Genomic DNA, 288,358 nt, shown 5'->3' with positions numbered 1-288,358 from the left:
TGTACTTCATACTATGGTTTGGAAAACTGAGCTGTGACATCTGCATTGGCCCACAGTGTTGGACTTGAGAAAAAAGAGTGTGTAGTTCGGCATTTAGCTTAACCACAGCTACGCTTAATCGTTTCCTGGGTTTTATAAACGGATAGAAGGAAGTGCTTCTTCACCCAAAGGGTGATTAACATATGGAATTCACTGCCACAGGAGGTGGTGGCGGCTACAAGCATAGCCAGCTTCAAGAGGGGGTTAGATAAAAATATGGAGCAGAGGTCCATCAGTGGCTATTAGCCACAGTGTGTGTGTGTGTGTGTGTGTGTGTATTTGGCCACTGTGTGACACAGAGTGTTGGACTGGATGTCCATTGGCCTGATCCAACATGGCTTCTCTTATGTTCTTATAAGAGCTGAACTGGAGCAGCAAATGTTACCTCAACAAGTTGACATTATCCATTTACTACTCTAACCGGAGGAATCATAACATGATACATTGGCATGCTGAGTGACAGCAGTTAGCTAGGGCTTTTTACACAAGTGTGATTCTTCTGTTCCTCTGCCCTTCTGAATGCCAGACGACAGTGAGGAAGGGAGGGTACAGTCACAGCCCCTTTGCCCAATGGGAGGAGACAAAGCAGTGTGGAAGGGAGGAGTCTGTTATGAGGATATACTCCTGTTGGAAAGCATGACATGCCTTCTGCCCAGAGTGAACCCCTCATCCTCTCCCTCCAGCATGGAGGTTCTTGCCTTGACCACCATTTTGTTCCCCTTTCTATATTAAAACTGCTGAATAAGCAGAAATACACATTATGTACTGTTTCTAGCAAAAGACAGCTCGTCTGTACCATAGAGGCATCATAGCACAAAAAGGCCTACTGCAACCTCTGAGCAAATCAGCCAATAATATCAAGGAAAACAGAAAGGGCAGAGGAATGGTGAAAATGAAGATGGTGATAAAGAACACTGGATCATCAGAACAGTGAGAGGTTCAACAACAGCAGCACCTGCAAATGGATAAGACTGGTAACTGCCTATTCATAGGCATTCTCTGTGGTGGTTCCCATCTTGTGGAATACCCTGATCATTCAAGTGATTATTTTGTCTTCTGCCTTTGCAATTCCATCATTCCTTGTCTAGGAAATTGTGGTTTATGGTGTCTATTAATTCCATAATCCTAATCCAGCAAGAAAGGTAGAATATAAATACATACATAAATAACTAGTTTTAATTTTTCATACCTTACTAGTTGTAAATGTTGCTAATTTCCACTCAGCTTGTATGTGGATGTTAAATTGTTTACCAAGGAGTTCACCGTGGTGAACAATGCAGTGAATGTAGGGAAGGCAAAAGTTTGACTGGATTTTATCAGTTTTGTTGCCCTCAACATTTTGTTAGTATTCATTTGGCCTGAATTGGTAATTAAATTATGTGGACACCACTAAACCCCAGAACAGCTTTGAACAATGTTCTCTCTGTCCAGAGAGCAACGTGTTTTCACAATTCCAGTTAAAGGTCTACAGTTCACAAATAAATACGCTTGTAACTCAGTTTGCTCACTCAAAACTGGGAATAACTGCTCTGTTTGTTAGGTTTAATTGGGACAAAAGTCCCTTAATTCTAGTTCTGGTGTTTTCGTGTCCTGTCCCTTGCCCCATAGTAACGTGCTGAGATAATGTTTACATTGCTATGCTGACTTGTTGGGATGGCTCCCCACAGAGCAATTCTTGAGGGTCTACATACTCCAAGCAGGAGACATCTTCTAGGGCTAAGACAGCTGTAAAGTTTACAAAGCCAAACTTTTGAAAACAGGGTAAAATGTGCCAGTTATTTCTCACAGAACAGTTGCTTTTAGTTATCAGGTTTAACTCAATTACCCTTTATCATTGATTATGGCACCTATGAGATGTTCTTTTGGATCAGTGGCAAAACCATGACGATTTTCCATGAGGTATTATTTCTTCCTAGGTCTTGTCATATCACTCTGCACAAGCCACCCAGCTGAACTCACACAGCAAATTTGGAGGTACCACAAAGGGCACAAAACTACCACTTGTTCTATTTCTTATTATGGTCTTATCTCATGAAGGTGCCATTTGGATTCTGCTGCTTTAGGGACCCAAACGACTTGTGCTATCTCTGCTTTCCTCACAAGGAGATGGATACAGAGAGCTTTTTCATTCAATCTTGCCCAATTATTTTCCTTACTACAGCCTCCATTTCTCATGGCTTTTATCCATTCAGTCCCACTATCTTCAGTATAGCCATTTTGATAATCAAAGAGTGCCTTTCCTTTCCTCTTTCACCTGCTGAAATGTTGATTGAATCCACTCCAAGGATCCATAATGGCATTCCAAAATTCACTGTACAGAACTGAACCTAAGGTGGGGGGGGCAGACACATGGGGGGGGGCATGGGATGTCAGTGACATCACTATGTCACTTCTGGGCATATCATGCAAATGGTAGTAGGAAGCTTCAAGAATTCCTAGAACTACACACTGTTACTTCCATGTTGTACCGAGAAGTGTACCAGCACAGAGGCTGGGAGCTGTTTCTTATTTATTTTTATCCCATCACTGATTGGAGTGGTGGTGGGCAGCCCTAATTGAGCCATGTAAAGAAAACTGAGATTATCTGTTTACTGTAGCAGTTCACTTTCTTCAGTGTGATAATTTTGAGCATGAGAGGCCCCGCCCTCAATCTGTTCCTTTTCTTTTAATACTTGCATACCAAGCCAAGGCAAGCCAGCCAGCAGCCTGGAGAATGCATTTAAAGTTAAAATTGGTTTCTTTCCACCTCTCCCTCCCCATCTATTCCTTCCTTCCTTCCTGTTGTGTGGCTCTCAAACATCTGACATTCATATCTTGTGGCTCTCAAACATCTGCCATTTATTCTATGTGGCTCCTACATTAAGGAAGTTTGGCCACTCCTGGTGTAGGGCTTTATAGGTCAAAACCAGAACCTTGAAGCAGATCTGGTACTCAGCTTGGAGCCAATGCAGCTGGTGAAGCACTGGCTGGATGCATATGCTCTTCCTCTATCATTCAGAACCTGGCCTTATGTGCGTTCATTCTAAGGATAACCCGGCTGTGTTCAACAGACCTCAATGACACCTCAAAAGATTGCAATGAGGCAAAGCAATCCCAGATTCTCAGGATGGGTGCTAATGTGGACATGCTGCATTCATTATTTCCATGCAGGGCAAGATGATTATATAAACAGCTAATGGTACTCAATTCATAAAGTTATAGCAAAATGTCTTATAGGACACTTTGAAATAACTTATACAATTGCTGAGTTTTCAAGACCTCTTTCATGACAGGGTTCAAAAAACTATTTCAGTGAAATGCTGCCTTCTGCTGTACAGAAAAGAACACTGCAAGGAGACTGGATTTCATTCAGTATATTAAGTACATAAAGTACTATTATATGTTATCACCAGATATAGAAGGGATCATTTTCCAAAGACGTCAAAGTGGCATGACTCACTTATACGCCAGAGGAAATGCTAATTAATGCCTTGCATCACTGTAAAAATCTAATTCAGAACCCCCAAGTATGGATAGATATCAATGTACAGTGACAACTTGGCAGGCAGTTGTACACTGAATCACAATTGTGAAGTAAATCTGACCTTCTCCTGAATGAATTGAGCTTCTCTTTTCACTGAATTTGACCCTGGAATTAAAGTGCCTCCTCAAAAAAAATGTCCTTGCCATAAAAGTAGATTATTAATTATATTAATAATCAGGGCTGCAGTTAAGAACATAAGAAGAGCCCTGCTGGATCAGACCAGTGGCCCATCTTAGCTAGCACCCTCCCTCAAACAATAGCCAAGCAGTTCCTCTGGAGGGCCAACAACAGGGCAGAGAGGCCAGGACCTTCCCCCTGATGTTGCCTCCTGGCTCTGGGATTGAGAGGTTTAGTGCCTCTGAATGTGGAGGTTCCCCATAGACACCATGGCTAGTAGACACTGATAGATCCATCCTCCATGAATCTATCTAATCCCCTTTTAAATCTGACTATTCCTGTGGCCATCACTACATCCTCTAGCAGCAAATCCTACATTTTAGCCACTTTCTGCGTAAAGAAGTTCTGCATGTGAACACATACAAAGAACCTCTCTGGAGACTTGTTTCTGCCTAAATATGCTTGGGATCGAGCTGGGTGTGTCTTTCCAGCCAGAGAGAGGGCCTTTCTCTCTTTGAGCAAAAAACTCCAATGTAAGCAAGGTTGGTTATCTTTGCATTATCAGAGAATTTAGCAGCTGCCTCAGGATATATGACATCTTGCAGAAGTTTTCCTTTTCTTTCAAAAGAAATGCCTTGAGAGAAAGAGACAAACCAGAAGAAAGGCAAGATGGCTCAAGGCATAGACTTTCATCAGATGCTTCTCTGACAAAAACAAATGCTTTGCAGCAGCTCTTGAGCCCACAAACCACAGTGCAATCTTGCTGATGCCATCCTGCCCTGTAGAGGTGAGAGGAAAATGTCAAGGTCAGCCAAGGTGGAAAAGTCCAAAAGCAGAATATTGCAAGCTTCCTGAACTCCCAGCTTAACCACCAAGTGCTGACCTGACAGGAGACAGAAACTCTCGTGCAGTCCAGTTTGGTGTAGTGGTTAAGTGTGCGGACTCTTATCTGGGAGAACCGGGTTTGATTCCCCACTCCTCCACTTGCACCTGCTAGCATGGCCTTGGGTCAGCCATAGCTCTGGCAGAGGTTGTCCTTGAAAGGGCAGCTGCTGTGAGAGCCCTCTCCAGCCCCACCCACCTCACAGGGTGTCTGTTGTGGGGGAGGAAGGTAAAGGAGATTGTGAGCCGCTCTGAGACTCTTCGGAGTGGAGGGAGGGATAGAAATCCAATATCTTCTTCTTCTTCTTCTTCCTGCCTCTAAACACAAAGATTGGGAAAATGGGTAGGATCACTTCTGAGCGACATTAGAAAAGGCAACTACTGTACCAAAGGCGTCTTGCCTGGACCTGCCAGACTGAGGCTGATACACACAGCTGCCTTGAATTCATTCACTTGCACTACCATTTGTACATTAGAAATCTGCTTTTTCAGAGACTATTAATTTCCATATCAGAAGGAATCATAACTTGCATCCTACATGATCTGCAAAAGCTGGAGGGGGCCTTGCCAACTCAGTCCACTGAGTAGACAAGGCAAAGTGAAGGTCTACAGTGAAATGAGTCAATTGGTAAAACTAGCCCTCTTCTCCTCCATCACCAAGAGAGGTGTCCTTCCATCTTCATTCCATCTCCAGTCTTTCCCAAACATATTTGAGTGTGAAGTTTCAGAAAAGATCACAGCAAATCTTGAATGGCTGCCAGATTATTAGGAAAGCTTGGATTTCCCCAGTTCCACCTTCATGGCAGCCATTCATACGATCCCTGTCCCCAAAGCATTTCCTCTCCCTGCTAGCTGAAACTGTTGCTTGCTGGGGTTGTCTCCCTGCAAATAAACAGTTGATGTTTTGAGCCAGCTTGTCTCTGCTGAATGGACCTGAGAATGGGTGCCTGAGTACTCTAGCTTGGAAACCCACAGCCAAAGGAGGACAATACACACACACATTAAATTAAATTAAATTAAATTAGAGCCCAGTGGCATCTTTAAGACTGAAAAAGGTTTATTCAGAACAAAGTTGGTGTCCAGTAGTCAGAACAAAATTGGAGTCCAGTAGCACTTTTAACACCAACAAAGGTTTATTGAGAACAAAGTTGGAGTCCAGTAGTACTTTTACAACCAACAAAGGTTTATTCATAATGTAAGCTTTCGTGTGCTAGAAGCACACCTCATCAGACAATAGAATGGAATGGAATTAGCAGTCCTATATATAGAGAGAGTGGGCAGTGAATTAGTATGCAAAATAGTGGAAATGTTTTTAGCAGATTAAAAGAATCACAAGTTGGGGGGTCTGGTGACTGCTAGTTTGTTTTGACTGGGCAGAAACAACAACAAAGGCAATAAATGTCGGAAGAGGAGATTGATGTCTATGTTATTAGGTAACCTGTGTGTGAAGTGCAATAAATAAGAGTCTGTTGTAATGTTCCATTGGTCTCCTCTTAAGCATGGGTTAAAACAACGACATTTACTTGTAGAATGAAGCTTTCATGTGCACACACACTTCTCAGATACACTGAAGTGGACGTTAACATAAGAACATAAGAGAAGCCATGTTGGATCAGGCCAACGGCCCATCAAGTCCAACACTCTGTGTCACACAGTGGCAAAAAATTTTATATACACACATACACTGTGGCTAATAGCCACTGATGGACCTGTGCTCCATATTTTTATCTAAACCCCTCTTGAAGGTGGCTATACTTGTGGCCGCCACCACCTCCTGTGGCAGTGAATTCCACATGTTAATCACCCTTTGGGTGAAGAAGTACTTCCTTTTATCCGTTTTAACCTTTCTGCTCAGCAATTTCATCGAATGCCCACGAGTTCTTGTATTGTGAGAAAGGGAGAAAAGTACTTCTTTCTCTACTTTCTCCATCCCATGCATTATCTTGTAAACCTCTATCATGTCACCCCGCAGTCGACGTTTCTCCAAGCTAAAGAGTCCCAAGCGTTTCAACCTTTCTTCATAGGGAAAGTGCTCCAGCCCTTTAATCATTCTAGTTGCCCTTCTCTGGACTTTCTCCAATGCTATAATATCCTTTTTGAGGTGCGGCGACCAGAACTGCACACAGTACTCCAAATGAGACCGCACCATCGATTTATACAGGGGCATTATGATACTGGCTGATTTGTTTTCAATTCCCTTCCTAATAATTCCCAGCATGGCGTTGGCCTTTTTTATTGCAGACGCACACTGTCTTGACATTTTCAGTGAGTTATCTACCACGACCCCAAGATCTCTCTCTTGGTCAGTCTCTGCCAGTTCACACCCCATCAACTTGTATTTGTAGCTGGGATTCTTGGCCCCAATGTGCATTACTTTGCTCTTGGCCACACTGAACCGCATCTGCCACGTTGACGCCCACTCACCCAGCCTCAACAGATCCCTTTGGAGTTCCTCACAATCTTCTCTGGTTCTCACCACCCTGAACAATTTAGTGTCATCCGCAAACTTGGCCACTTCACTGCTCACTCCCAACTCTAAATCATTTATTAACAAGTTAAAGAGCATGGGACCCAGTTCATATATATAGAAAGAGAGACAGATGCCTCTACATAAGTGAACAATATAGTAGCATATAACTTAATGAAGATGTTTTGACATATACAAAAGCCAAACAGCAATGATAAGCCAAGTTTATATGGCCACATGGCTGCCCACCTGGATCTGTCATTAAATTAGTTATACAGTACCATTAATGGGTGTCAGTAAAATACATGAGCAGTAAGAGACTTTTCTTTCTTTGAATCAGTGGGATTCTAGATCAGGATCTGAAGTGATTCCTGGTCTCCTTTGAGGTAATACCTATTAGCTCCGTAAGATGTATTTTTCAATTGAAGTAATTATGTTGGGAGGGAAGGCAGCATGGTATAGCCTAATCTCACTGGATCTCAGAAGCTAAGTGGTGTCACTACTTGGAAGGAAGACTACCAAGGAAGACTGCAGAGGAAGGCACTGGCACTCTGCTTCCCACTTGCCTTGGAAGCCCCTTGCTGGGGTCGACAGCTCTTTACAGGTACATACAGGATTTTTTTGCAAAACCAAGGATTGCCACTAGATGGCATAACAATCATTGATTGCTCTTTAAACAATTTATTTTTCCTGCACAGTCAAAATTATGTTAGTTCTGGTGTGAGGGAGGGGTTTTGTTGCTATGGTTATAAATATTTATATCTCACTCCTCAGCACACAACTAAATCCAAGGGCCACTCACAGTCCATTAAAACCAGGCCAAATAAAGCATTTATTTTTGTGTGTGTGTAAAGAACCTTCAAATCCAAATTGTTGAAAGGGTAAACATTCAATACTAAAATTTAAACAGCACAGAACAGCAGCATTCAGCAGTTGAATATTTTTAAAAATTGAATAAATCAAAACCTACAATTTTCAAAGGGTATGGACAAACCGGAAAAAAAAACCCTAAACTGGTTTGCCTAAAAGTCTGAGAGAGCAAGATAGGTGAAAATACGCCAGAAAGGAGTGCAAGTCGGAAAGTGGCCAAAAAGCCCTCTTTGAGAGAATTGGTAGAAATTCAGGTTTCTTTCATTCCTACAGACCAAATAGGTCTTCATCAGATACCAGGAAGGTAAAATACCCATTGCAACATGCTCATTTCCAGAGAAGGAGTTCAGAAGCTAGGATGTTGTAGTTCATTTTTTTTTTTAAAGAACACCTGGAAGAACTGTGCATAAATTTATGGAACTGCATTCATTTCCAAGGAAAAGATTTCTTGCCAAAAGATAGAAACAGCAGGAGGGTGCAACATAAAAGGCCTTTCCTTGTTATATTATGGGAGATAAATGCCTCACTCTTCCTTAGGAAGGGGGGAATATTCTTTCCCTCTTTAGCAGGATGCCCTGACCTGGATGGGCCATGCCAGCCTGATCATGTCAGATCTCAGAAGCTGAGCAGGCTTAGCCCTGGATGGTATAGGTTGCCATTTCCCTGGCGGTGCTGGGGAAACCTCCAGGTTTTGGGGCTTCAGCCTGCCTCACCCCCAAACAGGGATGTCACTGTGCAATGTCCTCAATTTGATGATGTCACTGGAAGTGATGTCATTGTGCTGGGGATGCTGTGTGGGGATGCTATGGTATTTGGGCATACTCTATGGTTTTGAGGCTGAAAAAACCACAGAGTTTGCCTTAATACCAGAGCGTCCCCAGTGTGATGTCCCCGCCCATCCCTGGAATGCCCACCAAAGTCCCCCACTCCAGTGAAGGTAAGACCTGACAACCCTAGGATGGTACTTGGATGGGAAAACACTAAGGAATACCTGGATCATGACACAGACGTGGGCAATGACAAGCCACCTCTGAACATCTCTTGCCTTGAAAACCCTATGGGGTCATCATAAATCAGCTGTGACTTGACTGGCAAAAAAAGAAAAAGAAATTTAGCAGGGCCACTTACAAACACACATACACAGAGACACTAAGCAGACCCCTCACAAGTCTACCAGTGGGAAGATGCCTTGCCAACAGTTAGCAACCCTGACTGCTCAAAAAAGTATGCCAGTGACCAGAAGCATGAAAAAGCCTTATCAGTACTGCCTTCAGAAAGATTTGCCACTAGTGCAGTCCTCCAGGCCCCTGTTTTGGAAAATGTCTTACCAGTATCTGGTGCAAGAGATCACACAGGGCTTCAAGAAGGATCTGTGCTTCCAGCGTTCTGCTGTGATGGCCCTGCAAGAGGCACACAAAGTTTATTTGGTGGGTCCCTTCAAGGACAACAGCCTGTGCACCATCCATGCAAAGCAAGAAGCTTTCATACCCAAAGACATCCAATCAACACCACATCAGTGGACTTAAATAAAGCTTAAAGGTACTGGGGAAATGGCTAAGGGTCCCTGTAAGTCTGTACCTGATGAAGGCAGCTTTGACTCTCATAAGTTTATACTCTGGAAATCTTCTTTGTCTTTTACGTGTTACTGGACTTGAAGCTATTTCTTCTACTGCAGACCAACATGGCTACCCATCCAAAATACACTATGCTGTTTTCCTAATTCTAGGTCCCGGTCTGCAGCATAGAATCTCCAAGGTAAGAAGTGGAAATGTCCCTCATCCATTCTCTCTCCAGGACAGTTCAAAACTATGGCCACCTCCTTTGTCCAGGACTTTCAAAATTATGGTCACTCCAAACAAACACCTTCTAGGAAGCACATGCTGACTGAAGGTACATTTGATGAAACAAAAGGTTCCACACGGACACTGCACACAGTGACACCATGATTTGCGCAGTCACACGTCAGCACAGCTGCCATTTCAGCTCCCTTTCTCAGCCTGGTAAATAACTGTTCGGGCAAGAGGTCTACTCGGGTGAGCAACACAAATCTTTGAAGTGAGGACTCTCAGATGATCACAACAGCTATGTCAACATAAAAACAACCCCACAGGAATTACAACTAAACATGCAAGGAATCTGCCTTGTTCTTCAGTGGCTCTCCATTGTACACTCTGTGATATATGAAGAAACAACCTAGACCTTAAACAAGAATGTCCGTGCCGACTCTCTGTGAGCTACAGCAATCATACTAATCATAGCCACGTGTCCAGCTCATGTGTTGGTGTCTCCATGTGAGCATGACCATTTTGAAAGCCCAGCAACACTTCCGTACATTACCAAGGCACTCACACAGGGACCATTTTGTGATCTGCCTCAAGTCTCAGTTAGTGAGAAAGACAGGTTACAAATGAAATAAATAAATTCTGAACATGCCCCTGTCATTAGAGAGACTTCAGACTTTGCTTATTTTGAGTCCTCATTTAAACACAGCCACTAGCAGGCAAGAACTGAGATGTGCAATTTGCAAGCACTAGGCATCTTTTCTGCACTGATCCCCCAAGTGCAACATATGCAACTTTAGTGTGCCAGAAATCCATAGGATGGGCAGGCGTCATGCTGGCATGTTAGCGTTGCACAAAACAGAGGCCTACTTCAAGTGAGACGCTGTGCATATTTAACCTTGTATGGGCAAGGTCTTCTTACCTGCCAACATCAGGGCTAAATCAGGCCTAGCTTGACCCAGCTCAGAGGAAACTGGTTAGGAATTTCTGCAGGCTTTGTTCAGCTACCATTCTTGTGCAATTCCCTGCTGTGAGGTCAAGAGCTCCCCTCCTCTCCTGCTGTGTAAATCTTCACCTTCTAATGAAAACTCAGATAACACCCTTGCAAATTTCCTTCCTACCAGGGGGCACAAAATTCCCAATATGGGGGGGGGGGATGGAGGTCAAACCTGGTCCAGATTTAGTAATCATATTAAATAATAACAATATGAATTTTTATTTATATTTCCAAAAAGCATATGCCATTCACAATTAATCATGAGGTTTTAAAAATATAACTTCTTTTCACTTGTAATAGTCCGAATCTCAGTCAAAGAAAGAGGCCTCTATAAGAGGAGAGGAAAGATGTTAGGAACTTTCTTCACTGAGACCATTTGAAAGAAAATAATTCCTCCCCCTCTGTCTCTTTTCCTTACAACTTAGGCTGAGTGTGGGCTGTCCCAAGGTTACAGAAGTGTGCTTCATGGCCAAGTGGAGATCTGAACTCTGGGCTCTCCAATCTTTAAAAAGGTAAAGGTAGTCAGTCCCCTGTGCAAGCACCAGTAGTTTTCGACCCTGGAGTGACATTGCTTTCACACTGAGTCCGCTTGCGGAGAGGGCGGGATATAAATGCAAAGTAATAAATAAATAATAAAATAAATTAATTTTCATGGCAGACTTTTAACAGGGTGGTTTGCCATTGCCTTCCCCAGTCATCTACACTTTCCCCCCAGCAAGCTGGGTACTCATTTTACCGACCTCGGAAGGATGGAAGGCTGAATCAACCTGGAGCCGGCTACCTGAACCAGCTTCCACTGGGATCGAACTCAGGTCGTGAGCAGAGGGCTCTGACTGCAGTACTGCAGCTTTACCACTCTGCGCCACGGGGCTTGTTCTCCAATCTTAGACCAACACTAACTGTACCACTGACATACTGGCTACTCCTTATGAATCTCCAAATGCATCTCAGAATCCACAGTAAATACTGGCTGTTTAGTTACCCTGGCCTGAAAATATGAGAGCGTTTGTTTGAAGTAAGGTCCAGGGCAGCAGAATCACCTAATTTTCTACATTTGGGGAACCAGCTTTATCTCCTCCTCACCCTGCATGTACGGATGCACAGAGACAAAGGAGGGGGGGAAAGTGACAGAAATATTCCTATCAATTTCTTTCTGTCTAAAGCTGCAAGTCCTAAGACAGCAAGATCACCTTAACTTCTAGTACCTTGTATTTTGATGGTCCACAGGCTGAGAGGAGGGGCTTTAGGCAGAACCTCAAAAGATCCAGAGGCAAAAATAAGATTCAGGATCCTCCTATATGAAAGTAAATGTCCCAGAGAAAGAAAAGAGAATTGGCAGTCTTTGTACAAGTGGAGAGGATAAGACTGTACAGTTTTGGCTGGCAAAGCAGTGATAGTTACAGGAGCCAACACACACACACACAAAATGGAAGAAATACAGTCCAGGAATTCAGGGTGAGTCCAGGATAAGAATCTATGGATTTCCTGCTCTTGGCTGAGTGGGGGGAGGGGCTTCCCAGAAAGGTGACAAAAGCAGATTGCACCCAAGCAGGGTGGGTCTTTTCCCGTGTCTTGGAGCAGGCTGGTAGGCTAAGAGAGTGGTTCCCAACTTTTTGGGGAGGGGGACCTACACATCCAAATATAGTTTGTGCAGTGACCTATCCAGGGCCAACCCAAGGTTTTTTTGCGACCTAGGTAAACTATGACCCATCTATTCCAGGGGTGGCCAACGGTAGCTCTCCAGATGTTTTTTGCCTACAACTCTCATCAGCCCTAGCCAGCATGGCCAATGGCTGGGGCTGATGGGAGTTGTAGGCAAAAAACATCTGGAGAGCTACCGTTGGCCACCCCTGATCTATTCTATCATTCTGTTTTCTACAGGGCCCAACCAGATGTTTTTGAGAAACCAACAAATATTACACAAAGGGTGCAGCTTCCTCCACTATGAACCCCAACTTCCTTCTCTCTGCCTGCTGGGCCAGAGCTGGAGATTGAGGAGCACTCTGGGAGTGCTGGGCGGAGGAGATGCATAAAGATGGCAGATGGCACACTGAAGAGTTTAGAGGCAAAGGGCTTTCTATCCTCCTGGATAGCTCCCACCTGCTCACCAGCCTCTGCCTCCCTTCTTTCAATATTGAAGTTACTTTGTTGCCTGGATGGCTTTTCCTCCACTCCCGGAATTGAGAAGTTGTTGAGAAGGAAGGAGAAGGATGTAAAGGGCAGGAGCCACCATTAGGGAGGGCTACCTGAGACCCAAGTTCTGAGGCTTTGAATCACAACCCACAGGTTGAAAACCTGTTGTATGCTAATTTGCTGCTCACCAATGTAGAGACATTTGTCTATGTATGTAAACTGTTAACTTCCATTTCTGCCTGTCTGAGGAAGTGTGCGTGCACAGAAATGCTCACACCTTGAATAAAACTTTGTTGGTCTTAAAGGTGACACCAGACGTTCCTTGGATAGATCCATGTAGGCAGGCGTGTTGGTCTGAGTTACTGTTGGCAGATTCTTTATTGCTCTGTGTTTCTCAGCTGGGACTTTAATAGATGTGTAGCAGGAGGAAATCCAAGTGGAGTGACCCTCATATTATCCAGATTGCAATCCTCGTGCCTTCCCAGGGTTGGGTGGTAGTTAAGAATGCTGGACTAGCAATCTGGGTGACCTGGCAAGACATTCAGGGAGGGTCAGCAAAAGGTATTCAGCTCACCTGGCTGCTTGACAGTGATTAGATTTTGCACTCAGGAAGACTCGCATTTGCTGATTAAATTACCTTGACTGACCAAGGTGGGTGCCTAGCTTTCTAGCCCCTGTGACAATGACTAGGCATGCAGATATCCCATCAGTCTCCCGCCCAAGGTTTGGGCCACTCATGAGCGGGGGTCATTTTGCAGAAAAAATAGGCAGTGGAGCTCATCCAGGGATTGTTATGCAGCTGCGCATACTATTCAATGGACAAGGAGGTGGAACTCTCAGGAGGAGGTGGAACTCTCAGAAAGGTTCAGGAGCTGTGCTCCTGTGAGCTCCCACTGAATCCGAGGCCTGCTCATGAGCACAGCCTGAGGACAGCCTTGACCTCACCTTCTCCAAAGGAAGGCATCCTTATCTCCATCCTAACATGGCTGCCAAGGCAAATTTAGCCAGGATGGAATCAGGGCAGAGAGCCCCCATCTATGTAGGCAAAGATTCATAGCTACATTCATGGGTAAAGATAAATTGGAGATGGGAGCATTTCTTTCTATAAGGCCACCAAGACACAGTAATAATGCAAGTATTAGTGCCCCATTTGTGACGGCAAACCATAAATCTCTTGATCCATAACTTAAATCAGATAGTTTCAAAGAGTAGCCATGTTGATCTGGAGCAACTAGACTTGAGTCCAGTATCATCTTAGAAACCAAGAAGATTTGAGGGGTATAAGGCTTTGAGAGTCAAAGCTCTTTGTCAGATACTAATGAAGAGAACTTTGACTCCTGAAAGTTTATACTCTGCCAAAATCTTGTTGCTTTCTAAGGTGCTGCCAGATTTGAATCAAGCTGTACTTCAGTTTGTGTTGCAGCTACAGGAAATATATTCTTCAGTTCAGCCACTGAGGCCTTCTCATTGCTAGATGGATCTCACCAGTTGTTAATCTCCTTCCCCCTCCTTCTCTCTCTGCTGTTCCTTCACAGACAGTATTATCTACCCAAGGTCCCTTCACTTCCATATCTCGACAAAAACAAACAAAAGCAGCCCTGTCCCTCCTAGAAACTTGTTAAGCTGGTACAAACAGGACTGATGGAACTTGAGAACCTGACGGCTTGAGCAGTTTTGGGATGTTACTTGGCAGCTACAGTGGGGGCTGTGGGGTGTGGCTTTGCCCCTTCTGAGAAATCCCAGAAGGCCTGACAGCCCAGTAGGCACATTGCACGCACTGTGAAATCTTGGGGGCCGAGAATCACTGCCCCTTCCTGTTTACTCCCCTGCTTCCTACACACAGGGTGACAAAGAAAACATACTTTTGTGCCATGTTTGAAGGTGGCAAGTTGGGGGAAACAACTGGGCGGCTTCTCTATGTCTTCCAATGCTTTCCCACCTATCTTCAGATATTGGGACAGCTGCTGTTTGAGGTTGTGGTGTCTGTGAGGAGACAAGGAAAGATCTCTGCAACCCCACTCTTTGCCTCTGCAATCCTGCCTCAGCTTTTTCCTGCCTCAGCTTTTGTTGCTGTTGTAAGTGGTGCAAAACAAGAGCTCCCCCCACCCCTCGCAACACTACAGCCTTGTCACGTCTCCTTTACCCTGGTCTTGCAACTCAAGATTTGCATTCCTGCCCCATTAACCACATTTGATCTCATGGTGCAGCATAATTCCTTCCCTTCCCTATCCTTTAGAACAGCAGTCCCAAACCTTTTTGGCACCAGGGACTGGTTTTGTGAAAGACAATTTTTCCATGGACTGGAGTGGGGAAAATGGTTTCTGGATGATACAATTGTGCACTTTATTTCTATTAGTTTGGTGTGGTGGTTAAGTGTGTGGACTCTCATCTGGAAAAACCGGGTTTGATTCCCCACTCCTCCACTTGCAGCTGCTGGAATCGCCTTGGGTCAGCCATAGCTCTAGCAGAGTTGTCCTTGAAAGGGCAGCTTCTGGGAAGAGTTCTCTCAGCTCCACCCACCTCACAGGGTGTCTGTTGTGGGGGAGGAAGGTAAAGGTGATTGTGACTGTTCTGAGAGATTTGGAATGGAGGGCAGGATATAAATCCAATGTCTTCTTATTCTTATTATGATTACTACATTGTAATATATAATGAAATAGTTATACAACTCACAGCCCGGTTGCTAACAGGCCACTGCCTGGCACTGGTCCATGGACTGGGTTTGGGAACCCCTGCTTTAGAAAATCCTGTCCCTAGAAAATAATTGTATTCACATATGCGTGTGCTAAACTTGCTGTCAGTTTTCCCAGCTAATGGCACCCTAGCTTTGGAATATGCTTTGTCAGATGTGCTGACCAGACACAGTCTCTTTCCACCTTTTAGGCCACACAGTTCCCACTATCCCTCCTGGATGCATTTTTCTCAACCCCAACTTGTTTTTTCTAATAAAACGCTCTCCAAAGGTGGGCAATTTGTAACCGTGGCAGCGCATTGATCTTAGAGAGAATTCCTAAAATCTTGAAACTGGGCAAGGTGGAGGAAGCGGGAGGCAACCGGGTAATTTACCCCAGCCACCATGCAACCGCCGGCTACAAGCCAGTTCGCGTGCAACGCTAAATCGGATGCAAAGGCCAAGCCTCCATCCCTTGGCTTAGCCGCCAGCCGCTTCTGCCGGTTTCACCGGCCAGACGCGGAAAGAAGAGCCCACTCGCCCTGCGGGTTGCGGAAGGATCTGGGCTAATTAAAGCCACGGGACGCCGATTCCGAAAACCGACTGGCATGTTGGGGATTTCCCGCGTGCGAGCTGCATTACTCAGCGGATTGCGAAAGGGCCGGGAAGAGGAGGAGGAAAGGGCGAGGCTGGAGTGACGTTTGCAGGGCAGAGGCGAAATTGGTGGAGCGATAAACTTGCGACAGCTCACTAGGCGAAAAGTCAAGGCTTGGCGTGGGGCTCATTCCTTAGAATAGGCGAGCGAACGGATAGACTTCACATCATAAGCAGAGAGGCTTTTTTAGCTGCTGGGGCCTTCTAGGATTTCCCAGGCTGCTTGTAAGAGGTCTTGTTCTTTTAATAGAGGAAAAGGGTTGCTTTAACTGTTGTATGAAAGGGGTCTGTTGGGGGGAAAACAAAAAAGAAACAAAAATAGATTCCGTGGGGTAACCATTTGGTTTGAAACTGCAGAACAAAGTTTGAGTCCAGTGGCATCGTTCAGACCCACATCGTTTTTCAGGTATCCGAAGAAGTGTGTGCACACAAAAGCTTAAACCTAGAATAAAACTGTTGGTCTTAAAGTTGTCACTGGACACAAAGTTTGTTCTGCTACTTCCAAAAAGTTAGTTATACCCCCAGTTACACAGCCAGTGTTGTGCCAAGCACTGTTTGTTGGCCCCAACAGAACCGGCTTTGTGCTATCATGGTGACAAAACAAACAACTATGAAATACTCAAAAACTATTTCAGTCTTTAATTGTCACATCATCGACATCCAACAAAAGTTAAAGGCTGCAAAACTTCAGGAGAAGAAACACGAGTTGCCAAGCTGGAATTCATATGCAGATTTGGTTCTCTGACTCAATAAAACCTGGGTAAAGCTGGCCTCCAGGCAAAGGGTTTATTCTCAAGTTCATGTACTTTATAAATTCACCAGCTGTTGGCAGTGGTCCACACCACTCCTAACTAGATCCTTTACCCTTTTGTCTGGATCTTGTTTTCATTGGTGTTCTGCTTAATGTTACACACCCATTTCTAGGCTTGCTGTGTACCTTTGCATAACATTTCATTAATTCTGCAATTCCTCCTCCAAGGAGTTCAGGTCAGCATAACTGGTACTTTCGTTTTGTCTTCAAGTCACAGCCAACTTAGGGCAACCCTGTAGAGCAGAGGTGTTGAACTCATTTGTTACATCTGATATAAATGTCACTGTCAGACTGAGCCATGTGTGCCATAAAATGTAACATAAGGTACTGGAGATATAAACTTTATAAAGATTATTTCAGATGCTGAATGGCAATAGCAGGCATGATTGGATTAGTGTGATATGTAGAGGGGTAAGTAGGTGTGGAGATATCAGCATTGGTAATGAGACAAGAAACCTAGGTTTCAGCTCATTCCAGGAGGATGCAAAGAATAAATGGAAATAAGCCTAAACAAGTGAGCAGTTACTATTTTGTTAGTATAGTATAGCTCCTTGGGAGGACAGCTATGGCGAACCTAGGCAGTATAATAAAAAGTAGAGACATCACTCTGCCAACAAAAGTCTGTATAGTCAAAGTGATGGTATTCCCAGTAGGAATGTAGGACTGTGAGAGTTGGACCATAAGGAAGCCTGAGCTCAGAATAGATGCTTTTGAGCCATGGTACTGGAGAAGAATCTTGAGAGTCCCTTGGACTGCAAAAAGATCAAATCAGTCAGTCCTAAGGGATATCAACCCTGACTGTTCCCTGGAAGGTCAGATGCTGAAGCTGAAGCTCAAATACTTTGGCCACCGAATGAGAAGGGAGCACTCACTTAAGAAGATCCTGATGCTAGGAAGGACAGAAGGCAAAAGAAGAAGGGGACAGCAAAAGATGAGATGGCTGGACAGCGTTACTGATGTAACTAACATGAATTTGAGCAGACTTTGGAGGATGGTAGAAGACAGGAGGGCCTGGCATGACTTTGTCCATGGGGTTGCAAAGAGTCGGACTCGACTGTGCAACTGAACAACAACAACATTCACTGTACCTATGTGTTGTAAGCTGCCCTGAGCCATTTATTAGGGTGGCCTAATCTGTAATAATAATAAAAGTAATAATAATGAGATCAGGCTATCCTTTTATTTTTACAGCCCCCAGAGACTGCAAAATGAAACAGGAACCAATTGCAACTTAATGACACAATAATTTTTATTCCAGCATGAATTTTCATGAGTCAGAGCTTGCTTTGTCAGATGCATGAAGTGTACGTTCACTTGGCAGATATATTTATACCCAAAGCTATAAACAACAGAAGGTTGGCATAGCTAGGAGTGGGGCATTACATTGGCAGGCCACAGCTGAAAACAATAGAGTCAAAAGAGTAAACAATACACTTAGAGTGTGTGTTGGACACTCCCTATTGTAGAATGGGAGTGGTCTACAAACTATAAGGAATGTAAACTCAAACCTAATCAAGGAAAATACAGGATGCAAAAGTAAAATCCAGTTAAGAAAAGTGCAGAGATTGGTTTTGCTGATTTAGTTAATACCTTTAAAAGGTGGAAAGTTGCAGATTTAACACCTATAGTAATTCAGAAATCTCAGGTCTTTGCTCACTGGTTGAATTTGGATTAGGCTGCTTCACAAAGATGCAATGAAAATGCTTGTGTGCCATCATGTAGGCTTGTGTTGCCACTTGCACATATAACAACATTATTACCAATCCTGACATCCCTATGAACATGTACACAGTAAAATAGATCTGCATGTTTGCTGTGCTGTGCAGCAAACATGTGATGTTAGTAGTTGCTCTGAATGTGTACCAAAAGAAATATGCTATGTGATTTAGGCTAGGAATTTATGTTGAGTAGCTTTGTATAAAAACATTTATTTATTAAAAACATTTATTAGCCATTTTTCTCCCTTATGGAACTCAAGACAACTAACAGTAGAAAAGTACAATGAAAACATCTGTTATAAACCCCATAGAAGTTATAGTTTTAAAAATTCCAACTAGAACAGCCAATAATAAAAATTACATCAATCACAACACAGTCCTAAATAAAGCTGACCTCAGCTGCCTCCTGAAGATCTACAATGAAGAGCCAAGAGCACCTCCCTGCAGAGGCTGTTCCATAATTGTGGGGCTGCTGTGGAAAAGGCCTTCTCTCATGTACCCACCAAATAAGCATCTTCAATTGGTGGAACAGTCCCTCTCCCCATGATCTTAATTCCCAGGCAGGAAAGAATAAGAAAGACGGTTCTTCAGATAGCCCAATCCCAAACCATGTAGGGCTTTAAATAAACCAGCAACTCGAATTGGGCTTGGGAGTGGATCAGTAGCCAGTATAATTGCTATAGTATTGGGGAGATATGCTTCCTATAGCAAGCCCCAACCAGCAGTTTAACTGCAGCACTCTGTGCTAGCTGCAGCTTCCAAACACTCATCAAGGATAGCCCCAAGTAGAGCATGTTACAGTAGTCCAATCTAGATGTAACTGAGGCATTTATCACTATGGCCAGATTTGACTGACTCAGGAACAGACACAGTTGGCACACAAACTGGAGCTGGACAAATGCACTCCAAGCCACAGTAGCCACCTGGTTATCACTGGTAACCACTATCAAGCAGCATTCCTAAGCTGTGAACACGGCTTTTCAAGGGGTGCGTAACCCCATCTAAGACAGGGGAGATCTGAAGTCTCTGGTCTGCCTTTCTAGAAAATTTCGGCTTGTTCACCCTCATCCAGCCAATTACTAACTCCAAGTACCTGTTCAGAGCATTAACAGCATCCTCAAAGGCAGAGCTGGGTATCATCCACATATTGGAGACATTGCCACCCATACTTCTTGGTAACCTGTCCCAACAGTGGGTTGCCAAGAGGCCACCAGCAGGAGATGGGGAGGAAAAGGTTGTCAGGTTCAGATTGGGAAACTCCTGGAGATTTGGGGATGGAGCCTCTGGAGGACAGACACCTCAGTGGGGTACAGTGCCATAAAGTCCACCTTTCAAAGTATCCATTTTCTCCAGTGGAAGTAATCTCTGGAGATCAGAGAAAATTCCAGGGACTCCCCAGGTCCCACCTGGAGGCTGGCATCCCTACTTCATACAGATTCTAAATGAATATGATTGTTATTATATGCATATACATGTCTAGAGCATGGTAATATCTTAAGAAGCAATACCATTATGATATTGGTGTCAGATGTAAATTCCATATTCAGTTATATATGAACTAACGGGCTTAAATTACAGAATAGATTTCAGATGAACCTTTCTCACAGTAACAGTAGTTTGACAATGGAACCAATTGCCAGGGCAAAAGACTCTCTCTTGCCAGCCATATGCTTAGAATGATCTAATTTTAGATCTCCTACAGTGGCAGTGCTGTTCCAAGCAGAGTTACACCCTTCCAAGTCTACTGAAGCAAATGGAATTATGGGGGTGTAACTCCTCTCAGTATGACACATTTGGCACTGTGAGCTGCAAACTGGATGACATATCACTTTTAAGGTCCTGTACAAGGAAGCCCAGTGTTTCTATGAATTTTGTTAACTTGTTTTCTTAATTCATTTTCTAAGTGAAAGCAAGGCACAGCTTATCTGGCACCAATTGGTAGAGTTCAGTGGGCTGTGATAAATTAGAATTGCTTCACATTCTACATATGAATGAGTGAGCAAGCACTAAAACCAAAGTGTATTTTTCCACAACTAATTGATCTGGCAGGTCATAACGTACGTCCTTTTCTATATTGTAAAAGTGAGTAGGAGCTGAAGGCAGAAGTGTGAACATTTCATAACTGGCCCATATGCAACCAAGCAGCTTAAGGCACATTTTGAGTTATATAAGGGTAGATGCAAGGACGACATTTTAATTTCAAACTAAGCGTATGCCATTTGAAGTCAGAAAGTGTGGGCCAGTGGTTACAGTATCGGACTAAGAGCGAATCCCCCTGGGCCATGGAAACTTGTTGGGTGACCTTTTGAACACTGCAGAGTTCAAGCGGAGAACAAGAGGCTGTTTAAAAACCCACATTCCATGCTAACAGAAAAACTGCACGGCGGGCGCTGAACTGAATTGAAACATTCGACCCTGCGACGACAGTTGTTTTTTTTTTAATTATAGAGAACTTTTGACAGGAAGGAAAGCCCTCAAACATCATCCTCTGTCGGTACTCTGAAGTGGTATCACGTCAGGACTTCGCCTCTTGGCTGCGTAGCACTTCCCTGCACAGAAAAAAAGCCTTTGTTTTGTCACGACCAAGCTCTGCCTGGCGGATATTAACAGCGCGCGCGTCCCTCCCAAAAAGGGTTTTCCCCCTTCTTTTGGCGCCCAAGACGTCATTCCAGAGGAGCAGGGGGGCGAGGGTACAGGACGTGCTGGTCGCTCCGCGGAAGGGGGAGGAACTCTTTTCCCATCACGCACCGCTCCGTGTTGCGTCAACGGGCGCCGGGAGGGCCGAGCGCAAACGGGTTATTCTCTGCGTGGCCGGCTCCGGGCGCGGTCGGACGTGCATTCAGCGGTCCTTCGTCATGGCCGCCACAGGGACTCATCCGTCTCCCGCTGCTGCTGCCCCTGCGGGCGCTGCCCTCGGCTCCGCACAGCCTCCGCCACCCGCGGCAGGGATCCTGATCGGGGACCGCTTGTACTCGGAGGTCTCGCTGACCATCGACCACTCGCTCATCCCCGAGGAGCGGCTCTCGCCCACCCCTTCCATGCAGGACGGCCTGGACCTCCAGGCCGAGACGGACCTGCGGATTCTGGGCTGCGAGCTCATCCAGTCCGCCGGGATCATCCTTCGCTTGCCGCAGGTCAGCACAGAAGGCCGGGGTGGCGCGGGGGGCCCGACCGGGGCGGGAAGGCAGGTTTGCGTCTCTCGACCCGGCTGGGGCCTGGCGTAGGCCCGAGACCTTAAATTTCTCGGTCGAGGGGAGAGAAGAAAATGAGAGCCCCGGGGTAGAAGGACGCGCGGCAGCCTTCATGCGAGGCAGTGGCAGAGCGCTGGACACAAAATGGCGGCCGCTTCGCAGACTTCGGCCTAGCTTGACAGGCCCGGCGTCGGCGCCGCTTCCGGGAAGAGAAGGGGAGGGAGAAGCGGGCTTCACTTGATGGGGCTTTGTACGCGTGCGCGTCGCGGCGGCCTCCTTGACCTCGCTCATCCTCTCCCCTCCCCCGCTCGGGGATTGTCTTCGCAGGTGGCTATGGCGACCGGGCAGGTGCTGTTTCATCGCTTTTTCTATTCCAAGTCTTTCGTCAAGCATAGCTTCGAGGTGAGTTTGGGGCGACTCTTTGGGGGGAGGGGCCTAGGGGCTGAGGTGTACTGGACCCGCAATTTTTTTAGTTTCCCTATTTTGGGAAGGGTGCTGCCCAGTGTATCCTTGAAGCTGAGTTAGTGTGAGGTAGCTCACAGTTAGTTTATTTGATTTGTATGATGCCCTCCCCGCTGAAGCAGGCTCAGGACGGCTCACAGTACGCAATAAAATCACAATAAACAAATTGAACATTAAACAGTTAAAACGATTAAGCAATTTAAAAACAGTTCAGTGCTAATTACCATTTAATTACAAATGGCATTTAGTATTCTTAGGCATACTATAAAGCTAATATATCAGCAGTTTCAGTTAGCCTCTGCCTCACACATGTTGGGATGGATGGCCCCAGAGCCAACTAATGTATGCAGTAACCAAATTACTCGCTCCCAACTTTAATGCCAGTAGCTGACAAAAACACAGCTTAGAGGAGGGAGTGTTGGTAATGTCCAGTATTTTTCTCTATAAGGCAATTTCACAGCACACAGTAATACTAGGCGAGGCTTTTCTCGCAGCTCTTACTGGGGCTTGCCTAAATTATTTTCTCCAGCCTTGTAGTAATGTGTTGTTCTTGACCTTGGAGGACTGCCTTTTCATGGCAATGGGCTTCTTTTCAGATTGTTGCTATGGCCTGCATCAATCTTGCTTCCAAAATTGAAGAAGCACCTCGTCGCATAAGAGATGTGATCAATGTTTTCCACCACTTGCGCCAGTTGAGAGTCAAAAGGTAAGGTCTGCTCTTTTTCCTCAACATGTACTTTTTGATGTAATGTAATCTAAAGACTGTAGAAGTTCTCGCTCGATAGGCTTACCAGAGTAGGTTAAGTGGAGTGATCTTGGGCTGTGCATGGACATTTGGGTGCTCAGAAGACTACTGTGATTTGTTTTGTTACTGTTGTGTTAATGTGAACAAGCAATTATTGCATAAAACGGTTTTTGTTTTTTTGGGACAGAGTAGCTATTTAGCATGGTGGTAAGAAAGTTTTAGTTTTTTGCTGGCACTTGTAGGCTTCTGGTTTATTTAGCTCTTTCATCTGTAACTGACATTTGTGCTAGATGTTACCTCCTTGGGAAGTAATAGTCGGTTCATAGTTTCTTTGTTTTTAAGCTTGTAGTAGGGAAAGCTGATTAATGGCTTAATTTACAACATGTACCTTTTTTAGCGGCATCTTCAAGATATAAAGACATTCTGGAAGCAGTATTCAACTAGAATTACAGGCACCGCATTTTTTCATACAGTTTGATTATCTCTAAATCAGACAAGTTTCACTTTGTATGTCTTTAATGGTCCTTGTAGAATTGTTATCAGTTCTGGCTATGTAAAACTTTTGGTAGGGGGAGGTTGGGGGACCTTAGATAAGAGATGTTAAGTGACAGAGTCAAGAAAACTGTACTGTAAAATCTGCACAGGAGTCTTAAATCTAACATACTTTTTTAAAAAGATACTTTGCTTTTGTTTGCTTGGGTTATAGTTAATGAAGTTGTATTTACATTAGTAAGCATGGACTTCACTTTAGGAAGCTCCTAATAAATTTCTGGAAGCTTGCTAGGGTTTTCTTTGTCACCACCTTGTGGACTGATTCCATGTATATGTGTTTTTCAGATTTTGATGTTTGTTTAGAAAGGTGTATTCAGTGCAGCGAACATGTATTCAAGTCACTGTTTCAATAGATGCTTCAACATTGTTTCAGTTAAACAGCTGATAACAGGACCTGTTAACTTAGGGACATGAGTTTAGGTTAAGCTTTTAGTTAACTGGTACCTTGTAAATGTTTCTTGGCAAATCAAGGATAGGATCAAGTTTTTTAGATAGAACCTGAAGGACTCTCAGCTAAAGAAAATTCTTATAAAATACAACCTTTTTCATTAAAAACAAACTGACATGCCAGATGTACATGTACTATGTGAGTAATGTCACATTTAAGCAAATATGGGGTTTGGGCTTTATTTTTAACTAATCTAAAAGCAGGCGCATGAGAAATTTCTGTGACATATATGAAGCCTTTAATACCTGTCTCACAAATTCAGTTTAAAAACAGCAACAATGGGGTATAAGCGTTATTCTGTGCGTGTTAACAGTTTTACACGTAAATCAGTTGTGCATGTTATTAACTTTAGCTCTTTTTTCCCTTGCAACCGACTATACAGCGACCAGCTACATTTACCAAAGCCTGGGTGATGTGGAGTGGTTCATAGAGATGAAGCTGTCGTCATGGCAACAGTGAGTGAAGTATCGAAAATCCCCAAGGAGAAGCCAGTGCTCTGAGAATAGGTCACTGGAATCGGGGGACTGACAGGTTGGCCATTGGTGAACCGTTTCGAAGAACTCCTGCATCTTGTGTTAAGCTTTTATCTTTGCTGTCCAGGGTTTTGGAAAATAGCTAAATATGTCTGTTTAGAATTTTAAACACTCATTAATTCTTTGTTTTGTCATATATTAATCTGTTATAATTAATACGGGGAGTCAGTTTATCAAAATCACAATTGTACTGTAAGATGCTGTTGTCTAATCTTTGCAGATAAATATGATTCACTTAGTTATAGTTGAGTAATATCTATGGGCACGTAGGTGCACATTTAATAACAAATAACGTTTGTGGAGGCTTTCAGTACTAGGGTTTTGGTGAATGTACTCTGAAATAGTAAATTCAACGGTTTTAAAAAATTTTACAGACATGTTATGATCAGGAAAAAATGGTTGATTTTAGAAAATTGCAGGCAGTATCCACTGACTTCTTTATAACTCTGGTAATTGTGTACAAAATTTAGCAGTCTCATAGGATCTTTTAAAAAACCCCACTATTCTAGTATGTTTGCGCTCTGTGTAGTCCCACAGCAAAGCAGGAAACTGAAACATCAGAAATCAAATGTCAAACATGTGCTGTAAGCAACTTTGCTAGAGACCTTAGCCATCTTTGTTAAGCAATAACTACTGAGAAGCCATGAGATCTTTGTTAGAGTAACTCATGCTTCTTTAAATAGCTGTACCTAAATCTTGGCTCACAGATATACTGTGCCAGCATATTAAGTGCATGCTGACCACCTGCTCGGTTTTAACATTACAGAACATTGGCAAACACACCAATGCTACACTCAGTTGTACTGGGATGTAAACTAAAGGTAGAATAATGTTATTCAGAACTCATAGAAGAGATTTCTGTAACTACGGTTGCAATTTGCAAAGAATACATACAACGTTAATCCAGGCAGATGCTAGTTAAGTGGGAGGGGGAGACTGATAACTACACTTCACCATTTCCAAACCTGTGCTGTTATTTCCTCACAATATGTAGTGCTGTTCATTTTAGCATATAATTTTAAAGGTAAGTTTCTTGTATTGAACAGGCCTCCAGCTCAATTCTGTGCATGTTTATTTGGTAGTAAGGCCCACTGAGGATGCAAGTCATTGCATCCCATTGAGGTCTTGAAGACTGGCTTCTGACTAAACTTGTGTATGATTAGACCATCAAATATCTGTCATCAACTTAGTTGTTGGTAGACTCCACCTCGTATGGATTCTGCACTCTTAATCCAATTTTGAACCAGTTGGAAGAGGAGGTTTGGGGCAATTCTTTATTTCCTCAGAATAGGAATCTTTGAGCTGTATCTTGTTTTCAGCACCTTAAAATTGTAATTCTTAAGCATGTATTGCAACAGGCCAATCAAAGCTGACTTCATTGGTCATCCTGTGGCATGTTTGTAATGTGCATGCAGAGCACTTGTAGGTTGTTGTAAACATGCTTACTGGAATGTTTTTTAAGATTAGTATGAATGACTCCTTTAATATCTAGAAGCCTTCGATTACATACAGAATTACCAGCAAATCTAAGCATACCAAACTGTCCAGAAAGTATGCACAGTAATATGGAATGGTTTTGATGGAAAAGCCTGCCATGTTGGCTTCTCTAAATCTGTAAGAATGTAGAGGCTGGAGCCCAAGCAGGAAAATGTATGATAGTGTACTATCTTAAAAGACAACTCCTGCTGTTCTAGAAATAAAGTACTGGTGGGCCCAATATTCCCTCTAAATTGTGGAGTCTTGTGAGCAAAAATTCTACTTTGTGAGCTACTGGCATTAAAGTCGTGAGCTATGACATAAATTAGATTGATATCTGACCATATTTCCTGGGCTAAGACAAAAATGTGTGAGCCAAAGGCTAAAATCTGTGAGCTAGCTCACACTAACTCAGCTTAGAGGGAACACTGTTGGTGACCAATATGGAAAAGTTAGATACCATTAGATACTAAGAACATAAGAGAAGCCATGTTGGATCAGGCCAGTGGCCCATTCAGTCCAACACTGTCACAGTGGCCAAAAAAACCAGGTGCCATCAGATCCATCAGTGGGGCCGGAACACTAGAAGCCCTCCCACTGATATTAAATAGTGAGTGATTAAGCTATCTAGAAAAAATGTAATAGCTAAGGCTGATATTTTTCTTAATGTGCACCCTTCTAGGAGCTATCCTTGGCTATATTATACCATATAAATTTTGGGTCAGAATTCTCTTAATAAATGCAGCAGTTACAAGTATTAAAATTTTAGTGCAACTAATCTTGCAGTAATGTAAGGAAGTAATAAGGCATTTTGAGGAACTAAAAAGGAAATCTCTAAGTAAAGCTGATCATAGATGCATTTGTATGGAGTCCAGGGCTTTTTTTTAGCAGGAACGCAGTTCTGGCTGGCTTGGTGTCAGCAGTGTGGTTTAATATGCAAATAAATTCCTGCTGGGCTTTTTCTATAAAAAGCCCTATGTGAAACAATGGTGACATCAGGAGGTGAGGTCTAATATGCAAATGAGTTCCTGTTGGGCTCTTCCTACCAAAAAACCCCTGATGGAATCTATAATATGATCTCCAGAAAAAAAGAAACACCTCTTCAGATGTCTGGTAACCTGAACAGTTTCACTTTCTAAAGTGAAGAGTAGTATGTCTGTATGCATAGGAATAAAATGTCACAGTACTTCAGACATTAAGAACTGTGCAGATTTTTCCTTGCTGTGAAAAATTGGAATGAATTGCATAATGAATGCATAATAAGATTTCAGTTAACTAGCTGGATATCATTTAAGACATAAGTGTTATTAGTTTGATATACCAGCAAGAAGTTGTAGTTTAATTTATCTCAGAAAAATATCCTTAAAGTGAAAATGTGAGTTTAAGTTGCACTATTGTAACTTGAACACAAGGCCAGTTTTTATTGATCTAGAATCTTATAGAATATTTATAAACCTTTTTCTATTTGTTAGGATTAGGGTTCTTAGAGAAGTATTTATTGTCCTCCTGTAACATTCTCAAAGGGACAAGACATCTTTATTGTAGTTAAATTGTGATTCAGCTGTGTGTAATTCCGAGCTAAACTTTCTATTTAATTTGTCCTGCCAGGGTTGGTGGCTGAGAGATGTCTTACCTATAAAAAGCAACAGTGTAATCCTAAGTATATGCACCCTTCTAAGCAGATTGGCTTCACTGACCCTAGAATGGTGTGATTGCTTATGGTAAGAATTGCACCGTAAATACAGTATGTTCTCAGTTATTTTCCTAGTCTAATTAAATGAGCCGTTACAGAGAATGCTGTATAAACAAGTATTTTTATATGGAACAGGAGTTAAAGCATTTTCTGAATCTAAATACATGGTGATTGTATTTGACTTACTCTGTGCAATCCACGTCTTGAGTCTCTGTGAGAAAGGAGGGCTATAACATAAATACATAATTTAGACAATCCAGTATAAAAAGGATGGCAATTGTTTTCTTTTGAGAGCCCCTTAATTTTTGTACTCCAGGTAGGATTTTGAAATTTAAATATGATGAGCAGTACAGGTGAGAAATAAACTGCTGTTGAGGAAGTCGAGATTGTTTCTGCATTCATTTCAGTGTCTTCATGCAAGTGCATGAAAGTGGTTATGGTAGCTGCTTGTAGCCTTTAAAACATTTCTTTTTGCACACTAAATCATCCTTTGCACTATAGTTTCCCATCAGTTAAACAGATTTAAGAGTATGCAAGATGCTGCTTCTTTTGACTGATAGAACATGAAATATTACACAATTGTCTGATCTTCAGTTTATTCTACATGAAAGGGATGAAACAGGTGCATCTACTTGAGCTTTAAGGGATGTGGAAGAAAAAAGTTACAGTACCTGAGAAAATACATAGATGTATATTTTCTGTCTCTTTAAGTGGTGTATGTTTATTTTCACTGTCTGCATTAGGGGTGTGCAAAAAATCACAAATTTCTGATATTACTGCATCTCAATACTAGTATTGGTATTCAGATTCAGGATTTTTTTGAAATCCCAATTTTTTTCCGCTCCATGATATGCTATGGGGGACCATTATACACAGTGGTTCCCATAGGCTATGATAGAGAATCAATCCTGAAGTATCTGGGGGGGAGGTTAGGTAGAGGCACCAGATTTGCAGCATAGCTGCTCATGCCTCCCCTAACCCCTCCCCCCCCCCCAAGTTTCAAAAAGATTGGAGCAGAGGATCCAATTCCATGGGTCCCCAAAGAAGGTGCCCCCATTCTCCATTGGTTTCAGTGAAGGGGGAAAAGGTATTTAAATTGACTATTCAATGGCCCCAAAAAATCCCAGATATTTTCAGGGCTTGGCCATTTCATATAGCCAAAAATAGCCCAATCTATATCTGCTTGAAAGAATATCTTGAAAATACTGATGAGGGTTTCTTGTTCAATTTTTTTTCGGTTCGAATTTAGTCAGATGTGCACCCCTACTCTGCATATATGCTTGGAGGATTATTTTAAAATTGGCTGCTCTGTACATGGTTTAGTATATCTTATGCATAACACATATTATTTTACAGATGTAAAATTTGCATTGGTCATTGAAGATAAATGCACCGCTGTGTTCCTTTACAGGGAATGGAATCTTCCCATAAGAGAGCAGTGGAAGTTTCTTGGGATTCAACTTTGTAGGTCAACTTCCTCTTTAAAATAAAGTGAAACATCTTTCTGTGCCATGTTCTCAGTGCTGACAGGAAAACTGTTCTGGCTCTTAACAAGTAACCATAGGTGTAGCTATTAAATTAGCTTACTTTGGACAGCACAAGATTAAAGCTTACACTTGTTTGCAGGAGTTCAAAATCTGGTTTCTGTTGCCATTAGTTGGTTGGAAGGGAAAACAGAGAAGGCGCAGTCTTCAGTATGCAAAACAGTTTTGACTCTATTTCTTACAAACTGTAGGACTCCGAGCCCATTGATACTTGATCAGAACTACATAAACACCAAAAATCAAGTAATCAAAGCAGAAAGGAGGGTGCTGAAGGAATTGGGATTTTGTGTTCATGTCAAGCATCCTCATAAGGTGAGTTGGTTTTTCTTCTATATCAATCTGTGTATATGTCTTGGTGAGAACTGAGGTAAAATTAAGTCCATTCGCGTGAATGTTGTGTAGAGGGTTAACAGTGTAGCATTTATTATAATAAGCTGTGTGTGAGAGAGAGAATTTGATTTTGGGCTGGCTGGAGTGGTGGATGTGTTGGAAGATGAGAATTTCTTGACTGTGTGTTCATTTATGCTCCAGATGGGTGAGGAAAGAAAGTATTTTATGAGTGTTAGTACTCAAAATCTTTCTATTCTTTTCTCCTTTCAGATAATTGTTATGTATTTGCAAGTCTTAGAATGTGAACGTAACCAAACTCTCGTCCAGACAGCCTGGTAAGTTATTTTTTTCTGTCTCTCTCAGCCAGGAAAATAGTAACAGAAAAAAACAAACAAACAAACTTGATGTCTCATAAGTCAAACAATAAAGTGTAAGTTAAAACAGTGCCTTGCAAAATGTGTTGTTGCTTGTTTTCTGCTTACTATTTTCATGGCTTTCATAACATATTTTCTTGGAGAACTCAATTTAACTTTGTTCTTTTTTCTACTCTTTAATTAAAGGGTAGCCCCTGATGGTAAGTCATAGAACTCTGCTCTCTGCACCACAGCTCATGACCCGAGGATGGCCGGATTGGCTGCCTCTCTCTCCAGCCAATCCAGTGCAAGCTATCATCCGAGATTTACTGAAGTGGTCCATGTCCATCTGGCAGCATCTTCTAGTTCTGTCGGGGTGTCAAAAGGATTTGTATATTTGCTTCTAGAAGTACCTCTGTTCAACATACATGTCATGAAATGTATATTTGTTTTCCTGGTTATTGTAGCTATGTGGCATGACCTGTTGACATAAACTGGATAGACTCTGGTTCTAGCCGACCTGAATTCTTAATTAACTTTTACTTCCAGTTTTCTCAAAATTTTAAAGAACTTTGGTGCATGCAAGTGGCTCGCACATACCTAATTATTTATTGTCTGTATATTGAGCATAGTTTTCTACATAGCAAATATCCACTGTAGGTCAATTGGCATGTTTGAACATCTCCCCCTCACATTATTTTGTAATCTGAAACTTTTATTACTAAATTCTAAAATAATTGCAGTTTTCAGTAACACCATATTGGATGAGAAAGAATGCTTGTTAATTCATGGCTCTACCACGTGTATGTTGCAGTTATCTGTACATCAGGTTGGTATATTGTCATTCATTTTGCAAAGTAGTACCGGCATCTAGAACTGTAACCTTGCAGTCAGTAATTTGCTGATAAATATCTAGGGCATGATGCTGGCAGAGTCAAGCACTTACGTGTTCTGTTGTCTTCAGTAAGACAGTTAAATATTCCCATGCATCATTCCCCTAAAATCGGTCAGATGGAAAGTGCTACACTGTGTTTGCATCATGCCATATAGATGTTTCTTATCACATGAGGGATATGTTTGGACATTTGCAAATATGTTATAGAAGGTGTTTTGTGGATCTGATTGTCATAAGAATTAAGCTTTAAATGTTTTAAATTATTATGGGGGTTTACTATGGGGGGGACTATTCTCTCCTCATGAATTAATTTTGTAGTTAAATGAAATTTTAGCTGATGGACACTTCATAAAATATTTACAAATATGTAGGAAATAGTTTTGTTTTAAAGCTGTTAGGTTGACTTGCACCACATAGGGACTTTAAAGTAAAATTCATCTTGTGCTGTTGGGGTTTTAGAGAGATGAGACAGCTTGGTTATTGCAGAGGTCCTGGGGCACTTGAAGCATTTTTGTTTAAGGAATATCATTTGGCACATTAAAGTCTAAATTACTGAAATGAAGAAAAAATAATAAAGTAGATTGAGTCTCCAACTTTGTGTGCTTACTCTAATAGTAGGCTGTAGAATATCTAAATTTATCTGAATTCAAACTCTTCCCCCCCTCCCAGGAATTACATGAATGACAACCTTCGAACCAATGTATTTGTCCGATTTCAGCCAGAAACAATAGCCTGTGCTTGTATTTACCTTGCTGCTAGAGCTCTTCAGGTGAGTATTTATATATAATTCATAGATATACTGGGTTGAATCCAGACTTAATATTCCTGAATCAGAATAATTTCTTGCCTTCCCACTGCAGCCTGCTGATCATTGTGAAATGCTCCTGGGGTTTAGGGAAGCCTGAATGGGAAGAAGGGGGAAATGGCAGAAATTGCCAACTTCATACAGATCCAGTCCTTACTTTCTAAAACCCTTCATGAAGTTTGTGTTCAGATTTGTTAAACTTTCAGTGTTTTCTGTTCTAGATTCCTTTGCCCAACCGTCCTCATTGGTTCTTGCTTTTTGGTAGTACTGAGGAAGATATTCAGGAGATCTGCTTAACAACTCTTAAGCTGTATACTAGAAAGAAGGTAAATGTCCTAACTGATTCAAACATGTAGTCATATGGAAGAGAAGGTGAAGTGGTACTGTAATGTTATGTGATTTGATTTCTAAATACTTTGTGTTTCCTTGTAGCCTAACTATGAATTGCTTGATAAGGAAGTAGAAAAGAGGAAGATGGCACTACAGGAAGCAAAACTAAAAGCAAAAGGATTAAATCCTGATGGAACTCCAGCTCTTTCAACTTTGGGAGGTTTTTCACCTGCTTCTAAGCCCTGTAAGTGTTCTGATAGTGATTTTTTAAAAAAACAAAACAAAAACCTTGTATGTTTCTGTTCATTTAATATCCCAAATATACATGAATTTTTGAAGGTTAATTTATGTAATCGTATATTGTTCCATCACCAACTTGGTTTTGAATCAGTAAATTTTGGCTGTCATACCTAACTTGGATAATTTTATGATTGTGGATGTGTCTCCATCCCTTGTACGAGTGTGCTGCATGGTCCATCTCAAGACAAAACAGTGCAGGGATCCCTTGCTATTTACAACACAGTCTGAAACTGGGTGACACCCATTCCAAGTCCCTTGAAGTTAAGCAGGTCAATGGGTGAAGCATTTATTGAAATAGTTACATTATGGAGGCCCAGTCCTGAGGCATGCAAGTGTACTGAAGATCCCACCACTCTGTCTGTATTAAATCAGCACCTTCTTTTCTCTCTCCTGTGCTGTCTTGCTTCCTGCCCCTGAATCAGAACTTCAGTGGTATGACTGTCAGACCAAAGAATGCGGGGTGGGGGGGTGTCTGATCCAGTTGTGGCACAGGCACTCTTATCTGGAAGGAAGCTATGTTGACTATGGTGGGACTTAGGTTTGAGTAAATATACATAGGACTGTACTTTAAGTCAGGGGTTCCCCAATCTGTTTTAGCCTGTGGGTACCTCTAGCATTCTGATATGGACAAAATGATTGCAGTAGCTTTACTCAGTGAAGATTTTTGTGCCGGGGGCTGCTGCCAAAGTAACGTTTTTTAAAACCTGCACAGCTAATCATATCTTCAGTAGCCATTCAGATGCCTTGCTGGGTAAAAGCCCTTGATGACCCAACCCACTGTCTAAAAACACTCTGCAGGTGCCCTGGCAACCACCTACTTTTAAGTCTCCTGTTTTTGTCTGGATTAGTAGCATCTTTGCCCAAAAGACTGGGTACTGCTTAGATTATCTTCTTTAATGCTGTCATATGAGAGGGAGGGGATGTTACAGTGCTTCATCTGACAAACGTGTATATTACACTGCTTGAGTGTTTCATCTTAACTTTTGTTTCCGAGTGGCACCCTTGGGCTTAAGTTGAATTACAGTTTAAGAGAAGACTAGTTCTGTTCCCATAGGGGTTCAGTATGCATATGGAAATTTATACAAAGCTGCCTTATCAGACCACTGGTCAAAGTCAGTATTGTCTACTCAGCCTTTCAGTGGTTTCCCAGGGCCTCAAGGAGTGGTCTTTCACATCGCCTATAACCTGATCCTTAACAGTGTGTCCCAGGAACTGACGCTTGGATTTTTGCATGATGGCTATGTTAATACAGTGGAAATAGGTTGTAGAAAATACACATTTGAAACTATAGAGTACTAGTTTAGGTTTCATTGGGTGTAGCCATTTGATACTCACGGCCTAGTTGTCACTCATGATGTTTGTGGTAAATTATATTAGCAAATACACTGAAGTAAAAAGTCAAAGTTTTGTCACTTGGGCATACTTAACAATGAACTCTTTTGATTCTTAGGTTCTCCAAGAGAAATAAAAGCAGAAGAGAAATCTCCAGTGTGTATCAATGCAAAAACTATCAAAAAAGAACCAGAAGATAGACAGGTGGTTTCCAAGAGCCCTTACAATGGGTGAGTATCTTTTACTACAGATAGCCAGGGGTTTGCTTATGTGGTTCAGTCTAGGCTTTTTATCTTTTACAACTTATCCAAGTAACTGATCTGGTACTTATATTTTTTTCTGTTCCCCTCAAGTATGAGAAAAGAGAGCAAGAGAAGTAGAAGCAGCAGAAGTGCTAGTCGATCAAAGTCAAGGACAAAGTCACGATCTAGATCCCATTCTGCAAGGAGACAGTGAGTAAAATTGTTAGCGTAATTGGAAATTCGCCATGATACTCCAATTTTCCTACATATTACTCTAAAGAAGCTGTGTGGCATGAAGATAAAAAACCTTGATGAATGCCCTAAGGTGATCGTTTCATTTGTAATCTGAATAGCAATGACATATGATTGTGCCACTAAAGTTACTGAAGCTGCCAATTCTCCCTCTAAGCTGTGGAGACATGAACAAAAGTTCTACTTCATGAGCTACTGGCATTAAAGTTGTCAGCTACTGCATAGTTTGCTCTGGAGCCCATTTTTCCTGAGCTAAGATGAACATGTGTGAGCTGTAGGCTAAAAAACTGTGAGCTATCTCACACTAACTCGTCTTAGAGGGAACACTGACTGCCAGTTATTTTATTACCATGAAGTACCCATTCTATAATCTCTTGAAAAAAACCTATAGTGCTAGGGCATAGTTTGGAAATAGTATTACAGCTGCTCTAAATAAAAGACTTTCTCTGGAGATGGAAGACTTGTGAATTCGCTGCAGTGTGCCCTAGCTACCACTTGGCCCAGCACGCTTAACTCTTCCTGTAATATTTAAAATATCACATGAAAGACATGTTCTTGTGAATTTGTTTAATAAAAGTGGTGGGTTTGATGAAGTTTTCAAACTACACATTTTAGAATGAAACTAAAGCATCTAAACACGGTAAACCGGATGTCTTTATCATTCAGATTTCTCCTTGACAAAACTCAAGGCAGTTGTAATTTCTGTTTTCCAGAGTTAAATAAGTGAGAATTTCTGAAGTGAAATCATATAGGAATGAATGTTTTCCCCTTAGGCAAAGAATTGAAGTGGTTTGATTGCTGATGGTTTACTTCGGTGATAGGGGTTTGATTTAATAGAAAAGCTGTTACTGTGGCTCATCTGAATATTTTTTAACAGCCATGGCACATTTAAAGATTGTAATAGGTATTGTGTCTTCAGTTACAACAATAGGCGGAGCCTGTCCGGAACCTACAGCTCCAGATCCAGAAGCCGATCACGGAGCCACAGTGGCAGTCCTCGGAGGCATCATAATCATGGATCTCCCCATCTAAAACCCAAGCATAGCAGGGAAGAGTTGAAGGGGGCAAACAGACACGGTCACAAAAGGAAAAAGTCTCGTTCACGTTCCCAGAGCAAATCAAGGGACCATTCTGATGTGGCCAAGAAACACCGGCATGAACGGGGACATCACAGGGACAGGCGTGAACGGTCTCGCTCATTTGAGCGGTCACATAAAGGCAAACACCACAGTAGCAGCCGTTCAGGACATAGCCGGCACAGGCGTTAACTGTGAAGCAAACTGCCTTGGTTGTGCTTGCATAGTATACAACATATGGGACTGTTTGAAACTTGAAGTCAATTAGGATTTGATTTGAAGTCCAACACCTTCAAATATGTAGGACATTATTTTTTTTTTAAGAACTGTGTTGAATTCTTGCACATCAAACACCTTAGCAGTATCTGACTGGTTTAAAATATTGATCAGGTTAAATTGTATGTGTTAGAGTTGTGTATCTGTATGAAAACTGGAGAATTGTTTCTGTACAAATGTACCTTATTTTTATACAAAACATATTGCAGACACTTCTATTTAAGTATAGTTATTTGTTTAAAATAATGGTGGATACTTTCTTACACTGGTTTTAGTCTGCATGTGTGAAAAAAACTTTTTTTTTACAAAAAAATAAAATATACAGCTTTTTACTACCCTTCTGAATACCTCATTAAACTAGTTTATGCCTAAATGTTCAAAGTTTTCATAACAAATAACTTGAGCTAATATCCTTCTTATTCAGCTTCAGAGAATGCTTGAGCATTGAAAGAAGTTCGCTGAGCGATGGAAGTCTTTATTTAAATGTTACTGAAACATCTTGTAAGGTATTGTGATGTCACTAGTCCTTGTTCTGATTCTCTCGAGTTTTCTGAAATCCCCTGCAGAGACTGAAAGCCTGTAATAGGTAATTCAAAAGCCTTTATCCAAGAACACCACAGGACAGCTAACATTTAACTCCATGATGGATGTAACCACAACTGCTTTGCCCCTTTGAAAGATTGAGTGGCTTCCTCAAATCTTGAAGATTGCAAAGAAATTCATAATAGGCCTGCAAGATCAAGGAGGCACCACACATTATGTCTTCAGTTAAGTTTGCTTTAGGAAGCATCTCAGCAGCCAAAATGGAGAATTTCTTTATTCCTATACGTGATTAGTTAACTTACACCTGTCTTCCTCACATAAAACGTTAAATACGAGGTTTCATCACAAAATAACTTGCCTTTCTGGGATGAAGAAGAAAGCTGCAACTTGAAACCAACCCTCCCTAGTATAATCAACTCTGCAACAATCAAGGCCTTAACAGAACAGTCTGCAACGTACACCCCCTTTTGTTTTAGAAAATCCAGCCTGATGGAAAGTGGGCAATTTGAAACATTCCACAGTGTTTGGTGGGCTTTTTCAATACCTTGTGGTTGTGAGGTGTGTGGATGAAAACCAATGCAACTTGCATTGAATTAATTCCCAAGCCGATGTGTGTGTTGTGACGCTTTGGTATTAAGAGTCAATTTGGTGTAGTGGTTAGGTGTGCGGATTCTTATCTAGGAGAACCGGATTTGATTCTCTACTCCTCCACTTGCACCTGCTGGAATGGCCTTGGATCAGCCATAGCTCTCGTAGGAGTTGTCCTTGAAAGGGCAGATGCTGTAAGAGCTCTCTCAGCCCCATCCACTTCAGGGTATCTTTTTTTTTGGGGGGGGGGGGAGGTAAAGATTGTAAGCAGCTCTGAGATTCAGAGTATAGGGTGGGATATCAATCCAGTATCATCATCTAAGTTTTCCAGTCCTTGATTAATTCTTAACATGTGGAAGCCACTTAAGGAGTTAAGTGATGTGGTTGTAGGGGAAAGGTCTTCATTTAAACAGTGTTGCCAAGCATACAGTGCAGTTCAGGCCTGTCTTAAATCCGAGGCCTGATTCCCACTGGTTTGCAGAATTAGAGTACTGTTTTGTGAGCCCTGATGGAAGGTGTCACAATAGATTCCTACAGGCATTGGCTGTTAGCCTGCTGTTTCTTTATAACCAGTAGCACCATCACTGCTGGACTTTGGAGTCCAAGGGTAGCTGCAGCTGTCTAGTGTTTGTATCCCTTGCTGGGATGCTCTGGTCAGAAGTGAGTTGCAGTTCTTGGACTGATCAGACGAGAGTAGATCAGAGGATTATTGCCCAGCAGGAGTGGACAGGACTGGATGAGCAGCTGGAGCATATTTTACATGTTTACATGAAGCTGCCTTACGCTGAATCAGACAATCAGTTTGATGGTCTGTACTGTCTTTAACTGGCAGGGACTTCAGGTTCTCAGATAAAGGTCTTTCACATCACCTGCTACCTGATCCTTAACTTGAGAAGCTGGGGATTGAACCTAAGACCCTCTGCCACTGAAGAGTGGAGTGGGGAGAAAAATACCTGTCAAAGATCTCTGTGAATATGTATTGGGGAATGCATGCCTCTTGCCAGAGAAGGGTGCATTTGCTACAGGCCATATAGTTGGGTGGGGGCAGGGAGGATGCCTTTGTGTTCATTTCTTTCTATCTCCAAATCTTGTGAAGCTAAACTGCTTGTGAAGGTTGTCATTTCTTGGTGGTTTGTTAGCTTGTGCAAAGACTAGGGGTGTGCACACAAAAAACACCCCAGTATTTTAAGATTTAGGTATACTGAATGGTATTGGGATTTGGGAAATATTCAGGACTGGTGAATTTTTTGGGTCCATTATAGCCAATGGCCCCCATAGGATATAATGGAGAATCAATCCAAGGCAGGGGGGGCGCACTGTTTTTTGATGTAGAGGCACCAAATTTGCTGCTGATGCCTCTCAAAAACCCCAGGTTTCAAAACGATTGGACCAAGGGGTCCAATTCTATGGGCCCCAGAAGAAGGTGCTTGCATCCTCTGTTTCCAATGGGGGGGGAGGGGAAAGGCATTTAAAGGGACTGCAATCTATTGAAATGCCCTGTAATTGCAGCTATGGTGGCTGCAAAAAATCACAAAAAAATTTTTTTGGGGGGTAGCCATTTTGGATAGCCAAATCACCAGCCCCCTCAGTGATTGGCTGAGAAAATACCTGATAAATATCAGGTATTTTTTCATCTTGGTTTATATCAAGCACATACCCCTAGCAAAGACTCATTTTGAAATGAGCCTTGTTGAACATTTTGGGATTTATCTCTAAATATGCATAGGATCAGGCAAACCATAGTGTAGAGATGGTGGAGTGCTTCTTCACATTTGAAGTAAGTGAAGAAACGTACACAGCCATCTAAAGGGAGAGCCTCCAAAGTCAGCTGTACTGTACCACCAACTTCAACACAGAAAAAATCAGGTTCTTGTGTGATGGCATTGCTGCCACAAGCCCAGCAAAACTGTGTAGCCCAAGCAGTAAATGCCTTTGTTTATGGGAACATGGCAAGCAGCCATGCTCACTAAGCTTTGAGTCCTAAAAGTCTGCTGTCTTCATTGCTTAGTGCCTAGGAGAAACACTGAAATATTGCAGTGTTAGTGTACTTAATTCTGGTTTTGGTTTCTAATACCATACAGATCCCCAGCTTTGCAAGAGATTGTGCAGAGGGAAAGAAGAAGGTACTGAACTTTCAGCTGTTTGCCACTAGAGGACAGTGTTAACTGAAACTAAAGATGTGTTTCTCACTATGGACTGTATTAGGTGGCATTCTACAAACCCAAGAACACCTTACATCCCTTCAGCATGCTGAAGCTGTCATATGTTAAGTGCACGCAGAAAGCCACAAATTCTTAAAAGAAGTGATTTAAGAACATTGTTTCCTCTGTTGTGCATGGTGTTCTCTCCCTCTCGGGCTTGGAGGTCTGCTGAAAAGTGCCAATCGAGGCCAAATTAGAGCTTGCAATCCAGGAATTAAAGCTCTGAGCCACTGTTTGGTGTTGCCATAGCCATTTGCTTGGAGTTTTCTGAAAGTTTGTTCAGATGATGGCCAGTGGCTTTCCTGTTACAGTCACACTGCCACAGAATTTATTTAAAGCTCCCTCAAAAACATTACCCATCATTTCTGAACTTTCCATGGCCTCTGTTCGACAGTGCCGAAAACAGTGGGCCCTTGATTAGATCCAGCAATGGTTGGTTATGTCATTCTGCTATGGGTGGTGAGAAGGAACCAACCTCTGTTTTCATTTCACAAGGGAGGACCATTGCTCATTGGCATATGACATGTCCATTGATCTGGAATATATAATGGTGTGCTAATAATGGGTCCCAGGCAAAAAAATGGTCTTTCATCTGTGGCCTTAGGTCCTCCTATCTAGAGGACCCAGAGACTGAGCCTGGGCCCTCCTGTGGGCAAAATAGGTGTTCTATCATTAAACTACAGTCTCTGGCCTATTGGCAGAAAAATCCATCAGGCTGGCTTCTAATTAACCAGCAATTCAGAGAATTTGGACTAAGAAGACCTGGAGGGTTCTAATGCTTTGTCACTCTGTTAGCTGCTGCATTGTTCAACCTTTTTAAAAAACAATGCACCCTCACAGTCACAACTTTTCATACTATACTACATTGGGGGAAGGGGGTGTCTTCAGCCATTGTAGATGTAAGCTGTGTACACTTCCATAAACCAATTAAAAATACATTGTGCCTAGCACTTCAACTACTCTAGGATAGCATCTTTCTCCCCACCCCTCCTGCTATCTGGCCTAATATTGACAAAAAGAAACCTGCCCTTGTGTAATATGACATCTGAGCCAGAGACTTCACAGCTTTGTTCTGGTTTTTGCTGTTGCAGCACATAGTAAGGTAAATTCCCAGAAATGAAAGCCGTCAATTGCAATCACTCATTACCAGCAGTCATGAGTTCACTGGCTGAGTAGTCTATAGTCTTTGTGCAGTCAATAAGTGAGGTCGCGGCCACGATCACACATCCTGATAACAGCCACAGTAAGGCAAAAAAACCCCCACATTTGCAGGAGCAGAAGACTAAGCAGTCATGTACAGCGGGATTATCTCATCAAGAATGATAACAGGAAACAATATTTACAGGGCCATTGCTTGACAACAAAAGAGAAATTGTCCAATTATGGTAAATGCTATGAGGATGAAACAGATTTTTCAACCAGAATAGTTCTTGCCTTTTATTTTCCTTCTTCCATTCCACTGTACAAAACTCATTTATTACAAGTTGAAGATTCATGGGTAAGGAACTTTGTCCTCTGGGCACTATCTTTGCTTCTTCCTGCCCCCCGCCTTGCATCCTCTTCTGCTTCTCCCCTTTCCCACTTATTTCCATCTCTCCAGCCTCCTTTTTCTTTCATCCCAACTACTGCTCTAGCTTCAGCCCCCATCCTTGGCTTTCCTATTTGCTGCCCTGCTCCCATCAAATTCTCAAGTTCTGAAGTGAAACTGTGACAGCCATTTTGAATTATATAAGTATCCACAGTTGCCTTGGCCATTCTAAGTGACTCTCGAGATCTTGCAGGGTTATCTCATGGAATTTCAGCATTTTTGACATTTTAATTTTTTCTTTTATTCATTCCATTTTAAACAAACTACTACAAGCTTAAAAAAAATCCTCCCTGCCTGTCCCTAATATGTGGAATTTTCATCCTCATTCTGGGACCATTGTTTAAAATTACTAAAAAGTGATATATTTCTAAGATTAGAACAAGAATTTACTGTTTTCAGATTACTGGTTATTGTGTATAATTGCCAGCTCTTGCCACTTTTCCAGAATCCCATTGTGCTACCTATTATGAAGCAAAGGTATCCTGGATCTGGAATGGATTTTTCAATAGTGTCCATGAACATATGAAGCTGTCTTATACTGAATCAGACCCTTGGTCCATCAAAGTCAGTACTGTCTACTCAGACTGGCAGCGGCTCTCCAGGGTCTCAAGCTGAGGTTTTTCACGCCTACTTGCGTGGACCCTTTTCAGTTGGAGATGCCGGGGATTGAACCTGGGACCTTCTGCTTACCAAGCAGATGCTCTACCACTGAGCCACTGTCCCTCCCCTTGGGACTGCATGAATCCCCATGGGATTGCATGAATGTCCTGTGGGCAGGCCAGTAAGAAAAAGGTTCTCCAAAAAGTTGATTTTTGTTTGAGCCCAAATAGCACTTTTTTAGGAATGTGTTCAGCCCATTGTTTAATAGTGTACCCTCTGTTTTCTTTCTGGAAAACAGAGAACAAAGTTCCTTACCCATGAATCTTCAACTTGTAATAAATGAGTTTTGTACAGTGGAATGGAAGAAGGAAAATAAAAGGCAAGAACTATTCTGGTTGAAAAATCTGTTTCATCCTCATAGCATTTACCATAGCACAGGAGGAATTTAGGATCTGGGATACTCGGAGCACGGTATAAAGCAACTCTCCATATCCTGTTGTAAGTGGGGAGAAGGGGCTGCCAAAAATCCAGAGGGTCTCCGAATGTTCTGAATTCTCACCCCAGAATCACCTCCTGTGATTTAATAGGCTCTGGGCTAGGCACTTAATAGGACTTTTTGCTGCAATAGTATAAGATTGGCCCTCTAGGGAGAATTAATATATCACCCTTCTCTCATAAATTATAATCCAAGGCCAGATGATACTACAGAAAAAGAAATACAATAAAAGCAAATGGGAAAGTTTTTTTTGGGGGGGGGGGGGGTGAGTGCTAAAAATGTCTTATTTCCTTTTGCTAGCTGATCTTTGCCCCAGCTACAGGATACAACCCTCGGGGTAAGAATTCTAATTTACACTGCCCATTCTCCTTGAGAATGTCACTCAATACCCACCCACCTCCCAAAAAATACAACTCTCCTTCTAGGGGCTTTTCTACTTATCTGTCTGTTAAACATCTTCGTTATGCTGCATGAATAACACAAAAAATTACTAAATTACACAGTGTTAGAATAATTCATGTATTTTTTTCTGATAATGCTATGGGGTCTTTCAAATTTAACATAGGTTTATGGCCTTGGCCTGTCTTAATCTGGCTGGTGAGGCAAAAATACATTTTTTAAATTTTGTAGTCTGCAAATCAGACTTTCAGAGAATGATTCAGTTACAGTGTGGATTAAAGCCACTCTGAATTTCTAGAAAGAATGATTTAAAACATTTTAGATCATAGCTCAGAATAAATGAAACTAGTTTCTTTCTTCATGGCTCTAACAAGATAGGTTAGGAAGTTCACATCCTCATAAACCTACAATTCAATAATCCATTTCTAGTAAAGTCTTAGAGCATTATATTGTTGCACCAAAAAACTTCTACCTTGCCTTTCCTCAGATTCACAGCAACATTGAAAATGAGTAGCACATACTTGAAAGAGTGATTACAGTCAGATTGTTTTAGCTGAGGAAAGCAGTGAAACAAAAGAAACAATCCAGAATCAACTGCAGCTAAAAGCTGCAACTGAATGCTATATGGATGAGGACTACATTTATAGTCACATACAGACCCATCAATGAGAGGGCCAAGTGAACTTCTCTAGAGATGGAGTTTCCATCATCTAAGTACCATGGCTGAAAAGATTTGATCACCCAATATACCCCGGGGGCATGTGCCACAGGGCCTAGGAAAACAATCTTACACTAGGGGTAATTTCTTTGGGGATTTGGTACATATATTTCATCAATTTAATGAGCCTTAAAGTGAGCTCAAAACTACGCTCAGTACAATCCTAAAGAGACTTACTGCAGTCTAAGTCCATTAAAATGCTTAGATTGGTGTAACTCTCTTTAGGATTGCACTGTAAAAGAGAAAGCACAAAACAAAATTCAACCATCAAAGGTGAAAAATAATTAATATAATAAATTTACACCACAGACATCTGCAGAACCAGCTGTCTAGTGAAAAAGCTAGACTCCTTTAACCACTCTCATGTGGTTAAACAGCTCTGTTGTACATTTTTATATCTAATTCTGAACTGGGCCCTAGAGTGTAAATTAAAAAATTCGCACAGTGGGGCCAAGGGCAGATTGGGGAGAGGGGGGGGGGTTCTCTTCAGGTCTAAGAGAAGCTGCAGATTTGTTTTAAAATATGATTTTTTAAAAAGCGTGAAATCAGAAGCAATGGCTGCAAAAAAGTAAACCACAAAGATCTCATTAGAGTAAACTGTGCAGCTGGTGAACCAGTTTTAATTGGTGAAAGGCACTGTCAGCTACAGCTGCCTTCTGGGCTTCCAAGAGTAATGCTGGCTTGAAGAGAAGCTCAGCCTGTAAGAGTCTTCAGGGGTAATGCAAGCTTACCCTATTTATGTATTTTTATTTTTATCCCAAGAGCCCTGTGGCACAGAGTGGTAAGCTGCAGTTCTGCAGTCCAAGCTCTGCTCACGACCTGAGTTCGATCCCCATTTGGTCCAGGTAGACGGCTGAAGCTGACTCGGCCTTCCATCCTTCCAAGGTCGGTAAAATGAACACCCAGCTTGCTTGGGGGTAAAGTGTAGATGATTGAGGAAGGCAATGGCAAACCACCTCATAACAAAAAGTCTGCCAAAAAAAGTCGCTGATGTGATGTCACCCCATGGGTCAGGGTGCTTGCACAGAGGGCTACCTTTACCTTTACTTTTATCCTGCCCTCTCCTGCAAGCAAGCTCAGGGCGGGACACAACGTTCTTAAAACCCTTCCAAATTGCAACAGACTAAAACATTTAAACAATGCAACCATAAAACAATTAAAAACAGTTTGTATACACAAAACCTTAAGAGGCACCAGCAAATAATTCACTGATGTTCCAATCTCGATGTTGCTGCAGGTCTAAACAGAAACAGGAGAAGCGGGTGGGTGAGTAAGCAGCTAAGATGGACTGTAGTGCTGCTGGGCAGGGCAGGGGAGGCTGTTATGGTAAAGCTGCATTGTTCTGTCTGTTAGCATTTTATGGTGTAGCTACCAGTGTTGCTTTCTGCATATCAAGGTTCATTTTGAGGGGATACATAACAAGTCAGTTAGTAACCGAGACAAACAGCCTGTGTATTTCAGAGCAGATAGCTGTAACCTAATGAACCCTAGAGAAAAGAGTACGGAGAGGGAACATCCATCACCAAGGAATCTGCTGTGGCTCATAAATCTGGGAAGAGACTGAAGGCGCTGAAGAGTTACTGTGGAGGGAAATATCCCTAAACCTTCCCCACCCTCCCATCCCTATTTCTCAGTGTAGCTCCAGTTAAGGAAACAAATTATTCTTGCCGCACTGCAGGAAAAGATGTAGTTTAAATCAGTGTGATTGCTCTTTGCCAGCTGCAAAATGTGATGCAGTTAGTGTTGGTTACTTAGTGTACCTTTTAAAAAGGTACATGGAAGGGTACTGGGCTGAGGCACCACCATGTCACTAGGACGCCAAGATTTTTAAAAGGACGTTGCCTAGAACACAAGCTTCTTTTTACACAGACAGTTTCAAAGTTTATCTAATGCTGTCCATTTGGGGTGGGGAGCAAGAGGCTCAGTGCGATCACTTGGGAGTGTTCTTTCCAGTTATTGTTCTGGGTCACCATCTTCTTTCTGCAGGAATGGATTTTGTTGTTAAAAGTTTGGACTGCTGAAACTTGGAGGGTTCTAGAACAACCAGAACACCCTTGAGGGTGTTGCCTTGAATTCCCAGGCCTGCATTGAGTCATTGTGTAAAACCTGATTTGCTTCTTTTGACAGTTCCAGTATCTTCAATTTCATTTGGATTTATCCTATTTGGGTTAACTTCGGGGCTTTTTTTTGAGCAGGAACACAGTTCTGGCTGGCTTGGCCAGGGCTCCGGCTCCAAAAAAGGTCTCCAACAGAAGGAAGACACTGGGAAGCCAATGTGTTCCCAGACCACACACTCTGTTCTCTCTTATGCCTCCAACCTCCAACAGGTTTGTAAAGCGACCAAAAACCGTGGCACCACACACAAGCGCCCCCTCCTGGGAGGAGCTGGTCCTGCCACTGCCTGCTCCGCTGCACATGGTTCTCTCTCTCCAGCTGTGTTTGGGGTGTGTGCGAAACAAGGTCTCTCATTGGTCTGTGTGAGAACACACATCCATGAAATGCAGCTGATGGCACTGTACTGTTCTGTGTCAATATGTGGAAAGTAACCTCCTCAGTGGGTGACATCACTTCCTGTCAGGGAGTGTGGCCGAATATGCAAATTTGTTTCCTCTGGGCTTTCTCTACCAAAAAAGCCCTGATCAGTACTTTTGGATGCTGAGGGTATTCGGTCAAAGAGAAAGTGCAGTTGCTTATATTCAAGTGCTAAAAACCTCCAAGCCAAGAAAGGAGAGCTGAAGTGCTTAGAACTAAATGGCAGCTCAGATATAGTGAACATTTTAGAAACCCAATGCAAATGGGAGACTCTGTGGGATATGACTTCTCCCTAGATATCAGTTTTATATGAATAAAAATATACTATATCACTAAAATTAGCCTGCATTCCAAAGGTCTGAGTCCAGAGGCACCTTTAAGACCAACCAAGTTTTATTCAATGTATAAGCTTTTGTATGCACACACACTTCTTTAGATACAATGAAATTGAAATTACCAGTCCATACGAATAGGTAGAGGGTGAGCAGCAAATTAGCACACAGCATAATGAAAATGTCCAAACAGGAAAAACAAGCTTAGTTTATATGGTTACCATTTGTTTCGGTTTAATTCTGAAGGAAAACATAGTGAAGGAAACAAATATGTCAAAATTGAAGATTGATGGGTAGATGTATCTTTAATTCTGGAATGCTGAGAGTTACATTCCAATCTACCATTCCAAATTACAGTACACTCTACTATTAATTACATTACAATCTACTATTCTAATCTATTATTCTGAATAAGAAATAAATAAGATACAGAGGGGGTATGGCCCTTCTGGGGGATTGGTGAGAATACAGCTGTAAGGGTGGAATGAGATTCTATTGTTGTCTGGTTGTTGGTTGCTACGGCATTTTGCTGCTAATGCAATAAAGACTGATAGATTGAATTAAATTAACATATACAGGGCTTTTTTTGAGCAGGAACGCAGTTCCGACTGGCTTGGTGTCAGGGGGTGTGGCCTGATATGCAAATGAGTTCCTGTTGGACCGTTTCTACAAAAAGCCCCATGCTAAACAATGGTGACATAAGGGGATGTGGCCTAATATGCAAATAAGTTCCTGCTGAGTTTTTTCTACCAAAAAAGCCTTGAACATATGTAGTGAGATAAGAAACCAATATCTCTCTTAAGCCCTGCGGATTCTATTGTTCTGAGTGTTGTAATAACTTGCAACTCAGCAATTTCCCATTCTAGTTTGTTCCTGGAGTTCCTTTGCAATAAAACAACTACTTTGAGGTCACCCATTGAACATCCTGGAAGGTTGAAGTGTTGTCCTTGTTGTCCTACGGGTTTCTTAGTCTTGTGATTTTTGATGTCAGATTTGTAACTATTTATTCTTTGGCATAGGGTTTGAGAACTAAAAGGCATCGTTGGCATTTAATGCAGATACAATTGCAGAAGATGAGCATATGACTAAGCCTGAGATAGTGTAGTCTGCTCTTAGATCCAGTGATTGCATTGTCTGGGTGTATGTGGCTGCCAGGGCTTTTTTGTAGCAGGAACCCTTTGCATATTAGGCCACGCACCCCAATGTAGCCAATCCTCCTGGAGCTTACATTAGGCCCAGTACTAAGAGCTCTGTAAGCTCTTGGAAGATTGGTTACATAAGAGGGGTGTGGCCTAATATGCAAAGGAATTCCTGTTACAAAAAAAGCCCTGGTGGCAGCATGGTATCTGGAGTTACTGCAAACTCTGATATGAGCGTTTATGTTCAAATTAGATGTTGCATTATTGTGGGTGAGGAGTTGTATGAGATTGGAGGGCTGTCGCTGCTCAAGAAAAGGTTTGCCTCCTGAGTACTTGTGAAAGAGAACTGTCATTACCCAGTAGAGGTTGTAAGTCACTGATGATGCATTTAACTGTTTTGAGTCCAGAGCAGTATGTGACAACAAGTGGTATTCTGTTATTGTCTCTTTGGGGCCTGTCTTGTGACAGATTTTCTCTGGGTACCATTCTGGCTTTCTTAATCTGTTTCTTGACTTCATCAGGTAGGTGCTTTAGTTCCAAAAAGGTTTGTTGTAGATCCCTTAGGTGAGAATCTGTCTGTAAGACTAGAGCAGATGCATCTGTAGAGTAGAGCCTGGCTGTATACAATGGATCGTTTGGTATCTTTAGCATGGTAGCTGGAGGCATGTAGGTATGTTTGTTGGTTAGCAGGTTTTCAGTAGAAGGTGGTGTCTATGCATCCATTGTGTATTTTTACAATAGGGTCCAGAAAATTTATTTCTTGCATTTAGAGAAATGATAGCTAAAAGCAGATATGATAGAGGAGGATGAGGAGGAGATGGATTTATAGCCCACCCTTCATTTGGAGTCTCAGAGAAGCTTACAGTCTCCTTTCCCTTCCTCTCCCCACAACAGACACCCTGTGAGGTAGGTGGAGCTGAGACAACAGAGCTCCTTTCCCCCATAATATCCAAGGAGCATCCAATCTGATGGACAGTTGATTCAGAACAGATAAAATTAAGTACTTCTTGCAATCAAGTAATAATTAGTAGAATTAACCACCATAAACATTTTGATCGACACTAATTCAGTTGTCTTTAAAGAGAGGATGGGGCAAATTCTTTGCGTATAGGTCCCTCAGTGGTTAGTAGAAAGGTTATTAGTAAACTATTAAGTAGCATGGTGGGAGCAACAATAGGGGAGGGCACGTGTCCTGCTTGTAGGGCCTTCCAGGTGCATCTAAGTTGACCATTATCTGAAAAGACGATGGACAGGTTGGCTTTTCTATTTGATCCAGCAGGGCTGCCACATGTTTCTTCTCCAGACTCTCTGAAGTGGGCAATAGGGCAAATTGCCTTGGATCTCATGTGTGGAACCTTCTGCCATGACCAACAATGCTATGCTTTAGTGTTTTGAAATAATCTGATTTTTTCCACCTTCAAGGCAGCAACAGTGGTAATTGAAAATATAAGCCCCCCCCCCATATTTCCCATGTTTCATTTACTGGTGTGTGGGTGGGTTTTCTTCTTCTTCTTGTAGCTAGATTGGTTCTTTGCAGGGATGCTGAGAGCCACTATGGGCACCTGTACAGAGATTCCCCCATATGATCCTGAGCCAAACCAAATCTCATAACAAATCATTCTGCATGCTGTTACCATGAGTCTATAGTAATAAAAGAATTTGCTGTCTGTTCATTTATGGCAGGCATAACTCATCAGAGTTATGCTAGTAGGCTCAAAATTGGCCACCAGCATCAGGATAATTGTGAGAGTTCAAGGGCCAAAACTGAAAGGCACAGGAATATCCTGGCCCAGATGACACACACACACTTGCTACTTGCAGTAGAAGTCTTTGTTTGTTGCAGGCTTAACTCATGAGAAAATAATGCTACATCTTTGAAAATTGGCTACCAACCCCAGAATGATTAAGGAAGTTGCAATGCCAAAAATGAAGAATTGAAAGTCCTTGAACCAGGTTATCTTCACAACAGGCAACATGTAATTAGACAGCTTTTAAGCAACCTGTCATGTTGTCTCTGCGGTCCACCTTGGAAGGTTGCTGGGTGACACATTCTCAGTCGGACTTACTCTCATAGGGTTGTTATGAGGATAAAATGGAGGACAGGAGAACAATGCAGCTTTGGATCCCCGTTGAGAACAAACACTTGCAATGACTGTTGTTATAAATGTATAACGTTTTAATGATGTTAAAAAGATCACACCATTTGTCATATAGCAAAGAAGCCTTTCCAAAGGGCTATTAGATCTTCCACCAACATAATAATAATGATAATAATCCAGTGCCTGAACTGGTAGTTCTAACTTCTGTGGCACACGTATAATCACTAAAACATACTAAGGTTCCTTTATTATGTATGTGACAGGTGGAGGAGGGGAGGCATCCTTTTACTTAGAATCATAGAGTTGGAAGGGACCTCCAGAGTCATCAAGTCCAACCTTCTTTGTTAGATCTTGGGCAAATTTTACCTCTCCCACCCCCTCTGTTTATAATATTAACAAAGGTTTGCTACTGTAAAGTACATTCTTTTGGCAAGCAGGTTAGGGATGAGAAGGAGGAGTCACCAGGTCCTACCTCCACCCCGCTGCCACCTGGGGATGGGAGGTCATAGGCTAGCAAGATCTAGATTGGGAAACTTCTGGAGATTTGGAGATGGAGCCTGGGGAGGACCTCAGTGGGGTACAATGCCACAGAATCCACTCTCCAAAGCAGCCATTTTCTTCAGAGGAACTGATCTCTGTAGTCTGGAAATGGGGTAATTTTGAAGGATTCCCAGGCCTCATCGGGAACCTGGGTAATTTTGGGGGATCCCTAGGTCTCATCTGGAGGTTGGCATCCCAGACCAAAACTTGAAAACAAATGTGCGGAGGGGGGGGGCACATGGAAAAATTAGGTGTAAGGAGAGAGAAATGAACAAGAAAAGAGAGGGAAAGGTCGTTTACTGAGCCCTATCAACTATCCCTTTACTTCAGTCAGAAAGGCAATAGTCAGAGTGCCTTTTACTCTGCTCAGACTTCTCTCAACCCCTAGTGATTGCATTCAGAACTTCATCAAAAGGAAAAATCTCTGGAAGGGCATTTGCCTGGATGCAGCATGAGGCTAACTTCAAGGACTCACCAGCTGACTTGGGCCCTCTGAAGTGTCTCAGTCTCTGCTGTCGGGAGCACTCGTTCTTTTTGTCCTGTAAATTTAATCAACATATAGTCCATTAACTCCTTTCCTTCACCCTACCCCACCCCCTGGTAGACTAATGGCTTGGATGATAGAGTGAATTGGGAACAGAGAGATAGAGCCATCTCTGGTGATATGAAGTAGCAAGGAGTGCTTACTGGCTCTGCTCATGGTCCTAATATGACATCTTGTTGACTATTATTCAAACATGTTTATTTCTTTCACTTGTACCACACCTTTCTCCCCATTGTTCTCATCTCCTCTCTGTTTTATCCTCACAACAATCCTGTGTGAGAAGTCAGGCTGAGAGTGCTTGACTGGCCCAGTCACTGTGGCAATCATCCTTAAATTCCCACATGTCCTCCAGGGCTCTGAACCAATCCTTGTGATTTTGGATTCATGCAAATCCAAGTGATTGTCAGGCAATCGGAGTCCATGGATAGACCGGAGGGTGGTGGGGTTGGGGGGGGGGGTATGAGCCAGCCTCAGCTTAAGTGGGAGAAGATTCCCCCCTCCTTTGGAGAAGGATTTCATGGCCCTGGAGAGGAGCATCAGCTTAGCCAGACTTTTATTTGGCTTTTAGATAGTGTTTGGGGGTCAGCTTAAGAAAGAAAGCTTATTTTAGTGAGACAAATAAGCATCCTATTAAGGACCCATCATTCCTAAATAGAGTGTGTAGGTTCTTTGGAAAGGTGTTCTGTGTGGGAAAAGAGCACCTTTGAACCTGCTGAGGTAACCTGACTGGAGATTCAAATCTCCCTTCAGGACTTATTCACTTTACTTGAGAGCCTGTTTTAGTATGTATATTGATAGAACAAAGTTTGAATCCAATGGCTTTTTAAGACCAAAAAAGTTTAATTCTGGCACACAAAAGCTTTTACCCAGAAGTAAACTTTGTTGTCTTAAAGCTGCCACTAGACTCAAACTTTGTTCTATTGCTTCTGACTAATATGGCTACCCACCTGTATATATATTGATGTCACCAACAGATAATATTTACCTTATTAAATACTTTATTTTTCTGTTAAATAAATCTTTGTTGTTCTTCATATATGAGGTAAACAGAGTCAAATTTTTCTGTTTAACTCATATATAAATCTAGCAGGTTTCCAAATAAGAGACCTTCAGGGAATCCTTAGCTTACGCACTACCAATCCTTTGACCTTTAGAAAGTGCATACAAGCTACCAATCCTTTCTTCAAAGATGAAGTCCCCCTTTTTATTTGTTTGTGGGCAGTTGGGGTTTAAAGAACCTCTAGGAGAATGCAGAGTGGGAGACTGGGCATTCAGTTCAGAAGACAGTTGCCTCAGAAACCCCTCCCTCCACACACTGCCACATCACCCAACAAGATTCCAGGGCAGAGTGGGGATTTTGAACCTGCATCTCCCAGATACTAGCCCTTGAGAGACAGTACGGTGTAGTGGTTAAGAGTGGTGGACTCTAATTTGGAAAACAAGGTTTGGTTCCTCACTCCTCCTCATGAAGCCCACTGTGTGACCTTGGGCCAGTCACAGTTCTCTCAGAATTCTCTCAGCCCTACCTGCCTCACAGGATGTCTTGTGGGGAGAGGAGAGAAGGCATTGCAAGCCTTATGGTAGAGAAAAGCAGGACATAAAAACCAACTCATCTTCACACTCTAGCCAATACACCACTCCTCCACTAAAGTGAGGTCCCATTTGCCAAAGGAGTGCTGTATGTTGCAAGCACATCTAATAGAAGTTTATTGGTCTTTCAATTTTTAAAACTTAAATCTTATCACAGAGATGTCAAACATTTTTGAGATAAACATTGACACTGGGTGAAGAGAGAAGGAAAAGGGATCTCAGTTTAACATTCGGCTCTTCTGCCTGGCTTCAACATAGCATGAGCTGTGTGCAAGAATTGTTAAAAAGATCTATTTCACTCTCTATGTAATCCTTGGTCCTGGCCTCTAGGTGGCAGTTTTGTAAAGCAGTATTGCTGTTCTAAAAAAAATGACAAAGAAAAGAGCTTGAGTGAGGTCTCCAATCATTCAAAGGCCTCTTACTCAGCAATGGATGCAGTCCTTCGGATGATGTGGGAAAGGGGCATAATGCAATGGTAGGGCATATACTGTACATGGTGAAAGTCTTGAGTTCAGTTCTTTGCTACAGAAATAAGGTTGCCAACTGTATCTTGAGAAATTCCTGGAGAGTGGAACATGGGGAGGTCACAGTTTGGGAAGAGGAGGAACGTTTAAAGGGTTCATGTCATAGTCTGCCTTCTAAAGGGGCCATTTTCTCCAGAACTCATCTCTGTCAACTGGTGATCAGTTGAAATTCTGGGAGATCTTTTGGCCCAGAGATTGGCAACCCTATCCTGAGACTAGAGTGGTGTGTGGTCACTCAGTATTGAAAGTACGATAGATGGATGGATGGATGAATGACCTGACTTGATATAAGACAGTTTGTAACATCCTGATGGTGTGCAGATCCTCTATCTGGGTAATATATTAAGAAGAAGGGAGAAATAGAAACACTCAGGCAACCGTTTCATATTTTTTTCAGGTCAAGATAAACATGCAAGCTCTTTGTTGGAGATCAAATCAATGATGTGTTTAGTGAAAGACACACATCAAAGCTGGCTCTCAAAAACATGGGTATCAACCAGTCGGCCACCAAATGCAAAGACCAAGGATAGTTATTGGAGGATTGTGTTTGGGCTTGAAAGGAAAGATTGGCATCTGCCAAGCAACTGCTGGATGTGCTGCCCCAGAAACACTCACCAAAATGGTTGCTGAGTCTCTGGGATCCCAGTCCTGAAACTCATGGGGCAGGGCTTGGTGATGTCACATTGAACCATATTACTAATGATAATGTAACAACACATGACTAGAAACTGTGCTGGCTGGTATCGATTAATGTATGTAGTCACAGTCATGTGGCTTTGAAAAGGACTATTCACTACACAAAATAAACAACACAAAAACTGACAAAGTGTTTTACATAAAATTGGAAGTGCTGGATGATTTCCTCCCATCACGTGCAATAGTTATCACCACAAGCAGACTCAAGTTGAAGGCTTAAATGAAGCAATAAAGTATCTGGGCTAGAAGATGGCCTTGAGTTTCAATCTACTGCCCTGAAAATAATCCCAAGGTCAAGGCACAAGACCTGGTTGACTCTACACATCTTGGGAAATGTTTTCACCATCTATTATGAAAACCAGCAAAACAGCCAGATGGAACTCAAGATCTGAGGCTGACCTGCTCTCAGAGATAGATGAAGGAGGGAATGGAAACCCCATGATGAAAATGGTGATCTAGGGCATGGAAGGCTGGGGACCAGACCCACACTATTGTTTTCTCCCATGAGCCAAGCACAGCCCTTCAGTACAAGGGAATGGGGAATGGCACAGTATAGCTGTATCTCCTCAGAAGCTAAACAGGTTTGGTACTTAGATGGGGGACCATCAAGGAAGACCAGAGGAAGGCAATGACAAACCACCTCTGCTTCTCACTTGACTTGAAAAGTGCTTGCTGGGGGTCATCATAAGTTGGTTTTGACAGCATATACATACATAAGCACTTGACAACCCACTATGTTTTTGAAGGCCCCTGTAGCAAAGAACAGGAAGTGTAGCCCCTGATGGGCATGTGGCTGACTTGGTGGGTCAGGATAGACCCTGGGGTACTTGTCAGGGTTCCAAAGCCTTGTGGCTACTGCAATCAGTCTTAGCCATGTGTTAGATATTACAGATTTGTTCCCTTAACTGTGGTGCTTTCTTCCAGTGCAAGAAGTTTTCCCCTTGTTCAAAATGCCTCTTGCATGAGGGGAAGGCACCTTGCTTCAGAGGAAAGCAGCATTGTCAGTGGAACAGATCCTCAGGATTCAACCTGTTTTTCCCCTGTGTGCAGCTCGTTCACTTTCAGCTTTCCCTTTCCTCCGCCTGTAATGCATGCAAAGACATTCATTCCAATTTGTCTGTACGTTCTTTAACATGCTGAAATCCAGTGGTGTCTGTTTATTTAATAGGAACAGTACCTGGTCCCCCCCCCCCCCGGTGTGTGCTGATTGCTGGTGTCTATTTCATTCACACTGAATGCCCTCTAAAACATCCCATTCAGAATCAGATACAAGGAGACCGTGTGCAACCAGTGTGACCTCATTTGCGACAGCAAGTGACACTGCAACAATTTTCTGCCCCTGTTGGCTTTAGAGTGACTGTAATTGTCCACTGGCTAACAGGGGTAAACAGTAATTTTAGAAGCAGTACCAAACACAACACGTTTACCTTGTGCTAGGGTGACTTTGTTTTGCCATGTTCTCGGAGTTGCTTCACATGTGGCATTTTTTGCTTGCGTGGCAGCAGTCTCTGCACAGGAAAAAGGGTATATGTCGTTCTATTAGAAGTTAGGGGGCAGAATTTATTTTGCAGCTTCTGCTGATAGGCCTCCTTGATTCACATCAAAAGACCAACTCTTACTGGCTCTATATGAACATACTTTTTTCTGCATGAGGAAGGAATGAACATGGAATATTACCAATAAAGTGGTCTTAACTGCTTACACATGCTAATTCATTTTTTCCCCCATGTTTAGAAATGTTCAGGTCCTAGAAACCAGAGGTCAGTGAGTTTAGAGGATTGTCATTTGCTTAGGTCTGCGCTATGAGAGTTGGAAAGAGCCTTATGGCTTATCTAGTCACATCCTCACTTCAGGAGATCCAAAAACAGAGCAATAGATCTCTTTGTCAATAGATCTCTGTCCAACCTCTGCTTGAAAACCTCCAGTGAGAGAGAGCCCACCCATTTCCTAGGTAGGAAATGCCATTGTCTAAAAGCTCTTATAATGAGGAAGTTTCTCCCAATGCTCAATGGAAAGTTAACTATAACTTAAGTCCATAAACTATAACTTAAGCCCATTAGATCTAGATTTGCCCTTTGGAGGAGCAGAGAACAAAATTTTGCCCTGTTCTTTTTGACAGCCTTTCAGATATCTATCATGTCTCCTCATACTCTTCTTTTATCCAAGCTAAACATACCCATTTCCTTCAAAATTTCTTCAAAGTGCTTGTTTTCTAGACACACCCACTCACCCAATCATTTTCATCCTCCTCCTCCGAACTCACTCCAGTCTGTCAAAAAGTGTGGCACACAAAACTGTTAACAGTATTCCAAATGAAGCCTGATCAGCACTGTTCTCCTCTGGAAAGCCATGGATCTCTTTATTGTGCTTTGGGTTTCATGGCATTTGAGGAGATGTCTCCTGGAGTCCAGAAACCTTCCCCTATCTGTGAATCACTTCTTTGATAGGGAACAACAGCACAAGAGAAACAAGAGAGTAATTGTTCTTTGGAATATGCAAAATTTCTCCTATGGTTGTATAAGTAGAAGGCACTTACAGTGTGGGAATCTTTTCTTGCCTTTTCCTTCCCACAGAAGATCTATGTGATTCCTTTCAAAAGGCATAGCCAGGAGCTAAAGGACCCCTGTGGGCAGAAGGCTACCAGAAGTGGGCTTCCGCAAGGAGGGAGAATTGGGCATGAACCCACAAAGCTGCCTTATACTGAGTCAGACCAGCAGTCTACCAAAATTATCCTTGCTTACTTTGACTGGCAGCAGTTCTCCAAGGTCTCGGGTAGAGGGTTTTTCAAACAATCTATCACTTGATCCTTCTAACTCAGGGCTGGATTAACAATTAGGCAAAGTAGGGACTGGCCTATGGGCCCCCATGCCTTTAGGGGCCTCAGGCTGCCCCCCCACCCCGTTTTCCCCCTGCTTGCAGCCCTCCCAGCCTGCACACACAGCCAGCAACTGAGACACTCTTTGACCAACTTGCCTGGTGTGGTTGCTGGCATTGTCTCCACATTTGCCTCTCTCTACTTTTTCCTCACAGCTTTGTTAAAGGGGCTTTTGAGAAGGTGCCTGCAGGCTACAGTGGGGGCCGTGGGCAGCAGGGCAGGTGCTCCAACTCTGAGATAATTTGCCAGGAGGTCCCCAAGATTTTGACTGCCTAGGGGTCTGCATAGGGTTTAATCCAGCACTGTTCTAACTGGAGATAAGATGTGTGTGACTGACCCCAGAATCTTCTGCAGATGCTTTGCCACTAAGCCACAGTCTCCACCAGTATCGCACCTACAGAAAACTTAGCAGAGGGAAACCCACAGGCATAAGAACCCCAACAGTGCGCTGAAGGCAATTTTATGGCAGTTCTCTTTTTCACTGAAGCTTTCTGGTGGCTTTTGTCCACTGGGGGACCACAGTGGGCTTTTGAGGGGCCACAGAGGTCTTCTGTGGGAAGGGAAAGGCAGACAGATTGTCTCCACTGTACATGACTTCCATAGGATCGAGCCCATTACTTCTAAATCAGTTTGGGAAGGCATCCCTACAAGAACCAACATGACTAGCCCTGTCCTACAGATTGCTCACAACCATACCATGAACCTCTTGAAGTAAAATGGACATTTTGACTGTCAGCTGTTTAAAACCTGGAGGGTGTATTTCCTATCTGTTTTGGTACGTGCCTGATTGGACTTGTAAGAGTTGTAGAAAATGGGGAACCTGTTTTCGACAAGTCAGATTTTCCCCACAGATGAGTGAAAGAAATGCTTTAAGTTCACCTGTTCTTGCAGTTCAGGATACTTTGATTGAGATTAGGGTTGTCAGGTTTGTGTTGGAAAATACCTGGAGACTTTGGGGGTGGGAGAAGGCAGGGTTCAGGGAGGGGAGGGGCCTCAGCAGAGTACAATGCCCTAGAGTCCTGCCTTCAAAGCAGCCATTTTCTCCACAGGAGCTGATCTCTGCCAACTGGAGATCAGTTGTAAAAGCAGGAGATCTCCAGGCCCCACCTGGAGGCTGGCAACCCTAATTGGGCTGCCTGGGCCTATCTCAGAATTCCCAGTGCCTCTCAGATGCACATCAGCTCTTTCCTGCTCCCAGGGAGGGCAGTGTGACACGGCCCTCAAGGACAACAGCAGAATGTGTTTTGTCCCATGGCAGTCAGTCATGATGCAATACAGCAAAAAGGGATTTGCTTTTTGGCAAAGACTACTGAAGGAAGTGTCCTTACCAATGACAAGGCTTAACTGTCAACACTGAAGTGTTTGCAGTATAAGTTTGTGGCATGTGATGTATTAGAACAAACAAGTAAGCAGAGGGGTCTCCAAGGCATTCTTACCAGATGCTGGGAGGCCACACTCAATTTCAGCAGTAAGAAATGTTACGTATTGCATCTCACTAGGTTCTTGTTGCCTGAGATTGAGACAGGCATTCCTTGCAAACCAGGATCCTGAAGCCTGGAAGAACTGGCCAAGCAGAATGCTAGGCATGTAACAACTTGTAACAAAGAGATGCAAATGAAGGATTCTGGAGTGATGCAATAGGAGTAACTGTTGCCTGCTAGGGAGGCGTGGTTAACCATGGCCCGATTGTATATAGTTGCAGTTTTGCATGTGTTCCTCTGTGACTGTTTCTTCTTGCAATAAAGTGTTCTTGGTTGATTCAGAGCTGTCTGAACTCACTTTATTTCAGGGGCTTATCTCATGAGGGGCTTATCTCATCACTTAGGGTGTCATTTGTGCACAGAAAGTGATCTCAGATGGAACATCTGGAAATGTCAAATCAAGTTAGGATGAAGACAAACATCATGACTGAAGGAGCAGTGAAGTTGTTCTTGGTCCACTCATTCTATGACCAAACAAAACATCTCTTGCCTCTTCTGGGTCAAACTCTAAAATGCACACACAAGCCTCTGCAGATTGGAAGCAGAACTGGCTGCCCAAAGTCCTGATGGGTGGTCTTCCACTAGTGATCTTAGGGTAGCCAAGTCACCGCTGGCAACTGCCTGGAAAAACTGGAAGTGATAATTTTGGATGCTGTAGCATTTACCATAGGGTTTTTGTGAATGCCAGAGCATCTGCTATGTCACTTCCAGAAGTGACATCAACATTAGGATTGCCAGCAGCAGAGTTGACATGGGGGATGTGACATCACCTATGCTACTTCTAGGAATAACCTGAAAGTGAAAATGGGTAATTCTAGGAAGCGCAGGAAACTCTATGGTTTTAAGGCTTTACCACAGAGTTTCTGGTAATTCCTAGAGCTATCTATTGTTACTTCCAGGTTGTACCTGGCACCTGGGGCACCATTGGGCAAAGATCAGGGATGCCAGGAGGTCTCCCACTATATCGGGAGTCTAGCATGTATTCCTAACTATCTACACATTACATTTGTATTTCCTGGGGAACAATACAAGGACTTCATATCACATTTGTGATGGGCATTTTGTGACTCCCATATACACAGCAGCTCTTTCCTGATTGTGACCACAGCATGCCAGGAGAAATAGCCATAGTCTCCCCCTAACTGCCACTGTTTTTGCATCCTCAGAGCTCTTAATGGAGCTTGCTGTTGGTTTCCTTGCAAAACTTACATGCAGCCAAGTATGTCATATACAGGGGTCATTTTGTAGAAAAATAGGTGGTGGAGCTCATCCAGGGATTGTTATGCAGCTGCACCTTCTATTCAATTGAGGAGGAGGTGGAACTCTCAGAAAGGTTCAGGAGCTATGCTCCTGTGAGCTCCTACTGAATCTGAGGCCTGGTCATATGATTTTTACAAAGGAGCTAATAGTGGCTCTATAGGGAGGTTTGTGGTTGCTAACAGAAAGGAGCTGGTCTTCACAGAGCTTCCATCACATGAGCAATAGAAAATCCTCATGCTGTTGCCCAACAAACACAAAAACACAGTAGTGTGTAGATGGTACCTTTTGCACAGCTGATGAAGCATTCAGAGTCAGACATATGGATGGGAAAGAGGCGCAAGATATTTCTACATCCAGAAGTACCCTTCCAGGTGGGTTGGCTCAAGGTTTCTGGCAAAAGGAAAAGGAAAAAACATTGGTCAGAGATGCAGGCCAAGGTCAACCCCCAGAATGTGTCCTGCACAGGCAAGACAGCTCATAGAATTGGCATGGCTTGGTACCTAGAACTGGCTTGCAGAGCCAGGAAAGAGTAGGAGGATCAGTCATGGAGAAAAAGAGGAATGGAACATCTCAGCAGCCTGACACCCAGACGAGCATAGATCCAGATGGGCAGCCATGTTGGTCTGAAGCAGTAGAACAAAGTAGGTCAAGTAGCACCCTTAAGACCAACAAAACTTTTGCATGCAGCACAGCATGTTAGCTTGGGATGGACTGGAGTTGCTTGGTTGTCCATATTGGTGGACAGCACGTGTTAATCACCTGAAAGGTACTAGAAAAGGGATCCCCAACCTTTAGAATTCTGATGCATTGTGATAGGTGCAGCCACATCATGGCTGTCCCAGGAGGCAAAGCCAGCCACAAAAAGGTTGTCACAATTCATCTGAAATCCCACAATAAAGAGCCTGGTGCTATGGGGCAGCTGCTGCCAAAGCAACACTTTTAAACATCTGTACAGGTAATCAAATATCCAGTCATAACCCCCGTCTGACCTACCCACTTTCTAAAGACACTTGGGGCACCTGGAAAGATGTTGGTGGGTGCCCTGGTGCTCACTGGCACTACATGGGGTACCGGAGGGTTGTAGTACGCCGGGAGTAAAAATCACGTCTAAGGTCTCAACATCTGCTGGAGAGAAAAGAAAGCTCTACGGGAAAGGGCAGGGACCAATCACAATGGGGGTGGGCAGAGCAAGCCAGAAAACCCTTGAATTTCCCTAGGACCAAAGAAGTTCAAGGAGCTCAGCTACTGGTAGGTCTACAATTTGCATCCAGCTGTGGCAGAATGGCCTGGAGGGTATCAGATCTCCTAAAGAGAAGCCTCAGAATAAACACAAACAAATCCAGACTAAAAGAGATGCATCTGCCCCAACAAAATGCCTGCATTTGTAAAAGGATGCTGCAAGGAAAGCCTCAAAACACAAATACACCCAAATATATATATAATGCCTTGGAGGCAGTCATGATATCCAGATGAAGCGTCTGGGATCAGCACGCATTGAAAGAACAGAGGAGTGATCAGATTAGCAAAGTTAAGAATTTACAAGGCCTGCCTATGTGCCTGTGAATGATGCATTCTGTAATAGTAGGAAAACCAGGGAAAACCAACACCCTGCCTCCCAGAACAGTGTGGCTCCCAGACCAGAGTCATGAATGCAGCAGGAACACAAGGAAAGAAACTCCCTGTTGTTGTTTGTTCCCCTTTCAGCATGTTAATCTTCTGCTGTTCGTTCCATCAGCTGCTGCGAGGTGCGGCCAGTCTTTTTGTTTCTAACAAGCATGGAGCTAAGAGCATGTGCTTCTTATTCAGTGTTTCCATTTCAGTGTTTCCTTTGAATTTCCTTCTGAAGCATGAGAGGTTCAGAAATTGGCAATCACCCCTCCCTGTTTGATTCATGACAAAAAGCAGTTCCACACCCTCAAACTCTCTCTGGGCATTTTCGCACTGACCTTAATCAGAAGCGACGCCCCTCTTCACCGCGCAGGATCGGCGCGGATTTCGCACTAATTGCCGCGGAGCACCCGGAAGAGCCGGAAAGTCCCATGGCTTTTGCGGCGCAAACGGAAACCGCCAAAAACCAGTTTCCATTTGCGCCGCAAAAGCCGCGGGACTTTCCGGCTCTTCCGGGTGCTCTGCGGCAATTAGTGCGAAATCTGCGCCGATCCTGCGCGGTGAAGAGGGGCGTCGCTGCTGATTAAGGTCAGTGCGAAAACACCCTCTGCTTTTCTTACTGGTATTGTGAGTGGGGTGTGCTGATGAGAGTGCTCTGCTACTACTAGGGGCAGAGGCGTCACTAGGGTGGGTTGCACCCTGGGGTGTAACTGATTCAAGTCACCCCCCCATTGGGCATCACCCCTTTTGGAGGGCTGCATCACCCCCTCCACACACAACCCCGCCCACTTCACATGGCCCCTCCCTCATCCACCCTCTGGTCACATGACCAGCCCCCGTAATCCAAGATACCAGTTTTGCAGCATTTAAGTTTCCCCCACTCACCCACACGCTTTTAGCTGAGCCGGTGGCAGTGCGGCCCCGGTTTCAGAATCCCGGCCAGCCCACACACAGCAGCAGCGTTCTAGTCCCAGGGCCAGCCCCTTCCTGTTGGGGGGGTCATGGGTCAGTGCCTGGGGCCAATGAGAATGCTCTGGGGGAGGGCCGATGGCCCCCTTGGCCCCGCCCTAGTGACGCCGCTGACTAGGGGGACTGGAGTTTGAATCTCCACTTTCTTATGATCTTCACTGGGTGACCATGAGCCAGCTGCTACCTAAGGAAAAGAACAGGGAGAACCAGTATGGTGTAGTGGTTAGAGTATTGTACTCAACAACTTGAATTTGATCCCAGCAGAAGCCTGGTTCAGGTAGCCGGCTCAATGTTGACCTCAGCCTTCCATCCTTCCAAGATTGGTAAAATTAGTGCCCAGCTTGCTGAGTGTAAACTGTAGATGACTGGGGAAGGCAATGACAAACCACCCCATAACAAAAAGTCTGTCAAGAAAAAGTTGTGATGTGACATCACCCCATGGGTCAGTAATGACTCAGAGCTTGCACAGGGGACTACCTTTACCTTTTTATTGTACTAGGATCTGGAAGATCCATCTTCAAATCCCCATCCTTCCACAGAACCTTGTTGGGTGACCTTGGGCCAGTTCCATATTTTCAGTGTAACCTACCTCACAGGGTTGTTGTGAAAATAAAATGAAGAAGAGGATGACAGAAATTTGCCAGGTGACCTTGGACCAATCACTCCCTCTCAACATAACCTAACAATCCTGTGAGGTTGTGTTGATAAAATGGAGAAGAGAACAATGTAGTAAGCTACATTGGGGAGAAATATGAACTATGAATGAATGAATGAATGAATGAATGAATGAATGAATGAATGAATGAATGAATGAATGAATGAATGAATGAATGAATGAGGCTAAAAGGCACATCTCTTGCTTTTGCACTTATTCCCTACCGAGGCAACTGAAATAGAGGCTATAGTTGAACTAAATTCTGAGAGTCCATGAAGCCAGAAAAGTCATGTAACTTGTTTTTGTACAACTTTAGATGAAGAAGAATTGGTTTTTATACCCTACTTTTCTCTACCCTTAGGAGTCTTGGAGCAGCTTACAATAACCTTCCCTTCTTCTCCCTACAACAGTTACTTTGTGAGGTAAGTGAGGCTGTTAAGGTTCTGAGAAAATTGTGACTGGTCCAAAGTCACCTGGCAGCCTTAATGTGGAGGAGTGGGGAATCAAAATATAGTTCTCTAGAGTTTGGTGCTCTTAACACCTACACACCTGGATAGTGTCTGAGGGGTGCCAGGAGAATGCCAAAAGGAATATTTATCTGAATGTGTGTGATGGCTCTTGAAACCTCGGTCTCTACCCCAGTTTCTTTCTACTTATCATCACCAATGTTCCTCAGATTCTGTCATGCTTGCTCTTCCCACACACCCACATAGTTCTTGGGTTGCTGATACTTCTTGACACCCTGTCAGTGAGAGGAGAATGGAAGCCATCAGTCAATAGTATGGCATCTGCTTTACAGGCAGAAGATCTCAAGTTCCATTTAGCACATCTTCAGTTAAAAGAAGTAGGAGGAAAGACCTTTCACTGCCTGAGACCCTGGAGAGCTTCTGCAGTCAGACAATACTGCAATATAAGACAATACTGATGAACCAGTGATCTGTTTCCATATTAGGCAGCTTTTGTTTCCAGACAGTTGGCACGTTGCCTGCCTGCCTGCCTGCCTGCCTGATTCAGAGGCATTGAGAAGGCAAAATATATATCAGCTGTCCTCCAAAATCAGGTTTCAGAACTGAATGGCACTTCAGAAGCCATCAAGGTTTGTGGGTTTCCCCCTTCCATTTAAAAAGCATGAAGGACCAGAAGGCTTGAATAATATTTTGAGAAGGAAGAATATCTCCACTTGTGAGGGAATGGGAAGAGGATCGGATCAACAGAGAAAACATTTGTCTACAGCAAACCTAAGCACAAGACACTGCAAGGGGTAATTTAGTCAAGGAACGGAACTCAGAGGCCTCTTTAATGTCCTGTGGAAAAGAAGATACCATATAATTGTTCAAATAACCACAGAGAGTTCAGCTGAGGCTGCAGCTGACAGCACAAATACCTGCATTTATTATTCACGGTGAACAAGATGAGATCTCATTGGGCTCTGACAGTAGCTACAGCTGCACTGACATGGCTAAGCCAGCAGCCTACAAGGAAACCGAGAGGAATATATTCTATGGTTGGTATGCACACCCTCACTCATGGAAGGTCTACTTTCAAGAGGGCTTGGAATGCTGGCTTAATGAGTATAACAAGAAGCAGATGATAAACAGATTGCATTATTTAGAGCACTGAGCATAAAGATATGACTGAACCAGAACCCCTTTCTGCATTTCTTCCATCTGCCTCTCATTAATTATCCCTCATGGGAAAATATTCGGTTTGCTTAGATCAAAGTTCACTTAGTTCAACACTCTATCTCCGGCATGTCTTTGGGAAATTTGTGAGCAACCCACAAAGGTGATGGCTATCCCCTGTTGTGTATCCCCAGCATCTGACAAACAAAGATATACTGCCTTTGAATGTGGAGGTTCCATTTTTACCACTCATAGTTAACAGCCATTGACAAATCCCTCCAATTCCTTTTTTATAGTCATTACCTATTCTGGTAAATCAACTCCACAGGGTAATTAAACAGTACATGAAAAAAAATCTGTTTAATTCTACTGATAACCAGTTTTATAAGATGACTCTAAATCCAATGAGAACATTTTCCTTCTGTTTGTGAATTCCACTCCATTAATCATTTTATAAATTTCTCTTAAGCCTGCCCCTTTGGAGTTTTTCTAATGTTAAAACATTCCACAGGACAGTCCTAAAAACACTTTCCTGGGAGCAAAGCTAAGTGAACAGACCTGAGTCAGATTCTGAGGACACCTCCTTAGGATTGCTCTGCCAGACTCTTCAGCTTTTCTTCATCAAAGACGTTCTTGAGGGTGGGGCTGGCTTGGTGCTGATGAAGATGGCCACCAAATTCTAAGCTCTGGATCTTCTCCTCTCTCTTTTGTTTAAATCACACTGCCAATCGACGACCCCGACTCCCTATATGGGTGATTCAAATAGTTTCTTACCAGTGCTCCAGTAGATCTACAACTAAATCGCTTCACTCTACATTTAGTGCTACCTGAGGACTTTTTAGAATCATAGTGGTGCTGTGATGATTTCAGTGGCAGGCAAAGATAGTGACACAAACCTGATGGAGACTCAGCACTCCACATCATCTCTATTGGCAGTGATATCTGATATGGAGACTAAGATTTTGAACACTATGAAGACCTTCTCTAAAATTGCACATAAGCACAGTTGAACAATCTCTTCAAGAGAGAGGTGGACTATGCTTTTAATATGGGCCAAACTCTATAGAATAAAGTAAATGAGTTAAAATCAGAAGAAAGTGAATTGAGATCTTGTGTCTTATTATTAGAATGTGAATCCCGCAATCTAAATTTGAAATTTTGGGGATTTCCAGAAAAAGCGGAGGAGAAAGTGGACGTAAATATATTTCTCCCAACTTGGCTAGCAGCTGAACTTCAAGTTAAAGATGGCACCACTCCCTCTGTTATTAAAGCCTATCCCATTGGGGCACTTGTAAGTAATAAGAGATTGGGTCCCCATGACATCATGACAGTTTTTGAAAGAAGTTATCCAGTGCTCATCTAGAGTCGTGCACTCATCTGCACACAATGTAAGGTTGACATAATGTGGAAAATTGGAAGACTGACATAATGTGGAAAATAGGGGTGACACTGAGACATATATTCACAGCAAAACTCAGCAAGACACTAACTTCCCACAAAGAAACAGAAAGTGAACAAAGTTAATCAACACTTTGTGTTTAGTTTTAGGCACTACAATTTAAGAAGGATATAGACAGGCTGGAATGCATCCAAAGGAGAGCAACAAAGAAGGTGAGGGCTCTGGAGACCATCCCGCAAGGAAAGGCTGAAAGACCTGGGTATGTTTAGCATGGAGAGGAAACAACTGTGAGGTGATACTTGTACTTGAAAAGCTGTCACATAGAGGATGGTGCAGAATTGTTTTCTGTTGTCCCAGAAGGTCAGACCAGAACCAACAGGTTGAAATTAAATCAAATAGAAATTAAATCAAAAGAGTTTCTGGCTCAACATTAGGAAGAACTTCCTGACAGAGCAGTTCCTCAGCAGAACAGGTTTCCTCAGGAGGTGATGGGCTCTCCTTCTTTGAAGGTTTTTAAACAGAAGCTAGATCAGGCGTGCCAAACATGCAGTTCGAGGCCGAATCAGGCCCCTGGAGGGCTCCTACCAGGCCCCCAAGCAACTGGCTGTCATTTGCTTCCTTCTCCCTGTATCTTGCTTCCTTCTGCATAGCAGCTTGCTTTGCAAGGCTTGCTCAATTGCACAGGAGCTACAGAGCAAAACCTCTGTTTTCTCCATTGTCTGAGGCTCCTCCCTTGGGGAGGAATGAAGGAGGAATAGCTTGCTTTGCCAGGCTCTCTCAATTGCACAGTAAAGCTACTGAGCCAAGCCTCTCTTCCTTCTGTTGACTGAGGCTCCCCCACACTCCCCAGTTCCCTAGGGAAGGATGGAAAATGCCAGAGCTTCCTTTGCCCAGTTCCCTGGATCCCATGGGAGAAATACAAAGAAAGCATTTTTAAGACCAATGAGTGCTGACATTTAAGCATGTTTTAAGTTTATATATATATAAACATATATATGTTTGTTTGTTTGTCTGTGTTCTTTATAAAATTTGTCTCTATGCTACCTAATTTTAAAAAGGTACGCACATGACCAGGTCTGACATAGCTCAGCCCAACTCAACATGGCCCGGCCCAACAAGGTCTCAGTTATGTCAGATCCAGCCCTCATAACAAATGAGTTTGACACCCCTGGGCTAGATGGCCATTTGACAGCAATGCTGATTATGTGAACTTAGGGAGAATTTTCTGCATTGTGCAGGGAGCTGACTAGATGATCCTAGGAGTCCCTTCCAACTATATAATTTTTTATTATTTTACTTTTTGTGGGAAAATTGTGAGATATCAACCAATGTTCCTGCACTTCTTGACTTAGTTTCCAGTCATGGAAACTACGACATGACTGCTGGAAATACTGAACAATTAATGTTCATGGTGTGTTTGCTATTTTATCATGGCAAGACCCAAGGAAATCACTAAATATCATCCCACTTTAACTGATTTCTCTGAATTTTTTAGTTTATGCCTTAAATTGTACTGTTAAAAAAAGTTAGCCCACCAGATTTTACAAAGTTCATTTTATCACTCATCATAGTAAAAAGGCAATCAGTTCATTCCTAAACTGTTCTACTAATTAGAATGCCCCAAATGTTCCCAAAATGGATTTAAAAAAAAAATAACAACTTCTGCAGCAGGTTAATGTATGCTTCCTTTAAAAATGCTACAGCCATTTTTCTTACCCTTTCTTTCCTCAGTGACTAAGTGAAATATTTGCTATCATTCCTAATTACTATATCAATAAAAAAGAGACATTTTAATGAGAGATTTCTTGTGAAATTATGGCAGTCAGTTTGGTGCCAAGGATTTGAGGAAAAAACATATTTTTTTCCCAGCTGATAAATCACAAGCTTTTTTGTATTAGTTGATTCTTTGTTTCCGTCATGTTAGTCACAATCCTACAGGGGTTATTTAGCCTTTTATATACCTAGATAGAGATGTGTGCTTTTTTGTACTTGCAGTTGAGACAATTTACTAGGGTTACCAATGTCCAGGGTGGGAAAGATGGACTGGAGTTCTTCCAGAATTACAACTCCAAATAGTGTTACCAAGTTCTCACTGGACATGGGGAGGGGGAGGGTTGCCAGCTCTGGGTTGGGAAATTCCTGGAGATTTGTAGGTAGGGTTGACAGCTCTGGTTTGGGGAATTCCTGAAGGTTTTCAGGGTGCAGCCTAAAAAGGGCAGGGTTTGGGGAGGGGAGGGACTTCAGTGGGCTTTAATGGCCTACAATCCACGTTCCAAAGTAGCCATTTTCTCTAGTGAACTGATTTCTGTTGCCTGGAGATCAGTTGTAATAGTGGGAGACTTTCAGCCACCACCTGAAAGTTGGCAACCCTAATTGTAGGTGGAGCCTGAGGAGAATAAGGACCTTAGTGGTGTCTGATTCCACTAGGGTTGCCAGACCTCCATAATGGAGGCAGGGGTCCCCTGTTGCCAGGCCCCTCTGCCCTATCATGGATCAGCTGGCCAACAGGAACATCCCCCACCCCCCCCACCCCCAAAAAAGGTAGAGTCCAGTGGCACCTTTAAGACCAACAAAGTTTTATCCAAGTGTGCATGCACACTTCTTCAGATACAATGAAATGGAAATTACCAGTCCATACATATAGGTAGAGGATGAGCAGTAAATTAGCATACAGCATAGTAAATGGCTATCATTTGTTTGGGCTGAATTTCAGGGGAAACATAATGAAGGAAATAAATATGTCAACATTGGGGTCTGATGGGCAGATGTTTATTTTATTTCTTAGAATAGCAGATTGTAATATAACATAATGAATAGTAGACTGTAATGTAATTTGGAATGGTAGACTGGAATGTATTTCTCTGGTCTGGGGACAGGGAAGATAACTCTGCACAGCCAGTCACCCCACTTCAAAGAAAAAGATGCTGTAAAGTCACCTCCATACTTGAGAGGAAACTGATGGAGCATAATAGAGTCTCAGTTAATCATTCTCAGCATGCCACAATTAAAGAAACATCACCCAGTGACCTTCCATGTTATGATGGGGATTTGAACCTGGGTTTTCCATATCATAGGCTGAAACTCTAACTACTACACCATACTGGCTTGCATGGTATGTCTGCTGTTGAACAGTAACAAGCCGTTGGGACTGGGTAAGTCATGAAAATTAGGAGGTAGCAAGTCACCAGGTGGTTGCTGAAGGATCTAGTCGTAATTGGTTTTCCCTCAAAGGCCAAAATGGTCCTGAAAAGGCCCTGCCCTCTCTGCCTGCCTTGCACTGTCAGAAACCAAGGCTTGAAGGCTGGGAATACTCATGTGGTTGCCTAGGAATTCCACAACAGTCACTGAGACGATACTTGTTTCATAAAGCTACATGTGCTCTTTCTATTATGGGAGGGTTTCCTTTTCTCAGGTTTGTAGAAAGATCTGTCTTGTCTTCTCATGGCCTCAATCCCTGCATTAGTCTCCACAGATGGGGGCATGCTGATAACTAAATACATTGATATTATCTATTTCCAGCTTTGTCTTTGGGCGTAGCTCACCTGAGTGTTTAATAAGAACTGGCAATGTGTTGAAAAGCAATCTTTCTTAGTGGATGGCAGTTGTGCAAAGCTGCTGTGAAGCTGTAATAAAATATATTGTTGGAAAACACAGGAAGACACAACCGCTCCCTTTTGGCACACTGCACTTAAATTTGTTTACAAGACAGAAGTATGCTTTCAAAATGGACAGTGCGTCCCCTTTAACTCACTCCTCCTGCCTTCTGTATCCTGACTCACATGACAATACATCTCTACAGACTGCTTGCTCCATGAAGCCCTTCTGAACATCCTTTCATAGATAATATTCCTCCATGGGTGACTATTTCTCAAACTAATGAGAACGTGATTTTGCTATCAAGGAAACCGAAAGCAACAAATAGAAGACACTGTCTTGCATATTGCAGGAATACATCCAGTTAGACAACAGAGGATCTGACACATGAAAACTTCAGGCTATTTGTTTGCCATCTATCCATAGTTACCCGAGCAACTGCCAAATTAATTACAAGGGTAACTCAACAAAGCACACACACACACACACCCCAGTGCATAATACTCCATGCATGCACAAATAGAAAAGCAGCTAAGAAACATTGGCTTCATCCCAATAATAACCACAACATTTTTTTAAAAAAAAATGGTCTTGACAACTCTATTTTGTTATTGTTAATCAGAAACAGAAAGTATACTAGGAAAGTCAAGGTCCAGGGTGTGCTAATTTAGGTTTGAGTGAACATTGTTTGTACAAAAACAGGGAGGGGGGAGGACAAATCTGATCCTATGAAACATTAAGTGTTTCACACTGAACAGGTCGGGCACATTCTCTGTTTGGTTGATTGAAACAAGGAGTAAAGCACAGAGAAGTGAACGTCTGCTGGAACAGTCTTTCTGATTTCACAAGCTTTACAAACAAAAACAAAAACTTCTCACAGGCCATTTCACAAACAGGACATTTTAGCAGAGAGGAGATGAAATGAACATACACAATGTACTGAAATGCCCATTCTAATAAGCTGTTGCAGATTTGTGACCTGGGTCAGAAGACATCACGGCAGAATCAGCCAAAAAAAAGAAAAGAAAAGAAAAGAAAGAAAAAAGAACTCAAAATCCATCAAGGCAATTTTGTAAGGCAAACAAAGACAAATTTAAAAAATGCCCCTGCAACAAATCAAAACATGTAATTACTGTTTACTAACTGCTTTAAAGGGTGGACTGTATGGCATTGTACCCTGTTAAAGTCCCTCCCCTTCCCAAACCCCGCCCTCTCCTGGCTCCAGCCCCAAAATCTCCAGGTATTTCCTAACCCATTGATGGCAACCCTAAATACGGGAAAGCCTTGTCCCTGACTTTTACAACACATAACATGTGGCAGAAAAACATTTACCATACAGTCATCTGCCATCTTTCTCAGTATCTATGTCTATATTTTTATGTCGTAGGTTTTAGCTTTGATTCATGCAGATATGTTTTTAGTTCTGCCCGGTGCCTCTTGCCACTCATGAATGGTGCACCCTGAGGATTTAGTATTATTATGTAATCATTTCTGTGGTGAGCAGTGACTGGGGAGACCTGGGTCCAATCCCCTTCTTGGGGCATCATGTTCATGGGAGTGATCTTGGGCCAGTCCCTCTCTCTCATCCTAACCCACCTCATGGAGTTGCTGGGGAAAATAGAAGGGGCAACACATCCATTTACACTACTATGAACTCCTTGAATGAAAGCAAAATGTGAAAAGGAAGGAAAATGACTATTGGCATCCATTAGTCCCTTCTGAAGTACTACTGGAATTCATTCAGCTTTTAAAAGGCCATTGAAGCAAAGGTTATTGATTTCTTCAGAAAATTTCTTCAAATGGCAGATAATAAAATATCCCCACAGGAATTACACATACATACAGCATTCAACATAATCACTGCTCCCTTAAAAATTACAATAAATAAATCCACAGCCAATACCCCCCACCCTCTTTTATTCAGTTCATATTTTCTTTTTTTACTGAATGATTTATCTCCAAGGAAAATTCACATTGTATAAGTTCATCAAAACAACTTTGAAGAATTTATTGACAAAAAATTATCCTGGTTCCATAGCTCTTTTCTATGTGTGTAATGTGATGTCAGGCCTCAGTCAACTTATAGCTACCCCAGCAAGAGGCTTTCAAGGCAAATGAGAAGCAGAGGTGGTTTGCCACTGCCTTCCTCTGCAGAGCCTTCCATGGTGGTCTCCCTTCCAAGGACCAGCTTTGTCCAGCTTCTGAGATCTTATGAGATTGGGCTAGACCATGCTGCCTTCCCTCCCGTAGCTTTTTTCAAACTATGTTTTCCTGCTAATTCCAGATGCTGATGATCTGTTAAAACTAATGCTCATACATCTCACATATTATGGCCTGAGATTTTTGGCTGCGCAGTTTAGTCTAGCTCTTTACAGTCTGCAAACTGGCTATATCCCAAGAACATGAACATTCCCTGCCTTTCAGCAAACTTAGTTCCGGTGTGTTTTACTGATTACCAAATGTCTGGTACACAGCAAACATGAATACTTCACAACACAATCCAGACTGGTGAGTGAAGCAAAGGTCACCCAGCATTCTCCTAGCATCTAGATAACAGATTTTTTTTTTTGTCTGTGAAAAGGAAGGTCCAGGAGAAGAGGGTGAGTTGCTTCTATACGGATTGTTTAATCAGATAATTCATCCATCCAGTTTTCATAAGGAATCCATCAGGGCAGAAGTCATCAGAGTGCCCACTGAATGCAGCAGGGGGGGACAAAGGAGCAATTTCTGCCCCCCCCCCCATGTTGAACATGGGTCAAGTCATGCTACCCATTTCCCCAATCATTAGCATCTAATAAGAGGGCTTCTAATGATTTATTTATTGCAGTTTTTACAAAAACTGGCTGTATGAGCAGTATCATCAAAGTAAGCAGGGCTTTTTTTTTTTTTAGCAGGAATGCACAGGAACATAGTTCCAGCTGGCTTGGTGTCAGGAGGTGAGACCTAATATGCAAATGAGTTCCTGCTGGGTCTTTGCTACCGAAAAAGCCCTGAAAGTAAGTATTTGCAATAATTGGAGGGTTTAAAAATTTGTTGTAATTTTTGGAGGGGGCTGGAGTTGGGGGTGGTGGGAGGTTTTGTTTGAGTGTAATTATCTGGAGGTTTAGGCTGATAGGTTAGTTAGGGTATGTTAAGATACTAGCGCTGCTGTATTAGTTAATAATGAAAGGAAGTTCTGTTCATATTTTTAGGATGTTGTTTGTGAGTGGAGGAGGGAGAAAAGAAACACCATGGTCTTAGACAACATTTGGAGTGCCAGCTTTGGGCTGGGGATCCCAGTGATTGGGGGCCATGGGAGGTATGGATGTGGGACAAAGTATTGGAATGGAAGATTAGAGCTGCCAAGCCCCCGGTCTGGGCGGGGATTCACCCGCCCAGGAGGTTCCCAACCCACTGGCCCACATTGGGCCGGCGGGGGGGGGAACCTTCCCCTACATCGCTGGCGTGATGATGTCACCCAGAAGTGACGTCATTGCGCCGACAATGCTGCATGGTGGCCGCTCTAGACATTTCAGGGAAAACTCTATGGTTTTCCTGGACACTCTAGCCATTTGGGAGAGGGAACTCTATGGTACAATAGGTACCATAGAGTTTTTACCTCTGAAATGGCTAGAGCATCCAGGAAAATCATAGAGTTTTCCCGGAAACGCCTAGAGTGGCCCCATGCGCAGCACCATTGCGATGATGTCACTTCCAGGTAACGTCATTGCATCGCTCAGGCTTTGTGTGCGTGCAAAAGTCCCCCACAAACCTAAAGGAGATGGAGATATGTATATGCTTGGTCTCTTTCCAACCTTCGTCCCATCCCGAGACATGTTGATGTGAGGCTAGGAACACTCAGATCCAGCAGGAGCTCACAGGAGTGCAGCTTCTGAATCTTTCTGGGCTTGGAGCTCTCATGTTTGGTGGTGCTTAGGGACTTCAACATCCCTGCAGAGGCTGCCACCTCCTTGCAGGCATTAGACCTAATGTCTTCCATGGGTCCCACACATCAAGCAAGCCACACCTTGGACTTAATGTTTGGCATGGGGATCCAGTTGAATCTGATTATTGAGGAGGGAGTGCCATGGTCAGATCACATGGTCCTGAAGGTCTGGATAGGTGTCCTACCCCACCCTTGTATGGGCAGTGAGCTGATTTATACTCACCCATGGGGACTAATAGATTCAACTGGTTTTCAGAATTCTCTGTGGAATCCAGTGCCCTCTGGAGACTCCTTAGATGTGCTGATAGAGGACTGGAATTCCTGTCTCTCTGAAGCCATGGACAAAGTTGCCTCCCCAACATTCTCTTCACCCCTGCTCAATGTCATCCCTCTGGTATACTGTGGAACTTAGGGGAATGAAGTGGGAGCTTAGATGACTAGAGCGAGTTTGGCGGCAGATATTTATGAAATCCTATGAGATGATGGTGAGGGCTGCAAAAAGAGACTTTTCTTTAGCCTCCATCACATCTGCTGGCTGAGCCAGGAAAAAATGCGCCCACAAAAAGCATAATACATAACAACAAACTAAACTATGATATGAGAATCACTACAAAAATTCACATATGTTAAAGTCACAACCCAGTTTCCTTTTTTAAAAAAATGTCCTCTTGAACAATTCTATTTGACATATTTTGCAGAATGATAAAAAAAAAGTGGGAGTTCCCATCAGGAAACTCTCAGCTGACAGAAAATTTTATTATTATTATATTATTATTATTATTATTATTATTATTATTATTATTATTATTATTATTATTATTATTATTATTATTATAAAATCCCCATGACAGATCTAAGGAGGACATTTGGGAAAACATAACGTGCAGTTAGGTCCTATGAGAGAACAACGATGTCCCCCATGGCCAAAGCTGGGATTTGAACCTTGGTCTCCACAGCCTAAGGTTTAGACTCTAACAACTATAACATGTTGGCCTTCATTCTGCTGCCCGACCTAAAAGTCACTTTTATTATGTAACTTTGTTTTTGACTGTATTACCACACAGCATTGGCATGGAAAGGGGGGAAAAAAGGAAAGGTCCTCTGTGCAAGCACCAGTCGTTGCTGACTCTGGGGTGACGTTGCTTTCACAACATTTTCATGGCAGACTTTTTACAGGGTGGTTTGCCATTGCCTTCCCCAGTCATCTACACTTTTTCCCCAGCAAGCTGGGTACTCATTTTACCGACCTTGGAAGGATGGAAGGCTGAGTCAACCTTGAGCTGGCTACCTGAAAACCCAGCTTCCACCGGGGATCGAACTCAGGTTGTGAGCAGAGCTTAGGACTGCAGTACTGCAGCTTTAACACTCTGTGCCACGGGGCTCTCATTGGCATGGGCAGAGTCCAAATAAGCAAACCAGCTGCCTCCGTTTCTTCTCATCATCACTGTTTACTGTTTCTGCTGATTTGCAATGGCCAGCAGTGTTGTTTTTTTTTATTCCTCCAGATCACTGATTAACACATTTAATTGCTCTGGAACTAATAAGTGAAAAGATCTCTCTCTTTTAAAACCCATTTTTAAAATCCCCATGTGTGTCATTTTTCATTTTGCATTTCCCTGAGCTCAGAAATTGAAAATTAATTAAGACTCATTCACTTCTGTTTTCTTCCTTTTTAATCATCTGTTTCACTTTCAGCGCTGCATGCTGCTGTCTTGGCTGAACAGCCTGTAGGATGAATGGTAATTTCTATTCCAAACTGCCAATTAAAGCAACTGAGCTCCACAGATCCTGGTTACTAAGCATTTCTATAGAAAAGCTAAACAAAGTTTACAATTATAGAGCCATTTCTTTATTCCTCAACGTATTACAAACAACAAAACTTACATTACAGGAATTAGTATCATGAATTTCACTGTTATCCCTGATCAGGTTTACCCACACAAGAAGATTGTTATTGTGCCCTTTGTATGAGTGATTTCTCCGAGGCTTTTCCAAAAGTCCCTGTCCAACACTTATTCCTCACCCCTGCCACTCCCTTGGTCCAGAGATACCCAAAACATTATAGAAGGATTGCAATGTATTGTTAAAGAGCCCCAGGAGGACTAATATTTTGGTTACAATGGCCTAAAAGACCTCAGTTGTTGCTCTGACCTGCCCTTTCTGGAGTACACTGGAGTACACTGAAACAGACTTTTCTGGAGTACATTGAAACAAACTAATAAAGGCTTTAGAGACACCACTAGGTGTATCATTTAAACAGGGTGCAGAGTTCAAACCCTCCCAGTAAAGATAAGAAATGCCTTTATGCAAGAGAAAGAACTTTCTCAAAGATGCTTCCTGAACTGTCTTTCTCCCATCCCTGGGCCTTTTTGGAACATACTAATTCGGCTGATGAGATGATACAGGACTGGATTAGCTATTGCTTTGAAGGCCTAATGGCACATTACAAAGCCCTGGTCTCTGTCTTTGTGTTCTGTAGACAGACATTGCTTGGGATTTTTGGGCAACTCAATTCTCTGTTGTGTGCAGGCTCAATTTGGACTAGGACTGTGACAACCAAGGAGGCAGGCCTTAAGCCCCCACTCCACCCTGTTTTTTTCTCCCCAAACTGAAATCACCACAGGTTGCTATTTGCCCCACAGAGGAAACTTACATGAAGCCCATCAGTACATGTAAATTTTCCCCACAGGGCAAACAACAACTTCTATTCTGCTTCAGGTCAGAGTTAATTAACTGAGAAATGTGGAGGTCAAGTTATTAATATCAGTCTATTTTAACCCTGACCTAGAAGGCCCAAACTAGCCCAGTCTCATCAGATATCAGAAGCTAAGCAGAGCCAGCCCTGATCGTTGTACTTAGATGGGAGACCACCAAGGAAGTCCAGGGTCACTATGCAGAAAAAGAAAATGGGAAACCACCTCAGTTCATCTCTTGCCCTGAAAACCCTACAGGGCTGCCTGCAGCTTGACAACACTTTCCTCCACCACCAATTACGTAAACAAAGTTTTAATTTTAATTAAGAAGCCAATTGGAAATATAATTTAATTTTAATTAAGAAGCCAATTGGAAATATAATTTATTATTGTTAGCTAGTGGATTGGATGGGTTACGTGGGGGGTAAATTAAATAACTATTAGATTAAGTAATTATTAGATTAAGTAACTATCAGATTAAGTAACTATTAGAATATTAGTGGGTAATTTATTTATTGATAGGCCAATTGGAGGTGGGAGGGTTGAGAGGAGACACAGTCAGTGGAGGAGCTGGTGGCACCAGTGAGAGATGATTGGTCTGGGGATTCCGGTACTCCTGGGGAGGGGAAGGTATGACGGTGGGAACAGGCAGAAATGGAAGGGAAGGAGATCGAGACGAGATAGTGCTCGACCACCTTCCAGCCTGCGTCCCATCCCAATGGTGACAGGTAGGGGGGCAAGGCGAGATTACTCGCCTCCGTCACTGGTGTTATGTAATGCCAGGTCCATTAATAATAAGACCTCTATCCTTCGGGAATTCCTGCTCGAACAGGACACGGACCTGGCATGCGTGACCGAGACCTGGGTCCGCGATGGGGAGACCGTAGCTCTCTCCCAGATCGCGCCCCCGGGATACTCGGTCTTTCACCAGTCGCGGACTAGCGGGCGGGGGGGAGGGGTGGCCCTGTTCATTCGAGAGGTTTACTCCTTCCGGGCCCTCCTGGCTCCGGAGATCAAGGGCATTGAATGTGCCGGCCTGGCGTGGGATGTTGGGGAGGGGTTGGCGATCTGGCTGGTGTACCGACCGCCTAACGCACCGGCCAGCGCCTTACTATCACTGATGGAGGCCGCAACAGGATGGGCATTGAGGCACCCGAGACTTTTGATTCTGGGTGACTTCAATGTCCATGCCGATGACGTGACCTCCAATCAGGCGATGGACCTAGTGTCTTCCATGGCGACACTAGGACTCTCCCAAGTAGTTACGACACCCACTCACCAGGCCGGTCACATGTTAGACTTGATCTTCGCGTCGGGAGTTCTAGTGGACGATCTTGCTTCTATAGCGGTGCCATGGTCGGATCACTATGCCCTCAAGGCTCGTGTGGACGTCCCACCCCAACCCCGTTTGGGCGGCGAGCTTATTTTAGCTCGCCCGCGGAACCTGATGGACCCGGAACGGTTCCTGACGGCTCTGCAGGATCCCTGCCCCCCTGGCGATTCCCTCGATGACCTGGTGGAGTCCTGGAATAATAGGCTCACCGGAGCCATCGATGAGATCGCGCCTAGGCGTCCTCTGCGCCCTCGCGCAAGGCCGACACCCTGGTATAACCAGGGGCTGTGTCGGCTGAAACGGGGACTCAGACGACTAGAGAGGCAATGGCGGCGTACTCGAGACGAAGCGACTCGAACATCTTATAGAGAGGTTATGAAGTCCTATGAGATGGCAGTCAAGGCCGCAAAGAAAACTTACTTTGCGGCGGAGATTGCGTCCGCAATTTCGCGCCCGGCACAACTGTTCAATACAATCCGGACCCTTACAACGCTGCCACAGGGCAGACCAAATTTTAATGAATTGGAAATTGGCTGTGAGGCTTTTGCGGATTTTTTTGCGGATAAAATCGCATCGCTCCGTTCCGACTTTCCTGCCATATTAGATACAGTTAGCGAACCTGAGGCTCCGTGCCTGTCTTCGGATCGCGTCCTGGACGGCTTCGGCGCGCTCAGCCTGGAAGAAGTTGACAGGATCCTCCTATCTGCACGCCCAACAACTTGTAAATTGGACCCATGCCCCTCCTGGCTTATTAAGACCTGCCGGAGGGAGCTAAGATATCCTATACGGGATATCATAAATAGATCCCTACTGGAGGGGCATTTTCCATCAGCGCTCAGAGAGGCGGTGGTCCGTCCCCTCTTGAAGAAAACATCGTTAGATCCGACCGAATTGGCACACTATCGGCCGGTATCGAATTTGCCCTTTTTGGGCAAACTTATCGAGAGGGCAGTGGCGTTGCAGCTACAGAGCTTCCTGGAGGACGCTTCTGTCCTTGACCCCTACCAGTCTGGTTTTCGCCCGGGCCACGGGACGGAGACGGTGCTGGTCGCCCTGGTGGATGACCTTCAGCGGCATCTGGATCAAGGCGGCTCGGCGGTGCTGATGTTGTTGGACCTATCGGCAGCGTTCGATATGGTCGACCATCGGCTTCTGGCGCGCCGCCTTGCCGACGCAGGGATTCAGGGGTTGGCCTTGCAATGGTTTTCCTCTTTCCTTGACGGTCGGGGACAAAGGGTGGCGATTGGGGAGGAACTGTCCCGGAGACACACGCTTGATTGCGGGGTGCCTCAAGGGGCGGTGCTCTCCCCGATGTTATTCAACATCTACATGCGCCCCCTTGCCCAGATTGCCCGAAGGTACGGGCTCGGGTGTCATCAATATGCTGATGACACCCAGCTCTATCTGCTTATGGATGGCCGGCCCGCCTGCGCCCCAGAAAATCTGGACCGAGCGTTACAGGCAGTGGCTAGGTGGTTTAGGCTGAGCGGGCTGAAGCTGAATCCGGCGAAGACAGAGGTCCTGTGCCTTGGTCGCTGCGGCCCGGGAAGGGAAATCCCCCTGCCAGTTTTTGACGGCGCGCCACTAACAGCGTCGGGCAGGGTTAAGAGCCTGGGGGTGCTGTTGGAGCCTTCACTGACAATGGAGGCCCAGATAGCAGCCACTGCCAAGTCCGCGTTTTTTCACCTTCAGCGGGCGAAGCAGTTGGCCCCCTTCCTGGAACGTGACGACCTGGCAACAGTGATTCATGCTACGGTCACCTCGAGGTTAGACTACTGTAATGCCCTCTACATGGGGCTACCCTTGTGCCGGACCCGGAAACTGCAGTTGGTGCAGAACGCTGCTGCCCGGCTGTTATTAGGGCTCCCAAGACGGGAGCACATTCGGCCGGGGCTCCGGGATCTGCACTGGCTGCCAGTAATATTCCGAGTCCGGTACAAGGTGTTGGTTATTACCTTTAAAGCCCTATATGGCCTAGGACCTGTCTACCTTAGGGACCGTCTTTCCCCACACGTTCCCCAGAGAGTACTACGCTCGGGTTCACAAAACCTGTTGGTAGTCCCCGGGCCAAAGGAGGCCCGTCTAAAATCCACCAGGGATCGGGCCTTCTCAGTAACGGCACCTTATTGGTGGAACCAGCTGCCGGAGGAGGTGCGGGCCCTGCGGGACCTAGGGCAGTTCCGCAGGGCCTGTAAGACAGCCCTCTTCCGGCAGGCCTATAATACTGACTGACAAGGAAATCTTTTGGATGGAACAAAATGCATCTGTAGACCGCCGGTTTTTATCTATCTTGCTTTTATCAATTTATGGTTTTAATTTTACTTGTAAGTGTTTTAAATTGTAGTATTTGAATTATCATGTTGTAAGCCGCCCTGAGACACTTCGGTGCGAAGGGCGGGGTATAAATCCCAATATAAATAAATAATAAATAAATAAATAAAGTTTTAATTTTTCAAAAATGCGTCCCAGCTCTAAGTGAATTGTGCTTATTGGGGTCTGAAAAGTAGTGGGTCAGACGCTATAGTGATTCCAGCATAGCTCTTTTATTAGTGAAATCCCACCTGAAAACACATGCAGCTAGCCGCAACTATATACACAGAGGCTCCACCCAAAACACACCACCAGCAATAAACAACCCAATAGAAAAACAGGCACTCAGAATCCTCATTTGCATGGGGTTAATTTAAATGGATACTACTTAATTAGCGGGGTCAGCAAGGGTGGCCACTTTGAATGCAGCTGCAAGGAGCCTCCCTAACAAAGTATCCTACAGGGTCTTTCCCTAATAATGTGTGTGAGTGAGGTTCAGGCTCTGCACCTCTGTTTTTTGATTTCCAGAAGAACTTCTGATATGAATAGGGACTCCTTGGGTGTTTTCGCACTCACGTTTTACTGGCGCCACGACCCTCCTGACGCCGGCGAATCTGCATGGATTTCGCACCAGAAGCGCCGGCGCACCCAGAAGCGCCGGCTACTTCCGTCGCTAAGCCAGCGCAAACGTTTTCCTGCATCTTTGCGATTTGCGTTTGCGCTGGCTTAGCGACGGAAGTAGCCGGCGCTTCTGGGTGCGCCGGCGCTTCTGGTGCGAAATCCATGCAGATTCGCCGGCGTCAGGAGGGTCGTGGCGCCAGTAAAACGTGAGTGCGAAAATGGCCCTTGTGTTCCAAACAGAGCAAGCCAGGATGGAACTTGAAGTGAATTGCCCTGGCAAGGTGTTTCAACTAGGCTAATTGCATTTCCTTCCTACTCAACCACCTGCTTTTGTTACCAAGACAGCACATGTTTGTTGACACTGGCTGGCTCATCCAAGTTTAAAGAGGAAAAAGTCAAAAGGTGGTGGTGGTGGAACAACTTCCTTGTTTTACTTTAGAGCAATTAATGCTGGGAATTATCCACATCTGTTTGCACAATTTACTGTATTCGCTATACTGCTGGTATCCAAAACTGCAGACTTTTATTCTCTTAAAACTGATCTGAAAATGTTATTTTTTAAGCCAAGTCCTTCTTTGGTTAAGTAATAGCTGTGCCACAGGCTTAGAAATGCCAGCCAGGGCACAAATGGAACTTGCCTCTTTCAGATAAATCCTAAACAGAGCTACACCCTTCCAAATCCATTGAAGTTCAGTGGTTTAGAAGGCTGTATCTCTTTTTAGGATTGCACTGCATGGCTGTAATTCTGTGCATATTTGCATGGGAGTGAGTCTCATTAAATTTGGTGGGATCTACTTCTGTGTAAGGCTAGGCAGCCTGGAGATTTCTTGTAATTCTAAGACCGATGTTTGAGCGATAGAATTCAAAGTCGGTGCTGAGCAGGTGAATGTGTTGGAAGGCTCTTTTTAGTCTGGGTTTTATATGCCAGAAATAATGTTCTCCAAAAATCAATCTTATTTTTATTTGATTGTTTTGGAGGGGTTTTTTTCTGTCTCTGGATTGTTCAGATCCTTAAAAGCCACTCAGACCACATCATGTTTGGCATCATGATCAGAATGAGACAAAACAGTGAAAAGGCCCCTGAGATAGATAAGAAAAGGGAATGTGTATTTTATTTTGTTTTAATACAAATATATGGTGTAATAACATTGTATTCTCCCGTGTATGTTTATAAGGATGTGAAATCTTTGCAAAAGAAAAATGCACCCACATTAGAGATAGTTTGGGTGGAGTGCTATAAACCATAAGAATGTTTTCAGTGATTAGTTTCAGCTAAGGTAAACTGCAAAATGAATTCCTCAGGTAGGGGTGAACCTTGTGCAGAGCCACAAACCATGACCTGTTTCTGTGTGTCTGTTAGGGCAGGGTTTGCTGTCTGCTTTTTTCAGCCTACGATGCATCATGCACAAGGCGTTACTTTGAAAACTGTGGTGACGTTGTTTTCACTGCAAAAGTTGTTTTGGATAAAACACAGCCTCTCAGCTCAAGCATGATGGAATTCACGTACGCACAAGTTTAACTTTCATTTAAAGAAAAAAGGGAAAGCTAGAGGAAGTGAAAAGGGAAAGTACAGAGAGTGGCGCAGTGGGAACTGGGGTACCCAATGAAGAAGTGCTATCTTGTAGAAACAGCAGCAGTATTGACAACAGCTGGATCAGCAGAACCCTTGGTTTATCCCCCCCCCCTTCACGTTCATTGCCCTTCCCCAAATCTTTGTTGTTGTCAGGACGAGAAGGGAGAGGAGAAATTCCAGAGACACCAGTCAACAGCTGGGCTTGTGAGGAAGTCCTGCCCCTCTTCCAGCTGCCAACATCTGTGGAGGAGTAAGCAAAACAGTAGCAGCAGCAATAGCAGCCAGGTCAAAATGAATGTTAAGAAGAAGGATAAAACTGAATCTTTCAGGCCAGGAAAGTGTGTGGAGATGGCAGTATTTTAAGCATCCAAGCTCCATTTCCAATACATCTGTTGATTCTCATCAGGATACTTAAGGATTCTCTTTCCTCTGCAAGAAAAACTGTACAGCTCCAAGAGTCAGACAGAGTTTTGCAAGTTGTTTTCAATGCATTGTATATTGTTCTGGATTTGAATGGTAAGCTGCCTTGGGAGCCAGTTTGGTAGAAAAGCTGCTTATGCATAAATATGCTAATCAAAAATGTTCTACAAATTCCATGGAGCTTCAAGGGAATGCATCCAGAGACCCCGATAGACAATTTGCCTTTTACTGCCAAGTAACTATTTCTTTGTTAAAATGGTTGCTTGCTAAAATTCAGAAATGTTTGGTTGATGCTTTCTCAATGGCAGGTAGTGATCGGGGGATCTTTTCCAAGATGGGCAATTTCCTTGCAAAATGGTATCTCTGATATCATTATGGTGGGGCAAAAGCAGAGGGGGAAGAAAAGAAAAAATTGAATTTAGGCACACAGATTGCTGAGAGCTTAGAGTGCTGAGTTATACTGGAAACAACTGGCAGGACTGCAGTGGTCTTAAACATTTGCTTTCCAGCAATCTGAGCCATTATCGGCTGCTTGCTTCCTCTGTGGTCTGCTTATTTAGTTGTAAATAAAACAAATATTATATTACTGAAAGACCCTGAGCTCTCTTACTCAAAGGTTACCCTGGGCACAATCCTTGCAATTTTCATTACTTGAAAGGAGCAAAAACATAATATCCTTATCAAACATATTGATTAGTCATGCAGAACTGAGAGGAACTTCCCTGTAGAAGAAGACAACAATGGATTTATATTCTTAGAACAGGTATTTATCTATTTCCTAGAAAAATATAGTACTCCTATAATATGTTACGATCAGAGCCTTTTCCTTTAGCAGGAACGCAGTTCCGGCTGGCTTGGCACCAGGGGGTGTGGCCTAATATACAAATGAGTTCCTGCTGGGCTTCTTCTATAAAAAAAAAAGCCCTGGTTACCATATTCAGCTCTTCCCACTCTTACAATAGTTATACAGTGTCTTTGTGCAGTTGGTTACACTGAGAGTCTAACTATACACTAATCCCCCCCGGTTCCTTTTTCGGACCTACATGATCAAACATGTATTGCAAGTTCTGTGAGCCAAATTTCAATCAAGACATAGGGCCCGTCTCCTTGTTTACCACAGCAACTAAGTCTCTCTACTTCATAATTTTTCCAACCTGAAAGGGCTCCAGGGGCTGCTATTTGTCCCATTGGAAGGTTTCATGTGCACTGATGGGATAACCTAGGTAGGTTCCCCCAATGAAACAAACAGCAACCCCCAGGCTGCTGTTCCGGTCAGGAAACTGGCACAGAAAGAGGCTGAAGTCCCTTTTCCTTGTGTACCATGGTGCTGATTCAAATCAGGCCCATGCATGCTTGGAATTAAGTTTACAGCGTGGAACTCACAGTGTTCATTTTATTATTGCATGAAGCTTGGGGAAACACAAGGAAAATGTAAAGTACTAAGGCCGTGAAAGACAGTGACTGGTGCATAGGGTTGCCAGGGCCAACTTAGGAAATATCTGGGGACTTTGGGGGTGGAGCCAGGAGCAAGGTTGTGACAAGTACAATTGAACTCCAAAGGGAGTTCTGGCCATCACATTTAAAGGGACTGTATTCCTTTTAAATGCCTTCCTTCCATTGAAAATAATGGAAGTTGGGGGTACCTTCTTTTGGGGCTCATAGAATTGGACTCCTTGGCCCAATCCTTTTGAAACCTGGAGGGTTTTTTTTGAGGAGAGGCACTTATGCTGAAAATTGTTGCCTCTACCTCATAAAGCAGGCCCCCCCGCCAAAGCCCCAGATACCACAGATCAGTTTTCCATTATACCCTATTGGGACTGGTCTCCATAGAGTAGAATGGAGTGCTCAGTGGACATTTCCCCTCCTGCCCTGCTTTCTGATAACCCTGAAGCAAGGGGAGGGCCTCAAAACTGGGGGATCCCCTGCCCCCAACTGGGAATTGGCAACCCTACTGGTGCAAGTTTGCTCGATGTTTAAGGACCAAACATTATAGGCATATTGTGTAGCGCTAACAAATCCAGGACTGGTCTCATCCAGGAGCTGATTACTCCGCACTTTGATCTATAATGAGTAGCAATTGTAACACCAAAGTCACTTCCTTATGATTCATAGGGCAGTAATATTTCTTTGAGTAGTGTTTTGGATACCTGCTGAGTATTGCTGATAGTCAGGTCCCTGAAGTCTAGTAATAAAGCTTGGAGCTGTAAGTAATTATTCTGAAAATCTGTCCAAACAGAACAAAACAAAACAAAACCCTCACCACTCATCTCCTGTTTACAGTGGTATATTCTTCAGAAAAGGAAGCAGTGTGGAGAAAAGAAACCAGTCAGGCATCTAGTAAATTGTTCTGTGAATAGCCCATTGCCTACAAAATGATTCAGCCAAATGCTTTGCCAGATATTTATGAAGAATGAACTTGCCTCTGGAAATCTGGATCACACTGTATAACAAACTACCAGCTGGAAGGGGCACTGAGTTCACACACCATGTTGTAACAAACAGATGTCTGAAATTGGCCCTCAGAAATCACCTAAGTCTCAACAAAACAAGGACAGAACTTTCTTACTGCTTTCTCGTTTTTCTTTTCTTTTCTTTTATTTTCTTTTCTTTTCCGGGGAACACAGAAAAACAGTGGTGGGGGGGGGGGAGAGAGAGCAAGCCAATGTTGATTGCATCTACATAGCTGCCTCTTAACCTCAGCCTTCAGAGGGGGACTATGAGAGATCCTTCCTTCTCTCCTCTGATGCTATCCTTTTGATGTGTAGATTGCTACTCTTAGGGAAGCTTCCATCTGGTCTCACGCCTTCTTTCTACACAATGCCAGACTTCTCTATCTTGGGAGCATGAGAGCAGGACATGCGTCTAGTATCTCTGTCCATCTTTACTACTTAGACTAGATTAGAAATCTATCTCTATTCTTTCTAGAATGGAGTTCTCTAAATAAAAGGACTCAATAGTTTACAAAGAAAAAAACGTTTCTTGGTTGCTTACAGACAGGCAGTTTAAGCCACACTGGAGATGACAGGCAAGTGGATCTAAAAAGTGTGTCTACACGCACACATCTGCCTGCTGTCCCTGTCCTGCATGCACCCCATCCTGGGCCAGCCGGGAGCCACCTCAGAAACGTACCACTGTCAAAGTGGCACCTAAATTCCGAGGCAGCTCCGAGACGCCTCCCAGCTGTCTGGACGGCCAGGAAGTGCCCAGGGAGCACTGTGTTCCGGGGGCAGGCCACATGCTGTCAGTATGCTCGCAGGCGCTCCTTTCCCAGCTGGCTCACTTCCGGAAGGGGGTGGGGCTTGATGCTGCTCTGAGCCAGCCATCTGTAATCAGCCTATGTGTAACTTTGTTCCAGTTCATGTCCAGATCACTTGCTAATGTGGTTCGACACTGTTCTTTTCAGAAATATTGTACCAAACCAAGTATGAGCAAAAGCATCCCCAGGATGAGGAAACACTGGAAAGCAGACAATTAGAGGATGATGTCATGTGGATGCTCCCCAAAGAAACTTCTGCAATTTGGAAGTCCAAAGCCTGAAGAGGTTTTGTGAATACTCTGACACATTTCCAGGTTTTGACTTACTGCATCCTGAAAACCTTCTGACCAGGGCTTTCTTGGTAGAAAAAGCCCAGCAGGAACTTATTTGCATATTAGGCCACATCCCTGGCACCAAGCCAGCTGGAACTGCATTCCTGCTCAAAAAAAGTCTGGGTTCTGACAGTGGAAATAATTCACACACAGTTATTCTAGTCGATCAGTTCTCCATTATTCACAACTTACTTTTTAAAATCAAAACAAAAAGTAGAATTGCAACGGAAACACTTTGTCATTTAAATCAGGGATGTCCAACCCTGAGCCAGATGTGGCCTGTGAAGCAATTTTATCCAGTCCCTATGGGCCTACCAGCTTCATCAGGTTTCCTTTGGTTCAGGACATATGAGAAAGTTTTCTAAAGTATTGTATGACAGAGGATTTAGGTTTTGTGTGGAAATGTGCCAAACTTTTACCAAGATGTGTGGTATGTAATATCAATGCCTGTTAGCTACAGCTATAGGAAATGAATATTCCCCATAGTAAAATATAAAAACACTTATCCTTGAATCATGAGGAATTTCCCCATAGCAACAGGAAGATGTACTTCATGTCGTTTGGAGGAACATCACAATCTCTTTTCTCTGCTCTTGCAAGACACAGCCACAAATGGCAGGAAAGCATTTCTTGGTGGCCCAGTATCTATACAGTTGGTATATTTAAACTAGTCCTGAAGTTTGGTCAAAGCAAAGAATTGCAGGAAGGCTGGCATACAGACCTGCTTGCTGAAGGATTCAGGCAGTACATTGCTGGGAGACTGGGTGGCCCTAGTGGGAGGCACCGATTCTGGGATCCTGTCCTGGAATGGCTAAGACTAAAGTCAATTTCAGGTTGGGAAATTCCTGAATATTTGGTGGAGGTGGACCTTGGGGAGGACAGGGTTTGGGGAGGGACCTCAGTGGGGTATAATATCATAGAGTCCACCCTCCAAAGCTGCTATTTTCTCCAGGGGAACTGATATCTGTAGTCTAGAGATCAGTTGAAATTCCAGGAGATCTCCAGAATGTTACAACCCTAAAGACTGCCCCAGGGGTTACCTTGAGCCAAACATTCTCTCTCGGTATAACTTATCTTACAGGGTCTCTGTAAGAATAAAATGGAGAGAGGGATCCTTACGTACACTACCTGAGGTGCTTGATGAAAGGGTGAGCTGCTCCCAACTAAGTTTTCACCCCATCCCATCTTTGCAAGATGAGTCCCACCTTGCCCTGAGTTGCTGTAACTTGCCTTGACCTTTGAACACCCAAGGGGTCTGATAGGGAAGGATTAATCTCTAAAGCTCAAGGAATTTAGCAGTCTTTAAAAGTCATCTTGAATTGTACCCGAGAGCTAATGTAGCCCCTGGAGCATATCAAGTATGCTGGATGGCTTGATTACATTCACAGCCTCTCTTCAGTCAATTACAACACCATTCCCGAAAGAAGAAGGATTACTATTTTAAGAAACCTGTGCAAAAACAAACGTCAGCCATCCCAAACAGAGTTAAAGTGGCAACTGGCACACCATCCAGTCACCACACCCGGAGAATCAGCCAGTTTCAGTTGACTTTTGACCTTTCTCTGGAAATTGTTGACTACTTTATGGAGAGCCTGCATAAGATTTGGCCCCTGCCAAACACAATGATGTCCTTTGATGAAAACGTCACACAATGGAAGCTTCCTTTCAAACCTGGTGATCTGAACAATAACATTTGCCAAGGGTGCACGGCTGCTCCAGATATACAGGAAACAAATGGCTAGTAATAGATTTAAAAAGTGTTTCCAAAACAAGCCACAATCTAAGTACACCAGTGTTCGGAAACATGCCATCACTCACAAAATTAAGGCACCTGACAAAGAATAAAGGGAATGTTGAGATGGGTGCATGGAATGTTCCATTTTGGCTAGAAAAGCACCATTCCAATAGGAAGTGAATGTACCAGGAAGAATGTTTATAACTCCCTCTTTTTGTTTGCTGATTTTCTATTTGTAGGGTGTTTTTTTCTTTCTTTACACAAGGAAGTACTGAAAAATGTAACCCTGATTCCCCACATGCAGTCTGAAGTGGTGCAGTCCATTCTACTGCCTCAGCATTCTACCAATTTATTCCCACGCAGTTCTGGGTGGCTTGGTGTCGGGGGTGTGGCCTAATATGTAAACGAATTACTGCTAGGCCTTTTCTACAAAAAGCCGTATGTGAAACAATGGTGACATCAGGGGGTGTGGACTAATATGCAAATGAGTTCCTGCTGGGCTTTTTCTACCAAAAAAGCCCTGGTGGGAAGGAAAGGGCTCCTACATATTTCCCCACAATGACTAACACCTTTCCCCCCGTCATGAAAAGCCACTTCTTACCACCATCTATCTACAAGTTTGGATTCATTGCCATACCTTTTTTCATGTACACACAATAACACACAAATCCGTGGACATAGCTTTTCCAGTGTGTGATCCCATGCCACAAAGAAATGTGTGGGAATACCACAACCACCCTGATAGGATTAATCATACTGGCGTATCCCACCCATGTGATGGCCTTCCTGTAGAATGACAGCTGGGTGGGAAAGGTTTGGACCACTGATTATTTCCATGTGACTATGATATATCCCCCCCCCCCGCCACAATGGTGTGGATTACATCACTGGAAAGAAAACCTCATGCTGCTGGGTGTCGATGTGAAAGGGATATTAGAGTACCATAAAATTGGGAATTATGTTAGGGTTAATTATTATATTTCTCAGTTTTGGCTTTAAGCAGCATTTAAAATGATGTAATTTTAATCTAGAATGCAGGTCCTTCCTGAAAGATCCAGACTGTGGGGTAAGGCAACCTCTGGGCAAGGCTGTTTATTTTAACTACAGAATGAAAACAAGGCTTAGGATAATAAAATGAAAAGCAGTGAGCTGTATTTTTTAAAATGCTCTAACAGAATGCCAAACTAGGACTTCTTATGTCCACTTCAGGCTCTCTCTATAGGCCTTAGCATGCCAAGCCAATTGTACAAGAGCTATAAACTGGCTGGGAAAAGGGAGATTTGTACTTCAAGACTGACCTGTGAAAGAAAAGACACCTGTTTGAGACTAAGGGTGCTTTCATATGGCAATGGTTCTCTACATAGCTAGGGTGACCATAATGTCTGAAGGCCAGCCAGGGACACCTTGGGGGGGAAGGGGGGAGGAAGGGGTGCGCGCGTGAAGCGCGCCCGCCGCTGGAAACAGGAAGTGACGTCACTTCCGGTGACGTCATGCCGCCGCCGGAAACAGGAAGTGACACCACTTCCTGTGACATCATTTCCCCGCGTCACCTGCCAGAAACGGGAAGTGACATCACTTCCTGTGACATCACTTCCCCCAAATGACATCATTTCCCCCAAATGCCACTGCCGGAAACAGGAAGTGACTTCACAGCACTTCCTGTGACGTCCCCAAAAATCCCCCAAATATCACCGCCGGAAACAATTTTGTTCTCAAATCCTGTATATACTTCATCAGTATATGGGATAAGGCACTTTCTCAACTGTGCTGCATAATGCAGCCTATTTATTTTGTCCTGTTTGCTCTGTTGGCTCTATCTGCGCCACCTTCATCACTTTCGGGGTGTGGATCCCCCAGTGGGGTGGTCTCCCGACTCCCTCCGCCGGCTGTTTCTGATAGCCCTGCGCCCCCTCTTTCATTTGATATATGTCCCGTGCGGGTGCCACCCTCCCGCCGGGAGATGCCACAAAATGAGCCCTCTTGAGGCTTATGGCAACAGGGCTCGGGGGAAGCGAGCTAGACTGCTGTTCTTTTGAGGGGTTATAGAGTGTTTCGAGCCCATCCCTGTGGCATCGGTCCCATCATTGTGGGACACAGGGGGCCGGCGCAGCAGCCCGCCGAAGCAGCCTGTCACTAATAACACAGGTCGAGATGCAGGACAGGAACCCGGAAGTGACCGACAGGCTGCTTCAGCGGGCCGCTGCGCCGGCCCCCACCCTCCCTGCTTACCTTCTTCCAGGGCGGGTGACGGCCTCTCCTCCCGGCGGCTGGTGCTGCTGGCGAGGCTGGCGGCAGCTGCGGAGGCCGGGGAAGGCCTCCGCTGGTCTCTGGAGGACCTCCAGCGACCAGCGCCGGCCTCTCTGCGGCCTCCGCGGGTCGGCGCTGGTCGCTGGAGGCCCTCCAGAGTCTCTGGAAGGCCTTCCGGGACCAGCACCGGCTGCTGCGCGGCCTCTCCGCGGCCTCCGCTGGTCGCTGGAGGCCCTCCAGAGTCTCTGGAGGGCCTCCAGCGACCAGCGGAGGCCGCAGAGAGGCCTTCGCTGGTCGGCGCTGGTCCCGGAAGGCCCTCCAGAGACTCTGGAAGGCCTTCCGGGACCAGCGCCGGCTGCTCCGCGGCCTCTCCGCGGCCTCCGCTGGTCGCTGGAGGCCCTCCAGAGTCTCTGGAGGGCCTCCAGCGACCAGCGGAGGCCGCGGAGAGGCCTTTGCTGGTCGGCGCTGGTCCCGGAAGGCCCTCCAGAGTCTCTGGAGGGCCTTCCGGGACCAGCGCCGGCTGCTCCGCGGCCTCTCCGCGGCCTCCGCTGGTCGCTGGAGGCCCTCCAGAGTCTCTGGAGGGCCTCCAGCGGAGGCCGCGGAGAGGCCTTCGCTGGTCGGCGCTGGTCCCGGAAGGCCCTCCAGAGTCTCTGGAGGGCCTTCCGGGACCAGCGCCGGCTGCTCTGCGGCCTCTCCGCGGCCTCCGCTGGTCGGCGCTGGTCCCGGAAGGCCCTCCAGAGTCTCTGGAAGGCCTTCCGGGACCAGCGCCGGCTGCTCCGCGGCCTCCGCTGGTCGCTGGAGGCCCTCCAGAGTCTCTGGAGGGCTTCCAGCGACCAGCGGAGGCCGCGGAGAGGCCTCCGCCACCGCCGCTGGGCCCCGCGCGCGGGCGGGGAAGGCGGCGAGGGAGGGAGGGAGCGTCCCTGCGCGTGTGCAGGGGCCCTGCGCACGCGCAGGGATGCTCCCTCCCTCACTCGCCGCCTTCCCCGCCGGCGCCCGCGGCCCACCGCCTCTGGGGCTGGCTAAACCGGGACCTCTAAATGGTCCCGGTATAGCCAGCCCGGGAGGCGGGAATAGGGGGCCAGAACCGGGACATTCCCGGGCGCCCGGGACGGTCTGGCCCTAACATAGCTCTCCTTTACTGCTGCAAATGTAGCCTTCATAGTAGCAATGGGGTATCCATATGTGATCACTGCCCACAGTTTCCTTGACTCCCCCACCCCCATGGCTGCCTCCCCCCCCCACACTGGAATGCTTTTTCAGACTTTAAAAATTGTAATCTGAAATATCGCTATAGCAGTATAATGCCATAGCAGTATATCAATTACAGTATTCATTTTAATGCTGATAAAGCTCTCTAGTGGTGCAAAGGAGATAGTGGCAACTACAGGGCAAGGATACTGGTACCAACGTGGGTGGGACCTGGAAAAAAAATCCACACCTTCCTATCCACACACTCGTGCTTGGGCTGTGATCTTTCCAAAAGGATTTCCCCAAAGCAGGATTACAGCAAAACAAAGGGAAAGTGGAAGGTGCACAAAATGCACAGCAGTGCTTTGAGGACATTGGAAAACAGACACTTTTGACTGAGAACCACAGTGGAGCAAGAATAATAACAATAATAGCCACCTGGAAGCATCCTAACAGTCAAAACCATTGTGTGATTGAGGACTTTGTAGTCCATCATTCAGTCCTGGAACGTCCTTGATGGAAGTTTGCTTAGATGCAAAGGATGAGAGTCAAGGATATCTGTAATTCACTTGTTCCTGCTAGCCAAAGGCATCTGGCATTGAGGAAGAGTTCAGACAAAGGACTGCAAAAGGATCATTTGGGGAGAGATAATGTTCTGTTCAGTAACCTAAACACTCTGATGGAATTCCAGAAGATGCACCACTTAGTCCTTTTTCCAGGAACAGGCACATCCTCAGAAGTGTTAACAGGGAGTTTATATTACTTGGAAGGAAATCAAATTACCTTGGGCTGCTGTATAGCTGATGACATAACTGTAGACACGCACATGTGATTTTAACCCTGGCTGAAGGAATGCTTTCACATGAAGTTGCATCATACTGAATCAAACCTGTCAAAGTCCATATTGTCTATTCAGATTGGCAGCAGCTCTCCAGGGTCTTGGGCAGAGAGCTTTTACACCACCTACTGCCATATCCTTTAGTTGGAAGTACTGGGGATTGGGCCTGGAACTTCCTGTTTGCCAGGCAGAAGCACCAGGACTTTTTTTTTCCTCTAGAAAATAATAATAATAATAATAATAATAATAATAATAATAATAATAATAATAATAATAATAATAATAATAATAATAATAATAATAATAATAATAAATTATTTCTATCCCGCCCTCCCCGCCTTGGCGGCTCAGGGCGGCTAACAACATTTCAAACAATTAACATAGATAGATAAAACTTTAAATTTAACAATTAAAATTTTTAAACATAAAAACCAGTCAATTAAATTAAAATACATAGTTCAAATTGTATTAAATGTATCTGGCAGCAATAAAATTGTTTGGCGCTGGTTCTGCCAGTTTAAGGGGTTCCATGATCGCATTATGGATGGCGGCTCTTTATTCCAAGCAACTCAGCAGTTGGTATCAGTATAGGCTTGTCTGAAAAGGGTGGTCTTGCAGGCCCTGCGGAACTGGTCAAGGTTCCACAGGGCCCGCACCTCCTCCGGAAGCTGGTTCCACAGTGCAGGAGCCGCGGCTGAAAAGGCCCATGTTCTGGTATTTTTAAGTTTGACCTCTCTCGGCCCAGGGATAGTCATTTTGTTTTTACCCACTGACCTCAGTGCCCTCTGGGGTTCATGTGGGGAGAAACGGTCCCTTAGGTAGGCTGGTCCTCGGCCATATAGGGCTTTAAAGGTAATAACCAACACTTTGTACTGGACTCGGTCGGTAGGTAATTGGCAGCCAGTGCAGTTCGCGCAGCCTCGGCCGTATGTGCTCCCATTTCGAGAGCCCCAATAGTAGCCTGGCCGACGCGTTCTGCACTAGCTGCAGCTTCCGGGTCCGGCACAGAGGTAGCCCCAAGTAGAGGGCATTACAGTAGTCCAATCTTGAGGTGACCGTTGCATGGATCACTGTTGCGAGGTCGCGACGTTCCAGAAAGGGGGCCAACTGCCTCGCCCGCTTCAGGTGGAAGAATGCTGACTTGGCAGTGGCTGCTATCTGGGCCTCCATTGATAATGAAGGCTCCAGTAAAACGCCCAAACTCTTTACCTGGCGCGCTGGTTTCAATGGTGCGCCGTCGAAGGTTGGGAGAGCTATTTCCCCTCCTAGAGGGCCACGACCCACACAAAGGACCTCTGTCTTCGCTGGGTTCAGCTTCAGCCCGCTAAATCTGAGCCACGTCGCTACAGCCTGCAAAGCCCGATCCAGGTTCCCTGGAGCGGAGCCGGGCCGGCCGTCCATTAGCAGATAGAGCTGGGTGTCATCTGCGTATTGATGGCAACCCAGCCCAAACCTCCGGACAATCTGGGCAAGGGGGCGCATATAAATGTTAAACAGCATTGGGGAGAGAACTGCTCCCTGAGGCACCCCACAATCGAGTGTGTGCCTGTGGGATCGCTCACCCCCAATAGCCACCCTTTGTCCCCGACCAGAGAGGAAGGAGGAAAGCCATTGCAAGGCCAACCCCCCAACCCCTATGTCGGCGAGGCGGCGCTTTAGCAACTGATGGTCGACTGTGTCAAATGCCGCCGACAGGTCTAGTAACATCAGTACCGCAGTGCCGCCCCGATCCAGTTGTCGCTGAAGGTCATCTACCAAGGCGACCAACACCGTCTCCGTCCCATGGCCCGGTCGGAACCCAGACTGGCACGGGTCAAGAACGGAAGCGTCATCTAGGAACCTCTGTAGCTGCAACGCCACTGCCCTCTCAATAATTTTACCTAAAAATGGTAAATTAGACACCGGACGGTAGTTTGCCAATTCGGCCGGGTCTGCTGTACATTTTTTTAAGAGAGGGCGAACCAACGCCTCCTTCAAAGGCGTTGGGAAACGCCCCTCTGTGAGAGATCTATTTATGATGTCCCGTAGAGGACATCTAAGCTCCCTCTGGCAAGATTTAATCAGCCAAGAGGGGCAGGGATCCAAATCGCATGTTGTTGGGCGAGCAGCGGAGAGGATCCCATCGACTTCCTCCAGGTTGAGTGGGTCGAAGTGATCCAGCACCAAATCCGAAGACAGGCACGGAGCCTCAATTTCGCTCACTGTATCCAAAGTGGTAGGCAGGTCTTGGCGGAGCAATGAGATTTTATCTGCAAAGTATTTCGCAAATGCCTCACAGCCAATCTCCAATTCTCTAATGTTTGGTTTGCCTTGTGGCAATGTTATAAGGTCCCCAATTATTCTAAACAATTGTGCTGGGCGCGAGTTTGCAGATGCAATCTTGGTTGCAAAGCAATCTTTCTTTGCAGCCTTGACTGCCATCTCATAAGACTTCATAAACGTTCTGTAGGATGTTCTCATTGCTTCGTCCCGAGTATGTCTCCACTGCCTCTCTAGTCGTCTGAGCCCTTGTTTCAGCTGGCGCAATTCCAAGGTGTACCATGGGGCCAGCCTCATACGAGGGCACAGAGGGCGCCGGGGTGCTATTTCGTCGATGGCCCTGGTTAGCCGGTCTTGCCAGGTCTCCACAAGGCCATCGAGGGAATTGCTAGTGGGCCAAGGATCCCTCAGGGCCGTTTGGAACCGTTCCCAGCAGGAACTCATTTGCATATTAGGCCACACTTCTGATATTACCATTGCTTTGCACGGGGGTTTTTTTGTGGAAAAAGCCCAGCAGGAACTCATTTGCATATTAGGTCATATCCCCTGACACTAAGCCAGTCAGAACTGCATTCCTGTGTGTTCCTGCTTTAAAACAAAAAAACAAACATCTGAGAAGCACTCGTGCTGATCCATGGCTCTCTCCCTCAATTCATAGGAATCCATGCTCAGTTCTCTTATTTTGTTGAAAGTAGCATTATCACCTCTAATTCCCAAAATGGTGTGAAACAAGTCAGTTGAGAGGTCTTTTTTTTAAAAAAAAACAGCCTATAATGAGATTACGCTGATAACTTACTACCATTTTCTCCTTCATTTGCTCCTGCTGCAGACAGTGTGTGAGTGACTGGTTAAGGGACCTTAAAGGACAGAATTGGCAATACTAGCAGAGAAGGTGAGTTCTCTAGGCTTTGACCTACTGAAAATTTAGAACTGTAGTGGAATACTGCACTAAGGCCAAAGAGCTATGTTTGGAGTGTGGAAACTGCAAATGTACACCCCAAAGCTTTAGAAGCTCTGCATACATAACTGCACAGTGTCGTTTCTGAAAAGAATATGTATATTGTAGGCATGTACAACACATTTTTCACAGATACGTTTATAGCTCAAGCATGATTAATTTTGTTCACAACTGAAATATGATGATAAAACACTACTGAATCATTCAGGGTTCCAAGTGTTATACAGTTTAACTTGATACACACAATCATGCTGCAAGCCTTATTGTGAATATATAAGATGATTCCTTTTCAGATAATATACTTCCAGTATGTTTGCTAATTTTTTTGCTTTCTCTTTTCAACTGTTACGTTTTGCTGTATGTGTTAACATAGCATTGCATACGATCGGCAGTTGTATTCTAAGTTATAAATGATATGTTTTATGTTGTTAAAGTAAAACCATATATTAAACAAATAAGTATTGCATATATTTCCATTTTCCCAATATGGGTGGGAGGGGAAAGGTCCTGTGGAAAAAATCCTATAAAATGTCCCCTGTGGCTTCAAACTTTCCACAGATTTTACAGCTTCATCTATATATAAACACTATCTCACTTGCAGCAAAACATTCAGTTCTTTGAATCTGTGGATGTCCCATCATTATTTTTTTTGTATTGTTCTTAAGGTCAGCCCCTGGGTTAGCTTAGCATTGTAACAGAGGCATGCTGAGTTTATGGAATGCAATCTTTCCAAAACTCCTCCACCCATGTTGTTTGCTGCCAACAAAAGGCCTCTTAGCTGGCCCAGGCATAGGGCAACAGTGATCTCATATGTCAAGAGATGCTAATGTACTCACTATTAATGATTCCACCACCACCCCAGGTCTTGGGGGCTTGTGGAAAATATCGATAGACAGGAGCATTGGAACATAAATGCATAGCCCCTCCACTACCTTCCCGCCTTCATTGTCTTGAACAATCCAAAGAAAAAATCTATCCCAGAATTGAAAGACCCATCATTTTTCATGACAGGGAGATAAACAGAAATAAATAACTGTGCCTATTTCAGGAACTTAGAATTCAGGGGGAAATGTTCTGAGCCACCTAATTCATTGCTATCCCAAAGCACAAAGGTTCTTCAGAGAAAATTTTCCATGGAGTTTTCCTGTCCAAGCAAGCCCAGAGCTTTCCAGCACTTTGCTAACTATAGGAGAGAATAGCAAAGGTCTTACATGAGGCCATTTCTCCCTCATTTTGTCTGCCCAAACTTTCCTTTGCTAAAGGTTACTTCCAATTTAGGGTTGTACATTTTCCCTGCGGCCTACATAGGGACAAGTACACAAAGTGGCCTCAAAATCATTACTGGCCTGTTCCTGAATACCACTTCTTAGTGGAGAAAACCATTCTGTGACCTAGAATGATGTACTAGTAGCACCAGCTTTTAGGAAAAGCAATGCTATTTCATCCTATTGATAACTATGGGGCATAATTGTGTCAGCTTCTACTCTCTCATCTCTCTTCCCTGTCACACTGGCTAGCTGATTCATGCTCTCTCTCATATGCACACTGCCCATGGCAATGCTTTGTCATTGTAACTACAATACAGTAGAAAACAGCTACAGTTTCACCAAGGCCAAAAAATGTTAATGTGACAGTGCCAGTAGTTAAAAAGCATGCGTTTTTTAGCATCCAGGTTAAGACTGGAGTATATGTTCTCAATAAAGAGTAGAGTTGAATTCAGGCTCTGCCCAGACATCCTCCTCACTAAGAAGAAAACAGGTGGCCTTGTTTCAGGTCAGCAATTCAAGTGGGAGTGTTGTAGCACAGTGGAGAAGAATGCATGCCATGAGCCAGGAAGTCCTCGGTTCAGTGCAGCCTGACTCAGTGCAGTTCAGCCAGGAGCGTACGTGTGGGCTCTGACAAGTCACTGTCTCTGCACCTCATTCTGGTATCAGCAACACGTTGACAATAGAAGGCAGCTTTTTAGGCTGTAGGTGTGACTAAGGTAATGTACTTTTACACACTCACCACTTTTCTGAGTCATGAGATGCTCCACGTGCAGCTGGGATGGTTTCCTTTGGAGGAGGAAGTATTGGAGACTTGTGGCATTTTTCAATATGTCCTTTCTTTTATTTTATAAATATACAAGCTGAGGCACTCTGTTATCCTATGAGATCCAGAGAGAGAGAGAGATGCACATGAACATTCTACTCTCACATTCACTCTCAGATCTCTGTGTGAGTTGAAACAAGTCCAGTGTAGAGCTATACCTCAGGGAGGGGCTTAGAATGCTAGATCGGGGTGTCGACCTCATTTGTTATGAGGGCCAAATCTTATATAAATGAGGCCTTGCTGGGCTGGGCCATGTAGGCCAGGCCATGTGTATACCTATTTAAGATTACGGAGCAGAGATATAAACTTTATAAAGGACACAGACAAACACAATTAGTTTTTTTAAAAAAACCTTAAAACATGCTTATAATGTTAGCGCTTATTGGTCTTAAAGGTGCTTTCTTTATATTTCACCCATGGGATCCAGGGAACTGGGCAAAGGGAGCCCTGGCTCTTTCCTTCCTTCCCCAGGAGGGGGAGGAGCCTCAGCCAAAAGAAGTAAGAGAGACTTGGCTCAGTAGTTCTGCTGTGCAATTGAGAGAGTCTGGAAAAAGAAGCTCTGCCTTCCCTCCCTTTCTCCCTAAGGAAGGAAGCTCAGCCAATGGAGAAATAGTCATTTTGCTCTGTAGCTCTGCTTTGTGATTGAGCAAGCCTTGCAAAGCAAGCTGTTATGCAGAAAGAAGCAAGAGACAGAGAGACGGAAGCAGATGACAGCCAGTTGCTCGAGGGCCTAATAGGAGCCCTCCAGGGGCCTGATTCGACCCCCAGGCCACATGTTTGACACCCCTGTGCTAAATGGTACTTAAGTTTTAATCTTTATCAAATCTTTACAGAAGGAAAAGTGAGGAAATGTAGGCAGACTGAGAGACACTATTAAGCATTAAACAGAGGCAGGGCCGGCATGTGCGAGTTGGTGAAGTAGGCAGCCGCCTGGGGTGCCACCTTGCCGCAGGGGCAGGCACCCCCTCCCTGTCCCTGCTCACGTCGACCCTTATGCTCCCAGCTGTCCTTTATTCGCTCCAAGCAATCGGAGTGAAGAAAGAAGAAGAAGAAGAAGAAGAAGAAGAAGAAGAAGAAGAAGAAGAAGAAGAAGAAGAAGAAGATATTGGATTTATATCCCGCCCTCCACTCCGAAGAGTCTCAGAGCGGCTCACAATCTCCTTTATCTCCCTCCCCCACAACAGACACCCTGTGAGGTGGGTGGGGCTGGAGAGGGCTCTCACAGCAGCTGCCCTTTCAAGGACAACCTCTGCCAGAGCTATGGCTGACCCAAGGCCATGCTAGCAGGTGCAAGTGGAGGAGTGGGGAATCAAACCCGGTTCTCCCAGATAAGAGTCCGCACACTTAACCACAACACCAAACTGGCTCTCCAGGACGAAGCGGTGCCTGCCTAGCTCCCTCTGAAGCGGGAGGAGGCTGGGTAAGGAGCAGCTGAGCTAGGTAAGTTGGATGCTCCGAGTCACAGCGGCAGCAACTAGGAGAGGGGAGTCGCTAAATGCCCCCTGAATTTTTTACATGCCTCCCCTCCCAACTTTTAAAAACCTGGCTATGGGCCTGCTTTTCAACAGTTATGAAATCCGCCCTGTGCCCTGCTAGCGGAGAAAGGAGCAGGATATAAATTGAATAAATAAATATTAATTATAATGGGTCTGAACCTGCACTTCTATAGAACCTCTCAATAATTATCTAATCAAAAGGTACACTTCAATTGCCTACAGATCTCAAGTTGAGTTGCTGTACATTTTTACATTTTTGAAGTCAAGGCCTATCTTGATCTTGAAGTCCTAAAATACTTCATGTGTCAAAATTCAGAACAAAGAGCAAAGCTATGAGGCCCATGTAAGACAAGAGCAAAATAATTGCAACTGGAAAATTAGCACCATAATTCAGTATAAATTCAGTAACATCACCCATGTGTATGCATAATGGCAAAAAAATAGGGCATAAAGTGGCAATTTCTTTGCTTCAGCTAAGTCCACCACCTACCACCGGGAGGCACTTCTGGTTTCTGGAAGAGGAACAAAGCAGTGCCAGAATTAAGAGTCTGTTCCTTAGACAGCCACAACATGGCGTTGTGACTGGAATCTTCATATTGCCTGGTTGCAGCAATTTGCCATGGGAAGAGGATAAGCCAATAAAAGATGTGTCTGAGAGCTACCGTTTTACTACTAGTTGGAGCCTCCAGCTCACAAAATTCAAGATGTTCAGCTGTCCTCAGTCAGAGGCAGGGCTTTTTCAGCGTGGTGGAACCTCTGCCAAATAACATGTGTGCCTTGTGGGACCTTATACAATTCCGCAGGGCATGTAAGGCAAAGATGTTCTGCTGGACTTTTGGTTGAGGACAGCAATGGGTTCCACCTTATCTTGCACTCCCTCCTCCCCCACTTTGCTTTCTGCTGCTTGTGAGAAAGTAATGCATAGTGTGTTTATTTGGTGTCATCTAATGCTCTTTAATTTTAATGAGTGTTTTAAATCTGTTCTATATTGCTTTTTTGTTGTTGTTAACTGCCCTGAGCAATGTTCCCTCTAAGCTGCGGAGTCTTGTGAGCAAAAATTCTACTTTGTGAGCTACTGGCATTAAAGTTGTGTGCTCTGGGGTCATCCTTCCTGAGCTAAGACAAAAATCTGTGAGCTGGAGGCTAAAAATCTGTGAGCTAGCTCATACTAACTCAGCTTAGAGGGAACCCTGGCCCTGAGTCCTGTGAACTCAGGGAAGGGCAGTATATAAATTGAAATTATAAATAAATAAAATAAAATTTTAAAAGGCCTCACAAATGTATTTGCAAGGGGACTTCTCTCAGACTTGTATTCCCATCGGTATAAATGTTCACCTGGCTGTGAGCCAATCAATACTACCAATGCATGCATTTCCCCTTAGTGAGACACTGCAGTTGTATGAACCCTGGGGCTCTAATCATCTGTGCTCACTGAGAGCCAATAAAGTTGGGGGTTTTTTTCGGGGGGGGGGGGGGGGGTCTATCACTTGTTTTCTTTCAAGGCCCTCTCAGGTATCTTAAAACAACCAATGGATTCTAGGACTGCAGAAAGCCACTAGGGGCCCACAAATAGACATTCCCTGGAGGGCCTTCAGAGGAACATGCTCAAACTATTTGATTAGAAGAAGTGACAACTCACCTAGCTTTCTGGTTCTCCAGAATGACTGCCATTTGTGGGATTTTTATCCCTAGACCCCCCCCACACACATTCATACACAGTGTTGGTGGCCTTGAGAGCCCCCTCCTTTACCCATAATTTTCTGTCAGTATTTTTGCTCCCAAGGCCAGAACAAAAGTGCTGTGACTAAATAGCCAGTATTTGCTGAGGTAAACATCAAATGAGAGTCAAATTTCTTCACTCAAGAATGCGGTAGATATCCACTGGGGGGGTCAAACACAGCTGACCTTCAGTGCTCTCCTGCACATCCATTTTGCGTCTCTTAGCCACGCTTTAGGCATTTTCATAGCAGCAAACATGATGAAAAGAAGTCTGCCATATAAAGTAGCCCAGAGTAGAAGAACCACCAGCCCTGTACTTGCTTATTTGAAGTAACTGTAGAACAAGTCCATAGTTTGTTTCAATATTTTGTGGGAGTTACTCCCTAGAAAGCCTATTTTGTATTTCAGTTTTTATTATTAGAGTCTGGGTTTTTTTATGCCACCATAAAAGAAGAATGCTCAAAGTCCATTCTCTTCATGAGGCTGTACTTCTCACAAAGCAATTGCAAATGTTACCTTCCACACAAGCTACTTAATTTTCCTGAGTCTGCAATAAAAGCACTCTGGACCAACGCAGAGGGATTTATTAACTCGGTCTTTCAGCAGACAGACATCCACCAAGTTTTGTTTGAGAAGAGCCCCAAGATGTCTCCCCTTTTGTGTCTTTGAAAACTGGCCTCTCTGATAAGCTTGACATTTGGAGGACAAACAAGCCCCTTTGCCCCTCCCTGTGACCCCCTTCCCTGGAGAAGGTCAAGCTTCCTTTCCATAAAAAAAAAGCATCAGCCACCCACAGAGCTGTTTAGAAAAGAAGCTTAAAGGCTAGCTCCCTCACACTCACTTCCACACAGGTTCCCTTTAGTCACTAAAGAAACTGGAGGGGCCCCTTCACCCTCTGGCCTCCCTATTGCCTTGAGTGCCAGCAGATTGCACTAAGTGTAGTCTCTTGCCAATTTGCCTTGCTTACAGTGGCTGCTCTGGTTAAAACCAGATTTTCAAGAAAGTGTGGATAGGGATGCCCTCCTCCATGGGCAGAGTTGTCCTCTTTTCACCCTTTTCCACTGCCCTGGTGAATGCTTAAATATGGAGGCTGCTTTCAAATTGGAAAAAATAGGGTTGCTAGGCACAGCAGGAGATGTGGGAGGTGAGGACTTCTGGAAGGTGTGTGTGTGACTGGAATCCCTGGAGCAATGACATTACTTCCAGCACAACCGGAAGTAACATCATTGCACCAGGGAGGACACTCTAGCATTTGTACGAAAGTCCATGGTTCAACCATAGAGCTTTGGGCAAATGATAGTGCATCAGGTGATGAACTTCCAGGTCACATCATCATCATGCCAGGGATGCCAATCATGCCTCCCCCCAGCAGGGACCTGTAACTGGCAAAAATATTGGCTATATGCCAGGAGTTGTCATGTTATTGCTTCTCTTATTCAAAAAGAAGGTTTTATAGTAATAACACAAAAGTAATCAACGAAAAAAGGCAGCACCCTTCCCTGCCTTCTTATTGTATATAATAACATCTCTTCCCATAACTCTTCCAGGTGTGCCAAATGCCTGGAGAGCTACCAATAACCACAGTACCAAACTTTGGGGATTCATGACTGGATCTTTCAACATACAGTTCAAGAGCAGTTTTAGAGAGAGGGCTTTCAATCTGGATCAGGAGTGGGGTTGCCAGCCTCCAGGTGAGAAGTAATCGACTAGAAAGGAGAATCATGGACAGAAGATCAAGCAACAATACAATACCATGATTAAGCAAAAATGCCACCTACTCGGAAATATAAATCCCTTATACATTAATACTCCAGACTCATTTACAACCAAGATTTCAATTCAGCAGTACATAAATACATTTTAAGGTGATTCAAGATTCAAATGTCCATAGAAATTTATACAGTCCAAACTGCAAACTTGAAAGGCAGAAAGTGTTTGTAATTTTCACATATCCATTCTTCTTGTGGATAAAGAACTTCTCATGCCTCCCGAAGAACTAAGAAATAAGAAGTGTTGGGGTTTTTAGGTTCTTCACCCCTCCTTGACAAAGACCTCTTTGAGGCTGGCATCTCCATAGGAAGAGGCATGAGAAGTTCTTTACCCATGGATATGTGAGCACTACAAGCAGTTTCTACTACAAGCACTTTCTGCCATTCAAGTTTGGAGTTTGGACGTTATAAATTTCTGTGCTATTACTCTGATCCAGATCAGCAGATCCAGTCATAGAACTCCAGCATCACACTACCAAGACTTTTGATTGTCTTTTCCTACTTTGTTTCTGCTTTAACCTTCATTTTACTCTTCATTTCCTTTCGCTGAATGGCTCCTCACTCTGCTTTCTATGTTGTCAGTGGCCTTCTCGAATATTCTCTGTATTGTATTCACCATCCTGTTGCCTGGATACTTTTTTAGAAGAGCCTGCTGTGGCTCCGATGTGCCGCCTCTTCCAGTGTCTTTGGGATTTGCTTGGGCTTTGGGGAGCCTATTTGATGTCAGCTGAGCACATGTTTCCAGTGGCTACGCCCTTAAGACCAGCAAGGTGCAAATGCTCCCTTGCACATTTTTAATGGGCTGTTAAGTCCATAAAACGTGTCACTAGGATACAAGCACCCCCTTTAAGTAATTGAAATGCAATAACATGGCACAGCTGTCAGGCTGTATTTTCAGTTGACCTAAAGGACTGGCTGAAAGACACACACATGAGGCTATCCTTTTGCCCTCTCTCTCCTTCCACAGCTCAAAAGAAAACCAAAGCCGTTTGTTGTTTAAGACCTGAGGCCTTCTGCTGACTGAACTTTGACAGAATGTGTCAGGCTGTGAAGCAACATTTCATAGTATGGAAAGAAAGCACTGGGGGGTCGCAGTTGTGGTCAGTGTTATTCCCTGGGTACTATAAAATTAGACAGGGCCAACATAAACACGTCTTTCATTTTACAAAGCTGCTCCAGTTCCTCATGTAAAACTCTGGTCTCTTTTACTATTTCAGGGAACAGGGTAATTTTTGTTTTCCAAGGGTGTTCAAACAGAACAGATGCCACAAGTGAGAGGGCCCATTTTCTTGGCAGTGACAAAGAGTAAGGACTCAGTTCCTACTGTATCTTTTGCACTGTACTATTGCCAGCTCCCCAGTCTGAAGAGACTTAGTGGTATATATACCTCAAGACACATGAGACTTCACAAATATTGTGGTACATATGAGAGGAAACAGTATATCAGGAATCTCCAACCTTTTTAAGCCTGTGGCCACCTTTCAAATACTGACTGACACCAGAGGTGGGCACAACCACAAAATGGCTGCGGCAAGAGGTGGAGCTAACTCAAGAATCTCATGAAATGAGGTCATGTATAACTCTAATAATAACTCCTCAGCATTTCAGGCAGAAGTAGAGATGATCTAGAGATCCTGGTTTCAGGTAGGGTTGCCAAGGTAGGGTTAGGTAGGGTTGCCAAGTCCCCAGGCGGTGGACTTTCTCGGGCTCGCGATGCAATGATGTGACCCGGAAGTGACATCATCATGCTGGCGATGTCACTTGCGGCCGCTCTAGACGTTTCTGGGGAGACTCTATGGTTTCCCCGGATGCTCTAGCCATTTGGGAGGGAAAACCTCTATGGTACCTATTGTACCATGGAGTTTTCCCTCCCAAATGGCTAGAGCAACTGGGAAAACCATAGAGTTTTCCCGGAAACGCCTAGAGTGGCTGCGAGTGACGTCACTGGCGCGATGGCATCACTTCTGGATGACATCATCGTGCTGACAACATTGGGGGAGGTTCTCCCCACCGGCCCAATGTGGGCCGGCAGGTTGGAAACATCCCAGGTGGGGGAACCCCCACCTGGACTGGGGGCTTGGCAACCCTATAATCGGGGCTTTTTGAAAAGATTAAAGCTAGTATTTTGAAATGGACCTAGAAACCAAGTGAAAAAGCCTGTGAAGTCATAAATGTAGTGCTCCAAACAGCCTGCTGCCTGTGTAGACTCACTGATACTGTGCATTTTGTTTAGAGGTCTATAAGATGTATGGAGGGGTTTTGCTCATGATCAGACTTTAGCTCAGACTGATAGTTATAGCTGGGCTTGGGAAGAAATTTTCCCCAAGAACAAATTGGAGTCCCTTGGAGATTTTTGAAGCTTTCTTTGCACTGTGTGGTTTGGCTCCTTTTATTGAGTTATCTGCTGCCACCAGCATGTCTCTGCAACACATGTGCTCAGTCTGTTGAATTTGGGTTCCAGGCCACAGGAACTGGCTTAGGATCAGGGTCCAAGATGGAAAGCTCTAGAAATGTTGAGCAGAAAGGAAATCACTACTGACTGATTAATAATACATTTGCTCAATATAAATTCTACCCCTCAAATATGAATATGTATGTATGGATTTGCATACTTCTTTTAATGCACTAGTATATTCCTGTCCTCAGCACAACAAGGGCGGGGGTATATACCATACATTATCACACAACACTCTTCTGCATATAAAAAGTGGTTACTTTCATGTGTAAGAGGTAGAATCATGTTACTATGATAACATGGCAATTACATGCACCCTTTAGCACCCTTCTTCATGATGGGGAGCATTGGGCAGAAGGGGAAAAGCATGGAAGGAGCGTGCAAGGAAAGCAGAGCTTTGAAGAGAGATTTCATTGGAGATACAAGTAGGAAAAATTAATGGTGCTAAGTAGGGTGTTTTTTGCAGAAAAAGCTTAGCAGGAACTCATTTACATATTAGGCCACACACCCTGACATCAAGTCAGCTGGAACTGCATTCTTGCTCAAAAAAACCCCTGGTGCTAAGTGATCACTTTCACACATGCCTAATAATGTACTTTCAATGCACTCTAGTAACAGTTTGCAAGTGGATTTTGCTGTTTTGCCCAGTAAAATCCAGTTGCAAAGTGCATCGGAAGTGGGTTGAAAGTGCATTATTCAAAGTGTGTGAAAGTGCTTTGCACATTACACATTTACTTCATTTATGGATGGGAAACAGGGATGGTGGGAAAGAAAACCTGAGGACCCTGGAGAATTCTAGTAGTTTTATTGGTAGGATTTTTAAAAAATATATTGAGGCTATTTTTATTGGAAGGGTTAATGGTATTGTTTATGGCCTTTTGTTTCTACTCATTACCACTGTACTTTTTTAAAAACCCTCACAAAACCCTGGTGGTGTAGCAGGGGAAAATGCAAGGAAAGTGGTGGCTGATGCAGGAAAGCTCCCATGTGGCACCTTCGTGGTCAGTGCATTTGCATTTGCAGCAGCAAGGGGTCCAAAGTGGAGAAGCCTTGCCATGCAGATGCAGCCCACAGATATATTAATTTGAGCACCACAATTAGCTGCAGGTAGCAGCTGAGTTTAAAGGTAGCTTAGTTCCACATAGTGTGTGAAATTATTTATTGTGCACAATTTTGTTAGTTACACTAGTAAATGCATATTTCTTTGCCCTCTGTATGACTGAAATTTAAAAAAAAACATCCATAAAATGGAGAGTTGTTGAAGAGTCACTGGAAAGATAAGAAACAGCTGTTGGGAACACTGTTGTAAAACTAAACAGAAGAGCCCTCGTCTTCTCTCAGGAGCTTCTCCACTCCACCATGTCAAAAAAGAAAAAGAAAAACATACACTTAAGAGAACTTGAGATTCAGCAGGAGTTGTTCCCTGGTCAGTTATAACATCAATGATTTTGCCTGATAATGACTACTCAGAGACTCTCCAGCCAATTCAACACAGCTATGTTCTTTCTGAGAAATACCACCAATAAGTAGACTACTGACCTTAACAACAGTAATGGATCCTTCAGAGCTGTTGTGTGAAGGACACAGTGTTAGAAACACAGGCCCTTCACTCCCCTTGGTATTCCAAGAGAGATTCATACCAAGACTTTTTTAAAAAAAAATTGTTAAATCCTGAGAAAGAAATTTACACAAAATGTAAGTATGGCTGGATTCGCATTGCAGAATGGGATGGAATTTAGGCAGGGGTCGTTTAAAGAAAAAGAAGTGCCAGAGCTCATTAGCACAACTCATTTGCATGTACTACACACCCCTGGCATCACTAGAAGGTATTCTAAATTATAGCAATTCAGCATCTACCTTAAAATGTTTCTTGAATTATAATTGTCATAATAATAATAATAATAAATTTATTTTTATATCCCGCCCTCCCCCGCCAAAGGCAAAAATGGGAGTAATAAAACCTTACTCCCAACATACTTTTAAAATTACTTTCTCCTGTGTGGCCACAGTGGCATGATGAAGTTTTCCATCTATCTGCTTTATAATTTTTTGGGTATTTTCCCATTTTTTGTGTGAGGAAAAATATTAGAACATTTGTCAAATCTTAGAGTTCAGCAAAATTTTCACAGGGTATTTGAACGATGGAGCCCAGAAGCAAGTATTTGGTGTGGGGTGGTGATGGTAAGAAAGAAAGAGCACAATAAAATTTAGAGGATCCATAGCTCTGCTCCTGTGAATTCCTGCCCAAAATGAGGCCTGGATGTAGGAGTGTAGAGGTAAGTATTGACTTAGCAAAATCCAGACCAAAAATGCTGTGTTTGCAGACAGATATTAATTATATTAATCCAAACTGAACAATCAGTGTATTAGTTTTAAAAATCTATTATTTGGAACCCTGGCTAGCTGTCTGGCTTAGTATTCAAGGTGGTTGGGGGTGGGGGTAAGGAGCAGGTAACTCAGCAAAAATGTAATAAATTGTAAATCAGATTGTTGAGTATTTTTATTAGAATAAGGAACCAATCAGTCAAAATGGATTACTTAACATGCAATGACAGTTATCTGGAGAAACAGAAATGTGTAAATGCACTCTTGGATTTATAAGGATTGCTTAATTTACAGATTGCTTCCACGTTGCATTAATGGTAGAATGGATGATAAAGCACTTACAATACTGGGCCTTGATGAAGAATGCTTCTGTACCTTTACCTTAGAGCCCCTACTTCTCCAGTTAAGCAGCTTGGGGCCTCAAGTAGCCTTGGGCTTCTGTCAGTCTGTGCCTTCCTCATTCCCAGTTCATCTGATAGTCGTATTTCCTGAGTCGTCCTCTGATTTGAATAGTGGGCAAGTCAGTGAACTTGGGTTGCCAGTAGGGTTGCCAAGTCCAATTCAAGAAATATCTGGGGACTTTGGGGGTGGAGCCAGGAGACTTTGGGGGTGGAGCCAGGAGCAAGGGTGTGACAAGCATAATTGAACTCCAAGTGAGTTCTGGCCATCACATTTAAAGGGACAGCACACCTTTTAGAATGCCTTCCTTCCATAGAAAATAATGAAGGATAGGGGCACCTTCTTTTGGGGCTCATAGAATTGGACCCCCTGGTCCAATCCTTTTGAAACTTGGGAGGTATTTTGGGGAGAGGCACTAGATGCTATATGGAAAATTTGGCACCTCTACCTCAAAAAACAGCCCCCCCAGAGCCCCTGACACCCACGGATCAATTCCCCATCATTCCCTATGGGAATCGTTCCTGGAGGTGCATAATGGCTGTGGAGGTGGAGCTTCCCCCACCGGCCAGCTGGCTGGGGGAGGGGGGAAGCCTGTAAAACCAGGGGATCCCCCGCTGGGACCTGGGGATTGGGAAGCCTAGTTCCCAGCCAGCCTCCAGGTAGAGGCCTGGAAATCTCCCGGAATTACAACTGATCTCCAGACTCCTAGTTTATTATTTATTTATCTAACACATTGGAGAAAATGTCCGCTTTGGAATGTGGAGTGTATGACACTCTACCCTACTGACTTCAATCCCCTTCCTAAACCCCACCCTCCCAGTCTCCACCCTTAAACGTCCAGGTATTTCCAGATCCATACTTAGGCACCCTAGCAGTGATATGGGGTTATGCACACTACACTTCTCTGAGTAGTAAGAAGTTCCATCAGCAAATGCTCACCTGAGTTGGTTCCCTTTGGAGTAAGGAGCACCAAAAATTATAGTGGTTTTGTTATAATTGCTTGATCTACATATATGAAGGGTAGAACACAGTTGAAGCTGAAGAGGCATCCCTACAAGACAGCAGATCCTCCACCTCACATCAGACGTCCAGAGACAATGGGAGAGAGAGATCTTGTCCTATCAACCACTGGTGATTTGGCCTGCTTCAGATGTGGTTGCCTGTTTCTCTCTTTCTCCCTTTCCACAAAATAAATACTGCACATACACACACAACCTTTTTCTCTCTTTATTTAGAAAACAATAGATCATCTTTGGCAGCCCTGATGGGCCTTTGAACAAAACCATTACCTGGCACAAAAGACCAATCAGAAGAAACAGCTACCCAACACTTTTTTCCTTTGTCATGTGAGATGGACTCATCCCACGGTGTTCAGAATCCAAGTATATCGGACTGTTCATAAATCTCACTGGAAAGATCTCTGCTCTGTTGGATACTAGTACTGATCCTTCTATCTGCTCTGCTTGACCAGATTAGGAGGAATTGATAGCTCAAATGATGAGGAATTATCACATGACACTTGTGGCAAAGGAAATCTTTGGAACCAACATTGAAGGGGAAATGATGGAGCTGCTTTGAGATTCATTCTTGCGTGGATTTGGTGATTGTGAAGCAAATGGCCTGGCAGCTGAGATAACTATAAACAAAAATGCAACATGCAAGCAAGTGCTTTACCTATAAGCACTGAAGTCACTTATTCCAAGTCATCTAGTTGATATCTTCAGAACTATGCCAATGAAATGAGCAGGGTGTGCTCTCCTGCCGAAACACAACTGAAAGACATACAATTTAATTCTACTTTGAAAATCAATACAAGGATGTACTCCAAAAACTATTTACATTGGAATTGTCCATTAGACCACACTAGAGTTTATTTCTCAGAGTTGAATGAGTTTGATGTCTAGGGCAAATTCCAGGTATTAAGTAAAGTAATCTAATCCATCATAAAATCATTGTTGCATTCAGCTATATATTGCTTAAACAGCATTTTACCTTGGAGACAGCTGTTTAAGTGATATGTGTGGGTGAGACACCCCTGAGGAAATGTCTAAAATGAAAAACAAAACAAAGCAGTTACTAAGGTAGAGACTGCCTGACAGAGGACAGAACCTTTTAAAAATTCTCTTAAGGCCTAGTAAACTGTTCTTGCTTCTCTAGATTGGTAAACATTACACATTTTGCTGCTCATAAGGTTCTGGCCAGAAAAGAGATTGACTTTATTTATTTGAAATATTTATGTGCTAACTCATCTGCTTATATTCAAGGTGGTTAACAATGCAACATAAACACATTAAAGCCAGCTGTGTAATAGGAGTCACTTGAACATCTATGGTAAAAACAGAAATTATGCCATGGTGTCCTCTCCCGTTTTTCTTCCACTGCCTCACTGAGTGCCAGTGGGGAAAGTGGAGTATCAACAAGGGTTCGTCCACCAGCTGTGGGGTAATGGCAGATTTAGTCTTACCACAAAGAAAACTCATGACCTGACTGTTACCAGATAATCAAAGGAAACAGAGAGCAACACAGGCAGAATGTAACCAGGTGAAGCTTTTCCTTCCCTCATTGCTTTTATATAAAAAGACTTCTGTAAACTGTAAACTTTCCATGATCAATTTAATGTTTTATTAGATAGATAGATAGATAGATAGATAGATAGATAGATAGATAGATAGATAGATAGATGATAGATAGATAGATAAATTTATTGTCATTGTTCTCCACAAAAATTCCAAAGTACCAGAATCTGAAGTAATTTCAGACAATTTTTTAATTATGGCTATCACTAAATGTCTAGGAAAGCTGCTCTGGAGGGCTCTGCTAAGTTTTGTATTCCATTCCTTGTTTATTCTGAATTAAATTATACTTTGTTAACTTCAAAACAGCCTCAATCTATTCCTGAATGATTGTGATATTTTACATAAACCTGCTAGATCTAGGCTGCCAAACCCCCGGTCCAGGTGGGGGTTCCCCTGCCTGGGAGGTTCCTAACCCGCCAGCCCACATTGGGCTGGTGGGGGGAACCTCCCCCTACAGTGCCGGGACAATGACATCACCTGGAAATGACATCATCGCGCCGGCGACATTGCACGGCAGCCACTCTAGGCACTTCCAGGAAAACTCTATGGTTTTCCCAGATGCTCTGGTCATTTGGGAGGGGAAACTCTATGGTACAAAAGGTACCATAGAGTTTTCCCCTCCCAAATGGGTAGAGTGTCCAGGAAAACCGTAGCGTTTTCCTGGAAACGCTTAGAGTGGCCACATGCCAGTACTGGTGTGATGACATCATTTCCAGGTGATGTCATTGCGTCACGCAAGCATGTCCCCCACTGGAGAACAGACGTGATGTGGTAACCCTAGCTAGATCAAATCAAGCCTGAACTGTTCTTAGAAGCTAAAATGACCAAACTGAAGCTATTATACTTTGGTCACATTATGAGAGGGCAAGAGTCGCTGAAAAAGACAATAATGCTAGGAAAACTTGAAGGCGGAAGGAAAAGAGGGAGACCCAACATGAGGTGGGTTGACTCTATAAAGTAATTTTCTACTAAAGACCTCTATTAACAGTTCAGAACATTTTCCCCAGTTCAGTTAGCAACTAGAAAAGCAAAGCCTGGTAAATTTTGGATGTTAATATCTTTTCAGACCCTAATACTAGTTAACTGGCAGAAGACAATACTACTGGTTGGACTGTAAAATACTGGTGAAACTGTAATCCTAGTAGTCTTGGTGCTGGGGACCATTCAGGATCAGGCATAAATAATTCTTTACCCATCTCCATATGCACATCTCTTCTTGCAGTACCAACTTTCTCTTAAACAGCCAAGTTAGGGATGCCAGCCTCCAAGTGGGACCTAGGGATCCCCCAGAATTACAGCTCATCTCCAGACTACAGAGATCAGGTCCCCTGGAGAAGATAGATGCTTTGGAGGGTGGACATTATGGCATTGTATCCCACTGAGGTTAAAATGTAGTCTGCAATCATGTCAGATTCTGGTATTTTGGAGTTACAAGGAGAGCCAGTTTGGTGTAGTGGTTAAGTTTGTGGACTCTAATCTGGGAGAACCGGGTTTGATTCCCCACTTCTCCATATGCACCTGCTGAGTGACCTTGGGTTAGTCACAGTTCTCTCAAAGGTGTTCTCTCAAGAGCCGTTCTTGAAAGAGCTCTCTAAGCCCCACCTTAGCATGTCTGCTGTGGAGAGAGGAAGGGAAAGGAGCTTGTAAACCATTCTGAGACTCCAAGTGAAGAGTGGGGTATAAATCCAATCTCTTCTTCTTCTGTTCTTCCCAGGCTCCACCCCCAAATCTCCAGGAGTTTCCTAATCTGGATCTGGCAACCCAATCCCCAGTGGCCAAGGGGGACCCGGAAACCTGATGCCAAAAGTTGAGCACCTGCATAAAAGTGTGCTTGATTTTTACAGGAAAGAACACAAAGAGGTTGCCCACTCATCCGTAGGATACCATTTCTTTTTATCAAAGAGCTGCAGGTGCCAAACTAGGCCTCAGACACTTTGCAGGTGGGGACCTCTTTAAAAAATCAGTCCTTTTCTTCCACTCTTGACTTTCATAGCCAATTTTCCTTTAGGAACTTTGTCCAAAAAATAAGGGGAAGTTGTAAAAGACCCTTTTCAGCAGGCTGTTTGCTGCAGCTGGCCTTTTTATTTTGAATGTGCTCAATGTAATCAAATGCCTATTTATGGCAAATCATTCTTCAACTTTTACTGCAATTGAAGCATTCAAAAGTGTTGAAACATCTCCAGCTGTACAGCCTGATCCTGCCCTACACCTTGATGCCTACAATCAATATATGTGTATGTGTGTGCATTTGTGTGCATCTGCCCTCTGCATTGCCTTGGAAAATGCAAAAGGATCTATGTACTTTCTTGGACAGTAGTCCATCTCCACAGTCCTTTTTCTGACATATTGATGTCAGCAATGACACTTGGAATGGTCTTCAAATAATTAATTCCTTTTCATTAGAAGACTGAATGCCTTACCTAGCTTTTAAAGCATCTTGCTAAAGGAATGCTTGCTGGTAAATTGGAGAATCAACTGGGTGAGCTGCTGTAGTGTGACTTAGAGATACAATGCTCTTTAATTCTCTATAGCAGGTTCCAGATTGCGACTCCTGAACAAGATAAAACATTGAGGCTGCCATGAAGACAGGACTGTGGTAAACAGATAGAAACTCAAGCAAGAAAAACAGGTTTTCCATATCTGAACTTCCCTTTTTTCATTTTAATTTTTGAAAATCTGTGTTGTAGTCACGGGCAGGCAGACAAGAACCTGAAACTTGTGTTTTCGGATGTGCTGAATGTGAAACCCTCTTTCTTTCAAAATGTATACCCCATCATTCTGTAGTTCAATCAAAGCAGCACCAGGTGATTTCTGGACAATTTCAGCTTTCTGGCATATCTTTAAAGGGGAAGCAGAAAAACTGATGTAGGATAGGGCAATCAGTTGCTGTTAGCAATGATGGCTACATATATCCTCCAAATTCAGAGGTGATGCACCTTAATACCTGTAGTTGAGAGTGAAAGCAGGGGGAGACTACGGGCTTCATGACCTGTTAGAAGACTTTTGGGGGTATCTGGTTGACCACTGTGGGAAATAAGATGTTGCAGAAAATGGTTTTTTGGTCTTATCCTGCAAGGCTCTTGTCTGTTATAACTTTAAAGAATTCACTCATTCACACACACCACGTGCACAAGCCAGTTTTACGCCTTGGCATAATTTTATCTATGTTTTTCGTTACAAAGTTCGTTACAAAGTGCTGGTTATTACCTTTAAAGCCCTATATGGCCGAGGACCTGCCTACTTGAGGGACCGTCTCTCCCCATATGAACCCCAGAGAGCGCTGAGGTCAGCTGGAAAGAACCAGCTGAATATCCCTGGGCCAAGGGAGGCCAAATTGAAGACTACTCGGGAACAGGCCTTCTCTATTGCAGCCCCACTACTGTGGAACCAGCTCCCGGAGGAAGTGCGGGCCCTGCAGTGTTTGGACCAATTCCGCAGGGCCTGGAAGACCTTTCTCTTTAAAATGGCCTTCACTTAAAGCTGAGCCAAGATAGATTCGCTGAAGATGCTTTTTAGCCACTGAATTTTATAGAAGATCTGAGTTATAGCACCATAATGTTAATTTAATATAAGTTGATTTAAATGATGGTTTTATCTAATGTAATTATTGTGTAGTATGATTTTACTGTGTATTGTATTTATGTGTTGTGAGCCGCCCTGAGCCTGCCTTGGCGGGGAGGGTGGGATATAAATAAAAAGTTATTATTATTATTATTAGCTTGGCTAGTTTTTATTTACTTGTTAGCATTATTTTGGTTGTGAGCTGCCTTCAGTAGGTTCTTGACACGTGGCATACAAATTTTCTAAATAAACTGCTTTGTCAAAAATCATGTTGGAAGGGTTGTTTAGTAATCTAATTTATTTTTATTTATTAAATCAATCATGTATTAATTAAAATATTTATTTTCTGCCTTTTCTCATGGCTTAAGGCAGTTTAGAAACCACAATTTAAAACATGCAGATTACCTATTTCAACTCAGATGTTACTTTGACTTCCGGTTTGGTAATCTGCCAGTACCAATGTTGCCCTCATGATTCCCCCCAGCCCATGTCTTTTTGCATCCCCAGGTGCTGGCCAGAGGCTTGGATGATGCCACATTTTGACCCTGCCTTGATATCAAAACATTTTGATTGGATTTCTTAATGTAAATTGCTCTGGATTGTTTCCACTCCAATAATTCGGTTTTGCTGTCATGTACAGCTATTATTCTGCTTCCCCTCTTCTATTCAGTTATTTTGATTAGGTCAATAAAACTTAACCTGGTTAAGCAAGTGTCCCATTCTTCCTCCTGGGGAGACTTTATTCCATTAGATTGGGAAGTGTATATTTATTGGACTCACATGATCCCTGCCCCAGAATCCATATTCTCAGTTGACATGTGTAGAGTGCCTTTCACATGCTTGCCTTGACACAGAGAGGCCAATTTTGTTACCACCAAAATCACACAAGATGCAGTATATGGAATAAAGGATATGGGCTGAATATTTACAGCCTATTTGGGCTGACACAGGAACTCCCCACAGCTGGATTTAAATTGCATGTTGCACATTCAAACGTGCACATTCAAACGTGGGAGGGATGGTGGCTCAGTGGTAGAGCATCTGCTTGGTAAGCAGAAGTTCCCAGGTTCAATCCCCGGCATCTCCAACTAAAAAGAGTCCAGACGTGAAAAAACTCAGCTTGAGACCCTGGAGAGCCGCTGCCAGTCTGAGTAGACAATACTGGCTTTGATGGGCCGAGGGTCTGATTCAGTATAAGGCAGCTTCATATGTTCATATCTGGGTCCCTCCTCATTCCCGCCCTTATGTTGTTATCCAGCGCTTCCGCCACCTTAAAAAACTACCACTTACTAAGTGGTAGCAAAGCTCCGAAGCACTTCTTTGTCATGTTTCTCAGCCAGGGAAGTGCCTCCCATTCACTTGAGCAGTCTTACCACTCCTCCAGAGCACATGCAGCCTGTCCCTCTTCTGGCAGTGGGCACCTACTGTCTGACCACTCTGGGACACCTTGGACTGTGCTGGCTTTTTTCCTGAGCCAAGAGGCTGCCACCCCAAGCTGCCCATCTGTACCCAGCCATGATGTCATGATGATCTCTTACTGCCAGAGATATAAAATGATTAAGGTATTTATATAACCAACTTGTCCATTCACTGGCACAGCACAGTGAAATGGAATGAACTTTTCCCACTCCTCTTAATTTCTGACTAAGAAAGAATCATTTGCAATCCGTGTAGTTACTTTTCTTTTGTATAACAGGCTTCATCTTTCTCTTGTGAGACCACACACCAAGAAACTCACAGGTTGTGCAGCCTGTGAAACAGCCTCTGACCAATTTTTCTTGCCTCCCAGCTCCCTCACCACAAACATACAACATTCACTATGAGTGTAGTGTTCATTAGGTCAAACGCGCACACATTAGGTCAAACACACATTCATTAGGTCAAACACGAATGAAATGCTATATTCAGCAGTGAAATAAAATATGTATACAAATATGTGTTTCAAAGGCAAAGCACCAAAATAATTTCTAAAAAAATCTGAAGGAGGGAAGACCAGAGGAATAGAACACCTACATGTAGATAATCAGAGAAACAACAACAAAACAGAACCAAGTGGATTTGTTCATCTTTACTAAAGCTAGAATATAAGTCATAAACTACATTCCCATTTCCCAAATGTTGCTTTTGGTAGACTTAGGAGAAAATACTGACCTGGTTAATGAATACATGTTAGTAGTGATCAAAGTGGTCTTGGTTGTGTTAAATGTTCATAGCTCAACAGTCCCTTGCTTATGGGAGTCCTGGCTATTTATTATTATTATTATTAACAATAACATTTAATTTATACCCCGCCCTTGCCGCCAAAGCAGGCATTATTATTATTATTATTATTATTATTACTACTATTATTATTATTATTATTATTATTATTATTATTATTATTATTATTATTATTATTATTATTATTATCTGTCCTTTGCTGCAGGCAGGACTCAGGGCGGCTAACAACAGAACAAAATACAATATATTAAATTAAAAACAAGTTAACAAAACATTCATGAAATTACATTACAGATGGCAAACATAATTTCTACAGTGCCTCCTGGAGGAGGTTTATGGGGTGGGGGCTATGAGAGTGCCAGACTGCTCAATGTACCATCACTACCTCAACCGAATGCCTGGTCGAACATCTCTGCCTTGCATGCCCTACAGAAAGGAAGTAAATATTGAAGAGTATTTCCAAATTCTAGATTTTGATTGTCAGGTTCCCAGCCACCCACCCCTAAATTTATGTGTTTATTATTCAAATAGGACAGGAAGTTAAACAGGTTTTTTTTTTAATCCCCAATATCTAATTGTTGTTTCACATTTTGTCAGACATTGGCAACTTGAACGACCAGAGCAAAAGGTGACCCCCCCGCACCTCCCCCCAAAAAACTTACTGACTCAGAGCAAATTTTCAGTCAACTCCAAGCCAGCATTTTTGTGTGTGAAACAAGCTGTGTTAATAATGCAGTACGCTGTGATCTTCAGACTGATGCAGTCCAGAACTAGGTGTCTCTTTGGATAGGTTGTGCTGTATTACTAACCCTTAGGGGTCAAGAGTTTTGGGAACCTATGCAAAAACATTCTGTCCTGCAATAGGTACAGAACATTCACTAGTAACACTGGGTTTTCGTTCCGAGACTTGTATTACAGTCATTTTCCCTTAAGGAGTTTTGTTTTAAAGAGCCTCATGAAATATGTTTAACTCCTTGCATCTACTGCACCACAATTAAATACCAAATTACTTTTTAATAGATGACTGCTTACTTTACTTACACACTGCAAAATAACGGTAAATCAAATAAGCATTACCTTTCAATACACGTCTCTTTATTTCCCCCCATTTTAATAATCAAGGCAATTTAGTTGATTCTCGTGAATATTTTCATGTAAAGAACTCTGTGCAACTCTGTGTTAACAGAATACTTGCTGCCTTGTGCGTACAGAGAGATCCTGCTTTTATTTGTTAGGAACGCAGGGTCATTCAAATCCTGGCAGCGCTCTACATTCATGACAGAGTTCCGGATGGAAAGCTCTTAAAGATGGAATGTTTGTCCTCGTCTTTGTGCTCCGTGGACAGAAGGGTCTCTCTTGAGGGCCGGACTGAGATAACTATGCTGGAAAAAACTTGAGTGGCCTGGAAAATTCTTTTCTTTTCAATATTGCATGGCACCAATTTCCTTCTCCACAAAAAAAATCTCTGCTAAAATATTTTATGCAACTATCTCTTGCAGAGTGCTTTTAAAACTTAAGAAGAATTCAAGGTAATACCATTATGCCATGGTTATAATGGTAGCCCAAGCACACACATGAAAGAGGAAGGTGGATTGTGTCTTTTGGTCTGGGCTTGGTCCCACTTCTCACCACCACATAATGAACTCAAGATAGGGATGCCAGCCTCCAGGTGGGAGCTGGAGGTCCCCTGGAATTACAGATCATCTCCAGACTACAAAGATCAGCTCCGCTGGAGAAAATGGATGCTTTGCAGGGTGGACTGTATGACATTGTACCCCACTGAGTCCCCTGTTCACCCCAGGCTCCATCCCCAAATCTCCAGGAGTTTCCAAACCTGGACCTGGCAACCCTACCCCCCCCCCTCCAATCTCCTGCAGGTGGCCAGGGAGGACCTGGCAACCCTGATTTTGAAACCAGTTAAGATATGCTTTGTGCACACTACTTGGGTTCTTGCTGATGAGTCATATATCTTCAGATGTATTAAACTGAGACTATGGGAATCGGAGGAAACGAAATTATGGCCAACTGACCCTTATATTTGCTCTCCAGCTTCCTTAGGTCTTTATGCTTTTTGTGGCAAAATGCCCAATTATTTATCAGACCTAACCACTCCAAGTCATCGCAGGGCATTTATGTTGGCTAGACTAAACGCGTTTCCCTCCAAAGTTTTACAAGGGAGATATCAGCGAGTCCCTTTAGCCGACAGACTTTGCTCCTGTGGAGCAAATACCCCTGACTCAATCCAGCATATATTGCTTGATTGTTCTTTATACCATAACAACAACAACAACAACAAATTTTATTTGTATCCCGCCCTCCCCGCCGGAGCAGGCTCAGGGCGGCTAACAACATAGTTCAGGGTTGAATTATACAAATGGATAAAATTACATTAAACATTATAAGCGTTTAATTAAAATCTGGTTAAGTTTTAAAATTAAATTAATTAATTTTTTAAAAGTGCTAATGCTATGTTTACCTCCGTAAAGATTTATTTGGCAAGCTTTCTTTTTCTCCAGATTTGTCTATTCTGCCACCCTGTTATTATTTATTGAGTGATACTGAGGGGGTGGTTAGTGAGGCTGTGGCAAAATTTCTGGCTGACATCCTTAAATTTAATTCTGACCATGTTTGAATGCATCTGTAAGCTCGGTTTTATTTTGATTTTATCTCCAATGTTTAAATTTTTATATTCTCTGTATTTTTATCTGATTCTATTATGCCATTAAAGGTTTGGTATGGTATGGGGTTCTTGCCTTTTCTAGGTTCCCTAATGAGCAGAAAGAGCTTGTGCACACACATTGGTACATATGGAGAACTACAGCTTAGAGATCCCTCTGTAACACCAGCCTAGTTTGGGTCAATCCCCAGTCCTGTCTTTGTCTTACTACCATCCACAGTCTGTTACCATACCTGGTTTGTGCTCACTAACACGTTCAGTTGTAGCAAAGCAGAGATAGCATGTCACATCACAATGCCTATTTTTGAGGAAACGGGCACTCAGCTTGTTCTGTTTGATATAAGGGAGATTCCAAACAGGTAGCCATGTTAGACTGTAGCAGTAGGTCTTATGAACATGTACTTCTAGGCATTGGATAAAGAGGCCTCAGGCTCATGATAGAATAAAGTTGTTAGATTTTAAGGTGCCACTGCACTCCTGTCTTATTTAATACGAGGTGGCCTCATGGCCTAAATCACAATGAATTCATTTACCCCAATTTGCCAGATTAGCTGACCAGGGTTTTCTATTTCCCAAAGAGTCAGTTAATTGCTTGAGTAAAGTAGTGGTCGTGTAACCCTGGCAGGAAAGTTCCCTGTAATCATTTCTGAATCAACATTGCCAATTGTACTTCTACCCCTCACATAATACGTTAGCCCTTCGTTCCAGCTTGGCTTCATTCCAGCAGTGCAATGAAATTAAATGGAACCATTCCTGATTTGTTCCACTGTGAGCTCACAGGAACCAAGTTTGTCCTATCGGTAGAGAACCTCTGTTGCCATTTCTTAACTTTGTGTGATAACTGACTCATGACTCAGAAAGTCAAGAGGGTATGGTTTGTGTATGATTTAAAAAGATATCCCATCAGTAGCACTTGACTACAAGGGAAACATACTACAGAAGAGTCTTCCCGACTTGGAAGCTAAAGAAGGTCAGCAGATCAGCGAATTCCACTTTTAAACCCCAGTGGCACAAATTTTTATCTCAGAGCCACCAGCTAGGTCTTCGAACTTTTCTTCTTAAGAGCAGCACTTATTAATGACACTTTGCCAAGCCATCAAGCAGAGCACTTTAAAGATAACTACACTGTGCAGAAAGGGCTTCCTGGCTTTTATAATATGCCTTTGCTAGGGAACACATTCCTGAATAAAGCTACGGTATCTTTCTTTTGATGTGTTGTTCTGCTATGAAACAAATGCTACCTCCCTTCTGTCAGCAGAGACTCTTCCATAATGTGTTGGCTTTATATCCCAAACTGGAGCATTTGGGATGGGGAAGGTCTTAACAAAATCACTGTGTGATTGTCCGTTCTGGGTTTCTCCTTGCTTTGCTGCCATCTCTCCCAGACCTTTGGAACTATTCTTCTGGAAACAATGTAGTCAAAAGAGGTTTGCTTACAGACTGGGCTGATTTTTAACTTCCGCACTCACACTGGCATCCCTTTCCTGTGATATCTCCTCGCAGCCACGTTCTCCCCTCCCACAACAGCAGCAGGTTTTCCAAGTTTTTTAAATTGGTAGTTGCATGCATCACAACACTATAGCAACATAGTTACTACCAACTTTCAAAAACCTGGCAAAATTCCAGCAAGAGGGGAGAGGGGGTGGTAAGCATGAGAGAATACAAGAAAATCACACAAATACTCTCAAGGTGGATGCTCTGTTGCTGTTGTGATTGCTTCTGCATTTGCAACGGCAACAAATGCACAATGGGAAATTGCCACCCTGTAGCTGCATCCAGATGACAACACTGAGTAGTAGAGTGCATGATATGCACACAGAAGACCTTACATCTCATACTCAACATTGCCAGTTGATGGATGTCAGGTAGCAGATGCTGGAAATTACCTTTTGTCCACCTGATATGCCTTGGAAAGCCATTAGTAATCAGAATCATCAGCTGGATGAATCAGCAGCCGCGCAGTAAGGTTGCTTGAACATGAACATATGAAGCTGCCTTATACTGAATCAGACCCTCCTGGGTCCATCAAAGTCAGTATTGTCTGCTCAGACTGGCAGCGGCTCTCCAGGGTCTCAAGCTGAGGTTTTTCACGCCTACTTGCCTGGACCCATTTGAGTTGGAGATGCTGGGGATTGAACCAGGGACCTTATGCTTACCAAGCAGAAGCTCTACCACTGAGCCACCGTCCCTCCCTATGCTTCTTCTATCTATGTACCTCCAACTCAAAGGCAAAAGAGCACAAGAGAGATGAGTGCCTGTAACAACAGAGCTTATATTCCCATGGATGAGCGGCAGTCGCAATTTCCCAATCCCTTCTCAAAATACCACTCCAGCAACAGTAGGCGGCAGGTGGGGTTCTGCAGCCAGGGTCATCTCCCAAAGGAAGCTGATTTCAACCCACAAGTGCAGATCCACTTAATCTAGGAAGTGTGAATTTCTTATGGCTAAAATTCCTGAGTACAATAGGGAGAAAATATATGTAATTATAATACTGGTGGGGGGGGGCAGGGGGAAGATGACGCATTCAAGTCTAAGGATTTTTCCTTTTGCATGGAGGCTGTCCCAAGTCCACTGACCACAAGCACTGAAGTTTCTAACAGATCATCCTGTGTGCAGCATAGCAGAGGATATTCTCCATCTGTAGTAGGTTTAAAGTGGCCGTTTTCGCACTGACCTTAATCGGCAGCGACGTCCCTCTTCACCGCGCAGGATCTGCGCGGATTTCGCACCAATTGCTGCGGAGCACCCGGAAGAGCCGCAAAGTCCAGCGGCTTTTGCGGCGCAAATGGAAACCGCCAAAAACCAGTTTCCATTTGTGCCGCAAAAGCCGCGGGACTTTGTGGCTCTTCCGGGTGCTCCGCAGCAATTGGTGCGAAATCCGCGCAGATCCTGCGCGGTGAAGAGGGACGTCGCTGCCGATTAAGGTCAGTGCGAAAACGCCCAGTGTTATATAGCCCAAGGTGAACTATGCCATAAGGAAACCATTTTCAGTGGACTTTCATATGATGCCTGAACTGATCCACAGGGAAAGGAGAAACTGGCACATATTAATCAACACAGACTTCTATAAAACTGCAGAGAACTGTTGTTTTATCACTCTTTTGTCAAATGGTTCAGCTTCCACACAGTCTGGGGCTTATAAAAATGGGTGGTAGTTTGTTTTCTCTGTCCTGTTAAGCAGCTTTCTAATTTCTTGGGGAAACACTCTACTGTTTTCTTCCATGTGATAAACTGGGATCAGACAGCAGAACAACAAAATAAAATTTGTAATGATTTATATATTTATGAAAACAGTTAACCTATACAAAAAGAGAAACCCACAGGTTCTGAAAATAAGTCCACATATTTTTATTTATATTTTAACTACCACTGAAAAAAGTGGGATGAAACTGCTACTGTGTGTGAAGTGCCTTAATTTATGTGCTGTATTTTACACACACAGCCCACAAAAAACAATACATTTAGTCCAGGGCTTTTTTTTGTAGCAGGAACTCCTTTACATATTAGGCCACACCCCCTGATGTAGCCAATCCTCCAACAGCTTACAGAGCTCTTACTATAGGGCCAACTGTAAGCTCTTGGAGGATTGGCTTCATCAGGGGTGTGTGGCCTAATATGCAAAGGAGTTCCTGCTACAACCCCCCCCCCCCCGGCAAGTTCTCACTGAGCTGGTAAACCTGTGTCTAGGCCACATCAGATGGTAGGTGAGGCTAAGTATGATTGATTGCTTCTCCATATAAGAAATTCCCCTTCAAGGAAAACCAAATGGCAGAAGGAAGTATCCCTTCTTCCTGACAAGTTAATTTTCCGTGAGAGGATTCTCCCTCCCTTTTTTTGGCACTGAAGAATGTTCAGTCCTCTGAGCTCCCATTTTAGAGTTTGAACTGGTACAGTCCAGACACAGGTTGACCAGTGACTGGATCCAGGTCTGAGTGTATTTTTCCACCAAAGCCCATTTCAACTTTTTGGGGATGGTGTTCTACACTGTAGAAGATGTCTGGGAGAAACGGGTTAAACAGTATCTTTCTCCATGGACTTTTTCCTGGTCTTCAGAGCAGCTGCCTGAAGCTGCCAAATTAGCCTTTTTAAAAAAAGTAAAGAAAAACCATGGGAAGAGCCTATACAGGGTCAAGTCTGCTTCCGCCAGAGAACAAGACTTAAGACACCAACACTGCTGACCAAAATGCTGATTCATGATTGCACTGTAAAATACAAACATCTGAGCTATTTTCTTTTACATGACCTTTGGCTTAATTTGATGTTATCTGTATTAAAAAAATGTTCTGTCCTAGAAGTGTGCTAATTGCCGGAAAGAAACCCCCACGTTTCCCTGGTAATAGTTGCCTGATAAGGCCCGTCCAAAGACCTGCTCCAGGTTTTTTTCTCCCTCCTCTGGCTGACCAGAGTGGAGTTCCTGAAGCATCATTGCTGACTCAGCTGCCTTGTTATAGTTGCTGCGATCCTCCTCCTGGATTCATCTAGAGAAGACACTCTTCTTCTTGATGGCTGCAGTGCAGGAAGGCCAGGTGCACTCACGTTGCTGCTCTTGTACCAACTGCAGGATGGCACTTTGGTGGCTCTTGAAATGCCACAGAGCCCTGGGGGCGTTCTTCCTCTCCCACGGTCTGAGCTTTTCTGACTGTGACCATTGACCGAGCCAGCAGAGGAGGTGAGGTTGCCCTGACTGAGAGAACACTGTGGCAATGGGAAATTTCCACTGAGTTTCTTGAGCTCCATTACTTGTTCTCTGGCCTGGGTCAAAGCTTCAGTGAGCTCAAAGCGTTCCTCACACTCCCTGCGCACTGTGTCTTGGAGAAGAGCATTCTGCAAGCAGACAGAAAGGCATATTTCATCAGACACTGTCAAAAATTAGAAATAAAAGGAAGCACATTAAATGTTTGGGTGGTTTCTTTGCTTTTCAGTGTTCAGGAAACAGGGGGCACAGGCTGGCCTGTGATGTGCTGGAATCCTCCCAGCACGCTGCAGACAAACCATTTCTACTTTATTAATGTTTTGGCTACTGCATTTTGTTATATTAGGCATGATGGGGGAAAAACCCAGCTGACATCAAAAGAGCTGTTTTAGAGGTCCTGTGAGAGGACCTTTTAAATCCTTTGCTTTGAATGGCCACACCATAAACAGCTTAAAAAAAAAACTTCTGAGACTTCTCTGAGTTCCAGAAGAGGCTTCCTTTTCAGCAATCAGGTTGCAGGGGAAGAGTGGGGAGGCTGCTGTTCATGACCCCCCCCTCCCTCAGCATACACTTGAGTAGTGCAGTTTGTCAGATCCAGGCAAAAGCTGATCCATAACAATCTAAAAACAAATAAAATATATCTTAAATTAATAAGGATCTCATATTTGACAGTCTGACAAATTAGTTAAGCTAGTGGCTTTCACCACAGCTTGTGGCAATGAATTCCATGAGCTTGTCATGTATTTGTAGGGGTGTGTGTGTGTGGGAGAGAGAGAGAGAGAGAGAGAGAGGTTCTGAAGAAGTTAATGTTTCATGCTCCCCCTGCAATAACCTAGATTTCTGCAACTGCAAGGAGGGGAGATTATTTTCTTCCTTTGGGAGATCTCTATTTCCCCCACAAGCTATTTCTCGGGATCCCCCATCCTCCAGGAGCATTATAGGGTGAGTTTTGGGCTGCTGCAGTCAGGAGGAATTGGCAAAAATCACCCCTCCCTCATACCTGTGTAAATCTAGGCAGGATCCAAGCCAATTTCTACTCATACTGTCTTCACTGTTTTTCTACCCCAATCACCAGGAGATTTGGACAGAGAGATATAGGAGCTTGATGTCATCATCACCATATTGAAATCCATTGCCAAAGCTATAGCTTAGGTCTCCTAAACACTCTGAACACCATGGGAGATACTTGACCCTGTGGAACCCCCCAAACAGCTACCACACTGAAGGTAGCTAAGTTTCCAATGGCAACCTTTGGAGTATGGTCTGTGAAGAACAATTTAAACCAGTCCAAGGCACATCTCCATCCAAATACCTAATTCAGCTTCCAAATGGCTCAACAAGATGGCATGATCAAAGGCTGCAAACAGATCTGGAGCTGCTTCACTATTGTTCTCAGTTTTCTAAGGCAGAGCAAATTAAAGGCTGGGTAATAATTGGCCATGTCATCCTTTCTGAGTGGCTGGGTGAAGGTGCCGTGAATGATTCATGATGGACATCAAGGTCTCATTAATGTGGCTGTTACATGATTTTATCAGCAAGGATCCAATGCACTAGGGGTGGCCTTCATAGGTCTCAGGATCCTGTCTGTGTCCATCAAGGTAACTGGATCAAAATGGTCATAACGTATTATGCATGTCTTCTGTTTGGCCTATATTACAGATAGTATCCAGTTCAGCGTGTATTTGTTTTATTTTATCAGCAAAAATGTAGTGAAGTGTCACTGCTACCTGTCTGCTTCTGAGACAATAAAGGTTCAGATTTAGAAGTCAATACATGACAAGAAGATACCTTAAATGATCAGGATGGTTGTGAGCTAGCTGATGCAATGGTCACAGAAAAATAATGTTTCTTTGCTGCTATCACCACTGCTTCAGCTTGCTCTGTCAGATTCAATATGAATTTTCTGCCAGCGGCTTTCTAAATGTCATCTAGCACTTTTTAGATAACCTTCTCTATAGTAAACCACTAGGCTGCCTTCTGCCCCAAGGCCAGGAGAGGTCAATAACAAGCAATCTTGGCAAGAGCTCTGAAGAAGTTAATGTTCCAAGCTCCCACCGCAATTACCAGATATTTCATGCTAGTATTAATTAATTCCTTGCATACAGCTTGAATACCTAGTATGGCAATTAGTTAATTAATTAGTAATTTCATAATGGAGCAGTATTCAACTTTTAGAGTCGTATGGTATGACTCTCAGAACCTGTTCAACAGTTGAGATCATTAAAGGTCCTTCCCCATAGGGTTGGGAGGCCTGGACTGTTAACCAGCGAGAGACTGGGTGGGGTGCCTGTCAGCGACAGCTTGTCGTTTCTGGGGAAAGCCCAGATGTGACATCAGTCCTTTCTAGAAATTGCCATGGGGCAAAGCATAAAGGAATTGACAATTCCTGGAGAGGACTGGTGCCACGTCCAGGTGTTCCCTGAAAGTGATGTCACCCCATAAGTGATGGTGATTTTTTTTTAAATTCTTTCCTGAGTCAGCCAGTGGCGTGCTGGTGGGCAAGGCCCACTGGGGGTGGACACACAACAACCTTTCTCCTCCAGGTACTCACAGCTTAGGCAGGGGTCCACCAAACACAGGGCCTTTTCTGTCTCCTCCTGTGGAACTCCCTCTTAACCTGGTTCCCCCTCTTTTACCTTTTAGGCAGGCCTCATTTTGGGCAGGAGCTCACAGGAGCGGAGCTCCGGAACCTCTACATTTTATGGTGCTGTTTCTTTCTCCCCCCCCCCCCAAAAAAAAATGCTTCTGAGCTCCATTGTTCAAACCCCCTGTGAGAATTTTGCTGAACTCTAAGGTTTGACAAACTTTCTAATATATTTCCCCTCAAAAAATGGGAAAATATCCAAAACATATAAGGCAGACAGATGGAAATCTTCATCGTGCCACTGTGGCCACATAGGAGAAAGTAATTTTAAAAGTATGATGGAAGTAAGGTTTTACTATGAACATTATGACAATTTTACTATGACAATTATGACAATTTTACTACGACAATTATGCAGTTGGGCAATACAATATTGCATAATTATGCAGTTATGCAATACAGCCCAAATACTGACAGCTATGCAAATGACTTGTGCTAATTAGCTCCAGCACTTCTTTTTCTCCTGTGCCAGTTCCCACCCAGGCTTTCTAATTTTGATTTTACTCCTGCTTTCTGGTAACTACTTTTTATTGGTTTTCATATCACTGTTTGGTTTTTATGTACCATAAGTCACTCTGAGTGCCCCACTGAGACAGAAGGACATCATATGCCTTTTAACAGTAAATATACACACCCAGTGAGAAATTCTCTTGTGGACGCTCCACTGCAAGGCATGGAAGCTTCAGGCTTACCCCAGCAATTCCATTTAACAGTTTGAATGCTAGGTGATTCACTGATAACATACATGCTTTCAAGTACAACATCATTTCAGCAAGTTAGAGATGGCTACCCCCACACACACCAGTGTACTTGAAATGGAACAGGTTAAACATGTAAATAATGGAAAAGAAATACTCGGAGGACAGCAGTAATCACCGGACACAAAGACTTGGGAAAATATTAGGTGTGTCTGCATTTTATGAGGAAGAATTAAGAACACAGACACACAGCTAAGGATCTAGTGAAGGATCTAAATTATGAGCTCAGTAATTTTAAATCTGATTAGTGCTGAATTTGAAAGTAGACTTAATTATACAAGAAATGAAATCACTCCAGTTCAATCAATTTCCCACACACAGACACACACAATTTCTTTCTTCCCAAAAGCACAGGAGGTAATAGCAGATTGAAAGGTTGACAGAATTATTCACAGCCCAATACTGCCTAACCTCCAATGATAGAAAACAAAAGATAATCAAGGAAGTTTTGAGTTAGACAGAAAACAGAACTTTCTCCAGTTGAATGTAATTTCCAGTTTTCAGATCTCTGGCAGGTAGGGCAGACAGCATTCCAAGGGACAAAAATATCTATTTTAGTTGCCAAATTTTATAATACCCTAAAAACTTCTGTTAGTAATACAGACCTGTTTTTTGATCAGTCATGATGCCCTCAGATGGCATCCAAAAGGCATAAAAGAGATGGTCTGATTTAAAGCAATGCAGTCCTTCGGCCAGTGGTCCCCAACTCTGCTGAACCTGTGGGCACTTTTGGAATGTACAGGTCGTGGGTGTGACAACAAAATGGCTGCCATGGGCAAGGCAATCACTAAATGGCTGCACTAAAGGCATGATACATTTATAGAATGTTGTAAGGCCACTCCCCGCATATGAGCCTGTTAGGGGAGGGTGGGATATAAATCTGATAAAATAAAAAATAAAATAAATAAATTAGGAATTTCAGAACCAAGCATTCTCCTATCATGGAGGCAGTGCCAAAAAACACCATTAGGGTTGCCAGGTCTGTGTTGGAAAATACCTGGAGACTTTGGGGGTGGATCCGGGAGAGGGCGGGGTGGGACTTCAGCAGGTTACAATGCCATAGAGCAGGGGTGACCAACGGTAGCTCTCCAGATGTTTTTTGCCTACAACTCCCATCAGCCCCAGCCATTGGCCATGCTGGCTGGGACTGATGGGAGTTGTAGGCAAAAAACATCTGGAGAGCTACTGTTAGCCACCCCTGCCATAGAGTCCACCCTTCAAAGCAGCCATTTTCTCCAAGGGAGCTGATTTTTGCCAGCTAGAGATCAGTTGTAAAATCGGGAGATCTCCAGGCTCATCCTGAACACAATGGAAGGTAGCCTGGTGATCACAGAACCAGACTGGAGAGGAATGCTTTTGGTGCTAGTTTCATCAACCTGAAGACAAAAGGTTAATGTTTGGAATTCAGACATTTACAGAGCAATCCTAAGCAGGTCTACTCTGAATTCTACTAAGGTATATTCGATGGGGCTTGCTCCCATGAAAGTGCCCTTAGGATTGCACTGTAAGTGAAAGTGCTCATTTTTTCATCAAATTTCCCATGCAAAAGGACAGAAACCTGCTCCTTATTCTTAGATCCCTAGAATATTCATTTCTCTCCATTCCTCTCCCCATCCGCTCACAAACCTTAAAACATTCATTTTTCTTTTCCATTTGCTTCCTGAACTCTGTCCCCTTTATTTATATAAAGTTTCTTGACTAATGGCCTTTCTATTCAGTTCATAGCTTACTGTTTAATTTGTGCCTTTTCCATTGTCTGCCCTTTCCCCTTTTATGTCAGGTCTGTCCACAGCTGGGTTCTTTTGCTTGCTTTAGTACTTGCACTGCATTTGGAAAATTTGTAAATGATTCATAAATAGAAATTGATGATGACAGCAGTAGTAATTTTCATGGATGTCATATGCAAACTCTCATAACGAAAAAGAAATCCACAATATTTTGCAAGAAACTGAGGCGGAGGTTACCCAAATCGCAAGTCCTTCTGTCAACACATGGAATGATTTCGTATCATGATAACATAGTCAGTTGTCAGAAGAAAAACAGGTTGCTTACCTGTAACTGATGATCTTCGAGTGGTCATCTGTGCAGTCACACACATGGGTCTTGCCGCAGGCAACGGATCCATACCTCGGAGTCTCTAATAGCTCGCCTAGAGCGCTTTTTGGCACGCTTCCCCCTTGCTCTGGGGAGCAGGCATCGACTGCGCATGCCTGGAACTAGGGGGAGGCGCCCTTCCCACTCAGTTTCTTTCAGCCGCCACTGACACTCTACAGAGGTAAATATTTAGGCAGAGGAAGCCAGCAGCGGGGAAGGCTGGGTGGACGTGTGTGACTGCACAGATGACCACTCGAAGATCATCAGTTACAGGTAAGCAACCTGTTTATCTTCTTCATGGTCTCTGTGCAGTCCCACACATGGGTGACTAGCCAGCTAAATGGTCACGGAGGTGGGTGCTGGTAAGAAAAAGAAAGTGTTAGTCACATCCTACAGATGGTAGATAAAAGCGGATGCACTCACCAGTCACTTCAATGGAAAATGGACCTGAGGACCGCTTGACCGAAGGAGGCGTCTTGTCTCGCACGAACGTCCAAAGCATAATGGGAGACAAACGTGGATGGTGAGGACCAAGATGCCGCAGCACAGATGTCCTCTAGAGAGGCGCCCTGCAGGAAGGCCGAAGACGTCGAGACCGCTCTGGTTGAGTGAGCCTTAAGGCCTTTGGGTAAGGGTTGCTTAGCCAACTCGTAACACAACTTGATGGCACTAGATACCCACTTAGATAGTCTCTGGGTAGAAATTTTGTGCCCTCTGTGGGGATTGCCGTAGGCCACAAACAGGTTAGGGTCCTTATGGAACGGTTGTGTACGAGAGAGGTAAAAGGACAAAGCTCTTCTGACGTCGAGGGCATGTAGAGCTCTTTGCCCAGGGTCCTTTGGATCAGAAAAGAACGTTGGCAACGAAGTGGATGTTGACAAATGAAAGTGTGACGCAACTTTTGGAAGGAAGGAAGGGTCTGGTCTTAGGACCACCTTGTCCTTATGAAAAACTGTAAGGAGCATCATAGCGGAAAGCACACAGGTCACTGGCACGCTTGCCGGAGGTAAGGGCAACTAATAGAGCGGTCTTCCAGGACAGCAGATTGAGATGCACTGTGGCCAGGGGTTCAAACGGGGGCTTCAAAGGATGTGAAAGCACTAACAACAAACTCCAAACTGGTACAAACGGTCTGATAGGAGGATGAAGGTGCAACATGCCCCTTAAAAAAGATTTGGACAACCTATGTGAAAAAACAGTCTGGCCATCAACAGGATCATGGAAGGCAGAGATGGCCAAAAGGTGAACTTTTAACGAGGAGTAGCAGAGACCTGACCCCTGTAGGGAAAGTAGATATTGAAGGATCAAGTTCAGAGGTACAGACTCTGGGTGGAGATGCTGGGATGATGCGAAGGAACAGAAACGCTTCCATTTGCATTGGTAAGAACGCCTGGTGGAGGGCTTTCTAGCGTTTAGAGATTTTTCGAGTAGAAAACTTTTAAGTCTAGGCACTCGGTTTTTTCGCGCCTGTTTCCCGAAACCGGCGCAGTGAGGGCAAGTATCCACCCTATGCGATTCGCCCAGGCAAAAAAGGCAATAGGAGTGTCCGTCTGAAGTGGGGATTTTAGATCCGCACCTCCAACACTTCTTAAAGGTAATTTTCCCTTCCATACGCTCTGGACGGGGGAGGGAGGAAGGGGGGGGGGAAGGAAAGGGACAGAAAGCGCAGAGTAGGGCCTCTTTTTTTATTATTTTCTATGGACGAAGGAAGAAAAAGTGAAAAAAATAAGACGAAGAAATACGATACCAACAGGAGGGAGACGAGCCAAAGAGAGGAGCGCAACAAGGTAGGTGTTGTCCGGGCGGCGGAAATGAAGAAACTGAGTGGGAAGGGCGCCTCCCCCTAGTTCCAGGCATGCGCAGTCGATGCCTGCTCCCCAGAGCAAGGGGGAAGCGCGCCAAAAAGCGCTCTAGGTGAGCTATTAGAGACTCTGAGGTATGGATCCGTTGCCTGCGGCAAGACCCATGTGTGGGACTGCACAGAGACCACGAAGAAGATTAATTTAGATGTCTGGTCTGGATTGTCTTCTTCTGATAATGGGCTTGTGATGTTGGTCTGAACCTTTGGATTACATTCTATTTTCAACCATTTATTTTATTGTTAGGGCCTATAAACTGCATTAAGTAAGATTCAAGGCCATCATCACAGGCTGACTGAACTTGAGAAAATTAATACCCATGTGGGGGGAAAGGGGTGGCTCTCACATATCTACCTCCCTAGAGACTTCAAAAGGAGTCATGCCCTTTAGGCTTTTTTGTTACAGGAAAAACAACCACCACCACACAGCATCTGCTAAGGTTTCTGTGCAGAAAGGAAACAGCCTATTACATTAATGTCTAATAATAACAAGAATGCCCTTAGTGGCTGATCCATGGACATCTTGCTCTGCCTTCCCTCCCAAATTGGAGTGTTGGTGTCTTTGATGCATTCACATGACATTGTCACACAATCAGTTCTAGATTTCCCCCTGCTTCATTGCAATCTTTTCTAAACTTGCACTGATACAATCTTTGAAAGATCGTAGCCTAGGTAGGATCTGCTCACCCTGCCCATGTTTACACCATTTTTTTCTTGGCATCCCCTCATGCCCACAATCCCACACACACCTGGAATCCCCCTTTGGCTGGCAATTTTAAGGGTTTTTTTTTCCCTCTATGGTGTCAGAACTATAGCCACTATTGATTTTTTAAAGCTAGTGCAAAGTTCATGGTTGGTAGTTGTCTGTGACACTCAAGATTAAGATTATTGTCCTTTTTATCCCTATTATTATTAATTATCAATTGGCATTACAATTCAGTGTAACTATATTGTTTTATTTTGACATATTGGCAAATTTCTGTAAGCTTTTGTTATGCCATTAAAGGTTATTGGATTGGAATGGATTGGGAGGGGAATGGGGGAGTACAAGGGGATACTGGGGAAAGCATGGAGAATACCCCCAAGTGGATGTTCTGTTGCACCTGTGAATGCCTGTGCATTTGCAGCAACAATGAGTGTACACATCATCACGTGGATGCAGCCACTGGGGGCACAAGCTGCCCTCTTTGGGAAGTGATGCTGCCACTTATTCTCTTGCACCTCTGATCCTATTTCTAGGGGCTATTAAGATTCTTTAAGATTATCCACCTTTCCCTGGTTCAGTCTGCATACTCCTGGTTGCATACTACAAACTAGACAAATACCATCAGGCCCTGCCTCAAAGATGAATTCAGACATGCAACATCAGACATTGTTAACCAATCAGCACAGCTTAAACGCTGCTAAGGGATGAATTTCCTTTTCCGTTATGTTTTTTCAGGTCTCCTGGCATCACTTCAAATGCTACTGCAGCCAGGGGGATACTTTCATAATGTGTTTCCAGTGCTGAACAATTAGATTAAGTGATGAGGCATTCAGCTATACGAAACCGGTCTTAAGCATATCATGGTAAACTCCTAGTTGAACCCTCACCTCTTCTTGAACTTCATTCAATTTCTGGATCAACTGAGTTTGCTCCTGGGTCAGTTTCTCCAGGTCATAGGACTTCTTTTTTATTTCTTCCGCCATGTCTTCTGTGACTGCATGATGGGTACTCTGTTCTTCTGACAGCTGGATCTCAAGGTCTGCCAGCCGCTTTTCAAGGCTTTGCCGCTCTCCTGCCTTGTTGTTTTTCTCTGAGAGTTTGGTCTGGGCTTCATGGAGCTGCTTCCCAAGGGTGCCCATTTCCATTTCCAGGTTATTAACAGCACTCTGTAACAGCACCTGGAAAAACAAATCTGGCATTCATTTGTTTGCAAGACATTTCTCCATTAAACGGATTTGAAATATTGCCTTAAGGGATTTTTGCAAGAGGAAGTTTCAGGAGGGTAGCCATGATGGTCTGCAGTAGAAGAGCTGGGTTTGAATCTAAGAGCACCTCAAAGACCAACAAGATTTCCCAGAGATAAGCTTTTGAGAGTCCAAGCTCTCCAATGGATCTGACAGAGGGAGCTTTGACTCTCGAAAGCTTATACTTCCAAAATCTTGTTGGTCCTTAAGGTGCTGCTGGACTTGAATCTTGCAAGATTCTAGTGGTGCTTTGTGCTTGTCGAAAATGAATGATATGAAAAGCTGCTTTACAGAAATAAAGCATGGCGGTAGGAAGAGAGCGACCAAACTGCCCAAGGTCATAGCAGAACTTGAAATGGCAGAATAGGAAATGGGCCTCATGCCTCTCAAATTTGGGGGGTAGGGGAGGACAGAACTGTTTTGGATAATCCTCATTAAAGTGTAGAGTGGTAATGCTTAAAGGGTTCCAGGAGACACAAGTACACTGAGAAAAGAAATTGTTACTGTGTCCTGACACATCAAATAAATAATTTAAGACTTCTAAAGCCCACCCACTGATATGTCTGCCCCATCAATCTTGTGTGGTATCCATTGTTTATAGTCTGCCATTCTCTCCGGGATTCAGGGCAAGTTACATAGTGCAAGTCAAATATAATCAGCAGCATGGGAACGAAACAGTGCAAAATAGAGTTTGGATAGAAGAAACTGGAAACAGAGCTGAAACTACCTGAAACAAAACTCAAGCATAATCAGGCACCACTTGAGGCAGGCAATTTGGTAGCTGATTCAGAAGCAACTGGATGGATCCCTAAACTCTACCCACTGCAGAAACTGAGCAGGCTCACCTTGCAAGGAGGCTGCCAAGTGTCACTCTAGATGTTCCTGCTCTGGGCTTGCTTACAGCCAGGACTTGGGTAGAAGCACAGAGAGCTTCTCTAAGGGTTGATGAGACTCACTACAACATGCTCCAGATGTAATTCTCTGTCTGCAAGGAGGCGCCTCCGATTCTAATTTGGAAATAAGGCTATCACGTATCTGAGGAATGCTCCTTCAGAGATTATTCAGAGTATTTTGCTTAATGTTAATGAAATCATAATGTAAGGCAGTAAATCAATATGTAAGGCTGTAAATCTTTGACAAATTTCTTGCACCAAAAATTACAAAGGCTATTCTGCAAGTCATTACGTAAAATGAAAGAAGTAATATTCATTTTGAGGAAGGAAAATAAAAAAAAAACCCTTCCAACACTGAAATATCTACTGGAGACTGACATTGCCTATTTAAAATGGCTCAACATGCTTAAACTACAAGCTGTGAAAAGGTGAGGTGGCCTTGTTTTAGGAGAGGCAGAAATTTGAAAGTGGAAAGAAATAACATCAGCAACAAAATAAGAGGGCGCCTGAATGATAGAACCAGGTGAAAGCCCAAAGGAAATATTTTTCAGAAAACATCCACAGGAACACTATTTAAAATTGTCATCAAGTGCCTTTGCAGACAACAAAGTAAAATGGAATACCAGGAAGAAAAATATAAACATGTTCAGGAACAGGTTTGGGAGTTACTGCAGTGGGAAGAACAGATCAGGAGTCTTGCTTCATCAGGAGTACCCTTTACAAAGCCACAAAATGGCTTGCATAGCCGCAGTCCAAAGTATGGAAAGTACTGTTAAGGACACAAGGGCTGTGGGGGTGATAAGACGTAGTGGTGAGGGTGTTGGACAGTCAGCATTTGGGTTCAGATTCCCACTCTGTCATAAAGCTCACTGGGTGATCTTGGGCAACTTGCTCTTTCCCACCTAATTTTACTCACACAATTATTGTGAAGTAACCCCTTAAGAGAAGAAACGGATAAAGACATGGATGACATAATAACACAGTAGGGGGTTTAGGGTTTTTTTTTTCCTAGCAACAAAATATTTAGCACTTTCATTCACACTAAATAACACACTTTCAACCCAGATTCAGTGCACTTTACAACTGGATTTTACTGTGTGAAATGGCAAAATTCACTTGCAAATGACCACTGGAGTGGATTGAAACTGCATTACTTAGCATGTGTGAAAGTCCCCATTGCCTTTTAGGTCCTGGGAAAAATGTGATTTCCCTGCAACAGATGAAAATCAAGAGAAAGGACTTAGATTATTCAGCAATTGTGATTTATAGTTCCACTGTAGCCTATATTGAGTGTTACATGCATGCTGAAAAGCAGACAGTTAAAATATTTTATTACTGCTAAGTAAAAAATACTTTTTTCTATTTTACTAAATCATAACAAATCATATGACATTAAACTGGGGGTGCCAGATCCATTTTTATTTTTGAATTAAGCTCAGTCAAAGTATTCTTGGATTGTATTGAAAAAAATTAAGCTTGCTTGCACAACACATTATCCTGTGCTAAACAGAATTTATTCCAAATCTACCAGGGATGGAAGAATGTCATGAAAGAAGACTTGTTTTATGTTATTTGTTATCCTTGGACAACAGTACTTGAAGTCACTTCAGCTTCTGATTGGTCAATCAACTCAGGGCTGAACAAAAAAAGCAAAGTGGATGTAACAAGAGCCGGCAATTCATGGCAGAGCTGGAATTTCTGGAGTCGCTTCTCTTCTAGCCTGGCTCAGTGTAAGTAACAGCAAGATTGTTTTTGATGGAATTTTCAATCCCACAGAAGAACATCATGACCCATGAATGACCCAAAACAAGCATCTTAGGGTGTGCCTGAAGCTCCCTGGAATTCTTTGTTCTTGTAGACAGGACAACAACTCAGGAATGGCAACCTAGGAAGACAGATTGCATAAACAAATCCATTTTGAACAAGATAAGGTACCCAAAACATCCTTAGATCGTCTGCCCAGGTCAACAAGACCAGTTGGATTCTAGAATTGTTTATTAATGTCAGCCCTACATTATCAAATTCTGAAAGGAGCTCAGTCATTTGTGACTATGTTTTAACAACATGATTGACTCATATGACCTACATGAAAAAAAATTAACTGAATTATATTTTTTCCAGTGCAATTTAATCCCAAAGCAGTTTATATTCAGATGTTAAAACCTTTTTGTGTAGTAGCTCATCCTGATCTCTCTGATATTTTGCTATCAGTTCCTGATGCTTTTGTTTCTCGATGTCTAATTCCATTCCAGCGTCTTCCTTGATTCTCAGAATCTCTTCCGTGTAATGGGCTTGTTCTTTTTCTCGATCAGCTTCAATCTAGAGGGCAAGATAATCTGACTGTCAGTAAGTATCTATTCAAATTTATATCAACTCTCCATGGAATGCCCAGTACACAATCCTGCATAGTTTAGCTGCAAAAACAATGAGACTTTTTTTAGGTTAGTCAAGACTAGGAGCTGGATGAAACAAGTTTACTCAGAAGTCCCACTGAGTTCAATGGAACATACCTGTAGTTCAAGATCCATGTCATTACTGCCAAAGAACTTGTTATGACTGCTTTGTGATACCTTGTGTCTGTATTGTTTAAAAAGATGATCAAGGTGGGCAATGAACAATCTAACTCTATGGTCCTGCCTTAAAGAGTTGCCTGATGGGATTCAGGGATTTGATATGAGAACCCACATATGCCATGATGACCTTCATCTTCAGAATGGCATATCTATTGGCATGAGAGGAGGAGCACAGAAAGAGTTTGGAGCTTGGACTATGAGAGATTTAAGGCCACGAGATATGTAACTGGATATCCTGATATTTCCTTTCAAAGTGAAAGGCAGCTGTGCAGGAAAAGCCTGCACTGGGGTTGTGGAACCACGGAAGGGTTTAATCCTCTCCCCTATACTGGGGCAGGGAAAGATAGGCATAATACCTCCTTTTCCCTAGCTTCACAGCCCTAAATCCACCAGGGCTCCCACAGATGCAGTTGCCTTGACTGGGATGGCCCAGGCTAGCCTGATCTCATCAGATCTTAGAAGTTAAGCTGGTTCACCCTTGTTAGCATTGGGATTGGAGACCACCAAGAAATTCCAGTTGCTACACAGAGGCAGTAAAAGGCAAACCACCCTGGTATGTATGCCTTGAAAACCCATAAGGCAGATGCAACTTGATGGTCCTAACACAAAAACGCACAGATTTCATTCAGGCTGAAAGAAAACAAAGGAATCCAGTCACAGATTTGTGTAATTGATAGCACAATCCTCAGTTAGATGCATAGAATTTGGAACTATGAGTTGACTGGAGGTGAAGCATCTTGGGGTACAAGGAGTTCTCTGGAAATCAGATGATGGATTAATAGGTTTGCCCCATGGAAATATTTATGCGCTTCTGCTACATTCTACTTGTAGATTTGTAAATAAAACAAATATTACAAATGTAGTTACATTTCCAGTGCTGAATCATCCAGAAGTCTGCAGAGTTACTCTTGAAGTGGCTCACCACTCAAGAGAAGGAAAGAGTATGTAGTAATATATTTTCCAAACACCTAAATTGCTTTAAATGGTTTTACTTGGATATTATCTCGAAAGGTGAGTTATTGAAACTAATGGAGTGCAGACAAAATTGTGATCTCATTACAGCAGCCTTCTCACCAAAGGTATATTCTCAAGCCCTCAAGGAATTTAAATATGTATTGTTAATAGACATGATAGAAAACACTCTTTCTCCAATATAAATATTAATCACCTAATTCTGATCTCTCTTTTTAAAACCCATTTATTTTACAGACCACGCTTTGCCAAGCCCGGTTAATTTCGTGAAATAACTATGCTGTAACTATGTCAGGCCTTGCAAAATGTAGTTTGGGATGCCAAAGTCAGGACCATACTGTGAGCATTGGAGAGGGCTACAGGCTGTGTGTGGGGTGGGGAGCACTTGTCCATGATTAGCTACCATGTTACAGTCCCTCCAGGTCTGCTTGGTCAAATGCTTGGGTCTCACAATAGCCGACTCTCGACCTTGGAGTACCATCAGGGGAATAGTTCCTTCACTGCTTCCCTTTTGGAAATGTCCTCCATGGAATCTCCTCTCCCTGATCCAGACTCAGACTCTGCCTGGACACCTTCTTTAAGGCCCTCCCCTACCATTGTATAGATGTCGATGTGCTGATCTTCTCCTCCACAGTGACTCAACTCCCAGGGAAATCCCAAAGGAATATCCATCCCCTTTTATGGCAGTCAAAAAGGCTAACCACCATTGTCCAAAGTTGTTAGTCCTTGGCCAAACTCAGCCCCATCAGCTGCTATGGAGGCTCAGGACCTCTGCCTGGGCCTACTGGGGGGTGGCTTCCCCTGTGGGCTCAGGCTCGGGTTCCTCCACTTCAGGGACTGCTCCTTGCCGATCTTCCCCCCAGACACATACACTGATCAATATCAGCCAGTGTCAACAAAATTAGTCTGAGTTTTATAATCTGCATCTCGTTACGGTCTGGATTCTGTAAGTGGAATATTGGCAGACCCTAGAAATATAGGCACAAATTATTTTTTTTCCTCCAAAACCAAAATCTATGTAATATCTTTCATTAAGACCAATCAAAATCACACAACGTATTGTGGAAGCCTTCCTCAGAACTCTTCATCAGGCTGAATGTTCAAGAGGTGTGTGGGGGAGGAAACAAATATTTCAGATCCTGGTGCTAAAGGCTTCTCTGACTGCATCATGTGTAGGATACTCAGCTGACCTCAGTGGGCATGGAGTGAGTCTACTGACATCAGATTGTCACCCTGGAATGCTAGGTAGAAGAAGCAGAAATGGAAGCTGTTGAGCTGGAAAAAAAATATAACAATCAGCAGCTGGTCCACTGTCTCTCAGATGCTAGACAGGAGCCCTGTTCCAAGTTCTTTTCCCTGTAGTTGAAATGTCCCTTTCCTCAGCTTCTAAATCCTCATATTCCCCGAGGAGACAAAAAGGGTTGGCAACTGTGTTGGTGCATATTTCTAGAATGTGGCACCTGTAAGTATCAGAAGTTTCTTTAGCAGAAAATAAGTATGGGATCATATAGTGATAGGAAAGAACATGTGCTCAGATGGGGAATGTGTTTCATGACTGTAGATTAACTCTTCAGGGGAAGGGCAGAAGGGGCAGTCAGGACTCCAGCTTCTAAGCAGAGGGATTTTTTAGCCCTGGGGGAATAGATGTGCAGAGCCAATTTGCACATGCTTCCTCTTATCCACTGGGGACAAAGTGTTTTTTCTACCTGGACATCATCTCAACTTAGGGGGGAAAATAGCTTTCACCATAACTAGTGAAGCGTGGAGCTAGTTTTTTGCCTAGAGCCTTGGGTCAGGAAGTAGCCCTAAGTGTTTATAACAGCCAGTCTAGTTTGCAAACAGAATTCTTTGACAAAGGGAGCTGAAATGAATTTTGACAGTCCTGACATCCAACGGAAGCTAGCCAGTGGATGAAAACATGTCCCATTTAGCTAATGCCTGAAATCACGGTAATTAGCAAGCCAGAAGAATGAACATCCTGAAAGATACTTCCCTCTGATCCCGTTCAAGTTGCATAGCAACTATTGATTATTTTTTTTTGTGTGTAAAACATTTTAATAACCCAAATGCATTTAATGTTAGAACACCACTTTAAACAACTCAGTTTTGAAAGATTTTGGGTCTTGATTTAACAAACACATGGACAGAAAGAATTATTATTATTTTTTTGAAAAAAATAGAGAACATTGTATGCCTATGTAATGGCACCGTGACCCAAGAAAAAGGCGACATCTCTTTGCTCTGATGAGAGCGTTTTCAGAACACTTGACATTCAGCACATTTTAATAGCTGTTAGCAAATATGTAACTGCTGTCTCCTATTTCTATTAGTTCTTTCTCCTGTTTAAATGTCAAGCTGCACAACAGATTCTGATTGTGCAAACAGACTGACCTCATACTAAAATTACATCCTACATGTGAGAAATTTACTTGTTTGAGACAGCTTGATCTATGTATTAGTAAAAACCTAAAATTATGTCATGACAAGTATAATCTATGAAAGGAAAGGTCTGAGTGTTTGAGAGTCAGATGCTGAGGCTTAATGACTGATTGGAAGTAAACAGTAAAAGTAGTCTCTCAATATATGAAAGATTTTAAAAGCAGAAGTGAAGACCCCCTTCTCCTAGACCCCGCCTCCCCCCCGCCAGCACAGAAGGCAGAGAAAGATAGTTCACATGTTCACAGATGTTACCTAATGGAAACTTAGCATCCGATACTGATACACATCTATGAACACGCCATTGCTGGTCAACTCACATATATAACATGATGTGGTCTGGTGAAATCAGATGATAAGTTGGAAGTCATCAAGTGAGGAATGAGATTGGAGATGTTGCTCATGCAGAAAGTCTCAGGTTCAATCCCCAGCAACAGTGAGAGCCAGTTTGGTGTTAGTGGTTAAGTGTGCAGACTCTTATCTGGGAGAACCAGGTTTGATTCCCCACTCCTCCACTTGCACCTGCTGGAATGGCCTTGGGTCAGCCATAGCTCTGGCAGAGGTTGTCCTTGAAAGTGCAGCTGCTGTGAGAGCCCTCTCCAGCCCCACCCACCTCACAGGCTCCACAGGGATACTCATACTCAACTGAAAGAGCCAGTTTGGTGTAGTGGTTAAGTGTGTGGACTCTTATCTGGGAGAACCAGGTTTGATTCCCCACTCCTCCACTTGCACCTGCTGGAATGGCCTTGGGTCAGCCATAGCTCTGGCAGAGGTTGTCCTTGAAAGGGCAGCTGCTGTGAGAGCCCTCTCCAGCCCCACCCACCTCACAGGCTGTCTGTTGCGGGGGGAGGAAGGTAAAGGAGATTGTGAGCTGCTCTGAGACTCTGAGATTCAGAGTGGAGGATGGGATATAAATCCAATTTCTTCTTCTTCTTCTTCTCCTTCCAATTAAAAGGATCAGGCAGAGGGTGATGTGAAAAACCTCTGCTTGACTTGAAAGAGCTGCTGCTGGTCTAAATAGATAATACTGACCTAGATGGGCCAATGATCTGATTCAGTATAAGGCAGAGCTTCATGCAAAAGTAACAAAAGCTATAAGAAATCATGTGTGGTATATGCATGTGTGAACCAACCACCAAGGCTTATAAATCAGCATTTCACAGATCTGTTTTGTGAACTCTCCATGAAAACTCTGCACAAACATGCTGGCTTTCATTTGTTTTTTGTTCTTGAAAAAAAGATGTGTTTTGCTGTGGTTATTCATATGTGCAGATCTCCTCTGTACTTAATGGGATCGGATATAATTTTTTTATTCTGTCAGAATCTGCCAATCAGCCCTGGAGTTCAGCATCCTTGGATGACATAAAACAGCCCACAAACTGTATGCACTTTCTAAGTGACAACATGTGATCCTCCAAGAAAAAATTCTCACTCGTTTCTGCCTCGTTCATCCATACAAGGCATAGCTATTCTCCGTCATGCTAACAAATATAGCATGCATCTAAGTGCTTCAGTGGACCTCTTTGGTAAGTCACTAGTTTGTAAACTACACAACTGCAATAAGTTCATGCCTTGTCCCCCTGTTCCCATGTACTATTGCTCATGCTAGATGCCTATGAGATGGAAAAATCAACTGAATTTTGCCACCCTATAAATTACTAACAGAGCTGGATCTTGCCACATTTTTCACTGTTGCAAGAGGAAACAGGGGCTCCTTTAGATCCTCCTCCAGGCTGTTCTGGGAGCCCTGGGACAGGGCTGCCATGAGGACAGTATTCAGGTGACTTCATCTCTCCCTTTGCGCCAACAAAAAAGCTGGTAGGATCTGACCCACCAAGTATGCCTCTTATGTTATGTATTTATGCTGACATATGTATGCTGATTCATGCATCAATCCATATTCAGTATTACTGCTGGCCAGTTTTTAGGGTATGATTTTGAACATGACTGCATAATGCATCTCAGTGTGCATGGAAAACATACACAAGGACTGCCTCTGTGAGATGATGCATGGATCTGATTGCATAAGTACATGGAAAGGAAAAGAACTGAGGCATGGCACAACCACTCTTGGGTTTGGCAAGGTTATTGTTGTTTTTTTACAAAAGATGAACCTGCAGAATTTCTAACTGGACATTCACTATGCTTGTTGCTGTGAAGATGGTTATATATTATGTGACAAAGTTGGTCTTAAAGGTGCACTTGTCTACTGCTTTGTTCTACACATGAATATACATGAAGATGCCTTAAACTGAATCAGACCATTACAGTTCTCCAGAGTTGCAGTGAAAGGTCTTTCACATCACTTACTAGCTGATCCCTAACCGGAGAAGCTAGCAATTGAACTTGGGATTGGGACATTCTGCATGCCAGGCAGATGTTCTACCACTAAGCCACAGCCCCTCCACAAATGAGGGAGGGGGGTGTACCTCTTATAAATTCCATGAGGAAAGGCTACTTTCAGGTGCATCTTCATGGGCCATTTCTCTCAGGCCTGACATAGCTCTAATTTCATATCCTGCTGCCTACAGTGACATCACAGTACCAGGGGCAGGAGGAGAGGGGCAGAGGAAGGAGAGGCCTGCCACCATTATCACATTCTTTCTCAAACCTCCCTAGCATTTTGGATTTTTTAAAAAAATCTCTGCACATCTGGATATCACCATACACAGTCCATGGCTATCTGCATAATCACTCTGCATAAGAGAGAGCCAGTTTGGTGTAATGGTTAAGTGTGCGGACTCTCATCTGGGAGAACCGAGTTTGATTCTCCACTCCTCCACCTGCACCTGCTGGAATGGCCTTGGGTCAGCCATAACTGTGGCAGAGGTTGTCCTTGAAAGGGCAGCTGCTGTAAGAGCTCTCTCAGCTCCACCTACCTCACAGGGTGTCTGTTGTGGAGGGGGGAGGGAAGGCAAAGGAGATTGTGACTGTTCTGAGATTCAGAGTATAGGGCGGGATATAAATCCAGCATCTTGTTCTTCTTCTTCTCTGCTATGGCATTATGCAAAAACCCATTCAAACAAAATAACTTCGTGCCCCAAACAAACTTTTCTATTATGCAGCTTCTCTCTTTCAGGATCTCATTCCTCAGATCAGTGGGTCTGCTTTGACAGCTGGGACTGCCTCTTCTATGTTTGGCTGAGCAGGCAGTGGCTATTTTTGTGTGTGGGGTATGTGTGTGTGTGACTGTCAAAAAAGCTTAGTTCACCAGCTATGCTTGTGTAAATAACTCATCCTTACTTAAATGAAAGTTCTAAATGCGGAACTCTCCCACCTCATAAATCCTTTCCACAAACCAGTTAAGACACAAACCCCTTGAATGATTTTGAATTTGGACAGGAAAAGAAGGCCCAGGTACATGTGGGGTCTGTGGAAAAAAAAAACCTGTCATAAACTTGTGAAGCTTCAAGATGAAGGTAATTTTTAAACACTTTTATATGTGAGTCATTTTATAGTTGATTTCTAGAAATCTGAACAATCCAGGTTTGATTCTTTAAGCCAGATTTCAGGCTGACAGAACCAGTTGTCTAGATTTAGTAATGAACAGAGTGTTCACACTTAATAAGGGCAGAACTCAGGTCAACTGGTGTGCCTTAATTAAAAGAACTGCTCCTGTGGCTCCATAATGAGAGAGATCACTGGTGCAAAAGTCCTCAAAATGCTCAAGGGACTTTAGCTATATATGTATGAGGGAAGCAGGGGAGACACATCAAATGCAGCCTCTCCACCATGACAAAAGCTCAGAAGCGTATGTTTCCCTTTGCTGTATTTGAATTCAGGATATCCCTGTATATGCCATTATGAGCTCCTGCTACATGCTATTAAAAGAGGTTTGCAGATTGATTAAAGTCTCTCTCTCTCGGCTTGGCTTCGCGAACGAAGATTTAAGAAGGGTGCAATAGTCCACGTCTGCTGCAGGCTCGCTGGTGGCTGACAAGACCAATGCCGGACAGGCAGGTCCGGCCACAGTGGCTGCAGGGAAAAGTCTGATTTAGGGTTGGTGCTATAGCAGTGCGATTCTTCCTCAATCTCCTTTTGTCCTCAAGACCAGCTATGCGTGCATTCTCAAAAGAAGAGACAGCCTGGTGGATGGTGTGCCTCCATGCTTTGCGATCTGAGGCTAGGTCAGACCACTGGTGATGGTTGATGCGACAGGTGCCAAGGGATTTCTTCAAGGAGTCCTTGTACCTCTTCTTTGGTGCCCCTCTATTTCGATGGCCGGTGGAGAGTTCGCCATACAGGGCAATCTTGGGAAGGCGGTGGTTTTCCATCCTAGAAATATGCCCTGCCCAGCGCAGCTGCGTCTTCAACAGCAGTGCCTCGATGCTGGTAACCTCCGCCCGCTTGAGAACTTCAGTGTTGGTCACAAAGTCACTCCAGTGGATGTTGAGGATGGTGCGAAGGCAGCGCTGATGAAAGCGCTCAAGGAGTCGCAGGTGATGACGGTATAAAACCCACGATTCGGAGCCGTAGATGAGGGTTGTCATCACAACCGCTTTGTAAACATTGATCTTTGTGCCTTTTTTCAGATGCTTGTTGCTCCACACTTTTTTGTGCAGTCGGCCAAAGGCACGGTTTGCCTTTGCCAGCCTGTTGTCAATCTCCTTGTCGATCTTAGCATCTGAGGAGATGATGCACCCCAGGTAGCTGAACTGCTGGACTGTCTTCAGAACTGATTCACCCACAGTGATGCAGGGAGGGTGATAATCTTCCTGGGGTGCAGGCTGGTGGAGAACTTCTGTCTTCTTCAGACTAACTTCTAGGCCGAATAGCTTGGCAGCCTCTGCAAAGCAGGACATCATATGCTGCAGAGCTGATACCGAGTGGGAGACAAGTGCAGCATCATCAGCAAACAGTAGCTCTCGGATGAGTTTTTCCATTGTCTTGGAGTGGGCCTTTAGTCGCCTCAGGTTGAACAGGCTGCCATCGGTGCGATAGCGGATGTAGACACCATCGTCATCATCTAGATCAGGGGTCCTCAAACTACGGCCCGTGGGCCAGATGTGGCCCGCTGAGGACGTTTATGCGGCCCGCCGGGTTATGGCAAAATCAGACTGGAAGTGAAGTTTGACCTAAACTCATGTTAGCAATGCACACTTCCGGCACTGGGCTGAGGCGGCGGAGACAGAGTGTGAGGTGATACCGAGGTGAGGTGAGTTCCCAGGCCGGGGTGTGTGGTGTGGGGAAGGGAGAGAGATGCAGAAGACGGAGAACTGATGGCCCACGGCCTTGAACAGTAACGGCAGTCCGGCCCTCCAACAGTCTGAGGGACAGTGAACTGGCCCCCTATTTAAAAAGTTTGAGGACCCCTGATCTAGATCTACTGCGGCTCTTTGAAGCATCATGCTAAAGAAGATCGTAAAGAGAGTTGGCGTGAGAACGCAGCCTTGCTTTACACCTGTGCCTATTGGGAAGGTCTCCGAGAGGTCGTTGCAGTGTCTGACTTGGCCTCGCTGGTCTTTGTGTAGCTGGATGATCATGCTGAGGAACCTTGGGGGACATCCTAAACGTTCCAAGATTTGCCACAGGCCTTTCCTGCTAACAGTATCGAAAGCTTTGGTAAGGTCGACAAAAGTCACATACACAGCCTTGTTCTGTTCCCTGCATTTCTCTTGGAGCTGCCTGAGAACAAATACCATGTCGGTGGTGCTCCTGTTAGCTCTGAAGCCGCACTGGCTCTCTGGGAGGAGTTCTTCTGCAATGGCGGGCACCAGTCTGTTCAGGAGTATTCTGGCAAGGATTTTGCCTGCGATGGAGAGCAGGGTTATCCCCCGGTATTTGGAGCAGTCTGACTTTTCCCCTTTGTTCTTGTATAGGGTGATGATGATTGCATCGCGAAAGTCCTGTGGTAATTTGCCTTGTTCCCAGCAGGTGACAAGTACTTTGTGAAGTGAGCTATGTAGTACTGTGCCCCCATGCTTCCAGATCTCTGGTGGAATTCCATCAACTCCTGCTGCCTTGCCACTTTTCAGTTGCTTGATGGCTTTAACAGTCTCTTCTAGAGTGGGGATCTCATCCAACTCTGTTTTCACTGGTTGAAGTGGGGTGAGGTGAATTGCTGAATCTTGAACTACGTGGTTGGCACTGAAGAGAACCTGAAAATACTCCGACCACCGGTTCAATATGGATGCCTTGTCTGTGAGGAGCACTTGGCCGTCTGCACTACACAAGGGACTCTGAGTCTGATATGATGGACCATATACTGCCTTCAGGGCTTCGTAGAACCCTCTTAAATCACCAGTGTCTGCACACAGCTGGGTTCTCTCAGCAAGCTTGGTCCACCACTCGTTCTGAATGTCTCGAAGCTTGCACTGGAGGTTGCTACATACAGCGCGAAAGGTTGCTTTTTTCCCAGGACAGGAGGGCTGAGCAAGATGTGCTTGGTAGGCAGATCTCTTTTTCGCCAGCAAATCTTGGATCTCTTGATTGTTCTCATCAAACCAGTCCTTGTTCTTCCTTGTGGAGAACCTGAGGACTTCTTCAGAGATCTGCAGGACGGTAGTTTTTAGGTGTTCCCAGAGTGCTTCTGGAGAAGGGTCTGTGGGGCAACTGGGGTCCTCAATTCTTGACTGGAGTTTTGCCTGGAAGGCAGCTTTAACTTCGGCTGACTGGAGACTGCCAACCTGAAACTTCCTCCGAGGGATACCTCCTCTCCTGGGTGTGGGTTTAAAGTGAAGATGGAGATTGCAGCGTACAAGACGATGATCCGTATGACATTCTGCACTGGGCATTACTCGGGTGTGTAAGACAAAAAGTAACTAACATTAAAGTAACTAACATTAAAATAGTTGAAATCATTAACATCAAAGTATTTAACATATGTCATAACCTTTCTCCTTTTTCTATCTAGACATGTCAGAACAACTGATCTCAGCTTTGGTGTTTGTACATGGGTGGTGAGTCCAAGCTTTTTATACAGGGTAAGTGGTTGCCATCATACTATTTTTAAAGAGATTCCTTGATTATTTAGCCTCACCCACGATATGAGAAGAACAGCAGCAGTCATTCTGACTTATTTCCCCTGTTGCTATCACAGATTATATTTAATAGCATAATTTATGGGATGGGAAAGAACCTGCTTGTTTCTCAGGTACATTTCCTGGAAGCAGGTCTATTAAAAATCTTGTTAATGAACAGACTCATTAACTAGATATGAGGACCAATTAAAGATGTGTTACAATTCCAGGTTTCACTTTTACCAAAATTGATGTATACCTGTTTGGAAACCATCACTGAAAAAAATTTATTGTGTATTTTTTTATCTTGATGAGACTTGTTCCATTTATTGTTTTTTTAAAATAGTGCTTAGGGGTTATTTTTAAAATTGCTTTAACTTGTTTTGTGAAATGTTTAATGTTTAACATCATTTACTGTCCTAAGAGTCTGTCCTGTCCTGTGCGTAGCACCACATGCCCAGGATAAATTGTCACAAATAAATATTCTCTGGTTGACTGACCTTAATTTTGTACAAAGAATTCTAAAGCATTGTGGAACAGAAGCTATTAAGAAACTGCTGCCGGATGCATATGCCTGACTACTGACTGAAGCAAAAGAAAACAAATAAACATAGTGATGACTGGAAATTCATTATTACCTTTTCCTGCCAGTTCTTTTCCTTCATCACCTTCTGCCTTAATGTTTCCTGTAGCTGTTTCATTCTGTTCTGATGGGACTCCCTAAACATAACAAATATTGATGAACAACATATAACCAATACATATTTTATTCAAGGGGGAAGGAACTACCAGTGAGAAGTGAACTACATCTGTGGTTCTCAAACTTTAAAAACCTATGCGAATACATTTTGATGTAGGATTTCATGGATCCCATGACCCCTCTATTTCTCCCTTTCCAGTGCCTCACCACACACACACACACACACACACACCCCACAACTGGAGGGGCCACCTGTTCCTTCACCCTTCTTTCTTCACCAATCTGGCATTTGTCCAGCTGTAAGGCAAAGTGTGTCCTCCTCACCTACCTCCCAGCCCTTTTCAAAGCACACATGGCAAGTCACACACGCCCCATGTTGGTTACCTCAGCCATTGTCCTGTGCATTTCAAGCAGATCCCTCCTCTCCACTCATACTAGCAAGTCAGTGGGTGACAACCTGCAGCCCCTGTGGAGTTTCCTCATGGACACTCAACTGTCTGCATACTTATTTATTTATAAGTTAAACTTTTAGACTGCCCTCCCCTGTAAATGTAAGGCTCAGGGAAGTGAACAACAATAAAGCATCCATAAATTAATAAAAACACTTCCAAAAAGTAAAATAATACACAACATTTCCAGATGGCGCTAAAAGACCCCAGTTTGAGAAAAAATGTCCTAAATTATGAGATTTCTCCTTTATCTTGCAATTCACCTACAGTACATGCTGTGAGCAGTGACTCAAGAAAGCTCATGCCATACCACGAATTTTGTTAGTCTTCAGGATGCTACTGGACTGATTTTCTTTTTTCTGCTGCTATAGACAAAAATGGCTACCCATCTTGATCTATCTCCATGAAAGTAACCCTCTGCTAGGTACTGCATGCTCCACGTTACACTAGTATTGCAAACATGTAGTTTTCTGTATGGATAACTTTCACTTGTTTGTGAAGATTTTCAGTTCATGATTGAATAAAAACTTGTGCAACAAATAAAAACAGAAATAATGATTAGCATTGGATACAGGTCAAGTGTGGTAATTTTCTTGCATTTTAAAATTAGGACCTATAACATATTCATTATATTTTGTTTGAAGGAAGATATGACAACTGCCATTCAGAACCAGGAATAATCAAGGCACAGGAGGGAGAACTGCCTTTTGCCCTGGGCCTGAAGCTCAAATTGAGATGCGTGATACATTTTTGGCATTGGTAAATTTTGCACCTTGACATTCTTTTTTGATGCCTTATTTCATTTAACCATGTTGTTGCTTCGACTTTTATTACAGCTGGAGACCTCAAAAAGCTGGACACGGTCCAAGCCTCTCTGGACATCTCAGAAGGTCAGCAGTTTAGTGCATACAGAAGTAGTCACGTGATGGTTCTGGCATGTGTCAAAACTGCAGAACTGATTCAAATCTTACTTTGGCTGTGAAATCATGATAGCCTTATGCAGTCTACTCTTTCTGCTCAGCCCCTCCCCCCAATGTACTATTTATGAATCATAATACTGACCTATGTTTCAGGCTGTTGTAGGAATTACTGACATAATGTGAAATGTCTTGAAGCCCCATGCAAATGCTAAGTGTTATTTAAGTCAAGGGTTTGCCAAGCTCAGTCCTGTCTGGGCACCTGATCATTTGATTGTGGAACTACAGCATGTGCTCAGAGAGAAATTTGTACCATGGATCATGGACACTGTAGGACAGACTGATGCTTTTCATCTTGACCTCAGTATTACTGTGTGGCCCTTCTGGCATGGTGTGTTCTAAGCAAAGGCAGGGAATTCCAACCACTAGAGTACCCCAATCAGATAGAGAGGAAAGGACAATGCGTGCAGAAGGTCAGTTGTGTGGCTGAGCCTACAAAGCACAACCCACAGGACAGAATTTTACCCACTACACCAAGCTACCACACCCAGATGCAACTGAGCCCTGATTTCAACATCTTTATGCTTCCTACTTCAATGTGTTCACAAGGCATGCAGGCCAGGTGCCAACATGCCCAACCCCAATTAGTTCAAAGTAAGTAGTAATTTGAATACAATTTATCTCTCCTACTAATACCTCACAGGGGCCATCTGTCATGTCAGGAAGAAGGAAATGTTTATTGTTTAGAAGCGGGAGCAAGCATTCTGTGACCTGCAGAGCTTTCTGGGTGTGTTACTCTGGAGGAGGTTTCCCCTGATGTAAAGGAAACAGGCAAGATTTGTGAATATTTGGTCTAACAAAATACCATTAAGAACATAAGAAGAGCACTGCTGGATCAGACAAGTGGTCCATCTAATCCAGCCTCCTGTTTCACACAGTGGCCAAAAAGTTCCTCTGGAAGACCAACAACAGGACATAGAGGCTGAGGCCTTCTCCTGATGTTGCCTCTTGGCACTATAATTCAAAGGTTTATGGCCTCTGACCGTGGAGATTTCCTTTAGTTCCTATAGCTAGTAGCCACTGATAGACTCTTCTTCCATGAATCTGTCTAATCCCTTTTTAAAGCTGTCTATGCCTGTAGCTTGAAACAATGGAAAAATGCAGCTGTGATTCAAAGAGACACAGGAAGGGATGTCAATCCCTTAATGCACAGGACCATAGAGAGAACAAGGCAAGTGTTGTTTCCATCTACCTATCTTTTTATCCTGTCCTTCCTCCATACATACATAGTCTTCCCTTCCTCCATTTAAAATCTCACAACAGCCCTGTAAATCAGGTTAAGCTGAGAGAGAATGTCTGGCACAAAGTGACCGAGTGACTTTAATGAAAGAGTGAGGATTTAAACAGGAGTCAGCACTCTAACCACTACCCAGCAGCTACATTCCTTCAGACGACATATTCAGGGGGGAAAATGATACAAGCAAAGGGAGAGAAGGAAGGAGTGCATTGGCTCCACCTCCAGCTCTTCACTGAACACGCTGGTCCCATTTCCCTCTTCCCTCCAAGTGCCAAAGTACATAGAATGTGAGCACAGTGCCTTTGTGTGTGGTTCTGTCCTGATCACAGGGACATGTATACAGTTGGTATGTAGGTGGAGCTATGCTCATGTTCTGGTAATCCTGCGTAGGCAGGGCTTTTTTTGTAGCAGGAACTCCTTTGCATATTAGGCCACACACCCCTGATGTAGCCAATCCTCCAAGAGCTTACAGTAGGCCCTGTAGGAAGAGCTCTTGGAGGACTGGCTACATCAAGAGGGTGTAGCCAAATATGCAAAGGAGTTCCTGTTAAAAAAAAAAAAAGCCCTGTGTGTAGGTGAGTGAGAGGGCCAGCACAACTGTTGACACACCTTCTCTTCATGGTTTCTCTGGATATGTCATCCAAAGAGGGTTCTGTTACTTAAAGCCTTGACAGCACCAGAAGGGATGATATTGGATTCATATCCCACCCTATTCGCTGAATCTCAGAGCGGTCACAATCTCCTTTAACCTCCCCTCCCCCACAACAGACACCCTGAGAGGTGGGTAGGGCTGAGAGAGCTCTTACAGCAGCTGATGCTATGGTCTGGTCCTAGTGTTAACAGTTTTCCCCAGAAGAATACATGCTGCACTGGAATGCATAATCTACCTGGAGCCTTCCACATAAGTATTCTTCTGTGAAGGAAAAAAATGGTTCTGTTGAAATCAGTCTTGCAGATGAATATCTGAAGAATGTTAATTGCTTTCTGCATGTAGCACACCACATATTTCATTCAGAAAAAATTCCTAATGGCCTCAGTGTGAGAAAAATTAAGGCCCAGTTATCTCTGCGCAGAGGCTGCTTGTGGATGTGGAAGCTTCAATACACCCAAGGGAGTTCCCATACCTGCCACAGCAATATTAGGGACAACCCTTCATGCACATCCACACTACATCAACACAATCTCCCCAACAGGGGGACAATAACTTTCAAATAGATAGCATGGCGTAACATTGCAACACCTGAGGCCTCACCTAAATTATATTGCTTATTATTCACTTGCAGCAACAGAACTTCATATGACCAAAACAGAGGCACCTGCAGTCTTGTGTGTAAATAGGTGGGGGTAGCCGTGTTGGTCTAAAGCAGCAAAATGAAGCTTGAGTCCACTGGCAACTTTAACAACCAATGAAGTTTAATTCTTCTGGGTATAATTAAGTGTGCATGCACACAAAAGCTTATACCCAGAATTAAACTCTGTTGGTCTTAAAGGTGCCGCTGGACTAAAACTTTGTTCTTAAAATGTTATTTTAAATGTTATTTTACCACTTACCAGGAAGTAACAGCAAGCTCCCCTCGCAGGATAGCATGCTTAGAACAGATAGAGGGGGGGGGGGAATTGTATAAACTGTAGGGGGTTTTGGAACAAAATAGATTAACACAATTGTCAAAACAGGTCAGTGTATAGGACAGGACAGAACTAACAGAATGTTACTGGCTCACTGTTCAAGTTGTAAAGTAGAAGCCCCTAGTTATCTCACGTTAGTCATGAACTTGCTTTAGGTAAGAAACTATCTCATGTTCTGGCATGCCCCTCAGCCGCATGGGAACAAAAGTATTGACCCACCTGATAGGGCTGTCACGAGCAGCCAATAAGGTGGAGAAAAGCAACACCAAGGAGACGGGGCTGTTCATCCTTGCTGGTGGCACTTGAATAGGGGGGTGGTACAGGACTCACTATGATGCTACAGCTACAAATGGCTCACAGTGCTTACTGCAGCTGCCATTGCAGGCTTTGGTGGCCATTTCACCAAACAATGGGCTTAACAAAATTCTCCTTTCCTCTGCTGTCTTCCAGCAACATTGGCTGGGAAGGATGCCTCTCCCTAGATTTTGATTCAGGAGTGATAGCACTTCCGTCTGCCCCACCGCACTGGCCCTACTGCAGATTGCTGCAAAGGTAATCTACTTAAAGCATTCTGAACATTTAAAGGCTTGCTGCTACTGATTCCATCCATCAAGATTTCAGCCAGTTACAGTTAAATTTGTGTGGAACTTAGCTAGCTTTCTCTAAATCCTGCTGCTCTCGTTACTATTATATTGTTAAATATAGTTTCTTTCTTATGTTAAAATATCACTCTTTTCACTGTGCAGTCATACACTGTGCTGCACAATGATTTATTCCAGGTGTAAAGAACCACAAAAAAGTCAACTTGCAGGGGACTTTCAGTTTGATGACACTCAGTCTGTCAGAAAGAAAATCCTGGGCAGAACATCCTGTCCTGTCATGCTATGCATGGCAAGTCATTTCTGATTACCTTTCTTGCTTAAGCATTACCACTTCTTCCTCTCGCTGCCTGAGATGATTCTTAATTGTTTCCAGTTCACTCTCCAAGTGGCTGGTTCTTTTTCTCAGACCCTCTTCTTCCCTTTCTTTCTCAACCACTTTTTCCTGTAAACGTTTGCATACTTTTTGGCAGGCAAATAAGGACTGCTCTTGCTCTTTCAGAGTATTAGTAAATCTAAAGGGGGGGGGGGGGGGAGAAAGAAAGAAAACCAGCTGTCATAAGTGAAACATCTAGAAACATACATCAAATGTATTTTCATACCGGCCTTCCAGTAAATAGGAACATTATGCAAAGAGTATGTCTGAATTTAAACAATGTAGTTTCATCCATGTGAACTGAAGTACGATACAGATGAAGTATATGAAAGGGTAATAGGAACAAATCAGGATATAGTCATTATTGTGATATTTTATACAGTCTTTGTGGGGGGGGGGGGAATTGAGGGGTGAATCCTGTATACTTTGAACACAGGTGTCCTTGTGGAATGGAAATTTTCTGCTTCTCCCTTCCCTCTACAATCCGCTGTGCTCCTTCAAATCTTGTTCCTAGGGGTTGGTGGAACCTCAGATACAGGATGAGAGGCCAAGAGGGAAATATGCAGCATTGGGGGGAGGGGGAATCTTGAAGGGCATGGGATCCACCCCTTAAGCATTTTACAAAAGTCAAAAATAAAAGACAGACCTTGCCTGCAGGCTTGCAATCTATAAAAGACAGAATTTTTTTTTTAAAGGAAGATGACACAATAAAAGCAGGAGTTGATGTGGGAATTTTAAAAGAAAATCCAGAAAAATGACACAAACACAAGAACAAGGGGAAACAATGATCAAGAGAGTAAGCAAAACAGCTGTTTAAGAAGGATACTGTGTTCAAAATTTTAACAGTATTGTTGCATTTGTCTCCAATCATAACCAAAAGAATCTTGTACCGAGATTCTGATCTTCTAATATCAGATTGCAGTTTTTGGAGTTCACTTTGATAGTCCTGGCCTTCTTTTGATGCCTTTCTAGAAAATAAAAATTTCACATTACCAAGTTTTCTGCTTATAAAATCACTATAAACTTCTCATATAGTGACAAAACTTCCTGGAAAGGCAGCATAAAAAAAATTTCTAAATGAATACACTTCCATTTGGCAAAATTTTAATGCACTCCAGAAGAGTTTCTGTTTTATGCTGCAGCAACAAAATATCACAGTGCGTTTCAGTGCACTTTTTTTTCCTATTAAGGTTTAAAAGAGGAATGTTAAAAAGCTGTACTTGTTTTTTTCTTGGTATCTGCAACTAGAATGCATACCTTGTTCAATTTTTGGGGTGGACCCCAATGTGATTGCAGTTAAACTGTTAGGTTCCGTTGTCTGAGTAAATATATAATGACAAAAGGCTACTATGCATTCAATAATGCTTTTAAATGAACTTGTACTTTATGAATCACAACAGCATCTGCATGCATTTGAAAAACAGTAATATGCATGTGAGACATTAACAGCATATGCATGTGAGGTATTATTTATTCATTGTACACAAGGTATGTTTTCTTATTTATTATCCTGAGTCATTTAATGAGGCGGCGGCAGCGGCTGTTCTGCAGCTTTTAGTCTGGCTGAACAGTAGACAGTGCAGGGCCAACAACCTGACACAGTATAAGAAAGCTTTATGTGTTTGTATAGTTTGAAGTTGCTGGTGTACCTGTCTAGAATGACCCCATTTGCCAACAGAGTTAGCAGTTAATCTGTGCACATGGGAATTCACTTGGATGCACAATGAGCTTTCAGTCCTTGACAGAACAATTGGTGGATTCTTATTTATTTTGATTTTAACCCTGCTCTACAATGGTAAATTGGCTCTCAGAGGAGCTCACAGATATCAGAGTTCAACAGAAATTATGGTCAAAGTCCCATACAAAATGTTTCTTGTGGAGTGAATTCTCAATTGTGCTGGATCCAGATATCATCAAGGGATACATGGCTATTCCACCACCAGTGGCCTTAGCAGTGGCACATGGTTTGGAAGAAAGAGGTCCTCTTCTCCCAGAAATGCTCTCAGATCTCTGGTGACATGTGTTGAGCTGCAGGGTTTTTTTTCTTTATCCTTCTCACTCATGGGAATTTACCAGTATCCTTTCATTAAGTCTAAGGTGGAGATCCACCAACCCCCTGCTAATCAGTCTATCAGATCATCAACTGGGGCATTGGGTGTGCATCATACTTCAAAATGTTATTAAGTTGACGGCAGTCAATAAAGAATGGTTTGGTTACAGCTGGTACCAGAATCCTATAGAGATCAGGTGCTCTGGATGGTCCATTACTTGTCTCTGGTGGGGCACTTGGCAGCCACTAAGACCTGGAGACATGTGGTGAGGAATTTCTACTGGCCTAGTGTTTGGGCTCAAGGAGACCAGTACAGCAGGTTGTGCCCTGAGTATCAAATGGTGCAATTAAAAGGGTTTTCAAACCAGGGCCTCCCTGCCCTGACACCAATAATAGCAATGTCATTTGAGCAGATTGGGATCAACCTTGTGAATCCACTCAACTGCTCAACAAGGGGTCACATTCACATATTGGTGATGGTGGATTATGTCACAAGGTATCCAAAGGCTATATCCCTGTACAGCACTGTGCATTGCTGTTTACCACCTGCAAGCTAACAGACAAGTGGAACAATTTAACTCGTCTGGTTTGAGAACGCAAACAGGAGAATGCTGCCACAGGCTTCTAGACTCTCCTACTAGCTCAAACTGCCATATCTCCTCTACCTCCTATTCAATGGCAGCCAGGGTTGGCACACCATATGCATCAACTTCCCAGTCTCCAAACTATAGCAAAAAACCCCTGACATTAAAAAGGGTTCTCATACATGAAGAGGTTGGGAACCACTGTTCCTAGAGCATGTCTTCCTCCATCATATTGACTTTCAAAACATATATGGGGGAGAGGGCAAAGAATCTGCATAGTGCTCTTTTCTGAATTTTCTTTGGGGGTTTTTTGCCATCAAGTTGCAGCCAACTTATGGCAACCTCATAAGGTTTCAAGGCAAGAGATGTTCAGAGATGTTCTGCCATTGCCTGCCTTTGTGCAGCAACTCTAGACTCCTCAGTGTTCTCCCATCCATGTACTAACCAGTGATGTCTCTGCTTAGCTTCTGAGATCTGACAAGATCAGGCTAGCTTGGACAATCTAGGTGACTGCCTTTTCTGCATGGACTATTATAAATCAGGGTGGTTCAGACTCACTCACTGTCTTAAAAACTGTAACCAGAACTGGCATCCTTTTTTGACAGATCAGGCACGATAAGAACTGAATGTCAAACCTCTCATCAAGAAAATCATAACATCAGGCTATGCGATGATTCCCCCCGCCCCAAAAAAATATTTGGGTCCTTATACTGTCAATAATCTAAGTTGTAGATTTTGTATTAATGGACAGAACTCTACTCTGAAGAGAGAAAAAACCCTCTGAGATTATTTCAGGTCATTCACTTGCAAAAAGTCCCCCCTGTTAATGTTTGACATATAATGTTCTTGATCTGTGCAAATGTGTCAAATGAAAGGTGCAAAGTGTTACCCAAATGGCCTACCTGTGTGTGACCCCCTTGTGAGTTAAGAGCACACACACTTGTATCTGGGTAAAACGAAATCAGAGACCACTGCACACATATACTAAAGTCTAGAATTTTGGTAGCAGCGTTTCAGTGTGGGAATGGGAACGTTCCCAGAATTAAAGCAGGCAGATAACAGAATCAGAGTCTAAACCTTTACTTTGAAATTATAGGTCAAGAGGAGCAGGAGGCACTCAAAGAGCTGCAGGCTGTCTCTCTCACACACATACACAGTAAACTTTAGCCCCAGACAATGTAACATGAAAGCAATAAAAGCAAACAATAAGGGGAGCTAAATGAAAACACACAAGCCTACCCATCATGGTGAGGGGTTCCTGGGTGGAAGGACAGTGAAGAAGGAAGAAGCAAGGCAGAGATTGAGGCCAGCTCCAGATTTCTGAGGGCCCTGTGTTCAAACCACACAGAGAAAGTAGTGAGGAAGTCCAAAGTTCAGGATGGGGGGAGCTGAGGGTATATTTACACTGTAAAAATGATGGAAGGTAAGCTGCAAGTGGGTTTCAAAGGCAGGACTGGCATGGAGCCAACAAGCTGAAATCTTACTGGCAAATTTGATTCTGTCAGGTGGGAAAAACTATAGATGCAAAAGTGATGCACCAAAGGCTGGGGGTGAGCAACTGGAATGAATCAGGCACTGGCTGGTCAAGAGGGCAGACCAAGAACTAGGTGTGAACTGATGGTCATATCCAGGGGAAACCATAGGCTTAAGGTGTGAGTGACTGCTGACTAGATCCTTCCATACATTAAGAGTGTGTTTTCATAGCTGATCATTGAGACATTACCAGGATTTTTGAGTGGGGAAGGGGCTAATTCACTGAACTCCCACATAGAACTATTCAGGCTGTTTTTTGGCATTACATCAGCAATCCTTGTCATACGCTCCAATATCCATTTCCTCACCCCTTTCCTGGTGGGCTCCAAACCATTCTCTTTCTCAGCGAATCACAGCTGTACATCCAAACCTGCAAGCTATAATTTGTGCCTAGTTTAGGCACCCTAGAATCAGAAACCGCAACCACACAAGCCCAAAGCTCATTCACAGAATGCCTAACTCTAGTTTGGATCTGTATCTGAACCATGTCCAGTGTAAGAACCTTTCCAGTGTAAAAGAAAAACAACAACGGAGAACAATGGAGAAGCAAAAGAAAAGAAAAAGAAAGCATACCCATTAGTGGTTTTTTTCAAGCAACTCACAGTAAGACAGCTTCACATGCTCATGTGTCTTCAGTCCAGAATACATTCACTTCCCACTGAAAACATGTTGTGCCCATGAACCTACACAGTTTATCTCTGAAGACAAACTGAACCAGGAAGCACATGGGCAAGAGGGAGAAGGGAACCACAGTCCAAGGGCAGCTCAGACTGTACCTGAGGAACAACTTGCTTCAGACTGAAAAGCTAGGTCTGAATCACCACTTTGATAGGTTTGAGTGGGACCATATTAGCTCCTTCTGTCACTTGATCCTTGACAAATTGGTAGTGAACGATCTACAGGTCCTTGGATCTTTTTGCCAAGCAGGGAGAAAAGCAGATGGCAGACAATTTGGAGGGGGACAGTGGTCTGCAGATAAACTGTTAAGCAAGATTACAGCTTCCCATGGCTACTCTTCTGAAAAAAGGAGTGCAGGAAAATTCAATGCACCTGCATATAGTTTGGATATTGCACACTAATTAATTTGGTGCTGAAACAGTAGAATTTTGGTGTAAACCTGCAGTCACCAATAATGTATTATGTCGACTGGTGGTTTTTTGTAAGTAGACAGAATTGTAAAACTTCCTTTCATCTGTTTCACTTCTTCCCATCTTAAGAAGTCAAAGATAATTAGTCAACTGTTCAATGATTTATTTGCATAATTATCATTAACTAACTGCCACAAGAAAGTAGAAACATTTGTTGAAGAATGTATGAAGACCTTCAAGCCTAAAGAATTTCTTTTGAAATTTGTCATGTCTAATGATTTTCACAATGGGCTGTCACTATGATTTATGTAACTGCTGAATTAAAGTATTACATTCAAAAGAACTTTGCATATGGCATATAAAACACGGGTTAATTTGCCAGTGTCGCTGATAGGTATTCCTTGGAAAAATGTGGATATTCTTTGTAACTGCACAAACACTCAAGAAGAAAATCCACAAAACTGTAACAGACATCATACAATGCAATTATAATTACAGACTAAAGGCACCTAATTCTAAGTATCAGAATTGATATCATAAAGTATGCTGCATGCTGAATTTCAACAGAGTCCAATAGCTAGCTATTCAAGTCCTATGAGGGTTGGTTCCAATCAGCTTTTCAGCTGGTGAAAAAGGAAAGATGAATCCCCTGTCAGTCACCAAAGAAGGCTATGCTGGGGATCAGATGACGGGACTTCTGTGAACAAAAGCCATGCGGGATGAGTTGGTGTAATAAGGAGGAGAATTGGATAAGGATTTGTTAAAACATCGTCCAGATCTGATCCACAGTCATACCATTGCTCCATCAAACTTGACCATGTTCATTTAATCATTTAAAATATTATATATCGCTTTTCCAATTCACTCAAAAGGTGTACTTCTTTAAGGTCTCAGGCAGAGAAAGGTACTTCCCAGTGCATGCCACCCAAGATTTTTTAACTGGAGGTATCAGTGCTTCATCATTACATAGACCCCTTTCAGAAAAAACCCCCAATGCAAACTCATTATTTGCAACTAGCAACATAGTTTTGAGAACATTGTCTTAGAGAAAGTATTTGGATACATTTGCTGTTAGGTACTCATCAGGACAGGTAGCCTTCCTTCCTGGCACCCAGCACATTCAATGCTTCATTCGAACTGCCCTCTGTCATACAGGCATAGGTGAGGAGTGGGGTAGGTTGCTGAAATATTGTGTGGCATGGCACACTTTTGGTATCAACTCACAATGGTTGCACGTGAAATCACTTAAGAAATCAGGGAAATGTATAAATGGATCAATCAAGGTAATTCTTAGTGTTCAACACTAGCGAGATAAATTGAAGTTACTCCTTGAGATTCAAACATCTTATAAGATATGAAAATTACTCATACTATAAAAAAACACACACACACACGTACACGGGAATGTTTAACTGTAGTGGCGTGAAGTGAAGTTATCAACAAGAACTGGAAATATTATCCTGAGCCTGGATTATAATTTCAAATTGCACGCATCCTTGGCTAGTTTTTGTTCTCTCCCATATTCCATATAATTAATTTTTTCTGTTCTGGCAGGTGGAAATCAGGAGATTCTAGTGGAAGAGAAGTTTTGGAATATGAAGCAGGAGGAAAGGAGAAATTTAGCACAGTATTCTGGGAAGACGCTTTCCAAACTGAGCCACCCCTTTGGATGATGACGATTCTTGTACGAAAGATCTGCTTAGCAGTAATCACTGGGGCCAACCAGAGGGGGAGCAGGCCTTCAGAGAGCACCATGCCGGAGAAGCACAGTCTGATACGGAGCAGCTGCCGCATCCTTCTGGCTGTGCATATTCAGTATCCAGGCTAGAAGATTCATTGGTTCAGATTTTTAGTTCTGTTTTTAATGTGAATAAAGGACTCCGTTCCAAAAAGAAAAATCTGACCTTTTAAAAAATGTATTGGTATGAGGGCCCATATTTAAAATGTTGGCGAGATGTGAGCTATGGGCCTGTTCACTCGTTAGCTAGAACTTCTTGATTTGAGCTATGGTGAGAGTGAAACTTGCGTTTACTTTAGCCAGAGAGTTGGCACCCCAAGTATTTGTCTGATGCTACTGAGTGACAATCAGCAGAGGAGGGGGTGGGGTGAGTACTCGGCAGGTATACAGCTGCATTTGTCACCAATGCCCAGTATGGGTGTGGCTTGTGATGTCACAAGCCCATACTAGATGCTGTTGGAGTCAGCTAGGAACCAGATAGCTACACTGACCAAAGCACTTACAACGGCCTTCACCATTACCCAGTGAAGCTTTCCCCTTGGCAGCTGAGCAACATCTTGTCCCACCTCACCATCCACTGGTCACTTAGGTACTCCTCCTACTCCCTTCACTGTGGGGAGAAATCACTGACTGAAACAGGAAATATTAATTTTATTTACTTCATTTATACCCTGTCCTCCCCAGGATCCAAAGGAGCTTATATCATTCGCTTCTCCATTTTATCCTCACAACAGCCCTGTGAGGCAGATAAGGCCGAGAGTGTGGCAGGGCAGGGGTTTGAAGTTCGGCCTCCCAGATCCTAGGCGGACACATTAACCACTACATAGCACTGCATTTAGTTGAACACGGAATGTCCTTGACTTTCTTGGGAAACGGGGCTGTGCCAGGGGAGGGAGGGAGATGTGATGTCAATATAGAGCATGCCTTCAGAAGCTGCCTTGTCTACTAGGGGAACAGATCTCTGAGGTCCAGAGATCTGTGAATTCTCAAAAGAACTCTAGGCCCCATCTTGAGGCTTGTAACCCTTGCCTCCAGCTGGGATTCTCAACTTTCAGATCCCAGTTGGCAGGGAAGAATCATAGAGTTAGAAAGGACCTCCAGGGTCATTTAGTCCAACCCCTTGCACAATTGTTATGTATTGCATCCAAGTCTTCGGGTATAACACAGCGAATGCTACAGAGGCGACCAGGGGAAACCCACTGGTCCCCGGATGTAGCTCGCTAATACGCTCCACCTATCAAGATCTGTGGCGGGAAGTTTAACTGGCCAGGATTGGACCTGGCCAGATGGAGGGTTGTTCCGGGGCATGTATATATTTGGGACCCGGACCACGTTTCACCCTCTTGTGATGTACCAGCTAATAAAGTATGTTGACTTCAACACGTCTCGTCACTGAGTACATTACAGCAATGCAGGAAACTCACAATTATCTTCCCCTAAATTCGCAGGATCTTCATTGCTGTCAGATGGCCATCTAGCCTCTGTTTAAAACCTCCAAGGAAGGAGAGCCCACCACCTGAGGAAGCCTGTTCCACTGAAGAACCACTCTAATGGTCAGGAAGTTCAGGAACAAATAAGCTCCAGTTTGCCAAAGTGCCTGCCATCATACATCATGGAAAACTGGAGCTTGTTTCAAGGTTTCCCAAGCAAAGAAACATTTAATGGCACTCTGCACATGAGGAGAAGGGAGCATGCAAACTGGGTTAATGTGTGCTATTGAAAAACAGAGAGGGCTGCATGGCCCACTGCTTATTGTTAAAGTATGAACTGTCTTTCATGTGTTTAAAACACGTTTGCAAATATAAACCTGATCTTTCTTGACATTATTATTTATAGGTGAAAGAACAAGGCAGATAAAGATCATGGGAATAGCCTGTCAAGTCCCCAGTCTTCCTTGGGGGGAGGGGGGTTAAAAGTTGGAAGGCAAGCTTTACCAGAGAGATCTGCTGCCTGACATTTTAAACTTCAGCAATGTATGTTCTCAGTATAATTCAAACCTAATATGTGATCATTTACTGTAGCAACCAAAAAACATTACATTTGCAGCATCTGTTATTTTCAGTATCACAGAAATAAAACAGTCACACAGTCTAAGGGTTCAAACGACAGTTCAGGCTGAAGACTTGGGAGAAATTTCTCATCGTTAAATCATAACATTACATTAACTTGGGTTGCTATTAATACACCTAGTCAATCATATTTGCATTCAAACTGAAACAGAAGATATTATTTTGCTAAATTAGTCCCAGATTGTATCCACATCTCAAAAGCACACTTGGAAATTCATCGCTGTATATTTACATACATGGCACACACTGCTCTTTTAATTTGCATTGCTGTTAAAATATTTGGAACGCGTAGCAACCAGTTATTTGCAGTTCTGATTTTTAAAATGTGAATGCAGGAATGGCAGTGTACATCCTACAAAAAGAGAACTTTCTTTAAGATTCAAGGAAGTCTATAAAAAGAATTTTATATATACATCTGTCTCACTTTTGAACTTACTGTGGTTGAAATCTACACCTTATGAAGGCACTGCAAGGAATCCCACCATGGGGATTTGAACCTGGGTCTCCCACATCTAAATATGACATTCTAGCCACTACACCAAACTTGGCCGGAATCCAGTGAGGCTTGCATGGGCACAGAGCCTTTCCATAGTATATGGAGAAAAGAGCAGCTGATTTCTCCTTATAGCAGGAGCTATTCATGGAATGCTGCTCTGGAGGGTTCTTTGCAATGGACTCTTCTGGGTTTGCAAAGGGCTGTGGTAGGAGGGAAGCAAAAACCCCCTATGAAAATCAGTAGGAGACAGATGACTGAACCAGATTTGGCCTGGCTAGGATGAGCATTGTGATTGTGATTTTCCACTGTGTTCACACAGCACTACCACTACCACCCAGATATCTCCAACAATATAGACAATATCCATCTGTAGTGTATAGGAGTAAGACCCTGTTGTGCAGGGCAAGTGGTCAGACATGTCTCACTCCTGCCAAACTGTGGTCTGTCCTGAGCCAGCCAAGCTGTCACAATGCTTTCTACAACCTTGCTCCATGACAGTCTTGTTGCATGTGACTATCTCAGATTTATGGGTTCTGCCTGGACTTTAGGTTGGTGCAGATGTTTTCAACATAGCATTTGAACCTCTGGTCTCTCTCTCTCAGCCCATCTGATTGTGCAGAATTTCCTGTTTTTTTGTAGCTGCTGGATATAAGACTACTGGCGGGGAGCGGTTTGCAGCTGTTCCTTATCGCTGCCGTGTCAGCCTCTTTGTACTGGAAAGCTGAATCCGGGCTGGGGCTTTTGTACTGGACCTTATGTGTCACTGCGTATCCCTTATGCTTCTGCCTGACAACTTCACCTATTTTTCTGCAGTGTCAAGTACCATGGCATACCCTTTGCTTGTTTGCGTCTCTCCACATCCATTCTCTCTTTGCATCTGGAAAGAGAGGGATACTGGAAAGTAGAATCTGGGTGATGCGCTAGTGTGGGGCATATGCTATTGGACAGCGCCTTGGGTTTGCTTATTTATATCTTGCTTTAGTCCCTGAATGGGGACCCAAAGCAACTTTTCACATAATTCCCGCTCCCCACTTAATCCTCACAACAATCAGGGTAGGTTAAACTGACGGATTGTGACAGGCCCAATCGGGGATTTGAACCTGGTCATCCCAGTCTGACATTCTAACCACTGGATCACACCAGCTCTCATGTTAGCTGCCTTGTGGGTATGACTGAGAAAAATCTAGATTTTCCCATCCCATAGCAGCTACTCAGGTTTGTAACAATTTAGGTTTGTGAAAGATCAGAGAAAAGTAAGAGAAACTTTGCAAGGTGCACAAATGCACTACAATACTGTGAGGGAGTAGGGAATAACCCCACTTACCAAAAGCATCATACCCAGAGCAGGTAATTTGTGTGGAAAAGGTCTTACTGTGGATGCCGCAGTGTTTTGTGTTTTCTAGTGCTCTGTAGTAAAAGTAGAACGGCCACACTAGGTCTCAGCTCTTATATTTCCCAGGCTCCTTACCTATGCTTTGTTAATGACCACTGCAATTTCCAGCTCATTATGTCACAGAAAACAATGGCATTCCCACCAGTGTCATAATGGCTGTCTTGATGCCTCAAGCATGTAATCCTCATCCTGAGTAGTTTTAATCTGAGCACACTGCACTTTCAAAACCAAGTACAATTGTCAAACCAAGAAGGTTTCATGTGAGGAGATAATTCATGAATTCATTTCCCTCACCAGTCAGCACAATCTTTTGTGAGGTCAGATCCCCAGCTACAAACTGCAGACTTAACAAAATACTGGAAGACTTATTACCTAACTGTCGCAAAAAAAACACCCCTTTATGAAAACATCTGTATCCCATCTCTCCCTTTTCGGTTCATGGTTGATTTCAATTTGTTATTTTAAAAGCCTAAATATGAAATAAAACCTTTCTTATCAACACTGTACATAAGACCCACCCATGCCTTCTCGCAATCATAAATGTACCTGGTGGTACTTCCAGATGTGCCATGGCCAGTATGTCTGATGTCTACTGATTGAGCAGCTGAGAGGTAGAAAAAGTTCTGGATTATATACTCTGTGTCCCTTAAACTTGTGGCTCCATCAACCCTTGTGTAGCTCTCCTCCAATCCTGACACTGACACCAGGAGACTACATACTCAGCACACTCAAGTCTGTCTTCTGACTGACAGGTTCAGCCCTCTTTTGGGCTCTCAGAGACTTGCCTTTCTGCTTGGCTTCTCTCTTGCTGCTTATTTCAGGTTAGAGCCAATACACATATACAGGCCTTGGATTCAGCGGGAGCTCACAGGAGCACAGCTCCTGAATCTTTCTAAGAGTTCCACCTCCTCCTTCCCACCTTGTCCATTGAATAGTAGGTGCAGTTGCATAGCAATACCTGGAAGAGCTCTACCACCTATTTTTCTGCAAAAACGACCCCTGCACATATATAATTTATACTCTGCATTACAATACATGAAAAGTATGGGTTAGATCCAGGCCTTGAATTCAGCAGGAGCTAACAGGAGTGCAGCTCCTAAACCTTTCTAAGGGTTTCCCCTCCTCCTCTTCACCTATCTTGTCCATTGAATAGAAGGTGCAGCTGCATAACAATCCCTGGATTAGGAGAGTGGGAAGCCAGTCAACCAGCAACCAGGAGCTTTGCCACACCCCCAGCAGCCCTCATTAACCTCTGGAGAAGCCTATGTCACCCTTTCTCCACTTATTATGTAATTTTGGGTGGTGGGTGGCTTGCTGGCCTTTTTACTGTGGGAAGGGGTGGCCAAGGAGAGCCCCAGGTGAGTGAGGCCTCACTCACCCAAGGCTCTCATTTCTTGCATTGGGTTGTTTTTGGCTGGTGGTGGGGCAGCATATGCTAGTGAGTTATGCTAATGACTATTTTTCCACCACCTATTTTTCTACAAAATGACCCCTGGTTAGATCGCATTGCAATTTACTGCTGGCAGTAAGATTTCCTTCTTTCTTGCCTCGCTCCTCCCACTGCAGCCCCAAATGCTGATACAGGGGGGAGGGGTTGGAGAACCTCAGCAACAGCATAAGGGGGGAGCTTGAGAAGGAGGCAAAAAAGTCAGTGAAAATCATCCCTCTTATGCCTGTGGATCTACTTGATGGGCTCCTTCCCTATGTGCCAGGATACAGCAAGAAAGGTGAATTTAACTTATATTGAAATCCACTAAAATGTTGTGATGTTATAAAAACACTTCCTCAATTTCCTTATGGGATAAAAGATTTTCAGTGTCTACTGTTCTACTCTTCTTATCATTTCTTTACCCATTCAAGAAGATTTCATGCATGTAAACTCTGGATGCAACATAATATACAATGTACTAATGGCAGCCCAAACATAATAAATTTTTTCCAATGGGTCATAAACTTTACAATAACAATCTCTGCTGCTCTCTCAAAGCAACAGCATGGATTTGAAGACTGTTATTAATTTATTCATTATATTTTGGAACGTAATTACAGAGGAATCAGTCGGAAAGAACTATACCTGATATGAATAAAATTAGATGTCTTACGTGAATAGCTCTTTATAATAGCCCATTTCAGCAGCTGCTTTCTGCAATTTGCGTTCCGTTGTCTCTACTTGACTTGTTAAATCTGCAACATAAAAATTACTATAATTATTAATTCAGTCCTGCTTCCCCCTCCCCCAAGGTAGCTCGCCAACAATACAGCAGATACACTTTTATAGTGTGATTTATATCTCAGTGATGGACTTCTTGAATTGCCCCTTTTCATGATCTGTAGTGAACATACTACAGATGTTAAAAAAACAAATCTGGTGAGATTTCACACTATTCAGATGAAAATTTTCCCTAAGAAAACACAAGCATATAATGTACTCTTGGTATGGATAACTACATTAAAAAAAATAACCAAACAACAGAAACAATAGGAATCAGCATTCCAATAGTGCTTACACAGTGAGTAATACATATGTTCTTAATTTAAAACCATGATTCCTTATTGTATATTTTGAACTGCTAGCCATGCACAGTGCTCCCAGGGGGAGGGGAAGCTGCAATTATGTGGCCAGTACACCCACGGCAGCTCACAAGGCTGTCACCCCACATGCAAGAGGTGGGAGATGGGTTTGAAGACTAACAATATAGTTAATCATAGCACACCACCAGGGATATATAAGCCCAGCCAAACAACACACCTCTTATGTATCAAGATGCACAGCAAGGGCTCCACACCACTCTGCTCCCATGTCTAGAAAACTAAGGACACACAAGTAGGGATCTATTGGTGAATGCCAGGTGCTCTTCTGAAAGCATTGGTAGGATAAGATCTAGGACAAACTAATCTATCATTACACTACACTCCCCAGTGAAGGCATCTAAATATGCAGGGGTCGTCTTGTAGAAAAATAGATGGTGGAGCTCCTCCAGGGATTGTTATGCAGCTGCACATATTATTAAATGGACAAGGAGGTGGAACTCTCAGGAGGAGGTGGAACTCTCAGAAAGGTTCAGGAGCTGCGCTCCTGTGAGCTCCCACTGAATCTGAGGCCTGTATGTATGCATGGGTCTCTTCCATCTCTGTCTATAGCTCCTCTGCTCCAGCCACCTCCATAAAAACACTTGCATCTGCCATACTTCCACTTTGACTGGTAAAACTTCGCTTCTTTGAATATATGCTCCAGAATTTTAAAACTGTTTGTATTCAAAATACTTTATCCTAATTTTCCTCCTCTCAGAACATTTTTCATATTGCTGTTCAGATAACAACATTGGAAACATCTGATGAGGACAAAAAAACCCTCCACAATCTAGTGTTATGTCAAAACTCTATTGTCAACAGCTATAACAGAACTGGTCACAATGACCCTTCTGTTACAAGCTAGGCATTGCAGATATATTAAAAATTCCACACAACTGAACCAAATGTTGAGATAACTTTAAGTGAACCTTTAACATTAAAAAAAACCCCAATGTTCTCAATAAATCTAATTTATGGAGAGAACTAAATTGTGTATAACAAATGAAAGAGCTATTACATCCAAAATGCTTCCATAGCAATTGCAATCAATACAATAACAAGGAGGGATCAATGGGTCAACAGAGGTTTGTGTGAGAAAAGGAACATTAGAGCAGAGGTCCCCAACGTGGTACCTGGGGGTGCAATGGCACCAACACCTTTCTGGTACCTGCTAAGTGTGTTTTTAAGTGAGTGGGGTCAGATAGGGCCTTTGCCCAGCAAGGTTTTTGATTGGCTGTGCAAATTTTTTTAATATTGCTTTGACAGCAGCTGTCATAACACAAAAATCTTCACTGTGTGACTGAAGGTAAGTTGAGAACCATTTTATGGCTGGCTCCACCTGTGTCAGAATTCCAAAGGTGCCATTGAGCTCAAAAAGATTGCAGATCCCTGCAAGAGAGAAACAAAGTTTGCAATATATATATATATATATATATATATATATATATAAGGTTGCCAGGCACCTCTATGAAAATTAATAACAAATTTCTAGATTAATCCTATACAGAAATACTCCACTCTAAATTCATTGATTTCAGTGAGTTTACACTGAAGTAACTCTGCTTAAGACTGCACTGTAAGTAAAATAAAATCTAAGGAACCGTCCTTCTTACAGATTTCACATGTGAAGCACTGGATACATGTGTCAGGCAATTTCAACACGGACTCTATAATATGTCTGAGCCAATTATTTCATAAATGAGCCCTATTTGGTGGAAAGTCTCCATCAGAATACCAGCTACTACTAAAAACATACTCAGCATGGACATTATCTGGCTGTTTGGACTCTGGTTTGTAATAAGAATAAGCCAGGAATAAGCCTGTCCTCTCCTCTTATAAGAATTGAGAATTCCTGGTTTTCAGAGACTTCAGTTTGTTGTGATGCCTGGAATGGGCAAAGCAATAAACTCTTGCTACAAACCTGGATTCTAAACCAGGGTTAAACTAGGCTTTGGAATTCTGGTTTGTAGTACACGAACAATATTAGAGTTTGCTGCTTCATCCAATCGAAAAATCACAACAGACTGCAGTTTCTTTTAACCTAGTTAGTCTTCACTCTTGGCATGGCACATGTTGGGGAGAGGGTGCCCAAGGTTTTCTAAATTCACCTTCACCAAATGAACCAGAGTTGGTTCATGATAACTGAATTTTGTATAACTGTATAATAAGGGTGATCTAGATGGTAAGCACTGAGCCCCATGGAACAGAGTGGTAAAGCTGCAGTACTGCAGTCCAAACTCTGCTCACGACCTGACTTTGATCCCGGCAGAAGATGGGTTCAGGTAGCCGGCTCGAGGTTGACTTAGCCTTCCATCCTTCCGAGGTTGGTAAAATGAGTACCCAGCTTGCTAGGGTAAAAGTGTAGATGACTGGGGAAGGCAACAGCAAACTACTCCATAAAAAGTCTGCCGTGAAAATGTTGTGAAAGCAATGTCACCCCAGAGTCGGAAACGACTGGTGCTTGTACAGGGGACTACCTTTACCTTTTAGATGGTAAGCACCCTCTCATATATGCCAACTTCTGAACCGAACTCCTGTCAAAAGGCAAAAAGTTCTTCAACATCTTACATACAAGCCATGATATATTGGTGAGCCCTGGTTTAAAGGACATCAACCAATTGGTTTGCCTGCTGAAAGTCAAGTTGTGTAGAATCTATTGTGTGCATGGGTGAGCAGCTTTAGAGCACAGGTCTAGGTCCAAGATAAGAATTTCCTCTGCCAGTCTATTCCTGATAGCAAGCTGAAACAAAATACACAAAATACCGCTCTTCCCTGCGGAGAGAGAAACTCAAATCATTCCCCTCCATCCGCTGTTTTGTCAGAACAAGCTATACAAACAGAGCACAGACTTTAAACAGAACACCTTTGAGAGGACATGTTAATGTTCTTTTGTCTCAACTTGTACTGTTCTTTGGAATCTAATCTTGCATGGTGCAAATATGATAATGATAAGTACAACATATGCAACGTAATGATTTTTTTTAAAAAAAACTACAATAAAATATATTGACTAAAGGAACAGAATAGAAAGGAAAGAGCTGTGCAGCCCAATCAGTGGCACTGATGCCAGTTATGTGCTCCAGAATTTTAAAATTCTTTGTATTCAGAATATTTTCTTTATCGCTATCCTACGTCTATTCTTCATCAGTGACAAAAACATGCCTTGCCAAAGCTCAGCCAGCACAGTGATTACATGGCCAACGTCCACCGATTACAGTGCAGTGTGCCACAGATGCCCTGTGAGTGGCATATGTGGACTTAGCCAATAGCTGTAGGATGATATGGTCACAGGTCTTTGACATCAGGCAGTCAGCATCCACATGCACAATATGCTGAGGGAGGGGAACAAAGAGAACACAGTTACCCACCACTACTGGAAGGAGCACCCTGGTATGACAAAAGCAGCCCTGGAGCTGCCCTGACCTGTACAGCCCAGGCAAGCCCGATCTCATCAGATCTCGGAAGCTAAGCAGCGTCAACTCTGGGAAGTGCTTGGATGGGAGACATCCTTGGAATACCAAGACCTGAGAGGCAGAGGCAGGCTTTATTTAGTCACCTCTCTGAATATCCTCCAGGACCCCAGTAGGGGTCAGTCATCAGCGGTCAACACGACTTCCAAGTGCACACACACACAAATAATGTTTAATGATCAGATGCTTCTATCTTTTAAATTCCTTTTAAACATAAACACTAAAAGATACACATTACTTTTCATAAATTAACATGAAAGAGATACAGGGCTGGGACTTCAAACATAGGATTAGCGTTCTATTGGAAAGCAACACTTTCATTAATAGCTGAAGGTGAAGGATATGGACAAAGTGCACATAAAAAGAAATAGTGCCATTTTCCCTTTCTGTTTTGTTCACATAACTTTGTTTTCTCTGAACAGTAACACTTTGCTCCCAATATAAGTGTTAGTCAGGAAAGAAAAGCCATGGTAGTCCTTGTGCCATTTGGTAACCACCTCCATAGAATAAAAAGATTTCTGCAAACACATTTTAGTTGCCCCAGAACTCCTGGAGGGAACAAATCACTCTGAATGTCAGACATACTTGTAAACAAAATCCGTAGATTTACAAGGGGGAAAACATAATTGTTCCATGACTAGTTGAAATGCATTCCTGCTCTTTAAAGTCTTGCTTGGGGAAAATGTGAATTCAATTTACTATTCTTTATTTATTTTTTGCTCCATGACTTGTCATAATGTGCTTCTGTTTATTGAAAGTAGGAGAGCACTCCGCACCTTCTTGGGGAAAATAGGAATGCAGTTTACTAATTTTCTGGTCATAATGACCTCTAGGAAGAGAAAGAAGATTAGGAGGGGGAAAACAAGCATTTTAAATCATGAATATTTTCAAATTACTGGTACTTCTCTGAGAACAAAGCATGAGTTTATTCATGTGCTGATTTAAAGGCCTAGCAGCCATAATACTACCCTGCCAGTTGATTAATACATTTGCCACTTTAGTGAAACAACTAATGCTAAGTCTGCATACAGAACTACATTGCGGCTTCATTAAAAACATCTCCCCATTTGGGGAGAAAGATAGCACAGAAATGTTTTAAATAAATAAACAAAAACAATTGCGTCAGTGGAATACCACAAGGAAGGGAGAACCTGTTGCATATGAGATGCAAACAGGTAATAAGACAGGGTGGGATGAATCTCAGGCAGTGCCAATTTCTCCATCATGACTTGAAAGAGAGATGGCAGAAGAGAATATGGCACAACAGAATGTTGGCACCACCATGGACACTGCAGCAGATGACAAAAAAAAGTTCTCCATAAAGTACAAAAGCAACTGATCTAGAAATCGGCTTGACCAGGGAAGCAGGTGTTTAGCCACTCATCTGTCATGCTCAGAATTGGGGGTTCCACGCAAGTTGCTTCTGCAAAGTCAAGGACTTGTTTTGAGACAACAGACCATGATACACCAGCTAATCCCTCCAGCCCATTCATTTATATACGTATTAGAATATTTCTATGCTGCCTCTTCAGAGGCCAACATAAATTGGCTTACAATTTAAGAGCCACAGTATAAGATGCAAGCCATTAAAAAAAACTTGCAGCATCCATAAAAGAGAACAGACCATTCAAAACAAGCGATAAAACAGATCCTTAATTAAGAAGAAGATATTGGATTTATATCCCACCCTCCACTCTGAATCTCAGAGTGGCTCACAATCTCCTTTATCTTCCTCCCCCACAACAGACACCCTGAAAGGTGTGTGGGGCTGAGAGAGCTCTCCCAGAAGCTGCCCTTTCAAGGACAACTCTGTGAGGACTATGACTGACTCAAGGCCATTCCAAGCAGCTGCAAGTGAAGGAGTGGGGAATCAAACCCAGGTTCTCCCAGATAAGAGTCCACATACTTAACCACTGCACCAAACTTTTTTGCCTGGGCTGTCTAGGTCACAGCCATCATGCACCTTCAATGTCAGAAAAGCACAGTTACTGGAGACCCTGTGCAGCATCAAGACAGTTTGCTGCACCTAAGACATCAGGTCCTAGCCCCATCCAAGCTTCACCGGGGATGTCAAAGCTACTTAAATTTGGTCTAAAGTGATCAACTAGAACAAACTCAACAGCATATTCATAACACAGTGGAGGTCTCATGGACCACCCTGGTTTAGCATGAGAAGAGGAGTCCTCAAAGGAGGAGGACAACCTGCCCCCCAAGCCCTACCTTGGTGGACCATCCCAGTGAGGCAGACTCTCCAATTCCTCTCGACAGGAACCTTGAGCCAGCACCAGCATTGCTTCCCTCCCCAGGCCAGCAAAGTCCTCAGGCCAGGAGGCCTCAGCACAGACTTGCCTATGACCAGAGCTGTCACAGTCTCCTAAAGCACACTAGGAACAGAGGAGTTTAAGGCCAGGGCTGAGGCAAGGATGGACTAAGGACAGGACTGAGGCAAGGACGAGCTCAAGAGGGTGCGCCTGGTGGAGAGGCGGATCAGTCACCACAGAATCTGAGCCCCAGTACTCCTCATGAGTGGAGGAGCTAACTCAGCTTGTGAGAAGAAGCGCAATGGCCCAGCAACACCTGCAGGGAAACTCCCTATGTAAGGCTGCAGCTGGTGTAGGATCAACTTATCTGCAGTCCTGCTGATGATCTTGTCAGTTTCCTGAGTTGCTTCGCTCTTGGAACCTTGACCATGGACTATCTTTGGATTGTGATTATGGACTGTGTGCTACTAGACCCTGGACTTTGACTTTGGACTAGAACCTTTGCCGGAAGACCTGCTGCAGTCTGAGATTGGCTTTCAACCTGCTGAGCAGCTCAGGAGGTGACTTAGTGAGACCCCTGCAGAAAGGGATGATGGTATGCCGTAGAAATAAAAGAACTGAGATGCAGGATAGCCTGTGAGAGCCAGTGTGATATAATGGTTAGACCAGGACCAGGGAGACCCAAGCTGGTTTAAAGGGACTACAGAAAAGATCTGGGAAACAGCTGAGAGGCGGGAAGACAGGTCCCTGCCTATCAGCTCTTCCCCCCTCCCCTTTCTTCTGCAGTCCATTTAAACCGGGCTGGTTTAAATAGACAGCAGAGAAAACAGCTAAGTAGTGGAAGGTGCTGCTCAGCTCTGATTTGTGGCTTTACTGCTCTTGGGTTGTCCCCCCTCCTTTTCCATCTCAGTTCTATTGGAGCTGAAAAAAATTGGGATTTTTGAAAAATCCCAGCTCCAAATATTTTGCCGGTATTGGGATCTAGAATGTTTCAGAAATCCCAAAATTCTGGGATGTTCATTAGAAACAGACTGAAGGAAGTGACGGGTGAGATTCTTGAAGACTGAATGTACAATGTTAGTTCTTCCCTTGCTCATATTTCTACATATTTCATTTAAACCTGCTTACCATGCAAACTTACAGCTTTGTTTTTTTGCAGCCTCATTTCACAAGCCCAGTTCCCTGCCCTCTTTTCTTGGTGGATTACTTCAAATCTAGCAAGGGTCATGCAGGTGCAGGGGTGCAATCATGCAAACAAAATTGTGCTTATTAGGAAAGAAAACATCCTGATGACTGAAAATTCCACAGGAAGAAGCGCATATAGACACAAACAATGAACTAAAAAAAATGTGATAAGGGAAGCGTCTGGATGCATGGCCCACTGCAGCAGGAAACAAGCAAGCACACACACACAATTGGAAAAATGTTGCCATGCAGCTTGTTTTCAACTTGCAGCCCACCTTCTCTCACCTTGTGTTTTCTTTTGCAGTTCATGACATCGGTTTTGTAATTCTCCCCCTTGCAGCACAGAAGCTCGAAGCTGCTTGATTTCTGCTTCAGCCACCTCTGACCTCAACCGTGACTGCTTCACCTCCTCTTGAAGGAGAACATTTTCTCTCTGGCATTTGGCTAAGCTTTGGTTCAAGCTGGATATTTCTGAAAAGTACATAAAAATTGCAGTATGCAGTTGAGTTTAAAAAAAAAAATTAGAGATTCAAAATTTATCCCAATCAACCACAGCATGTAAGAGATAACTGGTCTGTTATAGCAGAAATAAAAAAGAGGAGGTGACTACTCTCAGTTAATTTATGGTGGTTATTTAAGTACTAAGCATGAAAGATAACACAGCCAAAGATGTGCAAGCAGAGACTGGCACCCCTCACTGTCTTCTGCAGTCCTCAAAGCTGATTATGGGGGTCAAGGGGGTTCTTTGAGATAAGCGTGGGATGTGACATATGTGGGGTGCTGTAGCTTGAAATGAAAATCTATTTAAATCACTGTCCTCTTGTACAAATTGATGGGCACTTTTGGATCCAATGAATGTAATCGATTTTAATGAAAAAGCAACATGCAGATTTATGTCTACAACCACAATCGAAACCAGAGAGACACCCTTAATCCCTCAGAAACAGTTTTGTTCACCTGTAACATTGATATAACAAAAAACATTTAACCCTGTTAATTATTCAGATATATTCTCAACTTTCCCAACTAAAGTAATATTTAATTATTGGAAAGATATATGTTAGGAACAGTACACTGCAGGTAATCCTGGCATTTCTCTTAATTCCAGTTTCTGTCACGCATCCTCTACAGCTATTTTTAGCACCCAAACGAGTCCATTTAACAAAACTGAATCACTGTGGGAGGAATCACAGCTTGGATCCAATGGAGGGTTTTCATGAGTGAAGAGGGCACAAGCCAATTCCCCTCTCTTGATGCTGTTTTCTGGGGGCCTCTTGTCACCCAGGAGCACCATTTGAAGGGGGATATTAAGGGCTGCAGGGGGAAGCGGGAGGCATGAAAGCTGTGCTCCATGAAAGGAATTCCTTCAACCTGAGGATATGCTCTGGGTACCTAAATACATAGCTCTGTGAAAGCCCTGCAGAGGAACCTATGGGTAGTCAAGCCCTATCAGTCAACACAATATCAAGTAGAAGAAGCTTGATCCTAAAATAAACTGGAGGTTTTGCTTGAACATTTTGGGTGGAAAGGGCAATCCACAAAGACGTGATGCCTTTCATCACAGCATGGATAAGTCTGAACACCCAATTTAAAAAAAAAATGTATCTAAATTACTCTAGAAAACCATGGCTCCACTCACAAGTGGACAGTTGTTGCTTCCAACAACTTTGGGTTGAATACAGCTCAATTTAACACACTGAACAATTATTTTTTAAAAAATAAGCCTCACAGTGCAATCCTAAACAGATTCACATCCTGTAAGAGTAAGACCATTGATTTCCATGGACTTAGAAGGCTTGTAACCCTGCTAAGGATTGCAGTTTCAGTCTCCTAATTTAGATACAAATGAAACTGATCTAAATAAATCAAAAGCAATATTTATATGTATTTTTATTTTTTTATTTATTTATTTATTCCGGGATTTATATCCCGCCCTTCCCACGAGTGGCTCAGGGCGGCTGTTTTCAAATATACACATGTGGACACTAATTTTATGGTAAAGGAGCGATGTGATTTTCAGTACAGCTTATCTTCCCTACAGAGAGCCAAGCAAGCTAATTTATTGTGATGCAGAATGCTTTATACAGGTATGGAGCAGTTACTCTGACCAAAGCTAGGTCATTGGTGAACATAGTAAGGAAAACGTGCTTACTGTGGTAATCTCAAGGCTGGCATACAATTCCACAGTCAATTTCCCTATCTTACTATGTTACTAGTTTATCATTCACATCACTCAAACTCTTCTTAGCATTGAAACTATTTAGGGGGTCTAAACCCCATTCATGGTGCATTTCTTTTCTCTTGCCCAGTGCATACCTGGAAAACAGGTTTCTGCTTCTGGATTGTCCCTGTTGCACACACAAGAGATAAAATCCTCCCAATGCAAGCTCTTAAGAATCTGATGCCTGTATTTAATGGAGGCCAAGACAGAGCAACTGAGAGCCCCTGGGAAGCTGATGCCCTCATCTTTGAAGACCAAGGATACTCTGTTATGTAGGATACTCTGGTGACAGAGGAAATTGCACATATGCTAAGGCTTTGTAGAACTCAAGCTGGTTTAGCAGACTTCTTATTGGTTTAGGCACTTTCTCAGAAACAGACGTAAACTGCTGGTTTAAACTGTCCTAGACCCAATAAATAGTCTGTATGTTTGTACTGGGTTAGTTATGTCTCACACAAGATAAACAAGCTTAATGTGTTTTGATTCAAAAGTTTCCTTGTCAAATAAATCCACAACCTCAGAATACAACCCCCTCCACCTCAGTCATCCTTTCCCCCATGAAAATTAGTTGATTTATGCATGTGTTATCTTGTGCGCACATTTTCTACTGGAACATGAATAAATATATGTATACAAACAGAAAAAGTTCACTGTGAATGTGCTTTGGGGTTCGTTACAGGGACCCTCATTATAAAAGTAATGTCTATTCCTGCACAAACGAAGTCCTACTTCAAACTAGCCCGCACTACCCTACTTTGTTTTCACAACAGTGATCAGAATTCTTAAAGATTTGAATGTCTAAGAAAGGGACACTCTGCGAACACTGCTACCCTCTTATATCTCTGAATCAGGGCATGTATCCATTAAAGGTAATTTGTGAAGATGTTAAGGGGAAAAGCAAACAAAAAAATTAACTCAGACACAAATCTTGTTAACAAAATATGTTCTACAATATTGTTTTTTCACCTCTCTAGTTACAAAGGTTCCATCACAACAATTTTATTTATAAACGTATGATTTACAGTGCAATTTGGATTGCCCTGTTGGAGTCCTCAACTTAATTGTCGATTTGTACAATGCATCTGACAAGTGACCTTCCTATTCAAACACAGGTTAGGGCCCAAAATTCAGTTTTCCTTTCCTAAGCACGAAAATGTTGTGTCAGCTGCTGTCAGAAGGTTCATTAATCATGACAAGCAAGGGCTGAATGACTAAAATGGAATGTAATTATAAGCACGGTTTGACTTGCCAAGTGCAGAAACAGCATAAAAACTGTTCAAAAATGGCAATTCATGCCGGGGGTCACAATGTTACTCTGTTGTTCAAGCTTCAATTTCCTCTGCCCAATCTCTGTGTTAACCAGACACACACTTTTAAAATTAGATTTCTTCTATTTGTGCTTCTTAGAGGGAGAAATGTGCATAATTCCACATTACAGAAGATTTTTGGAATATCTTATACCATCTGCTCAAAAAAGCAGGGACGACGGTTATGTTTAGGAAGAAATGCACATTGAACAAGACAGCAGCCAACATTTGCAGAAATCTCCTGTAATAATTAGTCAAAATTAAAGTGTGTCTCAATCAGATGAAGCAAAGATTTTTGAAAATTACCAGGGGGAAAATGGCATACTACAGCTTTGCTTTGTGCCTAAAAAGCAACAGGATCATTGCAAAGGTTATGTATGCTGGGAACAACAGGCAGGATGCAGCACAACATTTGCGCTGGAGCACTTGTGCAAATAGAAAGGCAACAAAAGACTGGGATAGCTGCTTGGCTAAGTCAAACTTATTGTACCTCTGCTTGCACGGGATCATGTGCTAACAATATAATATACAGGGAAGAAAGTGTTTCATGTTGCACAAGAACTCGTGTAAGCTGAACTGCGCTGTCCGGTTATACTTCCACACCACTGGATCGAAACCACTAGTGTGTATGTATTTGCCTATTACACATCTGATACTGCTGGCCTTCCTGCACAGATCCAGTGTCAGAACAACTAAAATGACATTCCTGTAGCAGACGGCTATTTTGTTTTTGGCCTAAAATGCGCAGTGACCTGATGTCACTTTGGGTGGAACATGAAAGCACAGAGAAGCAGCAGCCACCACCTGCCAACATGTCCTTCCCTTGCCCTTTAAGATCAAATGTGTAGCAAGTTCTCCCAGAGCAAGAAGTCTACCCCTTGAGGCATCTTTGGAGATTTCAGATTCCGCGCTATTCAGCTCTGTCCTCTGTGGCTGAAGGGCAAAGGTGCCACTTGCAATTTCTGTGATGCAGAAAATCCTCTCTGTTGTTTTCTCTTCAAGTTATTTCACATCGTAGCCCACAAAAAAAGAGTCAGCGGTCACGCGCTGCAGTCAGTTACGTCTGATGGGCAGAACTATGTGGTGAACAGAGAATGCACATCTTTTAGCCTAGAGACTATTCTTCCTTGCAGGTGCTGACCGAGGGAAACACTTTGCTTGTACAATCCGACAGGCAGAGTTGAAGAAATCAGGGGACAAGGAAAGGAGAGGATAGAGGCAGAGGCTACACTGTGCCCCCCAGCGAAAAAGTTGACCACAGCTTCCCTGCTTCACATACCAAGGTGAAGGGAAACAGACAATCCTTTGTGAGCAGTATGGTCCCTGCATGCGTGATCCCCAGCAAGTAGAAAAGAAGACATTACAAGACAGAAATATGTTTCCCGTTGAAACCAACAGAAACAACTCAAGAATGCAATATAAAGGATAGAAGACAGAAAAACTTTGATCTGGAGCCTATGCTTTGTTCTACTCATATAGGCAGCACTTCCGCTTGCACAACATTCCTTCCAGTTCCCCTCCATACAGTTCCCTGCCCTCCAGTTCTCCTCCTTTCAGTCGGCTTCTTCAGATCCACCGGTATATATTTATGCTTTGCCTTTCTAACAACGTACGTCCAGATGCAGGACTTCACCAAGCATAGTAGGCTCAGAAGGAAGAGGAAGGGAGGGAAGTTGCATCCCATGAGTGTTCCAGCCAGGGTGTTGCTTAGAATCTAACCTTCCGCAAACTGCCTTGGGTACCAACACCAGAAGAAAGGCAAACCACACATGCTGCAAGTCAGGAAGTAAAATACTCCCCACTGAGAACGACAATGGATTATACAAAGGAAATCAGAACTCTAAATTCTAAGAAGGCCAGGGGGAATCTGTTTATTCCATCTTGCCTCCTTATACTAAAGGCAGCTAACTAACATTATCTGAATTATTATTATTTATACCCCCCTTTCTCCCTAATAGGGACCCAAAGCATCTTACATGGTCTCCTCTCTTCCACTTTATCCTCACAACCCTGTGAGGTAGGCTAGGCTGGGGCGCCTGGCTCAAAGTCACCCAGCCAGATTCCACAGCAGGGTAGAGATTTGAAAAGGGGTCTCTTGGATCCTAGGGTGACACATTGGGAATGTAAGACACTGGGAGAAGCTGGAAGATGGTAAACTTACCAGCCAGTGCTGTTGTATTCACGTTTTTGAGCTGTAAAAAAATCTGCCCTTTCAGTGCTGTCCATTTGTGGAGACTGCCAAACAGGTCTGCTTTAAAACCTTTCAATTCTCCTCTGATGAAGGGAAGAAGCGCAGAGGCTTTTGTTAGGACTGACTGATGCTGCTCCTCTGTCTTCCTGTATAAACGGGGGGTGGCGGGGGAACAAAGATTAACTGGTCATTGATTTTTAAAACACAATATGCTATTTGTGTATTTAAAATAAGGCCCTGGCCTGGATAACCCAGGCAAGCCTGATCTTGTCAGATCTCAGAAGCTAAGCAGGGTTGACTCTGGCAAGTATTTGGATGGGAGACCTCCTTGGAATACCAGGAGTTGGGAGGCAGGGGCAGGCTTTATTCAAGCCACCTCTCTGAATATCCTCTATGTCCCAGGAGGGATCAGTTACCAGACGTCAACATGACTTCCAGGTGCAACACACACATGCAAATTAAAAAAATGTTTTACTCCTAAAAGGGCCAAAAGCAGTTTATAAACCCATATATACACAGTAGAAATAAAAACAGTAGAAGGACAACCCTTAAGTGCATCTTAGCCCACAAGTCCTTGCTCCAAACTGTCAACATGCTACTGGGAAAGAAAATATCCACAACCCACCATGATCACATTTGTTAAACAAGAGTCTTCTGGGCAGGGTTTTTTTTTTTTGTAGAAAAATAGGTGGTGGAGCTCATCCAAGGATTGTTATGCAGCTGCAATACTATTCAATGGACAAGGAGGTAGAACTCTCAGGAGATGGAACTTTCAGAAAGGTTCCCACTGAATGAGGCCTGCCTCTGGGAAAGAATTACCCTGTAGCACCTTCTAATAGCAACGCAGCAGGTGCCCACCTCACTTCCCCTGGGAGGCCATCTTATCACTATCATTTTCATTAATATTGTGAATGCAGAACAACAGCTGGTAAGTCTCTTTTATGGAGTTTTCTGAACAAGAAAAGCTTAAAACAAGTCTTTCAAGAAGCTTCGTTTATAGCAGATAGAGCAAAAGTTAACTTACGAAGCACAACCTGCAAGCAATTCAGGCAAGGGTACAAAGAAATATTTAATGTTCTTCCTATCTGTGCAAGGGTTTTCAACAAGACAGCCCATTTGATTACCCTTTTCAATCCCAGGATCAAGAGGGAAGGGCAGAAGGAACCACTGCAATTCACATGGGGGTGGTGGGGGAGAATCTGTGAATCCCTGGCATAATTAGAGTCCTAAATTTCAGGTACAAAGTAGAATTATGATGCACAGCTTTCACTAGTTAACCTATATACTATATGAATTCTCTTATGAAGCCAGCATGGTATAGTGATTAGAGGATCAGACTAGGAACTGGGAGAACCAGGGTCTAATCCATGCTCTGCTAGACAAGTTCTCTAGGTGACCTTGGGCCAATCACTGTCTCCCATCCTAACTATCTCACAGGATTGTTGTTATACTCAAATGGAGAAGGTGAGAATAATGTTGTAAGCTGCTTTGGATTTTCATTGGGGAGAAACTGAGATATGAATATAAATACGTAGAATTTGTTAGACAAATGCACCTAAGCACCTGAATGTGCTGTCCTTCAAACAAAAGACAGACTTAATTATTCTAGGGAATATACCTGCAGTTCAACTTAGGGTGCCCAAACCGTCCCGGGCTGCCGGGAATGTCCCTCCCCCGCGCTGAAATTCCCGCCTCCCGGCTTAGCTATCCCGGGACCATTAAAAGTCCCGGTTTAGCTAAAATGGATACAATGGTGAGGGCTCCACGTTACCTGCCAGCCTGCCCAGCCACTGGGGAGCGGTCTTGAAGTGGTGTGGGGGCGTGGCAGGCAGCTAGGGGCCCTCACCATTGGTCCGTGGGACGTGGCTGCCCACCCCCGCTTCCCGCTTCCCACGCTGCTTCTAATTCTTTCCCTTTCTACCCTGGGCTGTGCAGCAGACGAGGTGCTCGATCTGCTGTCCTTGCCCAGCCCATTGCAGAGAGGGAAAGAGAGAGAGAGAGAAGAAGAAAGAGAGAGAGAGGAGAAGAAGAGAAAAAGATTCCCTAGACTAAGGTAAGTGGCCCTTCCCCCCCAGGGATCCCCGGCCTGGCCCCCGCCCCGCTCCCCTCCTGCCTGGGTGGCTGGGCCCGGCGCGGCACGGCCCAAGCCGCCCAGAAACCCCGGGCTCGCCTCCCCTTCCCTGCCCGCCCCCCCCCCCCCCCCGCTCTCCTGCTGGGCCCGCCGCCGGCGCCGCCGCGCGCGGCCCAGGGCCCAGGCAGCCGCCGAAACCCCGGGCTCGCCTCCCCTTCCCTGCCCGCCCCCCCCCGCTCTCCTGCTGGGCCCGCCGCAGCGCGGCCTAGGGCCCAGGCAGCCGCGCCGCCGAAACCCCGGGCTCGCCTCCCCTTCCCTGCCCGCCCCCCCCGCTGAGCTCTCCTGCTGGGCCCGCCGCAGCGCGGCCTAGGGCCCAGGCAGCCGCGCCGCCGAAACCCCTGGCTCGCCTCCCCTTCCCTGCCCGCCCCCCCCCGCTCTCCTGCTGGGCCCGCCGCAGCGCGGCCTAGGGCCCAGGCAGCCGCGCCGCCGAAACCCCGGGCTCGCCTCCCCTTCCCTGCCCGCCCCCCCCGCTGAGCTCTCCTGCTGGGCCCGCCGCAGCGCGGCCTAGGGCCCAGGCAGCCGCGCCGCCGAAACCCCGGGCTCGCCTCCCCTTCCCTGCCCGCCCCCCCCCCCGCTGAGCTCTCCTGCTGGGCCCGCCGCAGCGCGGCCTAGGGCCCAGGCAGCCGCGCCGCCGAAACCCCGGGCTCGCCTCCCCTTCCCTGCCCGCCCCCCCCGCTGAGCTCTCCTGCTGGGCCCGCCGCAGCGCGGCCTAGGGCCCAGGCAGCCGCGCCGCCGAAACCCCGGGCTCGCCTCCCCTTCCCTGCCCGCCCCCCCCCGCTGAGCTCTCCTGCTGGGCCCGCCGCAGCGCGGCCTAGGGCCCAGGCAGCCGCGCCGCCGAAACCCCGGGCTCGCCTCCCCTTCCCTGCCCGCCCCCCCCCCGCTGAGCTCTCCTGCTGGGCCCGCCGCAGCGCGGCCTAGGGCCCAGGCAGCCGCGCCGCCGAAACCCCGGGCTCGCCTCCCCTTCCCTGCCCGCCCCCCCCCGCTGAGCTCTCCTGCTGGGCCCGCCGCCGCCGCAGTGCGGCCCAGGGCCCAGGCAGCCGCCGAAACCCCGGCTTCGCCTCCCCTTCCCTGCCCGCCCCCCCCGCTCTCCTGCTGGGCCCGCCGCAGCGCGGCCTAGGGCCCAGGCAGCCGCGCCACCGAAACCCCGGGCTCGCCTCCCCTTCCCTGCCCGCCCCCCCCCCCCGCTGAGCTCTCCTGCTGGGCCCGCCGCAGCGCGGCCTAGGGCCCAGGCAGCCGCGCCGCCGAAACCCCGGGCTCGCCTCCCCTTCCCTGCCCGCCCCCCCCCCCCCCCGCTGAGCTCTCCTGCTGGGCCCGCCGCAGCGCGGCCCAGGGCCCAGGCAGCCGCCGAAACCCCGGCTTCGCCTCCCCTTCCCTGCCCGCCCCCCCCCGCTGAGCTCTCCTGCTGGGCCCGCCACCGCAGCGCGGCCCAGGGCCCAGGCAGCCTCCGAAACCCCGGCTTCGCCTCCCCTTCCCTGCCCGCCCCCCGCTCACTTGCTGGGCGGCTGGGTGTTCAAGGAGGCTGGGAAAGACCACCATGGAAGAGCAGCAGCCGTTGGTCTCAGGTAGAAGGATTTTCTTATTTATCTATTATAAGGCAGCTTGATTATCTTACTTGATATAAGGCAGCTTCTGTTGTATTTAAAAACACTGTATTTATATTTGTTGGATTTACATTTTGAATTTGTGGACATTATCCTAGATTTTGAACTTGAGCCCACCAGATAGGGTTGCCAAGTTAAATTCAAGAAATATCTGGGGACTTTGGGGGTGGAGGCAAGAGCAAGATTGTGACAGACATAATTGAACTCCAAAGGGAGTTCTGGCCGTCATGCTTAAAGGGACCACACACCTTTTAAATGCCTTCTTTCCACTGGAAATAATGGATAGGGGCACTTTCTTTTCAGGCTTTTCAGGCTCATAGAATTGGACCCCCTGGTCCAATCCTTTTTAATCTTGAGGGGTGTTTTGAAGAGAGGCACCAGATGCTATGCTGCAAATTTGGTGATTCTACCTCAAAAAACAGCCCCCCCCGGGCCCCAGATACCTACAGATCAATTCAGCATTATATCCAATGGGAATCGGTCTCCATAAGGAATAATGGAGCTCCTAGAAGACATCCAAGTAGTATCTAGTAGTGCCAACCCTGCTTAGCATCGGAGATCTGATAAAATCAGACTAGCCTGGACCACTGTGTCTAGGACATATTACCTGAGCCCTCCTCCCACTTAAGGGTCATCAGAAAGCGGGGGGGGGGGAGGAAATGTCTTCTGGGTACTCCATTGTTCCCTAGGGAGATCGATTCCCATAAGGTATGATGGAGAACTGAGCTGTGGTTATCTGGGACTCTTGGGGGCAGTTCTTTTGAGCTACAGGTACCCAATTTGCAGCATAGCATCTAGTGGATCACCTCAAAATACCCTCCAGGTTTCAAAAATATTGGACCAGGGGGTCCAATTCTATGAGCCCCAAAAGAAGGTGCCCCTATCCTTCATTATTTCCTATGGAAGGAAGGCATTGAAAAGGTGTGCCGTCCTTTTAAATGTGATGGGTGAAGCCTGGAGAAGGCAGAGTTTGAGGAGAGGGGATTTCTTGTGAGGGTTTGTTGGTGAAAGGTAAATAAGCTATATGAAAAGAAATTCTGCTAATTGCTGGTTTTGTCTCTTCATTTATGTTGCACCTTTGATGTTCTGACAGGCTTACCTTTTACTTATTTTCTGGTTAAAGATGTATTGTGGATTGATTATCTTGGGAATCCTGTATTCACTTCAGATTTTATTTGCTTTTTATATTGCTTTCATTATTGCTGTAATTTTAGATATTAATGTTTTTAATTTTGTGAGCCAACATGTGCACCAGTGTACAATGTCACTTACTCTGAAAAAAGGGAAGTTATATCATGACATCTGAGGGCCCCTCTAAGCTTTTCCTCAAACTATATATTTCAAAACAGAACTTTGGTGTATCCTAGAGCACTGTCTTGACATCATGACATCACTTCAGGGTGGTTTTTTTGGTCAGCAATGGCATTGTATGCTTGCAGTAACTTTTTGTACTGCTGAGACACTGGTACCCCTGTCCCTGTCCTCCCCAACCCTCCCAGTGGATTGCCAACCCTTGTAACCTAAATCTTTCACAAACACATCTGATCCTTAACAAATGCTTCTTCCACTACTGTTATGCTTCTGTAGCTCATCTGTCTTAGGCAAATGTCTTCATAAGAACATAAGAGAAGCCATGTTGTTGGATCAGGCCAGTGGCCCATCCAGTCCAACACTCTGTGTCGCACAGTGGCCAAAAAAACTGTATACACACACACACACACACTGTGGCTAATAGCCACTGATGGACCTCTGCTCCATATTTTTATCTAATGTCCTCTTGAAGCTGGCTATGCTTGCAGGTTTGGAGGCCCTCTCCCCTGCTTCAGGGTCATCAGAAAGCGGGGGAGGCAAAGGTCTGCTGGGCTCTCCATTATTCACTATGGTGACCGATTCCTATACGCTATAATGAAGAGCTGATCTGCAGGTCTCTGGGGAAGGCGCCTGTTTTGTGAGGTAGAGGAGGTCTACCTCATTGCAAGGGGGGGCGTGCCTCTCCCATTGGAGAATATAGCCCAGTGCATGTGTGCATGTTTCTCACATTGGGGCAAGAGTCCCCATTGCGCTGTGTGGGCCTTTTCCATTGCACAAGCACCTCCATTACACGTCTATGTATCAATACCCTTCATTGCAGTCTTGCATGCAGGGCTGGATTAACACATAGGCCAAGAAGGCACCGTCCTATGGGCCCCCACGCCTTTAGATGCCCCAGGCTGCCTCACCCCCCATCCCCCCCCCCTCGCTGCCATCCCAGCCTCCATGCATTAGGACTGGAGATAATTTGCAAGAGGAGACCCCAAGATTTCAGTTGCCTAAGGGCCTCTACGGGTTTAATCCTGCCCCCGGCTGAACAAGCCCTCTCTCCCCAGCTTGGAGTCCAAGGCCCATGTCTTCCAGAAGTGGCGAGGACTTAGTTACGATTCTTCTGCCCTCTTCATCTAGGCCCTTACAGCAGACCATGGCTTCAACATCAGGCGCTGGAGGTGGCAAAGGTCACCAGCCCCAGGAACCACCAAAAAAGAAGCCCAAACGTTTGGTTGTGTTCAATCCTGAATGGAAAAACACCTACCCCTGGCTAAAAGAGACAAAGGACAAGAACAAAGCATTCTGCACGATGTGTTCTAAGGAGATAGGAATTGGTCACGGTGGAGTGAATGATGTGAAAGCTCATAAGGACACTGACTCTCACAGGAGTGCGGCAAGCCAAGCTGGAACTTCAAAATCCATCACAAGCTTTTTTGCCTACCAAAAAGACACCGCTGCTCAGGCCAGAATTTCGGCTGCTGAACTAGCCTTGGCATACCACAATAACAGGCATGCGTTATCATACCGGTCTCTTGATTGCGGTGTCAAATTGTGCAAAGCCGCATTTTCCGATTCCGAGACTGTGACCAAGATGACCTGTGGGAGAACAAAGGGTGCAGCTTTGATAAGCGATGTCTTGGCACCTTACTCTGTAGAACTGATTCTGTCAGATCTTGACACAGCACATTGTTTCTACAGCGTTTCCAGCGACGCATCAAATCATGGCAACAGGAAAATGTTCCCCCTATGCCTTAGATACTTCACTTTGAAGGACGGCATTTCAGATCGTATTCTTGATTTCTATGAAGATGCCAATGAAACGGCTGAGAATGTCACACGAAGGATTTTGGATGTCTTGGCAAAATACCAGCTGGACTTAGCTCGTCTGTCTGCATACTCAGCAGACAGCGCGAATGTAAACTTTGGAAAATACCATTCGGTGTACACACTTCTGAGTAGAGGCCGTGAAGACATCATGCCCGCAAGGTGCCCTGCACACATTGTGCACAATGCTGCCAAAAAAGGATGTGATGTGCTCACCTGCGACATCGAGTCTCTCATACTGAAGGCTTTTGGTCATTTTTCTGTTTCTGCCAAACGTTCAGAGGAACTTCAGGAGATGTTTGAGTTTTTGGAGATGCAGGGTGATCGCCTGCTTCGACATGTACCCACAAGATGGCTATCTTTCTTGCCTGCCATAAACAAGATGTTGAAGTGTTGGCCAGCCGTTAAAGCATACTTTCAAAAGCTGGGAGAGGACGACTGTCCTTCTATGATATGGCGCCACATTGATGATGAGTCTGGAGAAAAGGACTACAGTACATCACAAACTTACATGATGTTTCTCCAGACCACTCTGACGCCTATTGAGGAGACTGTACTGATTCTGGAGCGGGATGCACTGACAGCACCTGAATTGTTTGAGGCCATGCTAAGGTTGCTAAACAGCCTTAAGCAACGCAAAGCTGACTCGTTTTTTGGAACGGATACAGATAAGGCGCTGCGCAAAATGCCACCTTCGAAGGCAAGGAAAGTGAAGCAGGACTTCCTTAAGTTCTTTGAAAAAACCATCACGTATCTGGAAGCAAAGTTTGATTTCTCTGAGAAAAATCACCTGTGTGCTTTGACACCATTTTCTCTTTAAAAAAGTGTGACTTATGACCACCTGCGGTGTGCTGCTGAGCGGCTGAAAATGGAGAAAATAATAAACTTGGATCACCTATACAGTGAATACACCGATGCCAAGAGCCTGCTGGATGAGCAAGTGGCCTGTGTTGACCCAGAAATCACTGTGGATAAAAAGTGGGTGGCCATATTCTCTGAGATGGGAACTCGGTCTCAGAAGTGCGAAAACCTCTTACTTCTTGTAAGCAAGATCCTGAGTATCCCATGCTCAAACGCTTTTGTGGAGAGGGTATTCAGCCTCATGTCAGCTCACTGGACGGACACCAGGAATCGTTGTAACATAGACCTGGTGAAAGCAGAGCTGCAAGTCAAATTGAATTTTGATATGGATTGTGAACCATTTTATCACTTTATTAAGGAGAAGAAAGATATCCTCAAGGCTTCAGGGAAATCAGAGAAGTATAAATTCTTGAAAAAAGCGAAAGACTGAAACCTGTGTCGCTCCTTCCAGACCACAGCCCTTCGTCCAGCGTGGGAGTCGGGATGGCCCACACCTGCGGGCCCACCGCCTGGGCCCACAGCACGCAAGTCCCATTCTACCAGCCGTGTTCTTTGTCCAGGGAGAAGTCGAGGTCCAAGAAGCTCCACTGTGCGGGCGTATGTTAATGTAAGACCAGAATTTAATAGTAATTATAAAATGAATACAAAAAAACCCTGGGGATTAGGGCTAATGGCGATACCCCAAAAAAAAAAACGACACTAGGCAGCCACCTCCTGGGTGTGTTGGAAGAGCTGCCAAGATGCAAAGTAATTTTAAACTGCTGACAGTGTGTTTCTTTTTTTTCCAGATAAGCTCCATTCAGGAAACTAGCAACCACAGACAACAGTAGATCGCTTCCATCACACAACAGAAGGTAAGGAACAAATTGGCTGTGACTTGACAGCTCGCTCCACCACTTTAATAATATGAAGAGAACTTGGTTTCCTTTCTCTTTTGCAATTTTTAGTATTTTAGTGACACCTGAACACCTTTTTCTTTTTGTGTGCGGCTTGGGGAGGACCTGCTTTTCTAGACCTGTATCCGCCTGCCTTCAGGCTGTGCTACTACGGGGCACAGACTGGCAGTGGTGGTTTTAGTTCTGATCTCAGTTTGATTGTAGATAAGGGTTGCTTTGTTGCTTTTACTGGGGTGATCAAGACCCTTTGATATTGTGGACAGTCTTGTTGAAATGTTTGTCAGCACAAGCAGGTATCAAGGATAGTGGATTGTTTTCCTGTGAATCTGACTCGAGGGGTTGCTGTTGGAGCCTTTTTTTCTTTAGCAGGAAACATCGTGAAGTTTCTCTTCTTTTTTCAAGTTGTATATTTTGGGGGTGGTAATATTTGGGGAAAATGACATCACAGGAAGTGCTGTCACAGGAAGTGATGTCACTTCCTGCTTCCGGCAGGTGGCGCAGGGGAAATGATGTCACAGGAAGTGATGTCACTTCCTGCTTCCGGCAGGTGGCGCAGGGGAAATGATGTCACAGGAAGTGATGTCACTTCCTGCTTCCGGCAGGTGGCGCAGGGGAAATGATGTCACAGGAAGTGATGTCACTTCCTGTTCCTGGCGGTGGCATGACGTCACCGGAAGTGCCGTCACCGGAAGTGACATCACTTCCTGTTTCCGGCGGCGCGCGCGCTTTGCGCGCGCGCAGCCCCCTTCCCCCACCCCCCAAGTGTCCCTGGCTGGCCTTGAGACATTATGGTCACCCTATCAGTGACTTCAATGAACAAACCCAGCATACATATGTTCCAGGGTATCGCAGAGACATAGCTATGCTTTCTCTAATTTCCTCAAATATATATGACAGGGGGGGGAGGGGAATCAGGTTTTGTGTATATTGCCTGTGAGATTTCTTACCTCAACAGTTGTACCTGCCTATGTGAAGCTTCTTTCTCTATTTGGAAGCACCTCAACTGTTTGTGTAGATTTTGTATTGCATCTTGCTTCTGTTCCAGCTCCAGGTGTAATTGTTTTATTCTGTAAGAAGTAAATAAAATATAATAGTCGCATAATTTAATACATCCATATAGTTTAAGATCCGCCCCCCACAAGACTTTTATTGGAAAAGGTAGAGAGCTTTCAAGTAATTATACAGAAAATCAAACAAATGACTTCACTGAGACTTATTCCAACTGGCACGGAAGACATCTAAAACAGTTACATAACCAAAGGTTCAAATCACTTTAATATCTTTGGAAAGGTCTAGATGTAAAAATACTTTTATACAAAAAGGAGGCTCTTTTTGGTAGCTAGTATTCCAAAAATAACATTACAGGAAAGCTTACTATGAAGCATTTTCATTATAGCACTCTTCATTCTAGGTGTAAATTTGACAATAAAAGTGAGAAAAAATGTTCCACATGCAAAAGTACTATAACTGGAGCTGTACTTTCAGCCAGTGGGTGGTGTATTCCGGCTAGTGCTACATACCAATGACAGTAAGGTATTCTAGGGCTAAACAGCACTCTCCTACACGAGGTGAGTCACAACCTGGTTCGCCCTTTCAGCAGAAGCTCCTCCCATCATCTTTGACCACTCCTATGTAGGAGGAGCAACAGCAGCAGTAGTCAGTTATGCATTAGGCTCTAACCTAATGCACTGGAGAGCGAACTCCCTAGTGTACTTCCTAGTGTTCATTAGAAATACAAAACTTGGTCATTATCATTAAAAATGAACTCTTCAATCACATTGGTGCCATTACCGACATCCTGAGAAAGCCCTGATATGTCACATATATAAGAAATGACAATAATGTAAATACTTCCCTTAGCAGAACAGTGTTATATCCCTTACAGAGCTGCTTCACACTGTATTCTGCTTCCAGGAACATATCCACAGAGTTACATGAAGCACTACTTCTATCAGGTGTGCAATTTTCCATGTCAAATTTCCTCCTTAATAATATCTTTTCTCCTAGCTACTATCTCCTTACCATTAAGGAGAGCAATCACATTAACTGACTAACAGTGCATTCCTAAGTGGCATTACACTCTTCTAAGTCTCTTGAGATCAGTAGGTTTAGAAAGGTGTAACACTGCTTAGGATGGTGGCACTGTAAAATGTTTTACTCATTTGGCTTCTAACTCATTAAACTAGTAAATGTAAATAAAGCTGCACATTCTCAGCAGAACAAAGCAGGAGTCACGTAGCACCTTTAAAACCAACAAAATTTTATTCAGAATGTAAGCTTTTGTATGCATACATACTTCTTCAGACAAGGGGATGGAGTATAGCTGGTGGGTTAAGAGTGTAAACTGATACAGAAGTTACGATCAAATGGCAAAAAAGTGTAATAAATTGGAAGACCATTTGGTCTTAATGTATCTCGCATTCTCCAAGCTGCTAGCTGGCTTGGCTTGAAGAAGTGATTTAAAGAGAGGAATGCCTTCTCCAAGCTGGCTGATGGGGTGGCGAAGGCTTCAAGAGCCACATAATATATGTGAAAGAGACACATGTGGCTCTCAAGCCACAGTTTTGGCCAACCCTACTCTAAGGTCTGGGGAAAGCAAAGGCTCAGGGAAGGATGAGGTGCAAAAGATGGTGTAATCCCTTCCTCTTTCCATTCTGATGCCAGGGGGGAGCCTCATAACCTAAGTCTTTGGAAAGAGATACCTTTGTACAACATGCTGAAAGTTTGCTGCTGAGAAGCTGATCCAAAGAAACTTCATACTGTTTATATGCCTAAGGGTGTGATCTAATGCCCAGTTCCCTGGAAAGTGCTATTAAATTCAGTGGCACTTCAAAGCAATAGCCACTGAGATCTCCTATGGTACAAGAGCTGCTTCTACTATTTGGGGGAGGGGTTGCCCTGCCAGTTTTGTGCAGTTTAATTTTTCAGATTTTTCTGCAAACCTGTAACTATGCTACATCCTGTACTGCCCCACCACCCATTGGTCAATGTACTTCTTCACCCAAAGGGTGATTAACATGTGGAATTCACTGCCACAGGAGGTGGTGGCGGCCACAAGTATAGCCACCTTCAAGAAGGGTTTAGATAAAAATATGGAGCACAGGTCCATCACTATTAGCCACAATGTATGTGTGTATATAAAATTTTTTGCCACTGTGTGACACAGAGTGTTGGACTTGATGGGCCGTTGGCCTGATCCAACATGGCTTCTCTTATGTTCTTATGTTCTCCTCTTACTCCCTTCACTGTGGAACCCAAGGCAACTTATATAATAACTTTTCTCTCCTCTGTTTTATCCTCACAACAAAACACCCTGTGCTGAAAGAAAGAGACTGGCCCACAATCACCCAGCAAACTTCTGTGGAAGACTGGGGACTTGAAACATGGTCTTCCAGATCCTAGTTGGACCCTCTAACAAATATACCACACTGGCTTTTGGTTTTCCCTTCTTCCCTCCTCCTGGCAGCCTCTTCCTTGGCCATTTACTGACAGAAACCAAGGCTGGTAATATTGTTGAGGTTGTCTAGCAACAGTGACTACTGACGTTTCAGAGGGCATCCCTTTCTGAAAGGGACCTTCACTTGTCCCTTGGTAACTATGCTACATCCTGTACTGCCCCACTATCCATTGATCAATTATGTTCTCCTCTTACACCCTTCACTGTGGACAGAAACCATTGACTGAATCAGGAAATATTTCATTTATTTTATTTATACTCCATCTTTTTACCTAATGGGCACCCAAAGTGACTTGCATTCTTCTCTCCTCTGTTTTATCCACACAACAATTCTATAAAGTAGGATAAGCTGAGAGGCTGTGACTGACCCAAAGTCACCCAGCAATATTCCATAGCAGAACAGGGATTTGAAACAGGGTCTCCCAGATCAACACTCTAACCACTAACACCAGAGGTCCCCAATGTGGTGCCCATGGTCCTAACATGTTGCCCACAGACACCTTTTCAGGCACCCACCAAGCGTTTTTAGGAAAAGCATAGGACCAGGTTGGGTTTTTGCCTAGGAAGGGTTCTGATTGGCTGGGAAAATTTTATAAAATGTTGCTTTGGCAGCAACAGCTACTGCAACATGAGAATCTACACTGTGCCACTGAAGTTAAGCTGCGGCAGTGATTTTGTGGCTGGTTCTGTGTCCTATGGCAGCCATTTTGTTGCTGCTCCCACCATGCTATGTCAGAATTCCAAAAGTACCCTCCAGCTCCAAAAGATTAGGGACCTCTGCACTATACCGTACTGGCTCTCAGGTTTCATTAACTAACATTTTAGTTAGCATCCTTCAAAGCAGAATAAAATAATAAGCAAGCTGTGCCATGCTACCAATATCTGAATGTAACACATATCTTCTTAAGCTCCTGATTTGTGTGTGTGTTTGTGTATGTAAGTATATAAAAGCAGCCAGGGAATGAAGTCCAGGTCATTGGGTTCACTGTGGTGGATCCAGCACGATTGCGCAAAGATTGCAATCTTCCAGCAGCAGTTGAGAGGCCACAACATGGAGGGGAAAGGAAGGAAAATCACCACCTTCTTCCTCTTCTGTCAGCAATGCTCTGCTCAAGAGGCAGGAGGGAGCAATTTTGCCCCCTCCCCATCACCCCTTCTGATCCACATGGCTACTGTGGTCTCTCCCCAAACAAGCTTCACAGCAAGGTATTTTCCATGTACTGCAGCTTTATAGTGGTATAAAGGATTCAAGGAAGAGTCTTGCAAAGGAGAAAAGCTAGTTGGGACATACTTCACAATAACAGAAGGCAGAACTGGATGTCCTTCCACTTCAATATTTAATCAAATGTGGCAACTGTATACAAAACCAAGCTCATTGTTCAAGTTTGTCTAAAACATAAGAGGAAAGGCAGGGGTTACACAATATTATACAAACCAGCAATTTCTGTCAATCAAAGTCCTTTAAGAAAAACCAATGACTGGTAGGTTTAGAAAACTGTTAAGTAAACAAAACTTTTCTTCAACTGAGCTAATGTAACCTCAGTTTGTGGGTTCTATGGGGCAGAACATGGAATGAATCCATCCCTTTCCTCTTGTTGGTGGCCCAAGAAGTCTCCAGCTGAACCCTATATATACTGGCTTCCAAGATGAGGGTCCCAAATGAACTCCCCATTAGATAACACAGTCCTGAAACAATAATTCTGAAATTACAATTTAGAACAAAAGTCTCCCTCCCTTACGAGTTTCCATACATATACCATAGCTAGACTTAAACAAGGAGCTAAGAGTCTATGATTAACGTACAAGTTTGCCAGGAGGGCAGTCTTGCTTCCCTTCTCCACACACACTGCATGGTTCTGCACCTAGAGGCTCTACCCTCCTTCCTTGCTCATTCCATTCCTAGCTAGTGGTTACACCAGCAGTGTCAAACATGCAGCCTGCAGGCTGCAACCAGCCCCCACAGGGCTCCTATCAGGCCCATGAGCAACTGCCTGTCGTATGCTTCCTTCTCCCTCTCTTGCTTCCTGCATTGGTTTGCCAGGCTCTCTCAAACACACAGCAGAGCTACAGAGCAAGACAGCTTGCTTTGCCAGGCTCTCTCAATCGCACAGCAGAGCAACTGAGCCAAGCCTCTCTTCCTTCTGTTGGCTGAGGCTCCTCCCCAACCTCATCTCCTTACTTTGCCCAGCTCCCTCAATCACATGGGAGAGGTACAAAGCAATTTTAAGACAAAGTTTTATTCAAGGTATGAGCTTTTTGCCTTGCTATAGAGAGAGAGTTTGTGTTTGTGTGTTTTATTGGGCTTGTTATGCCAGGGCTGTCCTAGGTGTAACTGGGTTTTGCCTCCCCTTTATCACTGTATTCATGCTCATGATCCAGTCTTTTTCAGTAGGAAAGCATGTGAACTATTTAGATGAGGAATAACAACAAGCCAGTGAGATGGATTAACAATAATATATTAGCTATCTCCCTGGAGCCATGTAGCTTTCTCTTCCTTATAAACTGCCCAAGCAAAATTATTAAAATTCTAGAAGATAACATTTGGATCAACAAATGTGTGCTTCCAGTCTGAATGTTAAGATTCTTCTCTGAGGCTCCACAGAATGTTATGTAAATAGAGAGTCCAGGCTGACGAAGAGTTAAAACCGTGTCCAGAAGAGCGGTCCCATTCCATTTATCTCTCTTCTGTGGTGAACTTACCATGGATTTCCTGGTGCATCTTCTCTCTTGTTATCTTCTAGACTTCTAATAATTTTGCTGGGGTGATTTATAAGGAAGAGAAAGCTACGTGTCCGACAGAAGACGCATTTAAAGAGACAGTCACAGAAATCCAGGGTGGCAGCTATTATATTGTTGTTAGTATGCACGCACTGTGTATTTGTTATGTCGTATGCAATGCTCCCTCTAAGATGTGGAGTCTTGTGAGCAACGAAAGCTACTGGAATTAAAGTTGTGAGTGAACGATCTGGCTACTACATAAATTAGTTTGCTCTGGGGCCATCCTTCCTGAGTGAAGACAAAAATGTGTGTGTTGGAGGTTAAAAAACTGTGAGCTAACTCACACTAACTCAGCTTAGAAGAACACTGGTTGTACGCATATTGTATCCATATATTAACATATTTATCCTTTGGTGCAAGTCTATTTGACATTTTCCACTTATATATCAGAGCCTGTTTTATTTGTACAGTGTGGTGGATAATGCTGAGAGTGTGTGTCCAGACTAAGGTCACCCAGAACATTTCCTTTGATTTCTCTTTCACATTTTCCTTTGATTGATTGGGGAATTTGAACATAGACTTCCTAGATAAGCAGGTTGATAATGACCACTATGCATGGCTGTCTATGCTTGCACTGTCTTGTAGGAGTTGTAGTTATTTCTCTGGGGAAGACTATAGCTTTGTAGGCAAAAACATAGACCTCAGTCTGTGTCATGATGCTTTCATATGTTCTTGACCAGTACACAAAGAAACTTCTGTACAAAAGCTCACAATGCCCAGCCATTTCATGTTTCCCCCTGGGTCTTAAGCTTTGACCATTTCTGTAATGAATGTCAATAAATCAAAAGTAAGTTTGTAACTTACTGATACACACCTGAACAACACCTAAACAGCATACTCAAGATTGCTACAGCACAGACATTATCTCTAGATTTTGATGCAATAATTCAGAGCAAGAGGTGTCAGTTATCAGAGAAACTGTTAAATAAGTAAAATATTGCAAGAGTGATAATCTTTTAAGCATGTTTTATTTTAAGTTTTTAAAAATCTTTGTGTTTTTGTGTCCTTTATAAAGTTTATACCTCCGTTACATGGCATTACATTTTATGACACACATGGTCCAGTAGGCTTCCCAACCCCCCCCCCCTCCCTGGCGGGGGACCCCCGAATTTGCAGCCTCCTCCCCCACTCTCCAAAAATTCAGAAGGGGGGGGGAGAACATGCCTGTAGGCATCATGTAGTTGTAGAGCTCCTGATCCGTTTGTAAAATGTGTGCCTTTAAGGCTGCGCAGGAAACAGGAAGGGCTTCATTGGAAAGGGTCAGTAATAGTTTCCATGGAGAACGGCCTCTCCCTTTCTTTTGCTTTCGTTTTCACAGCAAGTAGAGTTCTGCAGGAAGAAGATCTAGTAAGTATTTGTGTGTGTGAGAGAGGGAGGGGGCAGGGGATTCCCTGGTTTGGAGGCCCTCCCCCCCACTTTAGAAAGCATGGGGGGGAGGGAAATGTCTACTGGGCACTCTATTATTCCCTATGGAGAACAATTCCCATAGCGAATAATGGGGAATTGATCCGTGGGTATTGGGGGCTCCGGGGGGGGGCTATTTTTTGAGGTAGAGGCACCAAATTTTTAGTATAGCATCTAGTGCCTCTCCCCAAAATACCCCCCAAGTTTCAAAACGATTGGACCAGAGGGTCCAATTCTATGAGCCCCAAAAGATGGTGCCCCTATCCTTAATTATTTCCTATGGAAGAAAGGCATTTAAAAAGGTGCGCTGTCCCTTTAAATGTGATGGCCAGAACTCCCTTGGAGTTCAATTATGCTTGTCACATCCTTGTTCCTGGCTCCACCCCCAATGTCTCCTAGCTCCACCCCCAAAGTCTCCTGGCTCCACCCCCAAAGTCCCCAGATTTTTCTTTAATTGGACTTGGCAACCCTATGGTCCCGCCCAACAAGATCTCATTTATGTCAGATCCGGCCCTCATAACAAATGAGTTCAATACCCCTGGGTTACACTAACTGTTCCTTATGGAGCAATGAATATTTCAGCAATTTTTTCCTGCAATAACTACGACAGCCGTAATGCCACATTTCCTTCTATTTCCCTCTTGAAAGAATAAACTGCCAACATAAATCACATTTTCTCTGAAAAGCAATTTTTCTGTTTTTTTTTCAGCAGTAGGCAATGAATACCACTTAAAAAACTTGAAATGGAAAAGGAGCTCACTACAATGTGGCCGGAATTTGTATATCAAACAAGTTATTCACGAGTGAGGAAGTAAATACAATAAATTAACTATAGATCAGCATTCCTGAAGTTTGTGATGGGGGCCCTTGGCTCAAATTCTTATTCAAAAGTCATACTACAGAGAGAAAAGTCTTTTGTCATTATGGCAACATGTAGCATGAGAAATGATGAAAACTATCCTAAACCCATGGATCATTCGTTCCTGACACTAAAAAAACCAAGAGAGAAACCACTAAGAACATGGTGATCTTTTCTGCACTTGTACATTTTGCATAATATGTGAAACTGAACATCTTGCTACCACAGTCAGGATATGCTTATGCTGAAACCAAGAGAAATGTGCACAGAGAGGGAACAACACTGATATCTTGACAGCAACCACTGACAGGGAGAATAGAAAGAAATGCTAAGCAGACATATTGCCAGAATAAAAAGGGACCATGCTATGGGGAGTATGAATGGTATGAGCATTTAATGCATTAAAAAAAACCATTTCCAACTGACAGCCTATACTGCTTACATCATTCCCTCTCCTCCAAGTTATCCTTACAACAACCCTGTGAGGTAGGTTAGGCTGAGTGTGTGTGACTGGCCTATGATCACTCAGTAAGTTTCCATGGTAGAGCTGGAATTCAAACCTGTGTTTCCCAGATCCTAGGCCCATTATGCACACATATCTTACTGCAGATCTTATAAGCAGTAAGCCTCTAAGCTTTACTTTGGATTCTTTTTCCTCTGGTGTATTTATTCTGCAGCTACAGCAGAAAAAAACCCACTTTTCTAAACTGGGGTAGGAACATTGCTTGTGACGTGTACGGGGTGGCATCCAAAGGTTTTTTTTTTTTAAAAAAATTACACAATTACCTAATTGCAGCTGTACAGTAGTGTCCAGTAAACCCCTTCCATTTTTAATCCTCGTGATTCAGTTTTTATGCTCATATTTTAGCATTACTTCCTTCAATGAAAGGGAACAGAAAGGAACCCAGGCAAAGGAGGAAAACCAGTTATTGAAACTGACAAGACTTTTTTTAAAACTGACAAGCAGCTGCAAAGCCCTGTTTTCCATTTTGCGGAGCACGAAGGGATTCTCTGCTGTGTTATCAGCCACTGTGAAAAATGGGAAAGATCACACCATCTCATAATATGGAGGAACACGCGAAGTGTACAAAATGCACAGTAAAATCCACCGACAAGGCAAGTTTTGAATGTTGCCAACATGTGTGTGTGTGTGCCTATGCAAAGTTGGCTGCAGCTCCACCACACTGCACAGGCCTGCAACTTGTATAGAGGAGTTCTCTAGCAGAACCTCTGGAGAGATTTTTAACTGTTGTATCACTACATTGGGGGGGGGGGATATATTTTTGCTGATGCCCTACTGCACCTGCATAGTGCCACTAATTTCCAGCCCTTCCCTGCAAATCTGCATGGTTTTCTCTTTGTGATTCTCTAACTTGATCCTATACACTTAGCAGATTTTTAAAGCCTCTCCTGTGCCGCTTGCACTGTTTCCTCCAAATGGATCAATTCCAAGCAATTCTTGAGTTTAGCGGTTTGCAGAAGGCCCATGAAGAAGGCCGCCATTTTAATGTTAGGCTTCCAGAGACTTACAAAATGGTTCCCAGCCCCAAACTTTGCCCACTAAAGTATTCAAAGGAAAAATGTTTTCAAAGCTTTAGGCTTCCCATCCCAGTGGCTCTCATGCGCTCTCTCTCTCTCTTTACATCTCATGTCAATTTCATTCTGTGCTGACATTTTAATTTTTTTATTTAGTGATCCAAGTCTCATATCACGAGACTCATGTTGCTTGGAACAGAAATTTAAATTTAAAACAAGGGGAAAAGTAATCAACAGAGCTTGTAGACTAACAAAGGGCAGAAGGTGCAGAGTGGGAGGAATGACCTCGATGTGGGCAAGGGAGTGACCTTTGCGGGACAATAAAAGGGAGGGAATCTGAGTGAATCTGCATACTTCTGAATTACTTTTGGCTTGGAATTGAAAAATCAGCACAAAAGCACTCTAAGAAAACTTGAAGAAACAGTCACCAAAAGTGAACTGAGTGCCTAAGAGAGAAAAATCAGTGCAGATCAACAAAGAAAACCTGACAAGAGTGCATAGTGAATGTGACAGAAAATACCCATGAGTAACAGGCTCTGGTCAGATACTCTGACTAGTAGACTATACTGGCTCATGAATACTAATGAGGTCTGAACTAAGAGTGACAGAGTAAGAATTAGATTTTTGATCGGTCAGTGGAAAGTTTTAAATTAGTATGTGGTAGATCCCCCTTCCAACCATTATTAGGTTAGATTGAAAATAGAACTGCTGATATTGCAATGTCTCAACTTAAATGTATGTGTGGCTGTATCTGGAATACTCTGTACAGTTTACTGTTGTTCCATTTCAAAGAGGGCTGGGAAAGGTGGAGAAAAAAGAAATTAAGATGATAATTGATTTGAGGGGAAGATGACAACATGGGGGATGACATAAGTTTATAAAATTACACACTGTTTGGAAAAAATGCATAGAGAGAGATACACCTCCCCCACCGCGCCATCTTCCATAATACAAGAAGTTGTAGCACACCAATTTAATTGAAGGGTTTAGGACAAACAACGTATGTACTAGTATTGTACATGCAATTAATTTAAGGAATTTGCTGCTTCAAGTTGTGTCAATAGTCACTAGCTGAGATGGCTTTAAAGGGAGATCAAACGAATTAATAGAGGATAGGTCTATTAGCTTTCAACCACAATGGTTAAAATGACCTTCCATTTTCAGAAGCAGTAAAGCCTTTGAATACCAGAGCCTAATTTCATGTTATGTGGCACCTAGTCTAACCCAGTTCTCTCCACTAGACATGCATGCTGAAATTCCATGTCCAAACTTAATCTTCAGGCTTGCGAGGGCAGTGGCCCTGTTCAAATGGGACAATGGCAACTTGAAATGGCCCTGTAGAAACAACCTTTCTTCAGCTAACTCTGTTCCCCAGGGTTTTTTTAAACAAATTGACACAAATAATATGCTCTTTGTGCACTCGGTCCAAACTTCACCATCAGCATCTGAGTCACACTAAAAGGCCGTCCAAGTGAGAGGAGTCACACAGGCCTTTGATGGCAAGCATACCATGAACATGCAACAAAGGGATGGAAATTCCCAACTGTATGCTACAAAGATAACACACCTGGTCAATGGAGACGCTGGCCTCACAATTTCTGAAAGCGGTAACAGTTCCACTCAAAAGTATTTAATTGCAAAATCACCCAATAGGAATTATAAGGCTACTCTGCATACTCAAAGAGTAAACCATGGGCATTCTCAAATATGGGATCCTAGTGATTAGCAACCCTCCATACTCAGGCAGACTTCAGATGCTACTTACATCAACAACTTTTGTGCCCTGCCTTCGTAAAACTGGAGAAAAGGCCATTGCTCAATTATCTGGGAACACCTGGACTCTGAATGCTGTGTATTCAAGAGCCCAGATCAATAATGCTTTATCTTGTGTACACAAGGCACTTCCTCAAATGTCCAGCCAGGGTCCCAGCCCTTTTCTTTGTAACCTTTTCCCCTTTGAGCTTTTATGGCCTGCTGTTCCTGCCTTGGCTGCCAAACAGTGAAGTCTCTGATACACACATTTGCCAGATCTAACCCTTCTTTCCTCAAAGGGAGCTTTTTGTAACTAGCATTCCCTGCATTAAGAGGACAAGAGGCATTTACTGGCTCCAGCAGTAAGGAGGCCAAAGCCACAAGAAAAAAAAAAAACCACTCAGCAACATCTAAAGAGAAAGCTTGGAGGACCAGACTAGTGAATGGGTGGTCCCAGAATTAAAAAAAAGAAAAACTCTTGCAACTGTGCCTCTGCAGGAATTCATTAATCATAACACTATCCTACTTTACAGGGCTGTCAGAAGGATTATTGAGATAACTGAAGTGCATGGGATCCTCTAAAAATGTTGTATAAATGAGATTATAACCATTACCCACCATCATTGTGGCTGTTTATGCCATACCTCAGGAGTCAGCAAACTTTTATAATTTAGAGAGCCAAGCTACACGAAAATTCAGAACCAGAAACCAACAAAGAGGCAGTATAAGAAAGCCCATTTATATAACTCATCTGAAACATAACATTCTGATGAAACCTAACTCATCTGATAAGTAACATGTTGATTAATAATCCATAAAATATCTGCAGCCTGAACTCTGATTATTGTGAGTCTTTTACTAGGAAGTGTCACACAAAAGATCTTCCATTATGTAATAAATGTACACAAGGAACACCCTGTGTGCTCTAGCATAAATCTGTGCATGGTCTGCACTGGATTACTGGCATCTGTTGATCTCTACAATTTCTCTTTAAATAAAGCATCTAAGAGGCTCTTTCATGCCATAAAAAGGGTTGTATTTTGCCTGCCACTCAATTCACCTATTGTTATTCTGGCATCCTACCTATCACCCTAATATATCTTAACTTCAAGATTTCTTTTCCAAAAAACTGAATTTGTCCCTACTGAGCCACATTTGGCCCTAGAGCTATAGGATGCAGAACCTGCCATACCTTGTCTGTGGGCCAGACAGAGAAAACTTTAGTTTTTAGGGAGTAATCTGCATTCATCTCTCGATATAATGCAAGTCTCTGCTGCAAACCAGGTATGTTAGCGGAATCAGGAACTGTATTCTAAAACTACTGGCACCACCAGCTATATGATAAACAACCAGATATTAGCGATAAAAGTTGAATATTTCTGTTTTATACATTCTGTAAAATGCTAGAAGTGTGACTGCTTTTCTGACCACCTCAGGCTGGCCATTCCACAACACGTTAGCACCACAGAGAATGTGCACGAACAAGCTGTTGCCAGTTTTCACCATTTGCAGGGTGGTATCTTCAGAAGGCTTTGCTCAGATGAGAAGACCTGTCATGATGGGGCATAGCAAGAGTAGTGGTCCTGAAGGAAGTGGGTTCAAGGCTCTTAAGGGCTTTGTCGGTAACAACCAGAATTTTGAAATTAATCCAGTAACTTATTAGTAACCAGTGGAGTGTCTACCAAATGGGTGTGGCATGCACTCTTTGTGCCCAATATTAGCCAGACTGCACTGTCTATAGGGAGACTGTATTAAGTCTGACTGAATGGTAGGACTACCTCTATGCAGGAGAGCAAATTGTACAAGCCACACCTGGGAAGGCAACAACATATTGTTACTGTGGCTGATTCCGCACTCACCTTTCTCCAGGGCAGGCTTCTGTTTCTGGGCGGAGCAAACTGGCGATTTTGCACCAGTTGCTCCGTGCCGGTATCCTGCATGGGGCAAACCTGTGATTTGCCCTGCCGCAGTGTAAACCTGAAAAAACAGGTTTACACCGCAGCGGGGCAAATCGCAGGTTTGCCCTGCGCAAAATGCCGGCACGGAGCAACTGGTACGAAATCACCAGTTTGCTCCGCCCAGAAACGAAAGCCTGCCCCAGAGAAAGGTGAGTGTGGAATCAGCCTGTCTGTAACAAGAAAAACCTTCCAGCAGTCAGGAATTAGCAAATGAAAAGTTAAGTTACACTTTCTGATGACCGCAGGTTTTAAAATAACTTTCCATTTTTCTTTCCATGGCATTATCAAACAATGCTGAACAATTGAAGTAGCAAACAGTGGTCTCCACAGCAGGATGCAAATGACAACATTTCATTAATGTGAACTCAGCTGAAAATTATACCTGGCACAAGCCATCGGGCAAGACAGCAAAAGTCTGTTCTCCTCTGAATTAGATTAAGGAGCATATTAATTTGAAACCCAGGAGTGAATAACATGTGCCAACCTTTCAGTTTTTGATTCACAGGCTGCTGTGCACTGGTCAAGATCTTGACCTAGGCGCTGTAGCTTTTCTTGGAGCTGGTTCTCCCGTTCCACACTTCCCTCGTAAAACTTCACCTTCTCTTCCATCGCTTTGACTTTCTCTTCTAGCATTTTAAACTCATGAAGGATCAAATAGCTAACTCCACAGTATTTACAGACCGTCTCATCCCGGGACATCTAGAACAAAGTAGGAAGCAACATATTTAGGGAATACATTGGCGGCGGGGGGTGGGGGGGAAGAGTCTGGAACTGAAGGGGTGGGCACCAACTTTGCCAAATCTGCATACAGCACAAAAAACTGGGAAGGATAGCTAACACCTGAATATGCAACAAAAATGGACCAGAGGGACCATGGCTGAGTGGCAGAGTATCTGCTTTGCATTCAGAAGGTCTTAGGTTCAGTTCCCAGCATTGTCAGGGATCAGGTCAGAGGTGGTATGAAAATCCTTTGTCTAAGACCTTGTAGAGACACTGCCAATCCAAGTAGACAATACTGACTTATTTTATTAAATATTGTAATTTGTACAAATATTTTAATTTGTACTCTGCTTTTTATCTTGGCTCAAGACCCGATGAACCAATGATCTGGTTCAGTCTAATGAAGCTTCGGATACTCAAAATAACCTTAATAGACTATAAAGCTGAGCTGAAATTAACAAAATGAAATTCAGCAGAGACGATGCGACATTCTGCATTTAGGTAAAAAGAATAAAATGCCCAAGTACAAGACAAAGGACATTAGCACATCTGGCCTAGCAACAGTACATGGGAAAAGATGTCAGAATTGCAGTCAATTACCAGCTGAAGATTGGTCCAGTAGCATGTCATGGCTACAGAAAGGCTAATACAAATTTAGGCTGATTTAACAAAATGCATCATATCCCTGTCAAGAAGTAATGCTAGTCAGATCTCAGCTGCTATACTATGTCCAGTTCTGGGTGCCTCATTTCAGTAAAAACACAAACTGGAACAGGTTCTGAGGTCAGGGACAGTGATGGGCGTGGAAAATAAATCTTGAAATGAAAGACTGAGCACACTTAGGCCTGCAATAGAGAAGATTGCGGGGAGACATGGCTGCACTCTTCAAATATTTGAAGGGCAGTCAGTCACACAGAACAGGACAAAGACTTATTTTCCAAAGGGCGTAATGTAATATAGTTTCCCACTGAACATCAGGAGAAATTTCTTAATGATAAGAACAAAATGCTCTAGTTTGGATTTCCTGGAAAGGGATAAACTAGGCCCCTTCCAGCTCTATCTTTCTAAACTAATCTCAAATTAATTAGACACAGCAGCCACAAAAGAAAGCATAGACGCAACTGGACAACATGGAGCTCCCGCCCCTGCTACCCTTTAACATAACCTGGTTAATGTTAGCAAACAAAACAGTACAACAGAAACTAAGGCCTGAAGCAGACCTTACCACTTGAAAATGGGAAAGAATGTTTCTGCTCCTTTTAGGAGAATATCAGTTCTGTGAAGTTCTCCTGCTGCCCTTTACATCCAATCTCAGGCCTTTTCAGCAATCAGGTCAGGAGTTTAGTGGTCATCCCAGTTCTATGGAATGCCTCTTAGGAAGTATATCTGGCTCCTTTCTGAGGCAGCCCAAAATTGTTTTTAGTTCTGCCTAGGCTTTGAGAGCCTTACCTAAGAACATAAGAAGAGCTCTACTGGATTAGACTAGTAGTCCATCTAGCCCAGCATCCTATCTCACACAGTGGTCAACCAGTTCCTCTGGTGGGCCAACAACTGGGCACAGACACTGAGGCCTTCCCCTGATGTTGCTTTCTAGCTCTGGGATTCAGAGGCTGATTGCCTCTGGATGTGGAGGTTCCCCTCAGCCACCATGGCTAATAGAACTGACAGACTGATCCTCCATGAATCTGTTTAATTCCCCTTTAAAGTTGTCTATGTGGCTGTCCCTACATCCTCTGGCAGCAAATTCCACATTTTAATAAATTGCTGTAAAAGAAGTATTTCCTTTTGTCTGTACTGAAACGACTGCCCATCTGCTTTACAGGATGCCCTCTAGTATTTTGGAGAGGGAGAAAAAATTCTCTTTGTCAGCTTTCTCCACCCTGTTCATAATTTTATAAACCTCTGTCACATCCCCGCTCAGCCATCTCTTTCCTAAACTGAAAAGTCCCAGACACTTTTCAGCCTTTCCTCACAGAAAAGATGATTCAACCATCTCCAATCCGTTTACTTGGGTAGATTTATACCAACTGTTCTTTTTGATTGACTTTTTAATTATTTCAATTGTGTGGGTTTTTATTAAGCTAAGTGGGTTTTTTAATGCTGTTAATTGCCTTGGAAGCGAAGCCTGGAAGGGTGGAAATGTGGCGCATGCATCATGTAAAGCAATTAATAAATAACTGCAGAGGCTTGTAACCTGAAGGGTGGAAAGACTGTGCTGCAGTAGAGACACCGAGAACATGAAACTATTTTCTGCATGGGATTTTTCTGCCTCAATGCTACTGTATTCTGTTCTCCTCTACATACCCAACTGCTGTCAGGTCACAGCCAATGTTCCCTCTAATCTGTGGAGTCTTGTGAGCAAATATTCTACTTGGTGAGTTACTGGCGTTAAATTTGTGAGCTGCTGCATAAATTAGTTTGCTCTGGGGCCATTTTCCCTGAGCTAAGACAAAAATGTGTGAACTGGAGGCTAAAAAACTGTGAGCTCACACTAACTCAGCTTAGAAGGAACACTCATCACAGCTGACTTATGGTGACCCCAGCAAGAAGCTTTTAAGGAAACTGAGAAGCAGAGGAGGTTTGCCAGTGCCGCCTTCTACAGAACAACCTGTCTTCCCTGATAGTCTGCTGTCCAAGCTCTGAGCAGGGCTGACCCTGCTTAACTTCCCAAGATATGGCGAGATCAGGCTACCATGCTGCCTTCCCTCCCTCTATTCTCCCTCTGCCATCTGCTAACTTCTGTGGACAGCAAGGGAGGCTGACCAGAGATCAACAACACAATAGCAGTGGTTTCAATGGAGGCAGGGACAAATCTTTAATTCTCCATTGAAGCTACTGAAAGCTATGAGAGTTTTGCTTCAGATTTTCTGCAGGCAGCACAAACCTTAATAAGACCACTTTTCTAAATTTCAAAAGCCTTATTTCACTCACGATTCTGCATTATCATCCTCTTTGGAGGACTCTCCATTTATGTTTGTAACTCACTATACTTCAAAAGCACTCCAAAGAAATGATTATCGTCTCTTTGGCAGGCAGCAAGACAGCTTGACAATACCACATTTGTGGTCCACCCAAAACCATAAGCAGGGTAGTGTTCATAGAAGGCATCATGTGATCTACTGTATATGGGATTTCTGAGTCATACAGAAACAACAGAATTTGACAGGTGTGAAATTGCTCTTCGTCTACACAGGATGTACTTCAGCACGCAGCTCCAATTTTTGGGTGCATTTAAGAATCCTCACAAACCAAACATCACAATGTGTGGAGAGCCCAACAAACTTTAACTTTTTTTTTTAACATTTTGGTAATTTGCCCTACCAAACCTCCACGGCTTTCGTTGCTCCTGCCTGTGTAGCTGCAAATAAATTGCCCTGAGGAGGAGGGGAGGAAATCCATTCCATTCCCTCTGCAAGGCCTTTGTGCAACAGCAGAGCAGAGGAAGGGAGATCTTACTGATACAACAGCTGTGGTGCTGAAAGAGTGAGCTGGACCCGACCAGCTTTCCTGCAGGTGAAAAATGACAGAAACAGCATCTTCATCCAACCAGAAAGGCTATGCTGGAAATCATGTACCTACATGTAAAAAAATCATATTGGCGACCATGACCCGGATAATTCATGCAAACCTGATCTCAGAAGCTAAACTGGGTCAACTCTGGCAAGTACTTGGATGGGAAACCTCCTTGGAATACCAGAAGGCTTTATTTAGCCACCTCCCTGAATATCCTCCTGGTCCCCGGTAGGGGTCAGTCATCAGAAGTTGCGCACGCACACACACACACACAAACACAAAAATATCCCCAAAAATGTGGACCAGAGGGCTGAAGTATGGCTGGAAATTGAGTGAAAAAACTGGCTGGATCCAACCCAATATGACTGAAACCCAGAGAGTTAGCCCATCCCTATGAGGAAGGCTGAAAATTCTATCTTGAGGACAACAGCAGGAATCCAAGTGCTACAAGGGTCCACATGGGCACTCAAGTTCTGTATATGTTCTGAAGCACCCAGCAGCACCCTCATGCCCCTCCACCGCCTCTGCCAGCCTTTGGAGAATGATCTGAAGCTGATTACTGTACAAAGACTTGAGATGAAAGGTGACATCTCAAGAGTCTGCTGGACACTCAAAAGAGGATCCAGGCACATATGCAGGATCTCAGACCAAGATGCTTTCTAGAAACTCAAGCATATTCTGCTTCTCTAGCTTTGTAGAGATAAACGCAGGAACACTGACGCAGTCATTTTTTCAAGTGAACATGGGAGCTGCCCTGTGGGATCCAATCTCTGGCAGCTCATGAGCAGGACATGACAAGTGATGGCCTTCCCTGCTGGTTCCCATCAACACCTGGCAGGGGTCCTTTTGTGGAAAAATAAGTGGCAGAGCTCATTAGCATAACTCATTAGCATATGCCGGTCCCCTTCCCCAGTCAAAAGCAACCCGATGCAAGAAAGGAGAGACCCAGGTGAGCAAGGCCTGCTTGGGCTGGCTAGAGATCCAACTAGCCCAAGCAAGCCTTGCTCGCCTTGGGCTCTCCTGGTTAGCCCCCCCAAAAGGCCAGCAAGCCACCTGCCACCCAAAATCTCATAAGAAGCGGAGAAAGGGCAGTGTGGGCTTCTCCAGGGGTTAATGAGGGCTGCTGGGGGCATGGCAAAGCTCCTGGTGGCTGGCTGGCTGCCCATTCCCCTAATCCAGGGATTGTTATGCAGTTGCACCTACTACTCAATGGACAAGGTAGGTGGGGAGGAGGAGGGGGAACCCTCAGAAAGGTTCAGGAGCTGCGCTTAAGAGGTTGCCTCTGAATATTGAGGTCCCATTTGGGTATCATTATTTGTATTATGGAGTCATAGAAGCAACCAGCGGATACTTTCCAGCTTTCAAGAAGTACACTCTGAGATGTTCTAGTATCTACTCATATGTGAATTGTGTATTTTTACTAAAACAGTTGATTTTTACTGGATTTTACTAGTTTGTGCTGCCTGCAGAAACCCTGAAGCAAAACTCTCATAGCTTTCAGTAGCTTCAATGGAGAACTAAAGATTTGTCCCAGCCTCCACTGTAACCACTGCGATTGTGTTGTTGATCTCTGGTCAGTCTTCTCTGCTTTCCACAGAAGTTATAAATTTGAAAATTATTGATGAATGTATACTTTCCCCTTCCCCTTTTTTCTTTCTGTACCCCTCCCCCCCTTTAAAAAAATAAAAATAGAAATTTTAAAAGGCAAGAAATACACTCTGCTACATATACAGTCTCAGCAGGTAGGAGTCCAGCAGTGAGGCACAAAGGGATTTGGATTGTTGGAAGAAATGGAAGTCTAGAATAAAGACATAGGAAAAGGCACAGGTACAGAAAAAGGAGAGCAAGCAGTGACATGTACTCAGCCATGGCCTTCTAAGTGATTAAATACACCACACCAACAAAGTACGGTATACTTCTGAGATTACAAGTGGCCTTTAATAGGACAATATCTGTAATCTCTATTCAGCTTAAATCATAAGAACATAAGAGGGGCCATGCTGGATCAGACCAATGGTCCATCTAGTACAGTATAGCATCCTGTTTTACACAGTAGCCCATCAGTTGCCCAGCAGGGCCAACAAACAGGGCATAGAGACCCAGACTGTCTCCTGATGTTGCCTTCCAGCACATTCAGAACATGGAAGCTCCCTTGAGTCATCATGGCTAGCAGCCTCTGTCAGACCTGTCCTGCGTGACTCTCTCTAATTCCCTTTTTAAACCACCTATGCTAGTGGCTGTTGCTATATCCACGGGCAGTGAATTCCACAATTTAATTACTCATGCAATAGGAATTAAAGCTTTGAGTTGTTTATCGAGATGAATCAGCTGTGGGATTCCCCCCCACCCCCATAAAAACATCATTGTATCTGTATCAAAGAAAGCGCAAGAGATACATAATACATCTGGCAGGCACCCTTCCTCATGAAGAGGCAAGGTAGCTTCGACTTCTGAAAGTTTCTACCCCCAACGTTTTGCTGGTCTCTAAGGTGCTACTTGACTTGAATCTAGCTCTTCTGTCACAGACCAGCATCACCACCCTCAGAAATAATCAATCATGTTTCCATTAATATGGCATGCTTATTTTTTAACATTATAAACCAGAAAAATTAGAAGGAACCAACATGAAAAGGGATAAGAGAGATCAGATACAGAAAACTTATTTTGAGAAGAGGAGGAAGAAAAATATTCAATCATAAACAAAAGAGGCAGATGGATTAAAATGGTTTTACTTCAATCAAAACAAAAATACATGAGTAGGGTTTTACTGTGAAAAGGAGCCACAACTGGATGAAGGATATCAATGGCCTACCTCAACATTATGCATTTTAACTACCCTCAGGGCTTTTTTGGTGGAAAGAGCTCAGCAGGAACTCGTTTGCATATTAGGCCACACCCCCTGACACTAAGCCAGCCGGAACTGCATTCCTGTGCGTTCCTGCTCAAAAAAAGCCCTGACTACCCTCTGTGTCCAAAATGTTGGTCCTAGGCCCTGCTCCGCCAAGCATTATTTATCCTAATTCCTCCTCTTTTGCTTCACAAAGCATGATCATAGCTACGGTGGCTCCGAAGGAAATGAAAAATTAATTCTATTTTTCCTGGCAGTTACAACTTGTGCTTGGAAATATGAAACTGTTATTCAGAATAAATACTGTAAGGTTCCAAAGTACTAAAAATTACTTATTGAAAGGGGACAAACTGAGCTGTAATGTGAAGGGAAGGGAGGGCCTGTTATCCTGAAAAGAACACCGTGATGCCTTACAGCACTGCCACTTCTGTCTTTCAAAATAAACAGTTATAGACATTTCACTGTATGCCCCAGGGAGGGAGGGAGGGAGAGAACTCTGCTCAGTATCTATCTGAAAAAGTGACGGTGTTAATTTCTTCATGAACAACATGCCCAGTTTCAGGAGGGTAGTAGCCCTGCTGGTCTGAAGTAGTGGTGGAGGAAAGTGTTGTCAAGTCATAGCTGACTGACAGCAACCCCACAGGATTAGTGGATACCACAGTAGCTGTGCCACACTATAATCCAACAAAAAGTGCCAGGTACGTGCCTCCGGACTAGCAGCGCGTAAAAAATTATTTTTTTTACATCATTATAAAGATTTATTTTACACTGCTGACGCTAAACATTAAATACTAAGTGAGGAATCCAGTTGGAGGAGTTTATGCATTACAAAGTACCAGTTTGAATAATTACACAATAAGATGGCAATTTAAAAATCCAACTTGGCAGTAATTTACGGAGAAACATAGTAAATCTTCATAGCGATCAGTAAAGAGCTGTTGATGAAGAGAGATGTTGAGACAAATTTCTGAGTTGCGAGGTTTCCTTCTTCAAGGCCAGCCTCTCGCATTTCAGTTGTGGCATATCAAAAGATTTCACATTTCAATGGCAGGACATCTGTCCTAACAATGTTCTAAATAGAAGCCGTGAGGGTTTTCAAAGCAAAAGCCATCCAGAGGTGGTTTTGCCATTGCCTGCCTCTGTGTCACAACCCTGGTTTTCCTTGGAGGTCTCCCTTTCAAATACTGGCCAAGGCTGACTTTGCTTAGCTTCTGAGATCTGACAAGATCAGGCCCAGCCAGGGCTGTCTAGGTCAGGGTTTAATCCCGTAGCACCTTAGAAACCAACAAGATTTTTGGTGTATAAACTTAGGAGAGTCTACAATATCTGACAAAGAGAGTTTTGACTCTCAAACGCTTATACCTCAAAAATCTTGTTGGTCTCAGAGGTTCTACTGGACTTGAATCTAATATGCACTGAACTTTGCTAATGCATTATTCCCAAAAGATGAGGAGAGAGTCAGGAACCTGTTATAATCACAGTTTTATTCTCTTGCATACATTCCGACAATCAGAAATATGTAAGTAAAGTATGGTTAGAAATATTCCATGCAGGTAGGAGACATAACAGACCAATTTGCCTATAGATCTGTGTTTAAATGTCAAGACGTGGAACTTCAAGCAAGGTCGGACCATGTTGCTTTAACAATTAATCCATTTATTGAGAACACACATGCAGTATAGAAGCAGATTGAGTTTGATACTGGCCCAAGGTTGGAGCCAGTCTTTTCTAGGTTTCTACAGGCGGGAAACAATACAGTCTTTTTCACACCCCCAGAGACAGCCAGCTCTTCTCAGGGTGTTATCTCTTTCCCAGAGGAAGAGTCCTTGAGGATGTGGACTTCAAAGCTACAGCTGGCTTTTCGTATAGGGGTGAGATTTCACGCTTGCGGTTATAATGTGCTGGGGGGGAGAAAGGCATTTGCTACAACTCTCAGGGTTAGTAAAGCAGAGTTCATACTAAGCTACATCATGGCGTTAGTCATGTCAAGCATTCTATTCTACATTTCAATTCCAGCAAGTTACACGTCTGACATTAAGAACATAAGAGAAGCCATGTTGGATCAGGCCAATGGCCCATCCAGTCCAACACTCTGGGTCACACAGTGGCCAAAATATTTATATATATATATATATATATATATATATATATATATATATATATATATATATATATATATATATATATATATATATATACACACACACATCAAAAGAAAACTTAGCTGTTACAACCAAATGTTACAGCTATGGACCATTAAGGACATATATATACACACTATGGCTAATAGCCACTGATGGACCTCTGCTCCATATTTTTATCTAACCCCCTCTTGAAGCTGGCTATGCTTGTAGCCACCACCACCTCCTGTGGCAGTGAATTCCACATGTTAATCACCCTTTGGGTGAAGAGGTACCTCCTTTTATCCGTTCTAACCCGACTGCTCAGCAATTTCATTGAATGCCCATGAGTTCTTGTATTGTGAGAAAGGGAGAAAAGTACTTCTTTCTCTACCTTCTCCATCCCATGCATAATCTTGTAAACCTCTATCATGTCACCCCGCAGTTGACGTTTCTCTAAGCTAAAGAGCCTCAAGCGTTTTAACCTTTCTTCATGGGGAAAGTGTTCCAGCCCTTTAATCATTCTAGTTGCCCTCTTCTGGACTTTCTCCAATGCTATAATATCCTTTTTGAGGTGCGGTGACCAGAATTGCACACAGTATTCCAAATGAGACCACACCATCGATTTATACAGGGGCATTATGATACTGGCTGATTTGTTTTCAATTCCCTTCCTAATAATTCCCAGCATGGCGTTGGCCTTTTTTATTGCAATCGCACGCTGTCTTGACATTTTCAGTGAGTTATCTACCACGACCCCAAGATCTCTCTCTTGGTCAGTCTCTGCCAATTCACACTCCATCAACTTGTATTTGTAGCTGGGATTCTTGGCCCCAATGTGCATTACTTTGCACTTGGCCACATTGAACCTCATCTGCCACGTTGACGCCCACTCACCCAGCTTCAACAGATCTCTTTGGAGTTCCTCACAATCCTCTCTGGTTCTCACCACCCTGAACAATTTAGGGTCATCTGCAAACTTGGCCACTTCACTGCTTACTATCTACTCCAAATCATTTATGAACAAGTTAAAGAGCATGGGATCCAGTACTGAGCCCTGCGGCACTCCACTGCTTACCGTCCTCCACTGCGAAGACTGCCCATTTATACTCACTCTCTGCTTCCTATTAATTAGCCAGTTTTTGATCCACAAGAGGACCTGTCCTTTTACTCCATGACTCTCGAGCTTACTAAGGAGCCTTTGATGAGAAACTTTATCAAAAGCTTTCTGGAAGTCAAGGTAAACAATATCTATCGGGTCTCCTTTGTCCACATGTTTGTTCACCTCCTCAAAGAAATGTAACAGGTTAGTGAGGCAAGATCTTCCCTTGCAGAACCCATGCTGAGTCTTCCTCAATAACTAGTGTTCATCAATGTGCCTACTCATTCCATCCTTGATAATGGTTTTTACCAACTTTCCCGGTATTGAAGTCAGACTGACTGGCCTGTAGTTTCCCAGATCTCCTCTGGAACCCTTTTTAAAGATGGGGGTGACATTTGCTACCTTCCAGTCCTCAGGAACGGAGGCAGATTTCAATGAAAGATTACATATTTTTGTCAGAAGATCCACAAGTTCAATTTTGAGTTCTTTCAGAACTCTTGGATGTATGCCGTCCGGACCAAGTAACTTATTAGTTTTTAATTCGTCTATCAGTTATGGTCACTGCTCCCAAGTGGTGTGATCAGTTTTACATCTCTCACCAAGTCTTGGCCATTACTTAGGACCAAATCCAGGACCTCCTCTCTTGGCACCTCAATCTGACTCAGGTCTTTCAACACCCCTTCCAATATAAGTGGTTCTGGAGCAGGCAAACACTTCTCATCTTCCACAAGACGGAGGCAAAAAATGCATTCAGCTTCTCAGCCATTTCCCTATCCTCCTTCAGTAATCCTTTGACCCCTTGGTCATCCAAGAACCCCACTGCCTCCTTGGCTGGTTTCCTGCTTCTAATATATTTGAAGAAATTTTTATTGTTGGTCTTTATGTTTTTTGCAATATGCTCCTCATAGTCCCTTTTTGCCTGTCTGATCACAGTCTTGCATTTGATTTGCCACTGCCCGTGTTCCCTTTTATTACTCTCACTTGGACTAGCTTTCCACCGCTTAAAGGAGTCCTTCTTACCTTTTACAGCTTCCATTACTTTGTTTCTTAAACATGCAGGCCTTCTCTTGTACCTGTTTGTGCCTTTCCTAACTTGTGGTATATATTTTATCTGAGCTTCTAGGATTGTATTTTTAAATAGCCTCCAAGCTTCCCCAAGGGTTTTGACTGTATTTATCTTTCCTTTCAGTTTCCTTTTCACATGCCTCCTCATCTCAGAGAATTTACCCCTTTTAAAGTTAAACGTGGTTGTGCTGGTCTTTTTGGGCAACTCTCTATTTATACAAATGGTGAAATCAATAACGTTATGGTCACTGCTCCCAAGTGGTGCGATCACTTTTACATCTCTCACCAAGTCTTGGCCATTACTTAGGACCAAATCCAGGATCACCCCACCCCTGGTAGGTTCAGAGACTATCTGCTCCATAGCACAATCATTAAGAGCATCTAGAAACTCAATCTCTTTCTCTCGACTAGAACACATATTGACCCAATCAATCTGCGGGTAGTTAAAATCACCTATTGCGACACAGTTTTTACGTCTAGCCACTATCTTTAAGCCTTCCATCATATTATAGTCGTCCTCTATCTTTTGATTTGGTGAGCGATAACAAACTCCCATAGTTAAATTTCCTCTTGGGCCCTCTATTTCAACCCAAAGCATTTCTAGAAGGGAATCCAATTCTCTGACTTCAGTCTTACTAGACAGTATGCCCTCTCTGACATACAGAGCCACCCCACCTCCAACCCTTCCCTCCCTAGCCTTCCGATATAACTTATATCCAGGAATCACTGTGTCCCACTGATTCTCCTCATTCCACCAAGTTTCTGAAATTCCTACAATGTCTATGGGCGTTTTCGCACTCACCTTCAAGTGGTGCGACCACCCTCCTCACGCCGGCGGATCTGCAGGGATTTCGCACCAGAAGCGCCGGCGCACCCAAAAGAGCCGGCGACTTCCGTCGCAAAACCAGCTCAAACGTTTTCCTGCTTCTTGGCGGTTTCCGTTTGAGCTGGTTTTGCGACGGAAGTCGCCGGCTCTTTTGGGTGCGCCGGCGCTTCTGGTGCGAAATCCCTGCAGATCCGCCGGCGTGAGGAGGGTGGTCGCACCACTTGAAGGTCAGTGCGAAAACGCCCTATGTTTTCTCCCAACACTAAACATTCCAACTCACCAATTTTACTTTGAATACTTCTAGCATTTGTGAACAAACATCTATAATTTCCCAGGCAAGCTAGGCCCGCCACCTTCCTCCTGCCGCCTCGAGACTCTGGCAGGCAGTCCATTCTGTTTGTCACCATCTCAGTGGACAACTCTGATCCATTACCCAGTAGAAAAGTAACAGCTAACCCTTCATCTCTTTGAGATGAGTCCTCCCGAACCAGAGACATTTCATCTCCTGTCGGCTTTCCCCCAAGATTTAGTTTAAAAACTGCTCTCCCACCTTTTTGATTTTAAGCGCCAGCAGCCTGGTTCCATCCAGGGACAAGTGGAGACTGTCTTTTTTGTACAGCTCCCGCTTGTTCCAGAAAGCATCCCAGTGCCTAACAAACTTAAACCCTTCCTCCCAATACCATCGTCTCATCCACACATTGAGACTTCTAATTTGTGCCTGTCTCTCCAGCCCTGCACGTGGAACAGGTAGCACTTCTGAGAAGGCTACCTTGGAGGTCCTGGCCTTAAGTCTCCCACCTAGCAGCCTAAATTTTTCCTCCAGGACCTCACGACTGCATTTCCCCACATTGTTGGTGCCAACATGCACCATGACCACTGGCTCCTCCCCAGCACTGTCTATCAGCCTATCTACTACACGCGTGATGTCCGCTACCTTCGCACCAGGCAGGCAAGTCACCATATGGTCAGTACGCGGTTTTGCCACCCAGCTGTCTACTTGCCTAAGGATCAAATCACCAACTTCCAAGACCCCCACTCTCTCCCTGCCCAGGGATGGTTCCTTGGCGTGAAAGGATTCCCACTCACCGACCGAAGAAGAGGTCCCTTCTGAGGGCACATTCCCCTTATCCTCAGCCCGGTGCCCTGTTCCCTCTCAACCCTCATGCTCCCTGGCAGCAACGGGGCTGCCACATTCAGAGCTGGGCTCATCTAACACATCCCCGAGAGTCTTCTCCGAGTGCCTAACTGACTGTCTCTACTTCTCCAGGTTAGTCACCTCAGCCTCAAGAGTACGAACTCGTTCCCTGAGGACCAGGAGCTCCTTGCATCAAGCACACACCCAAGACTTCTGTCCTGTGGGCAGATAGTCATACATGTGACACTCAATGCAAAACACTGGAAAGCCCCCACCCCCCTGCTGGCATTCTACCTTCATGATAGCTTTTTAAAAATATACAGTCCCCTTTTAAACCGTTTGTTTATGTGGCTCCCCACCTGGAGAGTCTACTTACCTTATTGGGAACACAAGGAATCCGGGTTCTTGGTCCTTACACAGCCCCCAGGCTAAGAGCCACAGGCCAAGAGCCCTTTAGCTCTCTGGCAAGGCGCAGCTTAATAATGCAAAGAGGGTGGGGAACACAGCCACTCCTAGTCAATCAGCAACAATCACCTTCAATCACCTTCAGCCCTTCACACGAACTCAGAAGTTTTCAGCAACTCCCCCAGCTGTTAAGCCACAAACCTCAGGCTTGTAGAACTTCTCTGCTCTATCCCAGAGCTCTCTGCAATGTCAGAGAGGGATGGTGGCTCTCCCTCTCTGACAGACCCTTCCAGAACCTTAAAAAGCACCTGAGTCTCACCTAGATTTGTGCCTCAAAATGAGGTCCAGTTCAGTCGCATTTCAACAAGAGCAAGATACTCCAACTCCCAGCCATTTCACAAACTGCGCAACAACAAAACCAGATTTGTATCCTGTTACTGAGAGCTGCACTAAATAGCAGCTGTGTGACACTACAATGATGCACAAAGTTCCATACACCTATGTGTCACATTTTACATTTTGAGAGGTATGCCTGAGCACTCTCAGGCATACCATCTCTATTTGCACAATTTTCAAAGCATTCTTCTTCAGGGAACTTCTCACACATTCTTTCTTTTAAAAGAAAAAAAAATTAAAAGCTATTATCCAAAGCTGAATCTGTCCCAAGACAACAGATTTGAGGCAGGGATAAATCTGACCTTAATCCTTCAAGTGCTGCCCCAGCCTCAATACCACAGGAATAAATGGGTGCTTAGTAAACAGGCACCTTACACGTCAAAGGCCTGAAAGCACTACAAAAAGCAGATGCATGAGAAGCCAGCAAACAATGAGATGTTGCTTACATACATGCACCTGTGTGATCTACAGGAGGTGCTTTCTCTTTCTATTACAAATCCGTCTTCCCTTCCATGATGACAAAAAAACTCTGTCAAACAATTTCCCACACCATATGCAGGTGATGAAGTGTGCTTGCGCTGGGATAAACTTAACAATGGATGGACAATTCAGATGCAATTGTTCTAGTGCTTTTATATCTTATTTTATCATCTGTAGACAAAAAAAAAGCCTGAGAAGCATAAAAATGGAATTTTAAAATATTGCTGCGTGTCTGAGCATCTATGACCACAATAAGAAACCACACCTGCCTGAGTCCATCTATCTAGGACTTGCCCCTGTGTGTTTTCTCTCACTACCTCCACAAAAGTATAATATTCACATGTAGAACATAAGGGAGCATGGACCTACAAAAGATGCGCTTCCGATCATTCTTATGACAACTACTTTGTGTTTAGATATACACTGCCTCTGTCCATGGAGGTGCATTTAGCTATGAGGGATAACACACTTTGAAAGACCACTCCTCCACGAAATTGTGTAATCCTTTTTTTTATTTAAAAAAAGTAATCTAATCAAGCTGTAGTAGATGTTTTCCAGAAGCAGCAGTCCTTACTGCAAAGCTGCAAATGAACATGCCTATATTTAGAGATCCTCATATGAGAGAGAGACCGGACAGCTGAGTAGGGTAAGGGACACCTAGGCAGAGAGAAGTAGAGAGGCTTCGAAAATAACTCAAGCAGAAAACAGGGAACAGGAGGCACAACATTTAAGTCAAAAGGGAGGTTGCATAGAAGGTGGAGGGGGGAGGGCACAAGGAAGCAAAGAATCAAGCAAGGAGTCAATCAAGAGCCAATCTGGTGTAGTGGTTGGACTAGGATCTGGGAGATGCAGTTTCAAATCCCCATTCTGCTGTGGAAGCTTTCTGGGTGACCTTGGATGAGTTGCACACTCTCAGCCTAACTTACCCCACAGGATGGGGTGAAATGGAGAAATGGAGAAGGGGAAAATGGTGTATTTTGTGTCCCCACTGGGGGGAAAGGAAAGGTATATATGAAGCAAATAAATGTTTGTGCTAAACAAGCAAATGAGATCTCCCATTTCGGCTGGTGCACCTTTCCTTTTCACAAAGAGCCACAGATCTAGTACATCTTGTTCTCCACCACCAAGTGAATGACAGTCAGCATTCTAGATGACCCTGAGTTTTGATTGCCTGTTCCATTCCCTGCCTGCAGAATCCATGGTCCAGTGACAAGTCCCCTGTGCTTGCTGACTGTGTGTGGGTTCTGATACAGCAAGGGAACTTGTGTGTTGAAACCTGGTTCCCTGCAGAGATCTCCTTGGTGATCAGTAAAGCCCAGGTCCGGTTTTCCTCAGGACAGCAGAAATGGATGGAGAGCTGCCAGTGACCTGACTTTAAACCTTGGCAGGACAAAAAAAAAAAGCCATGCCTCCCCAGCTCAATGCTGGCCTGGTAAGGTCAAATAGAGTATCCCAAATCAGTGGTAGTGTGCACCAGAAGCGACATCATCACATCTCTTCTGATGCTGCTGCCATGTCAGGCTAGACATTCCCCCACCGCTGGTAAGTCCCCCTCCCCCCACAATCAATGGCAGGGAATGGCCTGGTGTGTGGATGGGTGTGCATGCTGTACAGTCCTAAAGGGGAGGCAAAACATTCCCAAGTCTTTTTCAGGGATGACAGGCAGCACCCAGGATTGGCTGGTTTCCCACTAACCACAGGAAAGGGAGAGGGATTTGCAGCAACTGTGAGGATCTATTGAAGTTCCTCCAGTTTACAGCCAAGGAGGGCACGATTATTGTGATTACTGGAAGGGCCAGCCCTGCCACTAGGCAAACTAGGTGACTGCCTAGGGTGCTGGCCTTCCGGGGTGCCAAACTGGGTGCCCCCCATGTGACTCAGTAATGTTATCAGTGCAGGGGGGGAGTGCCAAAAGTTAGCAAGCTTAGGGAGCCAGATAGTCTACAGCCGGCCCTGATTATTGGCCATATCACTGGGAAGATTCTTTCATCTATACAGAAGAAATGGGTCTATGGCACAAGTACTTGTTTACGTATTACTAAAATCTCTTTTGTGTCCTTGAACTCTTCCCTTCCTTATCTTATTCCACCCCCCACCCCACCCCATGAGGTCCACAATCAGGTATACAGGCTGTCTGGAGCTAATGTGCAATAGCTTGACCACTGAAAAAAACCATTAGGCCGAAATGCATTTGATCAGGGTCACATAAGGACTATGTATGAGATTACTATATAATTTTAATATGAACTGAGGCTATATTTGGACCTGTAATTGTTTTTAAAATATTTTGTAATAAATGCATGTTTTTTTCATATAATTGATATATTTGTGTCCTGCGTTCAGCTACTTTGATACTAGGCCGTCTAATTTGGATTCATTTAACTTCCTAGGTTCTTAATACAGGCTGTTCTAACAGAAAAACAGTTGAAATGTTTTCATTTTACTAGACAGAAATATAATTTTTCAGTTTTATAAGGCTATTAAAATTCAGACGTGACTCTATAACAAAATAGTCTAGCTTTTAATGAAACATATTAATTATTTAAATTTGTCAATAGCACAAATGGCCCAATATAATCTTTTCTCAAAAGAATGCAACCCTCCACACATAAAAATAAAAGGATTAGCGAACAAAGGGTAAAACAATGTATAGTCTACACACACAAACACACAACCTATGTGGATCCAGTCCATTCCAGCTACTGTTTTCCTTATTCAGGTTCTTCTAACCATCTTTCAGTCATTCCTAAGAACAGAACTCTACAGGCCACAGAAATTAAAAGAAAATTTACTTATTTATTTAAAACATATTTATGCTGCCTTTCCACCCAATCAAGATCCCCAATGGCAGAACGCTGGCATCTTTGCCCAGTCTTCAACGAATACACACACAAAAATCCCTCCTTAATTACTTGGCATAAATAATGTAGCTGTTTAAAAAATGTCTCATGAAAATTATTGATTCCCATTGAAGTGCAGCCAATTATCTTTCCAAAGACAAATTTCAATATCTTTTAAGAAAGAGATACATGATGGAAGCCATACTCCTCAGTGTATTCAATAGGAAGGTAAATCCCACTGAGTTCAAATGGATGCTACTTTCTAGTTAAGTATGTATGGGATTGCAAACTTAATTGCATCTACTGTCAGACTCTAAAAAATGGTTATTGTACAACACCTTCCAGGAAGGATTTAGGTTAGTTTAGTTATTTTTTACGCCTTTCAAGCATGGATTATTAGGCTGCAATTATTGTACTATAAAATCCCCTCCAATATAAAATACTTTAAAGTTTTGACAGCACGGCTAAATATTCAAAAGCATCAAACTGCAGGTAAAATTATGTCTGGATATGGTACATTTTAATCCTGAACAAGGTAGGCTTCCCAACCCCCCCCCCCCCCGCCCTGGCGGGGGACCCCAGAATTTGCAGCCTCTTCCCCTGCTCTCCAAAAATCTGGAAGCGGGGGGGGGGGGGTGAGACAGCACCACTCTCCCCCATTGTCTCCTCTGCTGTCACCCGCCAGCCCTTGCCTCGATCAGGGCATGACTAACGCTCACTTGCCTACTCACGTCCCTTCCAACCTTCAGTTGCTCAGCCAGCGCAACAAGACGCGTCCCGACAAAGGAGCAGCACGCCTGGAGCCACCGCGGGCCCTACTACATCCCCGCGTGCCGAGTCCTAGTGCCTGCCATTTTCTCGGACTCTTCCTCGGTCCTAGTGCTCACAGGCTCGGCCTTAATTATTCCAACTCTGGCCACAACCCAGCCTACAAGTTGCTGAGGCCTGACCCCCGCCCTTCTGCTGTTCATTAACGAGTTGGTGTTGGAAGTTAGCAGAAGGGTTGCCAATCCCCAGGTGGGGGCAGGGGATACCCCAGTTTGGAGGCCGTCCCCCCCCCACTTTAGGGTCATCAGAAAGAGAGGGGAGGGCAGGGAAATGTCTGCTGGGAACTCTGTTATTCCCTATGGAGATATATTCCCATAGAAAATAATGGAGAATTGATCCGCGGGTATCTGGGGCTCTGGGGGGGGGGCTGTTTTTTCGGATAAATGCACCAAATTTTCAGTATAGCATCTAGTGCCTCTCCCCAAAATACCTCCCAAGTTTCAAAAAGATTAGACTAGGGGGGCCAATTCTATGAGCCCCAAAAGAAGGTGCCCCTATTCTTCATTATTTCCTATGAAAGGAAGGAATTGAAAAGGTCTGCCGTCCCTTTAAATGTGATGGCCAGAATTCCCTTTGGAGTTCAATTATGCTTGTCACAGCCTTGATCTTGTCTCCACCCCTAATGTCTCCTGGCTCCACCCCCAAAGTCTCCTTGCTCCACCCCCAAAGTCCCCAGATATTTCTTGAATTGGACTTGGCAACCCTAAAACAAGGGCACGTCTTATAAAGAATCTACTCAGGTTTGACTGAACTTTTCTGTGTTTTTTTATTTATATAATAAAGAGCAATACTTAATCATTTACATCTTTACACCAATCACTGAAAGACTAGGACCTGAGAGACCCAGGTTTGCATCCCTGTTCTGTCATGAAAACTCTTTGGGTGACACAGGGTCAGTCACACTAGTCCACCCTAGCTCCCAGGTTTACTGCTGTGAGAATACATGTACACACATGAGGAAATGGGTTCGCGGTGGGACACAACCCCCTATGCTTTTACCGAACATATGACAAACGGAATTGTTTTTAAACTGAGAATCTACTCAAACTGATAGTAACAGTAAATATTAAAAAATGATAAGAGAAACAGAATAGCATTTTCAGCTTTTGTAGTTTGAGAATACTGTCTTAGAACTCTTGTCATTCACAAGTTAATTATCTTTGGAGTTTGAAACAGAAAACAGGGAACATGAGAAGTGTACATATTATAATAATATATTCATATAAAGCAAAGCACTCCCCTCCTATGGGTTGCATACAAACCAAAAATTTTTTTTACTGAATTTCCAGCTGCTAACTATCTATGAGAGGGTCCACATTATATTTTAAAAGGACCAAACTCTGATTTGAGTGGTTAGAAGACTCCTGATGCCTCTTCTCCTGGCTCCTACTTTCCTCCCTCATTTCAGTTCCTTCCTATCCTATCATCTTTCAGCAGAAACTAAATCTGGTAACTCCCATTCTTTCTCCCATGTCAAAGTTGCCACCATTCTCAACCAGCTTCAACCCTGCATGAGATTTGTTAAAAGTCTGCACTGGGTTTCATTGCACAAATTATAATTTTTTTTTAAAAAACGGAATGCCGCAATTCTAAGAGGAACAAAGTATAAGAACATAAGAGAAGCCATGTTGGATCAGGCCAACGGCCCAGTATACACAGAGACTATGTGCAAATATTAGTGCCTGGGCAAATGCAGTTCATTAGGCACATTAATAAACTGCACAGAAACCAGTAGCTGTAGCAATCTATATTGATGTCAGTGCAATTACACTTATGTTAGTATAAAAAGCAGGACAACATCCAGTTTTTTCCACAGTTTTTTCCATACCTTCTGTAATTCTTCTGGTAATGGATGCACAGGAACATGCCGGTCCATGGTCTTCTAGGACTTAGGAGCAGAACAGTACTGCCAAACAAAACTATTAAGAGATTACAAATAGAGAAAATTAGCTGAAATTAGGAGGAGGAGTAACACGGATACAATATCTTGATTTCTAATTTGAACCATCTAACAGCTTATTTTTCCAGCTCTGCTGTACCAATCTCATGATAGCAACCTCATGTGGAAACAGGTGCCAGCCATCTACAAAACAAACACAAAAGTCAACTATGTGTACAGGCAGAGGGGTAAAAAGCCCACAACTAGCCTACAAGAGTGGGATAGCTACTTTTTCAGAGATAGGTGAGACCAGTCTCAGTACTCTCATTAGAGAAATGCTGTGATAACTCTGGAGCCAACATACTCAGTTGACTATCTCTTGTTAGATGAAAAGGAAGCAATAGAAGGAGAAGACATTGGATTTATATTCTGCCCTCCACTCAAGAGTCCCAGAGCGGCTCACAATCTCCTTTACCTTACTCCCCCACAACAGACACCTTGTGAGGTGGGTGGGACTGAGAGGGCTCTCACAGCAGCTGCCCTTTCAAGGACAACCTCTGCCAGAGCTATGGCTGACCCAAGGCCATTCCAGCAGGTACAAGTGGAGGAGTGCGGAATCAAACCTGGTTCTCCCAGATAAGAGTCCACACACTTAACCACTACACCAAACTGGCTCTTTCAGTTGAGTATGAGTATCCCCACCACTTATTTTATTTTATTTTTATTTAGTAGGCTTATATTCCGCCTTTTCCTGTAAACGGGCTCAAGGCGGATCACAACATATAAAAATAACAAGAAAAACCTACATATCAAAGTTAAAACACTGAATTAAAATTAACAGTAAAAACAATAAATAAAACGCACCACCAGCGGACAGGGTACAGTATATCAATATCCAGTTGTAGGCCCACCTTAAACGATGGTAATAACAGTAGGATAGCATGATGCAATAAAGCATGATGTCATAGGGGTCCCAAATCCCCCGGTAGGCCTGGAGACTCCCGATTTGGAGCCTCCTCCCCCCGCTGGCCATAAAAGGGAAAGCGGGGGGGAGGGGAGGAGGAGAACGGCAGCCCTTCGCACCCAGCCCCGATCGCAGCAGCCAGAGCTCTTCCGTTTTCTCAGGCTGCTTCCCGCCCCCAGTCAGCTGGCCGGTGAAGGGAGGGGAGCCCAGCCACGCCCCCAAAGGACCATGTGCCTTTGCACCTCCGGAGGTGAGTGAGTTCTGTCTCCTGCATCAGATTTCCCAGAAAGGGGGGGGCGGGGGGGAGGGGGGTGGAGAGGGAAACGTCTTCTCATAGGGTATAATGGGGAATTGATCTGGAGGTTTCGGGGGCTCTGGGGGAGCTGTTTTTTGAGGTAGAGGCACCAAATTTTCAATATAGTATCTAGTGCCTCTCCCCAAAGTATCCCCCAAATTTCAAAACGATTGGACCAGGGGGTCCAATTCTATGAGCCCCAAAAGAAGGTGCCCTTATCCTTCATTATTTCCTATGGAAGGAAGACATTTTAAAAGGTGTGCTGTCCCTTTAAATGTGATGGCCAGAACTCTCTTGGAGTTCAATTATGCTTGTCACACTCTTGTTCCTGGCTCCGCCCCAAAGTCTCCTGGCTCCACCCCCAAAGTCTCCTGGCTCCACCCCCAAAGTCCCCAGATATTTCTTGAATTGGACTTGGCAACCCTATGATGTCACCACAAGGGAGGCCAAAAATGATAATTGGTCTAGGGCCTCTTACTCCCTGCTGAGAAACCATTCCTTCTCTGAGATCCTCTTTCTTCTCTTCTGGATACTTCTCTCCCTTTGGGTGTGGGCAGGGAGTAGAAAAAGCCCAGCAGGAACTCATTTGCCTATCAGGCCACACTCCCAAGTCAGCCGGAACTGCGTTCCTGTTCAAAAAAAGGCCTGGGGCTGCTGGAGGCAGACGTTTTCCTGTGATGGTGCCTCAGTTGTGCAACTCCCTCCCTTGGCACAAACTGTATTCTCTTATAGGTTCTGAGATCTTGCCATTGTGGTCTACGCCCTGCTATCAAAAGCCTTGTTTGTTCTAGCTCACCATCATGTTTTAAGGCTACTGGATTTTATAGTTTTTATACTGTGCTATTATGTACAAATTTTATCTGCATATTCTTTTGTTGTGAGCCTGCTTGCTGGGAAGGGCGAGATAGAAATCACATTAAATAAGTAAATAAAAAATCCACATTAGATTACTGCAATGCAGTTTACATAAGGCTCCCTTGAACAGTGTTCAAAAACTACAGATGGTGCAGAATGCTGCAGCCAGAATGCTGACTGGAGTGCGCGTACAGATAATAGCACTCCAGCCTTGTTCCACCTACACTGGCTCCCAGTTGGCTCGTGGGCCCAAATCAAGGTGCTAGTATTGACCTTTAAAGCCCTATGTGAATTGAGGCCAGCACACCTTAAGAACAGCCTACTCCCACACAAACCTGCATCACCAGTATTGTTGTCTTCAGAGACCCTGCTTCAGGTGCCTCCAGCATCTGAAGTTAGACATGTGACAACCTGAGAATCAGTGCACTGTTGTGGTTAAGTGTGCCAGACAAGTATTTGGGAGACTGGGTTTCAAATCTCCACTTGTGACATGGAAGCTTGCTGGATGACCTTGGGCCAGTTACACACTCAATGTTACATCCCTCACAGGGTTCTTGTGAGGAAAAAATGGAGAAGAGAATGATATAAACTGCTTTTCTTTGGGTCCCCATTGGGGAGGAAGATGGGCACAAATAAATCAAATGAATAAATAAATAAAACAAGGCATCTCAATTGTGGCATCAAAATCTCCTTGCAGGACAGATTTGGTTGTCATCTATTCTCTTCTAGCAGCAGGTGAAGACTCCAGTTTTGTTTGGCAATTCCTTCCTGTTCATGTATTTACATTTTGTTGTTTTGTTTTTATTATTTTATATATACATGAATTTTAAAACATTTTAATATGAACTGCTTGCTGCCTTGGGAACCCTGAACTGGGTGGGAAGGCAGCATCAAAATGTTCCAAATAAATAACGTCAAAATAATTTTAACACAACCACTTCATTTAAAATAATAACTGAGGTGATTGTTGCAGCAAATGGTGGCACTGCTGCTTTAATGGCATGTTTTTTGATTAATGGGTTTTTGTTTTTTATTAGCAGGGGTTTTTTAAAATTTAATGCTATATGTTATTGTTAGGTTTGAACATTGTATATGAAAGGCTGGGATATAAATGTAACCCAAAACAAGCCTAAGAATCCAATCTCAGCTGAAACTCCACTGGGACTTATTTCTAAGACAACACAGATTCAATTGTCTTCACAAATTTATGCTTTCCCAATCCCTCCTGAACACTCACAACGGGAGAAGATTGCTCCTAGCAACTTTTACTTGGAAGTGTCTGACATAGATGAAGAAAGAATTGTAAAGGGAAGGGGGGTCTCTCTTCCTACGATGCAGCTGAGCTACTGCCTTCTCACTTTTTGCTCCTTGACCCTTCAATTGGGGTGGGGGAGTCTCTAGAGCCAAATGAAACACATGGGTGCATTACAAGGTCGACAACAGAGGGAGAACATACTAGTCATTCTGGTTTTAATACCGAAGATTAATTTTTGTTATTACACAAAAACAAAAAGAATCAATGGAATCATGTGACTTTGTGCTGGGGTGGAGAAGCACAGCCTTTCCCCAGATTAATTTTTCTCCACTTGACAAATCCCTCTTTACTGAATAAATCCAGCTAACCTCATAGTAGAAAGAGGCTGCATGTAACTGTAGGGTCCAAAGCAATATCCCAAAATGAAAAGTTATGTAATACACCTTACCAGAACCAACTAAAATGATTCAAAATGGTATGCAAAAGTTTTTCAAGTTCTCCTTAAAACAGGGGTGTCAAACTCATTTGCTATGAGGGCCGGATTTGACAGAAATGTATCATAAAATGAAATGCCAGGTAGTGGACATATAAACTTTACATGGCACAGACACACAAAGGTTTTTTTAAACTTAAAATAAAACATGCTTAAAATATTAGCACACTTGCAATATTTTGTTTTATAGTCTCTGATAAATGTCACCTCTTGCTATGAATTATTGCACCAAAAACTGCAGACAATGATGATATTGGATTTATATCCCGCCCTCCACTCTGAAGAGTCTCAGAGCGGCTCACATTCTCCTTTACCTTCTTCCCCCACAACAGACACCCTGTGAGATGGGTGGGGCTGGAGAGGGCTCTCACAGCAGTTGCCCTTTCAAGGACAATCTCTGCCAGAGCTATGGCTCACCGAAGGCCATGCTAGCAGGTGCAAGTGGAGGAGTGGGGAATCAAACCCAGTTCTCCCAGATAAGAGTCCACACACTTAACCACTACACCAAACTGGCTCACTCACTCGTTGTGAGTGTTCAGGAGGGATTGGGAAAGCATAAATGTCTGTGCTGTGCCAGTCTTGAATATGTGCTGTTCAGGTGTGCACATATGCAAATTGCAAACCTACTTTTGATTCATTGACATTCATTTCAGACATCTCATGGTCAATGCGCTTTGAGCCTAAGATTCAGATGAACATAAAGCAGCTGGGCATTGTGAGCTTTTGTACAGAAGTCGCTTCACGTACTAGTCAAGAACTTGAGAAGGCACCATGGCACAGACTGAGGGCTATGTGCTTATCAACAAAACTATAATTTTAGAAAAATGACTACAACTAAACAAAAAATACAACTTCCCTCAAAAAAACAACTACAAGAACAGAGAGAGAGCCATGTACAGTGGTCAGTGTCAGCCTACTATCTGGGAAGACTAAATTCAAGACCCACAATCAAAGGAAAATGTGAAAGAAAAATTAAGGAAAATTTGCTGGGTAAACCTGGGGTGGAACACACTCTAAGCCTAATGCTGATATTTCTCTTCTAAATAGTTCACATGCTTTCCTATTGAGAAAGACTGGAGGGCATGAGTACAGTGAAAAAGAGGAGAGGGACCCAGTTACACCCATAACAAGTCCAACAAAACTCTCTCTCTGTAGCAAGGCAAAAAGCTCATAACTTCACTAAAACGTTGCTAGTCTTAAATGCACCCTTTGTAGCTCTCCTGATGGTGGGGTCTATGCAAAGGAAGCTCTGGCTCTTTCTTTCCTTCCCCGAAGGCGACCGAAAAAAGCAGGCAAAGGAAAATGAGGCAGATGACAGCCAGTTGGTGGAGGGCCTGATTGGAGCCCTCTGCGGGGCTGATCTGGCCCACGGGCCATGTGTTTGACACCATTTGTGACAGCCATTCTCCCTCAGCCAAATCTACGTCACAGGTTTGTTGTTGTAAGGCTAAACTGGAGGAGTGAATTCTGACTCAGGTCAGAAAGGGTAGACTTAAAATACATAACTATCACCAAGGGTTTTTTTGAGCAGGGACATACAGGAAAGCAGTTCTGGCTAGCTTGGATCAGGGGTGTGTGGCCTAATATGCAAATGATTCATGCTGGATTTTTTTTCCCTGCAAAAAAGCCCTGTGCGAAACAATGATGACATCAGGGAGTGTAGCCTAATATGCATATGAGTTCCTGCTGGGCTTTTTCTAAAAAAAAAAAGCCCTGAGTGAAATAATGGTGCTGTCAGGGGGTGTGGCCTAATACACAAATCATCATCATTTATTTGAGTTCCTGCTGGGCTTTTTCTACAAAAAAAGTGCTGACTATCACTACAAACTGCCTGTACCCTTAGATTTGATCGTTTGGGGGGACCATGTGGTATCGAGGCCTTAGTTTTTCTTTTTTTATGGGACGTTGTCAGTGCAAGCTAGGGTTGCCAGGTCAGCGTTGGGAAATACCTGGAGCCTTTGAGGATGGAACTGAGAGAGGGCAGGGTTTGGTGAGGGGCCTCGGCATGGTTCAATGCCATAGAGTCCACCCTTCAAAGCGACCTTTTTCTCCAGGAAGCTTATCTCTGCCAGCTGGAGATCAGCTGTAAAAACGGGGATCTCCAGGCCCCGCCTGAAAGCTGGCAACCCTAACCTATGCACTTTTACTCTGAAGTCCCACTGCGTTCAAGCCACGGGATTTCCCTCCAGATTCACGTGCACAGGATTGCAGCCAACATCTCCTACGTGACTCCGACGTACATTGCGTGACATGCCTGCAGCGCTCCTCCAGCGCAGGGCATCCCATTGTGCTATTTCCGTGCCTTCCACTGACTGAGACACGCAGAGCCGATGGGAAAGACCGCAGGAGGACGGCGACAAAGCCCCGCATTTACTCACCCGAAAGGGAGACCAACTGCGCTCCCCAGAGAGAGCGGTGAGATCCGCAGACGCACAGCCTTGAGACGGTCCGCTTCCTGGTTGCCCAGGGCAACCGGCCGGCTAGCGCGGGATGACCCGGGAGCTAAGGGCGGAAGTAGTTCTTCTGCCTTCTTACAGCCCTCATAAGATATGAGCGGCTTTTTGTGTGCCCTGAATGGGAAAAGCCAATCAGTTACTCTCCCCACACCCCCGGTTTATAAATCCGACCGAGTTCAGCTAGGCTCGCTGCCAAGTATGCATAGGATCACAGTCGTGCTCAACCCAGTCGTAAGGTGTCCTTCCGAATTACAGGGGACAACGCTCCCCGAACGAATGCCAGCAGTGTGTTTGGTTTCAGGACGCACACCTGCTCGTAAATACAGACGGCTTCAATGGGATTGACTTCCGAGTAAACATGGAGAGAATGGAATTTGGTGGACCGCGATGAGGCCGTTAGTGTATTTCGGATGATAGCAAGATTCGAGTCTGGTAGCACCGTAAATATCAACAAGATTTCTTATTTTAAGTTTTGCATAGTCAAAGGTCCCTTTGTCAAATAACAGGTAGCTGAGAAACAAAGCAGGAGTCAAGTATCACCTTTAAGACCAACCAAGTTTTATTCAGAACGTAAGCTTTCGTGTAGTAGAAGCACACTTCATCTGGCAATAGGATGGAATGGCAAGCAGTCCTTAATATAGAGAAAGTGGGCAGTGAATTAGTATGCAAAATCATGGAAATGTTTTTAGTAGATTAAAAGAATCACAAGTTGGGCTCTGGTGATTGCTAGTTTGGGTTGACTGGGCTGAGAAAGTTTCTACCTACTTTTCAGCTAAGCCATTTGTTATGTAGTTACACATCCAGATAAAACAAAACTTGATTACTAGTAATTTTTAATTATTTGTATTGATTACTTATTTTATAGTGTAAAAGTACATTACAGACATACAATGTAAGTGCATTGACTTGAACTAAAACCTGCCTTGAGACTCAGTAAATGCTTGGGGTATTTTAGAAATCCTACGCTTGGATTTTAGAAACACAGCTATATTATTTTACCATACTATTACCTCCATACTATTACCTGGCTCTTAATGCATTTAATTCTGGGGAAAGGATTAACTCTCACAGAAACACACGTGCAAGTTATCTTTGAAGCCTTTTCTGGACTTTAAAGGGAGGATGAAAGGCCATGTGCATGAGAAAGCCCATAGGCAAGCCTTGGGCCTCAATCCTCTGTACATTTACCTGTGACTAAATCCTATTGAACTCTGTGGGATTTATTTCTGAAAAGACCTGTTTGGGATTGCATTGTAAAAAACCCCTGAGGTTGTGTGTTCATTTATCAGCATGTATTTTGGTTTGTTATTATTAGCCTATTTATAGAATTGGTATTTATATTGGCATGTATTGGCTGATATATTATCAACAAATGTATAATGTGTGGTGTAGCAGTTCAAGTGATGTACCAGGATCTGGGAAACCCAGGTTTGAATTACTATTCTGCCATCGAAGCATGTGGGTTGGACCAGTCACACTCTCAGCCTAATGTATCTCACAAGGTTATTATTATGAGGAAAAAATGGAGATGAGGAGGATGATCTTGTAAGCTACTTTGGGTCTCCATTGTGGGGAAAAAGCAGAACATAAATAAAATTGTAATATGTCTCTGCATCCTTAGATGCCATCTGCACACAGCAGCACTCAAGTGATATTGTGATCTGTTGCCCTGTATGGGCTCAGTTGACACACTCATTTCAGTGTTGCAGCCTGCGTGAAAAATGAGGTTTTGGGTTTTCAAGAGGCATGTGAGAACACAGCTTACCACATTGCATGGCCAGGAGCTCATCCCTATAAACATTTTCTGTGCTTCTGATGTTCAGCAGCATAGTGCGCTGTCAGCTGCTCTTGTTCTCTGTAAAGCACTGTGTGCATTGAAATAGCAACAACAGTGAGAACTTTTCCTTTGGCATCATTCTATCAAGAGCACAAGACGTCATCAGGAAAGAGCATGAACTGATTTTGTGCCAGTCCCTGTCACTTGTGTGGACTGCCAGGGAATTAGCACATGCTGAAATACGGCTTACGGGGTTAAGAAATGCCGAAACACAAAATTAGAACTGTCTCAGGACCTCTGACTTGAAGGGCCGCCAGCTAACCAGAGGCCTGTCAGTCAAGGGAATTTAGCAGTCGCTCAGCACTCTGTAGGGCTAGCCTTAGCAAGAAGGAAGAAAAAGCTGTCTCTCTGGGCAGCAGATTTTGGAGGGCACCCCATTTGCCTGACTCCACTCTCCCTTCCTGTAGCCTGCTTCTCACTTTACATTCTGTGCTGATATAACAGAACATAGCATACAAATAGCTTAACAGAAGTCACAGAAAGTGTGCCTAGAAAAGGACGGGGAGACTCACTTAAACATGAGCAAGCTAGCCTAGTTAGAGTTGGACTAGGATCTGGGAGACCCAGATGCAAATCCCCACTCTGCCATGGAGGCTTGCTGGGTGATCTTGGGCCAGTCACACATGCACTCAGCCGAACCTACCGCACAGGGTTGTTGTGAAAATAAAATGGAGGGAAGAACAATGTTGTGTGGCTTTGAGTCCCCCGCTGGAGAAGAAAGCAATATAAAAATAAAAATAACTAGCTTCCGCAAACTCTCCCCGTATATCTTGCTTTGTCTTGCACATCTGCCACAATGACAAAGGGTTCTGGGAAGTGTTCAGGGGTACTTTGTTTCTAACACATCATAGCAATGAAAAGAGAAAGGAATGCAGCACAACCCCAAAAAGGCAAATGTATAAATAGCAAGCCTACATATATAATAACCGTGAGTGAAAAAAGAGGAATATTGATACAAGTATCAATGTATTAACCTGTGATTACAAGCTATTAACCTATTTAAGGCACCATAAGAATAACTATATACCTAAAAAATAAGAGACAATCTCAGTAGTGGGAGATCCTGAGTCAAAAAACAAAACAAAAAACCTTTAAAAAATTAAAATATAGCCAAGAATGATATGTACTGTTAGATGGAAGAAAATTATGTCTGGACATAAAATCCAAAACCAAAGCCTATGTAGAAATAAATTTGCTATATCCAGAATGAGCATGGTCCACAGTTGAGATTTTCTGCATAACAAATTGATTCCAGATTTTGTCAAACCAGGCTTGTCGATTTAGAGGCGAAGACTTCCATACTGATGCGATTGTGAGACATGCAGCAGCTAGCCATTTCAGGCAGGGTACTGGCTCAGTTTACTTGCCTATGAACAGAGAATGCAGCCTAAGCACACTCAGTGTTTCCTGATGTCTCCATGTTGGAGGAAGAGGTTGGTATCTCACAAAGCAGGGTCAGCCCTAATTAGCATTTGAATGTGAGAGCACCAAGGAAGTGTGGAGTCACTATGCAGAGGCACAGAATGACAAACTGCCTCTGTTCACCTCATCTTGACAACCCTACAAGCGATAAGTCAGTTGTGACTTGATGGGACTTTCCAGCAAACTGTTTTATGGGCAAGATTAAGCATCATAGCAGATCTCATGGAGAAGCCCTGCTCAGTTTCCAAGCAGACCTGTAGCTACAGGGGGGCCTGTGGGGGCCCTAATTGACTTCCTGTCGGGTGCCTCAACTCAGGTGCCCCTGACCTTCCCCCCACCACCACCACAGGGGTGAAAGTTGAGAGGCTAGGGGGCTGCCCCCTCCCTCCCTGATTTAAATTGCATGGGAGGGGTACCTAAGAGCAGCTGCTGCTCCTCTCAGCCCTTTAAATGGTATGGGAGGGGCAGCAGCTGCTCTTGGGTACCCCTCCTGTATTTAAATCATTGGGGGGGGAGGGGGCAGCCCGTCTCTCAGCTTTCACCCCGGTGGCCCCTCAAGCTGTGGTGGTGCTGGCGGCAGGAGGGTGGGAGGGAAGGTCAGGCACCAAGTCAGCCACCCTGAATCACGGCAGCAGCCAGGGGAGGAAAGCCGTTAAGTGCCCCTGACTTTTTACACCCCCACAAACTTTTAAAATCCTGGCTACAAGCCTGCCAAGAAGTCCCAGGGCTCCTGAGAACGCAATTTGACAATGACTCCTTTTTCATAGCTGTATGGTTAAGTCACCCTAGGAAGCCTGCAGCAAAATAATATTCTAATCAGGTACTGATTTTCCTAGGGCAACACCCAGAAGCCGAGTCCTAGTGAGGACACCTCTCCAAAAGAAGGCACTGGCTGAGTCTGTACCAGCTATTCACAGAAGGTTCTGGGACACAGCTCTGAAAAAAAGGGGAAAAAACTGTTGGCAGAGAGAGATCCCAGATCTCCTAGTTGCTTCTAGTAACATAATGCCCCCCCAGCCCTGCTGCTCAGCTGCTGTACAGAGTTTGAACTGCGGTGAACCCATGAGCTGCAGAATAGGACCACTGTAGCATTTTGCTCTTGTTTCTATGACCCTATTGCCCATGCATGTTGCTTTCTATCTTACTGACTTCAGTGTATTCTGGGCTGCAGTCTTTTAGGGGACCTCTCCCCCTCATATTAAAACTAGCCACCGCTAGTGGTTTACATGGACAGCACAGCACATTCAAGGCTCAAGAGGAGGAAGAGGCCAGTAGAACCAAGAACTGCCTGGTTGTCTGTTAGTGAAAACAACACACAGTCCGGATTTCACTAGAATTCTCCATGACCCAAAGCAGTCCCTTAAGCCTAGGTCAATCCCTTTAAACTAGGACATCTGTTTACCCTCCACTTGAACTGCCTTTGCTCTGCCAGCCCTGGATGAAAGCTGTTTTTTTTCTCTTTCTTTCTTTCTTTCTTTCGAGCAGCACACAACAAAAGAAAAACTAACTAATAAATGAGGTGATCCGCAGAGTAGGCGTTTCTGTTACGATTCCATCCTAGTGGAATTAATTCCACTCATCTGCTTAGGCTTTGTTGTCATTCTCAGTGTTCAAGCCTTCAAACCCTACCAAGGTCAAGATTCCTGACTTGCCCTAATTTGGCATAACAGGGCCGTATACACCCATTTAAACTTGCGGGACGGGGTGGGGGGTTGTGTGTGATACTTCTGAGATTTCTGTCAAATATGTAGACTGGCCTTACAGCTAGTTAGTGCATGTCCCCTCCCCACAGCTCACGTGGAAGGCGCCCCCTCATGATTTTGCCTATTTGCATAAACAGTGTGATTTATTTTAAAAAGAAAGACGTCTCTAGCCTGGGGTGGCCAAACTGCAGCTCAGGAGCTACATGTGGCTCTTTCACACATATTGTGTGGCTCTCGAAGTCCTCCCCACCCGTCATCCAGCTTGGAGAATGTGGTTAAGGTTGCTTTCTTTTCCCCTCTTCTTCCCATTTGCCTGCCTGCCTTCCTACCTATATCTGACATTCATGTATTGTGGCTCTCAAACATCTGCCATTTATTCTATGTGACTCTTATGTTAAACAAGCTTGGCCACCCCTGCTCTAGCCATTTTCGTTGCAAAGATCCATAATGAAAGGGACAGAGAACAACCTTTTCATTTCAGAAGAACAATTTGATCACAGCAACAGATTGCTATAATGTTATAGTGCTAGAAACCAAGAGCCAGTGCGGTGTAGTGGTTAAGGGTGTTGAACTGGTATCTTGAAGACCTGAGTTCAAATCCCCATTTGGGCCAGTCACTCTCTCAACCTAACCTATTTCACAGGGTTATTGTGAGGATAAAATGCGGGAGAGGAGAATGATGTTAAGCAACATTAGGTCTCATTGAGAGAAAAGGCAGGGTATACATAAGAAATAAATACACAGAAAACTGCTAATTTTAAAAAGATCTCAGGTGATGCAGGAAGATACAGTGGCCTGGGGGGTGGCGGAATGAGGTAAGGAAAACAGCACGATGGGCAGAATCTTCATACATGAGCCCCTTCCCCTTCACAATGCACACAAAGGTGCTTTGACTGCAGCCTCTCCAAAAAAGAAGTATTTCTTCACCCAAAGGGTGATTAACATGTGGAATTCACTGCCACAGAAGGTAGTGGTGGCTACAAGCATAGTCAGCTTCAAGAGGGGGTTAGATAAAAATATGGAGCAGAGGTCCATCAGTGGCTATTAGCCATAGTGTGTATAAATTTATATACATATATAATTTTTTTGGCCACTGTGTGACACAGAGTGTTGGACTGGATGGGCCATTGGCCTGATCCAACATGGCTTCTCTTATGTTATGTTGTATCAGCCAGGTTTGGAAAAGCACAGAAAGCAGATAATTACAGGAGAAGATCACATGGATGCTAAAAACAAACAAACAAACCCTACACTTGAGTTTGGATGTCAAACCACTGCAAACCTCCATCTGGAAGTGCATCAGAGGCTGAGTCCAGTAGGAAGTATCATCCCCCACATTTCAGAGGAACATGTTCCTTTTGTTAAGTGGGTCATCACCATACCAAGTAAATTTGGACTTGCGGGTCACCCTACCAAAAGGAATGGGAGTCACTGCCTTACCCACCATTCCACTAAGCGTGTAAGCCAATCAACAGTGTTATGTATTGGTACTGGAACGTTTGAGGGTGTGTTACCAGAGACTTTGCTGAGCTTGAGGCTCCAGAATAGCCACCTGGAAGACTCTGGGAGGTGGCCAATCAGGAGTCAATGGGCCAGTACTTGTAACTATAGTTAAGAGTTGTTTGGTTTGGGATGGGGTCATTTGCATGCATTTAAGCAGGGCCGTTGGCCCTGGGTTCCAGTCTTAGTTTAGCCTCTGCCATGCTGTGATCATTAACAAAGAGCTGTGATCACTCTACTACGAGACTCCTCATGCATCAAATCCAGTATTTTATATAAACAGCTTGCTGGGTGAGCAGTTTTTTTGCACAGTAAGCCAGTGCAAAGAGCAGCTCAGCCTGCCCCTTAGTACACTATTGTCTGCTTCATGTGAAGTGGCTAACCAGTGGGTCCATCACTGCCTGTATCTGCTCAGCGGACTTCTTGATTCAGATGAAGGAAAGAAAGTCAGCATCAGTCCTGGAAGGAGCAATGAAGAGAGTTGAATGATGCCAAGATGCAGTCATGTACTTTTCTCAGACCTGGCAAGGCTACTTCTTCACAAATTATAACCTTCAACTTTGGGGGTCTTGCATATACACACCAAGCAATGAACCATATTTTTGTTGCTCAGGATACAAAAATGGGCTCTATGACACATTTGGGAGTGAGTGTATAGATCTGGTTCCAGTCACAAACACAGGCATGGCTTTTGGGGCTTTGCATGCACCCCTCTGCCCATTATTGCACAGTGCAACTTGGACTCTCCTTCTGAGAAATAGGTAGATTAGCAGTTGTCTTTTACTCTTTTCTGTTAGGATGTTGCCAAAAAACGGTCTCAGGTGTGTGGATGTGTGCCTTAAACCCACAAGGCACAGGAAGACATACAGACACAAGGCACAAGAAGACAAGGGGCTGACAGGTCTTTTTTTTAAATAATAATCCCTGCGCAAATGCTGTGAATTACATTTTAAACCTCCATATTGCTAATTAATGACTCAAATTGTGTTACTTGATTCCTCCAGTTCTAACAGTTTGATTATACAACACAATTCTTGATCCAACATCTGCTACCATTCAGAACTATAAAAAGCTTCCAGCAAGCACGATTACAGGGGAAATAAGGCAACCCTTCCTGATGCACCATTCATCATCAAGCGTATCTTCATTCACATAGAGCAAATTTACTAAATGTCATATCTTATTAACAAAAAGACACTGTCTGAGGGTGCAATCTTAAGCAAGTCACGCTGAATCAAGCGGAACTTGATTGTATGTAAACAAATAGGATCAAGCTGCATATATGTGTGTATACACACATACACACACAGTGCTACTGTTCCCACTGGGAGAGAAGGCAGCATGGTATAGCCCAGGGGTAGCCAAACTGCTGCTCAGGAGCTACATGTGGCTCTTTCACACATCTTGTGAGGCTCCTGAAGCCCCGACAGCCCCATCAGCTGACTTGGAAAAGGCATTTCTCTCTTGAAATCACTTCTCCAAGCCAAGCCTGCCAGCAGTTAGGAAACTGGATTTAAAGTTAATGTTGCTTTCTTTCCACTTCTCCTTCCCTCCTCCCTCCCCCATCTTTATGCCTGCCTGCCTTTCTTCCTTCCTTGTGGCTCTCAAACATCTGATGTTCATGTCTTGCAGCTCTCAAACATCTGCCATTTATTCTATGCAGCTCTTACATTAAGTAAGTTTGGCCACCCCTGGTATAGCCCGATCTCCTCAGGTCTCAGGAGCTAAGCAGCATCAGTACTTGGAAGAGAAGAAGGCAATGGCAGAGGAAGACCATAATGGCAAATCGCCTCTGCTTCTCCCTTGCCTTGAAAGCCTCTTGCTGGGGTTGCCATAAGTCAACTGCAGCATTATGACACTTTACATACACTTCTTACTAGGGAATTACACAACTTTAAGGCTGACAGTGAAGAAATTGAAACTGTTTAAAAGATTTTCTGTTCCTTGGTTCCATCATCAACCAAAAGAAAGACTGCAACCAAGGAATCAGAAGGTGACTGAGACTGCGAAGCACAGCCCTGAAGGAGCTAGAAAATATTCTTAAGTGTACGGATGCTTTGTTGGTGACCATGCTCAAGTTAAGTCACGTTATAGCATTCCCCATTACTATGTATGGGCATAAAAGTTGGACAATGAAAAAAACTGACAGGGAGAAAATTAATTCATTTGGTGGAGAGCTTTACGGGTACCATGGAGCACCCAAAAGACAAATCAGTGAGTTCCAGGCCAAATCAAGTCTAAACTCTCCCTAGAAACGACAATGACTAAACTGAAGCTATCGTACTTGGGTCACATTATGAGAAGACAAGAGTCACTGGAAAAGACAATAATGCTTGGTGAAGTTGAAGACAGCAAGAAGAGGAAGACCAAACATGAGATGGATTGACTCTATAAAAGAAATCACGCTCGTAGTCTGCAAGACCTGAGCAAGGCTGTTAATGACAGGACGTTCTGGAGGACATTAATTCATACCGTTGTCATAAGTCGGAAGCAACCTGACAGCATTAACACACACACATTGCTCCTATAGTTTTAAAATCCAGCATGTTCTTTGGGGAGTTAGGAAAACCAAATTAGGTTTTCCTCATCTCCTGCTGAGCACACTTACCCCACCCCTTCCAAGGGTTGTACTGTAAGCCAAAACCTTACTCAGAAGTTGCCCTATTTGCATCACTCAGCTTCAGGGCCAATATCAACATTCAGAGGTGGGGAGGGCAAGATTTTTAGGTAGCAGCTTTGTGATGCAGTATTAAGTGGAACTTAATTCTAAGTATGAGGAGCCCCATGGTGCAGAGTGGTAAGCTGCAGTACTGCAGTCCAAGCTCTGCTCACTACCTGAGTTTGATACTGGCAGAAGCTGGGTTCAAGTAGCCGGCTCAAGGTTGATGCAGCCTTCCATCCTTTCGAGGTCAGTAAAACGAGTACCCAGCCGGCTCAAGGCTGATGCAGCCTTCCATCCTTTCGAGGTCAGTAAAACGAGTACCCAGCTTGCTAGGGGTAAAGTGTAGATGGCTGGGGAGGGCAACGGCAAACCACCCCATAAAAAAATCTGCCAAGAAAATGTCCTGATGTGACATCACCCCATGGGTTGGTAATGACCCGGTGCTTGCACATGGGACTACCTTTACCTTTCATTCCGAGTATGTGTATAGTCTAAAACACAGTGAGAGTAGGATTTCCTGCTCTCCCACCTGTCTATGTGGTGCCAGTTACAAACACAAGTCTGTTATGATAAAGATAGCTGCCAATCTCCAATATGATAAAGATAGTTGCCAATTCTGGAGACCTCCCAGAATTACAACATCTCCAAGCTACAGTGGCTCAATTTCCCCTGCAAAAAAGGGCTGCTCTGGAGGATGGCTCCGGTATATAACTCACTGAGGTCCTCCCCTCCCCAAATCTTGCCTTTTTCGGACTCCACTTCCAAATCTTCAGGAATTTCCCAACCCAGAGTTGGCAACACTGGATTTAAAAAAAAAGATCCTGCAAGGGGTAAACAAACCAACAAGTCAGGCTGGAAATAATTGGATTTAACATCGTTAGCCGCCAAGCCGCCACAATGAACTTCTCCCAGACTTGGCAAGGGCTTGACTCAAAGGTAGGGGTGGAGAAGCATAGGAAGTGGAGGAAATGGTGCCCACATACTTCCAAAGCAGGTGGAATGTATGCATTGGCCATAACGGGGGTTGGTGCTGGGGAGGAGACAGCAGAAATCAGGAAGGAGGAGCCGAATGCCTGCCTAACATGCTTGGAAGTCCTTCCAGTGCCAGCATAACAGCCTGAAGGCGGATGATTCAGCTGCTAAGCAGGTCTGGGTGCAGTCAGTGCGAGACCTCCTGCCAAAGCCATGTGAGCTTTGTGGAGTTCTCTGACTGAAGAAAAGTGGGACAAATATGCAATAAAACGAATAACCCTCCTCTGTGATACTTTGCCACATTCTCCAGGCACTGAGAATATGAGGGACAGAATGAGCCACCACTCAAAGCTCCGCTTGCATAACCGGCTTACAGGAACAAACTGGAATCAATAAAACATCGCAGGGAGAACGCACTAGAGTCCCCGCAGACCAAGGACATCACGTTGCAGCACACAAAAGTAGGTCCCTCTCCTTTCTCAGTGCAGCCAAGGCATCTGCACACTCAAACTTCCCTACCCTTTAGGGGGAAGGAATAAATTTAAATACTGTTACATAATCCTGCAGCCACCCCCTTTTTTCATATATGCTCATACCGATTTAATTCAAGTCATGAGCTGGATGTTCCAGAACAGCTTAGTACATAACAGTAGCCCAGTCTCATTACACCTTGGAAGCTAAGCAGCGTCAGTCCCGGTTAGCATTTGGCTGGAAGACCGCCAAGGAAATCCAGGGTCCCAACTACCCAGAGGCAGGCAATAGGAAAACAACCACCCTTGAACATCTCTTGCCTCAAAAACCTCAAATGGATTGCCATAAGTCCGCTGCAACTGGAGGGCACTTCCCACCCACCAATGCTCCCTCTAAGCTGCAGAGTCTTGTGAGCAAAAATTCTAATTTGTGAGCTACTGGCATTAAGGTTCTGAGCTACTGCATCAATTAGAGTGCTCTGGGGTCATCCTTCCTGAGCTAAGACAAAAATGTGTGCACTGGAGGCTAAAAATTTGTGAGCTAGCTAACTCAGTTTAGAGGGAACACTGCCACCCACCACCTTTTACTTCAAAAGCAAACTTGCCAAGTTCGAGGAGCTGAGCAGAGGGGTTAAGGGGGCCTCCTCCCATTTCCAAATTTTAAAATGCAATTCAGTGCGTCCTTGCCACCTCTGGTTTCATGATGATGCCTTATGGTCGATACCCGCCTTGAATCCAAGATCTGCGGCAGGTTTATAAAGGCGTTAATAAAATAATTCACCCAGTCGAGACTCCAATACTCTTAACGGGGGGGGGGGGCGGGAATCTGAGTCAGTTCCCAAACACTGCAGGAGAGCTGCGGGACAGGGGGCGAAGCCCAGCCCGGAGAGCTGCACCCAGTTGTGAGGCGGTGCCGGGAGCTCCCCGCGGTGGAAACGGCGCGTCCAAGAGCCAGACTGCTTGTCCCGCAAACCAGCATGCTCGACTTGCCCTCGGCTGCCCGCGTTGAGCAAGCAGGAGTCGCGGCAGCACCTGCACGCCAGGCCGGCGGCAGCAGCAGCAGGCAGAGGGCGCCGGGGTCAGTGGGGCGAGAAGGAGCGGCAAGTGCGTGCGCGCCCTGCTGCCAGCCCGTTGATCCCGTCGCTGCACGCAAGGCTGGGAGCCCAGCAGGCAGCGCCAGCTGGCCTTGCGTGCCAGGCGCGCACGCAAGCCGCTGCACAAGGCAGAACCCGGCACGGCAAGCCTTGCACGCAAGGGACACACGGGGCAGCCCGGCCACCCCCCCCCCTCCCCCCGCCAGTGCTCGCTCTCTAACGCGCTTTCTCCCTCTCCGCGCTGCCCGGCTCAGCACTGCAGGGCGAGACCCAGCCGAGGAGCAGCCGCCACTGCAACGGAGCCGCGGCGGGACGAACTGCTCTTCCAAGAGACGCGGCTTCCTTGCAGGCGGATGGCAAGAAACCACTAGGGGGGAGGGGTCAGATTTTGGTGGCGCTGCAAGGCATGACTGGGGCGGACAGAGAGGGGGGAATTTGGCACTGCAAAGCATAAAGTACAGACGGGAAAGGGGGGGGGGGGACCTCAGCGCCTGACCTATTTCCTGAACGGGGAGGAGGGAGGGAGGCCTGATCCCCGTTCCTGAAGGGAATCTGAGCTGTTAAACTGGAAGCTGTCCAAGCCTTCCAACCTTGCGAGGCCACAGCGTTGCCTTCTTTCGTGGCAACAGGCATAGCAAGCGGAATTTCTGCGTGCGATGTTTTCCTGGGGGGGGGGGGTGCTGCACTTGTTGAATTTCCGCCTGTCCAGAAAAACCCCACAACCCCAACCCACACGAGCCCTTCCGAAAGGAAAAGAGGGCACGCGGCTAATGCAAGATGTGTGGGCCGGCTGCGATTGCCCAGTTCTGCACATGGTCTTCATTCAATTCGCGCTTGCCTGAAAAGAAGCGCCGGGACTGAGCCCTGGTTTCGATTAATTCAATTAAGCTCTTGGACGTGTGTGAATGCAGAGGTCACCAGCGGCAGTCGAGAGCCGGCTGACATTTGAAGGCATGACCTACCCGGGGCGGGGGAAATTATTACAGAAAGAAATCTTCATGGATTCATCTTGGCCTCCGTCGAGGGTAGAGGCTGAGTCGTGTAGGCTGTAAGGAAGGAGCCCTTGGCCTACAGGCAGCTCATACTCTGGTCATGCGCTCTCCGGATTGGAGTAATGTGGATTAACCCCGGAAGCAGTTCAGATCTGAACACCAAAATGCATAGAAAAAGAGTGCTTCTAAGCGTATGCAGAGCGTCTCCCCCTACTAACATTTTTTTACGATCGAGGGAAGGCAACTGGGGGAGAAAAGAGGTCACTTTTGCAACAACTAGCCCCTTCCCGCCCACTTAATTGCTTCGTGTCTGAACTACGCGTTTGCTGGCGCCAAAAGGTAACACGTCTGAACATAAGAACATAAGAGAAGCCATGTTAGATCAGGCCAATGGCCCATCTAATAGCCACTGATGGACCTCTGCTCCATATTTTTATCTAACCCCTTCTTGAAGGTGGCTATGCTTGTGGACGCCACCACCTCCTGTGGCAGTGAATTCCACATGTTAATCACCCTTTGGGTGAAGAAGTACTTCCTTTTATCCGTTTTAACCTGTCTGCTCAGCAATTTCATCGAATGCCCACGAGTTCTTGTATTGTGAGAAAGGGAGAAAAGTACTTCTTTCTCTACTTTCTCCATCCCATGCATTATCTTGTAAACTTCTATCATGTCACCCCTCAGTCGACGTTTCTCCAAGCTAAAGAGCCCTAAGCGTTTCAACCTTTCTTCATAGGGAAGGTGTTCCAGCCCTTTAATCATTTTAGTTGCCCTTTTCTGAACTTTCTCCAATGCTATAATATCCTTTTTGAGGTGCGGCGACCAGAACTGCACACAGTACTCCAAATGAGACCGCACCATCGATTTATACAGAGGCATTATGATACTGATACTAGATTTCCACAGTCACCGGCAGCCGTTGTCTCGGACTCTCCTCTCCTGCCCGTCCGCGTCATCATGGCCTCCCTTTTCCATCTTGCAGCAGTCGCCGCTTGCTAGCTTTTGCAGACACACCTCGCGTGTTAACCGGCTTAGCTGATTTGCAGCGAGTCCCGCCGGGCCGGGTTTGCAGACGCGCTACTGAGAGCTTTGCGTGCCGACCGCTCTTCGAACTGGCCGGCCTCGTTAATCCGCTGCTTGGCGAAAAGAGGCCTTTGATCTCTCGGGGGAAGCGCCTAATCGCCTCGCGGCCAGAACTGGCCCAGACGGGCAAGGGGAACGCTCGAGGGAGGCCCGGCGACCCGAGACCAAACAGCTCGCAGTCTCCGCCCAGGGAGGATTTAACAGCCGCACACCCCCCCCCCCCCAATCCAGTGAAATTGCAATGCAGAATGACCTGGAGACCCTTCCAGGTTTTGGGATGTTCTGGCAGAGAATGCTCAAGGGCCGAGTTTTGCTATTGTGGCCACAGCCGGACCCTTCTTTCTGTCCATCATTAGTTCCACCATCCTGTGTACCCTGTTTATGTATCCTCCCGTTGCCATGCTGAGCTTGTGAGCACCACCAGCACGCCCTTCTGTGATGGTGCTGGGCTTCTCTTGTGGAGGGGGGGGGGGAGAGACGAGACATAATGGTGGGGTCTGGGGGCAGTGGTCCCTACCAGAAATCCTAGGCCCTGGTAGCTGCCCCACAGGGAGTTATAAGGCCAGCCCTAACTGTTAGGCAGGCCTACCCTCACAGTGCTGAGGGGGAGGACAGAAATGGTGCGTGCACTCCACTTTAAATATTAATGCATAAGATCTGGGGTATCAGCAGAAACTCATTTACATATTAGGCCACACCCTGGTGTCACCATTGTTTCACACAGCTTTTTTGTAGAAAAAGCCCGGCAGGAACTCATTTGCATATTAGGCCACACCACCTGACTGTCAAGCTAGACAACTGCATTTCTGTATGTTCCTGCTTTAAAAAAGCCCTGGGTATCAGAATGTGTGCGCACGCGCAGGGATGTACATAGCATTCTGCTGAGCACAGGATTTCACCTGGAGCAGGATTTAGCAAAGCTTAGCTCTTGAACTTGTTTGAGGCCCACAGAGCTGATCCTGAGGACATCTGTGTACACAAAGCCATATGAAAGGCAGTGACGTTGAGCGTGCACCGAGTGTCTTTCCCTGAACTATTAAACACATGTGGAGATACAGTATTAACGTTTTTACAATTGAGGAAAGGTGATTTGGGGTCATGCTACACCACTTCTGCAGTACCTCCCCCCACCATGAATTGCTTGCATTTCTAAACTATAAGTTTTCTGTGGAGACTAACATTTATTGACCTTGTTTATACTCCACTTTCATCCCCAACAGGTATTCAAAGCAGCTTACGTTGCTCTTGTCTCCTACATTTTATCCTCATAACAACCATCCTGTGAGGAAGGTTAGGCTGAGAGTGTGACTGACCCTAGGCAACCAAGCAAGCTTCCATGGAAGCCTGGGACTTGAGCCTGGGGCTTCTAGTCTCCAACCACTACACCATGCTGATTTCTCTATTCCTCTTACCACTCTGCATATCACATATAATCCAATCACACTTTCTATTGTCATTTGCCTGCTAATGTCACTTGCCATCTGAAATCATTCCACTTTCCAATATATAGGACCAATGGACTCACATGCTAGCTGTATCCAAAGAAGTGAGCAGTGACTCGCGAAGGCTCATATGCTGCCACAAATTTTGTTAGTCTTTAAAGTGCTCCGGGACTCTTACTCTTTTCTGCTGCCACAGATAGGCTGCCACAGCTAACCATCTTGATCATACTGTAAAAAGGTAAAGGTAGTCCCCCTGTGCAAGCACCAGTCATTTCCGACTCTGGGGTGACGTTACTTTCACGGTGTTTTCACGGCAGACTTTTTATGGGGTGGTTTGCCATTGCCTTCTCCAGTCATCTACACTTTCCACCCAGCAAGCTGGATACTCATTTTACTGACCTTGGAAGGATGGAAGGCTGAATCAACCTGAGCCGGCTACCTGAAACCAACTTCTGATGGTATTGAACTCAAGTCGTGAGCAGAGAGCTCAGACTGCAGTACTGCAGCTTTATCATTCTGCGCCACAGGACTCCTGATCATACTATAATTGCCTCTCAAGTCTGACTTTCCAATCAAAGAGGAACTGGAGCATCAGGGAAAGGTAGTAGTAGCTAGATCTGTGGCACCCACCACCTGAGTCCCATTCCGTTTCCCATTCCTCCTCGTGATGACATTAGGGATAAGCTAAAGTCTGAGGTAGGAAGTGGTGCATCATGAAGGCCCAATATAACAGATGGTGGTGGAAAATGCCATCAAGGTACTGCCAATTTATGGCAACCCCATAGGGTTTTCAAGGCAAGAAATGTTCATAGAATCATAGAGTTGGAAGGAACTTCTAGGGCCATCTAGTCCAACCCCCTCACAATACAGGAAATTCACAGATACCTCTGATTTAAAGAATCTAGACTGTCCAGGGACTTCAATTTTTTCCTCTTCCCTTGCCGAGAGGATTTCTCCCTCCTCTCTCATCTATATCACTCAGATGAGTGGTGCTGTCTCTCCCACTATTTCTGTTAATAAGCTCCTTTTGTGCCACTTTGTTGGCCATGTAAAGCCTCTAACTGATGGGACCAACTAATGGAGTTGATTTGCCATTGCCTGGCTCAGTATTGCAACCCTGGTGGTCTCCCTTGGTGGTCTCCCGTCCAAATACTAACCAGGGCTGACTCTGCTTAGTTTCTAAGATCTGACAGAATTGGGTTGGTTTGGGCTATGCAGGTCAGGGCAAAAACACTGTACATGTTACAAAGAGCCATACATGATTCCATCCCACTTTTTATGGCTGTCCACAGACTGTGCTGCTCTCTCTTATTCTTCCTAATAGTTCCCCTTGTCGCAGTCCCTTCAGGTTATTGATCTGGGAGGCCACTGGCAGCAGAAGATGCTGAACCAGCCAAGTGTCCCTGCGGTGCCAGCTGTGTATCATGGGCCTCTTGGATCAAGTGAGCCTATAACTGTTCTCAAGGTCACCATGACTCAGGCCTGGACCAAGCAGCTCCTGTAGCCTGGCCAGCCATGTGCAGGATGCTTGGCTCAGCTTGCCCCCAAGGGTCTTTTAATATTCCAGCACCTTGTGGCATTTTTAGCAGGAGGCTGTTTTGCAGCCCTTATTATTCATCCAGATGCACACAGCTTTCAGCCAGTAGTGTTTTCCTGAGGAGCTAGGCAAATATAAAACTAGCCGGAGCAAGATCAGTGCTCTGTTGTTGTTTTTGCAGTAGTCTGTTTTGCCCTGAATCTTCCACAGAGAAAGAGGGTTTTTGTAGGTGACCAGCTCCTAATGAAGCACAGCAGTGATGGCTAGTAGTGCCCACAACACAATAATATTTATTGTGCTTCTCTCCTGTCCTTCACCCTGAGTGCTCGGAGCAGCTGGTGTGCGGTTCCCACAGTCTCCCATCCTGGCAGGTTACAAAACAAGACCTGCTTCACATCAACAGAGGAACTACTTCACATTCCTGCAGACAATTCTCCAGGCCCTTCTGTGAACACGCTGCCTGACACAAAACAGAGCGAGGTCTTTTCCAACCAGTTTGCTGTGGGGGGTGTAGGGAGGGAGTTCTGCAGAACTGCACGTTTCTTTGCTTTTCGCCATGCTTTCTCCACAAATCACTTAAGTGAGTTTTTCCTAAGTGTTCTTTTTTTTAAAAAAAATTACACAAACAAAGCCCTGGGGCAGTTTGTTTGGCATGGGATAGCTTTCCCGCAGTATAAACAGAGGATTTGCTGATAATTCATTACCACTTAGAAAAGAAGGTCAGACAGAAGTCCTGTGAACTACTTGTACAAATGTGCAGTGCCAATGAAGTCAGTGTTATCTACTCTGATAGCAGCTCTCTAGGGGTCTCAAGGCCATGGTCTTTCCTATCACCTACTCCTACTGCCTGATCTTTGTAACTGGAGATGTCAGGATTTGGACCTGGGACCTTCTGCAGGCCAAGCAGATGCTCTATCACAGAGCAATGGTCCCTCCCCATATTTATGAAGCTGATTTCATGCATTTGTGTCCAGGAGAGACTTCTCATACAGCACCTTTGCTCCTCTCAGTAGGGTCTGCTGTCTGTGCCTTCTTTGTCTAGGGCAAGCTCTGCAGTAGGGTGCTGTCAAGGAGTCAATAAGCTGACCCCATGGGTTCCTAGGGCAGGTGCACACAAATTACCAGATCAATGTTATTTTTAAAAATTATAGCATTTATTATAGAGATAAACAGCTTAATGAAAATATACCCAACAGATTACAAAAGGACAAACAGCAAATTTAAAAAATAACACTAGCTTCATCTACCTAACACTGCCTAAGAGTTCTGTTAGGTGGCACAAACTTACATCCAGATGAAGGCCTCTAATCTGCATGATCTAAGATCTCAGCTATTGCGAGGCACAGGGCTTTTTTGGTAGAAAGCCCAGCAGGAACTAATCTGCATACTGGGCCACACCCCCGACATTGTTTCACACAGGGCTTTTTGTAGAAAAAAGCCCAGCAGGAACTCATTTGCATATTAGGTCACACACCCCTGGTGCCAAGCCAGCTGGAAATGTGTTTCTGTGCATTCCTGCTAAAAAAAAACCCTGGTAACTCTGCATGCAAGAGGGTCCCAGAGGGAGAGAGTTAAGAGGATTCTCTCATTCAGGTACACCTGGCCATTGGTCCTGCCCACTCATCAGTTATTTGCCAAGCCTCTTTGGCTACTGCTTGTCATCTCATTCATCTTATATAGGACCTCTCTTCTCTCTTTCACCTGGACTTGGAACTGGAGCCAGTTAACCCTTTTGAAGTTAATCTGTTCATACTAAGTTAAATGTACCTACATGAATGTGTCATGTAAGATGTGCTATTTTTGTAAGTAAAATTTATTTCTCTTGTTACCACTGGAGTTATATAATCTTTGTGATTAGTTTGAATTGCATTTTTCCTTTAACCAGGAAACATGGAGGATCATGGATACTGTGTAAAGATGCTGTGCTTTCAAGGCAATTGGATTGGGTTTTTTTTTAACATTTAACCCACAATTGAGTGAATGTGGTATACTACTACACACCACACAGGCTCATTTTACTTACACAAAGATCAAAGGGCATAAATACACACACACACATATATATATACCTGCTCCCTTTGTTAAAGATAGGGAAGTTCTATCTGAAATTCCAGGCAGGGTCAATCTATGCATGCAGATAAATCACATGCAGAATTGCAGGGAAAGGGAGAAGGCTGGACTAAAACTCTCTTTCAAGAAGCAGAGGGTTTAAAATGTGCTCGCTCCACCCCCAGCAACCTGAGGGGTACCATCAGAATCTGGCACCACATGGTCAGTCTCCAAGTTTCCTATGAATGGCTCAATTCCTAGTTTCCCTTCTCTAGTCTGCAGGATCTTTTAATAAACCATTACCATAGTGAGCTCCTTAACGCTCCTGTATCGCATTTTACAAGGTGAAAGCTCCTTGCAGACTAATTGTGTGCTGTCACGCAGAGGGCCATATGTTCAAAGGTCAAAATCAATAGCTTGAAACTTCATTTTCCCCAAACGCTAATTGAAAGAGCTGGCCTTGTCTATCCTCCTGTCTACTTGGACCAAAAATGTATTCACTGGAGTTTTCTTCAGAATTATTTAGTAACAAGGGTACTGTATAAGTAAGCACCCAACAGTGTATTAGAAAGTGTCCCAAACAGATAACTTTTTAATTGGATCAACAGGACTCTTTCACTTGTGACATTCTTCCAAACTTGTGACATTAATTTTGTGAGAAAAATGTGTTTGTCAGTTCTGAAATGTATTTATTTTCCCTACCATGTAGAAATAGTAGTGTACATTTTATCCCCAAAGATCTGTACACCCTTCAGTACCTGTTCCTACTAAATCACTGTCCCTATTTTGCTGTTTGTTATAATGTTGATAATGAGAGTGGTTGAAGTTTGTTTGTATTGATTTTATTTATATTCTGCCTTTCACCCCACTGGAGACCCAAAGACGCTTAAATCCTTCTGCTGTCCTCCATTTTATCCTCACAACAACCCTGCCAGGTAGGTTAGGCCCAAAGTGCAGGACTGCCCTAAGGTCACTCAGGAAGCTTACATGGCACAAGTGGGGATTCAAACCTGGATTTCCCAGATGACAATTTTACCACTACACCACTCTGCCTGTTGTGATTCTTTGCAGCTTGGCTCCCTGCCCTGGTTTTCTAGAAGCCACTATCTAGAAGGTAAATCCTTGAGTGAGTAAGTAGCTGTATCTTGTCTGTAAGGCACATACATATAAGTATGCATAAAGGTAAAGGTGTAAGCACCAGTCGTTTCCGACCCATGGGGTGATGTCGCATCATGACGTTTTCACAGCAGACTTTTTATGGGGTGCTTTGCCATTGCCTTCCCCAGTCATCTATACCTTACCCCCAGCCAGCTGGGTACTCATTTTATTGACCTTGGATGGAAGGCTGAGTCAACCTTGAGCTGGCTACCTGAAACCAGCTTCTGCTGGGATTGAACTCAGGTCATGAAAGCTTCGAGTGCAGCACGGCAGCTTACCACTCTGTACCTTGGGGCTCCTATAAGTGTGCATACATGGGGCCATTAAGATGCCATAGAGTTTAAAGGTAAAGGTAGTCCCCTATGGAAGCACCAGTCATTTCCAACTCTGGGGTGACGTCACTGTCACATTTTCATGGCAGACTTTTTTGTGGGGTGGTTTGCCATTGCCTTCCCCAGTCATCTATACTTTCCCTCCAATGAGCTGGGTACTCATTTTACCAACCTCAGAAGGATGGAAGGCTGAGTCAACTTTGAACCAGCTACCTGAACCAGCTTCCACCAGGATCGAACTCAGGTCGTGAGCAGAGCTTAGGACTGCAGTACTGCAGCTTTGCCACTCTGCACCATGGGGCTCTTCGCCATAGAGTTTACAGCCTGTCATTTCATCTGCTGGTGAGGCTCATTTTGAACTGTTGGTAACAGACTGTAAGACAGGTGGGGGGGTTTTAAGGGTGTGAGTGTGAATCTTTTAAGATCCTCTTTTAAAATAGCACAGGAAGTATATTTTGGAATAAATGTATATAGCACACAGCAGATGGAACAAACCCTGCAGTATAGCGTGACTGAGACAGGGAAAACTCATCCTCTTTACTATGAGAAGACTGTTGTTACACATATGTCCCCCGTTCTCACCTGTGAAATGTTGGAGGGCATGCAGATGATCTTGGGATCTAACTAGGTAACTGGTAGCTTCCTACCCCTGACTATTCCCAGGAAGGCTAAGTAGAACAGTGTGACAATGATTGCAAATAGTGCCCCCCCCCCCCCCGCCAAACCTGGCAAGTAGCAGTAAGGAAACTGCAGCAGGGGAGGGGGATTTGCTAATTTAACATCACTTATTTATAAAATGTTAGCAGTGGGATGCAGCGGGGAGACTGAAGTCAGCAGCAGACACGTCTTTCACTGGAATAATATTAAGTATGTGGGTAACAGGTTTTCACATTGTTCAGGTCTCCTTTTCGAGCAGTGAGTCCGCACAAAAGCTTTCATGTAAGTACACTTGGCCATGAGTCACTATCTGCAAAAACAAAACAAATCCCATTTAGAAAATAGCAGGAAACCCATCTGGGGACTGCCACTTTTGGCACACATGTGCAAACATGTGTTGCTTTATAGCCTTTGTTGTTGTTCAGTCGCACAGTCAAGTCCAACTCTTTGCGACCCCATGGACAAAGTCACGCCAGGCCCTCCTGTCTTCTACCATCCTCCAAAGTCTGCTCAAATTTGTGTTAGTTACATCAGTAACGCTGTCCAGCCATCTCATCTTTTGCCGTCCCCTTCTTCTTTTGCCTTGTGTCTTTCCCAGCATCAGGATCTTCTCCAGTTAGTGCTCCCTTCTCATTTGGTGGCCAAAGTACAAAGCCTTTGTACATACATGTAAGATACATCTATTGGCCCACTGAGGCCAATCCAGTTCACATATATATACAGCAATATGTGGTTTGTGTGCTCCTGTTGTATGTAACTATCTAGACACGGGATGCCTTCTGGTTCCAACATGGAAATGTATTCCACTCCATATAATTATGTTCTTTCTAAAAAGGCACCCTAACAAACCAGCCACATCTCACTTGTCTTTTGTGCCTATTGGGACTAATAGTAGCTCTAAAGAAGCAACTTCTATCAGTAAAAGAGAGAAAGGGTTAACCCATTCCCAGGACTGAGACTCTGATCCAAGTCATATTCCCCCACAACTGGCTTTTACTATTAAAGAAAATATGTGTTCGTGAACCACACGATGACTTCAGAGCAACTGCATCCTCCAGTGCCTTCATTTAGACAGGTACCATCCTCCATGGCTACAGCGTGTCTTCTCTATAGCAGTATCCACTCTATGGAACTAACAGCTAGACAAGGCATGTAGCACCACACACACACACCATGCTTCCTGAGATTTTGGAAGTTATGTTAGGCTACCCTTTTTTTCAAAAGACCTTTTTAAAATTAGGTTGTTCTGGAGAGTTGCTGCTGGTCCGCTGTTTTAAGCAGTTTGTCGTGATTCTTATGTGCCTTGTTTTTATGGTTTCATTATTTTAGTCTGTAAGCAGTTCTTTGGAACGTGTCTAGATGACTGGGGAAGGCAACGGCAAAAGTCTGCCAAGAAAACGTGATGTGAGGTCACCCCATGGGTTGGTAAGGACTCGGTGCTTGCACAGGGGACTACCTTTACCCTTTAAATAAAGCAGCACAGGATAAATATTTCATTTATTTAGTACTCTTCTCCCACGTTCTTGCCAGTGAGCTCAGGGTGGCGTGCACTGGTATTCCATCATCTGTTTTATCCTTGCAACAACCATGAGAGCAACTGGCCAAAATCACTAAGCTTCCAGGCAACATGAGGATTTGAACCTGGCTCTCCCAGGTCCTAGTCCAACACTCCCATTCCCAAAGCAAATAGGTTATAAGTAAACCAGTCACCAGTCTCCCACACAACATATGTTTGGGCAGATTGTGCAAAATATGAAGAGTTGAGTCTGTCACAGCTAAATCAAAAGAATTTGCATACCCCTGAAAACTCAAGTTTATTCTAAGGAAGTGTTGGTGGACCGCTGCCCCTCCTGTCCTGTCCTCAACCCCCACAGAAATATACGGCCATAGAGAACGTGTTGTGCTGTTTACAATGTTTCCCTTCTGCGGATAATGCTTGATGCATTTGAAGAAGTGTGATCTAGCCCTCAAAAACGTATGCCAAGAGACTAGCATTGTAGCTGCCCATCTGGAATTGTGCCAAAATAAATATATCAAGGCGCCATTAACTTTCTTTAAAAAAAATAATAATCCCCCCCCAATGGTGAACATTTCAAACAGCTGCAATGGCTATAACTGGACCATTCTTCTCCAAATAACTTTAGGGCGAAGCTATTTTTTTTTAAAAAAATAATAACCGTAGTAAGCTACTACTAATTGGAATCATGCCTTTTGGGCCTGAAACGCTGCTCTAGCCGGATTGCGTGCAAAGAGATCGGGAGCACGAATCGAACCTTATTATTATCACCACTGGAGAGATTTTAATTCTGAGGCCTGTACGAACTGGGGGGGGGGAGAGGGGGGGCGGGCGGAACTGGGGGGGGGGAGAGGGGGGGCGGGCGGAGAAGCCAGGCCCTTTGATCAGCCACGGAAAACAAAGAAGGCTCCTCTCTGCGCTTGATGTTGCCCTTTGAACGTAGAGCGTCTCGCGGCCGTTTGCTTGGGGAGCGGCTCGGGGGTGGGTGGAGGGGAGCTAGGAGAAGTGCGGTAGGCCGAGGCCAGGGCGAGGAGAGGGGTGGAAAGGATGTAGGGCCGGGGCCCCCCGAGAGGCCGCCACTCTTCTCACGCTACTCTTGCTGGGGTGGGTTTCAGCCGAAGGGTGTCGTGCAGATCTGCAGGGCGATCAGTTTCCAGAAGCGCAGCGTTGTGGTTGTGAAATGGAGTAGTCACGCAGCCGCCAGCCGGGTAGGACGGGCGGAGGAGGCGGCGGCGGCCGGGCGAGGCCTGGGGGAGCTCTTCCCCCGCCGTGTGCTCCTGTCGCCCGGCTCGCAGGACTCTTGTCAATTAGACGCGAGCGCGCTGCACTCGCTCGCCCTCCCTTTTGCAGGGCGTGTGGAGGGAAGAGAGACCGGGAGGGGGGTGCGCCGGGAAGGGTGACTCACAGGCGTCTATCTGGGGAGATCGGTATAGAGCAAAGTTTAAAACGTGAGAGAGCCTGAAAGAGCGGAGCGGTGAGGGGAGCACCGGGGGGGGGGGGGGGAGAGGGGCGTGCGAGGAAAGGCAAGACACGCGCGCACGCACCCGCGCCAGGCGGAAGGGCGCGCAGGAGGCGGTGGCGGCGGCTCCTGCTTGCCGCCGCCTTCAGTCTGTGTACGGCTCAGAAATAGGGGTTTCTTCTCCTCCCCCACCTTCTTCTTTTCTAAATCAGGCAACAGGCAATGCTTGCTGAACCAGAACGCCGCCCGCTCCAGAAATAAACGGCGGCTGCACAAGCCCGTGACGCTTTACGGGGATGGAAGGGGATGCTTTACAAATGGGTCTCCCTCTGCCTGGCTTAAGTGCAGGGCTTTCTTTGTGACAGGAGCGCCGCAGCTCTCAATTTGCAACGCCTTCGCCGGGGGCGATATAAACGGAAGGTCAATGAGCATGCACAGAAAGAGGTTCCCTAAGCTATATTCTAAGGAGCTGTGGAACATGTGGAGCGGGAGTCCTGGAGCATCAGTTTCCAGGATGTTTCTTCTTCTATAGCAGTAGATAGGGTTGCCAAGTAGGAAATTCCTAGAGATTTGGAGGTGAAGCCTCGTGGAAGATGGAGTTGGGAGCGGGGAGGGAGGGACCTCAGCAAGGCCTAATGCCTTGGAGTCAGTACTCCAATGAGGCCATTTTTCCCCCAGGGGAATTGATCTCTGTTGTGTGGTTATCAGTTGTAATTGCAGGAGATCCCCAGGCCACACTTGGAAGTTGGAAACATTAGATAACAGGAAAACAGGTACTTAGGATTTAAAAAGTGTGCTTTAAAAGACCAGAGTCTGTGACTTCATGATACCTTTCTTAAAGGTGCTATTGAATTCCCGACTTTGTTCACCTGCCAAAGAAATTGGGGTTTTCTTCTATTCTAAGTTAACGACTTGAGGCAGTTCAGCAACATCTGTGATAGTCTGATGTTTTGATATTCTCTTGCTTCCTCCATTTACCACATCCACCCTGCCGGCTGCCTTCATCACTCAGTGATCCATTTACAGCCTTACTTAAAACGCACCAACCCAGTTCAAACAAGTCAGACAGGTACTGTCCTTAGCAGTTCTTCCTCTCCTTGACATTTAGAATATTTGCCAAAGTCCAGATCGCAGCATCTTCCAAAGATATATAAGATGTGCCTGAATTGGAAGTAAAACAAGGGGTTGTTCTAGCAATGTTTTGTTGTCATAGTTTCAGCAGACATTTCTAAGGGAAGTCCCACTGATTTCAATTAACTAGATTTATGGTTTGTAAGGACAAGATTTTAATCTACTTTTTAAAAATAATCAGCAGTTCTATTAATATAATTTCTGTAAACATTATTTGTCCTAAGGAGGAGACAAGATGGAGTGATATTTGTGTCAGAGAACGAGATGGGAGATCCAGGTTCAAATCTTCACTCTACCACGAAACTTGCTGGTTGACTTTGGACCAGTCCCATAATTTCAGCCTAACCCACCTTATACAGTTGTTGTGAACAGAAAATCGAGGAGGGGAGTCAAGTGTATCTCACCCTGAGTTCCTTGAAGGAAGGGCAGGATTTAAAATATATTAAATAAATAAAATAAAATATTCAGACTGCAAGATCAAATGTTCAGTTTATCTCCATTCAATAGAGGAAAAATGACAGCAAAGACAACGGGACATAGGACCTTTGAAGAACTCACATACACATTGCAGAGGTGGGCCTTGTTTTCCTGCCCTGTGCTAGAGCTGATAAAAGCTGCTATGGCAGGTGTGGGGCAGCCCATTCTGTTCTGAAGCTTCCCGCTACCAGCTGAGGAACAGAAACTGGCCATTGCTGTGTGGGGGTTACGCCAGCTGTGGCTTGTGTGGTCAAGCAAAGCAGAGTCTGCATAAAAACCTCAAGGGCAGAGTTGTCCAAGCTTTTCAAGAGTGAACCAAAGAAATCTGTATGTGTGTTGGCCATATGAATGTTTTTGTTGATAACAATGGTGAAGTACAGCTTTTAAAAAACACAGATTTTCTAGTAGTAATACAAAAGTCTAGTCTCCCCACCCTTCATTAAGGCATGAAGCTGCCTTATACTAAATCAGGCCATTGGTCCTTCAAGCTCATTCTTGTCTACTCAGTCTGGCAGCAGCTCTCCAGGGTCTCAGGTTTTGCACATAACATCCTACCTGATTCTTTTAACTGGAGATGGCAGGTCCCATTGAATCTGGAACCTCTTGCATGCCAAGCAGATGCTCTACCACTGAGCCACAGCCTACATACAAAAGGGCACAGTAAAGCCCTAGTGTTAGTCATTGATCAACTTTGGTCAGGGGTTAGATGACAGGTATTGAGCACACTGAACAGTTCTTGAGAATTGTGGAATATGTTCACTGTGGGAACATCTCAATTCTGACATCAGCTTTACGTCACTGATGGGTGGCTCTCAGCTTTGGTTTCAATTTACATTCACAAAGCCAAGTTAATCCATGCATTGCCTGTAGTTTGGCCACATAGTCAAAAATTTCAGGATATTTCTGGGGTCCATTAGTAGTCTCCAAAATTCCAGGGATACTGTGCCTTCTTGGTGGGCATAGTTCACTTCCAGCCCTATCAGTTCCTCTTAATACTGAACCACACTACCAATAATTTTTCATAAAGCCCTGGTTTCATCATGTAATTGTAGTGGACTTGAACACCTAAAAAAAGTGCTAAAATATTAGGTCATACTCCAAGGTCAAATGGGTCACATTTGGTCTGTGAGCTGCATGTTGGGTGTCCATGCTCTAGGGCAGGGGTGTCAAACGTGCAGCCTGAGGGCTGGGTCAGGTGCCCAGAGGGTTCCTATCAGGTCCATGAGCAACTCACCATCATCTGCTGCCTACTCTCTCTCTCTCTCACTTCCTTCTCCATCACAGCTTGCTTTGCCTGGCTTGCTCAATCACACAGAAGCTACAGAGTAAAACCTCTATTTTCTCCATTGGCTGACAAGCACATGAAAAAAATTATGTACAGAGCTCACAATACCCTGCTATTTCATGTTTTCTCCTGGGTCTTAGGCTTAAAGTATTGATCATGAGATTTCTGTAATGACTGTCAAAAAATCAAAAGTAGGTTAGCAATTTACAGATACACACCTGAACAGCTTACTCAGGATTGCTACAACACAGACATTGTCTCCAGATTTTGATGCAATAATTCAGAGCAACAACAACAACAAATTTTATTTGTATCCCGCCCTCCCCGCCGGAGCAGGCTCAGGGCGGCTAACAACATGGTTCAGGGTTGAATTATACAAATGGATAAAATTACATTAAACATTATAAGCATTTAATTAAAATCTGGTTAAGTTTTAAAATTAAATTAATTAATTTTTAAAAGTGCTAGTGCTATGTTTACTTTTTCTGATGGCGGTTTCCTTCGCAATTTCCATTTTCATCAGGGAAAGCCAGTCTGAAGAGAAAGGTCTTGCAGGCCCTGCGGAACTGTTCTAGGTCCCGCAGGGCCCGCATTTCCTCTGGAAGTTGGTTCCATAGGCTCGGGGCTATAGAGGAGAAGGCCCGGTTACGGGTGCTTTGCAGCTTCACCTCTCTCGGTCCGGGGATAGTCAGCAGGTTTTTCCTGGCTGACCTCAGTGCTCTCTGGGGTTCATATGAGGAGAGGCAGTCCCTAAGGTAGACAGGTCCTCGACCATATAGGGCTTTAAAGGTAATGACCAGCACTTTGTAACGAACCCGGTATGTAACTGGCAGCCAGTGCAGTTCGCGCAGCCCAGGCTGTATGTGCTCCCATTTAGGGAGTCCCAGCAACAGTCTAGCCGCTGCGTTCTGCACCAGCTGCAGCTTCCGGGTTCGGTACAGAGGCAGCCCCATGTAGAGGGCATTACAGTAATCCAGTCTCGAGGTGACCGTTGCATGAAGCACCATTGCCAGATCTTGGCGCTCTAGGAAGGGAGCCAACTGCTTTGCCCGCCTTAGATGGAAAAAGGCTGACTTGGCAGTGGCTGCAATCTGGGCCTCCATTGATAATGCAGGCTCCAGTAAAACTCCCAGGCTCTTAACCCGGTGCGCCGCTTTCAACGGCGCCCCGTCGAAGACCGGGAGAGGTATTTCCCCTCCCCGAGCGCCCCGACCCAGACAAAGGACTTCTGTCTTCGCTGGATTCAGTTTCAGCCCGCTCTTCCTCAACCAGGTTGCCAAATCCTGCAGGGCCCGGTCTAAATTCTCTGGGACGCAGTCAGGCCAGCCATCCATTAGCAGATAGAGTTGGGTGTCATCTGCATATTGATGGCACCCAAGTCCATGTCTCCTGGCAATCTGGGCAAGGGGGCGCATATAGATATTAAATAGCATTGGTGAGAGAACTGCCCCCTGAGGCACTCCACAATCCAGTGTGCGCCTCTGGGACAGCTCGCCCCCAATTGCCACCCTTTGTCCCCGATCCTCGAGGAAGGAGGCAAGCCATTGTAAGGCAGACCCCCTCACCCCTACATCGGCGAGGCAGCGGGTCAGTAGCCGATGGTCAACCATGTCGAACGCAGCCGACAGGTCCAACAACATCAGCACCGCCACACCGCCCCGATCCAGGTGCCGTTGGAGATCATCTACCAGGGCGACCAGTACTGTCTCCGTCCCGTAACCCGGGCGAAAGCCGGACTGCAAGACTTGCGAAAGCAAGAGATGTCAGTTACCAGAAACTGATAAATAAACAAAATATTGCAAGAGTGCTAATCTTTTAAGCATATTTTAACAATGATTTTTTTTTAAAAAAACAAATCTTTAATTGTGTTTGTTTGTGTCCTTTATAAAGTTTATATCTCTGCTACCTAGCATTACAGTTTATGACAATCATGCCCTGGCCTGACAAGCTCTCATTTATGTCAGATCTGGCCCTCATAACAAATGAGGTCGAGACCCCTGCTCTAGAAGTTCAGCACTGACTGACGGTGTCGTCATTACGGACTCATGAGCCACTAGAAGCCTGTGCACAAGTGCAATATAGATTTATATTTTTTATATCCCTCTTTTCTTCTAAATAGAGTTTCAGGGTAGCTTACAACAGTATTCTCCCCTCCTACTTTTCCTTCTCACAACCCTGTGCGGTAGGTTAGGCAGAGAACGTGTTTACTGGCCCTTGGTCACCCAGCAAGCTTCCATGGCAGAGTGGAGATTGAACTTGGGTCCCTCAGATCCTTGTCAGTCTAACCACTACACCACACTGATTTTTGCACTACACAGGCAGCCCTCTCGCCCCACGCTATTGTTACTAGCAATACATGTTACTGCACTAACACTGACAAAACAAATTTCAGAATGACTTTTCCTTCTGGTTTGTAGATAGAACACACAGATGGGTTTCAAAAACTAAAATGGAGATCAGCCACCAGGGCTGCCAACTCTGGGTTGGGAAAATTTTGGGAGTGTGGACTGAGGGGAGGATTTGGGGACTGTAGGATGCTCAATAGGAATATGATACCATATAAAGTCTACCCTCTGTAGATGTTATTTTATCCAGGAGAATTGATCTCTGTAGTCCAGAGATCAGTTGGAATTCTGGGAGATCTACAGGCCCCAATAGGAGGTTGGTGACCCTACCTGCAACTCTGTTAGGTTTGCTTTTTTAATGTTTTTTTAAATGCATTCCCTCTCCCATCTATGAGGAGGATACAGCAGCTTATATTGCAAAAGAATGTGCACAAAACCACTGATACATTGATATACTGGTTATTGTTAGAATTGTTATGTTGTGAGCCGCCCTGAGCCCGCCTCGGTGGGGTAGGGCGGGATATAAATAAAATAAAATGAAATGAAATGAAAGGCTTCAGTCCTGTGGGCGAACTGGGAAATAAACCCTGATGAACGGAGTAGGCCGCTTTTTCTGAACAGACAGACAACAGATTGGGTTGTGGTGCTAATGACATGTCATAGAGAGTTCTGATGGCCCCTTCTGTACAGAAAAGCCGTTTAAAGATATGGGTTTGAGGGAAAAGAAACTCGGGTGGATGGGCAAGTGATGCTCAGATCTTTGCCTGCCAACTTGGGGTTTTTCCTTCCTCTCTGAACCCACTCCCTCCACTGAGCTGCATTTTGCCTCTGAGGGTTCCAGTCATACATTTACCCTTACTAACATTCCTTTTAAACTTCCTGAGAGGAAGAGCAGTGTGTATGTGTGTGAAAGGGAATTTAGAGTGGAAAAATGAGGAAAAGGTTTACCATCTCACTTTTCCTGCTGTGTTCCCACTCAAAATATCTATCTCCCAAAGCTGTTTTTCTTTACAAAGAATGGCCATCCAAATTTAAGGAGAAAGGGGTTGTTTCTGGACCTCTGGAGTTCCAGTGAACTCCCTCATATCTACGCTTTTGCATCGATGTGATGGGGAAGGGTTAGGAAAGTGTCGGCAGCTTGCAGCACGTGGATGCCATTCCTAAGCGGGTTCCTACTGCCACGGCAGGACATCTTTTGTGCCCCCCCCCCCATGTAGATGCAGTTTCTGTGTAACGGATGAAATATACCTGAGGTAATATGGGTGACAGCAAGGTTTCGCTTGCTGCTGAACGTTCAATTGTGAGAGAGCGGCATTCAGTCCCCAAATGATTTTTTTTCTCATGTCCACACAGTACGTTTTTACATGTACACATCAAACCTTTTACAAGAACGCCTTTAAAAATATAATGTCTAAAGTGGCTTTGGGAACAACCTGGTTTCGAAAGGCATACGGTTACCATCTTTTCCCTTCCATTGTTTTCCTCCAAGGGAAGTTTTAGATTGACTCAGAGTTAAAACACACACATGAGGCTTCCCACAGCACTTAAGGAATCACGACGCAGAACAGGCGCTCTCGGAGTGTGCATCTAGGAATCAAGCTAATAAAAGTCAGGGACTAGGTGCTAAGAGACCTCATTCAGAACTGTTTCCCATCTTCTATGGGTGTTCTTTCTCTCCTCGAAATGGGGCTTGTCTGCACGAAGCAATCATCTCACAACTATTTTTCTCCCTTGTCTAGTGAGAAACAGATTTGCTGTGGAGTGTTATTATCACGTTGGTCCCTGATATATGAGAAGGAAAACAAAGTTAAGATGAGAGCTTTTATCAGACCAATCCATATTGTTAGGAAGAAGTGGAAGCTTTTGAACTTCATAGTGAAGGAGGTGAATAAGGTCCCCCCTTTTAACAAAGCCAGTATATAGGAAAAGATTTGCCGTGTTATCCTAGCACTATCTAATAGGCAAGCTTTCTGACCATTCATGAGGTTAGCATAGCTTCATAATCCCTTATTTCAGTTTTATGTATAGCCTTCCCTTCTTCCTTCATGAAATTCTCTGTCCAGGCACTAACCAAAACCAGACCAGTTTTAGCTTCAGCAAGGAGGCCCTGGGTCAGAACCAGCACCAGCATACCTTGAGGTGAGGCTCCTGCCACAGTCCTGGGCTTCTGGAAGGGCTCACTGCTGTCAACTCCCTCCCCTCACTACACCATGTTCCCAGCTGCACTCACAACACAGTGCTACTGGGAAGAGGGCTGAAAGAAAGTGGTGAACATCGGCAGGGGGAAGGCTCACAAGCAGACAGAGGGGAGGGAAGGAGGGCATGTGAGGAGTGTTGGGTCTGATTTAGTAGAATGGCTGGACTGGTCAGGCAGCCATTCTTGCCATCACTTAGCAGAGTGCTCTTTCTGAGCTTCATTGCAACAGCGTGGCCTAGTCTAATGGTTACCACACTATCTCACAAATTGCACAACGAGCCTTTGCTTTAAGTTAAGAAACCCATACTGGTGGATTTATTTAAATAAACATAGCATATAAGTGTAGTGGAGAGAAATAGTGACTGTGACGGAACCGGCCCGATTCTGCCTTCAGACCCGGTCCCGTCAATTCCCTGTTGAGTCGCCAACTCCTGGAGGGAGCTATTTCTCCTCCGGCCACTTGGGCTCACTGCCACCACCTGCTCAGTCTAGGGGTTCTGATTGAGAGGAACAGGACTCCCAATCCCCCTCTCCAGCTCTGAGGCCAGGCCTCAAGGTCCTCTGCCACCCTGTACTTGGGTATCACAGAGACCGCAGCACTTCTTCGGGGAACTCCTGGAGGATTGGCACCTTATCCAACTGCATGCCTTCCCCCTTCCCCGGGGCCCCCTTCATAAAGCAGCGTGGTCTAAGCGGTCGGGATCTATGTGGTACAGAGTTTGACTGCCAGCATTCAAAACAGAACAAAATGTTTAATAAGAAGAGAATAAAATAAAAAAAAAAACAGTTACATGTAAAAGTGTAGCACATCACCTGATCAGCAACAAGAAGGGCAAATAAAAGGTGGCTTTAAACGCATCCTCTCGTCCCTGGTGTAAACTTGGTCTACCTTGTGAATTACTCGGTCTGACTGCCTGGGGTCCTCCTCCTCTTGAGTAGGCCTCTCCCACAGTCAGGAGCCCACAGACTCACAACCTTTCTCTTCGAGGGCCAGCTGCGGACTGGCCTTTTCCTGCCTAATTCAAATAAAAAACCCAAAAGAACTTCCTGCCCCTCTAGGAGGCTTTCCCCCTAGAGTTGCTGGTTTAACTCCAAAAGGGAGGAGGGAATGAGGGGAAGGCTAAAGAACTTCCTGCCCCTCTAGGAGGCTTTCCCCCTAGAGTTGATGGTTTAACTCCAGAAGGGAGGGGGGGAGTGCAGGAAAGGCTAGGCCCCAAAGCCTGCCTAGTAGTTTCATGTTCCCCTCCAACCAAGCACCAACATTAACCAAGATAGCATTTCTCCACTGTGACTATTCTAGCTTACTGTGGATATCTTTGGATTGATAGTAGGCCGTCTGCTTAGTTCAGATCAGGAGGAGAGACACCATGCTGTTCCTTCTGATGCATGCAGGGAAGAAGAAATAGGAGAACAAGCAAGGGAGTTCCCTGACATTACATTCTACTGGTTAGAGAGGGTGAGTGAAAGCAGAGCAGACAGGAAGGAGACTGATATTGTCCTAGCTATCTAGCTTGCTCTATGGTGTTTATAGGCTTGGAGGACTGAGCAAGAAACAGCCCAAATCTGTTCTTCTAACATGGAGGACTGCTGATGGGTAAGAGGTAAACCCTGGGAGGTAAGCCCTGGGAATTCTGCCCAGAGCCCCTCAGAACATGAAACCAGCCCTACTTTGGATCACGTGTTCTCTTAGATCACATCAAGGGCCCAAATGGACTATATTTGTCAGCGTGCGGTAGTTTTCTGGGATCTGGCACCGGGCAACAAAGAGGAAGGCAAGAAGGAGGACAGGTTGAAAGAAGGACAGTATTTGCTGTGCAAAAGCCAAGAGGCTGAACATGGCATACCAGGCAGTGGACTTTTTTCTTGATCTCCATTTTTACTCCCTATTTTGAATTTATCACTAGTAGCATTGCTTGAAAAACAAATTGAAATGAAGGGCTGCCGGAAGTGTATTGTGTGTAAACAGAGGTGGCCTTATGGAAGAACTTACAGATGTACACCAGGAACCCAACAAATATGGGTAATGAAAGCATATGTTACCCATGATCCTCCTCATATTCATGATTGCCATGTTGTACAACCAGGGCAGCCTGTGTGTTTACCATGCACATGCAATTTTGGTAAACAGGAACCCTGAAAAATAAAGTGGTTGGTTGGTTTGCATGTACCAAGGTTGTAGAAGCATGGCAGATACACTGTTGTGCCTGTTCACACAACATGTGACCACAGATATTGGAAGGATCACAGGTAGTGTGTGTTTCTGTTCTGTGTGGCTAGTAAGATCCCAATACTTGTGACTGTAATGTCTCAAAAGGGCTAATGCAGCAGGATTCAATGGGAAGTGTAAATGCCAGCATTGTGAACAGCGTTTAATATGATGATGAAAGAGCAGAGAAGCTGAGCTGGGGAGGGCACTGAAACAAAGACCAAGAGATTTCACTTTGTTGTACAAGGAGCTGTAATGATACCCACAAAGTACTTTGGGAGGGAAGATCAGAATGACAAGTATGAAAGATGCTTTGATAGCAATTTGGATGGGCTCAGAAGGGAATAAGACAAGGAAAATGTGTTTTTTTTTTAAAAAGGCCAGGAGGAAGGAGGTCTGGGCAGGAAAAGAGGATCACAGACAAGGCTTTTCAGTGCAGACGGAAAGAAGAGGTTGCTGGGGCTACAGAGGTGAAGCCAAGAGGATTAATATTAAAGGATTTCAGGGAAAAGGCTACGAGGGCAGAAGAGGTGGGGGAAGAGCATTTGGGGAGGGGAAAAGCAGTTTTGAATGGCTTTCCTGCTATTGTTCCTCTGGCATGATGCTGCTTCTCCAGGCCTCATATGCAGTCCATTTGCCTGCCCTTGGTGCGGGAGCTCCATCCTCTGTTGGCACTCAGTGGGTCAGTGGGAAAAATGTGGGGTGGGGTGGTGATTTTCTGATGGCAGGATGGCATTTCTGGTTACATAACCAGAAGTGAAATTGCAGTGTCAGAAAATTGCTGCTAAAGTGAGTCCTGCCGCCTGTCAAAAGGAACTGCAGTGTTTCATACCAGCAGCAATCTCAGTCCTTGCTTATTTATGTATATATTTGGGTTTTTGTTTAAAGCATCTGTTTATTTATTTTCTACAGTTTTACCCAAGCCATTCCCAAAAGCATCCAGGACAGCATACACGACTCTTCTTTTCTCCATTTTATCCTCACAACAATCCAGCGAGGTAGGTTACTCTGAGAGAGAACAATTGGCTCAAGGTCACCCAAAGAGCTTCTATGGCAGAGCTGGGATTTGAACCTGGGTCTCTTAAATTCTGATATTTTAACCATTATACCACACTGGCTTTCCCACTTCAGTTCCAAGATGCCTAACCACTGGTTTTAAAAAAAGCAATAAAATCAATCCAATAAAAATCAAAACAGAAGTGGCAGCAGCATTAGCAAAAGAGGCCTAACACAAATCAATCCAATTCAATTCAATCATTAAAAGACTGGGAGAATAAAAATGTCTTAACTGGAGACCTATAGCAAAGCAAAGCAGGTACTACGTTGGTATCTCTGTGGCAAGCATTGCTCTATCGGTGCCACCACAGAAAAGATAGTATCTCTGGTAAGAACTTTTTTAATAGAAAAAACTCCAGCAGGAACTCATTTGCATATTAGGCCACACCCCCTGACAGCAAGCCAGTTGGAACTGTGTTCCTGCTCAAAACAAGTCCCGATTCTCGTCAGGATTTAAGTCTCGGAAAAGAGCTTTAATCCAGTGATTCCCCACTGTGGCACCTATTGATACGTATTTCCCAGCACACCGTTTCTGCTCCAAAGGAAACAGCCCGACTTTCCTCCACTTTACTGGAACAAAAAATGCTTTAGAAGGGCCCAGGAGGCATCACCTTTGTTTCAGTGGGAAGTATTCATTTGGAAACAGCTGCTTCCATGCTGGGGGGGGGGGGGTGTTTGACGAAGCTGGACTCCTGTTTTAATTGATGGGCAGACATGTAGAGGAGAAGGAAGCCTTTCATAATCAACCATCCATGTGTATGTGTCACTCAATGACTCAGAGCTGAATCTACACATAATCTGGAGCTGAAAAATGCTGTGAAATGGCCGGAGGTCTGTCTGTGGTGTTTTGACTATGAATTCTGGTTCACTGACCTATGCAAGCCATCACCTGATATAACTTGTGTGGGGCCTGCTCTGAAGTTTTCATATGCAGTTGGAGGAAATATAAAGGGAAAAAAAGAAACTTACAATAAAGGATAAATAATTAAAACAAAGGGGAAAACGTGGGTGTGGACTAAGTGTCATGCCACAGTGTAGTGTATGGTGTAATGGTTAGAGTAGCAGACTAGGATCCGGGAGACCCAGGTTCAAATCCTCTCTCTGCCATGGAAGCTCACTGCGTGATCTTGGACCAGTCACACACTCTCAGCCTAAGCTGCTAGATATGTGGATAACATGGAGAATTATCTTTGAGGAAGAGGCTGTGGCTCAGTAGTAGAGCATCTGCTGTGCATGTGGAAGGTCCCAGGTTCAGTCCCTGACATCTCCAATTTAAAAGGCCAGGCAGCAGGTGATGTGAAAGACCTCTGCCTGAGACCCCGAGAAGCTGCTGCCAGTCTGAGTAGACAATACTGACCCTGCTGGACCAATGGTCTGAGTCAGTATATGGCAGCTTCATGTGTGTGTGGCCACAACCTTAAATTTTGTTCCATAGGTAAACTTAGAAGGGTATTCCAGCACTTCTACTTCATTTGCTGAGATCAGTAGAAGGGGATGTACAGATGTGTGCTAGCGTGTGATAGTGATCAGAGTTGGAGTCTCCAGTGTGGTTCCCGTGGGCACAATGTTGTCTCCCAACAACTTTCCTGGTGCTCACCAAGTGCTTTTAGAAAATGGGAGGGACTAGGTGGGGCATTTCCCAAGCAAGGCTTCTAATTGACTACAGTTAGCAAGCATACATTTTTTGTGATCTTACTGGGGCAATTTACTCATGTTGCTGAATATAACCATCTGCTCTATTTCAACCAACTTCTTCAGACTAATAAGAAAATGAAAGAACAGCCTGGGGGGGGGTTGAGTTTTCCTCTGAAAAAACAGGGACTGAGAGCAAAGTGGCTCTGTCTGCTCGCCCTGCCCCCCTGCAGCTTTCCTCTTGGAGATTTAAAGGCACACACAGTCAGAAATACAAACAGTTGTAAGCAGGGCTTTTTTTGAGCAGGAGCAACACAGGAACATAGTTATGGCTTGGCATCAGGGGGTGTGGCCTAATATGCAAATGAGTTCCTGCTGGGCTTCTACAAAAAAAAGCCCTGGTTGTAAGCCTCTTCAAAACCTGCTGAGGTATGAAGGCACATGGTGGCTGTTGGGGTGGTGCTTCCCCCTGCCAGCCAACTGGTGGGGAGGAGCCTGAAAAAATGGGATCCCCTGCCTGGACCTGAGGACTGGCAAGCCTAGTGGACACATGCCTTGTTTTCTGTTATTCAGAGCCTAGAGCTTAGTTAGTCAGCTGCTCTGGCCAGGAACGGAAGTGATCTGCAGGAAGGCTTGTGGGCAGCTGGAGGGAAGTAGGCAACCATTCCTGTGCCTTTAGCCTAACACACTGAAACATCTTCGCTTGTGCCTGCACACATCCCTCAGTTATTGTGGTCAGTGTTAGGGGCTCAAGAGATATATGTATATGTCTGCTTCGTGGCAACACAATTCAGAACATTTGGAATGAATGGAGGTTATTTTGCTATTTTTCCATAAGAACAGGTTTTTCCTGAACCTACCCCATCCCCTTCAGGGGCTTTATTCATTGTACTTGGACAGTAGTGATCAGATTTTAAATCGGCATGGTACAAACAGTGGAGGGATGTGGGTTTAAGTATCCCTGCCCAGCCAGTCAGTGCCCTGATGTAGGTTTGGCACACTCCAAGTGGGGCCTGGAAATCTCCTGGAATTACAAATGATGTCCAGACTACAACACTCAGTTTCCTTGAAGATAACGGCAGCTTCAAAAGGTGGACTCCGTGACATCACTTCCCTGCTACCCCCCCCCCCCCGGCCTGAAACTCCACTCTCCTCAGACTCCATCCCCAAATGTCAAGAAATTTCCCAACCTGGAGTAGGTAACCCTAAGTCATAGGCAACTCACTGTCTCTAAATCCATCTCATGAGGTTGGTTGAATTATATAATGGGTGGGATAGGGTTGCCAGCTTTGGGTTGGGAAATTCCTGGAGATTTTGGGGGTGAAGCCTGGGAGAGGAGGGACTTTGGTGGGGTATAATGCCACAGAGCCCACCTTCCAAAGCAGCCATTTTCTCCAGGGGAACTGATCACTATGACCTGGAGACTAGTTGTATTTCCAGGAAGTCTCCAGCCCCCACCTGAGTGGGGGTGATGTGAAATAGCAAGAGTGATGTGAAATAACATTCTGATTTTGAAAGTACTACCTTACAAGAGTGGTGTGAAATAACTTTTTGATTTTTCTATGGATATTTAATGAATCTTTGTGATGATAATATCATTGCATCATTATGAAAGAAATTGCTTAAGCATTTATTTGCAACATAAAAACGCAGTGGTTTATTTAGAGTGTTTGCTAATCAGTACACTGCAGTTTCCGGTTTGCCCACGTGGAGACTGGCAACCCTAGATACAGTTATAATCATAAATATATAATAATCTTTACCAACAGTACATAACACCTGTCCCTGATTCAATAGAGATGCTGTTATGAGTGAATGCCAGCAGTGGCTGGCTTCAGATCCTCTGCTGTTTTAGGCTTGTAGCCATCTTCCATGCTTCTCTGTGGGCTCAGGCAAAGACTCCTGGATGTGCCTTTCCCCTCTTCTCATGACATTCTGTTCATAATGACTTAAAATTGCTGACCCATCTTGATAGTCAAAATGATAATGTTGCAGTGTTATGCTGCAACCAGACAAATCGAAACAGGTGGCAACCCTTCAGGACAGGACAGGGTGTGCTTTTTATTGTGTGTTCTTGTCTTAATTGTGACCTTCTGCTTCACAGCTGGAAATAAATATTGCCTAATAAGAATGGGCCTGTTGTAATTTGGCTCCCGTTTACCTCAGTGGCAAAACTCCCACTGACTTTGAGAGACTGCAGGAGGAGATGCTGCGTGTAATTTGCTTAAATTTTATTATTTTTTCCCTGGGAACACTAACAATCAAATGCTAATAACTTGGTCTCGGTTTTCTGAAAACAAAAAATGCTTTTCAGAGAACAAGAGGATGTGGAAATTAAAGATAAATATTCAGCTGAGCACACCACACTGGATGTCATTGAAACAAGTAAACAAGAAATGATATGCCCCCAAATTTACCACATGTTTGCACCCAGATTGAAATTGGTTTAGAAGCTTCAGTTGGTACAAAATGCAACAGGCAAATGATTATCTGAGGCTGGCTACAGAGATCATATGATATGCCAGTTCATAAAGGATTTCATTAACTGTCTATTGCCTCTGGGCTGGTCATTACCTTAAAAAATCTAAGCAGCCTGAAATCAGGTTACTTAGGGCTGCATTCTCCTGTTAAAACTCAAGAGGAGCCTTGGTGGGTCAAACCAGGGGTCCAGCTTGTCCAAGGGTTGCCAACCTTCAGGTGGTGGCTGGAGATCTGGGATTACAGCTGCTTTCCAAGTGACAGGGAAAAGTTCTGCTGGAGAAAATGGTGGACTCTGACATTATACTCCACTGAAGTGCCTTCTCAAACCCCATCTTCTGGAGGCTCCACTCCCAGAATCTCCATGTGTTTCCCAACCTGGAGCTGGCAACCCTAATCTAGTCCAGCATCCTGTTTCACAAAGTGGCCAACTGTTTGCCCCAGAAGGCCAGACAATAAAGATGCCATCCTCCAGGTGGGACTTGGGCATCCCCTGGAATTGCAGCTTATCTCCAGACTACAGAGGTCAGTTCCCCTGGAGAAAATGGATGTTTTGGAGGGTGGAATTAATGGCATTGACCCCATTGAGGTCCCTGACCTTCCCAGGCTCCATTGTCAAATCTCCAGAAGTTTCCTAACCTGAATCCGGTAACCCTACCACCCATCTCCTGCCAAAACCCAGGGCAGGGGGGAGACCTGGCAACCCTAACAGAGGCCAAGGCCTCTATGTTCCTTACTAACAATTAGGATCTTCTGGCTGGGTCCTTCTTCTCATGTTCCCCATGAGAAGCAAACTTTGTGGCTACAATGGAAAGACCCTTTTCTGTGGTGGCATTCTTGTTTAAGAAATCCCCTCCAAGTTGAATTTTGCCTGGATCCTAAGCATGGTAGTTTTAGGCATCAGGCCAAAATGCTACTTGTACCCAGTATCAGGGCTTTTTTAGAGCAGGAACATTGTTCCGGCTGGCTTGGTTTCAGGGGGTATGGCTTAATATGCTGATGAATTCCTGCTGGGCTTTTTCTACAAAAAAGCCCTGTGCGAAACAATGGTGACATCAGGGGATGTGGCCTAATATGCAAATAAGTTCCTGTTAGTTTTTTCTAAAAAAAACCCCTGCCCAGTATTTTAACTGAGGTTTAATTGAATGGATGAATAGGGGATAGTATATGTCCACCGGCTGGAATCTTCCATTGGTTGGCCTGCTATTATTGAGTTAATTATTGTATCTATCTTTTATTGTACAGTGTTTTAAAAATACGATTGTGAAATGTCCATCAAACCCATGTGGGCTGAAAGGACAGGATGCATTTTAAAAACTAAGAAAAAAATCCCATGTATTTGATGAGTAGTAATTTCCATGTATGACAACCTTCCCTTCACCCCTCATTCTCCCAGGAAAGGGATATTTTGTGGTGGATCATTACATAGTTCATGCTAGAGTAGGTTGAAATAAATGATCACAAAACCTTTTCAACCACAACAAGTATAGGCACAGGAAGAATGACTACAGAAAATGTAAGCGGGAAGAAGTATCTATGCCACCCTGGATTCCTCCGGACTGGGGTGAAGAGATAAAGCTGTAACAGAAAAGATTTCTCTACAAAGTTAGCTAACTTTAGCTTTCAATTTCCTGTCCTAAGAAGTGTGTAATAATTTAGCTTTTGCTCTGTTTCAACACCCAGCGGTGAACACTCATCAAAGGAAAGAGTTCTAAAGTCAGGAGTGATTGCTAACAAGGACACCCGCCCTTGACTGTTATATGACTCAATGTTGAACAAAGTGCTGCAGTGTTCTTTTGTATTGTACATTTCAGTATCACATCTGAACATCCTCTTTTCCCTTCTATTAGTTTTTACAGAGCATAAGGAACATGCAGTAGAGATGATTTTATTATTTCTGATAACTAACACAGCAATTAGTCAGTACACAAGAAGCAAGGACACGGTGAGCCATACTGCTTCCCACCCCCCTTTATCCTTGCAACTGCCCTACAAAATAGGTTAGGGTCAAGCAGTATGGATGGGCCCAACCCAGGGTTTTTTTTGTAGTAGCAACTCCTTTGAGTATTGGGCCACACACTCCTGATGCAGCCAATCCTCCAAGAGCTTACAGGGCTCTTAGTACAGGGCCTACTGTAAGCTCGAGACGGATTGGCTTCATCAGGGGTGTATGGCCTAATATGCAAAAGAGTTCCTGCTACAAAAATAGCCCTGGTTACCCAAATGTCACCCAGCGAGCTTTAGGGCTGAGTGGAGATTCTGTCATTGGTTGTCCCCAGTCCAAGGCTGCTTTTGCATGGATGTTTTTTTCTGCCCTGGTTTCCTCACCACAGTCTTGTTTTTGGGACCATTCACATGACATTGTCCTCTGTTCACATTGTTTCCATGCCTCTCCCCTTTCACACACTGTTTTGCTGGGCTCTTTCTCAAACCTGCTGTTCCCTTTTGGGAACACATAACAGTAAAAGCATGATTGTATATACACAGGGCCAGCCCTAGACTGTCTGGCACCCAAGGCAAAAGCTAACTTATAGTGCCCCGCCCCCTGCACTGATATCACTGAGTCATGTGGGGGACGCCCGAATTCGGCACTCCCAGAAGACCAGCGCCCTAGGCAATCACCTAGTGTGCCTAGTGGCAGGGCCTGCCCTGTATATACACCATGGAAAGGAAGATGTGCATTTTGCACCCTTTTTTTCAGCCCCCCCCCCTCCCCACCAATGACTGCTGTTTCCCTGTCTCCACATCACCCGAGGGCTTTTTCTGAACTTCAAAAAAAAACACAAACCCCAGTAATTGACTTATCCCTGGTGTTTTTAGATACTATTGTGATGTTACCAGTTTTTCAAAACCTAAAACAAGCTCACAGTGGCATGGGGAGAAGGGAAATGTGGCCACCGAGCAGGGGCATAGCCAAGAACCTTTGAGTGGTGAGACACTGGAAAATTTTGGGGGCAGTGGGAAATCCTGTGGGGCATTGAGGGGTGGGAAAGAAGAGGGATCCCATTGGCAGGCAGGCAAAGAAGAAGAAGGGTCTTTCCTTACCTGTTGGCCACACTCATTTGCCTCAGCCGCTATAGAAGAGCCAGATGGCTGGTGCGATTAATACTTGGTGAGTATGTGCTCCGTGCTACAGTAGTGGGTGGGTGAGGCCTGCCAATACTGTAGCACAGAGTGCGTATCACTAAATTTTAATCACAAGGGCCAGCCGGCCAGCTCTCCTTCTCCTATATCAGCCAAGGTGAATGAGTGTGGCCAACAGGTTAAAGACAAGGGCAGTGGGAGTGGTGGGGCATAGGCCGTGAGTGATGGGGCACATAGCCCGCTGTGGCTATGTGCCTGCCACTTAGGCAAGGAAAGTGTGGGCAAAAACAGGTGGGCATTCCATGATTGCTGCAAATTGCTTTCTGTATTTGCAGTGGAAATGGGAGGAACACAGGAAATCATCACCATATAGAAGCACCCCCTAGTCTCATGTTGTTCATTATAGCACACCTATATGTTAAAACATTAGCTGCCTAGCAAGTGATTTCCAGTTAGCGGTTTCCAGTTAGAGATGCTTGAATCCCTTTATTCAGACTTTTAATGAGGCAACAAGGAACACTGGACCCGTCAGAAAATTGGGGTTGGCGTTTCTATAAGGCAAGGGAAGGCTGCTGTGAGAAATCCAGACTACATATTACACAGCAGGGCAGGGAAAGGGGCTTGTTTCTGGTGGGAGTGATCAGATGTGAAAATGTGCTGAGAAGGAGAATGCTTAAACCCTTTCCCAGGGCCAGCCCAAGGCTTTTGGATGCCCTAGGCTAGCTCCCATGCCACAGGGAAATGGGACGACAGTGCCACCCTCCTCATTCCCCCACCCCATGCCACACCATAGATAGCTGAGAAGGTGCTAACCTACCTCGCCCCCCCCCCTTGCTGTGGGGAGGTAGGAGGATGGTGCTTGTTTCACTGTGGTGTGGTAGGAAGCCATTGCTGGCCTCTTTGCCCCCTTCCACAGTCAGGAAATGTGCTGAGGTTTAGTGGTGGGAATGAGGAAGAAGGCTGGATGGCCCCATCCCATCCCCCAATGGAAGGAGGGAGCAAGCTCCTTGTCAGTCGCTCCTTGAGGGCAGACCACAATACTGCAGGTGAGCAACCAGGTGGGGGGCCAACAGGGCTGGTCAGTGCCTTTTCACTTCTGGCATCATAAGCGATTGTTTGGGGCCACATCTTGGACAGGCTACTGCAATTCACTCTACATAGGGCTACCCTTGAAAATGTCTGGAGACTATAGTGGTCCAGAATGCAACTGCCAGGTTTCTGCAGGGCATGCAAAGCTAAATATTCAGGTTGGGCCTTTGGAGGGTAAGCACATGTTTGGGCTGGTTTTGTAGTGGTATGGTGATAGCCACATATTTTAATGTTTTAATGTTAATATTTAATATTTGTTATTTGGTTTTATGTTGCTTTTACTTTATTGATATTAATGTTGTAAGTCATCACAAGACCTTTTGGGTAAGTGGAGACAAAGCTGGGCCTGTTCTTTTCCCTCCTGCTTTTTCTTCCACTGCCAAAAACATAATAGAAGCCATGTTGGATCAGGCCAGTGGCCCATTGAGTCCAATACTCAGTGTCACACAGTAGCCAAAACCTAAGTGCCATCACGAGGTCCACCAGTGGGACCAGAACTCCAGAAGTACTCCCACGGTTGTCCCCCAAGCACCAAGACCATCACTGCCTAGGGATGCCATTCCCCAGTTGGGGGCAGGGATCACCTGGCCAGTGAGGAGAAATCCTGCCCCCAAACACAACATGTTGACATCACACAGAAGTGACATGATCATGTTAGTGGTGACACTCTTTTTTAGGGGACAGAACTCTGTAGTTTCAGGGCAATTTTATCATAGTGTTTTGCCCAAAAAGCAGACATTGCCAATATGATGATGTCACTTCCAAGTGAGATCAGCATGTCATGGCACTTCACCCCCACTCCTGAAAGGTCCCTCCCCGACCACCATGATCATTAGACCTGGCAATCTTATTACTGTCCCAGACATAGTGTTTCCTCTCCTGATAGTGCTCCTGATAGCTGAAGGAAAATCTGCTTGGAGACAACTTTGGCTGGCGAAACAGCAGACCAGTGATTAAGAAGCCATCATTCTCATGCCTGATCTCTGTTTCTGTTGTTCTCCACTAGAAGCAGACTTTTCTCACCTAAATGGACCACTTGGTCCACTTTCAGATCCTCATAACACCATGTTGCTCATCGTTTTGTCCAAAATTTTGTTGACTAGTTTTTTGCTGTCCTCTTTATTTTCCCAATGGAATTTTTAATATCTCCCTTCATCGTAAGAACTGCCAAGTCCACAGATGCACCAGCAGAAGAAGAAGGCCTCCAGCAAATTGCTGTCACTTGGGATTAATTGTGGCCACTGCCACAGGAAAACTTGGTGGATGAACATGGCCTACATACAATGGTCTACTAGGCCTCTTTAAAGTACTCATTGATCCGTCCCTCCAACACAGAAAACAACTTGACTCAAAAATATATCTTGACTTGCTCCTAATTTCCTGTCATATACAAAGCAGAAAGATACCAACCTGATTTGAATACCATCTTTAGTTCAACATAGTCTTATATGTTAAATTTAAATGTAGATCAGTGCTACCGAACTCAGTTCCATGGTTTTTAGGTTGCATTTAGAAGACATAGCAAACCCTGATTTGTTTAAACCTCGGCTTTCTTTGTAGCAGCAACTTTTTTGCATATTAGACCACACACCCCTGATGCAGACAATCCTCCTCGAGCTTACAGTAGGCCCTGAACTAACAGCCTTGTAAGCTCTTGGAGGATGGGCTACACCAGGGGGTGTGGCCTAATATCCAAAGGAGTTCCTGCTACCAAAAAAAGCCCTATTTTAAACTACGGTTTGTGCAACAAAATCAGGTTAGTCTACCAGACATAAGTAACAAATCCTGGTTTATAAATCCTACAGAGGTACTTGTGTTAGTTTAGTGCAGCAAAATTAAACAGAACTCCACCGGCACCTTTAAAGACTAACAACTTTTATTCCAGTTGCATTGGAGCCCAGTAGCAACCAATGAGACCAAGAAGAGTTTCAGGGCGTCAGCTTTCAAAAGTCAAAGCTCCCTTCATGAGACATGAGTAGGAATGGAGATCTTGGAGTCTTTTTATTATGATCAGAAGGTGGGAGATATGGTTGCCAGCCTCCAGGTGGAACCTAGAGATCTCTCGCTTTGACAACTGATCTCCATGGCAGAGATCAGCTCTCCTGAAGCAAATGGCTGCTTTGAAGGGTGGACTCTATGGCATTATACCATGCTGAGGCCCCTCCCCTCCCCAAACCCCACCTCCTCCCAGATCCACCCCCAAAGTCTCCAGGTATTTTCTAGCACAGACCTGGCAACCCTAGTGGGAGGGGAACCCTCAAGCTGACTGCAATATGCATTGTCCCTTCCCCTCCCACCTTCTGACTGATAAAAAGATGAATAGTTCTCCATTCCTACTTGTGTGCGACGAAGGGAGCGTTGACTCTCGAAACCGCATATCTGGAAATGTTTGTTGGTCTGAAAGGTGCTGCTGGATTCTATTCTAACTGTTCTACTGCAGATCAACACAGATGCCTTCTGAAACATTTCTTCTAGTGTGGGGTTTCATGAATCATCTGAAACAGTGAGCTCTGACTCACAGATGCTCATGGTAGTATAAATGCTGCTAGTCTTAAAATGCTTGAGTCCAATGGCACCTTTATGAATAAAAAAGTTTAATTCTGGGTATAAGCTTGTACCCAGAATTAAACTTTCTTAGTCTAAAAGGTGCCACTGGATTCAAACTTTGTTCTGTTGCTTCAGACCAACATTGGCTACCCACCTGAATCTGTCTTTAAATGCTATTAGTCTTTCAATTCTGTTAATCTTTAAGGTGCCACAGAAATCCCAGTTTGTGTGTGAACCCCCCTTTGTCTGCTTCTTGTCTTTCCTGCCTCCCATCAGGGATCAGTGGTGCCACCTTTTTAGCTAGGTGGACCGAAGAGGCAGCTATACTCAACACCATGACTTGTGACTCCAGATGTCACAGTAGAACAAAGTAGGAGTCCAGTAGCACCTTTGAAACCAACAAAGTTTTATTTGGAATGTAAGCTTGTCTGAAGACGTATGCATGCATACAAAAGCTTACATTCTGAATAAAACATTGCTGGTCTTAAAGGTGATACTGGACTCCTACTTTGTTCTATTGCTTCAGACCAACACGGCCGCCCACCTGGATCTCTCAGATGTCACAAGATATCACAGTCCCATCCCAGCTGCAGTTAAGAAACCAGCCACAAACCCTAGTTTGAAATCCAGGTTTAGTGCCAACTAATAACCCCTCATTTGTGGGGCCCTCTGTAATTGGGTGGCAGAACCGGCTGATCAAACAATAGTGTATAAACCACAGGTTTTATGACTTCTGAATGCAGCCTAATTGTTTATTCCCACCATCCATGATGACCATGTTGGCGTTAGAATTTACTCCCCACAGATTCAAATGCCAAGTATGGCAGGAGTGGTGTACAAGCTGGAACTGTGTTTCTCAGCAGCCCCTTGTATTCATAAAAGTAAGTCACTGTGGCGCAGCACCTGGAGATCATACTTAATCTGTGGTTGTGATGGTGGTTTATGAAACATTGGTGGTATAAGAGGGAGGAAGTCTGCTGTATATGGCGACATTTGAAGGGAACGGAGGATCAGGGACAATTTGGCCAAGCTGTCCGTGAAGTGTTTTGCCACAGTATGATTTATTTTCAGATTTATTATAAGGGCACCATGAATGATCTCCCTCCCGTATCCTTACAACAACCCTGCAAGGTAGGTGAGCCAGTGTGGAGTTGTTGCAGAAAGGAAAAGTTGGAAGCAAAAACAGATAAAGTGTGCAGAAAACTCCTGTGGGGGGGAGCAGCATCGCCAATGCGCATGTCTTCGCATTCGCAGCAGCAATGAAAGCAACAAAGGGAATCTTCACCAAACGGAAGCAGTTTGAGTCAGGATCAACTGATGCTGTTTCATGCTGTCCCTTCCCAGTTTTGTGTAGTGGTCAAGTCTGCAGACTCTTATCTGGAAGAATCAGGTTTGATTCCCCACTTCTCTACTTGCACCTGCTGGAATAGCCTTGGGTCAGCCATAGCTTTCACAGGAGTTGTCCTTGAAAGGGCAGCTGCTGTAAAAAGCTCTCTTAGCCCCACCTACCTCACAGGTGTCTGTTGTGTGTGTGGGGGGGAAGATAGAGGAGTTTGTGACCGCTCTGAGACTCTGAGTTTCAGAGTATAGGGCAGAATATAAATCCAATATCTTCTTCCCTGGCCAGCTCTTACCTTCAGATTGGTGGAAAATAATGATAGGCTACAGGCCTGAAGGATGGGACCTGGGACATAACTGAACACAAACTGATGTATGTTGCAATCTATGGGAATAGCACTGAGACAGATTACCTGGAATGGCTTCAAATGGAGAAGAGTTAAGAATGCAGAAGACAGAGTGTCTCAGTTCTGTGCCTTTACTCCTGCACGTTCTACCTCTGGCTCATTTGTAGCTTTGAATATCCCCCCCCCCCCCTGGCCGACCTGTTTATTTGCCAGCGCTCCCGTCTTCTGCATAAAAGCGTTGAGGGAAGAATGCTCAGTCATCGGTGCCAGCATAATCAACCTGATTTCATTAACCTCTAGGGAACCTGTTTGTCGAGTGGCGGATTTTGATCTCTTAATAAAGCTTTTGCTGGCTGGTGCCTGACCTCAGCAGCACGTATAGTATTGCCAGTGGTACATGAGGAGATGCACGATTTGCTTGGCTGCTGGAACTGCCTGTGGTGTTTTTCTGCACTTGCCAGACAAGATTCTCATAATTGTCTTGAAAGAATAAAGTTACCCATTGTGGATTCCAGCCTCACCAGTCACCCTCCTGCATAAAAAGCAGCGGGGAAGATACGTGGAGCCCAAGTCTATGGATTCCCACAAAGAGGCAGCTTCAGAGGGTAGCTGTGTTGGTCCACAGCAGAAGAGCTGGATTCGAGTCCAGCAGCACCATAAGAGACCAACCAAATTTTGAGGGTATGAGCTTTTGGCAATCAAAGGTTCCTCGGTCAGATTCAAATAGAAATGGAGATCCCAGAGCCCTTATATCCCAGGCAGAAGGTGGGAGAGACGTTGCAAAGAAGGGAGTGAGGATGCAGAGCACAATGCAAAATGTAAAAAAGCTTGATTAGAGCAGGGGAGAAATGCTTAGGAGGCAGAAAATTAGCATTTGTAGCAAGATGAGTACTCCCTGACCTGGATGGCCCAGGCTAGCCTGAACTTGTCAGATCTTAGAAGCTATGAAAGGTTAGCTCAGGTCAGGGCCAGCCCCGCCACTAGGCAAACTAGGCAATTGTCTAGGGCGCTGGCCTTCTGGGGACACTGAATTAGGCACCCCATGTGACTCAATGATGTTATCAGTGCAAGGGGGGGGGGGGCACCAGAAGTTAGCCTTGCCTAGGGTGTAAGAAAATACCCCTAATATTCAGAACATCATAATCACTCACCTGGTTGCCAGGGTGCCTGGAGACTGAACTCAACACACATCTGCTGGGAGAACGTGGGTTTGGCTGCCAGACTGGAAAGGACTTATGAGTACTAACAGCCACAACACTAAAGCAGTGTTCCATGTTTCTGGAGGAGTGCTAGCAAGAAGAACAGATGGTTTCCAGTCGCTTCATGCGAACGCCATCTCTATCATTGGAGCGGAAGAAAGTGCGCCACTAGGAGCTATCCAGGCCATGTGGTTTTCAGCCTTGACCATAGAATCCACTTTGGGAGGCTAGGCTCGGCCCTTCCCAGCCCAGCCGGCATCGCCGGCGTTCAGGCTGGGGGCCGCTTTTGCCCGCCCGGAAGAAGGAGCGCAGGCATTGACAGCCCCAGCACATCCGGGGCTTGAGCGGGGCGTGGCGCCAGGGGTATATAAGCCCTGGCCCCGCCCGACTCAGTGCGGCTGTCGTCTTGGCTCTCTGAGGGAGAGCCTCTTGCGCAGCGTCATCCAGGCGTCGGGATCGTCGGCAGCGGCGGCGGGGTGCTGGATCGGCAGCGCAAGCGTTGAGACAGCGCGAGCGGCCGGTGTTTTTGAGCGCGGTTTGTTGGTCGGAGAGGGGGCTGGAAGGGCAAGCTGTAGGCTTGTGGGGATCACTTACGGCCTGAGGGGACTGTTTAGGTGGGTACGGCCTGGTGCGGGCTACAGCTTACGCGGCGGCCGTTTTGGGGGTTGAGTGGTGTCCTCCGATCGGGCCCTGAATACCCCGTGCGGAGCACGAGGAGCGTGCGGCGGCCATTTTGGGGCAGCGGTCTTCCCGTTCGGCAGTTAGGTGCGAGCGGCGGCCATCTTTGGGTGGCTATTTGGGCGGCAAAAAATAAAAAATAATAAAAAAAAAGGTGCGGTGCGGGCATCTGCAAAGCGAAGGCGCGTGCTGGGCATATTATACAGGCGGGCGCCTCCCGCCCCCCCTTTTTTACACCCCCTCCCTTTCTTTTGTCGGGGCTGCACTGACGGTGCGGATTGAGCAAGCGGCGGCCATTTTCTAATCCTGTCACAGCGGCCATTTTGATAACTATTGGTATTATCTGTAGGCTTGGGAATAAGCCATTGTTTAGGGATCCATCCAGCCTCCTGGGTTTTCAAGTATTTTCTTTGTCTGTATACCTAGGCAGGGGAAGTGCTAAAGCAGTCCTTTACCTGAGTTCCTCATTAAGGGTTGAAGTGGTCACTATGGCACCCAAGAAGGGTCAGGACAAGGGCAAGGGAAAACAGCCTGCACGGCCACCTCGCGTGCGCCCAGGTGGTGAGCACGCTCAAGGGGAGCAGGTCCGTTTGGCCCTTCTTAGGCAGGTGGAGGCATTGGAGCAACAGCGGGTGGCAGCTGGGGCTCCCATTTGGCAAGGGCGTCGCCACGCTTCTGGGCGGTCAACGCGCCTTACATTTGAGGCGGAGATGCTGGCACGATTGTCTGCATTACAGGGCGGAGTGACAGCGCCTGAACCACAGCCGGAGCCGGAGGACGACGAGGACCCTGGCGAGGGACCATCAGGGGGGCAGGCGAGCGGCGGCGGAGCCGGAGGAGGCCTCTACAGGCTCCGGAAGTAGGCGGAGCGTCTGGTGATGCTGGGGGTAAGTCTTCTGGTCAGCAGAATCCAGGGTGGCCTTGGGGACCCACTCAGAATCCAGCTCACCCCCCAGGTTGGGGGAGTGGGAATTGGGGCGCAGGGCAGCAGGCGGTACCCGCCGTCCAGTGGGGGGCGGGGTTACCCTGGCCTTGGGCCACACAGAGCCCAGTGGCACCTGGATCGGGGGTAAGCAGTGCCGGTTTGCATGCTGTAACGCCGACTCCAGTAGCGCCAGCGCCTGCAGTTCCCACTACACCTCCCCCCCAAGGGGTGTTGCCCTGGGGGGGACTGCAAGTTGCACAAATGTTTGGAATGAGTCCCGGTGGTATGGGGGGTGGGTGGTTTTATCCACCCAACCCTTATGCGAACATCCCAATCCACGCGTTCCCATACGGTGACACCTCGTTGCCTCTTGGGGACCACTTAACGGCAGCAACCCGGGAAAAGATTTTACGCGGAGAGTACGTGGATGTTTTCGGCCTTCTCTACAGAGAGCTCGAAAAGAAAAGCAAAGACGAGCTCGATGAGAAGGATAAGGAGAAGCTGAAGCGTAGGAAGGTAGATAGGACCTGGGCAAATTGGCTACCAGGTTTTTTGATCTATGCGGGGGTTATTGCCAGGGCACAGCCGGCCCGGGCAGCCGCCCTCTTTCAATACATCGATATCGTTTATAGAGCATATTCGGACTTCGTTGGGGCAGCTTGGCTGCAATATGACGAAGCTTTCCGGATGAGGGCGGCTGTTCACCCGGGGTTGCCTTGGGATCAAGTCAGCCAGCAGCTTTGGCTGCAGCTGATGGCCCCTGCCAGGCCTAATACGGGTGATAGGTCGGATAGCGGGCATCTGGTGCAAAAGCATCAACAGCAGCTCACGACAGGTGCCCGCCAGTCGGCGGGCCAGCCGGTTCAAGCCCGGCTGCTATGTTGGGAGTTCGCTTCCAAGGGGGTGTGCCCCAGGAAACAATGTAAGTTCAAGCACGAGTGCCCGCTGTGCAGCGGGCCTCATGCCCAATCCGCTTGCAGCAGGTCTAAACCTAAACCATGGGGAAAACGCCCCGGGGGAGGGGGCAGCGGTCAGCAGCCTCCTGGAAAAGGGGCCCAGCCCCATTCGGCTGAGGGTCCTCAATAATTTATTGAGGAATTACCCGCGTAAGGCCGATGGGCAGTATCTGTGGGAAGGGTTTTCCTTTGGGTTCAGGATCCCTTACCAGGGGCCTAGGGCCCCTTGTTTGTCTCCTAACCTTAAATCAGTGGCGGGTCTCGAACATATCGTTCGAGCGAAGATCGCCAAGGAGTGCCAGGAGGGCAGGGTCCTTGGGCCCTTTGAGGTGCCTCCGGTCCCTACGTTGCGGGTATCCCCATTGGGTGTTGTGCCTAAGAAGGCTCCAGGTGAGTTCCGTCTCATTCATCACCTGTCTTATCCTAAGGGTGCATCGGTTAACGACGCCATCCCTGAGGAACTCTGTTCTGTGCGCTACACTTCATTTGACCAGGCGGTCAAGGTAGTGCGGGGTTGCGGTGTTGGGGCGGAGATGGCGAAATGCGACATCAAGTCAGCATTTCGCCTCTTGCCAGTGCACCCTCAGGATTTCGAGCTCCTGGGTTTTTGCTTTGAGGGCAAATTCTATATGGACCGTGCCCTCCCTATGGGTTGCTCGATATCCTGTGCGGCATTTGAGCGTTTTAGCTCCTTCATGGAGTGGGTGCTGCGGGACAGGACAGGGTGCAATGACACGGCTCATTACCTGGATGACTACCTTCTGGTTGGTCCTCCAGGCACGGGCCAATGCGCTAAGTTACTGAGGGCCTTCCAAGACTTGGCCGAGGAACTCGGGGTCCCGCTGGCGCAGGAGAAGACTGAGGGGCCCAGTTCGGTACTCACCTTTTTGGGTATTGAGCTGGACACCCACGAACAGTCCTCTCGGCTGCCAGAAGCCAAGGTTCAGGATCTCAGAGCACGGTTGGCTACCTTGAAGGGACGGCGTAAGGTTTCGTTATTGGAGTTACAACAGTTGGTGGGTCACCTTAACTTTGCGTGCAAAGTGGTGGCACCCGGTAGGGCTTTCTTACGGCGTCTCTGTGACGCTATGAGCCAATTGCATTCCCCCCACCATCGGGCCCGCGTGACCGCTGGAATGCGGGCGGACCTAGAAGTATGGGAGTTATTTTTGGAGGCTTTCAATGGGGTCTCTTTTTGGAGGGAGGATTTGAAGATCGAGGCCGAACTTCAGATCTCCTTGGATGCCTCTGGATCTACCGGTTTTGGGGTGTACTTCAGGGGGCATTGGTGTGCAGAGCAATGGCCTACGGAGTGGCTGGATAGTGGGCTCAATAGGGACTTGACATTTTTGGAATTTTTCCCTATCCTAGTTGCGGTTTGGCTCTGGGGGGAGCAGCTAGCCAACCATTCTGTACTCTTTTGGTGCGATAACATGGCAGTAGTACATGTTATCAACTCCTTAAGTTCCAAGTCTCTGCTAGTTATGAACCTGGTTAGATGTTTTACGCTGCGTTGCCTTCGGTTGAACATTTTGTTCACGGCCAGGCATGTACCCGGGGTCTGCAACGAGGTGGCGGACGCTCTATCTCGCCAACAGATGGAGCGTTTTCGGCAGCTCGCCCCAGAAGCAGACTTGCAGCCGGAGCGGATGCCCTCGGATCTATGGCGGCTTGGGAAGCGGAAGCCGGTAGGGCCATTCAGTTGGCTTTAGCGCCTAGCACAAGAAGGGCTTATGATAGGGCGGCCTCTCAGTTTCGGGAATTTAGGAGGGCTGCCGCGCTGAAGGATTGCTGGCCGATTCCCACGGCCCATATTATGCAATTCAGCGTATATCAGAAACAGCGGGGTCTGGGGCTCAAGACTATTAGAGGCCAACTTGCGGCGTTGGCCTTTATAAGCAAAGCTCAGGGGTTTCAGGACAGCACGGCTGATTTTAGGATCAGGAAGATGCTGGAGGGCTGGGCCAGGGAGCGCGGCCCGCGCTCGGATGACCGGCAGCCCATCTCCCCGTTGGTTCTGAAGGGGTTGTTCGGCAGCTGGCCAGCCATTTGTTCTTCCCCCTTCGAGGCCGCTTTGTTTCACGCGGCTTCGTTGGTGGCCTTTTTCGGTGCCCTAAGGATTAGTGAACTGGTGATGCAGTCCAAGATGGACACGTCAATGCGGGCGCTCCAGGGGCGAGACGTCAAAATTGGTCAGGGGCAGGTGGTTCTTATGATACGGCGGTCCAAGACTGATCAAGGGAGAAAGGGTTCCGCCATCACCCTTGGGCAGTGTGTGGTACAGGACTTATGCCCAGTGTGGGCAGTTAGGAAATATATTCAGTATAGGGGCTTTGGGGACGGCCCCTTCTTCCGGCATGAGGACGCCTCACCCCTCACCAAATACCAGTTCTGGGCGGTGACGAGTCGGGCTGTGGCCGCGATCGGCCTGAAGGGAGTCAAATTCGGTACCCATTCGTTCCGCATTGGGGCTGCATCCACTGCGGCTGCGATGGGTTACACGCCTGCTTCTATTCAGCGAATCGGGCGCTGGCGGTCGGCGGCCTTTAAGACGTATGTTCGTCCGTTAGGGCCATAACGGGCCGGGGGTCAGGCGTGGTTGTTATTGTGTTTTTGTTAAGCTCACCGGCCTGACACTTTTTTGTCTTACAGGTGCTGTGGCTCGGGGTGAGAGGAGGCGTATTCTCATCTGCGGGCACAGCATGGTGTTCTGGGCCGCCCATCAGGCTCGGAGGTCGTCAGTTGGCACCCAGCTGGGCCTTAGTGCCTGGGCGGTCGTGGAATGGCTTGGTCGGCGGGGCCTGCGGTGGTCCGGTATTATGCCCTTATTGTTCAGGGAAAGGGTTGGCCCGCCTCCACACATACTGGTTGTTCACTTAGGTGGTAACGACCTGGGGTTGCTGCGGGGGAAGGCTCTCTCGCAGCAGGCGCTGGCTGATCTCCGGGAAATTAAACGGAGATGGCCTGGGGTGACCCTGGTGTGGTCAGCAATTCTGCCACGCAGGGTGTGGAGGTATGCCCTTTCTCCTGGTGGGATTGAGCGCGCTAGGCGCAAGGCTAATAGGGCATTGCAAAAAGCCATGGATGTGGGCTTGGGAATTTTCCTCCCTCATCCGGCCATACGTGTCGATGATGCTGACCTGTATAGGCCGGATGGGGTGCACCTGTCGGAGTTGGGCAACCGGGCCTTTTTGGATGAGATTCGGCAGGGTTTGCGGTCGGCTCTGGGCCGCCCGGTGGGGCACTAATGCCTAAGCAGAGGCTTGGCATTGGCGGTGGCCGGGGATGGGTTGGCCACAGTGTTTCAGGGGAGCACCTATGGCCTAGCACCTTCGGTGCGTGTGGTCTGCATGAACCGCAGATGGGCTAAACGGCTCAGTGCGGGGAATGCAGATCACGGGGAGCCTCACCTGGGGCGGATCTTTCCATGGGGGATTGATGCTAGCCCAGGTGGAGAAAGGCTGGAGGCCTGGCCGCTCAGTTACAACCCGAATACGGCGGGTTTGTGCTGGGGGCAGGGTTGCTCGCCCTTTGGACAAGGCGGGGTCCGTGGGTGACCCCAGGGGCTTGTCTGGTTAGGCTTTATCCCTGCCGAGTTCACAAGTTAATTGAGTTTAATAAAGCGGCCCGGTTTAAACCCAACACTTTGTGTCTGTGTCTCATTTTGACTGGGGGGGCAAGGCTCGGCCCTTCCCAGCCCAGCCAGCATCGCCGGCGTTCAGGCTGGGGGCCGCTTTTGCCCGCCCGGAAGAAGGAGCGCAGGCATTGACAGCCCCAGCACATCCGGGGCTTGAGCGGGGCGTGGCGCCAGGGGTATATAAGCCCTGGCCCCGCCCGACTCAGTGCGGCTGTCGTCTTGGCTCTCTGCCCACCCACCCGCCCTTGGCAGTACAGGTTTCAACCGGTCGCCTTGTTGGGGGCCAGGTAGGAATTTTTTCAGCTCCACATAATTGGCTCATGTGGGGTTGTTTTTCGCCTACCTTGTACTGCCCTATAGTGTTAGGTTCCAGGGTGGATTGTAGTTGGTCGCTGGCCGGGGATGGGTTGGCCACAGTGTTTCAGGGAAGCACCTATGGCCTAGCACCTTCGGTGCGTGTGGTCTGCATGAACCGCAGATGGGCTAAACGGCTCAGTGCGGGGAATGCAGATCACGGGGAGCCTCACCTGGGGCGGATCTTTCCATGGGGGATTGATGCTAGCCCAGGTGGAGAAAGGCTGGAGGCCTGGCCGCTCAGTTACAACCCGAATACGGCGGGTTTGTGCTGGGGGCAGGGTTGCTCGCCCTTTGGACAAGGCGGGGTCCGTGGGTGACCCCAGGGGCTTGTCTGGTTAGGCTTTATCCCTGCCGAGTTCACAAGTTAATTGAGTTTAATAAAGCGGCCCGGTTTAAACCCAACACTTTGTGTCTGTGTCTCATTTCGACTGGGGGGGCAAACACCAGCTATCTTCCAGCAGTGCCAAGACTCCATTTCAGCGAGCGGGAGGCTCACGTACTCAACAGATGTCACCCATCCATGAGGCCATCAAGCTTAGGTGTGGACCCTGCCGGAACGCCTAAGCCTCTGTCCAATGGAACTAAGGACAAAGACTGGTGTCAAGAAGAACACTGAAGAAGAGGAAGACCATCTTCAACCAGAGCCAAGTTCTTTGTATAGACCGGGTGTTACCTAGGTAGTAATTTGGCCATCTATTGTCATCTTTTTAGATAAGTGTAATAGTCCTAAGCACCCCTCCACCCAGTGATTTCCCCCATTGGGCGCAGTTCTGGGGCACCAGAACAGTGGGCACCGTTCTGAGGCACCAACTCCCGGACGGGAGGGAGGTTCCTGTGGCCTATTATTCGAGGACCCTGACCCCCGCGAAGCGCAACTATGCCCAGATAGACTGTTGCTGTTCCGTGTGGTGGCCGGAGATGGACAAGGAGATAGAAGGGTAGGTTCAAAGGTGCCAACCCTGTCAAGAGTCCCAACCTGATCCGCCCACTGCCCCTGTCCACCGCTGGGAGTCCAACAGGAGGCCATGGTCATGGTTACATCTAGACTTTGTGGGGCCATACCAGGGCCAAATATTCTTTATCTTAGTCGATGCATACACCAAGTGGTTGGAAGTGATTCCCGTAGCTTCAACCTCCACCACGGCGGTGGTCAGAGCCTTGCGAAGGGTCTTTTGCACTCATGGGATTCCCGAGACCCTCGTCATGGACAATGGGACCGCTTTCACCTTCCAGGAATTCCAGGAGTTTTTGAATCAGTACCTCATCCAGCACATTCGATCCGCCCCTTTCCATCCAGCCACCAATGGCCAAGCAGAGCGCATGGTGTGCACCACTAAAGAGGCCCTGGGTCACATTGTACAGGGAGATTGGGATCACCGCCTGGCAGCCTTCCTATTCGATAATAGAATTACCCCCAACCCCGTCACCGGGTTAAGCCCTGCCGAGTTACTAATGGGGAGGAAGTTGATCATGAGGCTAGACAGGTTGCATCCTGACCGGGCTACGGACCTCCACAGTTCCCCCGAAACCAGGGAAGCCGCTAGGGGATTCTCTCCAGGGGATCCGGTATATGCAAAGAACTTTGCAAGCGGGCTGGAGTGGTTAGCCGCCCAGGTGCTGCGGGTCACCGGGTCCCGCTCCTACGAGGTCTCGTCGGAGGCGGGGCAGATCCTAAGAAGGCATATTGACCAGCTGCGCCGTCGCACATTGCCAGAAGAACCAACAGCGATCGGGCGAGTGGGAAGTGGGGGAATGCTAACAGCAACACCCCCGGAAGCTGCCCAGCCTATGCCGGCCGCACCGACTATGCGGGCGGAAGAGCGCCACAGCGGAGGGAGCAACCTCCCCGAGAGGAGATTCCGGAACAGCAACAGGCGACGGACAGCCCTTTTCCGGCGTCACCCCACCATGAAGAACCAGCCGCCCCGCCAACCACAGCGGCCGCTCCAACTCCCAAAATAACCCCGAGGAGGTCGACCCGGGAATGCAGGGCTCCAGCCTACTTAAAAGACTTCGTGTCTTGAACTAGGGAGGGAGGAGTGTTGTGTCTTGCATTTCAGTCCCGAAATTACAACACAGCAGACGCTACGGAGGTGACCAGTAAAAGTCCACTGGTCCCCAGATGTAGCTCCGCAAATATGCTCCGCCAATCAAGATCTGTGGCGGGAAGTTTAACTGGCCAGGATTGGACCTGGCCAGACTGAAGGTTGTTCCGGGGTATGTATATAATCGGGACCCGGCCCGCATTGCCTTGCCTTGTGATGTACTCGCTAATAAAGCATGTTGCCTTCAACACGTCTCGTCACTCAGTACATTACATCCTATGAACCATTTATATCCATGAAGCACATGATCCTAGCAGTATTATGCATGCTTGTTGTGCTGTTAGCACAAGGGATATGTGATCAATGGGGCTGTATTTACTCAAAAGGAAGATGATCTCTGAATGTAAGATGGCCGTGGTAAAAAAATAATGTGCAACATTTTTGTTTTATAGTACATAGCTGTTACTTGTATTTTAATTTATGATGACTTATCTTTTTTTTATGGCACACCTGGGGGAAAAAACTGGTCTTCCTTTTGGTAAAAACAGTGTCTCTTGCCCACTCTTGAAGTAATACTGCATCTTATGTCGTTTCAGAGGGTAGTCGTGTTGGTCTGCATTAGAACAGCTCGATTCAAGTCTGGTAGCATCTTAGAGCTCTCTAATGGATTGCTGTCTTGATGTGGTGAGAGGGCTTGCACGGTTCAGTGAAGCTGTGGGCTATGTGATGGAAATAAACATTTAAATTCAGAGGCTTGGAGTTTGTATAAAGGAGTCAGAGACGATTGCTTATCAAAAGAAATAAAGTTTACTAGAAAACATCAGGATAGGGTACTTGGGATAAAAAGAAAATACATTTTGCTTACCAGCTAGTCTAACTATGTCTGACCTCTCCATGGCTACATTATACAACCCTTTGTCTAACTTCTTGTTCCCAGAAAGCAGTTGCAAACAGGAAATAACACAATTCAGCTTGCATATAAGATCAAAGCATTTCACACCTAACATCCTTTCTGACCAATGTTGTGTTTGTATGTTCCCGGGCTTAGAAGACTCGAATCACAATTGGGTTTAGGTTACAATACATCACTTCCTCTATCAGGTAACTCTATAATGCCTGAAATGTGCATAGCTTGTATTCCAACATTATGCCAAGATGGACAGGCCACAGCTGAGAACCCGGACAAAATGCGATCCACTGGAGAAGGAAATGGCAACCCACTCCAGTATCCTTGCCAAGAAAACCCCATGGACAGTAACAAAAGGTAAAATATATGTCTGTAGTCATAGAAAAGAGTAAGAGTCCAGTAGCACCTTAATAACTAACTAAATTTGTAGCAGGTATGAGCTTTCATGAGTCACTGCTCACTTCTTCAAATAGAAGATGGACTGTTGAAGTCTTTACCATAGTGCCAAGAGATAGACATTGGATTTATATTCCGCCCTCCACTCAAGAGTCTCAGAGCGGCTCACAATCTCCTTTATCTCCCTCCCCCACAACAGACACCCTGTGAGGTGGGTAGGGCTGAGAGGACTCTCACAGCAGCTGCCCTTTCAAGGACAACCTCTGCCAGAGCTATGGCTGACCCAAGGCCATGCCAGCAGGTGCAAGTGGAGGAGTGGGGACTCAAACCTGGTTCTCCCAGATAAGAGTCCACACACTTAACCACTACACCAAAATGGACAGGCAGGCAGATAGAGAGTTAGATCAACTGTACCCATTGCAGGACTTAGCAACTACAATCAGGACTGCCACCCCACATCGCTAAAGAGCTACGACTACTATAGGATCACTATCAGGAAAGAAAGAGCCCGCCTATATCGAAGTTGTACAGCACCATGGAATGGTTTTAATTGTAATTGTATTTTATTGGTTTTAAACTTAATTTAAATGTCTGAACTGAGTGTTAGCCGCCCTGAGTCCACTTGCGGAGAGGGTGGGATAGAAATTTAAAGTAATAAATTAATAAATCACTAATCAGTTACCACTCCGACCCTTCTACTCAAGCAAGAGGATGTTTCTCAAAGACAGTGAAATCCCACATCATACTGGATGGAGACACTGTAGTGCCCTCAGATTTGAAGATCATGTACAGCATGAGCCATGGCTTGCAACTGCTCTAGCATTCATTAAAGTAGTCACCATGGTTCAGCACCTGGAGATCACACCTCACCTACACTGGTGATATAGCAGGAGAAAGTCTGCTGTATACATGGCTTTTAAGGGGGAGGAGGATTGGGGACAACTTGGGGGTGCCTTCAGTGAAGTGGCACAAACTGCTTTGATTTTAGATGTATAATAAGGGTACCATAAATGATCCCCCTTTTTACCCTTAGAACAGCCCTGCCAGGCAGAGGAGACTGACTGACAGCAACTAGCCCAAGGTTTGTTTATTTGGGATTTAGGTATTTACATACTGCTTTTCTCTTCTGTACACATTCAGCACAGATCACACACACACACACACCCAAAAATGAGACAATATAATTTAGGAAAATAAAACTGAATATGCATACAGCTTCAGCACCTGGGATCCTGGATGCACTAGGGGTGGGGCACACAAGTTGCTTTGAGCCATGGGCTGGGAGTCAATACCTTTTCCCTCTCACTGTCAACCTGCTCCAAAGGCTCCTCTGGCCATACCCAGGCATCACCTGCAATAGAGGAAGAACAGCAGCTGAGTCCAGATCTCATACAGCTGATGCAAAGCTGTCCCCAGCATCCCTTCTCTGCCAGAGCAGGGAACTACATGGCAGAATGGGGATTGGGTCTCTCCAGCCCGAGTCCAAACCCTACAGTACACTCACTCTCATAATAACATCCAGTATACTTTCCTGGTACATAACAGCTGATTTCCAGATATTCAAACTTTTAATGAGGCTGCAGGGACACTGTAATCAGGGACACATCTCTTATTTAGAAGCCTGCTTTAGATCCAAATGACATGTTGCATACAATGTGTACAACAATAGTCAATGGCTTGTTATAGGAAGGGTCATGGCCTAGAACAGTAGCTCCTTTGGAGCCACCAAACAGGCTCCTGGTTACTGTATTAAACAAAGACCTTCCCCATTTATGTAACAGGAAACAAGAAAGACTGGTGCTTTATTTGCTTAGAAAATTTGTATGTCACTTCTCTTGAGAGTCACTCCAGGTGGTACACAGGGAAAAGAACACAGTAAGCAATAAAAACGACTGGATAGGAATTATTGATAATAAACAAGCCAGGGTATTAAAAATAGTATAAAACAAACTTGTGTGCATGTGTGTGTATGTGTGCAAAGTGCTGTAAAATTGCAGCCAATTGAGATGACCCTCAAAGGGTTTTCAAAGCAAGCAATTAAGCAGAGGTGGCTAGCCTGTGCCTTCCTCTACAATGATTTCCTTTGGCAGTCTCCTTTCCAAGTACTGGCCATGCTTACCTTCTGAGGTCAGGCTAAACCACATGATTCCACATCCCCCAACAAACAGAGAGAAGTCTAAAATTATAGTCATAAAACAGTTCTCAAGATAGAAGCAGGCCATAAAAGCAGCTACCAAAGATGGAATCCTTGAATTCAAAGTCTGGGTAAAAAATAGTTTTGGTCTGGCATATAAAGGAGAATAAGGCAGGCAGCAATCAAGTCTTGATGCTGTTTTCCAGGAACCTGAAATATGTTTTCAAGCTCAGATAAAGGATGCATTCACACTACACTAAATAATACGTTTTGCAACCAGGCTTTTGCTATTCTTACACAGTAAACATCCAGTTGCAAAAGCCATTATTTAGTGTAGTGTGAATGCACCCAAAGTCTGTGGGGCTCAAGAGATGCTTACCCATTTCTCTGCAGAATCCCAATGTCAAGTCTGATGTTTCAATAACGAGACCTTCTTGATAAAAAAAAGTTTCTAGTTTATTGCAACATGTTGCAAGACTGTAGAAGCAGATTGAGAGACTGGCGAGCATGCACAAAGAGCAAACATTTAAGGTACACATCAAAGGGATTCCTGAGGGTGGGGACACTCTATGCAGGGTACATTCACACATTGTTATTATTTTATCGTTCTCAAGCACCGGCTGGCCTTGAGGCGCTTTCTTAGCACCGGCTATCTCTGAGAAGGCACCACAATCTTGTTCCCATATTCCCGTTTCCAAGCATTGCTACATAACAAAGGATGGGGGGAGGGGAGGAGAGCTTTAGCTAGCAGCATCTGAATACAGAATGGTTTTACCCAGGATCCTTTTCCTGAACCAAAGTTACAGCTGAATTGCTCAGACATTATAGCAGACTTGACATACTGCCCCCCCTAAGCCCCCTCCACCGCAGGGGGAAGGAGTTTGGTTGTTTTACACTCCAGGGTGGTTGATGCGGTGCGGCAGCGGTCGACCATGGCAGGAGTGGGCTCCGTGGGTGGAGGGTGCCAACTGGACGGCCCGGGGTCCCGACGGATCAAACTGCAATGAAACACAGGGTGGATTTTACCCAAGGAGGCTGGCAGGTCTAGCTCCACAGTTACAGGGTTAATCACTCTCTTGATTCTGAATGGTCCCACAAACTTGTAAGCCAGCTTCCGGGAGGGCTGGCTGAGGGAAAGGTTTTTGGTTGACAGGTACACTGAATCCCCCACCTTATACTCTCCCGCCGGGGTGTGGGATTTATCGTATTGTCTCTTGTAGGATTCCTTGGCTGCCTCCAGATTTTCTTTTATGACCGGCCAGTTGTTGCTAGGCGCCCCCCCCCCATTGTTCAAAAGCCGTGGAGGTGTCTTTACTGCCCCCGCCAGGCAGTAACGGGAGAGGCTTCCCTTCATAGCCAAAGACCGTAGAGAAGGGGGAAGCTTTGGTGGAACTTTGCATGCTATTGTTGTAGCAGTACTCGGCAAAGGGGAGCAAGTCCACCCAGTCCAATTGTCGTTGATTTATAAAGCATCTTAAGTACTGCTCCAGCACCCCGTTTACTCTCTCTGTCTGGCCGTCTGTCTGGGGGTGATAGGCGGAACTCAGACCCTGCTCCATCCCCACCAATTTGCAAAACTCCCGCCAGAAGGTGGCAACGAACTGCGGCCCGTGGTCGCTAATGACCTTGTCTGGGAATGAGTGTAATTTTATCACGTGGTCAAAGAACAGGGCCGCTAGTTTCTTAGCTGTGGGCAGCTGGGCGCAGGGGATGAAGTGGGCTTGCTTGGAAAATAACCGTTTTGCCTCGGGAGGGGGGGTAACTCCACTATAAAGTCCATGGAAACGATCGCCCAGGGCCGTTTGGCTGTCTCGAGGGGTTGTAAGAGTCCTGGCGGCTTCCCCCCCCCCCCCGCCGCTTGGCCATTATGCACACTGGGCAACCTGTGACAAACTCAGACACATTTTTGCGCAGGGAGGGCCACCAGAACTGGTGGTTCACTAAGTGCAACGTCTTTACATAGCCGAAGTGCCCCGCCAGTTTGGATGAGTGGCAGAGCTGCAATACCTCCCTCCTCAGACAGTTTGGAATGTACAGTTTGCTTCCTTTGTACCATAGCCCGTCCTTTCCCTTCTGCACCCCTTCGGGTCGCTCCTTCCCCTCCCTTTCGGTTTCCAAGGCGATGCGCTCTCGGCTAATTCCGTCCAGCTCTCGTTTCTTTTGGGAATGGGTGGTGACC

At 44.7% G+C, this 288,358-nt stretch overlaps 2 protein-coding genes across 2 annotated transcripts; one reads left to right on the top strand and one right to left on the bottom strand.

Moving 5' to 3' along the window:
- Window positions 1-21,390: 21,390 nt before the first annotated feature.
- CCNL1 (cyclin L1) lies at window positions 21,391-35,871 on the top strand. The gene is made up of 11 exons (XM_060242379.1): window positions 21,391-21,797; window positions 22,182-22,256; window positions 22,913-23,022; window positions 29,499-29,619; window positions 29,908-29,972; window positions 31,555-31,654; window positions 31,912-32,016; window positions 32,123-32,264; window positions 33,771-33,882; window positions 34,006-34,104; window positions 35,066-35,871. Exons 1-11 carry the CDS (start codon window positions 21,519-21,521, stop codon window positions 35,412-35,414), a joined length of 1,557 nt encoding a protein of 518 aa, XP_060098362.1. The 5' UTR covers window positions 21,391-21,518; the 3' UTR covers window positions 35,415-35,871.
- An 85,130-nt stretch (window positions 35,872-121,001) lies between these two features.
- On the bottom strand, window positions 121,002-225,827 carry LEKR1 (leucine, glutamate and lysine rich 1). The gene is made up of 13 exons (XM_060242378.1): window positions 225,774-225,827; window positions 219,483-219,573; window positions 199,861-200,075; window positions 186,580-186,699; window positions 176,988-177,163; window positions 171,584-171,769; window positions 163,914-163,995; window positions 151,751-151,828; window positions 150,796-150,999; window positions 145,535-145,616; window positions 134,120-134,275; window positions 130,707-130,997; window positions 121,002-121,890 (listed from the first exon to the last, which is right to left on the bottom strand). Exons 2-13 carry the CDS (start codon window positions 219,528-219,530, stop codon window positions 121,489-121,491), a joined length of 2,040 nt encoding a protein of 679 aa, XP_060098361.1. The 5' UTR covers window positions 219,531-219,573; window positions 225,774-225,827; the 3' UTR covers window positions 121,002-121,488.
- Between the last annotated feature and the right edge of the window lie 62,531 nt (window positions 225,828-288,358).

Source organism: Heteronotia binoei, chromosome 6 (genome assembly GCF_032191835.1).
Source record: "Heteronotia binoei isolate CCM8104 ecotype False Entrance Well chromosome 6, APGP_CSIRO_Hbin_v1, whole genome shotgun sequence".
Taxonomy (NCBI): Eukaryota; Metazoa; Chordata; class Lepidosauria; order Squamata; family Gekkonidae; genus Heteronotia; species Heteronotia binoei.
Note: the sequence above shows the minus strand (reverse complement) of the source record. Positions and strands in the feature narration are given on the sequence as shown.

Coding starts and splice junctions, on each gene's coding strand:
- CCNL1 (XM_060242379.1), top strand. CDS start 21,519: ATGGCCGCCACAGGGACTCATCCGTCTCCCGCTGCTGCTGCCCCTGCG. Junction 29,620..29,907: donor ATGTCAAGCATCCTCATAAG/GTGAGTTGGTTT, acceptor TTCTCCTTTCAG/ATAATTGTTATGTATTTGCA. Junction 32,265..33,770: donor TTCACCTGCTTCTAAGCCCT/GTAAGTGTTCTG, acceptor TTTGATTCTTAG/GTTCTCCAAGAGAAATAAAA.
- LEKR1 (XM_060242378.1), bottom strand. CDS start 219,530: ATGGACCGGCATGTTCCTGTGCATCCATTACCAGAAGAATTACAGAAG. Junction 186,700..199,860: donor TGTGAATCAAAAACTGAAAG/GTTGGCACATGT, acceptor TACTTCTTACAG/AATAAAACAATTACACCTGG. Junction 145,617..150,795: donor GTAATGCTTAAGCAAGAAAG/GTAATCAGAAAT, acceptor TGTTATGTTTAG/GGAGTCCCATCAGAACAGAA.